This window comes from Tiliqua scincoides, chromosome 6 (assembly GCF_035046505.1).
Source record: "Tiliqua scincoides isolate rTilSci1 chromosome 6, rTilSci1.hap2, whole genome shotgun sequence".
NCBI lineage: Eukaryota > Metazoa > Chordata > Lepidosauria > Squamata > Scincidae > Tiliqua > Tiliqua scincoides.
Window position 1 is genome coordinate 24342998 of NC_089826.1, and position 259859 is coordinate 24602856.

The following is a 259859-nucleotide window of genomic DNA, read 5'->3' on the forward strand; positions in this document are numbered from 1 at the left end:
CGAGCCCGGGCTGGCGCGTGTCGCGGAGGGCGGCGCCAGGTGGCGCTGTGGGCGAGGGAGGCTCGGCGCGGGGCCTTCTGCAGGCGGCCTGCGCGGAGGGCCGTTGCGGCTGCCGGGCGCGTTCCCTCCCGAGCGGCCCGTCCCCAGCGTCGAGGAGCGTCGCGAGGACGCCGCCGCCATGTCGCTGCCCCCCGCCGCTCCCCGGCCCCCGCCGCCTCGCGCGGTCTCCTTCCCGGGCGGGCCTCCCGGCGTGAGCCCGATGGCCCCGGGCGGCTCGGCCGGCGCGCGGCTCTGCCAGAACGGTGAGGGGCGAGGCGCAGGGCGGGGCGTTTGTGAGGTGAGGGGCGGGCGGGGCCGGGCGGGGCGCCCCAGGGGCTCAGGCGGCTGCTCGGGCGCGGAGGGAGGGCGACCCCGTGGAGCTCGGCCAGTCTGGCGCTTCCACGGCGGCCGAGGGACGGTAAGGACGTGGGGAGCCCCTTCCTGTGCAGGTCTACTCAGAAGTAAGTTCCACTGTAGTCAGTGGGGCTTACTCCCAGGAAAGTGTGGCTAGGGTTGTAGCCGCAGAGCCCAACCCTGTGCAGGTCTACTCAGAAGTAAGTCCCACTGCAGTCAGTGGGGCTTACTTCCAGGAAATTGTGGCTAGGATTGTAGCCCCAGAGCCCAACCCTGTGCAGGTCTACTCAGAAGTAAGTTCCACTGTAGTCAGTGGGGCTTACTCCCAGGAAAGTGTGGCTAGGGTTGTAGCCTGAGCCCAACCCTGTGCAGGTCTACTCAGAAGTACGACCCATTATACTCAATAGGGCTTACTTCCAGGAAAGTGGATAGGATTGCAGCTTCCATCAGGCCAAAGGTCCATCTATCTCACAGCAACCCACCAGGTGCCTCAGGGAGCACACAAGACAAGAGACCTGCATCCTGGTGCACTCCTTTGCACATTAATATGTGTTGTGGGAGGAACTGGGATGCGACTTTGGATTATTACCACTTTTAGGAGGAGTCTGATCTTGTGCAGGCATTTAGGTGTGTGCATTTAGGCACGCATTTAGGTGCCCTGCTGGGCATCCTACCAAAAACCCTTTTCAGGCCATAGTTCTGCATCTGACAACAGCCAGCTTGAAACCAGTAAGCACAGGGCACACAAAAGACAAGAGCTCTTTGGGGGGGGGGGCTTGCTCTCCAGTGCCCCTAGTGAGAGGTTGATCACCTCAAAGTACAACTTGAGTATCCCTTATCCCAGTGGTTACCAATTTTTTTCTTCACTTACGTACCCCTTCGGAGTCCATTTCCATAAATTGTATCCCTCACATTCGCAAAATGTTTGTAATTAATACAGTAGTTGCTATTATCTCAATTGTATATGTTTTCAACTACTGATCCATATCTGATAGTATGTGAACTGTTGACCAGAAACTAGCAGTTGCTGGAGATTTTGCAGTCATCTAGCTGTCTTCCTTCATGCCTTGCCAGCCCTGCAAGGCATTGTAATACAGTCCGACCTTTTTTTTGCCATTATTGAACTCTTTTTCAAGTACCCCTAACAGGTTGGGAACCACTGCCTTATCCAGACTGCTTGGGATAGGAAGATGCCTGAATTTCAGATTTGTCTGGATTTTTGAGTAATTGCATAAATATAATGAAGAAAGCTTCCTCTTGGGTTTTTTTTTCTCATTGATTCCCATAAGTGTGTCTGCTGGCCTCTTTTGACAGTTTTCAACAATGTCTGTACAGGTACACACCCCAGAGCAGAGAATAGAATTTGCAGCCTGTACCTGCTCTGTATGTGAGAATGAGCACAAGACGTTCTAGTGCTCATGCTACAGAAAACAAGTCTTGGACAAAAATGCCTGGATTTTGGAATAATCCAGATTTTGGATGTCTAGATAAGGGGTAATCTACCTGTACCATTTAACTATCATAGCTAGTCAGTTTAGGAACAGCAATGGACCATGAATTCAGCTGATCCACTTCTAAAACCCTCTAAGCCAATTGCCACTGCATGTACTGTTGCAGCAAATTGTATTAATTATGCACTGTGTGGGGAAAAGCATATTCTTTTCTCTGTCCTTAATCCACTGTCAATTCATTTCACATGGTGACCCTAATCATGAATGAGGAGATTAATAGTTTTCTAGACTTACGTTGTGTGTGTGTGTGTTAGAAAACACATGGCCAAACTAACTGATCTGCCTATTGTGGGATTGGAGGCTAGTATGTATGGTATTGCTTTTTTTTAAATGTAAATAGAAGCTGCATAGAGCAGTGTTTCTCAGCCAGTGGTACTTGTACCACCAATGGTACTTGAGGTGGTACCCGCAGGACTCCTTGACCTGACAGCAAGACCAGCAGTGTAACACAACAAGCAGTAGTAGGAGGTTCAGCTTGTTGGGCAAAACTCCAGCTTTCATTTTTCACATGCTCAAAAACCCTCTTGTCCATCCTGATCCTCTTACCGGTGTTTTGCATTGCATCTGGCCTACTCATCCTGAAGTAACTGGCAATGACATCATCGCCAGTTACTTCTGGTGGTACTTCCAATAGGTGGACTGTGTGAAGTGGTACTGCGGGGCACAAATGTTGAGAGACACTGGGATAGAGCCCTGACCAGAGCAAGACCACAGCAGAGACAAAGGGTTAAAGCCTCAGCCATGTTGCCAGTTCAAAGCAGGACTTCATGCTCTGCTCTTGACATCTTAAAAAATGCACTCAAGCTCCATTCATGCAATAAACACATTGTCTAGTATGGCTCTAAAATGCTTTAGTCTTTCCTCATCCAGGAGATGGTGACTGCTTTGAATGCTTTAGTGGCCCTTTTCTGGACTTTTTGAGATCCTCAATATCCTTTTTAATTAGGCTGACTAGCGTTCCAAATGTGACTGCATTGTTGGTTTATATAAAAGCAAAAAGATACCTAGCTGTTCTGTTTTCACTTCCTTTCATGATAATCCATAGCATGGTATGTGGCTTTTTTGCAGCTTTCCTGGGTAGTCAGTGTAACTTCTGATCAATGTATATGTGGTTAGGAAGGTTTGTCCAAATGTGCACTGCATTACACTTACTTACATGGACTGTTTGCCATTTTGTTTCCACATTTTCAATTTGGAGGAATTGGTTCGGAGCTCTTCACTTTGCTTGAATTTCACTTGAAGGAAACTGTTTGGAGCTCTCAAACTTCTTGATCTCCAGAGCCCTTCACACTCTTAAAGGGAGTCTTGGAGATCTCACTGGTTCATGCGCAGTCTTGGGGAGCACCAGAGTGCTGACACAAGCATGGAACAGATGGCAGCCACTTATAATATGCTCATGGTAGTCCTGAAGGGGTCTCAAAGAGCCCCAGAACTGCTAGGAGCACAATTTGAGAAACACCGCTGTAGGATATCCAGTGCAGTTATATGCTGGGTTTCCTACCCTTCACTGTATAATAGGTCATATTTCTCAAGGTTTGTCCTCCACCATGCCACTTTACAGGGTCCACCTATTCAAAGTACCACCAGAAGTAACTGGTGATAATATCACCACTACATTTGTGAAGGCTTAGTCCACAGTAGCAAAATGGAGGCCTTGGACTGATTCAGCAGAGCTCCTATGCCACATACTCTACAGATAATCTGCCTTGCTGCTTCTTTTTTATGGAAAGCTGTAAATGTTTGAAACTAGGCAGTAATCTCATTTTTCATGTTAATCAACAAATTTCAACCCAAGAGAGCTCAACCAGGGCACTTGCATCAACATTAAGATATGAATGGTCACCTTAAAACCAGATATATATGGGTCCAGGCCATCCTTTGTATTATTTTGGCAGTGGGTTACCTTTTAAATATAAATACGTTTAGAGAGATTTTGAGATATTTGGTCAGTTGTTGAAAATGTGTAGGGAATTTACAAAGTTGCATAACATGCTGAAGAGATATTTATGGCAAAAATTCAAGTTAAGATAAATATGTTGGGTGCTTCTAAAAGTAAAATAAATGATTGTTCAAGTAAACAAGTTTATCTGAGCAGTTAATCCCCAAATTTGGTAGTGAAACAAATCTTCATGAACAGAAGGGATGTGTTTCATCTCTATATCTAAAATGAAAAAAAAATGAAGTATGTGGAAGAGGTTTCTGTAAGAGAGTTAGGACCCAATCCTATCCAACTTTCCAGCACCAGTGCAGCCGCAATGCAAAACCCAGGTAAAGGAACAAATGTTCCCATATCTTGACGAGGCCTCTGACTGCCTCGCCAACACAAGAAGCAGTACATACTTCATTGGCATAGCAGCACTGGCACTGGAAAATTGAATAGGATTGGGCCCTTAGGGAAAGTGCTCCCTTAGGGCCCAATCATATCCAGTTTATCAGGGCCAGTGCAGCTGTGCCAATGTGGCATGCACTGAATCCTGTGGTGGAAGGACAGTCCCGGAGGCATCCTCAAGACATGGGAATATTGTTCCCTTACCTTGGGGCTGCATTGCAGCTGCACCAGTGCTGGAAAGTTGGAGAGGATTGGGCCCTTAAGGCAGGGAAGAACACAAACTCTGAGGTTTCTTTGGACTCTTTAGTATTGTATTGCATTCCAAGAGTTTGTGATAGAATTTTGAAGATGCCAAAACTTTCCAGTCCTCATGTGCAAGTAGGTAATGGTAAAATTTCTCTTGTAATGTTCAATTTTGAACTGGTAGTGATTATGGATGTGATTGTCATTTGGTGGGCAGATTGTTCAGCACTTGATGTTAGCTTGATTGCCAGTTCCAGTTTGTCTGGAACCTTTGACATGTGGGTAGGAGCAGCTGTACCTTTGTGTATTCAGACTTTGAGAGCAATATTACATTTATAGAATTTATTTTCATGATTCTATGATATTCAGACTGAGAGCAACTCACTTTACTATTTTATTTACCCTATTTTCCCCCTAAAAATAGAAGGCGCACAAAACATTTGCAACATTGAGAATTACAGTATTAAAATAAAATGTCAAAAATATAAAAGATAAAACAGTAACACAGATGTTCAGCCTAAAAAGATTCCAACACTATAACCAAGCAGTAAAAGCAAGATAAAAAATAGTCTTCAGACCCTTGCTGAAATGCTGATAGCAAGGAGGCCAATCTTGGTTCAGAAGGGAAGGAATTCACTGTGCTTCACAGTGAAGTCCCTACCTTGTGTTGCACCAAAGACTTTCAGATAATGATTGTACCTACAGGAAGATCCAGATCTAAGGGGTAGGTTTTCTCATTGAGAGAATGTGGTCCTTCAGTTTTAAGCCATTTGGCCAACACCAGCACTTGCTTTGAACCCAGAAGCAGGGTTCTGACAGCAAGTGGAGATAGACTAGCAAAGCACCTGGCCCCAGTCAACAACACTCGCAGCCACATTCTGGGCCAGTTGTAGTTTTCAGTTGGTCTTCCAGGACCTCTCTCCAATAAAATGTGTTACAGTCATCCAGTCTTGATGTCACTAATGCACTGACCACTGCAGTCAGGTCTGACTGATTCAATTATGGTCACAGTTGGTGCACCAGTCTGTACTATGCAGAGGAGTGGCATTTAGCAGCATAAGAACAGTCCCACTGGATCAGGCCATAGGCCCATCTAGTCCAGCTTCCTGTATCTCACAGCGACCCACCAAATGCCCCAGGAAGCACACCAGATAACAAGAGACCTCATCCTGGTGCCCTCCCTTGCACCTGGCATTCTGACATAGCCCATTTCTAAAATCAGGAAGTTGTACATACACATCATGGCTTGTAACCTGTAATGGATTTTTCCTGCAGAAACTTGTCCAATCCCCTTTTAAAGGCATCCAGGCCAGACACCATCACCACATCCTGTGGCAGGGAGTTCCACAGACCAATCACATGCTAAGTAAGGAAATATTTTCTTTTGTTTGTTCTAACTCTCCCAACACTCAATTTTAGTGGATGTCCCCTGGTTCTGGTGTTATGTGAGAGTGTAAAGAGCATCTCTCTATCCACTCTGTCCATCCCCTGCATAATTTTGTATGTCTCAGTCATGTCCCCCCTCAGGCATCTCTTTTCTAGGCTGAAGAGGCCCAAATGCATCTTCAGGCTAGAGGGACTGCTGGTTCGAGACACCAGTGAACTGAATGCTGGGAGGAGGAGCAGAAAGAGGAATAAGACATGTCTGTTTACCCCTCTTTCTTTTGGACTAGCTTGTTTGACCTTACTGCAATACCTCTCACAACCCATCACTTGATGTGTAGTGGAGCCTCTCCACCTGTTTATACTCTTTCTTCTGCAGGAAACACATGCCCCCAACAAAATCCAAGACCATGTTCAGTTAAAGGTAGTCAACTGAAAAGAAGAGAATCTGGAGAACAAGAAAGACCGACAGCAAAATCTGCCAAGGATGCCAGGGCCAGAGAAGGGAAATGTAACTGCTGGCCTGTATCCATGTCTGCTTCTCACTTGGGCCTCTGTGTCATTGACCTTGCAAACAAATCCACCTGTCCTTGACACCTGCATTTTTACTGGGGATGAGCATTCTTAGGACTAATAGATGGAAGTGCTTGCCTTTGTGGCATCCTAAAGGGGGAAACTCCCTTTAGGAATCATCCCTGCTGGTGGTGACCCTACTGCCATAGCTTGGCCAAGGAAAGTACCACTGCCCCAGAAGTTGACTAGTCCCAGAAAACACTTAGTTGTCTCACCAGTCCACTGAGGTGCTACCACTTGTCTCTCTTTTTTCCCCCAGACTAGCAATGTCTGAGGAGCAAATGACACAAGCCTCTCCAGCTGGATGACTGCTACTGGTGGGGGGGGGGCACAGCCTGGCCCAGGTAAATGCCCTCCTCACCAAGGACATTGGCCAGTCCAAGGGATTACGCTTCCTCATCAATCTGCTGCAGATCTGCTGCCATTGCTCCCCACTTCCTTCACCTCCCCAATCCAGTAGTGTTGCGCAATTACTAGAACTTGGGGTTAGGATATCGGGAACCTAGTTCAAATACCTGCCCACCCTTGAAATTAACTGGTTGGCCTTAGGCCAATCACTATCTTTCAGGGGATGCATATGACTTAAAATTTTCTAATTATACTAAACCAAAATTATCTGCACCCTCTGCAGATAAACCATAATTTAATTTAACTTTGAATGGTCATTGTTACAGAAGAGTGAACATTTTCAGAGTTAGTTATTTTTTTGTCTTGTTTCCAGTAACTGATGTTCAGCAGCTAATGTATGTATGCTGTACATTGGAGGTGCCTCTTCTATAGCTGTTAGATTTGAATCTTGAAACCTTTGAATATTGGGTTTTACTGCCATTTTCTTCTAATCTTGTATGTCTTTTACTGTACTGTAGTGGTTTCATTAACTCAGCAACAGTGCAGTGCTCCCTGTTTTGCTGTGCTCTGGCACAGAAGATGTGTTTCCTCTTTGCCTTGATTTTGTGCCCTATCAAGTACTCCCTGAGGAAATTAATGAGTGGGGGTACTTTTTAAAGGACAAGGTGTCTATTTGGAAGCTTGTACTACCCCCCCCCCCAGTTTCTCTCAACTCTAGTTGCAACTACTGCAGATGAAGTACAAAATTCTATGCCAAAAAAACCCCTTGTCTCCATTACTACCAATTATGGGACAGTGCATTTAGACTTGCTCCTCCAGGTCTCTCTGTGGATCAGGATCTCTCCAAAAGCTACTACTGCAGTGATCCAGAAATGATCCTGCTGTTTCTTCACTCTTGCCAGAGTGCTGCCAAAGGTAATTACTTAGAACAATTGTGCCTAATAGGAACAGGAGCTAGCAGTGCACTTCTGGTCATGATTCAACATAGTGCGATTACCTTCAAAGCCTTAAATGGCTTTTGGCCCAGATACATGGTACATCATGCCATATGGATTTTAACCTTTATTAAGATCTGGGTGGGAGGAAGGCTTTTTCATGTGTCCTGCCCCCTTTTGACATTTGGTTGGCAGTGATATGCAAGAGGGCCTTGTTCTGCCAGATCCCAATCCACTGGGCCTCATGCCCACTTAAGGCTGATCAGTCCCCCTTGTGCAACTCACCAGTGCAGTAAGCAAAAGTCAGAGTCCAGTTCTAGTCCACAGGTGCCAAGTAAACCAGTCCAATCAATTGGAGTTGCCAAATCAGAGTCCAGAGCAATAAGCCAAGTTACAGTCCAAGGTCAGGTTCCAGGTAGGTCAGTCCAAGTCTAAAGCCAAAGTCCAGTCACAATCCACAGTCAAATTCAGTAAGCCAAGTCAGTCTCCTCTCCTACCTCCAACCTGCACTCCTTCAAAACCCACAAACCCTTTCTGCCTCAGGTGCTCCTTATATCCCTGAGGGCCCTATTACCTTCCAGTGGCTGCAGCTGTGCAGCACACTCTGCTGGATGCCCAGGCCTTACCCTTAAAGGGGCCACTGCTGACACCACATCTACCTCCTCGCCAGTTCTTCCAGATTCCAATACAGGCCTTCACAGCAATGGCCCCTACAGTTTATTATTATATTTTGGATATTTTTATCTTGCTTTTCTTAACCTTCATGGGTAACTGAAAGCAGCTTACAAAAAGGAAAAAAGGACAATGTACAGTATATAAAAACATATATTACATATAAGTTAAAAGCAACAATAAACTGCCCATATTTTTTGCTTATTAAGATGACAGCTTAAGGATAAAAACCGTGCTCATTAGGGGCCCAGTCCTATCCAATTTTCCATTGCTGGTACAGCCGTGTCAGTGGGGCATGTGCTGCATCCTGTCGTGGGAAGGCAGTCATGGAGGCCTCACAGCCCAATCCTATGCATGTCTACTCAGAAGTAAATCCTATTAGAATCAATGGGGCTTCCTCCCAGGAAAGTGTGGATAGGATTGGGCTGTCAGTAAAGTATGGGAACATTTGCTCCCTTAACTCGGGGCTGCATTGTGGCTGCACCGGTGCTGGAAAACTGGATAGGATTGGGCCCTTAGATGACAAAGCAAGGATAAAATCGTATAAAAGCAGGGTCAAACCAATGCCGGTCTTCTATTGTGCCTCTGTCTCCCTCCTTGCCAATGTTTCATCAAGGATTATTTGCTTACTTAAAGTATCCAGCCTTTCCCCTCCTTGTCAGGAGTTGCCCGAGGTACAGAATTTTTTCCTACATATTTGTAGAATACAAAAATTAAGGAGGGGAGGGGTTATGCCTCACTGGTTGCTTCTCTTCCTCCTCACAGGCTATTTAGTATTCTCATAGGGAAGGACGGGAAGGGCACAGTTCAGCTTCAGGTTGAAGATCCCTTCTCACAGGCGTTTTCTGACTTGCTCTAATCTGTTGCACCCTTTTTTGTTGCTTGTGGCCATGGGTTTGTTTTAATTGCTGCTGATGTATGTTTTTATTAGATTTGAGCCCTAAGGGAGATAGGCACAATAGAAATTTTTCTACTGTGGTAACACTAGCGTCGAGACCAGGAAAAGTTCCTAGCTCTGGTGCAACAAGATGAGTTGTCTTGTTCCAGTATTAGGACATTGATGATGCTATCTTCAATGTATTTGCTCAGAATTGTACTATGTACAATTGGATTTGATCCCTAGTACATTGAAGGACCCAGTGCTATTCAACTTTCTAGCACTGATGCAGCTGTGCCAATGTGGTGGTGGTGGGCAGTTTGTTCCTTTACCTTGGGGCTGCATTGGTGTTGGAAGGTTGGTTAGGATTAAGCTCTAGTGTAGAGGCTTTTCAGACTGTTCGTTTTAATAGTTATATATAGGGCAGTTATAAGATTTCTTCATCTGGATTTCTGCATCTTTCTCCATTCAATAGCTTGGAAGGAAAATGCTTTGGTCTCTCCAGAATTTGGAGGGGAGAGGGAACAAATGAACCCTGTCTGCATACTTCATTCAACTTCTATCTCCTATGTATAATGACAATAGATAAGCTTTAAGAAATCAGTGGCATTGTTACTAGAACTGATTTGGCCTAGCTGTTTATTTGGGGAGATTTGACTCAGAGATATATTTGGTTGTGTGTGTCAGCATGTCCATTCAAGCAGGCATCCTGTTTAGAGCAGTGTGGGGCAGGTAGGTTTCAGCCCTATATTGCTCTTTACAAAATATGAATTCTAGTGCACATCCAAAAGCTTCAGTGTGCACTCTGAGACTACTAGATTTAGGTCAGTGTCACTTTTGTTGCCCTCACTGCCGTTAACCACAAAACCACTGACTTTGTGATACTGTTATGTTCGTTAACAAGATCTGTGACTTGGTTCAGGTGGTGAAGGAAAAACTAGCAACTGTGTTTATACAGAATGACACCAAAGCAGCAGGAGATTGAGGAAACAGTGACTGTGAACAGCTGCAAAAGGCAATGAAAATAAGTGGAAGGTCATGGTTTGTTTTTCTCCCCAGAGTCCTTTTTATCTCCTTGAAAGTATACATCAGATATTCAGAAATATGATGTAGCTCTAATAATAATGTAAGACTGAAGTTCCAACTTTGTACAAAAGATTTTGGCCATCACAGACCATGTTCTTGTATGTTTGCTCTTTTAAAAACTTTTTGTGTTACAGTTTGGCTTCTCTGGTTTAAGTCTGTGCTAAGACCCTGTCCTTAAAGCTGCATGTCTAGTCCACATAAGGTGAAATCCTGCACACACTTACTGGGAGTCAGCCCCTATGGGCTTACTTTTGAGGAGGCCTGTATAGGAATGTGCTATTTCAGCAACTTTGAAGTTTGAGGTTTTGAATTTTTTCACTATGAATAAAGAGTAATTATTTTAAAGATAAAAATCAGCATTTCTGATACTGTTGCTTGTTTAGCTAAATAACTCAAACCTTGTATTAGTGATAAGATGTAAAGATATGATTGCATTGTACTGTTGCTTGTACAGTGCAATATTAAGTTATAGACTGGAGTTGTAAAAATGAAACTGCTGATACAAATGATGCACATGCATGCGTGGCAAAACCAAACCATCTGACATGAACCCAACAACTTAAAATTCGGCATACCATTGCAAATTTATCACACTGCACAGTGATTGCAAATCTATCACACTACACAGTACTCTGGCTTCCAGATATACCTGACATTTTACACCCAAAATAGTCATGTTGGATTGTACTATCTTTTTTTTCTGACAACAACTAAGGAAAGTCATTGCTGCCATTCCAAATCCTATCATTAAGTTATTTTGAAAAAGTTCCACACAAACATGTTATGTGCAAAGTTTAAATCTAAACTGCTCCCATGTCCCCTACCTAGAACTTGTATAACTTGTTGCAAAAGTGGGTTTTTGTTGTTGCAAAAGTGGGTTTTTGTTGTCTGCTGTCCATGCTAGCTCAGTGGTATTACTGAATACTTGGACATATTTCAGAAAAGCAATTGAATTGGTATGCCACAGGGTGAGAGAAAAAATATCTTAGGAAACTACTTTATTGTGTCATGAATAGGCAATAGATGCTTCATCAGCTGTATGACATTGGTTTTTTGGTCTTTCTTAAAGGAATAATAATTCATATTTGAGTACATTGATTTTTGTATTTGTTCATTTCAGGCCCATTGCAAAATCAGATGCAGTTCTCTTCTGGATATGGCAGTTATCCTCAAAACTATAATGCTCCCTTGGGACACTACTCACAAGTGCCCAACAAAGCCATCCCTTCACAGCTTGATAACCACTATGGTGTTGATTACTATTCTGCCCCTTACTCAGTACCAGCACAAAATGTTATCACTTCTTCTGTGGCTCCCATCGTGTCAAGCACTCAGGGATCAGAGGACTTGTACAACAGAGCGACTCGCACTGTGGAATCTTCTGGGCCTATCCAAGGAATGAGTTCTCCTGCATCCCAGTTGCATACCAGCATTTCACAGTCCTATTCCTCCTTTGGCAGCCCCTATAGTAATTCAGCCTTGCACTCTGCCAGCAATTCGGTTCCATCTCAGGGATTTGTTGCTCCTTCTGGTCACTATGCCATGCCTTCTGGCTCCGGTGTTGCTTATCCTAACATTTCATATCCTTCTATGTCCATTGGCAGTCCATATGGCCAAGTGCCTATTTCCCACAGCGTTCCAGCTCTTGAACATTTGAAAGAAGCTAATGTTTACCCAAGGCAAAATAAAACTACACCTGCAGTACAGCACAGAGTTCCCTTGGGATACAATTCTGCATCTTGGGCTACTCCCAAACACCCATTGACACAAGCGAATTGTAGTGGAAACTTTGCTGGATCCCTGCCTGATGCAAGCAACCCAATGAGTACAGGTATAGCACAAAGGGCCAGACTAGACTGAGGTGGTGTTCTTGGTTGGTTGTTCACATGTCTGCCCCATTCATATCTAAAATGGGATTTACTTTGTACAACAACAGTTGTGCCTGATTGAGGGAGGCTGAACCTACCCTGCAGTCCCTCTCTATGCTCAGTCACTTCCAGCACTTTTTCCTCAGCCTAACTTGCTTTCAGACAAGCAGTAACTTTTACATCTCTGAAAATGCGAATCTTTTTCCCTATTATGACAGGCTGAATGGCATCAAATGTGCTCATCCACTTGTTATAGGAGTGTGTTCTGGTGTGTAAAGTTTAGAAATGCTGCTTAGGACAGAATTGCTGCACAGCCAAGTATACAAGTGATTAGGACATCATCATATTTAATGGCCACTGTCACCTCCGTGAACCTCTCCTCCACTGCAGTGGGCTCCAATCTGCAGTTGGAGCCCACGTCTGGTTTCGAAAGTTCCGCACCCTGCAGCTCAAACCGCAAACCGAAAGTGGACTCCGACCGTAGTTTGGAGACCACTGCAGTGGAGGGGAGGCTCGTGGAGGGGGTGGCAAGCCTCCAGGACCCTCTAGGAGGCTGCACAATCCCCTCAGGTATGTGTAAATGCGCCTGGGTGCCTGTGGCACCACAGTTGCTGTGGCACCGTTAGGGCACCCATTCATGGGTCACTCTCTTTAAGGGGAAAGTGACCTTTTAAGGATCCAGTGGTGGGTGGCGACCCACCACTTTGAGAACCACGGGTATAAAGTTGTTGATTTTTGAAGTTCATCAGTGTTGTTGTCTTATCATTATGTGTATTTCCCACTTTGGGATTGTTGTTTCAGGGACACCACACCTTGTAAACCAAAATGTTCAGTCTTCAAAACCCACCCAAGCAACATCTTCAGCTGTGACTTCTTCCATAAGAACATCTGCTGTAGAAAAGACAGCAATGCCCATTGCTACTGCCTCTCTTACACAACCATCAGAGTCCTTGCCTCATGAAGGTATATCAAGTGGAAGCTGAGTAAAATGTTTCCTACACAGTTATATTTCACCTTGAAGTTCAAAGTTAATGATGCATAAAAAGTTCCTATTTCTAGTTCTCAAAAAATATCTGGCACTAGGAGAAGGACTAGTAGTCTGGTATCACAGCTGTTAATAGTTAGTAACATATTGCAGCCTGGAGTTGTCAGGCTGTGAAAAGCCAGTGCTTCTGAAAAATAGACTAAGGGCGCAATCCAAACTGTGCCCTATGCTGGCCCAAGTCCCTTGGGCTGGCCTGGGAGGGTCGCAAATGTGCTGTAAAGCACTTTTGCGCCTCCTCAGGAGGAAGCCAGGCCAGTGCTCTGAGAAGCACCGGCCTGTGGAGGCTGATAGAAGCCTCTGCGCCATCTTCCCCCTAGCTATGAAAGGTAGAATGTAAGGTAGGTGTGGGGGAGGAGGAAGAAGGGAGGCGTTCCTGGGCGGAGGGAGGGAGGGCGATGGACGGCCCCGGGGGCGGGTGGGTGGGGAGTGGGAGGCAGGGCTAGGATCCAGCAGTTATGCTAGATCCCAACCCCCATTCCCAGGGAGAATGGAGCAGTTTCAAGCCGCTCTGCTCTCCTTGGACTTACGCCACCTCAGGAGGTGGCGCAAATCCAAGGAGGCGCATAGGCACCAGCAGCCCTTACCCAGGGGTTGGAGGAAAAGTTTCCCCTTGCCTCTGGCTAAGCTGCTTCTGGCCACAATCCTGCACTGGTTACAGCGCAAGCCTCCTGGCTTGCCTGTTCCAGCGCAAGTTAGGATTGCGCCCTAAGCCGTTTGCAAGCTTCTTGGGTATTTCACAGTTAAGAAGCAGCCACACTGCAAGATCTCGCCATCTTAACTTTATATTTGGCTGACAAACATAAGGAAGAGTGATCTGTTGATACTGGAGATTTAATTTTGTGTGTGTGATATGTTTCCTATTTACCTGTCATACAGTATCACAATAATTTGTCCTAGAAGTTTCACAAGCATGAAAAATAGTTAGAACCTGAAAGGACTGTAACTTTTTCACACAGAGGCATTGGTAGAATGCACTGTTGGCAACCATCATGTCTTGGGTATTGAGCCTCATTAAATCCATTCTGTTCAGAATTCTGACTTATAGGGAAATTAGAATATTTCTGCCTGCGAAGTAGGTTGCAAAGTCTTTGCATATTTGTGATTATTTGACTTCTGGATGGAGTCAGCCCTACTTTTATAAGGCCATTCAACATGCAGAACTGCTTCACTGGGTGAGACGGAGACTGTGTAAAATGCTTTAACAACCAAGCACTAACTTGTGCCTTGTTTATGACAGGATTAAGATCTGAATATAAGATATCTGCGCTAACATTTGCCTGAATTATTTGGAGTATGCAGTGCAAGATAGAGGGCTGTTCTGAAAGTAAGTACCGCTTAGCTGTTAAAAAAGACTTAAGGAAAACAATTTAATACTGTCCAGAAGTTAAATACCATGGCCACACTACTTCTCTATGCAATCTCCATCTGAACTGAGCCAGTTGTCATGTTGTGGGACAAACTTCTTTATCCCCTCCACGAAGAACATTCTGCTAGGGAACATTCTGCTAGGGAGCTCAGTCAGCTTCTTCTGCCAGGGAGCTCAGCCAGGGAGCTGCATTTGATGCACTGATATACCTCTTGATATGGAAGCGAGCCTAAACATTCAAAAGATTGAGTTAATTTTCTTTTCCAAAATGGTTATGGCAAGGGGTCAATTAGATTCAAGGAACATCATATAGAGCAAGCTTTGAGGGTCATAGATGTAATATATGCGCAGCCAATATTTGATGACCATCAGCCAGGCCCTGGTTTCTAACAATGATTGGCCCGTTTCTAGACATAAGGCTGCATAAGCTACACAGTTTGGAAGACTCAAGATTTTTCACAGAAATTTACCTTGAACAGACTCCAGGGCTTTGTTTAACACCCTAATCCAAAGGGGAATTCCATAAATTTTATTCCATAAAGAATTCCATAAAGAATTCCATAAATTCCAAGAATTCCATAAATTCCAAGAATTCCATAAATTTTATTCCATAAATAATTCCATAAAGAAACTTGTCCCACAACATGACAATTGCCTCAGTTCAGATGGAGAATGCATGGAGAAGTAGTGTGGCCATGGTATTTAACTTCTGAGCAGTATTAAATTCTGTTCCTTAAATTTTGTGTGTTTTTTTTTAACAGTAAGTGGTACTTTCAAAATAGCCCTTGTATATTTTTAACCAATGTTGTTGCTTAATGTAAACCAAGACATTAGAAGAATCAGTTAGCATTCTCAGATTAATAAGTGATTATTAAGAAAACGTTTAAATTTTTAAAAAAAGAAAACTCTTTAGAATCAAATACGTTTACTTAAAATTCTTCTCCATTAGCCAGTGGTGTTATGAAATTGTTTTTTGAGGATATTAAGTTCATACTGATGTGCTGTTGTATAATAAGTTTACTTAAGTAGCAAGCATCCTTTAAAAACAAAAAACATTCCTTCACCTATGAAGTAGACTGGTGGAGGGACAGGCTTTGTTCATCTTGGATGACTTTCTTTAGATATAGGTGTGCTAGAAGAGGTCACACTGTCTATAGTGGCATAGGACTAGTAGTAGAAATAAGCATGCTATCAATGTTTCAATTATTTTATTAGAGGCCAACAGCCAGTGTTCTGGGTGGTAAATTCCCCCATCCCAGCCACCTAATCAGCCTGACTGCATGCAGATTTACATAGGTCGTGAGTTCAATGAGACTTAGACCCATATAACTGCATAGGTTTGCAGTCTTTGCTCTGCCTAACTACTGTGCCTTGTATACTGTACTGTGATTTTGCATGTGCACTTATGTAGAGACTAATACACCATAGAGTAAATATGTGCTTGAACATATATGTTCAGTTCTTGCTAAACGGTATATGAATGATAACAAAAACAATCCTGTGAATCCTAGAGAATGTTTGAAGACTTTATTTGAACATTTAACTGCCAAGTGTAAAATCATGGTCATGTGTATCTATTTAGCTGAAGACAGATTCAAAATTGTAATTGAAGTTTGAGTTTTTAATCATAACTTTCATGCCACAGTGTGTATTCTAAAACATGCATACTGCTTCGATAGATACTGTCTCCATTAGTGGAAAGCTCAAGTGTATGGAATCGCATTGCTGTGGTTGGAAAGCTATGTAGGGAGACTACCTTTAGATAGCTTATACAGAACAGCCCCATGTATTCTCCATTAGTGAATCATACTCAACTATAAATAAGTTTACATCACTGTTTGTATACAGTCATGCAGAGTAATTGGCATTATTTGGAAAGCAAAGAATTTATGTGGATTCATGTCTATTGGTAAAGTCATCGCTGCTTGTGTCAGACTGATATTTTAGTCTTAAAAATAGGTTCTAAACTTGCTTTTGAATAGCTATTTTTTGTTTTGTAATTTCTAGACTTTATTAGTCTTTATTAAAACAATATCTGGGTGATAAATTATGTGTGTGCTAATTACACTAACTGTGCAATCCTATGCGTGTATACTCTAAAGTAAGTCCCATTGTGTTCAGTGGGGTTTACTTGTAGGAAAGTATGTATAGGATTGCAGCCTAAATTTCTTTGTCCACTATTAACCAAACCATAGCAATAAATTATCTGCTAAACTTCTTTAAAAATAGTTTTTTACTAGAATTGATTAAATAATTCACTGATTTTTATGTTAAGATGCCTTTTCCAATGCTTGGTTTTGCTGTCACTTTTTAATGCTCTGATTTGTGCTTTCAATTTCTCACTTTTCCTGTCTGTCTGATTCTTATGTTTGTGCTTTCCACTTCACAGGCATGCAGTATGGTGGATATGTTAATAATCAAGCTAGCTCTCCAGCAACTCCCTCGTCATCAAGTTCAGATGATGAGGAAGAGGATGATGAGGATGAGGAAGCAGGTCTGCTTTAGCTTTGCACCACTATTTCTCACTTTTCATACCCAATTCTCTTGGCATTATTCTACTTCCTTTTGTTTACTGGAAGCTACAACTTTTTTTTAAAGGGCTCTGAAATACATATTCATTCTCATAATAGAAGCTTAATAATCTTTGCCTTCTTGGTTTTGAGGAGCAGCAGTCTCTCCCTGAAGAGTTTTCCATGATTCTTTTGTATCGTGGACTACAAAATGAGAAGGCTTTATCCTAAGGAATATATGAAAGCAAACTTCCCTACCCCCTTCTTGACCCAGGAGCCCACCATATCCAACAGAACATTACTCTGGAAGATCTGGGGACTCTCCAGAGTAGGATTCTGTGGCATGTAGAGCGCTCCATGTTATGGACTGATCAGTGATGTTCATTCCTTCCCCCACCCCCACACAACTGTAAGTTGTTTCTGCTCAGAGAAGAGAAAGTTAGAATTCTTGTCTTCAGTTAGAATGTCTAGGTAGGATGATAGGTATTAGATTCTGCAAAGTAATTCAAGGTGAACAAGCTCAGAGTGTAGAAGAGTAGTGGAGAGCTTCTCAACAAGAAATTGCTTTTCATTAAAATCAAAAGATTGGGCATGTATCTTATGTTGAGACCCATCTCACATGATCCAACAGCATGGTTTTTGGGTTGGAAATGTGTGAGAGAAAAAATCTCCAACCCACATACTCCTTTCATATGATTGGCTCCTGAGAAATCCTGGCTTAAGCCACAGCTCTTTGTGTCATCTAAATAGCAATTATGAAGCCAGGGTCATATCTTGGTTTGTTAGCCATGGTTAAATACAAGTTCCTGTGTTCAGATTATTTGCAGCACTGTGGTTTAACAAACCAGGATTCTGTCATCACAGCCTTGCATCCAAACGGAGGAAGAAGCGTGTGGGCTCAGTGCATGTTCTGCTTACGTTTCTAATGTTTCTTCGTTGGATCATGTGAGCTGGGCTGGAGCATTTAGAAAGTTGTGTTTAGAAAGCATTTAGAAAGTCTAAACATGCATTTAGAAAGTTATCATAACTTCCAGTAAATGTCACTGTTGCTCTTGCAGCACTTGTTATGCTACACAACTTCTTATCTTCCTTGGATTTCATTTTAAACATAAAAGTGTTGCAAACTACTTCAGCATTAAATAAGCTACAAAATTTTGGCATTTTTTTCAGTTATGAGAAGGTTATAGGTAGCTAATAGGCCAAATACATATCTTTTGATGTGAATAATTAAGCTTTTTCATCCTCTTGTGCAGACAAACATTTATATGTGAAACTGCGTGGTAATATGCTTGACTGTATGTTTCATGTGGCTTTTTTCTGTTGCAATTTGAATGCAATGGACAGATTTCAGTTAAATACCTTAGGTAAACCTTTAAATCAAATGTACTTTTGAGACGCTTAGCAACAAAAATTACAGTTAAGCTGCCTTAATTCATTATCTGACAGTGCAATCCTATCTTGCGCTGGAACAGGTATCCAGCACAAGATAGGGCCCCAAAGTGGCTCAGCTGGAGGCAAGAGGAAACTCTTCCCCTTACCCCCAGGTAAGTCACCACAGCCCCAGTGGGTCTCCTCAGACTTGTTTCACCTTTGGAGGTAACATAAGTCTGAGGAAAGTGAAGCAGCTTGGAAGCCGCTCTGCGCTGCTCGGGAACAGGGAATAGGATCTGGCATATCTGCTAGATCCCAGCCTTGCCTCCCACTCCTCACTTGCCTGCCTCTGGGAACCCCCTGCCCTGGAATTCCTCCCTCCCACCTCCTCCTGTCCATGCCAAGCCCTTGCATCGTCCGAGCTTGGCCGACGCAAGCGTCCCTGACCATGGATTCAGCCTTCATGGGCTAGCACATGTTCCTGTGCCGGCCCAGCTGACTCTTGAGGAGGTGCAAACATGCTTTATGGCACGTTTGCGACCCTCCTGGGCCAGTGCAAAGGGATTGCGCCAGCCCAAGGGCGAGTTAGGATTGCACCCTGAGTTGTAGTATATAGGCATTTTTAAAAATGAGAGATAGAAATGGCATGTTTACCAGTAATTTGAATAGTAATATTTCATCCTTTGCCACATTAATGGAATCCGGGATGTAGTGGTGTTAAGCAGCATAGGCATATGTATATCACAAGAATCCTGGTAGTGTATGGGAATGTTGCCAATTTGGCACATCTGACTGTGCCTTCAGGCCAGTGTTGGTAGTTTTAGAACTCTTAAGACACTGATGTGAAGCCTTTTCTTTTCCCCAATTGGCATTTTTCTTAAAGTAATGCACACAAACTTGGTCCATTCCAGTATAGTTGAAAGTTCTCCCCAGTGGCATCGCTAGGGGGTGTGTGCCGCACCGGGTGACGCACACGGGGGATGACGCGCACTGGGGTAACACGCTAAAATAGCGGTGGTTAGGAGTAACCCCATCATGTTATATACCGGTGGATGTGGAATTTCGAGCGGAATGCAGTGCAAAATACCAGAGTGAAATATCTCCTTTCTATCAAAAGTTATGGCTAAAAAACCAGAGAATAAAAAATGCATGGATCCCTATAGAAAGTGAGCCGTATCGTGCGTTTACTCGTGAGGAGGCAAACATGCCTTAGTCCTTCAGAAAGGGCAGGCCGAGAGGAATCCAACACCAGAATGGTCCTGATCCAATGAATGCAGCCCCCAAAAACACCTGAGAAGGAAGTCCCTCCCTCCAAGCAGATGAATGTATTGAGCCCTATGGAAAGCGAAACTAAGCCTCATGGTTGCGTTTACTCAAGAGTAAGCAAACATGCCTTGGCTGCTGTGGAAGATCAAGGTGAAGGAGAGTGCACGGCTACCAGAATGGTCCTGATCCTATGCACCTGGAGCTAAACAAGTGCTCCAGAAGGCAGCCTCCCCCTCCCCCCCACTAAAAAGGATCAAAACAGAGGCTTCAGCTGATAAGGTGAACCTTTTTGAAACTTGCAAAGCCAGGTGGATTCTGACAGTGATCTGGTTTAAACAGAAGTTCTTAAATTGAACTGGGCACTGGGTAGGGCTGAAAACCTTACTGGTTTTGGAGGGGGGGTGTTATTGCAGGCAGGCCACAGAGGAAATTCATTTGGTGGAACAGGGCTGGCTTCTGCTTATTTAATTATTTGTTTTACTCTATTTATTCTTATTTATTTTAATTTACCTGATGATGTCACTTCTACCATGACATCACTTCTGGTGGGTCCTGGACAGATTGTCTTTTTAAAAAGTTGGTCCCAGCGCTAAAAGTTTGAGAAATGTTGCAATAAGGTGTTAGTAAGTTGACACCCTGTGTGTGTGTGTGTGTGATACCACTAGTGACCAAAATCACAATTTGGAAGAATAATACCATCATGTTAAATATCAATCAATGCGCAATTTCATGCAGAATGTGTTCTATCTTTGTTCTATCAAAAGGTACAACCAAAAAAACCAGTGGGAGTGGGGCGATGGTACATCACCACGCCCACCACCCGGGGTTTTGCCCCACCCACTGCATGGGGGATGACGCGCTGGCATCCTGCAGCGGGTGACGCGAACCCTAGTGACGCCACTGGTTCTCCCTGTCATTGTATGTTCTCTGTTTTCTTGTTGATGTAAATGAAAATGGAGAAGATGCATTGACAGAGGGAAACTGTCTTTTTCCTATATATTGGAACAAAACCAAGTTTGTGTGCATTAATACAGGAGGCTGCAAGACACAAATGGTGGGATGTCATAATACAGAGCTATCACTATTGCACCATAATGTGACTACCTATTTTTTCCTAGATACACCAAAAACTTGTTTTAACTTGACAAATGGCGTCCAAAAAATTCAGTTCTGAATAATTCGAGTTCTTGTAAGGTGAATGATCTGCAAACCAAAGAAAGACCAGCAGTTAACTAGTGCAAACAGTGTTGTCTGCCATTCTGCTTACTGAAAACAAACCCTTAAGGGAGCCTGAGCTCTAAACAAGAAGCTGCTGTCTTATTTAGAGAGTGTGCATTTTCTGGATGTCAGAAATGTTCAGTGCAATTTGGACTTTATTAATTTTGAGCTACATGTGAGGAGCCCAGAACACAACCTTTTTACTGTATATCAACTGACCCTATGCTGAACTAAGAGATTATCAGCTTGTTGCGAGTTTCAATCAGCTTCTAAAAGCAGCAACAGAGACACAGTCAGGATTGCTAGGAAGTTGTTTTTCACTTGTGACAATCACATTTATCGTGTTGGTTAATTCCTCTGTCTTTTTTCTCAACCTATCCTGGAACCTTTGGAGAAATGCTGAGCACAAACTAAATGAATTAGAGGAATTGTGTCTACAGGCTTCCCTGGGCCTCACAATGCCTTAAAAGGCATAAAAAATCACTTCCGGTTTCCCAAGGGAAACAAGAAGTAGATTTTTTTTTTTTTTGCCTGTAAGGGCCATTCTGAAGTCTGCAGAGGCTGAGGGTGGATACGTGTGGCCTCTACAGGCTTCAGAAAGCCCTCCAGAGGCAACCAGAGCACAGTCCGACCAGTCCTCTTTGGAGGCTTTAAGGGATCAAAACAGTGGATTTCATTATCTGCAGTTTTTAGTATTCGAGAGGGTTCCGAGAATGGATCCCTAATGGATAGCGAGACCCCACTTGTATTTGATTTTCTCTAAACTGCTTTGTGAACTTTTTTGATGAAAAGTGTTATATAAATATTCTTAATAATAATAGAAACAGACGTCAAGGCTCACTTTTAAACACTAGAAATGTAGTGGTAAAAGCAAACTGACAAGTGACAGGTAATGTCTGTCTTTTTCAAGTTCCTTTTAGTTTTCAGCACAATTTGCTATGTTTCAACCATGCAGTAATCTGGGTGATCCCATAATACAAAGAAGGTTAGTCTCTCAAGTGAAACCAACTCATTTAAACTATAGTAATTGGTTACATTTCTGAATAAAATAAAGGAGTCGTACTTTTATGGCTGTACACTACCCTAAGCACCTTTGAGGAAGAGTGACATAACAGTGTGTTCATACTGACACCTGCAAGAATTGCTGTAAGGAGAAACCCTCAGTTCTTGGTTACAGTCTCTTCCACAGTTAACTCACACTTTGAAGGTCATGCTGTGAAACATTTCAGTTATTTTCCTTTGTGACCACCGGTATTCCCACTAAGGCGTCCACAGTGCTGTACAGATCGCTTCCCTTCTGTGCAGCACTTCCTTGGGGTTTCTGGACATTTGATGTCATTGCTGGGCTTCCAGGAATGCCAAGCTCTGAGCAGGATGAAGCTCAGCTTTAATGGAATTTGAGCACGCTCTCGTGGCTTAAAGGGAACAGTAAGCTCTGCCTTTTCACTCTGTTCTAAGCTCTGACAAGCTGAACCCTATTTACCTACCTGACAAGGAGCAATTTAAGCTACCTTCTCTAAAACTGGCCCTTCATACTTAAAAGGTCAAGAAATTCAGGAGGTACCATTTAGGACATTTCTATATAAATTTCAAATACGAACTTTCATAGAAATGCCTCGTACTACACTACTGCTTCCCATGTTTCCAAAGTGTTTCTGTCTGTGTCTTTTAAGATGTGGTAGTACTTCTTTTGGTGTGTTTGTTGTACCAGACTTACACTGCTATCGCTCTTATAGGCATCCCTGTTAATACAATGGGCACATGGTGTGAGTAGGGTCTATCTTAGAGGCAACTCAAAATGGCTGTAGCTGAAGCAGATGATTTTTTTTGAATTCAAGAGTTCAAGGAATGAAGTGGGAGCAAGAGAGTTTGTACCTAGAATTGAGCACTAGGAGTATTCCTTCTCTCTCCTGTGACTACACATGCGCAAATACTTTGGTCCAGTTTCTTACAGCACCAATGGACTTTAGGGGCCACTCTGCTTTTGTTCATGCTTTCCTCTGACTTAGAAGTGCTTGAATGGGAAATCATGAGATAGACCAAGTGGTTTGAAACTTTTGGTGTGGAAATCAACTAATGTCACTAACTGTCTCTTATGATATTTTTTATTAAATCAGGTTTTATCCTTGTTAACTTGCATGTAAGAAGCATTTTTAATAGACACTAAGTATCAGAATTGTCAGCTCTTATGTCTAAATGAAAAAACTAAAATCCTATCCTAGGCATATGAAGGTCTTGATTATTATTGTAACGTACCCAAGTGTACCCAATAATTTCTTACCAGGTATTGATACAACAGCATTTGAATATCAATTGGATGAATATATGGTGTGTGTTTTTATGTTTTTCTAGCTATTGATACTTCTTCCACATCTGGCAGTGCCTCACCTGTGATCAACAATTATGATACACTTGAAGGGGGTGGCTACCAAGGTGAATTATTCTTGTTCGGCTTCGATATTGTCGTTTATGTTTAATGATTTGACCTTCTTAAGGCTGAGGGCTGTATATGAAAAGTTTGTATGATTAAAGTGGCAATCCTATGTACACTTGCCTGGAAATAAGTCCCACAGTGTAATTCCCTTCCAAGTAAGCGTGCATAGGATTGCATTTTGCTTTATGCAGCGTACATGAGACTCTGATACAGTCAGAGATGTGATACATCTGTAGACTATTTGCTAAGAATTCAGAATAAAATAATGCATGCTCAATATTGTTCAGATTGCTGGATCAAACATGCCTTTCAAATAATTCACTAAATCAAACTACAAAGGAGTTGTCCAACAACAGAATCCTAAACATAATTATTGTACTCAAAGTATATTTGGCATTTGTCTATGTAACAAGGGTTGTTATTTCATACATTTTGGCTTCTGCTCAGCTTACTGATTTGTTTTGATTTTATACTATTAATGCTGTAAATGTATGCACAGTTAAATTTGACACAAATCCCACTACAGTCAATGGGGCCATAATCTCTTTAGCTGCACAGGTGAAATATATAAGAAATTATCCCAGGTATAATACCTTACTGTTTTCTTTGTTTAAAATTGTACTCCTGTTCTACTTTAAGGATAACAGGAAATCATTCTTTATGTAAAAATAATTTAAAATTGTTGTACTAGTTACGAACTAGAGATAATTAAGCCTATGGATGGGCTCTTATTTTAAAAAAAGGATTGTGTTAATATTTTATTTCTCTGCATGAAATACTGATGTTTAACAGTGGGTACAGTACAACTAGATATCTAACTGAAGTCTACTTTATCTGCTTTGTTAATGACAGATACACCATACTATCTTATATATTCAGCTACTTGCATTTTGGCGCTTACTTTTTGAAGAGCAAAATAGTGTTTTAAAAACAGAATATTTTTCTGTTTAGAGGCACGTTCTACAACGAGTAGTCCAGCTCCTGTTTCCTCAGTTCCCCAGATGTCTAAAACCTCTAAGCCTTTTGGCTATGGGTACCCTGCTCTCCAACCTGGCTACCAGAATGTAACACCACCTCTGCCGCCACCTGCCACACAGCCCAGCAATGCTGGATATAATTCTGGATTGTCTCAATATCCTCAGGTTAGAGACTAGAAAATATTTCTATAAAAGTTGTTTAGTCTCATGTAGCTTGCAATAAATTAAGTGAATGAGTAAGCATTACATAGCTTATTATGGATAAACTTGGGCTGGAATTGCAGGTGTTGTGAATTCGAGACAGATTAATTTTGTGTTGGTTCTTTTGCTTCAGTTAGCAGAATCTCAGCCTGGTTTGCAAGCCATCTCCAATCAGAACTTTAACAGTGGCATTTTGCATCACCTGTAATTTCTTTTTTTTTTAATTTTTGTTTTCCAACACACACACAAAACACACACAAAACACACACAAAAACACACCATTGGAGGGTGCAGGCAATCATATATCAGTATATCTAATCAATCAATACGTATCTCCTAATCTTGTTCCTCTTCTAGTTTAGCCCCTTAATGTAATTTGTCATATCATATCATATGTAATATATCATGTGTAAAATGCATTCATCTAAATGCCCTGTCTTATACATCTACAACTTCATTTTCAACCAAGCATAAAATGGTCTCCATTGCTCTATCTGTGTCAGTTTGCGCTGTTGATGCAAGATCTCTGTAAGTCTATCCATTTCCGCCACATTCATTATTTTCTCTATTAATTCATCTTTTGTTGGAATTTTAGTGTCCTTCCAGTATCTAGCATATAAAATCCTCGCAGCAGTTAATATCTAAATACACATAATAACTAAATACACATCATTTTCTTTATCTATAATATCTAAAGTAATATTAAGCAGAAATAACTCTGGTTTCAGCGGTATCATAAATCCAACAATCTCTTGTGTTAGATTCCTTACCATTTTCCAATATACTTGCATTTTTTTTACGTGTCCCCTGTATGATAAAATGTCCCTTCCTCACATTTACACTTCCAACAATTTTTTTATATATACTGGTTCATTTTTACCAGTTTTACTGGTGTCATGTATCATCTATAAAACATTTTATATACATTTTCTTTAAAATTTGTTGCTCTAGTAAATTTTACATTATATTTCCAAATCTGTTCCCATTGTTCTAATGTATTATTATTATTAATATTATTATTATTAACAGTATTTATATACCGCTTTTCAACTAAAAGTTCACAAAGCGGTTTACAGAGAAAAATCAAATAACTAAATGGCTCCCTGTCCCAAAAGGGCTCACAATCTAAAAAGAAGCAAAGGAATACCAGTAGACAGCCACTAGAACAGACAGTGCTGGGGGGAGGTGTGCCAGTTACTCTCCCCCTGCTAAAAAAAAAGGAGCACCCACTTGAAAAAGTGCCTCTTACCCAATTAGCAGGGGTAAATATTATGGCCTATATTTTGCGCCCATTTTATCATACATTCTTTTATTGTTTCTTCTTGCATCTCAAAATCCAATAGGAACATATACATTCTTTTAATATATTTTTCTTTTGTTTCTAAAAGTATGCTATCAAATGGCATCTGTTCTGAATAGAATCCTTCTTGTTTATCTTTCCCAAATTTTGAATCAAGTTGCAAGCGAGTCCACCAATCCATCTCCACACCCTTTGTTAACAGTTCTTCCTTTGTCTTTAATTTCCCATCTTTCTTCAATAAACTTTCATATCTAAGCATTTTTGTTGTCTCTAATAAATTCGACCGGGTACATGCTTGTAGTGGCGCCTTCCATCGGGGGATTTTGATATACATCTGTCTTTGTATTTTAGCCCAGATCCATAACAGAGATGTATATGGTTATTGAATCACTTATATTCATTTGCTTTTCCATACCAGACAAATGCATGCCATCCCCATTCAAGATCATGTCCTTCCAGTTTAAGCATTCTTTGATCTTCTAATATAATCCACCCTTTAATCCATAGTAGCGCCGTGGCCTTATAGTATAAAAACCAGTCAGGAAGCCCCATGCCTCCTCTTCATTTCACATCTTGCAAGGCCTTCATTTTAATTCTTGGTTTCTTTCCCTGCCAAATAAATTTTGAAATAATTTGATAAATATCTTTAAATATATCTTGCTTCAAAATTACAGGGATTGTTTGGAAAAGAAAGTTTATTTTAGGCAAAACATTCATTTTCACTGCAGCAACTCTTCCCATCAACGAAAGTTTGTAATTCTTTCCACATCACCTGTAATTTCTGAGCAGTCTTCAAAAGCAGGCCCATATTGCAATAATCCTAGCAAGGTGTAACATAGGCGTGCATGACCATGACCATGACCAAGTCCATTTTCTTCAGGAACTGGTGCAGCTAGTACACCAGCCTAAGCTTAACAAAAGTACTCCTGGCCACAGCACTGAACTGAGCACCTAGCAGCACATCCAGACTGCAAACCGGACCCTTCAGGTGGAGAGGAACTCCACCTAGGACTGGTTGATTATTACTGGAGCACTTTTGATTTTAAGATTAAGTTTTCACCTATTCATCCACATCCAGCCCATCCCTGATCTCAAACAGTTTTTCAGGACCTCTTGTGTCCCTGAACAAGATGGAAAAGAGGGAACAATGTGCCCTCAACATACTGATGACAGCTAACTCCAAATGTCTGCATGACTTCTCTTAGGTGTTTTGAGTATAACATCGGGAGTGAACCCCATAGGACACCATAAGTCAGAGGCCGTGGTGCTAAATTAGTGTCTCCTAACACAACCTTAGAAAGAACTGGAGCCAATGTTAAAAGATCCTCCTAGCCCTATCCCAGACAGACAGTTCAGAGAAATTGTATGGTCAAGGCAGGGCATGAAAAGCTGCTGAGAGGTCGAGCCGAACTGATAGGGACTACTGCCCCATCCAATTTATAGTGTAAATTCTCCATTGGGGTGACTGTGGTTGTTTTATCACATGACTTCGTGATGCAGTAGCACAAAGCGCTTTCATTGCGGAGACTAGTCACCCTGGTCTAACTAGAAAGGTAGGAGCACCTGTGTCTGAAGCATTATCAAAAGGTGTACAAATACATTCCACAGGTAGTCTAGGTAAGTGAATCTGGCAATTGATCTATTAAGAATCTTCACCATTATTCACTATGCCCCGGGCCAGATTTCTTGAGGGTACAAATGCTGAAGAAGGAAGCAAAAATGGCTTATGGAATCAGATGTGAAGAGTTGTTCTGTTAGAAGTGATTCTGTGAGATTTGGCCCATTTGAACCAAATACTGATGCGATTAGAGGAAATGCTTATGTTAAGTGTTCTGTTCCAGCAATATCCAACTATGAATCAACTATCAGCTAGCCTTGGAGGACTAGGTCTACAGCAAATGCAGCAACCAGAGAGCTTGAGACCAGTTAATCTTACTCAAGATAGAAATATTCTGCCTATTGCTCCAATTCCAGCTCCTGTGCCTAATTTGAACATGGACCTGAAGAAATTTAACTGCAGCCCAGAGTAAGTATACGGTCTCCAGTCTTAGGCATGCTTTATAGTCTTTTATGTCTATTGGTCATCTTGTGAGGAAGAGTCACTGACGAGTATCCTGGTTCTTTTAATAATCATTTCTCTAACCAATGAGGTACCATTTTTATATGTACCAAACTGAACCATATTGGTGCACCATCTGCAGATGATGCATTCGAATATTTGACTTAAAGAAAATTGAGGATATTGTTTCTTGGCTGTCTTGAATACTGAGGAGTGGTCTGAACATACTAGCCAAATCATAGCTTAGCCATTGGGGCTGAGCCTAGTGGTCACACAATCCCTCTTTCTTTGTGTGCACCAGCTTCCCTTCCAATGCTCTGGTTCAAGCAATCAGTAGTTTACCATTAAGGAACAATCTGCAAACTATGGTGTGCACTTGACCTCCACAAGATTGGAAATCCACTTCAAACCATGGTTTGATGCAAGCAAAAGTTTCTAGATTGCCCAGATCTGGAAGTAAAGGAGAAAATTAGAGCATGTGTGGAGAGAAGGCAGCACCCAAGCCTGAGAATGTGAAACCATAGTTTGGCTTAATTTACAAATTAATCCTGTGTTAATGTGGAAGTTGCCCATCTGGCGTTGCTTAATTTTCAGTTTTGTACACTGATTTCATATCATAATTGGGTCATAAAATACACATTTGTTACATATGTAAACTGAACTAATGATTCAGTTAATAATATGAATTGTACATATGATTCATGTAAGAAATCAAAGTATATTAGTGCAGAATTTGGGAACTGATGAAAACCACAAGAGCAAGAAGGAAAGGTAGAGGAGAAGGGGTGTTCCTTCTGGCCACTGGTCAGCTGAAGCACTCTGGAATATCACAGCTGAGCAATGGCCAAACATGTCCCTTGCCTCTCCTTCCTGCTCAAGAGGAGAAAAGCTTGTTTGTTTAGTCCAGCCTCTGTGGAGCAGGGTGCCTAGGCAATGTGGCAGCCAAACCATCTCCAGTTGTCTTTTCATACTTTGGAGACAGAATGGCAGTTGCCGGCAACTGTTGGGACAGCTCTGACCCACTTCTTCTGCTCCATGTTTGAGAGGAAGGCTAGGAGTTGCAGGCTCAAAATCATTCATTCATTCATTTAGCTAGCACTTTTCAACAAGAGTAGTTCACAAAGTGGTTTACATAGTAAATTAAATCAAAATCATGAAAGCCTACACAGGAATATGTCAAAGATTGAAAAGATGTTTGTTTGGAATACTTCTTGGCCAGGTTATTGCACTGCTTGCTTGCTGTTGAGGAACCATCAGTAGATGAGTTATTCAACAAATACTGAACATTGCTTTCGGTGTCTGACCACTTCCCCTCATGTAGAGGTTTGTGTGCTAGTTCTGGTTATTTGGATAACATGATGGCCCTTGAGCACTTGTTCTTGTTTGTAGAACAAATAATAGTTGGGATCATAATTTCTACATGAATGCTTATGATTTTTCTTCTATTTCAGCTCATTTCGATGCACTTTGACAAATATTCCACAGACTCAATCTTTGCTAAACAAAGCAAAGCTTCCTTTGGGATTGCTTCTGCATCCCTTCAGAGATCTAACGGTAAAATTACTTTTAATGCCCACATTTTAGTATAGACAAGTTGGAATAAATTTTTCAATGTTTGACTTGTTTTGAATATATAACATTATTTTATTAAAATGTAACTGTAGCTTCACTATCTGATTGTAAGCCTGTTTTGTCTCGAAGCAAAAACTCCAGAGCGAGATTTTATGCAAGTGGTAAGGATTTCATAATTCTGGTATTGTATTTAATGTCTGAACAATGAATAGAAGACTTGAATTTATTGTTGGCAGCTTAAAGTGTATTGGGGGTAGGAACATATTAAGAAATCTTTAAATGTTTTCCTTGACAATTAAATGATTTACTTTTCTTCCTTAGCAATTACCTGTAATAACATCAAACACCATTGTGAGGTGTAGATCATGCAGAACATATATCAACCCCTTCATTTCATTTATTGACCAAAGGAGATGGAAATGTAATCTGTGCTACAGAGTTAATGATGGTAAGTATTGCTAATACAAGCCACAATCCCAAGAGAAGTAAGGTTGAGCTTGAGAGCAGACTCCTGACATCCCCCCCTTGTGAAATAGTCTTCCGCCTACCTGTCAAGCAATTTCTAAAATACAAGGTATAGCAATTGCAATCCTGGCCCCTGTGCCATCCAGGACCTCAAAGTTCTGCCCCCCCCAATGTGGCCCAGAAGCTTAAAACGTCGCTTCTGGTTTTTGACGAAAACCGGAAGTGATTATTTTAGGCATTCTGAGGGCTGGAAAGGCTGTGCATGGCCTCTCCATCCCTAGTAGGCCTTCTGAGGCTCTCTGAGATCTTTTCACAGGGCGTCCCTTTTGTCCCTTTCACAGGTACGAAAACCATAAGTGAAGCTTTTAGGCCTTCCAGAGACTTCAGAAGGCCTTCTAAGGCCCTGTAAACAGGCCTGAAGGGGGGGAAAAACAGGTGGCAGGGAAGGGGGAGGATGTTGAGCCGCCCCCTGCTGGGTGACTGCCTGAAGCATTCCCTCCCCGAACCTCCTCTTAGGTATGGCAGTGAGGTGTAGGATTCCTGTAGCTCTGATTTGTGCTTTAGGAAAGTGTTAAGTGCACTTGTATTTGCTGCTGTTCTACCAGGTACAACACTTGAGCATTTGACAGTGAGTATCTTGTTTTTTTTTAATTTTTAATTACTAATTTTATTTAGTTCCTGAAGAATTTATGTATAACCCTCTGACACGATCCTATGGAGAGCCGCACAAACGTCCAGAAGTCCAAAATTCTACAGTGGAATTCATTGCTTCTTCAGATTACATGGTAAATGTACATCTTTAAAACATTTTGAAAAAAAATAGGTATTGGTGTAGCCTTGGGAATGCTTCTGATTTGGGCTTCAGAGAATCATAAGTTTACAGTTCACTTCCTATTGACTGTACGTCTGTGTCTTTCAACCCCTGATTTTTCCTAAAAGGGCCTGGCAGGAACATTTAAAAGCAAAAAGCTAATGTGAGTAAATTTAAGCAATAGAGAATTAAAAAGGGCTATGTCAGTAAAATTTCAAAAGCAATGAATTTTATTCCACAGCTTCGTCCTCCTCAGCCTGCTGTGTATTTGTTTGTGTTTGATGTGTCCCACAATGGAGTAGAAGCTGGATACTTATCAATTGTGTGTCAGGCTTTGCTGGAAAACTTAGACAAGTAAGAATCTTCTTGTTTTGTTTGTAGTCCAGATATAGTAGTTATTAAAATAATTATATGGTCTTTGTATCAGGTGCTTCATTTGCATGAGCATAGTACCTTTTGTACAGTATTCCTTCTGTTCCCCTATTGCCAGCTCCCCTTTAAAGTTTTAAAGAGTTACTCTTATATACTTGAGGCAAGAGGAAAGAGTAACAAACCCTAAGCAGCATGCAGCCTATATAACTCAGTCCTGTGGCTAGCTCAGAGCCAAACAATGGGCACGTTAACATCTCTTTTCCTTTCATCCATCATCATACCTGCTTTGAACTAGGCCTGTAATAGTGATCTGGACACCCTCAGCAGAAGGACCAGCTGAGCCAGAAGATGCAGAGCCACTGAATCCAGGCTGTGACACCAAGCTGGAGTCCAGCAGCCAAGGACCTCCTAAGCTGGAGGCCTCAAGACTAGATGCACTCAAGGCTGATTCTGCTGGGGAACCAGCATCTTTGCCTTCAAGGGCAGCAAAATCTCCTAAACTACTTTGCTGCCACAGGCAGCATGCTCTCAGCAAGAGGTGATAGAGTGTCAGACTTGAGGCCAGAGATTGACCTTTTTATTCCCCAACAAGTGGGCAGAGCTTGACATGGATAGTTGGGTCCAGGGAGCATGTAAGGGCTTGGTTACCACCAAACCCTTGTTGGAATAAGTTCTCCCTAGAACCTATCCAGGGTTCTGAAGATCATACTTGATCCTCCTCAACTCCTGCCATGTCTTGAAACCTTGGAATGGACCCATAGTTTAGGCACATAGGTACATTTTCTTCTTGTTCCCCACTACCTGCCCTATGTCTTGTGACCATCTCCTTAAGCTCAGTTTTGTGTGATGTGGGTACTACTCTACCTCACCTTACTGTATTAACAGATGGGAAGATAGGGAAGAAGAGCTGGAATCAGTGTATATTCAACCTTTGTAGATGGACCCTGGGTAAATACTGAACTCTATGGAGCAGTATGTATTGGAGGTGGATGCTTTGTCTTCTCACATTGTGAAGACTAGGTCATGTTAGAGAATTGGCATGTTAGAGACTTTGTGCTTAAAACTACGAAACACGATTGTTTTTGTGTTTAATCTTAAGGTTGCCTGGAGATTCAAGAACAAGAATAGGCTTCATAACATTTGATAGCACTGTTCAGTTCTACAATTTGCAGGAAGGATTATCACAACCTCAGATGCTAATTGTTTCAGAAATTGATGGTAAGGATTTTTTTTAAAGAGATAAATTTGATCTGTTTTTAAGGAAAAATGACCTTCTTTAATATTTAGCATAATACTTAGTGATAAACCATGATTTTTTTTTTTTTACTATCAGTAAACCTTGATCTGAATCTATGGGTTTGAAGTTGGTTTGCAAACCACAGTTGTCACTAACTACTTCTGTGTTGTGTCTGAATTTACAAACCATTGATAAACTACAGTTAATGCTCTTTCTCAAGAGGCTGCTGCACCATGGCAGTCAGAAAACTTATGTGAAACCAAGTCCTGAGCAGATGGGAAGCAAAAGCAGACAAGCAGCATCCTAGGTGTGCATGCTAAACCATTGTTTGGGTTCTTAATTATGGTTAGCACCATGGTTTCACATTATGTCTGAATACAGCCAACATCAAAAGTATAAAACTGCAGCTCTCAAATGTAACTATTAAATGCTTTAATCATACATTCAGCACAGAAGAAGAATATAATTATACTAAACTAATTATAATAATCTTTATATATTGTGGTCCTTTATATGTTGTGTGGTCATTGTGAGTTGTCTAGAATTCATGCCTGTAAAATAAAATGAGGATAGGATAGTCAGTGATCTGTCCAAAGTGCCATATGATGTTCTACTCAGGTGGCAGGCTTTCAGCATCTCATTCCTTCCCAGAGCAGCTCTTCAAACCCCCTTAAGAAGCTGCTCAGCCCTAATGCATCATGAAAGAGTGCCACTGACAGGCAAATGGACAAATCTCCATATGTGCACACTAGTGCTTTCTATTTGTTCACGGAGCTCTCTGGATCTTGGATGTTGGGTATTTTGAATGTGCATTTTGGAATGTACATTAATATGGTTAGTAATTCTTTACAAAAAATCTATTCTGTCTATAGATGTCTTTCTGCCTACACCTGACAGCTTGCTTGTTAATCTGCATGAAAGTAAGGAGGTAAGAGAAATCCAAATACAATGCCCAGTCAAAGAAATTCAGTATTAATATAAAAAGAATGTTTTGTTCCTGCTCTCTGCTTGATTAGATGAATTCATTTAGAAGAGAGGTGTGCATTTTAAGGCTTGTGGGCCACATTAGGTCTGTAACTTTTTCAATCCTGCTTCCAGTTTTGTAGGTATAGTGCCATTTAAGTTTTGCCTCCTATGGCACAGTGGAATAATTCAGAGAAACATAGGGAGACTGAACTGGCAAGTTTGTCTCTCCTTAGAGCTGTACTTGAGCTATGGACTGCTTGCATGAACAGAGCAAAAGCATAGTGTCCAACAGTTGAGGTATCCTCAAAGAGACCTCTGCAGTTGGGTCAGAATGACCTGGAAGTTATGAGGCTGCTGACATATGTGAAAAATGCACAGTTGCCATCCAGAGGAAATCATAGCTCCTGTTGTGGGGGTGGGGGAGGAACTGGCAGATAATGTGAATGAACCTACATGTCCATTATACAAGAGAGATTTGGGATAAAGTAAGTGTTCCTATGCTTTTCTTTCCCTTGAAAATCCTGTGAGGCATGGTGCATTATATACAGTAATTACGTGATTAGGTGGCCAAGTTTGTATTCAGCTGCTGCTTGTCTTTTGGCTGGTATCCTGACTAAGCTGTTCTGCAGAATGCTTCTTTTATTTGTGGAGGGTGCTCCCCCAATGGTGGAAATGCTAGTCTGGATGCTACCCTTTCTCTTTTACTTATACAAGTGTTATTGATGTGAGCATGTAAAGAGTAAGTTTAACAACTCAAATAATTCAGATGTCTACAGCTTGAAACTCTAAGTTTGAAACTTAGGTGAGATGTAGATAATCTGATTTTAGGAAAATTAGAGTGTACTCAAATGAATGCTCTGAACAGAATGGTATATGTTAGGATAGAATAGCAGCATAAATATATTTCAAAATTTTGGTGAGTATTTGAATTCATAGTTCTGATGAAAAAGTATGCGTGTGGCTGATCCGCTTTAGCAAGTTTTAGTTTTTACAGCCTGATTTACAAGTTGACTTATTTCTAGGTGTTTGACTTTTAAGACATCCAAGTGTTTTATATTATCACTCTTGCTAGAACGTTTTTTTCCTCATAACTTTTCATGTAACACCATTCTGTTTATTTTCTAGCTGATTAAAGACTTACTAAATGCACTACCAAATATGTTCACCAATACGAGAGAGACTCACAGTGCACTAGGCCCAGCCCTTCAAGCCGCCTTTAAATTGATGTCTCCAACAGGTGGGCGGATATCTGTGTTTCAAACACAGTTACCCTCCTTAGGTGCTGGGCACCTGCAGTCCAGAGAAGATCCCAATCAAAGATCAAGCACAAAGGTACTTTGGACTTCTTGGCAAGATTGGGTAAAGATTGGGTATTTGAGAATCTCTGAGTTGAATCTAAGTTGTCTTGTGCAAGTGGCAAAAGTCACTTTCACTCATATAAGGCACCTCCCCTCCTGATTTTTCATCAATTCCCCTCTCTCCCTGCTTCAGACTCCCATGCCTGATCCCTTGCCATTTCAGAGAGTCTTCAAAGGGAGGTTCAGGGGGCTGCAGTGGGAAACAGATCTCCTCGTGTGGTTCCATGAATCAAACCCTCTGTGGGCTGTGCCTAGTAAAAACTCAGAAGACAGGGAGGGTGGAGCTGAAGAAAGCAAAATTCAGTAATTCTTGTTGCATGCTGTGCTTTTCTACAACTAACAAGCAGTGAAATAAGCTGTGCAAAATAAGCAAATATATGCATGTTTATTTCCTTGTGTAATTTAAACCATTTGCAGAATTCAGGGTTTTTGTGTGTGGAATATATTTTCTCAGTACATCCCTTGTGTAGTTTTTCAGGACTGAATAATTTCTCAGGCAGTATTTGCATATTATTAATCCTCAAATAGTGTTGAGGATGACTTCAAGAGGTACGTGTACAGGAATAATCAATTGAAATAATTCATTTTTGCCCATCTTTACCGATGTTAATGAGTGATGGATAGGTGTTATATATCACCAGCCTGATTAAACATATAAAAACCAGAGATCTTGTTAATAAGTCTTGACTATTCAGTGTGTAGACATGTATGTCAATACAAAAAAAAAGAAATGGGAAAGATAACAAACCCATCTTGACAATTGTGGAGATGTTAAGATCATAAGTGTTCATCTCTTGCTAGCAGTTATGATCACTGTGGGTAGTAACAAATGTGGAGATAGGAAAGCGTATGAAATATGACCAAAATTGATATCAAGGGATATAGTGTTGGACAATGTTGAAACGGAATGCTAAAGTATTACAACTGCTTGTATGTAACAAGCTGTACATATTTAATAAGCAAAAAATTACTTTAGAAAAGTGTACTTTCTGTTCTTAAACTGTTTTATATTGTGGCCTTTTTCCATTGCCTTATTCTTTGCTTTGTAACTTGCTTATCCTAGGTTGTTCAGCATCTTGGTCCAGCAACAGATTTTTATAAAAAGTTAGCACTAGATTGTTCAGGACAACAGACAGCTGTGGATTTATTTCTTTTAAGTTCACAGTATTCTGATTTGGCTTCTCTTGGTAAGGAGTGTTAACTTGTTTCATATAACTATTTCATATTTTAACACATTCAGAGTGCTGTTCTAAGTTCTCGTTGGGCCAGCGCAAGTCCCTTATGCCAGCCCAGGAGAGTAGCAAACATGCCGTAAAGCATGTTTGTGACTCCATGTGAGTAAGCTGCGCCAGCGCATGGAGGTATGCCCACCCACAGAGGCCAAATCCAGCCTCCATGGTGTCAAAGAATGATAAGTCTGCGCTGGCCGAGCTCAGCTGGCGCAGAAGTCTGGGGGGTTGGAGGGCAGAGAAAAGGCGGGAGGGAGATGTTTCGGGGCAGGGGAGAGTGGGCAGCAGGCAGGCCCGGGGGTGGGTGGGGAGTGGGAGGCGGGGCCAGGACCCAGCAGTTATGCCAGATCCTAGCCCCCATTCCTGGGCAGTGTGGAGTGGCTCCTGGCTTCTCCGTTCTGCTTGGATCTGCATCACCTCGTTAGGTGACGCAAATCTGAGTAGACCCATTGGGACCACTGCAGCTCTCCCCAGGGTAAGGGGAAAAGTTTCCCCTTGCCCTCTGGTTGAGCCACAGTCGGCCCCAAATGTGTGCTGGATACTGTGCAGGCCCACTGGCCTGCCTGTTCCAGAGCAAGTTAGGATTGTGCTGTGAGAGACGTTACCCATTGTGTTAAATTGTCTGGGAAAGATTCAAAATCAAGCACGTTTTCCTTTTGTTTGTGGTGCACACTGTGTTTTATTGCTAGCTTTTCACACCAGATTTTGAATTGCTAAAAAGCAGGAGTGTGTTATATTGAAGTGGATAGGGAAAATGAAATATTGCACAACCAAGATATTAGTGATATTATTATTTTATAATTTTATAGGTACTTCATGTTAATGCACCAGTAGAAGAGGCAGGTGTTAACTATTTATTATTTATCTAATAAGTCTAGGAGACTTTGGATTCAAGCCTATCTAACTTTCCAGTGCTGATGCAACTTCAATGCTGCTCTGAGGTAAGGACCTTGAGGAAGTCTTCATGACTGCCCCTGCACCTTGGGATGCAGTTCATGCTCTATTGGTATGGCCGCATCAGCACTGGAAAGTTAGGTAGGATTGATCCATTTGTGTTGAAGGAAAAAATGCTTAAGTAAGATATCTGGAGATAGGCCCCTTAGGAATTACAGTGGGGGGAAAACTGTTTTACAGCTCAGATACAATCCTTTCATAATTTATATGCTTGTACCATAATCAGTAATCATTAATGCAATATCATGTTTTAAACTCAAATATCACTTAAATGCATTTGATAAAAAAAAACACTTTTATGTGGTCTGTTTTTTCCCCATATCAAATTGGTTAAGTGCTTTTTACAAGTGTAAAAGGAGTAAATTACCTTTTAGTTCTAAGACTATTTTATAATAGAATATTCTATAACATATCATCATCATAATTTGTGTTTTTGGGTTTTTAAAAGTAGAAATTGGATTGCTCCTATTCCTGAATGCATATTAACTGTCCCTTTTCCTCACATGAAGCTTGCATGTCAAAATATTCTGCTGGATGCATCTATTATTATCCATCTTTCCATCATACCCACAATCCTGTTCAAGCAGAAAAACTGCAAAAAGACCTGAAAAGATACCTTACACGAAAGATTGGATTTGAAGCAGTCATGAGAATAAGATGCACAAAAGGTATGGTATGAATTTTTTAGAAAAGAACTTCCTTATGACTAATGCATCAGATATTGGTGAAAATGGTAGAAAACTTTCTCTTCTAGAACATGTTTAGTGCCCTCTTCAGTTATTCTAACCTCACACAATACTGCATGTACTATTCAAAGGCTGACTAAAGAAATGTTCACTCATTTTTAGAAGAAAATTGTATGCCTTGAATAAGAAGTATTTTAAAAATGTTTTTATTTGGATTATAGAACTATTATAGCAACACTAAACAAAAGGGAAGTGCTAGTTGTACTTGAGAAAATTGTGTTCTTTCCCAGCCATAGAACAAGTATCCTGTATTCCTATCAATTAAAAAAAAATTAGAGGGAATTGATGATGATAATAATAATACAGGTATTTCTATACCGCCTTTCTTGGTCCTCAGATTTCTCCTCGGACTTTATTCAAGGCGGTTTACATAGGCAGGTAATTTAAATCCCCGTAGGGATTTTTACAATTCGAAAGGTTCTATCTTTCAAGAAACCACAACATTCAGATGTTTCCTTCTTGATCTGGTCGCACATTCTGGCCTCCATCCTCCCACGCTCAGAGCGGATGGAATAACTTGGCTCAGCTTTCAGCTGCTTCAAGGTCGCATGGTGCTGGTGGGCCTCGAACTGGCGACCTTTGGATGTTATCTTCAGGCAAATGGAGGCTCAACCCTCTAGACCAGACCTCCTGCACAAATGATTGTGATAAATATCTCAATTATATTCAATTTACTCATTAAGGGCGCAGTCCTGCTCTTCACTTGGGCTGGCACAAGTCCCTTAAAGCTGTAAAGCATGTTTGCACCTCCTCGGGAGTAAGCCGGCCTTCGGAGGCGGACAAAAGCCTCTGCCCCGGCTTCCTCAGCGAGCCTTCCGTCAGCGCAACTGGGCCGACATAAGACTCTGGGGTGGGCGGGGAGGAGGTGGGAGGGCAGGCGGTGGGTGACCCCGGGGTCAGGCAGGTGGGGAGTGGGAGGGAGGTCTGGAGTTCCCAGGGAGTTTGGAGCGGCTTCAAGCCGTTCCGCTCTCCTTGGACTTGTGCCACCTCAGGAGCTAGCACAGGTTCAAGGAGATCCATTGGCGCAAAGGTGCCTTACCCAGAGGTAAGGGGAAAAGTTTCCCCTTGCCTCTGACTGAGCCGCTTTGGGCCCCTGTCCTGCGCTGGATACAGCGCAAGCCTCTTAGCTTACCTGTTCCAGCGCAGGGTAGAATTGCGCCCTAAGACACATATCACTGTTGTCAGAATTTGAGACAATTTAATTGTTTAAGTAGTATGTTTCTCAGCTTTCATTGTCTGGAGTCAAGCCAGTACTTTATGAAGTCTTTCATTAGATGTTTTCTATAGTGCTATTCTTGCCTATAGCTAAACATCTGTGTTTCTGAGAACAACTTAAAATATCCTAGATATGTTTTGAGAAGTTACTGATCTGTGCTATTAGAATCCATTGTTTTAGCATTTGCCATTTTAACATAATAATAATAATAATAATAAAGTCCCGAGTCCTGAGGGGACTCAAGGCGGCTTACAAAACAAGTTTAAAACAGTTAAAAACATAATTTAAAAGCAGATAAAAACATATCATCACCTTTGTTTCTAGGTCTTTCTATTCACACCTTTCATGGCAACTTTTTTGTGCGATCTACTGATTTGCTGTCACTTGCCAATGTCAATCCTGATGCTGGATTTGCAGTGCAGATGTCTGTTGAAGAGAACCTGACAGACACATCTCTAGTTTGTTTTCAGACAGCACTTTTGTATACTTCCAGCAAAGGTAACTTCAGAGAAATGTAGTAATCTTTTGCAGATTGTCTTCTCAAAAGAATAAAAAAGAGGTGAAAATAGTTATTCTCTTGAAGAGGAAGGAGGGCTTTCTTTACTCAGTGGGTTGCCACTCCCACTCTGAGAGTGGCCACTCCGAGAGGAAAAGGAGGTCTCTTCCTCCTGTGGGAGGCAGCTCAGCTCAGTCCAGCTCTGCCTCTCTAAGATACAACTCTCTAAGATACAAGTTGTATACAAGATACTCTGTTTTTTTTCTGGTCTTAAATGTTGAACGATGTTAGGGGTGAATTAAATGGCAAATTCTCCTTCTTTCTCTCAAATAAATTTATGCATTATAAATTTATAATATAAATGTTATATATATATAATAATATAATATAAATGTTATAACATTTAGGATAAGAAACATGGTTCTGATTGTCATTGTACCGTTGTTTCTAATGCAGGTGAACGGAGAATTAGAGTTCATACCCTTTGTTTGCCAGTGGTCACTTCATTGTCTGATGTTTATGCTGGAGCAGATGTGCAAGCAGTTATATGCCTTTTAGCTAATATGGGTGAGTTAATGATGAATATTCAGGAATTTTATCTGTTCATAAAAAGGAACATTATAGTTTATATGCTCAGAACCTATTGTCAAGAAGATGTTTGTTACTTCAGATGGCAAGTTGGTAACATGTATATTAAAAACAAAGACACTTTCATAGTCATATTGCATTCTTACCTGAGATCCCAGAGGAATTAGTGTGGGAAAGTATTACAGATTATCATCCCTGTATATTGTACTCCACTGTGGGTAACAATCCTCAATGCAATTCCTTTTTTTATATTCAGTTGGAGTACAGGTCTAACCTTATAATACACAGATTTTTTTATTCATGGATTTGACTCAACACGAATGGCTGCTGCAAATGAGAAGGAATTTGCTGATCCCTGGAGAAGGGGAAAAATGCATCTCTTTAAAACAGTTTTTAAAACTGCTTTTCTTACTGTTGTAGAGAGGTATTGATGAAAGCAATTACAGGTATAACCTAATTATCCATGAATTTCTCACCTGTGGAAAATTCCTTGGATTTTTCTATCTCAAAGTAATGAGAAGGGCCCTTTAAATTAAAGGAAAACAGTCCTTTAGCAATAGCTTTGTTAATGTAAAGAGGGAAGCTAGCTGATAATCCATCAATCATTCTCTCTCCAGGCATTTAGAACCCTCCTTTCCCCTTCAGAACATGAAAGAAAGATAATCACTTTGCTCTGGGTGAAGGGAGGGGTCCCTGACTTGGGAATGGAGTGAAGCCTTTCTAAGAGACTGATGGGTTCTCTGCCAAATGACTGTTTTACATCACAAAGGTCAGCAAGGCTGTTTTTAAGACCAGCAAATGGGACTTTGTTTTTTAAATGGATTCGCTTTAATGAGATGTTTGCCATATCTCAGGAATAATGAGACTCCGTATCCTTTATTAGCACCAACATTTAGAAGAAAAATTGAAGGACCCTGCCTAAAAACTTTCAACCTGGTGTGGTAGTGACATTTCCAATCTTGGAAAGGCAGTGGCATTTAATAATCAAACTGGATCCTTGCAGAAAGTACATCTAATGATAGCAGAAGATACTAAATTGGTTTATTAATGAGAAAATATTTGTTTGTAAAGTATTCGCATAAACCTCCTTTTTATAAATGTTTGATAAATTATTAATCTGAGGATCTTTGAGTCACGAGTTATCTCTTCTAATTCACCCTTTTTTCCATTTAAGTTCATTATTCACACATTTATCAGAAACTATCCTGGTTCTCATGGAAATTCATATCAGTGTAGTTTTATGTAAATATCATTCCTCTTAATCCAGACAATGTTTGTTCAGATGTTTAATACCTTCAAGGCTATTTGGTGAAATTAAAACGTGCCAGCAAAATATTGCTGCACTGGTTTTGCTGCTTTATTGCTATTTTTTAATAGGCTCCCTTCCTAATAGTTTGTTACTACTTGACTTCCCACAGCTGTGGATAGATCGGTTTCCTCAAGTCTTTCAGATGCAAGAGATGCCTTGGTGAATGCAGTGGTAGATTCACTGTCTTCGTATATGTCAACTGCATCAACCCTCCAACAATCAGCTTTGATTGCTCCAAATTCCCTTAGGCTCTTTCCTTTGTATGTTTTGGCTCTCTTTAAACAGGTACTTTGTATGATGGATCATTCATATTAAATGTTTAGCAAAAGCAAAGTTTGTTTTTAGTGAGATAAAAAATTAGTTATATGGCAATGCATACTTTGAATACATTATCTTCTGCCTCTAATGTTCATTCTGTTTGTGAATTGTGTAGTGTTCTGTATACTAAAAATAATCTGTACATTGTTTAGAAGTAGCAACTTTGAAAAATGTAACACAGATTTTGGTTTTTAGTTCCTCATCAATGTTCAAACAAATGTATTTCTAAAATTGGGTAGTTATCGACAGTCTAATATTGTTTCATGAAAAAACTAAAAAAGCCATACGATGTTTTAAATTTGTTAAAAACAGGTAAAATCATTGTTTTAAAAGATTGTTCCTACTTTTGTTTTACTTTTGTTTAGTAAAAGAAAGTCATTGGGCTGGATACAACAAACTGTGCAACTAGTTTCATACATCTGTTGAGAGGGCTGGATTTCTCAAATCACAATCCCCATGCCTCAGGGAAATTTCTTTTTGGAAATGATTGAAGTTTCATAAGCCCTTTGTGATATGATGTTGGCTCCTGCCATTCAAAGGCAAAGAAGTCCTCAGTTGGCTGTATCCAAGACCTTGGGCTTATCTAAACTAGCTCTTTGGATCCCAGCCGCGTTCATTTAATATGTGTAATATTAGTTTTTCTTAAACCAATCATTTCTTAAACTTAAATAATTTTAATTTCTTAAAATTATTTCTTAAAATTTCTTATAGAAAGCATTTAGAACTGGTACAAGTACACGCTTGGATGATCGCGTATATGCCATGTGCCAAATAAAAAGCCAGCCTCTAGTTCACTTGATGAAGATGATATACCCCAACTTATACAGAATAGACAGGCTTACTGATGAGGTATAGTACATATTTTATATTGCAACTAATAAAATGTAGTGGTAGCTCTTGCTTTTGATACTTTGGCACCTCTGCTAACTGGGTGACGAAGCGCCTTCTAAAGTGGTGTGCTCTTTTATTTTGTGTGGGGAGAGCAACTGCCCCACCTCTGCCCCAGTGTGGCCTCTTTTCCAGAGGTTGTTGCTGGCAGTATGTCTGCATTTTTTTAGTCGGCGAGCTCTTTGGCAACAGGAAAACATTTATTTACTTATGTCAGCAGCTTTGTGAACAACTATTGGTTGAAAAGTTTATATAAGTATTCTTAATATTTGCTGTGAGTAAAGTGTAATGTGTTCCATTATCATTTTTAATTTCAAAAACTTTTGTGTTTTGCTTATTTTCTGCAATGTGTAATATTGGGTAGATACTAAGAATTAATCTTATACATTCTTCGGTATTATGACTGGCAAGAAACCCAGAAGTATTACCTTAGAATGTAAAATGAATAGTGGTATCATGATCCTGAAGCCATCTTATAGATTCTTCTAGCGTTAGTATTTTGTCCTGAATTGTGGCTAAAATTAATTTTGGGTCTTGTTGTACACTTGGATTGTTCTACAGTTGTACATTTGGTACCAATCAATGGTAAGGCCACACCTAGAGTATTGCGTCCAGTTCTGGTTGCCACTTCTCATAAAGGATATAATAGAAATGGAAAAAGTGAAGGAAAGAGCAACCAAAATTATTATTGGGCTGGGGCACCTCCCTTACGAGAAAAGGTTACAGCATCTGGGGCTCTTCAGTCTAAAAAAGACGTGCCTTAGGGGGCATGATTGTGATGTATGAGCTACTGTTATGATTAACAGCATCTGCTTGAAGGATAAAATCTTCACAAAGCTGTTTACAAAATCTAAATGGCCAGTTTACAGCCCAATCCTATCCACACTTTCCTGGGAGTAAGCCCCATTGACTCTAATGGGACTTGCTTCTGAGTAGGCATGCATAGGATTGGGCTGCCAGACTTTCAGATTATTTGGAGTGACTAGAGGCAAGATTGGGAGTGAGGGGGGCAGGGGGTGGGCCTGCTGAGTAAGATATCTTGAGAGATCTCTGCATCCCTCTACAAAATTATGCAGGGGGTAGATAGAGTGGATAAAGAGACACTCTTTTCCCTCTCACATAACACTAGAACCAGGGGACATCTACTAAAATTGAGTGTTGGGAGAGTTAGGACAGATAAAAGAAAAGATTTATTTACCCAGCGTGTAATTAGTCTGTGAAACTCCTTGCCACAGGAAGTAGTGATAGCATCTCACCTAGATGCCTTTAAGAGGGAATTGGACACATTTCTTGAGGAAAAGTCCATCACAGGTTACAAGTCATGATAGGTATGTGCAGGAAGTAGACTACCTCAGAATGCCAGATGCAGGAGAGGGCACCAGGACACAGGTTGTGTTTTACTGTCTTTTGTGCTCCCTGAAGCATTTGGTGGGCCACTGTGAGATACAGGAAGCTGGAGTTGATGGGCCCTTGGCCCATTCCAGCAGGGCTCCTGTTCTTATGGATCTGAGTTAAGTAGGCATGTTTGCTGCTCTGACATGTCATGCTCTGAAAAATCTGATTTGTTTTAACCTGATTTGTAAGCTCCATTTCCCTGTCTGGTGCGTTTTTTTTATTTAAACAGAGTTGCATAGGAGCTGGTACATGTGCTGAGCACCCCTAACTGCTGGATCGTTGGTAGTGCTACTGAACTGTACACAGGTGTAACTATGTCACTTTTTTGTTGTAGGGTGCAATACACGTCAGTGACAGAGTTGTACCTCAACCCCCACTTCAGCGATTGTCTGCAGAGAAGTTGACAAGAGAAGGAACTTTTCTTATGGACTGTGGCTCAGTAAGTGGGATTCATAGGACTGTTTGTTACCTACATGTAACGTTGGATTTTTTTAATTGCACCAAATGTATAATGTAAATGTTGAGATTTACAACATTTTAACATTTCAATATTTTAGATTTGTAAAATAGCCTACACAGGCCTACAAAATTGAGGGTCAGAAAAGTTTTTCCCAAACTTTGTGGTGGTTTGATATGAATTTGGAGTGCCGACTCCAAAAATGGCATCTGTTTTGCCCTATCACATCTAGTTTTGGAGATATAGTATAGCCTGATTCGTGAATGGTTCAAGCAGCTTCCTTATGAGGAAGCTATGGTGTAGGCTTCCTCATAAGGAAGCTGTTTGAACCATTCACGAATCAGGCTATACTATATCTCCAAAACTAGATGTGATAGGGCAAAACAGATGCCATTTTTGGAGTCGGCACCCCAAATATATCCAGAAATTGGTGTAACATTTAAGGAAGCAAAATGTGTGTTGGCCTGTGTAATCATATTGTCATTGCTACAGTGGTGGCAAAATTTATTTTCTAATGTAGAAATAAGTTTGATTGACCAATAAGAAACAATATAGTTAAGATGTTTTGACCACATCTTTGTTAAATGATTACCTTTTTGAATACCTTGAATGAATACCATTTTTTAAAGTATGCAATCCTGTGAAACTTCTCAGTGAATGCATATCTTAACTAGACTAACAGATTCTCCTGCAATTACTTTGATCCCAACGCTTCAGATTTTTTACCTTTGGATTGGAAGAAGTTGTGATAACTTCATAAAAGATGTCCTTGGATATCCGAACTATTCATCTATACCACAGACATTGGTAAGGATTTATTTTTTAATAATACATTTCATACTTTAAGAAATTTCTTACATTTTCTTACAATGATGAAATTGAGAATAACTCCATTTGAGACAGTTGGATCATGTATCACCTTGGTTGGGCACCATGACACTATAGACAATATAACTGGTGGTTCCTAGAAATTTTACAACTTTGCTACAATATTCTTATTTTGATGTTGGTACTTTCATTTATAAAAGGCTCTGGCTAACCCTTTGTACAATCTTGAAATAAGAAAATGCAAGAGCTGAAAAGTAACTAAAGGTGTTGCTGTTTGCTGCCTTACTTGTGAGCCTTTGGCAGTCATTTCCATTCTAAAACATGCCTGGAGTCAAAGGGCTAATACTTCCATAAATCCAATTGTATTCCTTATCATTCTAATATTAGAATATTATCTATTCTGATAAAAGTGTAAGAGATGTGACAGAGTGCCTTGATGAAAGTGTGCGGGCTGTATGCTGCCCATCTTTGTATTACCCTTCCATGTGCTTCCTCTGAGAAGACCAGCATTATGGAAATGTCATAATGACACAGGTCAGACCCCTGTTTATGTGCTTGGAGGCCTCTGTGCCTCTGTGCATACAAACAGATTGTGATGTATGAGCTACTGTTATGATTAACAGCATCTGCTTGAAGGATAAAATCTTCACAAAGCTGTTTACAAAATCTGAAACATTTAAAAAAAAAATGACCACAGAGTAACAAGATAACAACAGTAAACATATTATAAGTAGTTGGATAAAACAATATAGTTCTGCATAAAAACATCAATTAAAACCTGTGTTGAAATTCTCCCAAAATTGAATAAGTGAAAACTAGGCATAAAACTAATGTCTTCATGTCCCTTTTTTAAAAAGCAGCTCCCATGGGGGCCTGATCCATATCCTTGCAAAGTAAATACCATGAGCACAAAGCCACCAGTGAAAAGGCCCTGCATCTGGTAGCTGCCAAATAAACAAATATGATCTTCAGATCCTGAGTATACACAGTAGCACATTATGCTGTACCAAATAGTAAGGCAGCAACGGGATGACTTTCCCAGCTCCTAATATAGTATTTACTTTCACAATTTTTAGCCAGTTTACAGCCCAATCCTATCCACACTTTCCTGGGAGTAAGCCCCATTGACTCTAATGGGACTTGCTTCTGAGTAGACATGCATAGGATTGGGGTGCCAGACTTTCAGATTATTTGGAGTGACTAGAGACAAGATTGGGCCTGCTGAGTAAGATATCTTGAGAGGTCTCTGCATCCCTCTACTAGACCTGTTTTATATTTACTGGGCTGTGGCTTGGAGAAAGGAGACATGCCCAGGCTCCTGGGCTCCTTCTGGGGTGATCAGGATCTATTTGGGATTCTTTTCAGCTTGTAGAGCCTGAGGATGTGGACAGGATTCTCTGGAGTGTGAGACCTGCTGCTTGCCCGCTCGACCCGTGCCCAGCATGGTTAATTAGGGCTGCCCAGGAAGGGCTGGCCGAGTGGACGGGGAGGGTGGTGAACTCATCTCTGAGGGAGGGGGTGCTCCCGCCTGCCTTGAAGCAAGCGATGGTTCGCCCCCTCCTAAAGAAGCCCTCCCTGGATCCCACTAATTTAAATAACTTTCGGCCGGTCTCGAATATCCCATTCCTGGGCAAGGTGATTGAGCGGGTGGTGGCGTCCCAGCTTCAGAGGGTACTGGAGGAAACGGATTATCTGGACCCATTCCAATCTGGCTTCAGGCCGGGGTTTGGGACAGAGACTGCCTTGGTCGCCTTGGTAGATGACCTTCGCCAGGGGACAGACGGGGGAGTGCAACCCTGTTAGTCCTGCTGGACCTCTCGGCAGCTTTCGACACCATCGACCATGGTGTCCTTCTGGGCCGGCTGGCCGGGTTGGGGCTTGGAGGCACTGTTTTGAAGTGGTTCCGCTCCTTCCTGGCTGACAGATCCCAGAAGGTGGTGCTGGGGGATGCGTGTTCGGCACCCCAACCTCTTAGGTTCCATCTTATACCCCATGCTTTCTAACATCTACATGAAGCCGCTGGGAGAGGTCATACGGGGGTTTGGAGTGGGTTGCCATCAGTATGCTGATGACACCCAGCTTTATCTCTCCTTTCCCCCTGATTCTGAGGAGGCGGTTGGGTGCTGGATGTGGGCGAACAAGCTGAAATTAAATCCGGATAAGAACATAAGAACAGCCCCACTGGATCAGGCCATAGGCCCATCTAGTCCAGCTTCCTGTATCTCACAGCGGCCCACCAAATGCCCCAGGGAGCACACCAGATAACCTCATCCTGGTGCCCTCCCTTGCATCTGGCCTTCTGACATAGCCCATTTCTAAAATCAGGAGGTTGCGCATACACATCATGGCTTGTACCCCGTAATGGATTTTTCCTCCAGAAACTTGTCCAATCCCTTTTTAAAGGCGTCCAGGCCAGATGCCGTCAGCACATCCTGTGGCAAGGAGTTCCACAAACCAACCACACGCTGTGTAAAGAAATATTTTCTCTTGTCTGTTCTCCCAAAACTCAATTTTAGTGGATGCCCCCTGAGACAGAGGTGCTCTTGGTTCGGAAATCCACAGCTCGGGTGCTGGACTATCATCCTGCTCTGAATGGGGTTGCACTCCCTCTGAAGGAGCAGGTCCGCAGCTTGGGGGTTCTCCTGGATCCACAGCTGCTCCTGGAGTCCCAGGTGTCGGCGGTGGCCAGGGGAGCCTTTGCTCAGCTTCGGCTGATTTGCCAGCTGCAACCGTACCTGAGCTGCGCGGACCTGGCCACAGTAACCCATGCCCTAGTGACATCTACATTAGATTATTGCAATGCGCTCTACGTGGGGCTGCCTTTGAAGACAGTCCGGAAATTACAACTAGTACAGAACGCGGCTGCTCGTGTGGTTGCTGGGGCATGTTGGTTTGACTCTGTCGAGCCGTTGCTCCGGTGGCTACACTGGCTGCCGGTTCTGTTCTGGGCCCAATTCAAGGTGCTAGTTTTGACTTTTAAAGCCCTTTACGGCTCGGGTCCGGGGTATTTGTGGGACTACCTCCTTCCCTACAATCCTGCCCGTGCTCTTAGATCATCTGGGGGGCCCTTTTGACTGTGCCGCCACTAAGAGATGTGAGAGGGGCGGCGGCCAGGAAGAGGGCCTTCTCGGTGGTGGCCCCCGAACTGTGGAATACCCTCCCCTTAGAACTGAGAACTGCTCCCTCTTTGCTAACGTTTCAGCGTGGACTGAAGACCTTTTTATTTCAAAAAGCTTTTAATTGTTGACAGGCTGGCTGGCGTTCTTGCTTTTTATATGAAAATCCACAGGGTTTGTTTGTTTTTAGATTTTTTAATTATTGTAAATTGTTTTTAATGATTGTTTTTAATGTTGTATTTTTAAAGTGTGTGTAAGCCGCCTTGTGTGCCCGTTGGGCAAAAAGGCGGGGTATAAATTAATAAAATAATAATAATAATAATAATTTCAGTTCACCAGCTCCTCTTTCCTTTGCTGGTGTATGCCCAGTCTAGCAATGGACTTGGGCATCTTCCTACTTTGGTTTTCTGCTTTTTCCTATGTAACTTCCCCTGGGTGCAGGAGACTCTATTGTTCCTTCTTACTTTTCTGTTTTTGGAAGTTCTTTTTACCGGTTTTTGAAGCACATAATTTCTTATAAGATTGAACAGGGGACATTTTAACATTTTTTATTTTTCCCTATTTATAGTTCCATATTTTATAAATGTGAGGTATAAACAGTTCAGTTCTCCCCCTCCCACTTCTTTTATGTCTATTTCTGTGAATATTGATACTATAATTTATTTGAATTTCTGACTTTTTACATACTTTGCTGGTGTATGCTAATTTAATTTAGATCCCAATACTAGGCATGTCTACTCAGAAATAAATCCCATTATAGTCAATAGGGTTTACTCCCAGCTAAGTGTGGATAGGATTACAGCCTTAATCTCTTTATGTAATTCAAGATGATATTTGTCTATTCTTCTAGATACAGCTTCCAGAATTAGATACGCTTTCTTCAGAGCGAACCAGGTCCTTTATATCCTGGCTTAAGGACAGTAGACCTTTAAACCCAGCACTTCAAATAATAAAGTAAGTATCCATATATAATAAATATCTGTAGATTGATCCTTGGCTGACTTCAATAATATTTTATGCAAATCTATACAATAACTTTCTCTTAATAGGCATTTTATTTTATATTAAATTCTGTTTTGTTTTTTTAAAGATGCAATTATTTCTACTGGATTGTATTGATCCAAAAAGAAGGGTGCACTTAGATGCATGTACAGATCTCTAGCATTCATTTCATTGGACAGAGACATGGAAGCCACTAAGCAGTCAAAGCTCTATCTGCCCACTTAAACAATGCAGACAATGAAGCTGCAGGCAGTGCTGGTAAAATATAATTGGTAAAAAACCAGGGCACTGTTAATTGACTGCATCTTAGGGCTCATGTGAAGACCTGTGATATATGGAGATGGTAGTGAAGAAAGCTTTCTTCTCTACCACTATTGTGTCTGCTCAGTGCCATCCACAAAGCTATTTTGAATGGCGAGATTGTCTCCTTAAGTGGGCCTAAAGTACAACAGATAGCCCTTCACCAGTCCTCTCTAACCAATTTGCAAGACACTTTGCAGACATAATAATTCTGCATTCAGTACAATATGGACACAACTATTATGGCAGGACAAATAGAAGTGCCTGTTGATGCTTGTAGAGTTAGGTTGGATTACCTTCTTCTACGTATCCTTCCTCAATTAGGGCAAATCTGCAGTAGAGTCTTCTTGGTAGGTGATTCTTTGGAACTCTCTACCAGGGAGAACTGCCTTGCAACATCCCTTATACTCTTTTTGCCATATAATTACATTACTGTTTGAGAGATATTTACCTCCGTTTTCCTATTCTGCTGTCACAGAATTAGGAGTGTGTTGTTTTTTTTTTATTGGCTTGTACAGTGGTTTGTGAATTTTGAACAAAAATGATTTCATACACAGTTAGTAGTAAAGAATTTCTAGGACTTTCCTTGGATTTGATGGGTATGATGCCATGGTCAATTGTGTTTAAGACCTTACGTACCTAGTTAGGAACACTGAAAAAAGAGCTTCTAGCTGAAGCTGAAAAAACCTGCTCCCCACTGTATTTTGGACTAGCTTGGGTGGCTGATTTTGTTAGTAATTATTTAAACTTTCTAACAAAATGGGAACTTAGAGTGTTTTCTTTAGCTAGATTCAATGTTTTCCCCTCGAATAAGATGAAAGCTAGGTTCAGTGCTCAGCAATCTAAAATATGTAGCTATGGGTTCAGGCTCTTTTGAGACATTTCCTCATATTTTACTAAACTGTGATTGTTGTTCTGATTTACGGAGCCATTATTTATACTCTTTTCTTAAGTCATTTAATGGTTCTGAAACTGACACGGTTAGATAGTTATTAACTGGAAGGAATGAGATTTTATCAATCAATATGGCAAAGTACCTTTATTGTATTTACATAAGAATTGTTTCAAGAAGTTACGTCTGATTAATGTATGATGTGGATATTCCTTTGATTAACACTTTGGTTTTGTTGTTTATGCCAATAAAGGTATTTGAATTTGATAGTAAAGAACATGTGCTCCTGCTTGCCCTGAAGTGGTATTTTTCATGTTGTGTGGACATGGTTTAGGATTTAGCACTTACTCAGTGGGACTATGCTCCCAGTTCTAAGCATTTCCACAGTGGTTCAGTTGCTCTTGGAATTGTGCACTGAAGCAAGTAAACTCTATGTGAACACTCTAAAATCAAATACATGTTCTCTCTGTTTCAGAGATGAAAGTCCAGGAAAGGCAGAATTTTTTCAACATTTGGTCGAAGACAAGACAGAGGCAGCATTCTCTTACTATGAATTTTTGCTTCACATTCAACAACAAATTTGTAAGTAAAAGAGGAAGAAACAGAGAAATAATTCTGAACTTTTTATTAAACCTCAGCTGTGAAAGAAGTACACTGGAAGTAATAAAACCAACCACAATGTCTTCAGTGTCCAGGTCTGAGTTCTTCAGCATCCACATACAAAGCTTTTCCGCTGAAAGGACAAAATACACATTGCCAGATGCAGTTTTGCTTCAGTCCCCAAAATGATGGCTATGATGATGCAATGTAACAGTATGTTTTAAGTTGGTTTATATGCTTTTCCAGTAGTGCAACAATATGGTGCTTCTGTTTGTTTCAAGCTGGTGAACTTATGTAGCTGTGTGGAATAGTATTTCTTAATGAAATCAGATTTTTTTCCCCCCTCCAACATTTAGTATAACCTTTCCAGACTATCTTTGGCAGAGATGCCAAAATGCAGTGCTCCATGTTGTTTATATGAATTTATAAAAGAAATAATTCATATTTGAAGACTTTGCCATTTTCTCTGTGAAGACTATAGAATTTCAATACAATATACATGAATTGTAGAAATGTATAATGTACAAAGGTGTTACATTTGTAAAGAAAATGTAAAAATGTAAGTACGGAGTATGAATTGCTTGGTGTGCTGCGGTGTTGGTAATTCAAAGACAAATCACTTGATTAAAGAATAAAGTTGACAAATGCATATTAAAACAAATCTGAATCCACATGGTAAAATGCAACTTTGTAATTCATTTAATCAATACTTTTATGTGGATTTATTTATGATCAGCTAATTAAAAGTATTTTGCTTGATCATGTGTTTTAATATCTATGTGATTACGACATTTTAGACACTAATATTGGATTTGACTTGCTGTATTGAAAGAATGTTTACTGTATTGTATAGATCCCTGAAAAGGGGTGAGTGAGAATATTGTTGAATTAGGATTGGGATTTGTGTAAGGTTATAAATGATTTGAGACACTACCTGACAGTAGATAGTGCGACTTAACTCTGGTTTACTTTATGTACTCTGCAAAAATTGTGGTTCTGGTTTCCTCATTTTCTCTTGCTACCTTGATACATTAAAGAAAATTTTATATTTCACTAAAAGATGGGAGTTTCTTAAGCACACGATCCAAATACTTGTCTGCATTTATCTTATGTTTCTTTTGAACCCTAACCTTACGCAGACTTCGTTCTAACTGTGCAAGGTCTACACACAGTGGTGGATCATGCTAGCTTGCCTTAGATCCACATTTTTTAATAAGATCCTGCATGGATGTAGATCTATGAGCGTTGGGCCCAGTTGCATGTGGCTGGGCTGTTTTTAATGTAGTGATGTCAGGCAGATTTCTGACCTTTCACTACTATAGGCAGGACACCATTGGAGTCACATCTGCCTCAGGGTACTGTACCACCCTTTTGGTTTATTTAGTTTTGTGTTTCATATTTAGGATAATTGAACAAAATGCTTTTTTAAAGCAATTCATTCTTTTAAGATGACAAATGCTAATATACTCAAATGACTGTGTCTTCAGTGTACTTTCAGCTGTGCACAATGTGCTTATGCAACAGAAAGTTATGTTTTTGTTATTTTACCTTCATACCATTATCATATTGTGGCATACTTCTGAATATTGTTTCTTAATTTTACAAAGCATGCCAAAGGATTTCTCAGAGGAAAATCATCCACCTGTTCAATTTTAAATCTGTCTAAAAGTATAAGAATGTCTACTTTCTTCTGAACAAGAAATTGTCCTTTAACATGTTAACATTTCCCATGCTTCCAGTCATTTGGGGAGAATTATTTTAAGAACAAGCTGAAAATGTCTATGATATGAACTATAAATGTGTTCTTAACAAATGGTGATTTGGGGATAAAACACTTTTCTTGTGAGCTTAAGCGTTGAATATCCAAAAATATCCAAAGCCATGATGTATGGGAAATGATCTGTAAAACCATTACTTAAAGTTTTATTCTTCTATATTTTGCATATAAAAATTGTTATGAAAAAATTGAGAAGTATTTGCTTTGAGTAAGCAACTTATCTGTTACAGGTGGAAAATACCTTGTGCTTACTAAGCGCTTTCAACACTTACTTATAACCAAAAACATAGTTGTGGGAATTGGGTGAGTTCCAAACAGTGTTATCTGATGACATTAGGGAAGAAGAATGAAGCATTCAGTAGCTTATGTAATGGCAAACAAAGTAGCACCCTAATTGCACCATAATTTTATACATGTTCACTCAGACTTAAGTTCCACTGTTTTCACTGGGGCTTGCTCTCAGGTGTGGTAAACTGCAGCCTAAACCTTAGCTGATCTTCTACTTTTTTCTTGGTACCCCTTGTATGTTATAATCTTTTAGCTATTATCAGTAGTTCTGTTATGGCTTTTGTTGGGGTTACTAGTCAACATTAACTCTACCTGATTAATTTTCAATTAATACAAAACAGTGCAATTTCACATCATTGGCGTTTTCAGTGAACAAAGTGGCAAAAATGGCATGTGCCTCAAAACCATTTTTCCGGATCTGTAGATGACTGATAATCCTAATATTTAAGTGAAACAACCTCTAGCACAGGGGTGTCAAACATAAGGCCCGGGGGTCAGATGTGGCCCACAGAAGCTTTTTATATGGCCCTTAGGCTTTCAACTGCAGAGTAGTGCTGAAAGGGCAACCCACATGAAAATTGGGCTCTCCCATATTTTGAAATATGATCAAGTTTTGTATATTTTCTCTTTTGTTCCTAAGTAAGAAAAAAGTGCTTATTTTTGGTCATGACCTGTTTAATGACATCACTTCTTGCCTACTGACATTCTGGTCCTCAGCAGGCATCATGAATGCTATGTGGCCCTCTGTATGAAATGAGTTTGACACCCCTGCTTTAGTGAGTTGGTCAGATGAAAATACTGCTCTGTTTTGCATGTTAGTAGAGGAAAACTAGCAAGTAGCTACGTTGTTCTAGAATGTGGTAGATAACTCTACTGTCCCAGTTTTCATTTTGAAGTGTCATCTTTGTTAGATTTTTAAAAATTTGATTTCTAAATTTTCAGACTTGCTGAAACAGTTCAAAAGAGCAATAGTTTAACTTAATGTAGACAAGGTTAATATAATATTGTTCCTATAGCTCTAAATTACAGTTATGTTTAAGCCATCTGTGCCTGTGGGCGTACACACACAACATATAGGTGCTGCCAGTAGGAAGTGTGGGCAGATAAGCAGGTTAATTTATAGATGAGACCATTGTTCTAGATTTTTCTGACTCATTGGTAGAAGTGATAGCTGTTAACAAAACTTGTAGTAAGTATCTGTGCTGCCAATAATATGTTACTGATAGCTTTGCCATTTTCTTACAGTAAAACAGTAAAACCAGCAGTAAATCCAGAAGGTCCAAGGTCAACTCAGTGCCCATTACATCCTTAATACTTATTACCTCTTTCCAAAATGTCACATTGTTGCCTGCCCATCAAATATGAGATCCGCCCCCTCCTTTCTGCATCTCCCAACACAAGCCATAGCTTTTCTTACACTTTTAAAAAAAAGTTTACCACATAAACATCTTATAGTGAAACAGGGGAATCTTCATTAAAATAGTTAACTCATTACATGTGTATGAAATTTTACATGTTCATTTACTGAAATATTGGCTGCAAATGTGATTTTGTTCTTGTTTGCCAGCATCTATGGTTGCCATTGGCACTTGCTGCTGGGCAAGTGAAGCATTATGGGAACTGGGGCTCAACATCTGCCTCCTTCCTGAGACCCATCACATAGTACTGAGCTCTGACCTTTTCTTCTCCTCCTAATTTTTATTTTATGGTCATAACATTTTTGACTTCATTTGGCCTCTTCCAGTCTGCCAAGCCATTTTTCACCCTTCTTTGAGCCCTTTGAGGCCAGGTCTGCAAACATGTAGAAAAAAATACTGTAAGTGGCTTTGAGCCCATGGTTTAGAATGGAATAGAAATCAAAATAAGAAATAATGTTACATTGTGAGTCACTGTGGAGGCCCCTATAAATGCAGAAGGCTGGGATAAAAAATTCTTAAATCTATGGATTAAAATAGGATTTTTCAAACTCATTCAATATTGCTTGTTTATACAAGTTTGAATATATATATTTTAGTCAATTAAATTGGCCTAATTATAAATGCAAATCACTTAAGATGTGGCTAAAAAATATACAGTAAAACTGCTTTTGTTGTTTTCAGCCGCAAAAGGTGTTTGTGTTAGATATTAACCACTGTAAAGAAAGAGAAAAAGTTGATCCTCCTATGTTGCGTGGTGCTCTCTTGGAAGTTTTATGTCAATCTATCATGTACTGGGCTGTTTCTCAAACCTGTCACATCCTTGCTGCCCCTTAAGGAAAATAGCAGAGTAGATAGGAGATTTGAGCAACACGGCTGCAGCTGCATCACTTCCAGTATTAATTTGTGCTATCCAGTCATGTGACAGCACCTCTTTAGCTGCAAGCTGGACTCAGCATGCCCTGAGAAGGGAAATGACATGAAGCCGTATGGGAGCTATTAAATTTTAAAACCGCTGGTGAAGAAGGCCACACAATAATTCAACCATGCTTTTGTGTCTCCAGTATCCTCACAAGACTAGGAAAATGCATACAGATTGCACACTGTCCAGATGGACGTGTTTTTAACTTGTTTAAATTAAGCTAAGGAGAAAAACAGTTTGGGGTTGTTACTACTCATGCCAAGGACTGGGTGTGTAGTACACAGTGTTCTTCTGACTGCAGGAAATTTTAGGTGGGGAGGGCAGTGGGTGGGCAGGCTTCTTTTTTAAAAAAAAAAAGCTTGGAGAGTCTTCAATCCCTGATTAATCTGTGAGAATCAAATATTAGTCATAAGGCTTGCAGCATTCCATTCACTATTAGAAGTAGAACAAATTAAGTAAAATAAGCAAAACTGTTCAATCATAACAATATTTATCTTGTACCTGATACTGCTCATGTAATTCTCTTGTACTCCTTACAGCAAAATAAGCATTACCCCCATGCCTGAGATGCCAGGGGTGAGGCAAAGCTTTGCCCTGAGGCCATCTCTCATCATAGAGATGTGAATCTTTCCCTGAGATTTAAAGAAAGTACCTCTGCACCAGCTCTCAAGTATTTTTGCTTACATTGTGCATTTTATTGCAGAATTCTAATTTTTGCTGTGCAAAATGTTAGAATATGACCTTGTTTAGCATCATTGTTAATCCTAAATATTTTTAAAGTCCCTTGTACAAACATGAATTGGGTTTTTTAAAAAAATCTGAATTCTATAACATCAGTCTCTTGTAGGCAGTTGTATTCACAAAGGTCAATGATACTGTTTTTTCATACTTTTCTTCCTAACTGTGAAGCATACATTTTAAATGTGCAGTTGAGTGAGATTTTCTCACATTTGCTTCAGTTCCAACTGCTGAAAGAGACCATAGAGATTCACCAGGGATTACAAAAGGGATTACTACTTCCCTGGCATATGTTTATTCCTGGTTCTCTCTTGTTTTCTCTGTAACCACTAGGAGAAATAGCAGAAAATGTACAAAACCACTCACACTAGAGCATATGCCTGATTTCATCTGTGGATATACGTGTTAGGTTGAGAACCACTAATCAAAACAGAGGAATGGGAATCTAGCCAGTATAGACATGGTTTAGTGATGCGCAAACAAGCCATCTGCTTGCTTACTAATCAGTTCAAAGTTAAGCGCTTTTCCAGACACGGTTTCAAAGAAGCTCTTCTGTGGTCTTAGAGTTGTTGCACAGTTATTTATTTATACAGGTATTTATATACCACCTTTCTTTGGTCGTCAGATTTCTCCTCAGACTTTAATCCAAGGCAGGCTTGGATTACATAGGCAGGCTGTTCTAAACCCGTAGGGGTTTTTACAATTGAGTAGTTCTAGTCTTTCATAGAACTCCTCATTCCAGCTGGATTCCTTCCCGGTCTGGCCTCTCTCTGGCCCTTTGCCTCCCACGCTCCACTTGACGGCAACTCCTCTCTGCCACCGAGGGTCAGCTCATCAGTATATCAGCCTGTAGTCAGTTCTCAGGTACTTCCGGTTGTTTTGAGCTATAGTGTTGAGCATGTATGCAGTGACAGTGATGCACATATATGTTAGGTAGAAAGCTGGGTCTGCCCTGTTTCAAAGCAGGGTGCATACAAATTAGCAGACACAGCAGAGTCTTGAATTTGCTGTTGTATTTAGAGCACAGAGCCATACACAGAATAGTTAAAGCAGTCCAGGTCATTTCCTTGAACCAATTGTTTGCAACCAGCTCTGGCAAAGAGCTAAAAATATGCACCTTCTCATATTGCCCCTTGGGGAGTGTTGTTCTCTAAATAAGTCATGGTAGAGGGCTACTTGGCAAGTCAGTGTTTTTTCAAAACAGAGTGAAGGGTTTATTAGATCAGTGGTTCCCAAACTTTTTTGACTGTAGCTCACTTGACCTACTGGGCCATTGCACACAGCTCTTCATTACGGCTGCAATCCCATACATAGGGTGGTGGGCTTTTCATGAGGATTCTGTGGCTCCTCAGGGAGCCATGGCTCAGTTTGGGAAGCACCAGTTTAGATCTAGAAGGCGGACAGCAACCACATAAAAAGTCTGCCAGAGACAGAGGCAAGAAACTATTCCAAGAAAATGGGCTGCCACTATTGCTGTTCTCCCAGGCGTGTATGGAGTCCTGATGATACTGGAGCCCAGGACTTCCTGGTGTATTATTGCTTTTTCTCTTAGCCACTCCACCACACTGGATTTTGGGGTTCAGATACTGAAAGAGAAATCACAAGGCTCAGTATTTCAGCAAGTAAATGGTCAGATAATTCCTGCCAGGGATGCACAGCAGCTGCTCCTCTTTCCCATCCACCAGCTCTCCTTCTACAGTCACTTTTCCCCCTCAGGGCAAAAGACAGTGTGAGGCAGTGTAAAAGCTCAGAGACCTGAGAAATGTGCAATGTTGCTAACCTGGCAGTGAAGAGTGATCTCTGCTGCTTGCCCAGGGACAAATGTCAGTTGCCCCAATCAAGTGGCAATTCCTGGTGGGGGGGATGGGTGACATTGCTGGGATATTTTCTGGGGGGTTTGGGCCTTGATTTCCTGCTGCCTTGTAATGAGTTGGTATTGATTTGCTTTGTTATCTGCTCTGTTATTATATTGAATGTAAACTGCCTGGGATGGCCTTGAGGTGGAAATATTTTAACATAAATGGCTGGCTTGCTGCCTCCAGGAAGTGTAGCCAGGCAGCACCAAATGCCACTGTCACTTGTATCTCATGCAGACCAGGAGGGCTTGAGGGTTGGCTTTAGTAGGGGGGAATGGTATGAATGCAACATTGAACCCTCTCCCCAATTCCCTGGGGGTCTTGCCACGGCTATTCTTATATAGTCTGTAATGAGTCTATCCACCCTATGTAAAGGAACCTGGCTGGCACTAAAAGGCAGAGCTACTCATGCAGCTCTTTCTGCCCATCTTTTGTGAATGGAGCAGCCAAGAGATGTCTGAGGAACATGATGAAGCTTCTCCTCATCCGTTTGGTGCCCTGCTATCCTCGCTGGCCTGTAGCCAAGCCTAGGTGAAACACACTCCTTCCGGATGTGTGTTTTTAGGTCACACTGTCATATACACAGAATATACATACAGTCTAGCATTAGGCGCACAATTCAGCTTAAAAAGGCACCAGTAGGTGGACTACTGGTCCCCTTTGTTGGCTTTGTTGATTTGTCCCCTTTGTTGGCTTTTCCAGCACAGAGAGAGAGAGACGCCCAGGTTCAGGTCTGCTCCAGCTCCCTTGTTTTGGTGCGCGACCCAGCTAAAAACACCTGGTTTATGCTCCTGTTTTGCATTTTGGGGAGATGTTGGCAAAGCTCTAAATCTGATGATGTGTCAGCAATCTAACTGGGGGGGGAGAGACTTCGGATGTGTTCCACATATACAAGAATCAGAAATGTGTGTGTGAGAGAGAGTGCGCATCGATGGCGTTGCACATGGACGTCTGCCATGTGCAACGCTGTGAAAGAAGAACCCCGCTGTGAAAGAGGAACCCCGTTTTCAGACTGCAGTCCTATCCACTTTCCTGGGAGTAAGCCCCATTGACTATAAAGGAACTTGCTTCTGAGTAGCCAGGCATAAGATTGGGCTTTGAGGCCGCAATCCTCCCCACGCTTTCCTGGGAGTAAGCCCCACTGACTATAAAGGGACTTGCTTCTGAGTACGCATGCACAGGTTTGGGCTTTGAGGCTGCCACCCTGCCCACACGCTCCTGGGAGTAAGCCCCGCTGCCTCCAGTGGGACTTCCTTCTGAGCAGCCATGCACAGGCTGTGGCTGTCAGACTTTCTTCCGAGCAAGCGCTTTGCACAAGGCGGAGCCCGAAGAAGTTCTGAGCAGCTCGTCCTGCTCTGCTCTCCTTGCGTTTTCGTCGGCCAAACAAACGGGGGGGGGAGGCAGGCAGGCACGCCCTCCTTCCCCTTTAAACCCGCCTCTCCGGTCTCGGCAGGCAGGCCGCACCCGTCGCTGCCCGCCTCTCCCTCTGCCTGCCCGCGCGCCCTCGCTCTCGGGCTCCCGGCTCAGCATCCCCGCCGCACGCAGAGGATGCTGCTGCTCCGGGGCGGATGGCGGGCGCCCCCGGGGCTCCTCGCCCCCCTGGCAGGCGGGGGGAAGCGCAGAGGCGGCTGCCTTCTCCAGGGGGGCCGGCTGCGGGTGAGTGGCCGCTGGGGGCAAGGGCGGACTTGTGGCTGCCTCCGGGGCTGGGCTGGCGCTCCTCGCCCGGGGCTTCCGGGAGCGGTGGCTACAAAGTTGCGCTGAAGTCCGCCTCCTGAGCGTTGGAGGGTGCGGTGGCAGCAGTCGAGGAGGACGGAGGTGGGGAGGAGGAGCCGGAGCTGGAGCTCCAGGGTAGCTCCAGAGTCCTGAAGTTCTGGGTCCCCGCTCCGGATCGCTCTTGGAACCGGATCCACGTGCTTGCATCCGAAGGGGCTGTGCAGACCAGCTCTGCTTTCAACACACACACAGCCGCCTTGCGCATCTGCACAGACTTGTCGACTTAAAAGGCTTGGAGGCGCCTTACAGCACAAGCCTGTGCAAGTCTCCTTGTGTTCAGCGCAGCGGGCCTTACTCCCGGGAAAGCATGGGCAGGATAGTCGCCTTAGGGCCCAGTCCGATCCAGCTTTCCAGCGCCTGTGCAGCTGCAATGCAGCCCCCAGGCGAGGGAACAAACCTTCCCTGACCTTGTAGAGACCTCCATAACTACCTTCCCACCACAAGATGCAACGTACACCCCATATGCAGGACTACACCAGGGGCCTGGAAAGTTGGATAGGATTTGGCCCTGGACTGCTTAGAACAGAGCTACACTTGGGCACACTTCCTTGGAAGCAAGCCCCATTGACTAGAATGGGACTTGCAGTACTTCTGAGTAGACGTGCATAGGATTGAGCTCCCTGCTGTGACTGGAGTTCTGCACACTGGAACTACTGCTACCTTGGGGAGGGATCTTGTGCACCTTGGGCTGTAAAGGCTTGTGCAACAACTAAAGGACTATATGTCAGACTGCGTGGTTTTTCCTCACTACTCAGATTCACTAGTGACATCTGAAATCACTATGAGGCTGCACTCCTGTGCATGTGTAAATTGGGAGTAAGTCCTTGTTGAACTTGGAGAAAAGGAGGGAGCAGTCCTCCCTTTTTATCATTGACTTGAGCATCCAAATGTAAAATGTATTAAGGGGTAATCTATCAGCGGCAAGTGTAAGAGCTGCGCTGTAATCCCAGAAGATCCAGTGTTAATCAACAACAGAATGCTTCAGCGTTAAGAAGCCTGTGGAGATGCTCCCACAGGACAGAGCAATTAGTTTAGTTAGCTAGAGCAGCGATTTCCAACCGTTTTTCATCTCATGGAGAAGGCACTAAAATTGCCAAGGCACACCATCAGTTTTTGGCAATTGCCAAGGCACACAGCACTGCTGGCCAGGGGTTCACATCCCCCAATGGCCCTGCTAATATATGACATTCCTCCAAACTCCCACAGCACAATTTCAGGCCATTTGCGATGCACCAATGTGCCGTGGCACAGTAGTTGAAAATACCTGATCTACAGCAATGGTTGTTCACTTGTTCTTTTGATCTGTCCTTTCTGTACTTTTCACAGGACTGAGGAGCAGTTTCCTAGTGGTCTGTGCTTTTCAGGGAGGGAAAATTGGGAGGGGGGAACTGGAGAGAACTAGAAGGAACCACTGCCACAAGGAGTGCTGTAGTCCTTAGGGCACGCTCTTATTTTCTTGACACTGGTAGAATAATGAACATGCAAACCTAATGTTGGTAGTCTGAAAACTTGGCATTGCACCAACTTCTGTTGAGAGGAGTTTGCAGACCTTTGAGTTCTCAAACTCTACACATGCTCATCAACAGATGTTCAAGCACCATCCTCTTCACAGCTTGGTAAGTGTTCTTCTCTTGGTCCATGCCAAACCTTTGTACAGGAATGAAGTATTTTTTTCCCTTTGTGTGCCTCAAGGCATTCTGAAACAAAGGCATTTGGCAGCAGTTATTGCCTTGTTCTGAGAAAACAGCACTAGGTGAAAACTTTGTATTGCTTAAAAGGCAGTTTTTTTCCCCTCTTGAACAGGTTAGCATTTCAAATGAAGCATATAGTTCTTTAACTTGTCAGAACTACATCAGACAGAAACTCTGCCTTAGAAATTTAGAATTCAAACCTGTAATTCACAGCACCCTCTTCTATTCTTGGAGCCTTTACTTGAAAGGGTAATGCACCATCTATAGAAAAACATTGAAGTAACACTTGATTTAGCACAGCTGTATCTTTGCTTGGATCAGGTATGAAGAGGATATTGTAGAAAATCTGCATAGAAATGAAACTTGTAAATAACATTGTAAATCAACAGAGCTCAATAAATCTGTAGCTGTCAGCATCTGCTCCTAGCTGTTGCTAAAAGCTTTTCTTCATTTCCTTAACTCCTGGAATTTTTAAAACAGGTGTATTTGGGATGCTGCACTGTGTGGCTTCTGGAGAAATGAAGGGTGCATTGAGCTTTGTTAACAAACTGCCCAGCACTCTGGTCTGGTATTAACCATTATTATTCTTGTGTAATGTAAAGCTAATCAAGCTGACTTTGTCTCCACTTACCATATGCAAATAGATTGAATTACCATTTGGCTAATCAATTAATAATGATTGCTGTTCAGCCCATGTGGAACCTGGCAGCTTAAGCAGTGTGAAACTTAATTCATTTTATAAGCATGTGTTTAGCTGAACTTTCTTAAAGATCCTGGACAAGTACAGTACTGTATTACTATCTCCCAAATAGAGGCTTCTTGGGATGGCTTTCTATCTTCAGCTGACACTACTGCCATACAAAGCGTGTTAATTTAAAATTGTGTGTAGAGTTTCTTGGAGAAGATTACATGCTTTGGTTGCAACCACATGGTTAGCCATTTAGTTATTTGATTTTTCTCTGTAAACCGCTTTGTGAACTTTTAGTTGAAAAGCAGTATATAAATACTGTTAATAATAATAATAATAATAATAATAACACCGTCATCTCGAAAGACTATGGTATCGCACTCTGAATGGTGGTTCTGGAACAGCGTCTAGTGTGGCTGAAAAGGCCAATTCGGGAGTGACAATCCCTTCCACACTGGGAGCAAGTGCAGTCTGTCCCTGGTGTGTCTCCCTGGCTATGGGCCTTCCTTCTTTGCCTCAGACTGTTGGCCAAGTGTCTCTTCAAACTGGGAAAGGCCATGCTGCACATCCTGCCTCCAAGCGGGCCACTCAGAGGCCAGGGTTTCCCACCTGTTGAGGTCCACTCCTAAGGCCTTCAGATCCCTCTTGCAGATGTCCTTGTATCGCAGCTGTGGTCTACCTGTAGGGCACTTTCCTTGCAAGAGTTCTCCATAGAGGAGAACCTTTGCGATCCGGCCATCATCCATTCTCACAACATGACCGAGCCAACGCAGGCGTCTCTGTTTCAGCAGTGCATACATGCTAGGGATGTACCGGGTGCTAGGGATAACACCGTAATGGGCACTGAATATACACATTCTTATCTGTACAAGACATTGTATTTGTTTTGAATCTTGACTGAGATATCATATTGTAATTCAGATTCAAAAACACGAGCAAAATGTCATCAGTTAACTGCAATTTTTTTGTCATAGTGCTGAAAATATGCCTTGACTAGTTTTCCTTCCTAAAACAAACATTTTGCAAAATGCATTTTCAAACCTTTGACTTTTGCTAGGTTTACAGTGGTTAAATCTGTAATTGCTGAATTGCAAAGGGGGCTTTGGGAGGACAAGAACCTGTACTGGATTCTCTTTTTCCTTCCCCTGTCCTTTCATCTGAACTATATATAAATGGCCATACGTTTTATGATTGCATTTTAACTCTATGTGTAACAAATAACTTGAACATGGTGTGTTAAAACTTTTGTCCTACTTGGGGACCTTTGAGTCTGAGACTGCACAGATCTGGCTGATTAATAGCTAGTGCTCATGAAAAAGTTACCACATGAAGGTAACTTTGCTTTCTATTAGCAGATTATTTGTGCAACAAACTCTCCTTACACAAAGTGGGGATTTTCTTTTTGCCATTGCAAAGCAGATAATGTAGTTGAGTTCCTTTTAATATTTGGAAACCCTGGTTGAGTTAGAGAGAGAAGACAGTCACACACGCAGAGTACATATTATTGGATCTTGTGAAAAGGATACTCAAAAGCAAAAGAACTACCACAGGCTTAATATGACTTCATTTTTACATACAATATTTGCATAACAAAATGAAGATTATTATTAAAAGAAGCATATATTTACTAAGTTTCAATATCTAGCAGCATAGGAACTAGTAAACTATTGAAACCAATAAAAACTCTTCCCAAAACTATCTAAAACGTGAATAATTGCATCTTTGTTATATGGACCATTCTTCGTTTGTAAAGAACTCTTAATCTAAATTATATTTTTGCTTCATGAGTGGTTGCAGTGCTGGTAAAAAGGAGTTTCTTTTTTCCCCTTCTCTCAGGGCCACATCCTATCCAATTTTCCAGTGCCAGTGCTGCTGTGCCAGTGGGGCGTGTGCTGCATCCTGTGGCGGAGAGGCAATCACAGAGGCCTCCTCAAGTTAAGGGAACATTTGTTTCCTTACCTTGGGGCTGCATTGCTGCTACACAGGTGCTGGAAAGTTGGATGGGATTGGGCCCTCAGTCAAGTCGGTCCCTTCACTCAGCCAGCCCAAAATGGCTACCACTGCATCCAGCAGGGCTAAGGAGGCCACTGGAGGTCTCCTAGAGGGGACTTTCATCCCCTTCCCCCAAGGAAAGCCCCAGGCCCATAATGAGACTACCCGTGTCTGCCCCAGCTGTTTTGCCAGCGCAGATGAGAGAAGCCCTGTGTTGGGATTTGCAGCCTGATGTGAGGGATTGGATCAGGTGGAAGAGGTCTCGGTTGTACCTGCCTCCTTCACGGGCCAGCCCCTCACCTGTACCACCCTCCCATTGCCCCAAAATGCATCCCCTGTCCCCAAAAGTCAGGTGCTACTTATCGCTGGTGGCTCATCAGCTCAGCACCTTTCCGCTTGCAGTTCATCAGCTTGGCCTTGTCATGGCCCAGCGCCAGTGTTCCCTCCTCTCTAGGTGCCATAAACTTGCTTTGTGGTATGTTTGCAACACCGAGCAGCAGTGGTATGAGCATATGGCCTATGGAGCCCTTAGGATTGGGCTGTAAGTGTGTCATCTCATCTACCTTCCGTTTCAGGTTTTGCTTTGCAGTATGAGGGCATGATGCAGAACAAAAATTGCTCTAACTGTTGTAACCAACAGGCCTCAACTGTTGGTTCTTGATGTCCTCTCAGCTGGGAGGTACAGAACACAAATTAGAAAGTACAATTGAATATCAGCTGTGAGGTGAGATATTCAATGGGTATTAAATACAGAAAATGGGAGCTTTCCTTAAGCTACTTTGCTTTCTCTTTCTGAATCACAATAGATTCTGTCAAGGCTACATCCCCAGGACATCACAGGCCACTGTAGAAGAGAAATGAATCATTCCTGATCCTTTTACCTTAGAGCAGAATTTGCCAAATATATCACATACCTGAACAGTTGGCATCTTATGTCCTTTTGTCTCTATTTCCTCACTGATTTTGCCTGTTTGTTCAGCAATAAGTAGTCAGGACTCTGACGTAGTGGGGTCAGAAATTGCACCAGACTCTTCTGGGTTTTCTGGATTCCTTGTTGGTTTCTTGCCTAACTGCATTACAGAGCTTTAAGCTGTTGAACTGGCTCCAACTCTCTCCCCTACTTTACTAAATGGACAGTCTAATAAACTTTTGTCCATTTTTGTTCCTACATATAATCTGTAGCCATTTATTTTGCATTGTCCTGTGATTGTGCCACCTCCCTCTGCTTCCTTCCATGGTCTGAGTTCTTCTGCCTTCCTCTTGTGCATACTTGTTTACTTCAAATTCTCTCTGCTCTCTTTCCATTCCATGACTCTTTTCCTCTTTGGGCGTTCTACCCCCAAAGATGATGCACCACTAATCCTCTTCTATGCTGCTTTCACTTCCTTTGTTTCTCTCTCTTCTCCCCGCCTTTCCCTTTGCTATATTCTCTATCTTCCTGGCTCTGTCCCATAATTCTTTCTCTGTTATTTCTTGCTTTTTCCTCCTTTCACCCTCTCAGTCCTTCTCTCCTCCTTTTAATGGATCCCACCTTCCCTGTCTTGTTCTTCCCCTGAGATTGCTGTCAGCTGTGCTGCTGACAGTGTCTCAGGTTTCCTCATTGCTCAGCTATGATGTCATACAAAAAGTTTGTAAATGCTGTCTGAAAAATGGTTGTGTGAACTGGTCTTGTCTTGTTCATATCTTGGAACTCAAATTTAGTAAAAACATACAACCCAATAAATGTTGCATACTTGTGGGCTACACTATGCACTTGTCTCTTGTGGATATTCAGTTGCAGAGTCTGAAAAGATGCCAGTTAAATCTTCACCTCCCATTACAGAAAACTTGCCTGCTTCAGCATTTGCAACAAGGATCATTATCTCCTTTTTCCTGTGCCATTGTGACATAATGGAATCAAATGGAATACTGCCACTGTAATATTTTGTCTGGCAGGGGGAGAAGTGCTGCTACTTTGCAATTAAAAAATATGTGCTTTTAAATTAAGGTTTAATTTACAAAGTTAGCATTTGGAATGTCTCAACTCATATTGAAATTGGCTTTTTTGGAGCAACCATATACAAGTATTGTATAATCTTTGAGATCTGTAGCAATACTTTGAAATTCTTCTAATAGGTGCTCTAATAATGTTTGTAAATCCCTTTTTCACTACATCTTGTAACCTGCAAAGTGGTCCTTGGGTTAATATTTTTATGCAACATTGTAAACACAGCACACACACCAAATCAAAGAACAGTTTGGTAGTGATCTCCCACGTGCCAGTTACATATAATTAACGAGGTTTCAATAATGGGAAGGTCAAGACTTCAAAAGAAATTGGGGAAAACAAAATTGGACAGAAAAAGAGTTTCAGATCAAGCTCTCTGAAACAGTCTTGACTCATAATTCTACTTAATGTAAAAATACTCAAAAAATAAATCATTGGAAGGTGTTGAGACACACACACACACACACACACACAAGCCAAGAAGAATTCATTTCTCAGAACATTCGTCTTCTAGAAATCAATTTTGCATAGTCCTTTGCTATCAGAATCAAAACTGCAGCAGAGGCAAACTATTAAAGCTCCTCTTCTCCCTTGACACCATTTTGTGCCCCTCTTGCTATTTTATTAACTTTAGCCTCTACTGTGGCAAGATGCACACTTTAAGTGCTTGTCTAATTAGACCCTTACTCATCCTCATTCTAGAATAACCAGAGGACCTACAAACGAAGCTCTCCTTTTTGAAGTAAATCTCTTCTGCCATGATAACTAAATCCAATATTTCTTGTTATTCAAGGGAAGGGAATGAAGGTTAAGGCCTGAATATCAGCTGGTAGCCTGCCTATTGGAAGTTGCCAACCTTTGCAATCTATACACTTCTTCCCTAATCCAGGGAGAATTGGCTGTGGTGTTGCACTGCATACTTAGTGGGAACTTAAAGAATAAGGGGAGAAAGTTCAATACTGGTTGTCACTTCAGAGAGGCAATTTACAGTACTTAACTTGCCTGCCTGATAGCAGTGTGATTATTGCAAGTTCTGCTATTCTGCTGTCTGGTGGTGACCTCTCAACATCAGGTGGTTCTGAATCAGACAGATGATTTAGATGAGCTTCAGGCTTGGTTACTACTTTGGTCACCCTGGTGGGTTTCCTGTGCTAGCAGGAAGGTGGGGGAAGGAGTACAGCCCCATTGATGGTCACTGGGCTCCATTTTATCTACTCTGGGCTCCATATTATCCTCCATACTGTTCAATATTTACATGAGACCGCTGGGAGGGGTTATTGAGATTTTTGGGCTGCAGTGTCATCAATATGCAAATAATACCCACCTCTATTTCTGACTGGCATTTACTTTGGATAGCAAGATGATGACATTGCTGGAATAAACTTTTATCAGCTTCTGCTTGTTCACTAGCTCTTGTGAATGAGCTGTGGCCCTATCTGCAGTTATCCATGTGTTGTGTCCAGACTGGGCTACTGTAGTACTCTTTGTATGGGGCTGCCCTTGAAGATGGTACAGAATGCAGCAACCAGATTGCTGATGTCTGTGAGGCATCCAGAGCATTTCATGTTTGTCTTGTATCAACTGCACTGGCTGCCAGTTTGTTTCTGGGCCCAATACAAAGTGCTGGCTATTTTTGTTTCAAACCCTACACAGTCTTAGGCCAAACTGTTTGTACGTATGATCACTGTTGCCCATATGAGCCTATCCGGGCCCTTAGGATATCAAGAAGAAGTCCTGCTGTCTGACTTCCTATAGATGCAATTTTGGTTGGTGGTGACCAGACACATGGCCTTTTTCTATAATGTCAGCTGTGCCTCCTGGATGCTTTGTCCAAGGATGATCATTGGGCTGTATGCCTCAAGTGTTCCCTAAAGTCACACCTGTTTGGCTTTAGTCTGATGTTTTTATTGTGGGTGTGACTTTTTTTCTTTTGCAGATCAGGCTTTTAGCTGTTGTAATGGTTGTATACCACTGGCTTTGTCTGTTCTTGTGTGTTGACTTTTTTTATTAAGTTGTACTTCATTTTTGTTTTACACAATTAAAATCTGCAAATGGCATTCACAGTAAAAGTGATTTATAAATATATTGATTTGTGGTTGGCTTCACTTCTCCCTGTTGCAGGATAGTATGGTTATCTCAGAAAAGATAAAGACACATGTAAATTGCCTTTATACATGTAAATTGTCATCATTCTCATTAAAGAAAAGTTGGACAACAGGCTTTAAAAAAAAAAAAAAAAACCTCAGCACACAAACAGTTGTGCAAGCAGAAATGCATTAAATCCAACAAACAGGAATTGCTGATGCCTGCACCCAGGTAATGTCAATTACAGAGATAGTATTTCTGTATTGATTGGGCTGTGAGACTTGTTTTCTGGGCTTTTGTCCAAGTAGGCTTTTGCTGTTGCGCACATATATCTAAGGAAAGTCAGTTGCAACTGTGTAAGGGAGATGCACTTCTTCATTGATGAACATATATCATAAGCTTGCCACCTGATATTTTTATGGAGTAGTAAGTTATCTTTGAGAGGACAGCAAAGATTTTACTGTCCTCTGTAAAACTGTTTGTTTTACTTTGGGGCTGTTCTAGGTGTGGTTTTTTCTTTTAATGACTTTCTTTCTTTTTGGAGATTCTGTTTGATTGTAAAGATGGCTGAAGTGTTCAGCGCAGGGCCTAAGAAAGGGGGTAAAGGGGGTAATTTGTATCCGGGCCCAGGGTCAAAAGGGGGGCCCTGGAGCCAAAGGAGGGGGCCCAGAAATTTCCTAGAATCTTATGTTTTCCTATCTACTCCAACTTGTTGCCTGCACGGGATGCTGGGGATACTACCATGACTGGGAATGCTGGGGACACTACTGATACCACATGGGTTGGTCGACCTGGGCTCCAAAGAGTTTTCCAGCTGTCTCTACCTTTCCCCTACCCTGTTTAGCCCCAACCTGCCCCTATTCTGCCTACCTGTCTCCACCCTGCCCGGCACTGTTTCACCCCTCCCTCCTTGCAAAGGGACTCAAAAGAATCTTCTTACCCCTTGATAAAATTCCTCTCAGAGGTTCATCGTATAGAGGTTTTTCACTTCCAGAAAGATTAAAGCAGTGGGTTTTTTTTATCTTGTGTGTGTGTGGAAGGATTCATGGTCCCCTTTGAGAATTTGATAAAAGCTATGACCCCCTCCTTGGAAAAAATGCACATAAACATAAAACTGTTTTTGTGCCCAGTTTATGGACCCCCTCGTTAAGGACCCCTGCTTCCAAGGGGTAAAATTCCCCCTATCAAAAAATTCCAAACTGTCGAAACTGCAGGGTATAAAGAGGTAGTGTAATGACCACATTACTAATGAATGGCTTCAGTTATGGCAACAGCTTGCCACTATGGTGTATGTTTTCTCTACAACAGTGGTTCTCAAACATTCAGCATTGGGACACACTTTTCAGAATGAGAATCTGTCAGGAGCCACCGGAAGTGATGACATGACTGGAAGTGACATCCTCAAGCAGGGAAATTTTTAACAATCCTAGGCTGCAATCCTACACACACTTACCCAGGAGTGACTATCATTGTTAAAAGCATATACATAGTAGCTTGTTAAAAGTACAGATCTGTAACATTTCCCCAAATGTAGTCACATACCAGTCTAATGTATTAATAAAATACTGAATTGAATGGGGACCCACCTGAAATTGGCTTGTGACCCACCCGTTGGGTCCTGACCCACAGTTTGCGAAACACTGTTGAGCTCAAGTCTAATGGTACTTATCCCATTGGTAAAGGGTTGAATTTTCTGACTAGTTCAATCCCATAATTAGCCTACTCCTTTGAATGACTTGTACTATTGCCTCTCTTGTCCTTTATGGATTCACATAAAATTTCGAGTATATTTGTTGTTTGTTGTTGGTTTTTTCAGATTGGTCCCAGCTTTTTCTATATTGTACATTACCTGGGCATATCCCTTTGAAGGTTATATTGCTAACTCAGCAATTAAGTTTATTGGTTCGGGTTGTTTTCTTGGGAACAGAGCCTTGTCTTACGAAAGCACAGACAGTGCTCTGGATGCAGCATAACGAGGCTGCAGAGAGCTGGAGCAGATGAACTTGCTCATGTAAGTACATTCTTCTTGCCCTAGGCGAAAGCATTTTTAGAAGGCTAATTAGGGCTCTGAGATGGTCAAGAAAAACAGCCCCAGATGAATTTTTGTCAGAGGCATTTCCAGTTCTTTTGGCACTTGTCATATTAGTCTTGAAAGGAGAGCCTTTCTCTAGCCTTCACACCAACACAGAATAACTTCAAAGTGAACACTGTTTGTTCTAAAAGCAGATGATTGTTGTGTGTGAACTTTGCATATTGTGAAAGGGCAGTTTTGTTGGAAAGAGTTTCATAGGTGCTCCTCTTCATTATATGCTTAGTTTTGTGCACGTTAAATGAATTGCCTCAGATTTGAACCGACCTTGTTTCTGTATCAATCATATGTAATGTCTAAGCTGGGGTGTCAAACTCGTTTTATACTGTGGGTCGAATAGCATTCATTATGCCTACTGTGGGCTTGAAATTATATAATACAGCAGGAAATGATGTCATTAAGTAGGTCATGACCAGAAAAAAACACTTTTTCTCACGAACCCATGACAGAAAATACACAAATCTTGACAATCTTTTCAAGATATGGGAGAAACTAATTATCATGTGGGTTGCCCTTTCAGTGGTGACACCTCAGCATAGCTGAGCAGCTGAGAGTGGGTGATGGTGGTGCAAGGGCCAAATAAAGAGCTGGGAGGGGGTGCATCCGGCTTGCGGGCCTTATGTTTCACACTCCTGGTCTAACCAAACAGCTGTAGCAGAAAATTAGGCGCTCTGGGGCTTTAAGCATTTCCTTTTGTTTGGTTGGTTTTTTTGTTTAATATGGTTTGGGCCATGCAAGATGTGATGGGAGAACTGTGCCCTTTACTGTATATGCCATTCACATATAAAATGGGTGGTGGAGGAGTAGACTACATAGAAAGAAGAGCAAGGGGGGAGAGAGGGGAAGTATAACTTGCCCACTTTGTCTGCCTTATCTTCTTGGGCATTGTAGCTTGAAGCTGTTCTTCTTCAGCATGGATACTAGAAATGAGACAGGCAGGGAGAATATGGCTTAATGCAGCACAGGGAAAGGTTGGATTTTGCTTCAGTTTCCTGCACGTTCCTCTTTGTGTAAAGAGTACGCTTCCCCCATCACTGCCACCCTCATTTATATGTGGGCAGGGTTGGAATCCATAAAGTTAATGTAGCTGCCTTGTTGCGCATAATTTGGCCCTTAGGAAATAATCTGTATCAGGACTTGGAGCCTGGATGTGTCGCTGAAAGCATAGAACACTTTGTTCCAGTGTCCGCATCCTTACTGCCTTTAGGGCACAATTCAAGAAACAGGTTCAAACTTTTAGCTTGGGTCCAAAACACTGATGAACCTGTCTCATGCCAGCATGACCTTGAAAGTCTTAATGAGATCTTGCACATCCCCAAGTTAAAACATTGCATTCACATTGAGAGTTATTCTAGTTGGCTGGCACACAATACTGGGGTTTGTTTCCTTGGGTGATTCCTCAGAGCAAGTCATCATTTTTCAGAAGCTTTGGAAACACCTGTAAGTTGCGGAGCGAAGCTAATTTAAGAGGCACTGTGGCATTTGTGTGTTGCTATGCCATGTGCCAGGATCCACTTTTAAAAACTACACACTATCAGGACTCACCTAGGTTTACCAGACTTTTTAAAAAGGTCAACTAGTATTTATTTATTAAATAAATAAATAAATAAATAGTAATAACCAGAAAAAAAGATGCTCAGACTTTTATCTCTCTATATTTACATATGTTTGCAAACTGCAGGAGCTCAGCTCCTTGCAGGGAGGTTAACAGCTATCTTGCAAATTGCAGGAATGGAGTTCTTTGCATGGTAATTAGCAGCTATGGTATCTGATTTTTCAATAGCCTCAGGGACTGAGGCAATTAGTTTGATCTTTCCATCACCCTTTGGCAACCCACCAAAAATCAGGTTGTGACCCACCAGTGGGTCCTAACCACAGTTTGGGAATCACTGGATTATAGTGTTTCAGGGAGGGAAAGAATGAATGTGAGCTATATATTCAATTGAAAAGTACAGTGTTGCTGCTTTTCCTCTCAAACACTGACAATTGCTGGGGCATAGTGAATACCTTATGGGATTAAAACTTTACTGCTTCTTGTTTTCACATAAATTTTATTTGAGGAGCTTTATGGCCATGTTCTGCTTGAACTGCATTAGGATGGAGATCTCTGCCCCTTCTCCACCATGAGTGCTATGTGTGGAGAGGGAAAAGAAACTGACTTTTATGAACATTTTGAATGTTTACCTGAAATTTCTGTTCTTTGTGCTTTTTAAAATTTATTTTTGAACAAGTGCATTTTCTTTTTTGAAGGTTGCTTCAGTCTCTTTTGCCAAAATATTCCAGCCAGGTGCCTTTGTTTTTTCTTTTAGGTGTGATTTCTCTAATCAGTGCAGTTTTGGTGGCAGAAATAAACCTTTGCTATGCTTTCTTTTCATGCCATTTATGAGAAGCTTCCGGATTGTGCTCTGGGGTGGATATATAACTATGTCCCTGTATGCCTGACTTAAAATGTGCCCAGCAGCCTGACTTCAGAATACTGTATATCTTTGGCAGGAGGAGAAGAGTGGATCTCCAGGCTGCTTCTACAGCAGGAATGGTGAAATCATTAGCAGGAGTGCCTTTGATGCTTTTTTCAAAGCACTTGAGCCAAGAAGAAACATTGGGATTAGCAGGAGAAAAAATGAGAAATTTGCCTGAGGGCCTAAATTCATGTCTAGCTTATTTCTCCCAAGAGCTTCCTGAGAAGTTTATGTAACTCATGTGATACCAAGGCTTCACTCCTGTGTGAATAGATCTGGGAGTAAGCCCTACTTAACACAGTGGGACTATCATGCATGCTCCAGTATTCTAATATACAGTACTTTCTGTATGGGATATTTTAAAATTCCATTTGTCAGCATTTATAAGTTTGTGTTAAATGATTGCAAATTACTCCAAAAGTTGGGAAGAAATGTGCTAGAACTTTAACAGCCCAATGCTATGCTGCCCTGGCATTGCGTGGTACAGTGGGGCTGAAATGGCCATTGCTGTATCCCGAGCAGCCACTGGAGAACTCCTTGGAGTAAGGGAACATCAGTTCCCTTACCCCATATAGAACTCGGTAGGCCCTGGTGGGTCTCCTTGGATCTGCGCCAGCTCCTGAGGTGGTGCAGGACCGAAAAAACCCGTGTCAGGTTGCACGGCTTGGGAAGAGGTATAGGATTCAGCAGCAACTTTTGCCACTGTCCCACCCCCACCCTGGCCTGAACTGCTCTCAGGTCCACCTTCTGTCTACCCAGTTTTGCCCCCTCCCCACACTCCCCCTGTCCTAAAAAGCCTCCCCACCACCTGGTGGGTGGAATTCAGTGACCGGCATTCCTCATCTGCTTTGTCCTGGTGCAGAGGCCCAGCACCAATGCTGAGTGTCTCCTGCTGGCAGTAAAGTGCCTTATGGGAGCATAGGATTGGACCTTAAATGAAGTAAAGTACATCACATTTCAAAGTAGAAATAAGTGGCAGGAGAAGTAAATTCTTTAATAGAGAAATTAAAAGTTGGTTTTATAAGTGGCTGTGGGGTTTGTCATGACAAGCTCCTGCACCTCAACATTTACCACTGCATCATTGTTAGGTCAGATTTGCACTTAAAATGTGGCCACTGTTATAAAATGTGTTTATATCATTATTTGTACTAGTCTACAAAATGCTTGGAACTGGGACGGAAATACATGCAACAGTTTTACCTAGGATTGCTCCTTCTTTTTGCAGTGGTATTTTATGGGACGTGTAAGTAATGATTCAGAATAAGTACAGAGAGTATAACCCTGAACTTTGCCACACAGCATGTGAATGGCACATCTCAAGAGATTATAGGTGTAACAGTGTCCTTTGCCATGTGTGAAGAAGAACCTCAGGTTTCTCCCTCTTCTGCATTTGTTTACGTTCACCTTTACCCTTTTGAGAATTAAGGGATAATCTTCACGTTACACTGCTTGCATGCATATATCTACACCGGATGTCTTGTTTCCATCACCACTATATCGTTCCTGGACTCTTCTTTTTTCCTTGTCATTGAGGTACATCTATGCCATCCCTGCATGGTCTCAGACAGAGTTAGTGATAGTGTGGATATGGTCCACACTGAAGAAGTAGGAGGTATTTACTTGTGCTACAGATTATAGCACATGGAGACAATTCATTAGGTGAAAACATTTCCATGTTATCAATATGGCATTAGCATGTAGTCCAAGTGGGTTTGTAGGATGTTGCTGATATATATACCATGATGGTCCCCTCCCAGGTTATTATGGGAGACTTTGCAGGTAATAGTAGAAGTAGAATGTTTTAATCTTTTAAAGCTGCATAATACATCACTAAATAGAGCAGTAAATAATCATAAGAAGATTACCGATTTAACAGTTTGTCAGGCTGGAAAATGTAGGAGCGAACCTTGTATTTCTCAGCTATAGGGCTCTGAATTTTCCACAGAGCAGTAGCAATGAATTGCTCAGTCTGTTTGCTTCAGTTCCCCATCTTGTTTAGATAATTAAGTTTAAGTTGCCTGAATATCTGGGATCTTTAGCATCAGTTTAAAATTTTTCTTGTTTACTTTGATATGGTAAAGCCTTTCAAGGACTAGAAAAGAATATAAGTGGTTGCAGGAACATGTATATCTTTGGAGCCTATTGTTTTTAAGGGTTGGTTTTCATTACATATTGCTGTTAAATGTGGAGACCACAGCTAATCAACAGAGATGTGGGAAATGCAGCATTTTCACATCAAAATATAATGTTAGTAGGCGAGAGAGTGGTGTTATGAACTAATTGCAGACAAGTCTCATTTTACTGGTAGGAAGAACAACTATTTAGCAGAAGTACAGGTGATGAATTCTTCATATTTAGGCCCACTCTTATACTTATATTCAGCAGTTTACTGCAGGAATGTTAGAGCTATGTGGGTTGATAGCTGCCAAATTGAATTATTGTATTCCATATGCTCATTAATATTTTTCAATAAAATGAGCAAGCTACTTGAGTACCCTGGTGCTCAGTTTGAAATATAACTACTGTAATAATAAAGATTTATATTTTAAATGCCTTAAATTGGAGCAAAGACCACCATCACCCCAGAAATTTTTGGCGAGAAAAGCTAAACTGTTAGCTCAGCCTTATGCAAAATGAGGTGATTAAAAACATTATTTTGGAAATAACATTGCTAATCCTTAGGTTCTTTCTTGCATTTTAATTAACCTTCAGTAGCATGCTTAGAAGGGGTTTATTTCTTCCATGCATATAATATTTGTATATCAGCTGCGAGCCTTGTTCTTTCTTTTGAGCTCTTAATTCAAACATTTCAGTGTTGAATGAGCAACAGTGGTAGGCTAAGCTGAAAGTGGAACCATTTTTCCTTTTGATGAAGAGTGAATTTATACTAGCTCCTCCTCCATCTCCTACCAGCTGTTGAATGAAAGATGGTAATGTTTTGTGCCTCCTCATTTATAATCACAAATATATCTCTTCTTCCTCCAGGATAGTGTTCAGTGGCAGGAGATATGAAACACATGTTTCCTGCAGGTTAGCACAAACCATCAAGTCAGAAAAATTAAGGCAAATTCTTGCTTGGAAAAATAGTTTATAGAGAATCCTATGCTTTTCATAAATGCCTTTGCAAAATTTTCTTGGGAACGAGACAGATTTTGTCCTGTACAGCAGTCATATAAAGAGCTGTCATTTAGAAAAAGATTTCTTCCTTTCTGCAAAAGCAATGTAATTATGTTCCATCTTACACACTACAGTTAATGAGTGGTGACACGTGTGAAGAATGTAATAGCTGCAATTACAGTACTATGGACACAATTTCCAATGTCAAATTTGCATCTGTCTCGGCTGGCATTCTAACATTCTAATATACCCCAAATGTGCGGTGTTACAAATCGCTTTTTAAAGTTCAGGAATACAAGAAATGAGTCATGTCAAAATTTTTGGCAAATGGCAGTTAGCAAATTATGTTGCACAGTTTGACTGCATGATGCATAAAACTGTCTAATACAATGATTCTCACACATTTAGCACCAGGACCCACTTTTTAGAATGAGAATCTGTCAGGACCCACCGGAAGTTACATTCAAGCAGGAAATTTTTAACAATCCAAGGCTGCAATCCTACCCACACTGACCCAAGAGTAAGTCCCATTGACTATCATTGTTAAAGAATATACATAGTAGCTTGATCAAAAGTACAGGCCTGTAACATTTCCCCAAATGCAGTCACATACCATGGTAGCATCAAGTCTATTACATTAAAAATGAAATGTTGAAATGAATTGGAACCCACCTGAAATTGGCTTGTAACACACCTAGTGGGTCCCAACCCACAGTTTGAGAAACACTGGACAAACTGTCAGCTAAAATTTCAGATTCTGTTTGACATGCCTTAGGACTAGCATAAGAAAAAAACCTGCAAGCTTAAAGAGTGTTATGCAAACAGCTGTTTTTCCACCTTACTAATGTCCAGCGTTGTAAAAGAACTGTCTCCCTTCTGCGCCTTTTAGAGATGGGGCCATATTGATGAGATTTCAAACTGGAAAGAGAAAATTGAACTGTACATTTGGGGAAGGGAGTGAGTTACAGGTTAAAGTCACCAGGGATAAGGCATGTTTCTGAAGTATTCTGGAAATCTAGTTTTAAATATTTTTCCTCCCTTGCTCAACGCTAAAACAGGGCATTCTGAGAATGCTGCAATTCAATCTCTTCTAGCAGGTGACGTCGAGCATACAACCCTCTCAGTTGCACAGTCCTTCAATCTGAGTAACTTGAATTGAGCCAAGCTTTCTGTACCAAGCAACCACTGAGTAGATTATATCTTGGCAATGTCTGTAAAGTAACCGATTGTTGTCTATTTAAAAAATAATTCATTTGTGTATGTATAATGCAATGTATGTTTGTATATGTATGTATGTTGGAGGAAATTAAAAATAGTTTCCTCTTTGGGAGGAAGCAGAGTAGCTTAAGCAGCAGACCCCCCTTTGGGTATCACCCCAGGGAACCTCCCTCACCCGGCTGACTGCTAATCAATAAAAAAAAGACAAAGAGGCAATGGCTTGTTAAAGTTGCAAAAGAGAAGTTATTCACTTACAGTTCCATTGAGTGTATATTTACAGCATCTGATTAGGATCAGAGGTTCAGCTAACACTTAGAGATAGCAAGGTCCTAGAGCTGCCTTGCCCTGCATGCCTTGTGCTCAAGATGGCCTGGGCATCAGAGCCCTGGTGTGTGCATCTTAACAGGTGGTGGTCAGAGAACAAGAGGAAGTGCTCAGAGGAGAAGGGAAGGATAAAGGGTTAGGGCCACACCCCACAAGGATCACAGAGAGAACAGGTAGAAAGGTCAGAGTCACTGGGCCATAGCTTGACCCCTTCTGGACGGCATCCTGCCCCCTCTGGACAGCAGACAGAGTTGCACCAACTCCAATAATGTACACATAGGTGTGCACATATGCATATATTTGTGTACGGCTTAGGTTTCTATTCTGTGTATGGTTTCTGCAGTCTTCACCTATCAAATTTTTATGCCTAAGAAAGGTTTGTTGTTGTAAATATTTTTTCGAGAACTAAAGCTCTTGATAGACTTTTTTCTTTCTTGGTATTGTAACAGGACAGTTTAGAAAATTGCAGATATAGTGAAGACAACTTAGCTATCAAATAAGTGCTCTTCCATGTTGCAAAATATCAAGTTTGTCTAGAATAAAAGCTTCCATAAATGACATGAAAGATGCTGACAGCTTGGAAGGAAGGACTTCCTTTTTAGTAGTTTAGTTTGCACTGCCATTGTGTATAGCACTTGCACTCAGCTGTGAAATTTAATGGGTGTCCTTGATTCAGCTGCTTTTGCTTAGTGCTATTATGATAATAGGAGATAAGGGCAGGAGAATAATGTAATAATAAAATGTAATAGAAATTAATGTTACTAGTATTATTATAATTATTATTCTCACTCTGTAGATATGCAGTAATATCCCCACTTAAAGAAGGCAACTTAACAGTGTTTCATTAGAGTACCCTTCATTCTGGGTTGATAACTGTTTTAGCCAATGGGAGCAGTGCATTCCGGTTTGGGCAGAGCTAATTCTCTCCTGATTTCTCTAATGGAGTCTCCCTTTGATCTGTTTCACACAGCACTCAGCTTCCAAGGAATGGGTTCCTGGCACTGTCAGATGTATTTCTAAAAGAAGTTATTCTCATTTATGGGAGAACCTGCAACTGTCCCCAAATAGAGATACTGCTGCTAGAGATTAGTGTAGTCCAGGCTGTTTCGGTTTGTATCTAAGCATGAAGACATCTGGGCATAAACTGAGTGCACATTTCGGTACCCCTGCAGAGGTTTCTGGGATTCAGTCATGCAAATCTGTGAAAATTAGATTTGCATTCTACTTTCAGCATGGTGGATTGCCCTTGAATTGTTCTGTATTGTATAGCAGCTTAGACTATCACTGCACAAGATACAACCTTAAATGTGGCCCGCTTCGTTCCCCCAACGCTATGGCTGAGATCAATGCTTTGAAGAATCTTAATGTTTTGAAGGTTTTTAATAGCTTGAGCTCATTAGTCTAGCACAGGGATGTCCAAACGTTTTGGCAGGAGGGCCACATCATCTATCTGACACTTTGTGGGGAGGGGGAATTAATTTACATTTCAAATTTGAGTAAATTTGCATAATGAATATATTAGAGATGGAACTTCTATGAATGATTGAAGGTAATGCAATAACTCAAGGCCTATAAAAGGTCTTGCACAAAGCAAGGCCAGTCTTTCCTTTGCTGCTGCTACTGCATCACAGATGTGAAACAGCAAGCAGTGGAGGGAGCCCTCATACCACAGCTCACAGGATAGGTTGAACAGTTGGCTGTCACGCTGAGAGCAGTTGCATCAGGCCAGCACTGGCTCCAGCAAGTCTCCAGAGGGCCAGAGGCTCATTGGAGACTGGGGGCTCCCCGCAGGCCGGATTGTGAGTCCCTAAAGGCCGCAAGCGGTCTCCAGTCTGGGGTTTGGGCACCCCTGGTCTAGCAGATCTATCATCATATGGTTCATTTCATAGAAGAGTTCAGATTTTTCTGACCCATCTGCTTCCTCCTGCAGACTTTGAAGTTGAATCAAATTATAACCTGTGTAGCTTTTGTTCACTTACTTTGGTGATGTCACTGCCTGATCCCTTAACTACTGTACAGGGCTTATCTTGTTTGATCCATTTGTCTTGGTTTTTTCTACTCCGGGGACTCCGCCACAAATTATATGACCATATTTACTGCCACAGTAAAAATAAAGATGTCATATATGTCCATCTACTGTAATAGGAAAGGCACTTTTCAATTTTCTCTGAGCTCATAATAGAAACAAATTCCCATTTTTTGTTTCCCATGTGGCATTATGATGAAGGCCCCTAGTGTAATAAGGCAGAGGCAACACTTCACTTATTTTGAAGAACTTAATTCAGTTTCTTGTCATAAATATAATTGTAGCCTCAACCTTTCAGCTCATGTACGTACATTAGCAATATTTTCAAACATAAATGAATATGCAATTTGATACTAAGTTAATGGCTTATGAAATCAAAAGCTTTCAGGAGGCTTTGCTACACAGCAAATTTTTTAAAAAAAAAATTCAGTAACTAGTAATACCAGGGCAAAAATGTTCTCCTTTCAAGATTTTCTGCACAAACTTCATTGAAAAAGAATTATGCAAAAGAGCCTAGCCAGGAAACTTCTTTCCATTGTACCAGTACTTGTGTGGGGGATGACTCCTGAATGGTTTAAATTTACATCCTCCAAAGAGTAGCATTTTGTAGTTTAACCTACTTGGGATGTTTGTAAGAAGACAAACAAAGGGGAAATGACATGTCCATTGATTAGAAAGTTCCCTAACAGTACAATCCCATACATGCCTACTCTGAAGTAAGTTCCATTGTGTTCAATGGGGCTCACACCCAGGAAAATTGTGTTTAGGTTTGCAGCCTGACTGCCCAATCCTATCCACACTTTCCTGGGAGTAAGCCCCATTGACTCTAATGGGACTTACTTCTGAGTAGACATGCATAGGATTGGGCTGTCACTCAGCTGGAAATTAAGCCTGGACTTCTCACATCAAGTCTAGCACACTAGTTGCTGCCTGCAATGGCTACTATTGGACACCACCGTGTGGTGATTGTTAGCTCTGTGTAGGTTTTATGATCTGGAAGTGATGCAGGGAGGATGTGTTGATGGCTGCTGCCTGAAGTCAGCCTCATCAGCTATACAGACATTGATCAGCATGTACCAGGGCTATTCGGAAAGTAAACTCTGTTTGGTTTTTTAAAAAAAACAAGAATAAATAGGTCTCCACCTGAATTGAAGCAATTGTATCAAGAAAGTTGTTGCCAGGGAGCTCAGCAAGCTTGCTTTTGTCTAAACAAAACACATGATTCTTCTCCATGACAATACACATGCTCAGGCAGCAGCAATTTTCTTGAGGAGGGAGACTAAAGATTGTCCCAGGATACAACAGTAGCTTGTATTAGTATATATTACTAGTACTATATTAATATATACTACTACTACTATTTTTCTCCCCCAAATTTTTCAGAATTGTCTTTCCACAACCTACTTTCCAGGGCTGTTGTGGTGATTTCTTGAAATTATATTAGTGTTAACGTACTTTGTATGCTGTGCATAAAATGAAACCCAACTGCTATTCTTCTTTCTGTATGACTTGATTTCAGTTCCTGCAAGATAAGAACCATGCTGAGAATGGTTTTGGACCATTAAGGAGCCTTGCTGTGACCATCAATGTTGAGTCCTTGCATAATTTTGCACTCCATGTCGCTTCCTTGCAAAGGGGTTCTTAAGATCACTGTTATTGAGGTGGGAAAGTAGCTATGTGAATATAGTGATGGACTATAAGTGCAAAACACAGTGTTCAGGCACATTTGAAGGTTCTCCGTTTTGCATATGCATGCAAAATTTCAACTATACAGAGATATTACTAACATTTTAGCTACCATCTTGAAAATAAAGCTAAGTCACAGAATTGAAAACTTGAAGATCTTGCAGGTGGTGGGAAACAAACCTTCATTCCTGCCCACACCTTCATTCTAAGGAACAGGAAAAGTCAAGATAACAGTAGAGGTTGATCAGAGGTCGTTCTTGACAGAACTCAAGTAAGATGTCTGTTGCTGTTTAGACAGCTTGCTAATAGTTTTTCCCTGTTCAAAGGTCTGATTCTCTAAAGGGAAACGATGAGTGTGTGTGATCTGAAAAACAAGGACATTTCTTTGGATGCCTTGGGAAAGCTGTTGGTCTGAATAGTTTTATAATGGCTGTATGGATATGTATTTAAAAAAAAACCCAAATGCCATCTAGTACTAAAACAATGCCTTCTGTACGTAACTCGTATCTGTCCTTTTGCAGGATTATACAGAGATCTATATAACCTGAACTGTGATGTGTTATGGGGAAAGAGGCTGAAATAAACAAGGTGACAATGTTATTTGAGATACGTTAATAAAATTTTCTGATGATTCAGACATCCGAGATGAGCCAGAGGGAAAGTCAAATAGGTCCAGGGCTCACTAACTAGGTCCAAAGCAGGAGCAGACTTCAGTGGCCCTTTGGTTTCTACCACCCCAGAACACATCCATTGTTCACAGATTTATACATTCTTGGTGCAGGGGTTTGAAGAAATACTGTTTCACCAGGGAAAATTGGACATGATTTGGGGAGGGCAATTTCTCAGACTCTGCAACAGGAGATCACCACCTTTCCTTACTGGGTAAGGGCTGGACTCTCCCTGTGTGGACAAGAGTTTTCTCAGTCAAGCTGGATCCAAGTACAAACAAGAGCCATGTGATATGAAGGCTCCCCCCCCTTTCCTCTGGGACTTGTTTCCTTGGATGTGACCAGAAGTACATTTCCCTTGACTGTAGGACTTTCTAGGCTAGCCACATGCATGGCCTTTGGAGTTTGGGGTGAATTTCCCTATATGCATTTCCCTGCACTGTGCCTGTCCAGGAAGTTGCACACAACCATTCCCACACAGGTGCAGGTGTTTTGAAATGGACAATCATCACCTTTGAGACCAACCTCTGCCTTTGGAATAGTCAGATATTGTATTTTGAAACCAGGGCCCTTGCATAGCTGGCTTACTAAGATTAAACTGTGATGAACAGATGCTATTTCCACCCTAGAGTTGTCCCATCCTTGAATTCTGGACAGTGGCATCTTGCTTGGTGTTGGGGATGCGTCTCTGCTCAAGAGCGTCTCATTTGGCTGTTTCTGGAATGTTGATTTGGGTGCTCCAGCACATTGCACCAGAAGCAGCAAGGGACTAGTTTGTCAGTAGGACACAATAATGTTTGTGGAGAAGGAGCTGCTTGGTGGGGATGTTGAAGGTTCATTCCCCAGGGGGCTCATCCCACTTTGGTGGGGTCCTTACAGTGTTCATAGCTTGAAGCTACCATTTCTCCATGTTTGACTTTGCAGACTGAAAGTGATGTGATGTCTCATTTCCCTGTGCTAAGTGATGTTAAAAATTTTAGTTGTTGCAGCAGACGAAGTTTGTTGTTAGTGCCCTGAGATATTCCTTTAAAAATGTCCAGTCTGAGATTTTACTTTATACAAGCTTACAGTGCATGAAAAGCCAAGTCTGGCTTCTCTTTATTGGTATGTTTTAGGTGCCAGAAACAGATAGCAAATAAAACCTAGCGTAGGCTTTTTTGTCATTTGTTCACTCTCTCTTGCTTTAGTACTTGGATTGACCAACTATTGTGGAATGTAGCATAGTGGACAGTTTTTATGTAATGCATTGTTCTCTCTCACACACCATGGTAATATAGCTTCTGCATTATATAGTATTCCATATAATATAGCTTCTGAAAGGTGCAGGTGCTTACCATAATGGTGCTCTGTGTGTATTTACAACTGGTATTTAATGGTAAGATTTAGTTATTTAATGATCTATATCCTGTTTTGCCATATTCCTGTTCCAAGCTTTACCTAGAGAACTCATGCCCACTTCAAGCTAGTTAGTTCCCCTGACTCAAACCTGGCTTGTTTTAGCAAAACAACTATTGACCCTCAGCTCTAACAGGAAGGTGACCAGTAAGTAGTTTGCCTCTGCTACCCACAAACTCTCTCTCCCCCCCCCCCCCAGTTTCTGCTTTTATCCCTGAGGGCCTTGTTACCTCCAAGTGGCTGCAGCTGTGCAGCACATGCACTACAATCTAAGGCCCTGGTTTTAACTCCATTCTACCCAGATCTGTTAGAACAAGGGGCCACTGCTGATACCACATCCTATCTCCTCAAGGGATCTTGCACATTTCCATTACATATCCCACCTTTGCAGAGCTCAGAGTGATTAACAATTCATAAAATATCACAATCCTAACAAAGAATAAATACATAAGATCAACACTTAAAATCAAAATAAAGCCATTAACAATCAGTTCATCAATCTGAAAGCACTGAAGTGCCAGCCCGTTAATCCCTTGGCAGCAGATAAACAGTGATAAACTGCTAAAACAGCACCCCGAAAATGAAAGAGCAGGATTTCAGCAAAACAGTAGCATCAAAGCAAGCATAAAACCAAGAGTGACAGAAAATCATAAGTCACCTCCCAACACCCCATCCACCCTAAAAAAAGTTGTTTTTAACTTGATAACCAGTTATCAAGCTATCTCTGAATCACTTCAGAAAGCACGACGCTAGTAAAGTTACAAGGAATAACCGCTGGCTATGTTGTTCTCTAGCAAGTTATTACTTACTATGTAAATGTGTGTGTTTTAGCATTTGTCAGACTGAAAGCATGTGTTATGGTAGTTGATTCTGGTGAAACATTCAAAAAATCTGGATATTGCACTGAACACAGGACAAGCTACAATAAAAGTTGTTGGTGTTTGATGTAGGTTTATTGTTGATCAGTTTTTGTCGAACAGCTGTAATGCAGAACTTGAATGCTTAGAGTTTGGCTACTAGATTTGTTTCATAATCTAGCAAGTCATATAAACACAGTGAATTGGCTGCAAAGTACAACTAATGTATGGATTTGTTCTATACCTTTGTCTGCTGTGATGCCTTATGCTTCTGAAAAAGTCAATTGGGGAATCCTCCAGAACAGAGTGTACAGCTCAATCCTATGTAGGTCTACTCAGTAGAAAGTCACATTGTGTGCAATGTGTACTTCCAGCTGTTGTAGCCTCAAAGTAACGAAATGGGGGGGAATAGAGATAGTGGAAATGTGAGCTCCTTCTCTTTGCACAAGCTGAAGTGTAAACTGTTTGTGTAATAGTTTACACAAATGCTCCATTGGGTCCAAAAGGGGCTCCTTCTCTTTGCACAAGCTGAAGTGTAAACTATTTGTGTAATAGTTTACACAAATGCTCCATTGGGTCCGAAAGGGGCCACTTAGTGAACACACTGAACCTGATGACTCATCATGGGAATTGTATTGAAAGAACTGAATCAATTTTAAAGGGTTTCTGCTTTAAATAAGCTTGTCTCTGCTTCTATATGAAGCATTTCCATCATAACCTGGCCTGAGGACTGATTCAGATATCTCAGCAAAACAGGAAGTTGTGAAATATTTACTGGGTACCTACCCATAGTAATATATGAAGCAGCTACATTCTCTCTCTTTCATTACATCTACACAGTGGAAGAGCTTGTAGTGGGGAGCTGGGACCTGTAGGGACTCTGGGCTTCTGATGTGTGAAGCAGTTCAAAATTTTCTAGCAAAGAGTACAACTATGTTTTTCCCCCCACTCTCAAGGAGTGGTTAATGTTTGATAGTCTGCCTGTGCCTTCCTAAGAGACAAGGTGTTTCTTTATGAGTTTATTGCTATATATCCTGCTGTTGCTTTATGGCATTAATTACTTTGCCTTCAGCCTTGTTCATTTTTGTTGAATAATGTTTGGAGAGCTCTTCCTGATTGCTTGGAAATTGCCGTTGCCTTCCTGCCAAACTGGCAGAAATGGGTATTTAGCTGTTAATCAACTGTCAAAAGCTCTGGGGCTATAATTTTTGCAATGAAAGTATGCTGCATAGCATAAAATGTGATGATGGGCTGACTGTGCTGGTGAACTAATTTCTCCATGCTGTGAGAAGGAAAGATATTGGTGATCTTTCTAGTGGGAATCTTAAACTCTAATTACAGTGTAATTATCCAAGGTGGAACCTTTTTTTGCTTCCCTCTTTATAGCTGCATATCTTTATATATGCCCTTTAATCCTTTGGCAGGATTTTTTTTGTAAATCTGCACTTCAAAAATAATCCTTTCAAGGCACGTATTTTATGATTTTAGAATCGGGAGTAGTTATACTAGACTTTTTACATGTAAACTAAACTTGCCCCTCGCAAGTCGAGCTCCATGTTCCTTGACCATTGGGACTGCTTTCTCCATTCACAATGCTTCTGCAATTCACTAATATAAAAGTGACCCTCCAAGAAAGACAGTAGTCTATTTGGAGTGTTCCCTACTACTAATAGTACTACTACTACTAATTAGTACTACTACTAAGAGTTTCTAATAACTTTTTTGTTGTTGTATGCAAGAAAAGTTCTGTTAAATTGTTATGACTGGACTCAATTTGACCGGAATATTGGTGAAATATAGATATATTGTCCAAGTTCTTTACAGGTTCTGGTTAAGAAAACAAATGTGTTCATTTAGTGATACCATGAAAATATTGTGCCCCAAGGAAGAGAGGAGCCTTTTGTATTTTGAGAAGTTTATCTACCCTTTTGTTTCATGTTGTTTGTTGTAGTATTGGCTGTCTGTTTCCCTGTCTCTTGTGATAGGGTGAAGTTTTGCTAATCAGGGATCTCTCCTAGCATTTGGTGGCAGTTCCCAGTCACTGCAACGAACTAGGCAAGTTTCTTGAGTTTGACAGTGCGAATTCTTGTAAGAGCTTATGTATATATCACATCTTACTTCTCGAATACTGTACCTGATGTTGAGAGCGACTCCACAAGCTATACATATACTGTAGTAAGCACTGGTATAACTGGATGAATTGTGAAAGGAAGACGCCACTGGCAGTTATTGCCTCCCCGTGCCTGTCTAGTAGTAGTAGTAACTTTATTGTCATTGTGCTACAGCACAACAAAATTTATGCACCTTTGAGATACAAGCATAAATATATTCTACAATTCCAACAATCACACTCTACGCACTCACCCACACATTCTATACGACATGCATCATAATATAAAAACCGTATAACAGACCATAATGCCCAGGAGCATGGTAACTACTATATCGCCTTATTCAACATAATTATGACTGTGGGATAAAAACTGTTCAGGAATCGTGTGGTTCTGCTCTAATAGTTCTGTATTGTCTACCTGAAGGCAACAGTTCAAAGAACTTATGAGCCGGATGGAAGGGGTCTCTCAGAATACTATGTGACTTCTGCAGACAGCGAGATGTATAGATGTCCTCCAAAGCTGGTAGATGAAGTTTGATGATGTGCTGCGCGATTTTAATAATTTTCTGCAGAGCTTTTTTGTCCCCTGCAGAGCAATTTCAGTACCACACCAAGATATCATAGGTTAGAACACTCTCAATGGTGCAACGATAGTAAGACACAAGCAGCTGCTGTGACAAATTTAACCTCCCAAGCTTCCTCAGAAAATATAACCGCTTTTGTCTATTATGTCTTCTAAATAAGGATGTCAAATTCTGAATGGGAGTCACATTTATATCCTGAAGGTAAATAATAGAGTGAGTGCAAACATTGAAACAGTTGGAGACTTTTTCAGATAGTGTTTCATAAAAAATAGTGTGTGCAGATATCTAGAACAGGAACCCTGAATTTAATGGACTAATGAGAACAAGTGTTGTCTGAATGCATCAAAGTCTCTGTGCATTCTCAAAACTTACATGACAAGTTTTTAATAAAGCAGAAAGCATCTGTTGTTTCCAAAGCCTGTTCAACTGAGTACATTAAATCAAGGGTTCACGGTACATTTTGATACTTGATGTCAGTGGTTCCCAAACTTTTTTGACTGATGGCATCCTTGACTTACTGGGCCATTGGCCGCAACTCCCTATTAGGGTTACAATCCTATACATTTTATAGGGTGGTGGGTTTTTGCAAGGATTCTGTGACTCATATGGCCCACAGTTTGGGAACTGCTGCTTTATGTTGTAAGTGATCCATAGATTTTTTTTTTAAAGATAAAGCAGATCACAGTGAGATATTGTTTGTTTCTGTGCTTCTCCTGGGATGCTTTGTAGGCAACCTTCAGTCTCAAAAGACCATGGTATCACGCTCTGAATGGTGGTTCTGGAACAGCGTCTAGTGTGGCTGAAAAGGCCGATTCGGGAGTGACAATCCCTTCCACACTGGGAGCAAGTGCAGTCTGTCCCTGGTGTGTCTCCCTGGCTATGGGCCTTCCTTCTTTGCCTCTTTGCCTCAGACTGTTGGCCAAGTGTCTCTTCAAACTGGGAAAGGCCATGCTGCACAGCCTGCCTCCAAGCGGGCTGCTCAGAGGCCAGGGTTTCCCACCTGTTGAGGTCCACTCCTAAGGCCTTCAGATCCCTCTTGCAGATGTCCTTGTATCGCAGCTGTGGTCTACCTGTAGGGCACTTTCCCTGCACGAGTTCTCCATAGAGGAGATCCTTTGGGATCCGACCATCATCCATTCTCACGACATGACCAAGCCAACACAGGCGTCTCTGTTTCAGCAGTGCATACATGCTAGGGATTCCAGCACGTTCCAGGACTGTGTTGTTTGGAACTTTGTCCAGCCAGGTGATGCCGAGAATGCATCGGAGGCAGCGCATGTGGGAAGCGTTCAGTTTCCTCTCCTGTTGTGAGCGAAGAGTCCATGACTCGCTGCAGTACAGAAGTGTACTCAGGACGCAAGCTCTGTAGACCTGGATCTTGGTATGTTCCGTCAGCTTCTTGTTGGAGCAGACTCTCTTTGTGAATCTGGAAAACGTGGTAGCTGCTTTACCCATGCGTTTGTTTAGCTCGGTATCGAGAGAAAGAGTGTCAGAGATCGTTGAGCCAAGGTACACAAAGTCATGGACAACCTCCAGTTCATGCACAGAGATTGTAATGCAGGGAGGTGAGTCCACATCCTGAACCATGACCTGTGTTTTCTTCAGGCTGATCGTCAGTCCAAAATCTTGGCAGGCCTTGCTAAAATGATCCATGCTAAAACGATCCATTCTCCTGGGATGCCCTTATGTTAATCTGCGTATTGCAGCAATTTTTTTAGAGCTTCTTATGCACATGTGAGAAATGATGGCAGGAGCAAGAGAAGAGGAAAGTACTTAGTGGCAAGAAACATGTATTTCTGCAGTATGTTTAGAGCATCAAAATAACTTAAAACTGCAATCATGTTCACGCATACCAGGGAGCAAGCTCCACTCAGTACAGGGTGGCTTTCTTCTGAGCAAAATATGCATAAGTTTGTTCTGTGAACGTTTGTTATAAATACTCATCTGCATAAGTTTTATTAAATGCTGCATGTATCATGTAACCAAGCTGCAGTTAGTTCAAATGCACATATATCTTTCAGTGTATTTTTTTCCATTGTGTTTTGATGTTTCTCTGTTCTGTGGCTTTCCACATTCTTTTGCTATTACCTGTTTGACTAAAACAGTATGTGATATGCATGTTTAATAATTCGGTATGATCTCTTGCAAATTGAAATCCAGAGTGGGAAGATAGGGAAAAAATTGTGTGCTTTCACACACACTTTTTTCCCTTTTGAATTACTTATAAGATACAAAGCACTGTAATTAAAAGAGAATTGAGTTCTGAATCATGCTATTGTTCCAATTTTTCCTTTTAACTTGGAATTTTTTTATCATTGTTGATGCTGAACAACTATTCCTCTGTATCTGTAATTGTGTGCTTACCTTATTTCCAGCTAGACTGGTGTAAGAAAAAATAATGGAGTGGGGAAGAAGTAATCTTCAGAGACTTTCCCCACATTTGACCAATGCATGAGGGGCACATCGGAGTTGTGCACACAAACACTGGCTTTTTCCAGCCATATGCCCTGGGGTGCTTCATGTTCAGCATTTGTTGCATAGAGCAGTGATCTTCAACCTTTTTCATGCCATGACCACAATAGATAAATGAGACTGGGGACCCACTAGACCCTATCCACTAACTCCCTGCCCTGTTACACCCTCCCAGCATTGTTTACTGTAACCAAATATTCTTATTAGAGAATGCAGAAAAAGTTACCATGAAGCCTGCCCCTAGTGAAAGCTATTGTTAAGTGAAAACAGAATTGTTAAGAACCTGAGCAGGACTGGGACACAATCTCCTGGTACCTGAAAGGGTACACCAGATGCCTCCCCCTTTACTTGGTGGGGCTCTAATCCAGTGTTCTTCAATCTTTTTCATTCCTGTAAGTTGCCGCAACCCCATAACTGAGGCTTTGCACTCCATTGGGGTTCCAACCCCAAGGTTGAGGAACACTGGCATAGAGCAACCCTGAATATACAGAGAATTATTTTAAACTCTGGCTGGTGCAAGCAAATCCTAAATATGCAATTATGCAGTTCCTGGGGACAGGTATGTCTGAAGAGGACTAGAGAGAGGGAGTACCATCAGAGTTGCTGAGTATTAGACTGTGGTGGCCTAAATAGCCAATTAGCCATGTATCTATGTCTGACACTCTTTCATGGAGGAGTACAGCCACCTTAATTCTATTATTACAATCCTTGTGACCTACTTCTCTCTAATCATATGGTTGACGTTTAGTCAGCATTTGTATTGGAAGGCTTGCCAGCCAAATATAGACCTTGTAAGGCTTCAGTCCTTCTATACCAAATGCTCTATAGGATTAGTCATACCAAAGGCCAGTCACATACAGGGTGACCAGAGTGTCCCTATGCAGGCTTAAATTGCTTCAATCCCAAATCCACCCAAACTCATGCATAGGTACTTCGTAGTCACCCTGTAGTTTTTTGTAACTGAGATGTCTAGCAGTTATATCAAATTGGTTTAATGTATTTCTTCTCCGTTGGAGATGGAGATCTGTGTATGAAGTCATATTTGCACAGGAAGAAGAATCCCCATTTGTACATTCAGGTAATAGAACCAGGAAAATCTTTCAAAGGATTAGAAGTTAAAAGCTTAATAAATGGTGTCTCTATCCCAGCTCCTTCCTTGAGCCCTTTAAACTATTCTAAGTGCAGTAACAATCCCTTATGGGTAAATTATAAAATGATAACAGTGTTTTCATTTTCAGGCTCACTTTTAAATTTACTTGAAGCATTTAAGAAGATCTTATTTGTTTTGGCTTGGACGTGTATCAGTCGTTTGAACTCTTCCATTGGTTAGAATGGAAAAGTGCCTAGTTTTCACCTGACATTGCTCAAATTTGGTTACATATGCATGTTTTCTTCAGTCTTGTTGGACAGATAATGGCCCAGTTAACAAAACGGTTTCCAGTTGAAACCATTTTTTGCACAACCCACAGGTATACACATTTGGTCCCAGTTGCATATATGCTACATTGGGCAGAAATGGCTTAACATAAAGCATTGAGGTGGTGGGGAATGTTGCTGTATTGCAATGATTGCTGCAGTGACTTGTGATCTGTCAAAATGACAGTAAGAATTTTCAATAAGCAACAAAAAAACTGTTCTTTTTTGTTGTCAAAACAGACTTGTGGCACCTTAGAAGACTGACAGTGCAGTCCCATGTATGCTTACTCAGAAGTAAATTCTATTCTACTCAGTGTGGTTAACTTGTAGGAAGTATGTGTAGGACTGCTGCCTAATAGATTTATTGTGACATAAGCTTTTGTGGAGTTAGAGGCCACTTCTTCAGATGCAGAACGTGTATTCTCAGTTGATGGATTATGTAAGTACTGTGCACACGCACATAAGCAGTGGCTGTGGAATATAAGAAGTGTAACATCTCTGCCACATCTATGCAAAGCTAAAATGAGTATTAGCGCACAATGAGTATTCCCCACTGCAGTGTTTGGCAATAAATTAACCTTCTCAGTTTTGCTGAGCTAATTTCCCACAAGCATTGGGACCAAAAAAAAACACAAAAAAACCCTCTGAATCCCTGCTGAGTCCTTGGTACAGTTGAACTTGATGATAAATTCTAGCCAGCAGCCTCAAATAAGTTTTTCTGTTCTAGGTCTTTAGAGTATAGTAATCATACTGTCACTCCAAGCTATTCAGTATAATAATGCTTTAAAAAAAAAAAAAAAGAATGTTGTACCAAGTAGCTGCAAAAAGCTTTGCTCAAATCCAGACAGGCTCCTTTGTATCTAATTTTTCTTAGAGATTTGAATTTTTCTTAGAGATCTTAGAGATTGGACAGAAGTGGAAGATTATATTGATAGCTAGTGCACTCTTGAAACAAGACAAGGTTTTGGATTTATCTTGATGCTTGCTTTTCCTTTGAACATCTCTCTCTTTCTACTTATGCTTATATCTGATGATTTAATATACGTATAAGAGAAAGCAGAAGATAGGCAAATGAGCTTTCTAACCTGTATTGGCTTTTCATTTGTATTGGAAACCAGATTTAGTGGTGATGATATCCATGGTTAGATAGCTTAGTACCTTTTTCTTCTCCTGAAACTTGCTACTGAAAGGCATTCATTTTCTTCCAGTATCTGTAAAACTGTAGGAGTCAATGTGAATAGCATTTTTATGTGATAAGGTTGGTGAAGACTATAGAGAAAAATGAACATAAATTATCTTCATGCCTGGAAAGTGAGCTTTGTATTTTAGGAACTGATGGAATGTTACGTGCTCCAGATTTCTAGCATCTAGAATATAACGGTAGTTAACTAAGTAATTTATACTTTCCATTCTCTTTCTGCATCTGTCGAGGATCAGAAATAAAGTTCTAGTTTCTTATGGGCCAGGTGTTTAAGTGTAGGTTCAAAACTAGATAGTTATCTTAGCAGAGGAAGAGCTATGCCCAATGAGGAGTGACATTTTCTGTAACTCTGGAAAAATACGTGGCATAAACCTATGAAAGCTGGGCAGCCCAATCCAACCCCCCCCCTTGAGCCAGTGCGGGCCTCTCTGTGCTGGCTCTGAGTGTCACAAACATATGGTATGGCATGTTTGCGCTGACTTGAGAGCTGGCAGTGCCAGCTCAAAGATGTGCGCCAGCCAGCCAGCGCCAGATCCAGTCTCTGCACCAGCCAGCACAGGTAAGTGTGTGCTTGGCTGAATAGGGTTGGGAGGGTGGTGGGAGGGTGCTGTGAAGGTAGGGAGGGGACATTTCTGGGTGGGGGGGATTGGGCCTGGGAAGGGGTTGGGATTGGTGGCAGCTGTGCGTGCTGTATCCTAACCCCCTCCTGGCTGGCCTGGCATTATACCAGGCTTTTTGAATTTGTGCTAGCCAAATAGCTGGTGCAGATCCAAGTAGCCACAGGGCAGGCTGGGGCGTTACTCAGGGTAAGGGGAAGTATATCCCCTTACCCTTTGGTGACCTCCATCCTGCATCAACCATGCGGCCTAGCTGTTCTGGTACAGGTTAGATTTGTGCTGTAAGAAGTACAAACTGGGGCCTTGGAGGCATAGTGGAAATCTCTGTTTTTATGCTGCTATAGATAAAGTCTTCTGGAATTTTTAATTATAACTTGCATATCTTATTATACAATGTTTTTAAGGCTACTGAAGGTTATCCTATGGCAGTTTGCTTTATGAATCAGACCCAATCTGATTCATGGGATCATTTTGTAGTGATTCCTATATAAAGTATGACATCTAATGTGATTTGTCATCCTATGCCACAGCTGGTTGCAGTGCAGAAAGTTCCTGTGACTGTCATAAGCACTTCTGTGCAAATGCAAATAGTAAAGCATTTTCTAGTTGATACCCACTATTTATAGGATTTCTGGTTTGAAGAAAAACATAGGCCTGACATCTGTTGTAGCAAATGGATGCCATAGAAATAAGATAGGTGCATCTCCCTTTCCTAGAATGATTCATACACTCACCTGTACTGATGGAGGAGGTGGAATTGACCAATCAGCTCAATTTCACATTGCTACATTGATAGAGGGACTAGAAGGACACATAGGCTCCTTATTTGAAACACATTGGAAGTAGAATGTATTAGACTAGAGCAAGGGTATCCAAACTTTTTGGCAGGAGGGCCACATCATCAGTCTGACACTGTGTTGGGGACCAGGGAGAAAAAGAATTAATTTACATTTAAAATTTGAATAAATTCACATAAATGAATATATTAGAGATGGAACTTATATGAATGAATGAAGATCTCGAGATAGCTCAAGGCCTATAAAAGACTTTGTGCAAATCAAGGGCGAACTTTCCTTTGCTGCCACTCCTGCTTCATAGATGTGAAATAGAAAACAGGAGAAGGAGCACTCTGCCCACAGCTTTCGCAAGAGGTCTAAAAGTCAGCCCTTGTGTTGAGAGTAGTTGCGTCGGATCAGTGTGGGCTCCAGCAGGCCTCTGGAGGGCCAGAGGCTCAATGGAGACTGCGGGCTCCCAGCGGGCCAGATTGGGGGTCCCAGAGGGCTGCAAGTGGCCCCTAGGCTGGGGTTTGGGCACCCCTGGACTACAGTGTTAAATATAGTACCTCAATTGTTTCTGTTTTGTAGGTATATTGTTTACGTTTAGGTTATTGATTCATCAAATTAAAAGCATTGTTGAACATACTATTAGAAGCAGCAGAATTGACTTCATATGGACCATATAGTAAGTTCTTAACTGATTCAGACTATTCTGGCTGATAAAATGAATTGTTGAAGGGCCAAAAGCAAGACAGAACGGTTTGTCTCGGGCCTTGTTGGCAGCCTTGGATCAGGTAGTGCAGGAAGCGTGCGTGTGCTTGTTTGGCCGTCTCCACTAAAGTGCCACTCTACCTTGGGAAATCCTTTCTTGAAGTTACAAGTACTTCATCTGTACTCGTTAGAGCAGAATTGATTAGCAGACATGAAGTGGGAGAAACCAAAAACTAAGGTGGCTTAGAACAAATGTTTCCTAGTGATTTTGAAAACAGTTTCAATATAGTGCCCCCCATCAAAACCCCTAGTTTTAAAACAGTTTTTTTAAACAACCATAATAACATATGTGGACAGAAAATAGGATAAATGCATCCTGCTAAATCTAACTGAACTTATTCCTTATTGTCTCCAGGTTTTCTAGGCTGTGGGAAATGGAAAAAAGATCCAGTTCATTAAAGCAATATGGGGGCTGGGTAGTATCAGAGGCAGATTCCCTTTGTCATCAGTGAGAAGATGCTTTACAGAGTAATTGACAGATAAACCTGTCATGTTCTGCAATTGGGAGTGTAGACTTCAGTATCAACTCAAACTGCTTTTTGAGTTTTATAAGAAAATAAAATATAACGTAAGTATTCTGAAACACAATAGAGCCAGATACGTATTTTTAAAAAGGTTTAAGGGAAGCTGGTTGCCTGTGAGGGAGTATCTGGAAATGTAACTATTGGATTTCTTGAGCCCTGTAATTGATCTGCTTGCATATGACCATTAGGTAATAAAACTGTCTCAGCAATAGAGCTGTTTTGGGATTTGGTTTCAAATGTGTTTGTTCTTGGTGGCTTTATTAGACGGTACAGTGCATAGAGGGCTAGTATTCTAGAAGTTGAATGCAAAAGAGCAAAGGCTGTATCGAAAATGAAGGCATGGAGGATTGCACTGAAGTTTGTTTCATGAGTAAGAGTTCTTCTGGATTGAGACATTGGTCAGCATTGAACTGTTTGATTCATCCTGTAGCTTAATCCAAAATCTCTCATCAGAACAACAACAAACCATGAAGAAAGCAATGCTGCTTTGGTTGTGTCATTCCTCAGTTTCAGCTGGGTATTCCTTCATGAAAACCGACTTGGTATGCCAGTCTCCTTTCATAGGAGTCTCATTTCACTTAACATAAAATGACTTTTGAAATGCATTTTTAATCCACTGGTCATGGGAATTTTTTTTTTTTTGGGGGGGGGGGTTCTATCTCTTTAACTTTAAATTGGAAACAGCGTGGCAGTATAGTTACCTGTTGGAAATGGTCCTGAACTGTAAATCTACCAATCTTTTGAACATGCAGGATTTCATTCATTTGTATTCTTAATTTTTTAGCAATACCTTTCGGATGTATTTGTTTAGCGATGCATATTATCCTCTGCTTCTTTTATTGAGAACAGTGGGGCTTTCTTTCTAATTAATTTCCAACAAAACTGAAGGTAGTATTTACTCATTTGCCTGTAAGTGGTGCTTTGAGCATTTTAAGCAGAAACCCTTCAATTATGTAAGTGTCTTTTAATGTCCTTGATATACCCATTTGAGAAATTAAACTGCATCTTTTAAACATTTTGCTGACTTTTGAATTATTTAAAATTTAGAAGGACTTTCTTAATGCCAAACACCAACATTTGAGGTTCTGATCATGATTAGAATCAGTCCTTCTATGCTTAATTGGAGGCTAGTAAAGCAAAATGCAAATGTTTTATGAAATTGTGTGTACATTTGGTGCTCTTGCTGTACTATATCATAATTGTAGGCTGCCCTTGTGTGTTGATCCTGCTGTGGTTGGCTGTAGTGGCATCCAAAAAATCAGCTTATTGTCTGTTGGGTGGGAGGTGTTTCAGTTTAAAGGCTGACATGGGTACTCCCTTGCCTGAGGACTCATTTTTGGACTGCATATCATTTGATTTGTTTAAACAATAAAACAAAATTTTATCTGTAGAAGAATCCAAAAACAATTTAAGGGAAAGCACATGCCATGGTGATTTCCATTTCTGATCATAATAGTATTGGCAACCTTCAGTCTCGAAAGACTATGGTATCGCGCTCTGAAATCATAAACTGATTTCTTATTTGTTTTTAATGAATAAAAAGCGAGGAAAGATGATATAAACGGATTTCAGAACTTTATCAAACTTCCTTGTATGATCTTTTCATTCTTCTTGGAATCAGCAGTCAATGTACTTTTGTTATTTGAGACTGAAGGCAAACTCAGAAACAGGTTAAAAAACTGTCTAGTAACTGTTATTTATGTTCCCATCCTATCTCACTCCAAAGTGTTCAGGGCTAGAAACCATAAAATATTGAGAGAGGAAGTTAAAATAGTGAGCAATTCATAAATGACGCTTGAAGTGTTGCAGGATCTAAGAAGCAAGACTCGGTACTCAAGGGTGATCGTTTGCAAGCTTTTATTTCGTTGCCAGCAATGGGCATCTCATGGAACTAATGTCCAAAGCATTGAGAGCCAGTCTCAATGTTAACCGGACTCTTTATAACATTCTGGATTCTTTGTTTGAAGATTTGAACTTCCCATCGGCTGAAGTTTGACATCATAGATGGGGCTAACTCTTAATAGGCTGTAGATAGCCTTAGAGACACTTGATAGGTGAGCTTCAAGTTACAGGTTTCCAAATAAGGTAAAATTAAACAATTAAACATATTGAATTACAACCAGCGGGGGATGCTATAACATTATTTTATCCAGGACTGTCCCTCTTGGCAGAATGTCAAACCCATTTCTTGGCATACATTCCCTTCAGACTCTTAGAATGGCCTTGCTTGAGCTACCTATCTTATCTCTTCTACATTCCTTCTCCTGGTTTTAGTAAACACTGTGGAGCCCTGCAAACCTCTATGAAGCAAAGACCTTTAAACTTCCTTTAACAGTTTCACTAACATTCTGGCTTAATTCTATATGACTTTTGTGACCAGTTACTTTGAGTACATTGGTATTGAGGGATCTATAGTGGTGTATATCCTTGCTAAGAAGTGACCTCTTCCCTTTTATTGGCTGCCTAGCATCCTTTTGTCTATTTTAAGGCTTTTCTAAAATCAAGCAGTTAAAACTTACTTCTAATGACTACAGTGTTTCCATATATGTGTTTTCTCAGCACTGTGATATCTTGGCTAGACGTGTGCTTCTGCCAAGATGAAGTCTGTCTCTTCGTTGCCTCTTTTCTAAATTCCAAAGTGTATTAGCACAGCCTTTGAAGCCCCAAGGTTTCAGCTTCTGTGAAACTAGCAAAGCAGCTTCTAAATAATTCTTTCAAGCAGCTTTTCTGTGAGACTAACTATGATTCTTTTAGATGAAAACAGCTTTTAGCAGTGTGGCTTTTAAGCTTTTGCCCCAATGGAATATTACCCTGGTCATTCTGTCACCTTCTATCAGAAGGACTGTTTGAGGAGTATACTGCTGAAGTGATCATAGAATGCATAAAGTTGATATGGTATTTTAGAATGAGACAAGCCGAAAACCTCCAAGTGAGGAGACAAATGGTAAAAAAAAAAGCAAATCCTGTCACCAGTGTCAGTTGTTTATCCTTCACGAAGGGAGTTCACAAACTGAATATGTTCTGACAGGACTTCTGTATTCATCACCAAGTGGAAAATATTTGACTAATGATAGGTACATGACTTCTGGGGCCATTAAGCTTGTACTAAGAGATTTGCAGAAATGATTCCTGCTTCAATAATTCTGACTTGTTTAATGCTGTGCATCTTTGTTGTTTATAGAGATGTGAGGAATTGCAAAAATGATACTGTGCTGAAGCTGTCCAAAATCTGAAATGAAGTTTCACTTCTAAGGCTTGTGCCCACATCCTGTGTTGCCTCTGGGTAACTATATTAGAGGTAATTGCAGCCTGCCTTGAAGATATAGAAAGGATAACTGTCTTAAAATTGAACACATACGAGCATACTGTATAATAGCAAATAGGCAAGACCTTTGACCAGGCTTTGTATTGGAGTGCTAAATTTATAAATGTAATTCTTCCCCTAATTTTTTTACCCGTATAGCAATAAAAATTCAGCGTTGCTTATCTGGTTTTTTTTCTAGACTTGCTAGAGGGGCAAATTCTTCCTATTTGAAGAGTTTCTCAATTGCAACTACATCCTTCAAAAAAATAAAAAGTTTCATACCAATTGCACAAATACCTTGCTTAAACCAAGATCTCTTTTAAAAAGAGGGTAGGGGAGGCAGAGGCAATAAATCAGAAAGCTGCGACTTGGACCGTACTGGTCTCTGTGACCAAGATGAGTATATTAAATTGATAACTGAAAGAGGTTAGTACTCTAAGCTTGTGCTGTAAGACTTGTAGTAAATGAAATAAAACTGTACTCAAATTTGACAGCTAGATACATTATCTAGAACAGGGGTGTCCAAAGTTTTTGACAGGAGGGCCACATCGTCTCTCTGACACTGTTTCAGGGGCCAGGAAAAAAAAAATTAATTTACATTTAAAATTTGAATAAATTTACATAAGTTTACATAAATGAATATATTAAAGATGAACTTATATGAATGACTATGAATATGAACTTATATGAATTGCAATAGCTCAAGACCCATAAAAGGCCTTGCACAAAGCAAGGCTGGCCTTCCCTTTGCTGCTGCTACTGCATCACAGACATGAAACAGCAAGCAGTGGAGGAAGCCCTCATTCCACAGCTCATGCAAGAGGTCAAACAGTTGCTCTCATGCTGAGAGCAGTTGTGTCGGGCCAGTGTGGGCTCCAACAAATCTCCGGAGGGCCAGAGGCTCATTGGAGACTGGGGGCTCCCTGAGGGCCGCATTGAGAGGCCTCGAGGGCCACAAGTGGCCCCAGGGCCGGGGTTTGGGCACCCCTGATCTAGAACAACAAATAATTGGATATTGACCAAAAGCAGAAGTAATGGGCCCCTGTTGAAAGGAAGCATTCCATATGTGTGGGGAGTTCCAGGGGACTTAATTTGCTTGGTTTTGAAAAAAAATCCTCAGAGAGAGAATAATAGTTCATTCCTTTTACTCTGTTTGCCTTTCTTTGAAAAAAGCATTTTTGAAAATCAGGTGTTTAATTTCAGTTACATATTTTATAGATTACTTAGCAAGGAGCCCAGTCCAGTGCTGCCACAGTGCTGGTGCTGTGCCCTCTGGGTGTCTCAAACATGCCATAAAGCACTTTTGCACCACCCAGGGAGTAAGTGGCATCAGTGGGGAGGCCTGCGCCACCCGTTCATGCCACTGCTGGAGTTCCGGCCACCAGTGGTGCACAGATGAGCACCGAGTGGCAGGAGGGTGGCGGGGGGCATTTCTGTGCAGGGGAAGGGTGGAATGGGGCCTGATAGGCCTGGGAGGTGGTGGGGCTAACAGAGGCCACCTCTGCCAAATCCTATCCTCTGTCCTGGCCTTGGAAGACTGACATAGGGTTTCTTGAGTCTGCACCAGCTAAATAGCTGGCACAGCTCTGAGAAGTCCTATTAAAGCAGGCTGGGGCTTTACTACTTGGGATGCATGTCCCCTTACTTTGAGGAGACCTCCAGCCTGCTTGCATCCAGCATAGGCTACAACGGCCACCATTTGGCATCAGTGCTTCTGTGCAGGATAGGATTGGGCTCTAAAGTTACTACAACAATATCCAGTATTAATGCATAATGTCTTATTTCATAAGAACAGTATATGTAATTGTCTACCGTTGTTAGATGTGATCCCTTACCATGGGACTGCATTGTGGCTACACCAGAGCTGGAAAGTTGTATAGTATTGGTCTCTTTGCTCTCCTTTGTCTTCCTAAGCACCCTTAGCATGGTAGGATTCACACAGCCTCTTGCTGAGTTTCCCCATTTTTGTACCTGTGTAGTCCCACATTTGTGGTTGTATTTTCACCATAGATTTAAACTGGTTCAAAAAAGATGCTCTCTGCTTAGGGAACCATGGGAGCTTGTTCCATGGGGAAAGAAGAAGGCATAAAGAATTTGTCATCTTTGTACAACTACAACTCCTATTGGTGATATGCTCTTTGCTAAAATACCTTTCCGAGACTCCACTATACTGGGTAATTCCTGGCTGATTTCCCACCTTCGATTCCTGGGCTTGAGCTTGTGGTGGGAACCCAACTCCAGAGCCTCGTAGATGATGCTGATTTTCTAGACCATTTCCCATCTGGCTTTGAACCTGGTTTTGAATGAATGTACTCATACCTTGAGATTTGGGGGGCAGGGTCGACCTCTTGCATGCCCCTCAATTGTCTGATGTGAGGTTGGACGAGACGTACTGGATGTTCTTATTGGTAGCAGACACCCGTTGTGGAGCTTGCTATCTCAGGAGTTTCACAGTGCTGCCTCCCTTCTTTTCTTCTGACATTCTTTGAAGACTTGCTTGTTTTTTCAGGCTTTTTATGGATATATTTAGTTTTAGGGTTTATTTTCTTGGGCTGTTTTTCTTATGTATTATTTAATGACTATGTTGCAAGCCACCTTGAGTCTTGCACAAGTGAGGCAATGTATTAATTATGTACCACTAATGTTGACAGGTCTTGGAAGTGCAAACAGAGCAGGCCTTGGTGTGGAGCATTCCACAAATGCAGCAGGAGCAACAAAAACCCATGTTCATACGTATGCCCTCCCAAGACCTTTGCATCAGGCATGTGTCAGCAAGTAGATGCACCACCACCCTGCAAAATTTTTCCTCACCTCCCCAGAAAGCAGCAATAATGTGCCCAAAATTGACTTATTTTTTTTATATCTAAAACTTGTTTTAATTGTGCAGTTTTCCGTCTGTTTTCAATATGGGTCTTTTTCATCACTTGCTTGTCATAGCAAAGGTTGTCAGAGAAAGGATATCCTTTTTCTACCAAAGCTTGTAATAGCATGATGTAAATCTAGTAACCTTTCCTATCTAGGATAATAAGGTTTTGTAATATGTTCTCTTTGTATTCTGGAATTACTTTGCTACACAACAACGAAGATATGTCAGAACATCCAGTAAAACTTGCTTCATAAGCATATTTGGTTGTCTAGCATAAAAGGCAGCCTGTTTGAACACTTGCAGTCTGGCAAATGAAGCAGAATGCATTATGAAGCCTGCTGCTAATTAACCAATACTTGTCTCTGGCTATTTGCGTTCTTATGCCTGCTTTAAAGAATTTAGTGCAGACATTGAGAAACAAAAATAGAAGTGATGCCATGATCTATAATACTTTTAAAGAATATTTATATCAGTGTTGCCAGATTATCCATTTGCAATCCTTATTTGAATCAATCTACACATGATGTTCAGGTATGAGAACGTTTTTCCCAAGATAGCGGTGCACACATGTATGGCAGCAATGACCCTGGGTGTATTAACTGTCTATCACACTTAATGTAATTTATGGGAAAGGGGATAGGCTTTTTTCTTCTCTTGTGAAAACAAAACAGCCCTTTGGCAGCCTTCTCTTCACTCCCCCAATTGCACTGCCTGCAGGCTGCCTAGATAAACTCAGAAGGAAGACAGATGGAAGTCCTTTCTCCCATGTTCTGCTGCCAGTGAAGCTGGGGGAAAAGGAGATATAGGATTAGAGCTCTGGCCTCTGGTTCAGATTGCAAAAGCTGTAAAGCAGTTGGGGGGCATTCTCCTGCTTACATTCTCTTTTGAGACTTTCTAGCTATGCTAGGAGCTACACTGCTGCCCAAGTTAGGGCCCAACTGAGCATGAACTTAATGCTGAAGTGCTTGGTGTTTTGTTTTCTTAACTAAATAGCAACTGGATTGGGACTTGCGGATCAGAACTATGGCTTGGAGGAAATGAGGACTTTAACCATTTGCCCCCAGGAAGGTCTGGATTGGTCCTCACAAAGCCCCTGGTTGGGTAAAACAATAGTGCTGAAAGGCTTGAGTACCCATCCACATCCAGAGCAATATGCAGCCTTATAAAAGGACACTTGTACAGTTATGTATTATGGATAAAAACTGTGTCCAAGGGATCTGGCATAGTTTCAGTGCTGCTGCACATGAGAATATATGCTGCAACTGTTGCACCATGCTATGGCCATTTCATCTGAAGTCTCTTTTTTTCACTCTCGCACGTGAGTGAGCAAGCAAGTGCCTGGGCCAGGGCCAGTGTTTGAAATGCAGCAGCGTACTATGCTATGAGCGACAATTATAGTGGAAGAGTGGAAATGCAATCGTGTTGGTAAGAAGAAGAAACCACCCCTTTAAGGCTACACTAGTATCCAGTGCTGTTGAAGATATTGAGACTGCACAAATGTGAGATCAAAATCACACACATTTGATTTATTTGTTTTTCTCATTTTTATACCACCCATTTTCCAAGGTGGTGTACGTAGTTTGTTCTCTCCTTTTGTCCTCACAGCAACCCTGTGAGGTAGGTTAGGCTGAGAAATATTCAAGAAACCTTTATTGGCATAATTAAAATACATACAATGTAAGACAAATGTTAGATGACTGAGGGCCCAAACCTATTCAGTTTTCCAGTGCCAGTGCAGTCGTGCCAATGGTGTATGCACTGCATCCTGTGTTGGGGAGACAGCCACAGAGGTTTCCTCAAGGTATGGGAACATTTGTTTCCTTGGGGGCTGCATTGCAGCTGCACTGGTACTGGAAAGTTGGATAGGATCGGGCCCTAAGAGCCCACTCATGCTTGGCTAGCACCGGTGGAAAGCTGGTGCTCTGCTGCTTGGTGGTCGCCCAAACAGCGGGGCGGCAGAGAGGTAGATAGGGGTGTGGGGAGAGGGTGGGGAGGAGGCATGCTGGGTCAGAGAGCGGGGCAGGAGAAGGGCAGGACTGGTGGAGCTCACTTCCACTGGATCCTGAGCTTAGCGTTGGGCTGTGCAGCCCGACATGGAACTCTTTGATTCTGTGGCAGCTTTGATTCTGTGGAGCTGCCACAGAATCGAGTAACCCTATTGAAGGGCTACTTTCCTTACCTGCAGGGAGGGGATGAAAGTCCTCTTCCCCTGAGGAGCCAGTGGCAGCTGCCCAGTTATGCTTAGGATACCACTGCAGCCTCACACTCTGGGCAGCTCTGGATTGGATTGTGAGTCATCCAGATTGTCCCAGTCAGCACTGAACTAGACATCATCACATAATCTCAACAATTTGTGACCACCATAGAAGTACGTCTCTTAATAATCAAGTATGTATTTAGCCACCACCCCAATAGCTCCTCATCTACCCCCTAAGTACATAAAAGACTTTATTCTGGTCATTCCAGCCTGGGTAGGCAACCAAGATTGGGGATAAATATTCTGACTGTAGATCCTGGTATAACAGGCCACAGAATAATATATGATAGAGTGTTTCCATACTGTCTAGGCTACACAGACATACTCTGTCCGCAGCTGGGACGTCTCTGTATCTGTCAAACAGTTGCTCAGATGGAATGACATTACGTCTAACAAGAGTAAACGCCCTTTGCTCTTGAGGGCATTCCAAAAAATATAAATAACTAGTCCTTCTTCCAGGTGAGATTGGGAGATAGAAATATAATGGTGAACAAACCTTATGAGCATTGCCATGAAGGTCTTGTGCTCGGTGTCAAGGAGCCTTTGTTTCATGACTCTGTATGCTAAAGATAGCATACCTAGAAGGTCTGGGGAAAGTCCCATAGAATACATCTTCTTGCTAAGTTGGGCCAAACCTGGAAAAAGTGGGGAATCCAATAGAAAATCCCTAAGTAGGCTAGCCTGATCTGTCTGGTAATATACTTGGCTGAGAGATATGTTGAGTGGCCCACAGTCACACAGGAAGCTTCATGGCTGTGTGGGTATTTGAACCTGAATCTTTGAGGTCTAAGTCCAACTCCAGAACCATTACACTGAATTTTAATTGGGAATTGTCATTCCCTGAAACAGTTAATGAACATTACAACTGAATGTTCATTGTTGTTTTTTTTTTTGCCTTTTCCCACTTTTAAATGTCATCACACTCCTTTAGCTAATGAGGTGTAAGACACTTCATGACCTGTTACATTCAGGCATAGTACATTAACTTTGGACTGTCTCCTTAAATATAGCCCCAGCATCCAGATTCTTCCTTGTCTCAGTTCCCTTGATCTGTGCTTGCCAGCTGTGTTTGAGAGCCCTGCAAAGTAGCTGCACATAGCCTTGGAGTATCTTTGTTGATTTATCAAGGCTCAGCAAACATACCATCTACCTATTAAAGATTCTGGTCCATCCTGATCTGCCACTAGACCAAGATGCAATCACACAGGTTTCCTTCTAGGTTACCTTGCCACCATTTAATTCATTGTCCTGTAATCGCCAGGAAAAGGCTTGTCACCAGCACAGATGCACCTTTTGAAGACAACAGAGAAAATAAGTCACTGAGTGTTTTCTTAGCATCTGTGAAGCTGACAAAGCTTTCCTCTAACCTTTAGCAGAGGAAGGGAGACCGAGAAGAAATTCATCTTTGAGAAAATGACAAGGCCTTCTCACAGGGTTCTGCACAGGGAAGAAGAGATTAAAATGTGAAAAAAAAATTCCAAAAACGTGTATGGAGGTGTAGAAAAAATTGTGGATGAAGAACTAAAAATGTCCATCAGGTAGAATGCATCTGTTCGCAGGTCACATGCAAGTGGAACAAAGTTGCAATACAATACTAAATACATTCTTCCTTGGTTGTCAAGTGTTGTTTAAAACTGATGTACTTGCTTTAAAAATCTGAACTGCTATCTGTCACTTGTGCCTAGCTCAGAAGAGAGGTGCTCAAGTGCTTTAAGTGACACATGAAATCTCATTGTTTTGTGTAACCTGCTCTGTATTCACTGTAGTCTTAAGAGCATGACTGGTGGTGTTTGGGCCATCTGAAGTGGACAATTCCATGCTGGTCCACTATTAGTTTATTAGAATATTTAAACTTCTATGAAATTGTTGAGTTTGGTTTGATTCAGGAACTCCAGTTAAAAAATCATAAAGATGTGGGCTTTCTGTTTGAGGGGCTTTCACATTTATTTTCAAACTCTTGGAATTTGCTATTAGTTTATCCCTGTCCTATACGTAAATTTTCTGTGTAGCAATTCAATAATATGACCAATTTACAAATCATTTTGTTCATAGTAATTAATGTATTTAAATATAGCTTTGTTTTCACCCCACCTTTCCCCAGTAGATGCTCAAGGCAGCTAACAAAGTTTTATCTACTAAAGATTACTTAATGTTCTGTTTTAACACATAGCAAACCAGAACTTTCTCATTTTTCCAGCCTCATGGATAAAGTGGCTTAAGAGATTTTATATCATATTTACTGACGTAGGCAACAGGTAAATGTTAGTCATTCTGCTGTTAGCATCTTGGCAATCTAGAGTCTAAAATGAGGATCTTTAATAGATATCTGGTCTGCTATCCCATGCAGTTGGCTCTGGAGGAGGACACCTGGCAATAAGAGAGCCCTTACTCAAGTTTATTCTGCTGAAAAACTGACATCTAACCAGTCTTTCTTACAGGTGCTGCATCTAAGACACAGTGGAAACCTAAGACACTCCAGGAAAGCCCCTTTTAGCACACTAGTGCCAACTGATGGTGAGCTTTTTTGTCAGTTACTGTTTCATTTTGAGTGCATTTTTATAGTTCCTGGGTGCCTAAGCAAGAACACTTGTTTTTATTCTGAATAGTTAAATGCTGGTATGACAATGTCTAGCTCTCAAGTGCTTCTCACACTCTAAGCACTCCCCACTTTCCCTTATTCATGCAAGACTGCTGTGTTTTGTACTTTCAAAAGCATAAACATATCAGTTATCTGGAAGTTCCATATAAGCATGGAACACGGTGAATAAAATTATGCACTGTGTTGGAGTGCAGGCACCTGAAAAGGACGAGTTCAGCCTTGAGATCTGGTGAGAACTGCCAGACCTGTTAAATGGCTATTCTAAATCTTGGTTCTGTTTGGAGTCTTCTGCACTTCAGGAGCACAAAATTCAGCTCGAAATTTAGCAAGGAAGAAACCCAGCAACATCTCTTCCTTAGGGGTTGTGCTCTGTGTACTATGAAGAATACTCCTCAACCACCAGTTAGAGGAATCTTGTGCCATTTGCTGACTTTGAAGGCAGTCATTTATATGGGCTTTCAAAGTGAGCCCTGAGGGATGAGCGAAAAAATTTCCCAGTCGTATACCCCTTGCAGACATTTAGGAAGGTGTTTTAAGCCTCAATTTCACTAAGCTTTCCAAAGATGTATTTTAACTTACTTTTCAATCATCTATTCCAGGGGTGCCCAAACCCCGACCCGGGGGGCCACTTGCGGCCCTCAGGGGCTCCCAATCCGGCCCACGGGGAGCCCCCAGTCTCCAATGAGCCTCTGGCCCTCCAGAGACTTGCTGGAGCCCATGCTGGCCGACGCAACTGCTCTAAGTGTGAGGATGACTGTTCAACCTCTCACCTGAGCTGTGGGACGAGGGCTCCCTCGACTACTTGCTATTTCACTTCTGTGATGCAGCAGTGGTAGCAAACAAAAGGCCAGCCTTGCTTTGTGCAAGGCCTTTTATAGACCTCAAGCTACTGCAAGACCTTCATTCATTCATATAAGTTGCATCTCTAATATATTCATTTATGTAAATTTATTCAAATTTTAAACGTAATTTGATTCTTTTTTTCCCCGGCCTCCGACACAGTGTCAGAGAGATGATGTGGCCCTCCTGCCAAAATGTTTGGACACCCCTGATCTATTCAGTAATTCTCGAACTTTTAGCACCTGGATCTACTTTTTAGAATGACAATCTGATGAGATCCACCAGAAGTAATGTCATGGCGGGGAGTGACATCATCAAGCAGGAAAATTTTTAACAACCCCATACAACAAAATCAAATTTAAGTAAATTAAAAGTTAACAAAAAGTATAAGTTGAAAAATTTATTTAAAATAAAGAACCATCCTAACCCTCCCAAGCAGATGCTGATCTGTTAAAAAAAAAAATACCCCAAGCATCTCAAAGGTTGCAATTCTATCCACACTTACCCAAGAGTAAGCCCCATTGACTATCATTGTTAAAAGCATGTACGTGGTAGCCTGTACAAGTACAGATCTGTAGCATGTCCCCAACTGCAGTCAAGTACCATGGTAACATCAAGTCTAATACATTAAAATCAAAATACACATTGAAATGAATGGGGACCCACCTGAAATTAGCTAGCAATCTACCTAGTAGGTCCCAACCCATAGTTTGAGAAGCATTGATCTATGTAATTGTTCTGGTTAGATGTTTTAAATATGCCTTTTTTCTAGAAGTGACTATTAACTATAAGCATGGGCTGCCTGCAATAACCCTCACGTTACCATCAAGAAAGGAACGCTGCCAGTTTACCATCAAGCCAATGATGATGACTGTGGGAGATTTCCTGCAGGACATACAGAGAGAAGATAAAGCAATTGAAAAAGTAGAAGTCTTCACAGCAGGTACTAACACTGCAATTGCTCTTTAAAGTAAAACTGTTCAACTCTAGCTACTGACATGCATCCTCATCCTTCAGGAGATGTGACAAGCAGAATCTGAGGCTGACATTGGTGTGCATCTGCCAGAGCCTGTGCCCCCAGCATTGGGCCTGGTCATTGCCTGCCTCCTCTGAAGCAGAGCGTGAGAGTGGGTGGCAACTTTGAAGATGTGTGTGGACGGAGACAGGATGGGCACTCAGAGGAACGTTGCCCCCAAAACAAGAACTGTAGCGTTTTCGTTGTTACTTCAAATGTTTAGTTCTCAACAGGTAGAATTCTTAATTTTGATGCCAATAATGTTCTCTCTTTACTAAAGTTCTTAATTGTAGCATTCATTTGGATACACTTTTGAATCTTTTTCTGCCAAAGGGATTACTTGAGCAAAAGAAAAAGGAAAATTTGTATCTTTGGGAGATTTTTGGTAAAAATCTGTGGGTTCCCCAAAGGTTGTTGGAATTGCATGCTATATGTTCCTATACTGAAAGGAAGAAAAGAATATTAGAAATATTTAGATCTTCAACTTCTGGTGAAGTGATGAGCAGACTTTCAGTACAAATGTCACTTTGGTTCTGTACCTTTAAGAGGGGATGGCATGAAGTCTGGCTGACAGTTATTCACCTGATTCATTCCATGGAAGAATATCTCTTGCAGAAGACTGTGGTGGTCCAGAAAGGACTAGGGAACTTGGTGTATTTCTCCCCAACTGTCTTAATCCCTTTTGGGATGGCTTAACATTACAACTGGTGCAAAAGAGATTGCATTTTTATTTACAACCCATAAAAGTTAATAACACAAATAGACATCAAGCAGAATGTTTCACACATATAAATGTTTAATTTCTTTTTTTTCCATTTAAATGATACTGTGTCAGATTTTGTCCCTAGGAAAGTGGGTATGAAAAAATTCACTGTATGTGGTTTTCATCTCCAGTAATCAGAAACCCAGCATGAATCTAGATGACAGAATTCCAATCTGGATGTGCCAGAATGGGTTTGCCTGCAGCGCAGTTGGTTTGTGTGATAGATGCACCAGGAGACCAGCCAAGTTTCAAGCTAGCAGTCAAATGTTTTGTCAAAGCCTTCAGTGTGCTAAGGATAATATTGGTATACAGGGGTCCCCATATCTGCGGATCCCAATATCTGCATTTTCAGGTATCTATGAATCAGATTCACAGGGACCACTGTGCCCCCTTCGGAGGTGAGGGAAGCTGGACTCCCCTCACCTCTGGGAGGGTTTTCTGAGGCCCACAGAAGCTGTGTGTGCCCACAAGCAGGTGCTGTGGGCCTCAGAACAGCTGAAAAGGCAAAAAACAAATAACAAAAAAACCCCTGCAATTTCCAGGTTTTGATCGGCTACAGGGGGGCATCCCCTTATATTCTGCAGTTTCACTTAACTGTGGGGGTTCTGGAATGGAACCACCGCAGATGTGGGGGCACGCCTGTATTGGCATCGTGCCTTTGTCAGAGCTTCACAAAAGCAAAATATCCATTAAACATACCCTCCATTTTTATCATAATTGTTTGTTTTTTTGTAATGTATTGAATAAAGCAGACTTGAAAGCATGAGAGACTGTTTTTGTGTTTTTCATGCACTCAAACCCATTTTCGCAAGTGTATGCTTGAAACGGCTAATGGGTTTAACAGAACAGATATTTTCTCCTAGCTGTCAGTCTCATCTCCAGTGACTTTTTCCTTTTTTCCATCATGCTTCAATAAGTCTTTTGGAACAAGCCGATGTATATACAGTCCTCCACTTCCTGATTCTCACTATTGATTTCCTCTCCCTCAATTCTACTTGAGTTTTACCTGCCTAACACTGATCAACACTGTAATGAAAATTCCCTTTTGGTTATGTTTTGAGATTACAATTCTCTACCAATTAAAAAACAAAGGGTCACACCAAAGAATATTGAATAAAGAAACAAAAATGCCAGCCCCAGTTGTGTCCTTACAGCAAAGAGCAGCTGTTCTCCCACCCCTTCTACTTGCATGCATATACATTATCCTGGAAAAGTGCCTAGTGATGTACAGAGGTCCTTCAGCATCCATTGATTTGACCATGTACTGATGGTGGGAGACACTCTCTAGTGCTTCTGGAAGCCATTTCTGGCTTTTTTTGCCCCAGGTGCTGAAAAAAAGTGTTCAGTTGTAAAAACATTTTAAAAAGTTAAACAAACAAGCTCTTTACCTTAGCATCACAAACCATGCTGGCTGCAGGACAATCTGGCAACGAGTCAAAGAGATACCAAGAAACATGCATTTTTGCAACTTAAGTCCAAGCACCATCCCTTCTAATACTGTCATATTTTCTTCTGCAGATGGCAGTGCAATCTCAGCTTCAACACTGATGGAAATCTTGTTGATGAATGACTTTAAACTTGTAATCAATAGTGCTGAATACAGCATACATCCCCCGCTGAAAGGTACACAATTCCAGTGCTTTTGAGTTGTTGGGAGAGTTGTTTTTGAGTTGTTGGGAGAGTGATAACTTTTAAGCATTTGCTATCTGATAACATGGTCAGCCACTTTGGTATATTTTTCTATGATAAGCATAGTAATAAATATTAATTCTGGGCCACAGCCAAGATTTACTGTATCAGTTGAGCTTAGTAGTGACTCCAGTTTTGACTTTCAGACAAAATGAGGAGCGAGCATACTGCAGAAATGGATGACATCAAGTCCATGGTCCATAGGTTATTTACAGCCCTTCATTTGGAAGATTATCAGAAGAGGAGAGAGAGAGAATTAATCCAAAAACTGGAACTTCTGAAAGAGCAGCTGTTACCCCTAGAACAGGTTTGCAAAATGTTATTTCATTTTAGATTATCCCTTGTTGCTCTGATCTACAAGGACTTGAATATTAACTAGTCCTAGATCAGTAGCCCAGGATACTTGTCTAATAGTAGCTGTAAGATTAAAGGAGAATTACTTGGATTGCAGAGGAAGAGTGTACCTCAGACCCATCATAATGAGACTGCCTTCCTGAAAGCAATAGCTTTTGTGCTGTGGAACAGGCCAGCTGAATAAATCATTTGACGCTTCTTCTGTCTTCACCAAGGAAACTATTTGCAGGTGGCCAAATGAACTCAAATCCGTCTTTTGGAGAAGGCAGCTTTTTGAATACATTTGAGAGTATAATGAGGGAGAAGAGCATACTTGAACATTGTTCCCTTGTTCACTTTTCCTAGATGAAAGCTGGAATTGCCACAGAAGCTAATGTCAAGACTTCTCGTCTTTTGTGGATTGGCTTAGCCTTGTTGTCGACCCAAGGTGGAGCCCTGGCCTGGCTTACTTGGTGGGTCTATTCATGGGATATAATGGAGCCTGTCACTTATTTTATCACCTATGGAAGTGCCATGGCATTCTATGCTTACTTTTTGCTTACCAAACAGGTGAGTCCTATTATACGAACATATTTAAGGCAGTAATATACACTGAAAGGTGTAATTCTCATACAGCAATTCCTCACTTAAAGTTGTCAATAGGTTCTTAGAAGCTGCAACTTTAAGTAAAGTGAGTTGTAATGAAACCAATTTCACCACTGGCTATTTGATATACTTAAACAAGAGTTATGTTTCTACAAAAATATTTCTGGTTACAAAAACATCACCAAGTGTCTAAATAAAGACCCAAAACACTTCTTCTAATATTCAACATTGAAATAAATGTGAGCTTTCCGGGCCAGAGAAAACACACTCTGACATTGCTACGCAGTGACTTTGGCCAGGAATCAATTTTTTGTTCTCATCAACTTTATAACTTTGCAAACTGCCTTGAGTGCCCTTGACTGTAGTAGTTTATAGCCAGCTTTCTATTTTAAATAAATAATAAATATAACAAAATGACTTAAAACGCAACGACTTTAAATGAGGATTTGCAGTACTTGAAATCAAAACTGGAAGATATAGTTGTATAGCAATGAAACTATCATGCTAAAGATGTTTACGTGTTACCTTTACTTGGCAGAACGTGTATGACATTTCACTAATTTCTATACTGGCTCCATATGGTATTTATGTTCAAAACTTGGTTTTACCTGGGAAGCCGTCATTGCTTAATCCTAAATTCTTGAAAGTTCCTTTTCTGTGCATTACCATCTCTTTAATCATCAAAGTATGCCTCCCCAATGATGCAACTCGTGCATCATATCCAGAGAGTTGCTTTATTTTTCTATTAATAATGCACAGTTTATTAGATTTTGTCCTCTTAAAAATCTCTCCCTGATTCCTAGTTTGATTATGTCTATAATGAAATAAAATTAGTCATATGCAAGAGATGCCATGCAGTAACTTTCTGTCATCTTGGGAAAGTGGTCCTGTGAGACCTCCATGTGGTGAAAATACAAGTTAGCCCAATATGTAAGAGCATAAGAAAAGGCTTGTTGGATCAGGTCAGTGGCCCATCTGATTCTGGATGATGTTTCCCACAGTGGTCCACAAGCAGGAAAGAAAGGCAGACTTCCCCCCCCTCCCCCGTTGTTCCCTTGTGGCTGGTGTCGAGAGGCATAATGCCATTGAACTCAGAAGTACTGCATACTGCAGATTCGAGTCGTGTCGGAGTCATTGACACAGGTGACTTCAGTGTACATGTATGAGTTAATGAAAACATATGTTTTTGTGACTCGGACTTGAATCACCTGACTCGACAGGTGGAGTACAATATTGTAGTAAGTACACCTTGGGTCTGATTCACCAGGATTCTTAAGACACCAGATGTTCTTAAGACATCATTTCTAACATTTTGGTGGAACATGGTAAGATGAGAGTCATGATGATATTTCCACCTCAGAACTTTTATGAGAATAAACCTTTGATAGCTTCCAGAAGTGTTTTTGATCTGGTTTTGATGGATGAAGTTGGACTGGCATGATGTGGTTGTAGCTCTAGTTGGTACGTGTCATTTCATTGACAAGGTATAGTGTGTATTTATTTCACTTGCAGGGGAGGGGGGGAGAATGAAATATCTACAGAAAATGAAAAGTCTTTACAATTGTTCATCTTGTGGTTGAAGACTTCAGCATACAGCTTGAGTTTTCTTATTTGCGAGGGTTCCATTTCCAGAATTCATGTGGGTGACAAAAATCGCATTAAAGCAAATCCATTTAGAAAACAATGTCCCTTTGCTAAGTGATTTAAAAACAGCCTTGTTGACCTTTGTGATATAAGACAGAACCCACTAGGCAGACAATCCATCAATCAGTGTCTCTCCAGGCATTCAGAAAGGCTTCACTCTGACCCCTCCCTTCATCCACAGCATAGTGCTGGGAAAGAATGCAAAGTGTTTATCATTCTTTCATATTTTCGGGGGAAGGGAGGTGTCACTTGCCTTGGAGTGAAGCTGTTCTAAGTGCCTGGAAAATGACTGATGAACTGTCAACAGACTGCCCTCTCTCGCATTAGCAAGGCTATTGTTAAATGACTTTTTTCCTTTAATTGAAAGGGCCCTTCTCATCACGCTGAGATAAAAAAAAAATCTAGCCCCTTTCTCTGTTTTACAGGCTAGGGCCACCCTTAAACTTTTATCTTGGATTGTGGCAGGTTGGATTAAGAAGCTAAATGACTTGGATTTTATAACCTTTCTGAGGGCCTTAGATGTAATCCTGGTCCAGGAAACCTGGATGGTGGAGAGTGTCGCTCTGCAGGGTAAATCTCTCATTCTCTACCAGTGGTAAAATCTAACTCTGAGGGCCGTCCCTCTGTGGGGCTTGCAGTTCTGGTCTCACACTACCTACATTCATGTTACTAATGGTGGACAATCTTTGCAAAATCCAGGTCGTCAAAGTGGTATTACCTAAATTAGTAGTTATAATTGTAAACATGTATTTGCCAGTTATGCTAAGGCCCAAAGGGTTCAACAGTGGAGCTGTTTAGGCCAAACCTTGGAAGACCTGGAATGCAGATTTCCACGAGCGACCTTGATAATTTGTGGAGATATGAATGCGAGGGTAGGACAGGGGGCAGGGATTTTTTATAAAGCCTTAGACATTCCTTGAGGCTTCGCCCGCCCCCCCCGATATGTTCCTTTACAAGACATCCAAAAGATAAGTTGATTAACCCAGTAGGATTGTCTCTGGCTAAACTAAGTGTATCTAGAAATTTTATATGACTTAATGGTCTACATCAGGGGTGTCCAAACCTTTTGGCAGGAGAGCCACATCATCTCTCTAACACTGTCAGGAGCCGGGGGGGGGGAGTTAATTTCAAATTTGAATAAATTTACATAAATGAGTATATTAGAGATGGAACTTATATGAATGAATGAAGGTCTTCTAATAGCTCAAAGCCTATAAAAGGCCTTGTACAAAGCAAGGTCAGCCTTTCCTTTGCTGACACTGATGCATCACAGATGTGCAACAGCAAGCAGTGGAGGGAGCCCTCATCCAACAGCTCACACAAGAGGTTGAACAGCTGGCTGTCATGCTGAGAGCAGTTGCATCAGGCCAGCACTGGCTCCAGCAAGTCTCCAGAGGGCCAGAGCTCATTGGAGACTGGGGGCACCCAGTTGGCCGGATTGGGAGTCGGTAAGGTCTGCAAGTGGCCCCAGGGCCAGGGTTTGGGCACCCCGGTCTACATGACTTGGGTGATATTGGAGAGTTTGCATACATCTCTCCTTTGGGCTCTAGTGTAATAGATTACATGATGATGCCTCCCTCCATATTGCCGCATGTTACAGAATTTCAGGTGGGGGAACCCATGTTTAGTGACCACCTGCTACTGATATGCCACTTTGATTTCGAACCAAACCCTTTAAGCCAAAAACTGGTGGGATCTATGAGATGCACTTCAAAAATCCTTCCAAAAATGCAACTTAATCACTCAAGCAATTGTAAGCTTCAAGAGTTACTCACAAGGGAATTAGTGGGCAGAGTAGGATCTATTTTATCAGACTCAGTTAGGTTGAATTGTATGAGGGACTTGTTGAGGCTATAGTGTCTTCCCTGGGACAGGCACCAAAGCAGCATGAGCCAGGTCATTTTTCTCATCGTCAATTCCTGCTTGAGCAGGAAGAGTGTCTTGCTCTAAAGGCTAATTGTAGGAAGCTCTATAGCAGTGATGGCTAACCTTTTAGAGACCAAGTGCCCAAAATGCAACCCAAAACCCACCTATTTATCCCTCAAAATGGCCATGGTGCCAGAAGATTGGAGGATAGCAAATGTCACACCAATTTTTAAAAAGGGAAAGAGGGGGGACCCGGGAAACTATAGGCCGGTCAGCCTAACATCCATACCGGGTAAGATGGTGGAATGCCTCATCAAAGATAGGATCTCAAAACACATAGACGAACAGGCCTTGCTGAGGGAGAGTCAGCATGGCTTCTGTAAGGGTAAGTCTTGCCTCACGAACCTTTTAGAATTATTTGAAAAGGTCAACAGGCATGTGGATGCGGGAGAACCCGTGGACATTATATAGCTGGACTTTCAGAAGGCGTTTGACACGGTCCCTCACCAAAGGCTACTGAAAAAACTCCACAGTCAGGGAATTAGAGGACAAGTCCTCTCATGGATTGAGAACTGGTTGAAGACCAGGAAACAGAGAGGTGTCAATGGGCAATTTTCACAATGGAGAGAGGTGAAAAGCGGTGTGCCCCAAGGATCTGTCCTGGGACCGGTGCTTTTCAACCTCTTCATAAGCGACCTGGAGACAGGGTTGAGCAGTGAAGTGGCTAAGTTTGCAGATGACACCAAACGTTTCCGAGTGGTAAAGACCAGAAGTGATTGTGAGGAGCTCCAGAAGGATCTCTCCAGACTGGCAGAATGGGCAGCAAAATGGCAGATGCGCTTCAATGTCAGTAAGTGTAAAGTCATGCACATTGGGGCAAAAAATCAAAACTTTAGATATAGGCTGATGGGTTCTGAGCTGTCTGTGACAGATCAGGAGAGAGATCTTGGGGTGGTGGTGGACAGGTCGATGAAAGTGTCGACCCAATGTGGCAGTGAAGAAGGCCAATTCTATGCTTGGGATCATTAGGAAGGGTATTGAGAACAAAACGGCTAATATTATAATGCCGTTGTACAAATCTATGGTAAGGCCACACCTGGAGTATTGTGTCCAGTTCTGGTCGCCGCATCTCAAAAAAGACATAGTGGAAATGGAAAAGGTGCAAAAGAGAGCGACTAAGATGATTACGGGGCTGGGGCACCTTCCTTATGAGGAAAGGCTACGGGGTTTGGGCCTCTTCAGCCTAGAAAAGAGACGCCTGAGGGGGGACATGATTGAGACATACAAAATTATGCAGGGGATGGACAGAGTGGATAGGGAGATGCTCTTTACACTCTCACATAATACCAGAACCAGGGGACATCCACTAAAATTGAGTGTTGGGTGGGTTAGGATAGACAAAAGAAAATATTTCTTTACTCAGCGTGTGGTCGGTCTGTGGAACTCCTTGCCACAGGATGTGGTGCTGGCGTCTAGCCTAGACACCTTTAAAAGGGGATTGGACAAGTTTCTGGAGGAAAAATCCATTACGGGGTACAAGCCATGATGTGTATGCGCAACCTCCTGATTTTAGAAATGGGTTATGTCAGAATGCCAGATGCAAGGGAGGGCACCAGGCTGAGGTCTCTTGTTATCTGGTGTGCTCCCTGGGGCATTTGGTGGGCCGCTGTGAGATACAGGAAGCTGGACTAGATGGGCCTATGGCCTGATCCAGTGGGGCTGTTCTTATGTTCTTATGTTCTTATGACATGCACAGGAGCAGGCTCTAAGGCTGCAATCCCAGCCACTCTTTCCTAGGAGTAAGTCTCATTGACTCTAATGGGGCTTACGTCTGAGTAGACATGCATAGGAGTGGGCTCTCAGGCTCCAATCCCAGCCACGCTTTCCCCAATGACTTTAATGAGACTGACTCCTGAGTAGACATGCATAGAAGTGGGTTCTCAGGCTGCAATCCAAGCCGCACTTTCCTGGGAGCAAGCCCCAATGACTCTAATGGGACTTCCTTCTGAGTAGACATGCATGGGTTTGGGCTCTTAAACTACCAGCACCCCCCCCCCTTTGACTAGGGCTGCAATCCTACCCTCACTTTCCTGGGAGTAAGCCCCACTGACTACAGTGAACTTACTTCTGAGTAGATATGCAGTCCTACAGTAGGATTGGGGTCTGAGGCTGCAATCCCAGCCACACTTTCCTTGGAGCAAGCCCCAAGCAGCAGCAGCAGCTTTGCTGAGCCTGCCCGACACGCCTTACCCCAGACAGGGGAGGGAGGAAGCGCTCCCATTGGACTGCTGGGGGTGACTCCTCCCCGGGGGCCTGGCTCTTCCCCCTGCTGTCCATTCCTCCATCCCCCGTTGGCCTCGCCCCTCCCTGCTCCTGGCTGCTGGCGCCTTCCAGGGGTGTTGAGCAGAGTATTGCGCCTGGCAGCTGGGGCGATGGCTTCGAGTGCCTACCAACAACCTTCCGCATACCCTCCGTGGCATGCGTGCCATAGGTTAGCCATCACTGCTCTATAGGGCATCTGAGCAAGCAGTGATGCCAGCCCAGTACTTTACATTGAAGCAAACCTTAATCATAGCTATTAGAGATAAACAACGGGCATTTTTAAAAGGTCAGTGGAATTGCCTATCGCAGACCACTTGGTCAAATAATAGCAAACAATTTTGGAAGGTCGTGGTGGGTGTATCATGTAAGCACTTTCACTTGCCATTTTCTATGAGAATACTAGAGTACTCTCTTATTTGGATGGGCCCTCCCTTGACAATATATCCGAGTGGTCACTGCTTTCCATTGCTGAAATCATGGACCTTATCAGTCAACTAAAAGCACGTAAGGCGCCTGACCCTGATGTGCAACTCCCTGACCTGATTAAAGTACAGCTGGAATTGTGGGCCCCACTTCTTGCCCAGCTCTTAACTCTGGTAGATAAAACAGCCCAAATCCCTAAGGCTTGGTCTAAAGCCATTATAATACCAATTTACAAAAAGGGGGATACTAGAGGACCAGGAAGTTACAATCCCATTAGCTTGCTTTCAATTATCAGTAAGATATACGCGAAACATTTATTAACTAGATTACTGGATTGGATCGAGGTTGAATGATATCCTGGGCCCGGAACAGGCGGGATTCAGAAAGGACAAATCCATCTTTGATCACTGTATGGTCCTTTCTCATCTTATCAACAAACAGTCATCCCGGGCTAATGGTTATCTCTTTGTGGCCTTTTTGGACTCAAAGGGGTGCTTTTGACACTGTTGTTAGAGATATTCTGTGGCGTAAACTTTCCCATTTGGGAATGGATAGAAGACTCTTCATACTGATTAGGAAGTTATATTCAGATAATAGTTGCCAGATAAGAGTCTCCCTCAGAGGCAACCTTTCAGAGCCAATTCCTCTTAATAAAGGGGTGAAACAGGGTTGCATTCTGGCTCCAGCTTTGTTTAACTTATTTATAAACAACCTCAATAAACATCTTAAAGAGATCAATGCCCACAGCCCCAAAATAGGCTCCAGTCATATACCACTTCTCTTATATGCTATGATTTTACTGTCAACTTCAAGGGTAGGTCTGAGACATTTGAGAACTTGCTGTATTGACTATCTTAAGAAAAATGAGCCACACCTAAATTTTGACAAATCTAAGATAGTTGTATTTGGCAAATATCGGAAACTTCTCAATTGGTCTTTTGAAGGGAAGGTTACTGAACAGGTAAGAGTTCAAATATCTTGTCTGATCTTGGAAGCTAAGCAGGGTCAGGCGTGGTTAGTACTTGGATGGGAGACCGCCTCGGAATACTGGGTGCTGTAGGCTTATACCATAGTCTTTTGAGACTGAAGGTTGCCAACCATTTTATTTCCACCATAAGCATTCTTGGGCTACATGTCGCAAAATGGCAGTGAATTTAGCCAAGGTTACGACCCAAGCAATCATGCGCTTCCCTTTGACCAGGGGTAACTCCTACATCCCAGCTGCACTGCTGGCCTTTAATGCAAAAACTATCTCCCAGTTCTTACATGGAATTCCAGTTTGGTTATCGGGCCTTGATTGCACAATCAAGAGAGTGCAGGCGATATTTTTATGTAAGATCCTAGGGGTGCCACGCTGTGTAGCCTATGCAACTCTTTGTTTAGGAGCAGGACAGCACAGATTGGAAACCCTGGCATGGCTTAGGACTTATAGATATTGGCTTAGAGTGTATCACCAGTAAGATCAAGCTATGGGGTCTCTTACCTGATTCCCCACTTTTCCCAGGCTTCTCTATTGAGGAAGAAAATCTGCTCTGTGGGGCTCTCCTCAGACTTGTTAGGCAGGTTACCCCCCAGGGCAGGCCTATAGAGCCTTGAAACAAAGGCTCCTTGACATCAAGCAGCAGGACCTTTATAGCAGTGCCTTCAAAATCTGCTCTCCATTCCATCATCTTTCCATCTGCTTCTTTCTATAGGCCGGAAGGAGGCCTATGTATTTTGACTTCTTGGAATGCCCCCAAGAATGAAGGGCGTTTACCCTAGCGAGATGTAATGTCATTCCATCTGAGCAGCTATTTGGAAGATATAGAGGTATTCCAGCTGCAGATAGAGTTTGCCCATGCAGGCTGGGTTATATAGAAACACTCTCTCATATATTATTATATTGTCCAGTATATCAGGATCTTCGTATAAGTTACTTATCACCAATCTTGGCTGTTCTCTGGGGTTGAAATGACCAGAATAAAATTGTGTACATCCTTAGTGGGGTAAATGAAGAGCTTTCTTGTGTGGTTGCCAAATATATAAATATGATAATTAAGAGACGTATTTCTATGATGGTCACAAATGGTTGATACGTGGCAGCAAGGTCTGGTTGGTCATGGTTGGAGGTGAACTGTTTGATTCATGTATCCCTCCATCCAATCTTTTGTTTTATACTGCTTGGATTTTAAATATGCCAATAAAGATTTCTTGTATCTAAGAAAAAAAATCTGTGGATTTTATACCTGTATTTTCTTTTGTTATACCTGTATTTTCTTTTGATATCATTTTTTTTTTAATTTTTACACAGGATTATATTTACCCAGATGCTCGGGACAGGCAGTTCCTCCACTACTTTCACCAGAAATCCAAAAGCCGGAGATTCAATGCGGATCGGTATAACAAATTAAAAGAGGATGTTGCAGAGGTAATTGCATAAAACATTCACTCATTTTAAGTTATCTAGCAAGAGTTTGTGACTTCAAATATACTCGAGTTTCAAAACATTCTGTTTTCTTTTCTGTGCACAGTGTTTTGTCTTAGCGAAGTTGATGAGGGAGGGCTTTTGTTTTGTCTAAAAGAGCTTTCTTTGGGCTTTTTGAAATATTGGCAGCTCCTCAACGAGGAGAGAAGAAATAGTCTTGTGGCAGGAACAGGATACTGCTTTGGTTTTCAACCGCCATAGCAGCTATGATTAGCATTAAAGGAATAAGAAATGAAAAACCCTCCAGCTTCAAACAAATAATGGTTATTTGCCCTAGTGTCTGCAAAAGCAAATGGAATGCTTTTTACCTATTTCAGTAGGCTTTAAACAAAATGCTTAATATGCAATCTGCATGAGTTTGCCAGTTCAGATCTCACCAAACCTTCCACCCCCTCCTGAATTTACTTGACTCGCAGGCCCTTAAATGCTACCTCCCACGCTAGGGCTCTAACTCATAATGTACTCACTGCAACTCCCTCCTTAGTCCCCAAATTAGTAAGAATTCACTGTTTACCATTCACCAGGTGCAGGGGAGATGATAACCCTAGGAAAATACTGCCTGTGTTGTGCAGTCTTGATACTGCTGCTGTTGGCTGATGGCACCCAGTCTACCAGGCAGAGAATTGTGCCATCCTATATGATGCATTCACTTGCTATTTGACTCTAGGCTATTTGACTCCAATGGACTCTTAGAGTCAAATAGCAAGTGAATGCATCATTTAGGATGGCACAATTCTCTTCTGCCTGGTAGACTGGGTACCAGCAGCAGTATCAAGACTGCACAACACAGACAGCATTTTCCTAGGGTTATCATCCCCGTTGCACCTGGTGAATGGTTAATATAGTCAATATAACCGAACACATATATTCACCAACACTGGTAAATATAACTTAACATAACTGCAAAGTAAATGGCTCCCTCTGCTGTCTTTAGCACATCACATCCCAGACAGAGGATGCCTTAGGATATCTTTCTGTGCTCATCTTCCTTTTTGCTTCTTACCTCCTTCCCCTAAATGTAAAGGAACACATTGCAAATTTATTTATTTTCTGCATTTTTATCAATTGAACATATAGCCTAAAAACCCATAAAATATTAAAACAACTTAAAACAATTATAATGAAAACATAAGCTCAATAAAAATGAAAGGGCAGCAGCAAACACCTTATTTTAAAAAAGGGGGGAGGGCCAAAGCAAATGTCCTTATTAAAAAAATGCCAAGAAAACAAAAGACTTGTCTAAAAAGAAATGTCTTCAGACCCCTCCAGAAAATCTCTAAGGAGAGAGCAGTTTGTAAATTTGAGAGGGAAGGAGTTTAAAAGGGTTGGTGCCACTACTGAGAAGGCCCTGTTTCTGGCCACCACCCCTCCCACTTCTATAGGCAACAGTACCAGTAAGACTGCCTTCTCCAATAACACAGGCCAACACATATTTTGCTTCCTTAAATGTTACACCAATTCCTGGGTATATTTGGGGTATTTGTATTGGCAACCTTCAGTCTCGAAAGACTATGGTATCGCGCTCTGAAAGGTGGTTCTGGGGTGCTGATTTTAAAAATGGCATCCGTTTTGCCCTATTACATCTAGTTTTGGAGATAGCCTCAGTGAATGGTTCAAGCAGCTTCCTCATGAGGAAGCCTACACAATGCTCTGCTTTGTCCAGGGAGCTAAAGAGAGTGTTCAGAGAAGTCTAGTTCAGGTGTTATACTACCCAACGGTTTGATTTCGATCTCTGGTTTAAAGGATCGAAGGGAAGGAAGAGCAAGCAAATGTATTTGTATGGTGGTCAAGCTATATGAACCAGCAACTGGACCAGTGTGTTAGGTCCACTCAAGAGTGTCTCTTGAACAAAACTACTCAGTGAGCTTCATGGCCATGTGAATTTGAACGCAGATCTCTCAAGTCCAGTACTCTGTCTATAACTTTACATTGGTTTTCAAGAAAGATGGATCATGTACTAAAAGGATAATCTATTCCACTGTGAACCTGCTCAGGTTATCAGGAGAGGCCCTCTTGCATGTTCTACCCCATGTCCAGCATGGTTTGTAGGTGCATACAATCGGTACTTCCTCAAAGGCACCACCTATTCATTAGCGCTCTCTGCTTCAGGAGATTCACCTGTTTTCCCTCCCTAATGGTTTTTTTGTTGGCATATTAATATCTTCTTAACTTAGGACTAAAAGGATATGTTGCCTAGAGGTGAATCTGAATGCAGAGAGTGGGCCTGTTTCAGTATAATCCTTGAAGGACACTACAGTGAAGCAAAATACTTAAAGAATGTTTTAAAGTTTGCAAAATCTGATTTTTTTTGGAATTGCTTTGAATGCTTTTTGGAATTTTTTTTTGGAATTGCTTTGAATTTGAATTGCTCTGACGCTCCAAAAAGAGGATGAGATGAAAGATTGGGTGCTGTCCAAACATGACAATGCACAAGGCAAATGCAGGCTTGAGAACCTGACCCCGTTTGCTTCATCACATGTAATTCTGCCCTTAATGCCAGTAGATTACTGGGTTCTATATGCTTGGTATCAAAAAAGTGCTAAGCAAGCAAGACTGACATGAATATACTGCAGCAGACTGAGGTGAACATACAACTACAAGTTCACGTTTTGTTTTTCTCTCACTGGATAGGTGGAAGAATCCCTGAAACGGCTGAAGGATCCCTTACGATTGCGCCTTCCAATCCAAGAAATAAATGACAAACAATAGTTTTTTATATTCTTGAAATATAATAGCCTTGTTGAATTGCCTGAAAAGTTTAGTAACCGGTTATTTTGGACCAACGTAGTAGCTTTTTTTTTTTAAGGGGATAGGGGAACATCTGGTTAAAACTGTTTGATAACTGAGGTTTCTTCATATTTTACAAAGAAATTCTGCAAGACTCTCCCTGTATATAATTATATTTCATAACATGGTTCAAAATAAAAGAGGAACAAATAGCAGCGAACCTCAATTCTTTATGAAACAGGAAATGACAAATATGATTTTACAAAGATTATTTTTATTTTGGGTCAATCTATTTGAAAGTAACTTTGATCATAAGGGAGGTAGCACAATGCAGCTGATTTGATGGGACTGCTGCTCTAAAGCATTTATCACATTATGTAAAAGTACAAAATCTCAAATACAACTGTCACTTATTGCAATCTAGAAGAAAGTAAAAAATTGGTTTCAAAAAATTGGTTGAGTAACTCGATTACTCAAAATTAATGGTAAACCTTTTACAAAACCCCCTGAGATTATTTTAATGTTATAATCAAACAATTTCAAGTATAGTACACGGAAGTGTTTAAGCTTGAGATGCAAAATGTAGTCAATCTAAAACATTTTGAATTGGTATCTACATTTTGCTGATATGTTAATTTTTGAAATATAAGACATTCTTCAAGTTTTAAAACTTTTCAAACTTCATTCCTTTCATTGTAATTTTACCTACTAGATCAGACATAAAAATTCCCTTCTCAGTTTTCTAATTTAGAGGAAAAGAACTCCATTACAAATTGTGACAAACTTTTGGTCCAGCTGAAATAAACAGAAGCAACCTTGAGAGAGACATTAATACGGTCCGTCCTCTAAAAACTGGAATGGAATTGTTCCTGGTTGGCAACTTATTTAGATTTGGGGTGGAAATATAACTTTTTAGTCAACATTGATGCAAAACAAGGAATCTGTTTTTTTCCTATAGCGTTAATATCTTTACACACATCCACACGACGATGAGACACCTTCCTGTTAACCAGTGTCAGCAGTTCCGTGAACTCAAGGGAAGAACCATGCTTTTGTATCATTTCACATAAATCTTGAATGTACCAAGAGCCATACACAGTCTCACGATGAGAATAGTATCCTAATGAGAAAAAGAGAAGGAGAGAGTCTTAAGTGAAGAGTTGCTTCTAGAGATGAGCATCCAAAGTAAAGCTTCCATTCACAGAAGCATACCCCAAGAATGGAAGGAGTTTGCTGCACTTGCACCAAGTGCCCTTTGTGTTTGCAGGAATACTGTTTGCATGAGCAGAGCACTCCTTCCGTTGTCTTATATTCACAGTGTGGGCTTCCATTCAAGAAAGCATTACTCTGGAGGCTGCTTGAGATTTGACTTTAATCGCAATACTGAAAGTAGCTAATAGCTGTAGCTAAAAGTAAGTGGCTGAAAATAGGGAGATGCTGAAAATATATTGTTTTGGAAAAGTTTGTTTTTTTTAAAATTTTGATTTACCCACCCCGATCCCAAGGCACGATTAGCTACAGAGCACAGAATCTAATGCTGAACATTAGCTTGGTCACCTTCTTGTTGGATCAAAACAGAAGAACCTGCTAGCAGCTACAATGAGACAAATGTTCCTAGCAACTTTTAATCCAAAATAAGACTAGAGAAAATTCCCATGTTATATGTTTGAGTAAGAAGCATATATTTAACTACACATATGTTTATCAAAATGAGTTTTGTAGGCATCATGCTAGTGGAAAACACAAGTTTGTTAGCATGTGATGTGCCTATAAATCACATATATTCACTACTATGGTTTTAGGCAAACTTCACAATTTACATACTTTGTAAATTTGTACTAGATTTGTACTAGGTTTAGTGGCTTACTTCTGTGATGTCACTTTAAGCAAAATGATATAGAAATAAGATATTATTTCTGATCCAAAAATTGGGATGATAGAAGAATGGCTATCATGCTGATCGCAAAATGGATGTGGTATTTTTTAAATGAATTTCTTACACACAACAAGTGCCATAATAGCCTCTATCCTTCCTGCAGGCATAGGGCAGTCCAGTGTACCCATGAGCTTCCCCATCTGCCATGGCTTAAATAGTTTCCTAGAGGGAACAGCTTCTCACCCTGCCCTTTCCTATCTAAGAAACAGAAATATTGGGGCTTGGCCTGCGATTGTTTAAAAATGACAGCCAGGATCCATATCTAGTTGTATCAAATATGAGTTGCACAAATCAATACTACAAACGTCCAAAGATGCTAAATGTAAGGATACTATCTACTATTTGCAAATATGTCTGTAAGAGAGAGACGACTAGCTGACAGCAGTCAAAGACACTGGAAATATAAAGTTGCATTTTACCTTCTGCTACAGAGTAGCACATGAGGAAATCTGCACCAGCAGGTAATGTATGCACTGCAGCAGCATCCATTTCTGTTTCATTGATACCCGACTCTCCTGTTGCGTGATCTACTGCATCTCGAGCAAGGACTGGGTCGTCATGCTTATCTCCTCGGCATGCCTAGCATTAGAAAACAAGTCGTCAGAACTGGAACCTCACAGCTGAGCACCTTTCTACAGCAGCACCCTTCCTAGCAGACCTGGTAAAAGCTCTTCATGAATGAACATGCACTGAATCATTTCAGGGACAGCAATGCATAAAGGGACAGTCAATCCCTTTATGCATTGCTGAGACTTAGTGGGAAGCCTAAGCTTTGAAACACTGGAAAGAGCTTTTCTGTTTTGGAATTTTTTTAACAAGTCCTATTTTATGCCTCATGTCACTGAGATATCTGGATAATGCATAACACAGAGGTAAGATGGAAATGGCAGCTCTGCAAGCGAGAGGAAAGTCTAAGCTCTGTGTCCATATATTGGCAACTATGAAGCAAAATGCAGGCTACGCTCAGAACAGGAACTGCAAAAAGTAGCAACTTGTCCCTTGTCTATAATATTCTCAGGTGTGGGGGGTTGGGGGAAAGGGTTGGTGTCTTGGAGCTTTTTTATTGATATTTTTGGGTGCAAAAGTATTTTTTAAAGGAATTGGTTGGCATTTTCTGCAAAACTGACATTTTACTTTGCATCACACTGGGTGCAATCCTAACCCCTTATGCCAGTGCTTTCCAGCACTGACATAGTGGTGTCAATGGGACATGTGCTGCATCCTGCAATTGGGTGTCACTCATGGAGGCCTCCTCAAAGTAAGGGAAAGTTTGTTCCCTTACCTCAGAGCTGCATTACCCTTATGTCAGAGCTGGAAAGCACTGACATAAGCAGTTAGGATTGCGCCCACTGTCATTCAGGAATTCATGAACACCATCTTACCTGAAATATAAATATTTTGGGCTTCCCTATGAGACTTTGGCACTTGTCTCCTCTAAACCTGTTGGTCAACTCCTGAATCTTTATTTTGGCATCATAGGCATAAACATGATCATCTTCTCCATGGCTCAAGAAAATGCACATGAAGCAGTCTGCATCTTCATGCAGGTCCTCTGCAGACGCTGCAAGTTAATAGTGTTGCAATTAATTACATGAGCAAATTACTTTTAAATCAATTGTTGGTAAGTAATGATGATCAAACTCCCCTTGGCTGGATTTGGTGTTTGGCTTGGCAAACCAAATTATTTTTCTTCTCCAAAAAAGTTAGCAAAACTCAATTCCAAAATCTGGACAACAATAGCACTTCCAATGACATTATTAGAAGTGTGGTGTGAGTTCACATTATTAGGAGTGTGATGTGCTTCCCCCAGTTCTCTTCTCCTGAGCTGGGAAGATCTTGCTGGGTGCCTCGCAAGTCTCAGTTCCTCTTTTCCTAGTACTTCATGGCAGTAGCCCAGGAACAAAGAGCCTTTCAGATTTCATAGCATTTGAAACCCATTCTAAGGATTTGGCTGTCCCAGATTTTCCAGGGTACCTGTAACACTCACTGCTGTAGCAAGATACCAGGGAGGGAGGTGCTCCAGCTAAGATTATGGAATGAATGAGATGAATACTGGTTCATCAAGCTGGAACTGTAATTCTAAATAAATTTTACTCTAGGTAATCTTGTTTACAGGATCTCCGCTGAATTAGTCATGCAGGAAAAAATTTGACTCATTAAATATACAGATTGTTAAAGCAAACATAGACTTTTTGGTCATTGGTATGCTGCAAGAATCCAGCTTTCATCAGGAATTTAAGCAAGTGATTTTTCTTTCCAAGAAGTATTTTTATATTAAATGCTTTCTTGATTAAGTTTAAATTCATTCTCTCTAGCAAACTTGAAGCACTACTGAATTTACCTAAGCAATTATAACAGAATGCTCACTTACCATTATAAATTTTGTCGAACACTTCTGCTGCTTTGAGGTCATCAAAACACTTCACTTCAAATCCGAGCTCTGCTAAGCTATAAAACAAACGGTATTTCACTTTAGTATCCCATTCAGCTTCTTTTCCTATATGTGTTGCCCCTTCTAGTATCTCAAAAGTGCTTCCTTCTTAGTAAGAGGATCCAGACTCTTCTAGGCATAACATTTATGGTTCACGAATAAGAAATTTCTCATGACATGGGTATGTAAACGGCCATAAAAACACAAGTTTAAAAAAAAGTCTTGAAACAAACACTTTCCCAAGATGACTGTTTAAGCCTGCTTGGGGGTGGCTGAATAAATGTGTGGCCACAGTCCTTGCAATAAATGGAAGTGAATGGTAACTTTGCAGAGGATTATAGTAGGAATAAAGCACAATAGCCACTCATCTATAAGGTGATCTCACAGATAAGGCAAAGGGCAGGTTTTCAGCCAAAAATCAGGGAATGGTCCTTGGATAACTGGGGGGGGGGGGGGAAGTTGGGACTGGTGCTTGTGAGGAGGAGCTGCAGTTTGCCCTGGAGCCTGAATGAAATTGGGGGGGGGGGGGCCACGACTCTGAGCCATGCCACTATTTTTGAAGACATTAACAAGGTCCTTATGTAGTACTGTGTGACATCCCCCCCCAAAGCAACAGAACTGAACTTGCAGTTTTAAAAACCATCCAAAATAAAGGCAGCAATATAAGGCAACATAAACGGCTCACCACAACACCCTGCTTCAATTGCTGCCAGACAACTTTTTATACAATTCACTGTCCTTTTAAGAGGCACTCCTGGGTTTGGAGTTAAGGAGCAAACTAGAAGACTCTACGATGAAGCTCTGGCAAATGTTAACAAAGCTGCCTGTTGTAAGCTGCCTGCAATTACTCAAAATGTTCTTCAGATGCTTCATGGACCCTCCACAGGCACTTTGAAAGCTCCCCCAGCCTTCTCTTGGCTGCTGAGACAGGCCTGACCACTGAGTGACCCGCAGATAAGACAAGAGGTCAATCTATGCTTGATTTATTGGTAGAAATTTCTCACCTTATAGTCGAGAATCTATGCTATTTTTTAATAATGCAAATAGTAGATATTAAGAATGGTGATGTTGCTTCTTAACAAAAAGGTAACAAAGTGACTTACAGACATACTGACCTGTACAGTAGGAAATTTTAAAACTATTCCCAGTATTCCTTTGAAGTTTATCAACAAATCAAAAAAGTCTTTGAAATAAAAATCTTGTCTCCTATCATCAATCTTGTCAGGCAATATGCAGGCCATGGCAGACTGCTAGGTGTAGCATTCTGAAGTTTGTGTTCAGATCTTTTGGGATGTTGGTGAAGCCCAAGAAGCTTAACCAGAATCCCACATAAACTATACACATTTGAAAACATCACTTGGAATACTCTGCAGTATGCAGATTGGTTGTGAGAGGTGTTCCCTGAAGGTAGACAGCAGATGGACAGTAGTGGCTTCCGAAGTGGTTCACGTACATTAGCTTTCATAAAAGCTCTGTAATATAAATCAGTTATTTCCATCTGGAAGGTGGAGAATGAGAGATGATGACTTGTCTAAGACTGCAATCCTAAGCTCACTTTCCTGGGAGTAAGTCCCATTGAACACAGTAGGACTTACTGCTGAGTAGACCTGCTTAGGATTGTGCCCTAAGTTACAGAGTTCATGGCTGGCAGATCTGAACTGTCAACTTCACAGTTCACACTTCTAGCCATATACAACACTGGCTCTCATGGGGATAAAAGGTACGTGTAACTGTTTACATCACAATTTTTTAAAAACTAGCTTATGTCCTTCTTCTTGGTTTATAATGACATGGATTTGAATTGGGATTCACACACTTCCCATTTTAACAATACTAGGTAACAAAGATTTCAGCTTCTCACCAGCGTTTCAAGTTCTCTCTGTCAGCAAAGGTTCCACGTCTTTCTGGTAATCTTAAGTGCCAGAAAAAATGCTCATGATTGAAGATCAGAGCAAGTCCTCTCTTTGGGTGGCTCATGGTGTACTCTGCTGCTGGATCAAACACCTGGCTGTTTCTACAAGACAAAAAGTCAGTGAGTGCTGTGTTTTGCTCAGATATGCACACCCCTGCTGAATCTACTTGACCAAGTCAGGGGCTAGAATCCAAAGAGCTATACAATTAGTTTTGCATGCCCCAAGGGAGTTTGGCCTTGTTTTTCTCAATTAGCATGTGTTAATGCTATATGCCAAACTGCTTCTGAAATGGAATGGACTTTCAAAAACAGTTTGTGATACCACTACTAGTCAAAGAAGCCAAAAATTCCCCTTCATCCAGGATCTATCTGGGTCTGTATAAACTTTTTCAATCCTGGCCAACTTATTATTGGTGAAGAGGCTGACATGGAGGGCTAACTTCAGGAGCCTTGACCTGTACCTGAGAGCCAGCTCACATCCCAATCCTATCCACACTTTCCTGAGAGTACGCCCCATTGACTCTAATGGGACTTACTTCTGAGTAGACACTCACAGGATTGGGCTGCCAGGCTACAATCCTTTCCATACTCACTTGGAGTAAGTCCCATTTACTATAGTGGGACTTCTGAGTAGACCTGCATGAGATTGCAGTTACTCTGCACTATCTTTCAGCTGTTTATTTATAATGCTTTGGTACTATGTACTAAAACAGTGTTTTTCAAACTGGGTCAGGACCCACTGGTGAGTCGCAAGCTGATTTTTGCTGGGTTGCAAAACATTTTTGAAACAAAAACGGGCAGAGTCAACACTCAGTGAAGTAGCAGGGAACCTTGGAGGGCTGGGGGGGGGGAACTGCTAATAGATGTGTTTTTCAAGTGCCTCAACAATGAGGTACTCTTCATTGCCAAGAAGAAGGAACGAAGGCTGAGAGCTTGAACGGGGGAGTCTCTTGAAACAGCAATTTCAGATATTTCTTTCCCGTTTGCTGTGTGCTGAATCACATCATATCCCGGATGCCATCTTCGGAGATGATTCAGACAGCTGAGGACTCCCCCCCCATGGCCTAGATACAACAACATGACAGCGGAAAAAAGCTTTAAATTGTGAGTAACCAGCTCATTAAAAGGCTATAAAAAGAACTGCAATCAAGAGGTTGGAAGGACGGAAAGATAACTTTAAGATTATTTATGTTGGCTGGTAGCCACCCAGAGGGGAAATGAGCGAATCTGGATTTAAAGAAATGCTTGCTGGAGTATTTTTCTCTTTTTTGTAATAAGGGTGACTGCAAGAAAAGGAGAGAGATAAGAAAAGTTCACCCTGCTGAAATGGTATGCATGGAAAAGAAATAAATAACTAATCTTCAAAGGCTGAAATAACTTTGACTTTCGCTTTCCTAGCAAGAAGGCTCGATTCAGGCCTGGTCATTTAAAGGCATACTAACTTAATTTGACAGTGTTATTGACCTGGATTACTGATCCACCCCTTTTAGAAGAAGGGATGCAAGATAATAAGATTCGGATGACTCTTTAATTGTTTGACTGATTTGACATTGTTATTGACTGGAAGTGGAATATTGACTTACCCTTTTTGGATATAAAAATTGGAAATGAGTCCTACAAGAAGGTGAAACAAGATAATGAGAGTTGGTTGATTTTTTAAATTGTTGAACCATTTTATCTCTGTTATTTACAGTCAGAGATATTTTGGCTTGATTTGATATTGATAAGAATGGCATTCAAAAATTTAAAGGATGTTAGTAAAAGCCAGTCCTTATTAATGGATTTGTTGTGGGATTTCAGAAGTGAAGTGAAGCAACAGGTCAGAAAATTATCTGAACAAATGAAGCAAATAAACAGGTGCTTTTACTCACACTGGGCTGCAGGACATTGCAGGAGGTGCAGGGAGGTGCAGGAGGTGTAGGGAGCCCCTTGTAGTCCTCTGCAGGGCTCCCCAAGGTTTGGAACATTCAAAACAAGTGATCGCACAGCACCTTCTGGAAACCGGAAGTGCTTTGCGCTTGTTTTTTTAAATGTTCCAAGCCTTGGGGAGCCCTGCAGAGGACTACGAGGGGCTCCCTGCACCTCCTGCAATGTCCTGCAGCCCAGTGTGAGTAAAAGCACCCCCTTGCCCCCACTTAGCGAGGCGATCCTGGGGATCACATCCCTGCCCTCGCCCCTCCCCCACAAAAACATACTTAGGGAATAAATCTTCCTAAAAGTTGCTAAAAAGTTTGGGAAGCACTGTACTAAAAGAGTCTAACAGTGTAACATTGAAACATGCAAAAGAGTAAAAGAGAAATGCAGGTGCTTTTCTTCTAAGTTTGTTTTGCAACTGCTCCAATAATGTTCAATAAGCTTCTCAGAAAATCACTGCATCATAAAATGCCTGATTATATAAAAAGGGCATCTATTTGTCACAGTCCTTTCAGCTAAGGAGTCGACTCTCACATAATACCAGAACCAGGGGACATCCACTAAAATTGAGTGTTGGGCGGGTTAGGACAGGCAAAATATTTCTTTACTCAGCGCGTGGTCGGTCTGTGGAACTCCTTGCCACAGGATGTGGTGATGGCGTCTAGCCTAGACGCCTTTAAAAGGGGATTGGACAAGTTTCTGGAGGAAAATCCATTACGGGTTACAAGCCATGATGTGCATGTGCAACCTCCTGATTTTAGAAATGGGCTATGTCAGATGCAAGGGAGGGCACCAGGATGAAGTCTCTTGATATCTGGTGTGCTCCCTGGGGCATTTGGTGGGCCGCTGTGAGATACAGGAAGCTGGACTAGATGGGCCTATGGCCTGATCCAGTGGGGCTGTTCTTATGTTCTTATGACTCACTCTGGAAAGATATCTGCAAAAGAAAGTACTGATGAGTTACTGATGTGCTCATTATGATTAGTAGCCAAATGCTGGGTGTTTGTTTCTGTTGAGTTAACAGAATGGTTCATCTAGGTCTGGCTCCTCCTACCCTCCTGTGTTTTTGGCAGGACAAATAGTTTTTTATGCATTAAAAAAGACCATTTATTATTTAATATGTTCAAATGCATTATTGAGGGACAATTGTAATTCTGCAGTAAATTCAGTTACAAAAGTATCTGAAGTACCAGGCAGAATATTTGCAGCAGCACAGGCCCAATTCTGACTATTCTGAAAGTATTTATCTTTCTACTGTGAACACCTTAGAGCAGAGGCATGCTTCTTAAAGAAGCAACTAAAGACTCTGGGACACAATTGTTGCAGCAACAAACATTATCTGTAAGAATATGCCTTTGCCTCTTTCTCCATCCTGCTGTTAGCCACTCTTGCAGAGATTTTTACCTTTCATAAAGGGCATCTGTTTCTGTGAGGTTTTGCTGTCCATCTGTAATTTAAAAAAATTAAAATGAGTTTGGACTACCACAATTAGAGGTGCATTCATACATATTTCAACTATTCATTTTAAAAAGGATACATTCAAGACGGCCTCCCATCTAAGTCCACTGTTCACTTATCCCTTGTTGTATAAACAATTGCTTTATGAGATGTACCAATTTGCACCTTTCAATTCAATATACAAGCAAATGTTGAACTTATACAGGAAGCCCCTGTATTCGTGGTTTCAGTTATCCTTAGATCAGGTCTGCAGCCCCCCCCCCCCCTGCAAGGATCCCCCTCCTGAGCTGATGGGAGTTCTGCTCCCCTCACCTCTGGAGGGTCCGCTGAGCCCAGCAGATGCCGTGGGCGTCTGTTCACGGTTTCTGCCAGGCTCAGACTGAGCCCCAGAGCTAAAAACAATCACTTCAGGTTTCTCCATGAAACCAGAAGTGATGTTTTTAATGCCTTACATTACCTTTTTAATGCCTTACAATGCCTTAGAAGGCATTAAGAAACGTCACATCTGGTTTCACAGAGAAACTGGAGGTGACTTTTTTTTTTAGCTCTAGGGTTCAGTCTGAGTATGGCAGAGGCCCATGCTGGTCTCAGAGGACCTTCTGGAGGCGAGCAGAGCACAACTCCCATCAGCTCTGGAGGATGGGGGGAGGCATTCACTCAAATCCTTATTTTCACGTAACCATTGGGGTTCCAGAACCCCTGCGGATACGAGGACACACCTGTATGAGCTTTCTGCTTGCACTGCTGGGGGATGTATTTTTTAAAGCAGGCAAGATGGCAGTGCAATGCAAAACCATTCTCACTATTCAGTACAAGAGTTCCCCTTAGAAGCTGTTTTCAATGGAAGGCATTAGCTCACATAATGAGACAAAACTGCAACCCATTCCCTGACTCTTTGGGCTATAAAATATCCATTTCACAGATAAGCATCCACAGAACCTTAAAGTAATCATACTGCTCTCTGCACAGATCTGTGGTTCACAGATGCTGCAGAGGAATTAGGAAAGGTAAACAGAATTATTTTGATATTCCTCCTAAAGGCATGTGCAGAAAAATATTCAGAGCAGAAGTCACCCTTAAAATCTAATGTGGATCAGTCACTGCCTAGGGATAGCCAATCTGCCAGGCTTGATTCATATGGATTTTTGATCCTTGCCCAAGTATCCAACACACTTGGAGAGACCAGTTGCATAACCAGTTTGAGAACCACGGGTCTTATCAGTGATTTTTAACCGGTGTGCCGCAGCACATTGGCATGCCACAAAAAGTCCAGATGCAGCAGGGTAGTTTGGAACAGTGTTGAAAATCACCAAAAAACAATTCTGGGTTCTGTGTCACTGTTTCTAAGGCAACTGCGTGTAGTAACAAATTGTTCTGCTTCCTCCGCTCTGCTGGCGGAGGAAGAGGGACAGACAATTTGTTACTATAGGCAGTTGCCCTAGAAACAGAGACACAGAACCTGGAAGAATCTCCTGGTCACTGGCAGTGACAGAGGCAAAAAAACATGGAGGAGGCCATAGGAATCAGTGAACTGTGTGAAGAAAAACATTGAAAATTGCTGCTCTATTTAGATCACTGGTTCCCAACCCGTGGTCCGGGGACCACAGGTGATCTGCGAGGTCTCAGAAAAAAAAAATCACCTTCAATCACTTCCAGTGTCTTGCCAAGTAAGCATTCCCTTGTGGACCATCAGAGGGGGCACAGAACAGACAGCCCTCAGCCACTACTGAAGTGCCAGCTGCAGTTGTGGGCGGTCCATTCTCTGCCCTCTCTAGTGGTCAATGGGGGGAGTGCTCACTTGGGAGACTTCCCCACAAACCACAAGAGAGGGTGGAGATGGACCACTCACAGCCAACAACAAAAGCAGCAATCCACAAATTTTCTCTATAAATAATAAATTTCTAATAAATCTACTCTAATTACAGGCATGCCCCAGTATCAGCAGGGGTTCTGTTCTAGAACCCCCGGCCGTTAACTGAAACTGCAGATATGTAGGAACAGCCTCCCCCAAGCCCTCTGAACTCCTTGGAGGCTTTTCTGAGGCCCACAGAGGCCATATGAGTCTGTCCACAGATTCTGCAGGCTTCAGAATGGCCATTAAGGCCAAGGAAAATGACTTCCAGTTTCTTCAGGAAACAGAAGTGACTATTTTGTCCTTATAAGGCATTCTGAGGCCTAGGGAAGCCCTCTAGGGCAGTGGTGCTCAAACTGGTGGGTTGCAACCCACCAGTTCGTGTAATGCTTCCCCAGTCCCTTTAAGGGGGAGGCAGTGATGCAAACCCCAGGATCGGCAGGGCTGCAGCAGGCTGCAGGAGGTGCGGGGAGTCCTGCGCAGCCCTGCACATCAGGGCTGCACCCACTTTTGCACCCACTTTTAGCTAACATTCCAAGCCTCGGGGAGTAAAGCACCTCCTGCAAAATGGAAGTGCTTTGCGCCCACTTTTTGCAAACATTACAAGGGGGGCCCTCTGTATTGCTAATTTAATTGTATTTTTGTGTGCAGGGGAGTGGTTGCATGTGGTCCACAACGACATCTTAAACTGTTCAAACATAATTTGAAAAAGCCCTAAATGTTGCTTTTTTTTAATCTGAAGGTGATCTCTGTTAAGAGAAACTCACAGGACGTCTGAACACCTTTAACAGTAAATGTGACAGTAGAAACGTATCATACATGCTGCTAGGAATGGAGAAAGAGAAGAAAAAAATCCAGCTGTTTAGAGAAAAGGGGCATCTAAACCAGCACCCTGATTCTCACACTAGTCAGCTGCTGTCTGTAGGAAGCTTACCGCAGGGCATGCATATACAAGTTATTCCCGTTTCCTGCCATCCTGCACCAGATACTCAATGGCATACGCCTCTGAACTGTGAAGTTTTAGTAGGCTACCATGACCAATAGTTGATGATAAATCTGACCGCCATGAATGAGCCGCTCTCCTCTCAGTTCATCCTGTATTAGCTACTTGTATTAGCATTCTTCCAGCTGCATGTTCTTGCTTGTCACTTTATTATATCCACCATATTTATACCAACAGAACAGGCTGCCAGTGAGATATATTAACCTCCAGTTTTATTTTGGACAAAAGCCAGGTGCTTTACCTTTAGATTCTAAAGTCGGCTTGCTGTCTACATGAATTTGCCCTGCAATTAAAAAGCAATCAGGTTAGTGCATTGCTTGCAACCCACATTCCAGTTTAGTTGAGAAAAAGCGTTTGTTTAAGGCAGCTAAACAATCCACTCCCACTTTGAACAGCATTTGGTTCTAACTTTTAAACATTTTGCTTGGTCATTGCCCATTGAGGATTTTTTATATTGACTCTTCTTCCAAGTATCTTGGGGGCTCCCTAAGCTGTCCCTTTCTCAGGCATGATCTAGGCCCAGACCTTCATGGCTTCAGAGATGGAACTACCACAAGCATTTTCAAGCCATCTGACTTCCAATAAGTTCTAAAAATAGTGATGTGAAACTCCACACCCTTTCCCCCCCCCCCCACTTGTTGCACTCATTATTGTTAATTACAGTTTCCTTTGGTGGTTACCCCTTCTCGGAAACTGCTGCTCCATATGGCCAAGCCGTTCACTTTCTGGAACCCTCATCGTTCAGCCATATGTTCAAGTTCCGTCTGCAGTTACATGAAAAAAGCCCACACAAGAACTGCCCACAGAAACAAATGCTGTAACCCTTACCCTAAAATATTGAGAGCCCAATCCTGATGGGCTCAAGCTGGCCCACCATCGGTGCACACTGTCACAAACTAAGTAGGTGTAAGGCATGCCTGTGAGAGTCAGTGCCGGACAGTGCCAGTTGGAGGCTGGCCAGACACTGCCTAGCACTCCATGCGAGTGCCAGAATAGTACATTCAGGTGGGGAGGGAGGAGTTCCAGGGTGGGGGGAGGACATGGCAGGGGGTGGGAGGGGGCAGAGATGGTGGCAGGCCCTGATACCATATTCTGTCCCCCCCTCCTGGCCAGGGAGACCTGACACGGATCTCCTCAATCCTCCCAGATCTCGCTCAATAGTGGGCACAGATCTGAGGAGAGTCTTTGGGACTGCCTGGTCACTATATGGGGTAAAGGAGTGTAGGTTCCCTTACCCTGAGTGCTGCTTCCCAGCCCCACGGGATGCAGTGGTAGCCATTTTGGTGTCACTGCAGCCCTGAGTGCTGGGAAGCTCAGGATTGGCTGTGAATCCCCCCATCCTTGCCATAACCCTAACCCATGCGGACAATTCTTATGTGGGCTTTTTTCTGATTACTTCTTGGTTCTATGAAACCAAAATCCACCTACTACCTTTTTGTTTTTTCTTTATTAACCATGGAGTTCTTTGTCCCCTAACTACCATAACTCTTCCTATGTTAACCTTCAGGAAGCTTTCTAGCAGCCACTGCTCCCCTGCTCCCCAAACACAAACTTGCTTTATCCTGCCTGCTTGTGTTCAGGGAACTGTGTTTGCAACAGTTGTAAAAGTGTGTTACTTTCATTTTCTACCACAATTTTTAATGCGTAATTACACATGGACTTTGGACATTGCCCTTAAGGTTGTTCTTGGTTTCCCCTAATTTCCTTTTGTGGCCTGTTTTATGAAAGGAAAAGATTGGCAAACTTTTTTATCATCTTTGGTGTGATATTGGTTTCGTTGTAGGCTCTTCATAAAGACCTTTTGTGTCCTTGTCTTGTTCTTCTGTCTTTTTATACAACCAGGAAATGCCCTGAGGGCATTATCTTTAGGGTGATCTCTGCCTCCCTTATGTATGCTGAAGCAGATTATCCAAATGAACAAACCCTTAAATTGGACATGGCTGATGGGCTGGTAACACCATTCCTTTCTTCTCTATAAGGGAAGCTCTGTTTTTCCAGATTAGACTGAGGCCGTGCACCAAATTTAGGGGGTGCGTCCCTGAAAATCAGAACTTTCCCCCTCTGCTGGGGGTACCCTGTACCCATGACAGCAAGCCAGGCATGCAGAACTGTACTAGGGAAGCCTGTTTAGCCACCCTCTCCATCAGCTGTATGGACAAATGAGGAACAGCAAGCAGGCAGTGACTGTGGTCCTTGAATGAAGTTACTAGAAGTATAACCAAAGCACAAGCAACTCTGATACGTCGAACCTGAGTATGGCCTGCCGGCTACATGCTGTGGCAGGCACAGCTGAGTTGTGAGATTAAGGGTGCAATCCTAACCAACTTCCCAGCACTGGCATAGCTATGCAGGTGGGGCATGTGCTGCATCCTGCAGATGGGGAGCAGTCACGGAGGCGGTACGGCAATGTTCGTTCCCTTACCTTGAAGTTGTATTGGCCTTATGTCAGTGCTGGAAAGTTGGTTAGGATTTCGGCCCAACACAGATCCAAGTCTACCTGTGCACCTGGTTTCACTGTAGGCACTCCACAAAGGACTCTTTTGTTCTTGTGTCTTTTTATACAGCCAGGAAGTCCACCAGGCTTCAGCCCCCAAGGCGACACCTTGAGGCTGGTCTCTGCCTCCCTTATGTCTGCTGAAGCGGATGATCCCCTTGAAGACCCTGAAGCTAGATGGGCGGTTGCCCCTGCAGGCAGAGCCCCGCCCCGCCCCCCGGCCCCGCCCCTGCTCCCCCCCTCCAGCACAGCGACGAAGCCACGAAGAAGGGGCGGGCAGCAAGAACAAAAGGCTGGCTCTGCCCGACGGTCCCCAGGTGCAAGCAGAGCGGCGCACTCCGCCTGGGGGCAGCCGCGCCTTGGCAGGCACTCGCCTTGGGTGGCTTTGGATTCGGGCTGCAGTCCTCTCCACACTTTCCTGGGAGTAAGCCCCACTGGCTACAACGGGACTTCCTTCTGAGTAGGCACGCAGGCGCCCTCGATCAAGCTGCCCTCCCGCAGCTCAGTGCCCAAGGAGAGCGGCTCCCTCCATCTCCCGCCTGCTGCCTCCGGAGAGGGCGCTCTGCCCGTGCTCAGAGGAGCGCCGCTCTTTCTTGGCGTCCTGTGCATGTCTACTCAGAAGTAAATTCCATGGGGCTTCCTCCCAGGAAAGTGCGGCTAGGCTTGCAGCCTGCGCCCCGACACTCTCCCGAGGCGCGCCGCTCGCAGGCTCGCCCGGATCTGGGCGCACCAGGCGGAGAGTGGCGCCTCCTCCTGCGCTCGTCGCTACCCACCCGAGGCGGCCTTGGGGGTTTTCTGCCGCTTGTGGCTGGCCATGGCTGGGCTCCGGGCTCCGCGAGAAGAGTGTCCAGAGGCTACGGCTGCTCCTCCTGCGCGCAGAGCTTCCTGGAACGGTCGGGGACAGCTGCCTCCGCCTCCGCCAGGCTGGCACCTCCCTCCAGCAGGCAGGGCGTGCGGGCTCCTTGCCCTGCCCGGGCGTGCCTCCAGCGCACTCAGATGGGTCTCCAGCCTCCCCCTTCACCCCGATCGCAGCCTGGGAGCTGGCCCCCGCTGCAGCCCCGCGACCCTGCAGGCGAGACACCAGCAGTGCTGAGGAGGGCCGGGAGCGCTTCGGGGGGGGGGCAGGAGTGCTTCTTGCCCACCACTCCGAGAACGAGATCAGGCAGCGCAGGGCCTGCGCCTGGAGGGGGCTCTGCCACCACGGACCACCAGCAGGGACTGGGATCCTGCCTCTGAATAGGGGGGCTCTGCTTTCAGCCCTATCGCTTAATAGTACACATGATGGGCACAATGTGAAGAGCAGCCCTGCACAGTCTTGTATAGTGCAGGAGGGCTGGTGGCCCACATGGGCTGCAGAACATGTGGACTTCCAGTCCTCACAATGAGTGAGCCATTCAGAAATCCCTGCTGAGGTCGTTATGGGTGCACCGATCCCACAGGAGAATGACCATGCAGTCCATAGGAGGTATTGCTAAAATTCAGATTAAAATAAAATACAATTCTAATGTTCTAACTCAACAGGTTTCTCAAGTTATGTGGCACTTTGCACTACTTGAAAACACTTAAGACTTGGTCCTTCTCTTTACTTTCTTGCATACTGCTTGCTGCATCTGTGAGATTCTTGCTTCCCTTTCACATCACAACATTAAAAAAAACAACCCACCAAAGAAACCTATAGCCAGATATGGCAATCGGTGTAATAAGGCATGTAATTTTGTACCTGTAGGGCAGGGAGAGGTTACCTTCCCAGGAGAATCTAATCTGCCTATAATAACTATCCTTAGACAGTAAACAGTCAGGCATCCTGTAGCTTCATGACTGAGGTGCAATCTTAGACACACTTTCTTTCCAATGAACTCAATGGGACTGACTTCTGAGTAAACATACGTAGGATGGTGCTGTGGCTCTGAAAATTTCCTAAACAAAATAACTTTTTATTTATTTATATCCTGCCTTTCTCCCAGAAGGGACCCATGGCAGGTTTTAAAACAGCCTTTCTTGAATGCTGTCTATCCTGTTATACTCATATCCATTCATTGCAAGATGAGGCAATTGTGGTATTACATTTCACCAGTATGTGTGGGCCACCGTGTCATCTTACTTATGCCCAACTTAAAGCAGGGCAGACAAAAATACTCAGTCTTCCAGAAGCAGTCTTAATTTCCCTGCCTTGGTGTAGAGCTGTGGTTCCCAACCATTAGGGGCCCACGGACCACTGAGGCAAACACTGGAATTGTTGTGGACCACATGCAACCCCCTCCATCCCCACCACACAAAAAATACAATTCAATTTGGTAGCCCGTGGGGGAGCACTTGGCGAGACACTGGAAATAACACTGCGGAGGGTCCATTCTCCACCCTCTCTGGTAGTTCATGGGAAAGCATCTTGCTGGGTGAGCACTTCTCCACAGGCTACCAGAAAGGATGGAGAATGGACCCTCCCATGATGCTCGCACATCAGCAGGCACAGGAGAACACCTACAGCTGCAGCCTTCAGCTGCAGACACTTCAGTGGTCCATGGGGGAGTGCTCACTTGGCAAAACACTGGAAGTGATCAAAGGTGATCATCTTTTTTTCTTGAGACCTCATGGGCCACTTCTCAGGGTCTCTAGGACCATCTGTGGTCTCTGGACCACAGGTTGGGAACCCCTGGTGTAGAACAAGTGCGTGCTTGCATTTCTATCTATCTGAATGTGACACTGCTGCATGTAGAGAGAAAAGGACAAATATCTGTCTTAAAATAATGAAATTACTCAGGCATAACATTATTAACATTCAAGGGTGTGTACAGAGTCTTCCACTTGAAAGAATATCACCAGCTATTGAGGAAAGGGTGTAAATCTAATCTGTGACAAAATGCATGACAAAAGAAACACACTTGACTGGCTATCCACATATGAGTTTTCACATGGGCTGTTTTCAACATTAAATCATTGGGTTGGAAACATTATCCCTAAATTTTAAGAGTTTACATGTAATAATATAAATTATGACATTTAGAGGGATAGCCTAGTGCTTGTCGAAGTGAGGGTGATGAATTTCCACTTCGTATTGCTATATCTAATGCTTTCTATAGTGGTCGCTTCCATAGGCATAGTCAAAAATTTACATTGCACTTTTATTTGTAATGTCTTTGTTAACCACTCAGCCATGGTATCTGGTATTTGTGCTAAAAAAACAAAACTGCTTGGTCAAAGCTACCTGAATTCTGTGTTCATTTTTTTTCCTTTTGCATTACTTATTCTCCATCTGCTAATCAAAGGGACAAGAGACTATGTGGGATACTGAAGCCATGCCATGAAGATTATTGGTGCTCAAGGGCTCAGCCACCTCTCCCCCTGCAATCTAAGCCTTAGGTAAGCATAGGTGTTGGCATCCTTCAGTCTTGGAAGACTATATCACACTCTGAATGGTGGTTCTGGAACAGAGTGTCCTCTCCAGTGCGCGAAGCCTGGGTAAAGTAAATATGGAGGATAGACTGTTTTCCATGCAGCAAATCCTCCCTCTCCACATCGCTGAAATGGTCCAGTGGAAAGGCAGAAGCCAATACGGTTGGTTCCAGCGGCGTCACAGGAGTTGCCAGAACGTGACTGTGTTCAGCCATGAACTGCCTCAGGGACTCCGGCTCCGGATTTTGCCTCGAGGTTGTCTCCTGAAGCCTTTTCCATAACTGGATGTAGCCACAAGGCAGTGGAGGTTTGGGATCAGAGTTTTCCTTCTCTCAGATGAGCTGCCTTCCCAGGCTAAGGAGTCCCATCTACAAGTACAGCGGAACTGAGGGCCTATTCTTAACCCCCAGCCCCCAGGGGTAGGCATAGTCCTCAGACTTTCATGGTGCTCTCATCACCATATGAATCAACCTTTTACTGAATGTGGTCATTGGTCCTTTTAGCTGTGTATTGTCTTCACTGAGTAGAAGTAGCTCTCCAGGGTTTCTGATTGGGGGGGGGGGGGTTCCCAAGCCCTTGCTGGAAATGCCAGTAACTGAACCCAGGACTTGTTGCATGCAAAGTACAGGTCCAGCCTATTTATACATGGATTTTTTATACAGGGATTTGACTCAACACGAATGGCCCCCTGCAAATGAGAAAGAATGTGCTGATCTCTGGAAAAGGGGAAAAATACATCCTTTTAAAATCAGTTTTAAAAACTGAACAGTCCTTTAACAGCCTCCTTAATGGGGGGGGCAGCAGGCTAACAATCCATCAATCCTCCTCTCTCCTTCGGACCCCTCCCTTCCCCCAGCAGGTGAAAGAAATTTTGCATGTGATCATTTTGCATTGGTGAAGGGAGAGGCTGAGTGAAGTGCTGATGGATTGTCTTCTTAATGACTCTTATCTTAGAGTCAAAAGGTCAGCAAGGCTGTTTTTCAATCACTGGAGAAAAACAGATTGCATGATTTGAGCATTTTATACTAAAAGTGTTGTTCAGCAGCCTGAGCATTTTGGCTTTCATTTTAAAATGAAATCTTACGTAACGAATTAAGGAAACAAATTTTTACCCTTTAACTGCTTTGATAGTTGAAAAAAATTGATACTTTCTGAACTGTAAGAAAGACTATCAGCCACAATTTGAATGACATCCAAAACAAAATCTTACACCATACCTCTTGATTAACATTTGTGAAGATACATTGCAAACAGGTCTGAATTCTGCAACTGGCCAGTTGCCCCTCTCCCCTCAGCTCAGTAGTAATATACTGTAGTGATATGAACATTCCCATTCAAAGGTGTGCTGGGGTGTGTGGACATACACATACACAGCTATAAGAAAGCAGTACATTTGGGGTTGGATTTTGGAGCAGTCATTAGCATTCATGTTCAGGGTAACTTATCTAAATTAAAAGTCTTTCCTCTGACATTTTTTTCTGCAATACTTGTGGCCTAGTCCTATCCAACTTTTCAGAACTGATGCAGCTGCAATGCAGCTACAGGAGAATAAGTGTTCCCTGACCTTGAGGAAGCCTCAAGGTTACTGCCCCCCCCATACAGCACACACCCTGTTGGCATGGCTGCATCAGCACTGGAAAGTTGGATAAGATTGGGCTTTTGGAGGAAGTATCGTATTTGGTTTATACCTTGTGGATTGCACCTGCTGAACTTTGTACTTCCTGCAGGGTAGGGTAACACAAAACTCCTGGCTTTAAATCACATTGCTGCAAATTCTGGTGGCAGGTCAAAGAACTGCCCGTGTTTTCTGTTTGACTAACGCCTGACTTTTATCAGAGTTGTGTGTCTGAATGACTAGATTTTCTAGTTTTGTTGCTGTTTGATCGAGATGTTATTTCTCCAATGAACTTACCTTTTAAAAGATCTGCATTACCCATTTTCATAGAAATTTGCTTTTGGTAAAGGCCCACCTTTCCCTGCCCAGGAAAGCCAGAACATTTTCTATATTGTATTGACTACAATATCCAGGGTAGGCTTCTGCATAGCATTTGGGAATCACACAGCAGTAAAAGCTGTGTTACCATTAATTATTTATTTGTTTATTTATCTATACCCCGCCTTTCTCCCCGAAGGGCACCCAAGGCAGCTCACAATCAATAGATTAAAATACAATATAAAATACAGATAAAAGCATTATAAAACAATTAAAAACAAACAATATAAAATACACAGCAGTCAGCAATAAAATGCACAGTAAAATCATTGAATTAATAAAAGCATCCATTATAAGGTCTCAAAGGCTTTCCTAAATAAAAAAAGTCTTCAGGCCTCCTCGGAAAGTTAATAGTGAGGAGGCTATCCTCAATTCAAAGGGGACAGAGTTCCATATGTACTGTTAACATTTTAATTTCAGACAGATGTTATGGGAACTTTCCCTGAGGTTCCTTGATAGCTCTTCAGAGCTCTTCTTCTCTGAGAAGATGGCAAATATGTTTCCCTGAAAGACAGCTTGCTCACCACTATTGATCTTTTCTATGAATGATGGGAAGCCACAGGAATACGTAGTAGTGTGCCTGCACACTTGATGCACAGTTACATATGTATAAAATAGATGTAGAAAAGGTTTAGCAAAAACAGATAAATGGGTGTTTGCTGATCTTTAAAAGGGAAATACCAAAAGGGTCACTCCCAAATGTTGTCAGTTGGTCACATGAAATACATGAACGATTAAATATACTGGGGGATTTTTTTCCCTATGTACTCTTTCCTTCTTTCTTCGATTTCTAGATGCTTTTTAAAGGCAGGACAGTTGTATACCATGTTGGAACTGCATACTAAACATACAGTGAACTCTCAATTTAAGGGGTGTGTATGTGTGTGTGAGAGAGAAAGAATGCTAAAAGTTCATTAACCCATTTCTGCCCAGCCCACACATTTGATCCCTGTTGCACATATGCAACATTGGGCAAATGGATTTATGACGATGCAAAATCCCACAGGTGCAAAAAATAATTAGTTTTAAAGGAGAAGATAATTTCCAAAGTCTGTTAAAATTGGGGGTTCTCTGTAAATAATTCTTAATACTATCTAGTCTGTACAACCACCTGGGGTAAAAACTTCCTGGGAAGCTAGTGTTCCAACTGAAACAAATCATATCCTTAGCTGTACCCAGTAAAAGAAATTGAAAAGTATTTTTTTTTCTTTTAGTACATACCAGGACATCACCTCTCATGCCCATGTAATATGGGTACTGTTTAATGCTGAGACTGCAATACAGGAAGAAGAGAGGGCATGATGAATCAAGTAGATTTTACATGCCCAGTCAAGTATTTCACATGAACTTTCATTTGGTCATAATTGCCACAGAATCCACTATCAGATCTAGAACTTAAGATGCTTGGTTATTACCATGTGACACAATCCTTAGCAGTTTCTCCAGGAGCAATTACTTGCTCCTATTTTTAGTAAAGAGATCACTGAACAATTCCATCTTATTGAGAACCAGGCTTAAGCAGCTCCTATCCAGAACCTACAGTGGCAGGCTGGCCCCAACACCTGCCCCTACAAGTATGGCAGCAACCAGCACTTGCCTTCTGGTTTCCCTTCTGCCCAGCCTTGGTGAGGCACCTCAAGGGGAGGAAAAGACCACAGCATATTTGGAAATGGGCAAAAAGGTATCCTGGATAAAGACTTATGCAACATCCTGAATTCTTCCTTTTAACAGTATCAATTCTTAATTGATTTTTTATTTTATTGTCTTCTTTTTGTTTTTGTGAGCCATTTTGGGTGTTGTATTGCAGAAAGGTAAGATAGAGTGTTCTTAATCTTCAATGTCACCCAGTAAGTTTTTGCAAGAGAAAAATTACCTCTCTCACGCAGTTTTGCCTCTTTAATTCTTTTCCTAACTAATCTATTTTCACACTGTTTAATTTCAAAAAATTCCTTATATGTATGGCTTTTTTTCTCAGAATCATACCTTAGTCCCATATCTGATAGTCTTCTTATCATTCTTGAACTGACAGAAACACTAGTTGCATCCAGTTCACTTCTGATGACCTCAAATGAAATTCTTCCGTCCTTGAGACATAGCCTTTTGTTCTTTGGTCAATCAACAGATTTTGTGCACTTTTTTTCCCTTTTCCTGCTTTGGTTTCCAGTGACTTTGTTTCCTGATAACATAATCACAACTTTCGTACTCCAGCTGTCATCATTGTCCCACCTACTTGCCTTGGAATTTCAGTATAGGAAAGACCTGATTCTCGTAATGCAACCATCCTGTTTCTTTTTGTGGGTGTCCAATCAACTCTTTTCTTCAGTGCTATTGGGCTATCTACACTTTAAATTTCAAGGAATATTAAAAGTACGCTGTTGAAAGACTGTATTTTGGGGCAGAGGAATTGGGTTTGTTTTGCATTGTCCACTATGGTGTCGGTAGGAAACAGCATTGATATCGCACACCCAGGAAGGAAGAAAAGGATGAGAGAAACAGGGAGATATTCTAGGAAAGGAGTACTTTGTGTGGTGGAGCGGCAGTTGGGAAAAAGCAGTTAAAAGAGGCAGTTGGAATACTGGGAAAGAACAGTTTAAAAAGGGCAGCTGGAAAAGAATGTGGTGGAGAGAGACAGTGGCTCTGAAAAAAACTGCTGAGCAGATGGTTGGGAAGGGCTGAGGTACATGAGAAACATTCTTGAAGACCATCTGGAAAGTCTCACTGGGAAGCAAACCTCCTGTAGAAAATATCGTAATACTTACCTCACTATTCTAATGTTTACAGTAAAATTTTTAAGAAATTCTGCTGTGTTAATGTTTGATGGTGACCAAGCACTAACCTGACAAATTCAGTATTATAAATAGTGGCCATGCTAATGTTATCAAGCAACAAAAAGTGGGTTTCAGGATCCCTTTCGCATTTCCAATTGCACTTCACTTACACCAATAACTATCTTTCTTCTATAGAACTGACTTTCCCCAACTTGACACTTGATTGGTCCCCAACTTGACAGGTCCCCAGAACAAGCGCTGTGGTTGGTACTCACATTCTACTTCTTAACTGAATCAAACTTGTGTTTGCTTTTAGACTAAACTTTTTTGGTCCCGCAGATATTTGAATTCTGCTTTTGGTAATGAATTCAGCATTAAATTCTCTTTCAATTGGTATAAACATAACATTTCCTATAACCCTGCAAAGTTGGAAAACATGGAATTTTTAAAAAGTGTCCACAATTTTGGCCACCACTGTACTTCCATCCATAAAGACTGCAAAAGAAAATATACTGCAGACCACTTTTCAAGTTCATTCAACACCGTTTACTTTGTGGGTTCATATTCTTGAGGGAGAATCAAGCTTACCACTTTACATTCTTTTATTAATAACAGAACTTCTCCAGCAAAAAAAAGTTCTGTAAAATGTCAGTCCCTTCCCCAAATAAATGAAAACCTAGAAGCCCCAGCTTAAGTTTGCAGCATATCACAATGAAACATGGTTACTTAGATGCAAATCTCACTATGTTTAATGGGGCTTATTCCCAGGTAAGTGTGCAGCTTGAGTTCTATTAACATTAATGAACACATTAAGTGCAACTAACTGAAGTTTCATTACTTTCAACAAGATGTACTGTAGTTGTGACTAAGGCTCCAACCCTACACAATCACCTGGAAGTAAGTGCCACTGACTTAATTCAAAGTAGACAGACATAGGATTGCACTGTATTTTAGCTGGATTACTGGGGCCACTATTTCTGATGAAAGTTCCTTTTTTTTTAATGCTATGAAAAATGAAAGTGCATAACAGTTAAACATTTCTATTTCAAGGTCAAATGGAAAGTGCAGAGATAAAGTATTAAAATCAAACAAAAAATCATCCTTCCTCTGTTCTTAGTGTCCATACACCTAAGAAATATGAGTAATAATAAAAGTCTTCATAAAGTACTTTAAAAACTGAATAGCATAAACTAGATCATAGACAAATGTTTCACTTAATATAGACATTTCCCTTGTTTAGCCCCAAACGTCATAAGACAGAACATGTTTATATCTAAAACAGTTGAGTGAAATTACATTTGATTGGAAAAAATACATTAAAATATTATTGGAGAATTAAAAAAAAACAAAAAATACACAACTAGCAGCTCTGTTTTACTGCCTGGACAGACCGAACATGGCAAATTCTAGAATATAATCCACAGAAATTTACAAATTAAGTCTTAAAAAAGCATTTCAAAGTTTTGGTTTTAAATCTCACAGGCACTTACAGAATCTATTATATAAATAGGCACAAATTCCTTCAACTTTATTTGGGTAATTGCTAATCGGCAGTTGAATCAGTGTTAACATATCTTAGAAAAATGGGGGGAACAATGAAATTGAGAATCCCCACCTCCTGACTTGCCCTAATTTAGGTATACTATGCCCCTTTACAGTCTACTAAACACAGTATTAAAATGTAAGAGGCTGAGCATTCTTTTTACATACCTATGCTGCGATTATTAACAGCCGAAAGTACAAAGAAAATATATTAAAAGTAAAATTTCACTATAAGAATACAAGACTGCAAAGAGAATCCAAAACCTTTTGAGACATTTTTCTTCTCATCCAAAAAACAAGGCACTAAAGAGACGAAGGGTGCTGGAAAGACCAAAGTTTGACCTACTTTTCCTCCCATGCAACATTTGGGGGGGGGGATTTACCTCCATAAGATTTCTTAAAGCAGTTTAGTGAAGCATTCATCCATAATAACATTCCTACTCTGGTCAGTTGCCAAAATATCAGTGTCAGTCTAAAAGCTGCAGACATTCCTTAAAGATTAAGGATTAGGAAGAAGTGCTTCATAAAAATTAACCAGCAGTTCTTCTGCAGAAGATAGACCACTTTTGTGTTCCAGTGTATGTTTAGAACAGTTTTGTAACAACAAGAAAAGAGTTCTCATTACATACTTAATCTGAAGTCAGAAGCTTCTTTAAAGGTCTCTCTTGTCTTCGTACTGACACATGCATGCAGCTCTTTGACTATCAAGGTATGGCTTGCACCCCAAATGTATGACCGCATCAAACAATAGCTGAACTGTTGATTCACAAGCTACAAGGAGGAATAAAAACAAAACTATGATTCAGTTCAAAACTTAACTGGAAAATAAGGTATGAATGTCATTACAGAGAACAAAAATACTTGGATATCTCCCTTCATCCAAGATTATGTAGTTTACATGACACAAAGGCAGAAAAATTCAAGCTGTAATATTTATTAAATTAAAAAACAAATCCATACCTGCATTTGCTATTTCATCATCATAACCTTAAAGTAAACAAAAGTGCAACCATCTTGGGAACTGGGACTACTTATGAACAGCTAATAGTATGAACAGGTCATATGGTGTGTCTGAACTGTTCCGGCGATGGCTGCCAAATCTGGCGGCTCCATAGGCTCCTGAGACAACTGTGCATCAGTTACTACATGAATAAACTGCCTATGTCTGTGCTACTGCAATTCTGTGAGTTGGCAACCAACTCAGAACCAGCAGTAGGCCATCTGTTGCAGGTTGGTTATACTTTATACTGTGAAGATATACAACTAACCTGCGTGACAGCCATACACAACACTGATCAGATGGTATTTTTAACTCTGAACCAGTGCTATGCAGTAAAGGATATGTATGATCATGTCACATGCATGTCCTAGCTCCTTCCTTTGCTTTCATACAAATTTATTTAATCAAGAGAGGGGTAGTTAGCCCAAACTGAAAGCATGCATATCCTGCACCATGTTGGGCCAATTTGAGGTTAAAAATAATAGCTCATAGTGAGCTAGCCCATAGCAAAGTTATACAAAGGACAGTATAAAATTACTCCATGAGACAAAGCTTTCTATTTTGTTCAGACGGACCATGAGATTAGGTGGAAGAGACCTTATTGTATGCAGTATACTCATCAGCAAGCCATTCAAGACTTCACTGAGTCCAAGAGTACAAATATGCAGTACTTTCAAAGGTACTATGTATACATCCTGTAATACTTATATTATTGGCAACAGGAAAAAAAATCAAAAACGTACACATTTATTTGAAGGGCTTGGATTAATCTCTTCTGTCTGCTCAATAAATCTTTTCAGTTTCGTAGGTATTTTTATAAAGTATTGCCATCAGTTTTCAAAAGCAATGCAGTTTTAAGAGCATTTCCAAAGGAATCCTTCTTTCCCTTAAGGCAGGTGTCTCCAAACCGTGGCCCGGGGCCAGATGTGGCTCATGGCGAGCCTCTATCCAACCTGCGGCAAACATCTGGTCCCCTGCAAGCCTCTGGCTCATTTATCCAAATGTGACCGGAGCTGTGCTCCAGTTGAATCTGGAGGGTGATCTGAGGACAAGGGAGGTCAGGTGCCTCCCCTCAGAATGCCTTCTAAAGGCTAAAAGCATCACTTCCTGGTTTTCATGAATAACCCGTGAAGCTGTGTGAAGGCCTTAGGCTTTCTAATGTATTTATTTAAATTTTATTTATTTTTCTGGCGCTCTATACCATGCCAAATATTTGACGTGGCCTCTGGCTGAAAAATGGATCCTCAAGACCCCTGCCTTAAGGTACAACTGCCTCTCCCATTTCAATGGTTTAATAAAAATTGGTTTAAAATGAGATTTTACTATGGTCTGTGATCATTTAGAACTGAGTTTTCCTTAATAGCTGCTCACATATATGCCTCAAGCTTTGAATGCACAGAAAGATGGGAGAGAGAGCTAAGCTACACTGGTTTGAACCTTCTGGTTCAATTATCTATCCATGGATTTTCAATGTTTTTCTTCTCACAGCACATTGACCTCTATCGGTCCACTTCTTGCAATGTCACTTCTGGCTTCTAGGAGACTTTTCTAGGTTCTGAGGCTGTTTCTAGGGCAACTGTCTGTATTAACAAATTGTCCTTCTTCCAGCAGAGAAAGAGGTACAAACAATTCATTATTACAGACAGTTACCCGAGAAACAGAGTTGCAGAACCCAGAAGAATTTTTCAGCTATTTTTAACACTGTTCTTCAAGTTCCTGTGGCACACCTGAGAACCTTTTACAGTGCACCAGTATGCTGGGGCACAACTGTTGAAAATCGCTGGTCTAATGAAAACATAGTCCACATAAGGAACTCTTTCAATACCTTTCTTGGCTGTAGGAACTTACCTTGTACGTCCTCAGAGATTCCCAATGTCTTCTGTACATCTCTGCAGATCTTAGAAAGACAATATTGAAACTGCTCATCACAATCATTTTTTTTGCTGCCACAGGTATCATAACATCGGTCATGTTGATTGCAGCATTTTGTCATGGAGGGAATACCAATGTCAAACTGAGAAACAAAACAATTCAGGTTAGAATTGAATGGGAATACTTCCAAGTGAAGCTGTTATAAAAATCAATTGACTGCCAGCAGAAGGGAGAACAACTATTATTTTCTCCTGAAGGAAATTCAAATGAGAAAGGAATAGGCACTACAAATATAGCCTGGATACAAATTCCTTTCCAACCAGTACAGAAAACAAATTGTAGAATGGATCCGCATAAATTACTTTAACAACCATGGGGTTTACTCTAGTATTACACAGAACATTCTCTTCTGATTTTCTTATTAACTGAAACCGCGAATACAGGATCTGTGAATACGGCTGCCCCCCACCCTGTACAGTATAATTTGGCTTCCATTATTGTAGTTTACTTGCTTGAACCATCTAGGGTCCTTATGTTCAAATCAGGACGGTTCAAACCAGATGAATTTGCCATTTCAAGGTCCTTCAGGGAATTAATTCATTTTATATGGAAGCCAATGCACATGCAAATAAGTGTTTGCATAAGAAACAAGTTACCTGAACTCCAAAAAGAGGAGATCCGCATCCATTGGGCGGTGATGGTTTATAGCCATAGCGGGGAAGAGGCTTATATCCTGTAAAATATGAAGAGATTTGAATATTTAGAATTTCTCACACTTACATTTTGTGCCTTAAGGCTGCAAGTTCCATTGAGTTCAATATGACTTACTTCTGAGTAGACATGCTTAGGATCGTGCTGTATGACAGGAGAACCAAACAATATTAGCTAGAGTATATGCGTGTAGACTGGGTTATTTCTAATGACTTCAACAGAATAATTCAGTATAGTTATTACTATAAGTCCAACACCGACACATACAGAATACTGTATATGACTTTTTATGTGTTCAGGGTTAGAGAGGCAGCACCAGTCAGAGGCATACAATGGTTACAAGAAACATATTCGTGACCTTGCAAAGAGACAATGGCAAGGGAAGTAATAAATTAGTTAATGCAAGACTTCGATATCAGAACATGGGCAAAATGAAAACAGGATACAAGACACCAGTAAGAACGAAGCCAAGAAGACAGTTCGGTTTATCAATTAAGAACAAAGCATACACAGATAAGTTTTCCTGTCAACTCCCATCTTACATGTAGGCCCCTTTCTCAAAGCCTGACTTCAAAACACAGAAGCTTACTGAGGCTACCTCTCTCAGATGACAGTCACGGACAGGTCACAGCATATGTGCTAGGCTCATCTGAAAAGAATGGCTATTTAAGATACAAAGATGGCATTGAAGGTTAATAATTAAGGCACAAAAATCAGTACTCACCCACAACATCCAAGTATGAAAGATAACAAATTCACATAAATTCAGATTTCTGGGCAAAAAACATGCAGAATGCTTCAAAGGGAAGCTTTGGATATGACATCTTCATATTGGTTTAACAACCTTTCCTGTCCCCAGAGAACAATTTACATGTTGAGGTGGCAAGTAAAAATGGCCCCATTAGTTGTGTGTTCCCTAATATTACTTCTGCCTCTTAATTTTTATTGCTAATGATGATTTTGCAGCAGACTGTTTCAAATACGCTTTCTGAGGCCTGGAGATGTGGGATATAATTTATATTGTATAAATTATAAACAAACAAATCTTGGGAGCTGTGGTTTTGTGGAGGACTAGGGAACTTGTTTCTAGTAAGATCTTAAGTATTTGACTCCTTAAGATTTGGAATATTTTTAATGGTCCTGGTTGAAATGGTACCCAAGTCATTGTTTCTTTTAATCTGCATAACATGCCAAAGTCACAAGTGAACTAAAGGTCATTGGTACTGAAGTTATTTTTGAAACTGGTATAGTACAGTGATTATGAGCATGCACTACCAGCCAGGAAGTCTCTGGTTCAAATTTCAACTTGCTTGTGAGAACGATGACTAGTTTTGAAGCCCAATCCCATGCATATTGACTCAGAAATAAGTCCTACACAGTCCAATGAGAAAGTCTGCACAGAATTTCAGCTTCGGATAGGGTCCTTTCCTCTACTGCAGTGGTTCCCAACCTTTAGAAGCCTGCAGACTGAGGCAAAAAACTGGAATCATTGTGGACCACATGCAACTCCCCACCCGCAGCACATTAAAAATACAATTAAATTTGGTAGTCTATGAGGGAGCGCTCGGTGAGATATGATGCATTCTGGGACAATGCTAGGAGGAGTAAGGAATCTTTGCACGACCCAGAAGTGCATTTTCTGAGCTATTTTTAGCTTGGAAACTGTGCTGTTTGACTGTGTGGAAATAAGAAATGCAATTTTTGCACTTTTTTCCATTTTAAAGGCATTTAAATGGTTACCCCAGTATCCGTGAATTTTGGTATCCATGGGGGGTTCCGGAACCCCCCATGAATATTGAGATTGGAGTATAAGTTCCTTTGAGTTCAGTGGAGCTTACTCCAGCTAACCATGCATAAGATTGCAGCCTAAATTAATTTTACTAACAGCCCAATCCTAACTAAATCCCTGCATGGGGGAGTTTTGGCTGCTGGAGGTCTTCTTGGGGTAAGCCCCAGCAGTCACTATGGGTTAACTTGGATCTGTGTCAGCTTAGTTTCTGGCACAAGACTAAGGCCCAAATCCTAACCAACTTTCCAGCATTGGCATAGCTGTGCCAATGGGACATGTGCTGCATCCTGCAGTTGGGTGGCACTCATGGAGGCCTCCTCAAAGTAAGGGAATGTTTGTTCCCTTACCTCAGAGCTGCATTGATCTTATGTCGGTGCTAGAAAGTGGGTTAGGATTGCGCCCTGAGTTGACCCAAGAAGGCAGATCAGACCCAGGAAGGAGGTCAGGATTCAGCATGCACCACTGCCACCAAACTGCCCCCTCCCAGGCCTGATCTGCCCCTTCTGTCAAGCCCCTCCCCTGACCCTTTCCACCCCGTTCAGCCTTACCTATTCTGGCCATCCACCTGCACAATAAAGACCGCTATGTCCTCCCTGCCAGTGTGTGTCAGCAGAAGCTGCTTTCAGACCGCTATAAAGCAGGTTCTGCTGCTGCAACATGTGGTATGCTGGTGCCCAGACGGCATAGGATTGGGCCATAAGATATTTCAAATAATGTTGGAGATAATTTTTTTCACTACGTTATCCAAAAAGCATCTTCTCAAGCTTTGTGACCACAAAGGACCTTGAGTATGAGGAATCCCAATGAAATTCAAAGGATTAAATTAAATGTTAAGAACTGGGCTCCAACTTTTGACTCCTGATGGTTATCAAACCTTTGACTCCTGATGAAGGAAAAATGGATTACCTTTCACATTAATTTCCAAAGATTCTAATCCGCTTAAGAAAACCAGAAACCGCACGCACACACAGTCCATTAATGCCTTTCTGTAATAAGATCTCTGGCACTCTTTCAGGATGACATCTGATAAAATCACAAGTTTATGTACAAAGAGAACTTTGAGGTAATGATGAAATAGATCATGGTCCAAACAATAACTATACAGTTTAATTAGGCAATGAAGAGCCAAACCCAACATTATCAGCATTTTGCAAAGTCCTACTGTTATGTCCTAAATGAGTGCTTACAGATGCATTCTCAAGTATCTGAAGTTTTGAGGTCCAGCCATCATAAACATGACAACCATTATTTGGATCTAGAAAATAATTATGGCCATTTCCAATTACACACAATAAACACTTTTTGATTTGCATCAGTTTTGTCTACAAGAGAGCTCTTCAGGTAGCAGCAGTCATGGGGGAGGGGGTCCCTTATCGTTGTCCTGACTAGGTACAAATCAGACCCTGGATCAATTTAGCTTCAATAAGGTCACTGCATCTTCATGTGCACCTTCAGACCATGCCCTGATGTTTAGATCTGAAATATGTTTCAACAAAATACCTGTCTGAGAGCCCAAGCCAATGCATGTCTACTCAGAAGTAAGTCCCATCAGAGTCCATGGGGCTTAGTCCCAGGAAAGTGTGGGTAGGGGTGCAGCCTGACAGCCCAGTCCTATGCATGTCTACTCAGAAGCAAGTCCCATGAGAGTGAAAGGGGCTTACTCCCAGGAGAGTGCGGACAGGCTCGGGCTGTGAGGTTGCAGGCCTGCGCACACTTCCCTGGGAGTCCGGCCCCCCTCCCAGCTCACCGGGGCTTCCCCGAGCAGACGCGCGTGGCGCTGGGCCACCCAGAGGGCCTGCCGCGGAGGTTACCGTCGCTGCACTTGTACTGGCAGAGGCCGTCCTCGCCGCCCAGCAGGTCGAGGGCCGCGTTCAGGTAGGTGTCGATCTTGTGCACGCCGTTGCGGATGGTCTTCAGCGTCATCCTCCAGTCGGGCGTCTGCGGCTCCTGGCCGCGGCCAGGCTGCGGCAGCGTCCCCAGCAGGCTGCAAGCCGCCAGCAGCCAGCGGAGGGCCCGGCTCATCGTCAGCGCGGACGGAGACTGCGGCAGCCAGCGCGGGGCTCAGCTAGACCCGCTCCATGCCAGCAGCTGCCTCTCGCCTGGAGCGCGTGGCGGCGCGTCCGGGGGCTCCCACCGTCTCAGCCCAGGCGCCCGCCCCGTGCCCGACGTCAGGGCGCTGGGAAGGAGGGAGGCGCCGCGCCGCGCCTCGGGAGGATGGCTGGGAGTCAGCGGGCGGCGCCTGGCGCTCTCCGCCTTCAGGAAGCAGGCGCTTCCCTGGGCTCAGCCTGAGCACCCCCCGCCGGATGCAGCAGGGACCTGCGGTGCGAGCGTGGCAGGTGAGGCTGAACCACCCCGTCTAGTCCAGGGGAAAGCACTGCAGCCGCCCTGCCTGCTTACTCTGGAGGAGGCTCTCCTTACACCAGCTTTCTCAGGTGTAAGGAGAGCCTCCTCAGGTGTAAGCAGGCAGGGCAGCTCCATGGACTACAGTGGGGTAAGAACATAAGAGCAGCCCCACTGGATCTAGTCCAGCTTCCTGTATCTCACAGCAGCCCCACCAAATGCCCCAGGGATTGGTCCTGCCTCACCTGCCACACCCACACCGCTCATCCCTGGGATGCGGTGCATGCTCCATTGGCACAGCTGCACTGGCACTGGAAAACTGGATAGAATTGGGCCCTTAGTGGGTGTCAACAGCACGTCCTTGCTGGGTGGCACTCCCTTCCCCATTCTCACACTCCCACTGTGGGCCCAATGCCAGCCACTCAATCTCTGAGCAGAGAGCGAAAGAACTAGCAAGAGAGCAGAGGCTGGGGCTCCTTGAAAGCTGCCACCCCACTTTCTGTCAGGGTAAAAGGGCAAGAAGAAGCAGCAGCGCCAGGGAGAGCACTTCTGAGCATGGCACTGCCAAGAGGATGAGTGCTCTGGGCAGCACTGGATAGTTGCAGTGGAGAGGAGAGGTGGCAGGAGCTGCTGCCTGCACTCTCTCCCTTTGAACAGTGTGGCACAGGGTGGGGGAACTAGCTTAGTACTGGATCTGTGGTACTGTACTTGGGATAATACCCCCCCCCCAGCACACCCAGTCCAAGGTTAGTAGCCTGCCTTCCTTGCTAGGGAATGCTGTTGTGAAAATCTTGTTTCACCATTAACTTTGGGGATGTTGGGAGATAGAGAAGGCAGCAAGCTACTTAAGAACAACACAATGAATATATAGATTCAAACGTTTATTGAGGCAAATGAACATACACGTAGATATGGATAAGCAAGAAATTTGAAGAACTTTAGCACTCGAAAGGTAAGTTTTTAACCAAATCACAGAATAAACCAGGCATTTTCAACCACTGTGCCATGGCACACTGGTGTGCCATGGATAGTCTTGCACGTGTGCCACAGGAGTTTGAGGGAAGATCATTTGTTAGTAGGGCCACTGTGGGATGCAAGCCCCTGCTGTCAGGGTGGTGTGCCTTGTCATTTGTCAAAAAACTGATGGTGTGCCTTAACAATTTTAGTGCCTTGCCAGTGTGCCATGAGATGGAAAAGGTTGAAAATCACTGGAATAAACACTCTGGTCACTGAAATAAGCATCTTATACTTAAGCCAGCCATTTTCAACCTTTTTCATCTTATGGCACACTGGCAAGGTGCTAAAATGGTTGAGGCACACCATCGGTTTTTTGACAATTAAGGCACACTGTGCTGCTGCTGCTGGGGGGCTCACATCTCCCAATGGTCCTACTAACAAATGACCCTCCCCCAAACTCTCACGGCACACCTGTGGACCATTCGTGGCACACTGGTTGAAAATTGCTGACCTAAGCCCTCTGCAATGCCAAGTCAAGATGACTCAGCTTCAGTTGAAAGCTCTTCTACCTTCAGATGACTTCCCTCACTGTCAGCCTCTCTTCTTTGCTGTACTGCCTCAGCAGAGGGAGCAGGCCCCTTTTATAGAGGCTGAACCTCTGCACATGGCCCTCTAAAAGCTGAAAGTTCTGTCAGGTCCACTTTCTTGCTTTAACCCTTTCTGGGGTGTTTACCCCCTTTGTCATTTTCCTTATGAGAACATTCTGAGGTAAACCTTTATTCCTATACTTTTTTAAAATAAAACCTTTTCATGACAACTAGAGGTTCCAAGGTTTTAGTTAAGTCAAGGGACTAATTTTGGTGGGAAAACCTCTTACCACTTACCACTTGAGAAACATTTTCTCAACAATGCCATAGCCAAATGTGCAGTGAGCTAGCCACCACTGGCTTGGCACTCCCCTCCAGAGTACTGCCTGTGCTGCTATTGCTGGATCTCCTGCTTCCTGGCTTTTCATAAGGCAGGGGCCAGGGAGCAGAGAAAAGCAGGGACCTGGAGGATGCTCCAGCTCACCTATCGGTTCCTGCACCTGCCATTCTGTTCCCTAATTTCTGCCTTTTTAGTCCCTGAGGAGGAATGCTGACACCACCATCATGATGGAGAAGGGCAAGAAGAATAAACACGACGCCACTATTATTCCATCTAACCCAGTGTTTCTACTGGAACCATTTTTAATTGGATATACTGGAACCACCTGCATGTAAAGCACCTACTCTGCTGTTAAGCGGTGATAAAGTCCCTTGGGAAGTTTGTTTACCTGAGGCAGACAAAGAAGTTTCTTTTCCACTGCACACTGGGGAGTTAAGCATTTTTAGACACTGTTGATCATCTGGGAATTTGGAGTGGGATGTCACATGTCTCTTTTCACCCTGTCCCACCTCCACCTCACCCTTTGGCCAATGCAGCTGCCCCGATCCTGCAACATCTCCCAGCTGCCCACCAGCCAATTTCCCACCACATCCCTGCCACAGCACCTTCAGCACAGAGGCTGCACCCCCATGAAGTGATCCAGAGGATGGAGGTCCAGGGGCGACAAATGATGCAGTACCCAACGTATGTCAATAAGCAGCTGCAAGTGATTTCTGGGGGTGGGGGGAAGGAACCACCTGGACCCTGTTGCAGAAGTAACTAGATAGCTAGAAGTCTGCATTTGATCAGCAGTAGCTGAAATCTAACTACTCATTAGACTTCTATTACACCCTCCTTCTGAGAAGCTCAAGGTTGTTTTTATGGCTCTTCATTTTTCCTCCCCGCAATTCTGTTAGATGGTTTGGGCTGAGAACTGGTGACTTGCCCAAGATCACCCAGTGAGCTTTGTGAGGATTTGAACCTTGCGTCTTCAGGGCTATTTTCTGATACATCATGCTATGTTGGCTCTCTAGGGTCAGAAGACAAAATTCCCACAAGAGATTCAGGACAGATGAAAACTTCTTTCCACGGCACATAAATGATGGAATCCACTGCCACAAGATATGGTGATGGTTGTTAGCCTAGACGCCTTTAAAAGAAAATTAGACAAATTCCTAGAGGACAAGTTTATCAATAGCTACTAGTTGTCATGGCTACATGCTATCTGCAGAGTTGGAGTCAGCATGCCTCTGAAAGCAAGTTGCTGGGAAGCAACAGCAAGTAAGGGTTTCTGGGCTTCCTTGAGGCATCTGATTAGCTACTGTTGGAAACAGGATACTTAACAAGATGGACCTTTGGTCTGATCCAGCAGGGCTCTTCTTATTTTCAGAAGAAATTATCATGGGGTGGGTGGGTGGGGGGAGGATAATGGGAATTGTTTCTGTAACATGAGACTGAAGGGCATCTGGGCCTAAAAGCAGCAGAAGCATTCTGCTCCCTTAGTTGTGTTAATTTTGACAGAGGTGAACAACTTAAGCCAACAGAAACAGTGCCTGATAGAACCCTCCTTTCCATTATCAAACATAGCCTTGTTCAGCTTTGGTAGGTTGCTATTTGTTAAAATGCCAGCCCCTGCCCTGTTGAATGGCTGCATTATATTGGCTTAGTGCAGTTCCCTGGTTTTGAAAACTACACATTAAGATGGCCGTTGCTAATATTTTTCATCCATTGTAGGAACCAGTGCTAATAACATCTATCTTAATTAGGCCACATCTAGGAGAAGTTTAAAAACAAAACAAAGAAGCTACAGGTGTAACAGAAGTGATTACCATTTAGAAATGTGCTATTTTTAGATGCATAGGCATTTACAGGACAGTTCAGTTTTATGCATCTAATGATGCAGTTTTACTCTTTCTCTCCTTTACCAGCAAGCCTTTTTCTCCTAAACTCTGACCCATTCTCCTGTAATTCTGTGCATACACACCTGCTCAGGCACTGGTTGAGGCATAGCGAGCATCTGTACATGTAGCAGAGACTGTCTAAGGGTGGGCCAAGAGCAGCGAAGCCACACTTGCCTTTGTTCTCTATTGTGAAGTATCATGCTCAGGCAGAGTTCAGGGGAAAGGTTGACAGGCTACAATGACAGGGGTAATACAGAATGAAGGGTGCTATGCCATTAGGCTAAATCAGTAGGGCAAAAGCTTAATAGGGGAAAATGCTTAAAGTTTAAAAAGCCCTAAAAAAAACCACTCCATTGTCTCTTAAGGAAAAGGCCTGAAAATTGCAAGCTGACAGCTCTGCTAAGAATTGGCATAATGTCAAGGTTGCTCAAGGCATCTACCTTGATAAAATTCAGATCTTGAACATAGGGAGGATGGGATACAAGGAAACTCCCATCAACAGGCTCTCTGTTTGCAAAGCACACTAAAGACAGATAACAAGGAAAACAATGCCCATCTTAGAAAAACAGTTTGCAGTTTTAAAATCATTATTCTTTCAGGCTTTTAGAGCAAAGGGCAGTATTACATGCATACAAATACTAGGAGAGTTATTTCAGCAGGTATTTACACAAAATTTCATAGAAGTGCCAAAGAGATCATCATGTCTGCTTGCCTGTCAATTATTCTCCAATGCTTAGAATAATTTTTGTCTTTAAAGTGTAACCAACATGTATGGACATATAGTAGTTATCACAATAAGTTTTAATTGCTTGATTTCATTAAAAAGGGTTTAATAAATTATAGAAGCACATAGAATAGTGGAAGCCATTTCAAGAAAATCACAGTTTGGTTCTAACAGGCCTTTCCAGCTAAAAATCAAAACAAGACAAGATTGCTTAGCCCCGGTCTACCCAGAAGGCCCAGGTGGGAGCCCAGGTCTACCTGCCATCTGTTTTCTCTAAGGGTGATTGGATGCTATCCAGAAGCCCACAAGCAGGGCTTGAAGAGGACAGGCTGGCCTTTGATCCTAGCACCATGCTATGCTGCCTCTGAATATGGAGGCTCTAGTGTGGTAAGCACCACAAAGTCTAAAATAAGAATTGCCTTCCTGAATTGGGCCAAAAGATCAGTCTGATCCAGGATCCTGTTGACCAGATGCTTCCAAGAAGCCTACAAAAGCCCTCTGGCCAGGACAAGTACTTCTCTCCCCTCAAGGTTCTTTGACCATATAAGGCTAGCTCCTTATAAGGCATTATGATGCTAGACAATGGGGGTATTGTTGAACAATTCCACCACAGCAGACAAATAGGAGAGGCAGAGGAGATAACTCATCTCCAACTCAGCTTTCATTAGTGATAGGTGGAGAGATTCAGCTGTGCTTGAAATTTACTTCCAAACTTGTGTTATTGATCTTAAAGCTTAGGTTTAGGCTTTTATTTACTATAATTTATACCATTAATCCTAGGTTTAGGTTTTTAGTCTTTATACTATTAGTTTTTCCCTTGTTATTTGTACTCTTAGAATTATGCTACATTTAAGTCTTCTGATACATTGTGCAGGCAGAGCAGTTTATCAGGTACTGTAATATTCTTTGCTGGGAGGGTGGGCAAATTTATGTGTTCATGGAGACATGGTGTATTGTCTGTCGCTTGCAGGCTTTGTGCCATGAAGAAGAACTGCATGCAAAACGTGATGGGGATACTTCAGAGCCAAGTCCAGGGTCTGACTGTTGCCAGAGGAAGCCCAGGCTACAACTTACAAGAGCTGAAACCAAACAGTTGCTGCCATTCAGGGTTAAGAAGTCTCACAGCCACTGTGACCTCAGGCAATTCTAAGTGTGTGGGGGGCCCTCCCAGATGCCCTGACTTACTCTAGAGCAGGCACCTCATGCCCAGGGTGAGGAGGCTTCCCTGCCCTTGAAGGGGGCAAAGAAGGTTGACTCACCCCAACCAGCCAGAGGTGGCTGGTAGGGCAAACAAGGAACACTGCAGGAAACAAGCCAGGAACAGGAAAGGCCTTTTCTGCCCCACCTGGAGGAAGGGGAGGGGCCAAAAGGGGGCAGGCTTGCTCCATAAAACAGGGAGGCCAGGGATGAGAGGCAGTCAGTGTGAAGCAGGGAGCTGTGAGGTAAACAGCTCCTGTTCCTAGGCCAGGTTTGGTAGCTCTGCTAGGGAGGAGGATGACAAGGGTGCTGGAACCCCCTCCCCCTTCAGCCATTCTGAGGCCTCCCTGGGGGTGGAACAAGCCTCCTCCAGGGCAGGGACTCTACACCAAGGCAGTTCGTGCAGTGGCGAAGACCCAAGCTGCTTGCTTTGAGCAACAAGGACTCCAAAGCCAGGATATACCATGGGAGGGATGTAAACGAAAGACCAACCCAAAGCAAATAACCGAGAGTCAGCATCCTGATTTGGAAATAGCTCTCCTGGATCCTCCTCCAGGCCATTTGATCCAGCGCTGCTGTTCAGGACAAAGTCTCACAGTCACTGCTGTCCCAGGCAATTCTAAGTCAATTAATCCTGTAGTGGTGAAGACACAAGCCCCTTGCTTTAAGCAACAAGGACTCCAAAGCCAGGATATACCATGGGAGGGACATAAACAAAAGACTAGCCCACAGCAAATAACCCAAAGCCAGCATCCTGGTCTGGAAGTAGGTCTTCTGGATCCTTCTTCTCCAAGATATTTTATCCGCCGCACATGCCTAAAAAATGATTCTTACAATGGAGCTTACAGAAGCAGATGAAAGATAATCTTCAAATTCCTCCTCATTATTCTCTAGCTGCTCAATACAGACTGTCCCTTTATGATTTTTGTTCCAGTATGACTTAATTGTGTACAGTACAGTAAATAAAATGATTTTATCCTTTTCAGTGCTTTACCCTCCTCTAAAAAGATCATTGCATGTATTGTCTGAAAGGATTAACTGCTGCTCTTCCAAGCATGGCTCTGCCATCACTCCCTTCCTTGGTAGAAAGTTCTATTTTGTTTGAGGCCTGCATACCTTGAGAGCAGTGGTGGGATTCAAATAAATTAACAACAGGTTCTATATCCTAATGACCATTTTAAGTATACCGAAACAATTTTTGGAAGGGGGAGGCTGAGAAGGTCTATTAATTGACCTTAGAGAGGCTTTACATTTCTGACACTCCCACCACTACATGATGCTAAAGAGAAACAAGGACCACGTGGATGTGCCTGTAAGCGTGGTATTCTGAATTATATGCCATGGTACAATCTGGAACTAACCTATAACAATCAGTTTCAATTTGTACAGTTAACAAAAATACTGTCAGAATCCAGATAGGCAAGAATAAAACAGAAGTCAGATTAAATTCAAGTTATTCCCCTCCCCACTGCATTTCACATTTTTAACACTTAGTGCACAATCCTATGCCTGACTACTCAGAAGTAAAGTCTTGTTACAATCAATAGGGTTTATTCCCAGATGAGTGTGGATAGGATTGTAGCCTTAATTTATTTTGCGGAATGCCATGCATCATGCCTGAAATCAGCCTGACATCTTTATTAACATATTTTTTTACCAAAAAAACAAAAACCAGAAATTTTCAGAAAATTTGGATCTTCAGAGAGGGCCCACTTTCCCCCACACCCATTCCTAAGAACATAAGATGAGCCCCGCTGGATCAGGCCATAGGCCCATCTAGTCCAGCTTCCTGTTTCTCACAGTGGCCCACCAGATACCCCAGGGAGCACACAAGACCACAAGAGACCTGCATCCTGGTGCCCTCCCTTGTCAGCTGAGCATAGAAGCATAAGAAGAGTGCTGCTGGATCAGGCCAAAGGCCCATCTAGTCCAGCTCTATCTCAGGGTGGCCTTTCAGATGCCTCAGGGAGCACACAAGACCAGAAGAGACCTGCTTCCTGATGCCCTCCCTTGCATCTAGCCTTCCTTGCAGTTTAAAGGCATCTAGACCAGACACCATCACCACATCCTATGGCAAGGAGTTCCACAAACCAATTACACAAATGTATTTCCAACAGAACCAGGCATTTGCAATACAATACAAGCATCCTGGTTCGACTCCCTTGCACCTGGCCTTCTGAGGTAAGCTACTTCTAAAATCAGGACATGGCACATACATCATGGCTTGTAACCTGTGATGGACTTGTAGCCTGCTCAATTCCCTTTTTAAAGACATTCAGGCCAGACGCCATCACCATATCCTGTGGCAAGGAGTTCCACAGGCTAAGCACATGCTGGGTAAAGAAATATTTTCTTCTGTCTGTCCTAACTCTCCTGACACTCAATTTTGCTTGGACTCCTAAACCATGGTGGGCAAACTTTCAGCTTTAGGGATTCTGTAACATTTGCAAAGAAGAGGGAATTTCAGCAGAGGGAACTGACTATAATAGGACTTCCTCTGAGTAGACAGGCACAGGATTGGGCTCTGAGGCTGCCATCCTGCCCACACTTACCTGGGAGTAAGCCCCAGTGACCATAATGGGACTTCCTCTGAGTAGACAGGCACAGGATTGGGCTCTGAGGCTGCCATCCTGCCCACACTTACCTAGGAGTAAGCCCCATTGACCATAATGGGACTTCCTCTGAGTAGACAGGCACAGGATTGGGCTCTGAGGCTGCCATCCTGCCCACACTTACCTGGGAGTAACCTAAGCCCTGCTGACTGCATTGGGGCTTACTTCTGAGTAGACACGGCCAGCATTGGCCTCTGCACCTGCCCTTTCCCAAGGGGGCTGCTGCCGCCAGGCTGCTAGTTGTGGTTCTCCTCCAGCTTTGGAGGGAGAGTTGCTGGAGCCAGCCCCACCAAGGGTTGAGGTGGGGGGCGTCGAAGAGGGGCAGCCAAACACCCCCCCCCTTAGCAATGGCTAGAAGGCACTCCTTGGAGACCCACAAGAGGGAGGGAGGGAGGGAGGGAGGGAGGCCACTTGCCCCTGCCCCCCCTCTCCCCACGCCTCTAGCAACCGCCACCCCGTGCCCCCAGCCGACCCCTGCTCACCGCAAGGCCGCCCCCCTCCATCGGGACGCCCCACCGGCCCGCAGCCTCCGCGCTTCCTGGTTACCGAGGCGCATGCCGCGCTCAGCCTCCCAGGAGGAGGAGCGGCTGGAGGGAGGCGGCGCCTGCCTCGCTGACCCGGCCCCTGGCGGCCTGGAGGCGGTCTGCGGAGCCGGGAGGACGGATCCCTCCCCCAGGCCACTTCCCACAGCCCTCGCCCGGGCTCGCGGCTGGAAAGGCGCGTGGAGGGCTGTGTGGTCCTGGTGAGGGGCCGTCCTGCCCACACTTTCCTGGGAGTAAGCCCCATTGGCTAGAATGGGGCTTACTTCTGAGTAGGCAGGCACAGGGTGGGCTCTCAGTCTCTACGGTACAGAGTGAGCCCGTGCCTGCTTACTCGGGAGTAAGATGTCACCGATCTGCTCCTGACACCCAGCTCTATCTCTCCCTGCCATCTCATTCTAGGGAGGCTGTGGAAGTCCCAGAGCACTGCCTGGAGGCAGTTGGGGTCTGGATGAGGGCCAGCAGCTTGAGATTGAGTCCTGAAAAGACAGAGACCCTCCTCATCAGGAAATCCTTGTTGCAAGTATTGAGTCATCTGCCCACTCTGAATGGGGTCCCACTCCTCCTGCAGGGTTGGGTGTGCTTCTAGACTCACAGCTCTCTGGAGAACCAGGTGGCACCTGTGGCCAGGAGTGAGTATGCCCAGCTTCTGCTGCTGTACCAGTTGCGGCTGTACTTGAGTGGATTGGACCTGACCATGGTGGTCCATGCCTTAGTGACTTCAGTACTGGTTTTCGTGACATGCTGTACGTGGGCTGCTCTTGAAGACAGTTCGAAAGCTGTAAATAGTGCAGAGTAAGGTGGCCCAGGTGGTTACTGGAGCTAGGTGGTTTGAATCTGTTGAACAGCTGCTTCAACTACAGTACTGGTTGCCCATTCATTTCCGGGCCCAATTCAAGGTGCTGGCATTGACCTTTAAAGCCCTTCACAGTTTGGGTCCATGTTATCTGAGGGACTGCCTTCTTCCACACATTCCAGCTTGATCTCTTAGGTGATCTGAGGGGGCTCTCCTTCAAGGGCTGTCTTTATCCCAAGTTAGAGAGATGGTGGCATGGGGGTTACCCCAGCTAATTGGGTAAGAGGCAATTTTTCAAGTGGGTGCTCCTTTTTTTAGCAGGGGGAGAGTAACTGGCCCACCTCACCCCAGCACTGTCTGTTCTAGTGGCTGTCTGCTGGTATTCATTTGCATCTTTTTAGATTGTGAGCCCTTTTGGGACAGGGAGCCATTTAGTTATTTGATTTTTCTCTGTAAACCGCTTTGTGAACTTTGAGTTGAAAAGCGGTATATAAATACTGTTAATAATAACAATAACAACCTTCTATGTAGTGGTGCCACAACTGTGGAATTCCCTACCAGAGGAACTAAGAACTACCCCCTTCCTCATGGCTTTTCAGCAAGGGCTCAAAATGTTTCTGTTTCGTCTTGTGTGCATGGGATGTGTCGTCCGACTGCCCCCTGTTCCTCTGTATGCCCTTATTTTGTTTTTATTTATTGTGTTATTATTGTTTCCATTACAGTGTTTGTTTGTTAATTTGTTTTTGTTTAAAGCAATGATTTTCAACTTTTTTTTATCTCACAGCACACTGACAAAGTACTAAAATTGTCAAGGCACACCATCAGTTTTTTGACAATTGACAAGGCACACCACACTGTGGGGGGGGGGCTCACATCCTCCAATGGCCCTACTAATAAATGACACTCCCCCCAAACTCCTATGGCACACCTGCAGACCATTCACGGTACACCAGTGTGCCATGGCACAGTGGTTGAAAATGGCTGGTTTATAGTCTAAAATTGTAAGCTGCCTTGGGCATCTGCCCCTGCAGAGGAAAGACAGGGTGTAGATTGAATGAATGAGTGAAGTGGTTATTTGCTACTATTTTGTTGCATTGAATTTTGGATTGTTTTTGTTTTTTTTATTATCTTGTTTAAATTTATGCTGTAAATTGCCCTGAGGATGTTTCTGTGGAGCAGTCTTTTAGTAGCAAAAGTGGAATAATGTTGGCGTGGTTGGTAAGCGCTGCACAGCGACACAGAGAGAAGAAAACTCCTCTTGTAATAAAAATGACTTACTATGGCCAGGCTGCTTTCTGTTAAGACCAAATGATGTTCATAAGGGATAAAAATTGAGGCTGAGGCAAAAGATCAAGCAACTACTTTACTTTCAGTTCTCAAATACTTATTTGTGTAGTATCAGTAGGACCAGAGGTTCTAACAGTTTTGAACACATAATCTTGTTGGTTTATCTCTCTTGATTTGAGAGTACTAACTGCTGAATGAGCTCAACAAAGCACATCCATATCTCTGAAAATTCAGGTAAAGACAGTTAAACTGACACAAATGATTGGCAGGTTGTTAACTGCTAACTCATGGAACACTCCTGCCTATGGAATGTGGTGTTATTCTCTTCAGCTTCTGCAGCCAATGTTGCCCTTATTTCTAACCACAATAGCTGCTGTTGGACTTTCAAAAAGCTGTCCAAGCTTCTGTTAAAACCCATTTCTGCCCAACTCACAGGTGTACACATTTGATCCCTGTTGTGTATATGCAGCATTGGGCAGAAATGGCTTAACATGGCTTGCATAAATTATGTATTGTGTGAAAAGGTTTCTGTTTCTGACCTAAACCTACTGCCGCTCAATTTAATTCAGTTACAAAGATCTCTACTGGGATTTCTACAGGTGCACTAAATCATTACAAAATATAATTGCTCAGTTGATTTGATCTCTGCTGGTAAAGGCAGGAGAGAGTGCTAAATGCCACAATGTCCAGGCAAAGAAGATCTGCAGCAGGTATGGATTGGGTTACTCGGAATAAAGGAGTAAGGCACAAACCAGTATGCTGTGATATGCTACTAAAGGGCTTAACTGGATATAATTATCCATGAACCATCAGGTAATGCTTTCTTTGTTGCTCCTGCTTTCAAAATATAAGATATATAAATTTTGTGATTAATGGCCCAACACTAACTAAAACTGGGCCAGCCCAGAGGTTTTTTTTTTTTCACAGCGAAACAGTGTTCTGCTGTTTTAAAATAGCAAGCCGATGGCGCACACAGCCCCACCACTTCAAGGCGCTGCAGCCTCTCTGGTGGAGTCCACTGCCTTTAGGTTACTGCCTCTGTTGGGGCCAGTAAGCCAGTGGTAGAAGGTGGACCAAACAGGGCAAGAATGGGGCAGAGACTGGGGCAGGGAGGTGCGTAGATATCCTATCTCCTTTCCCAGCCTCAGTCCACCTTCCTGGGTCCACTTGGACTTGTGCCAGCAGAAGAGCTGGTGCAGGTCCAAATAGACCAAGTGAGGCAGTGAAGCTTTACCCCTGGACAAGGGAATAAATATTCCCTTACGTGAAGGAGACTTTCAGGACTGCCTCCCTGCAGAAATCGTGTAACCAGAGGTGTGGCTGCATTTGCGGTGGGGAGATTAACAGCCCAATCCTATGCATGTCTACTCAGAAGCAAGTCCATTAGAGTCATTGGAACTTGCTCCCAGGAAAGTGTGGATAGGATTGGGCTGTGAGTTATGATTGTAGTTCAAGGCCTCTTTTGTCACTGTGATGAAATAATTGTACAGCTGTATTTCATTGTGGAGGATTTTCTGTCCAAATTCTGGGGTGTTTCATGTTACAAGGGGGCAGCCAATCAGAGGGCTGGTGAGTGGTGCTAAAAAGAAGTTCACCAGGCCTGAGGAGACTCTCTCTTCTGTGCACTTCTGTTTCACAGAGGCAAGACAGGATCAGAGTGGACAGAGTGGGGATCAGAGTGGACAGCTGCTAGCGAGAGCCCCTAGGTACATAGAAACCAAGCCTGTTTACATTTTTAAATACCTGTTAACCCACTTGTTAATAAAACCTTTTTGCTTAAAACCTCTGCTGTGTTCTGGGATCAGTGGGTTTGTCAGCCTTCCCACTCTGCAAGTACTACTGTCAGAGTGAGAGCATTTTAACAACCCGAAATAGCATTTTTTGAGAGGTTTGCTCAGGGTTGCCTTCTGGGAACTAGATCTCTTGGGTTGATGGCAGTGGACTAGAAGCCCGATCCTATCCAACACGTGCTAGCATGTGCTGTTGCAAACATGCTGTAAGGCATGCCTGCGGCAGTCAGCACAGGCTCAGTACCAGAGCAGGCTCAGTGTGAGCCTGTGCTGGCTGCATGCAACCTGGTGCTCCGTGTGAGTAAAAAAACTAGTAAAAAAACTAGAAGATTTTTTTTTTAAAAATTTCCTGGGGAGAAATGTGGGAAATGAAGGACAGTATTCATTAAAGTTTATTAGGGATACTTCATTATGAGAAATAGATTGAGTTTTTGTAAATAAATAAACTAAAATATTATTACTTGTAAGTAAATAAATATCTTTCTAGATCTCCTTTTTTTTTAGTCTCGCAAACCTAGGTGAGTCCCAATAAGAGTGTCATTTTAAAAAGTGGGTCCCAATGATAAAAAATTTGGGAACCACTGATATATGACATGATAGTAGTATTCCTAAAAATCTTGATTTCAATTTTGGTCACTAGTGGTGGCCCCCCCCCAAGGGTGTCCCCTTACTAACACCTTTTTGGTTCCATGCTGTGTCTTAACAACATTCCATTGGCTCTTCAAACATTCCATTTGGTCCGTTTTTGAGTAAAGGAAATCTAATTTTTGTTACATAAGGCAGTTGTATTTTTGTTTTCTGGTTTTGGCCATAACTTTTGATAGAATGGAAACCTGTCACTCCGGTTTGTTTCATTGCATTCTGCTGTAAATTGCGCATCGAATGGTATTATGATGGTATTATTTGCAATTTTGGTCACTAGTGATGTCACCCCCCCCCGAGGGTGGCATCTGATGCATCCCACCCTCGCCAGCTATGCCACTGACCAAAACCATTATATCATTAAGGGATTAGGTTTGGGTTGCACTGATTTGTACCTACAAAGAGTCCCCTATTGTACCAACAGGTATTTTTAAGCCTCTGGGATCACATCTATTTATTTCTTTTATCATTTTTTATGTCTTTCCTCTCTGCCTAGCATACAGTGAGTTCTTGGTAAGATTTAAGTGTCATTGGAAACATTGCAAAACTGCCCACTTGGGGCTTATCTACTGTTTCTGTAAATAAACTATCTTTGGAAAAGGGCTTGTCTCTGTTGACCATTATTCTTTAAGAGTAGCTATGCGTCTCAGAGCGCAATCCTGTTGTTGCGCTGGGCCAGTCTGAGTCCCTTATGCCAGACTGGGAGTGTTACAAACGTGCAACAGAGAGGCCAGGAGTCCAGTGCAAGGAACAACTCCAGATCCAGGCTGGTGGTGGTGGAGGGTGGAACAAGTCTGGAAGGTGGGTGGGACCTGCCTGGGCAACCTAGGCTGTATCCTAACCTCCCTCCTGAACAGCCCAAGGTCATGTCACTTTCTCTCAGCCTCCCCTACCTCACAGATATGTTCTGAGGACAAAAGAAGAGGAACTATGTACACCACTCTGAGCTCCATGGAGGAAGGGCAGTATAAAAAAGTGAAAAATAAATATTAATGGATGGTATTAACGAGGAATGAAAGAATTCAATATTATGCTGTGTTTCTCACATGTTTAGGATGTTTTGCATGTTGTTTTAATTTCATAAGTATTCTTAATTTTTTTAATGAAGAAGTCCTTAGTATGCATCACTTTTATTTGTATGTACAGTCTGTGTAACAACAAGTAATCATTGTTCACATTAAGTCAACAGAAATTTTTAACTGTTTAAATGCAAATTTGACAAGTCATAACTGCTGATTTTCAAGCACTTTTAATTCCTATAGGGGTCAACAGGCTTAAGGCTGCAATTGTATGTGTAATTTACTTGAGAATAAGTCCTACTGAACTTACTTCTGAGTAAATGTTTATGACTGTGCTGAACATCTCTATTGCTGAAACCAATGAAAAAAGTCTTCACTTTTGCTCAGTTGTACCCTCATTCTTCTAAACAATATTTCAAATACTACACATTATATTGAGAAATCAGAGCTGTTCCAATATGTTGGGAAATCCAATCAAAATAATTGGCCACTTTTGTATAAACTCCAGGGTATCCTTTTTGACCACAGTTTTCACCCCAGCTCACAATACCCCAAACATACCCTACATTATGAGAGTCATAACAAACTAGGGGTCCTCCGGAGTCACCTTTACATGAATCTACCGAGCCATCAGAAGTACCTGGCAGGAGAAAAGCAAAGAAGAGATGCACTGTCTTTTCCTTGTAACAAACACTACATTTTTCTCCCTAAATTAACTGTGGGTGCTCTCTAGTTTCATTCCCAGTTATACTGGTATAACACTCCTAATACTGGATATTGTCAAGACAATCCAGAAAATGGGTTGTAGTGCAAAACCCCAAGTGTATGTGCAAATATCTTCTGCATGCAGACTATATTACTAAAAATAAAATAAAATAATGGTTTCCCAGATGTCGCCTCTGTCTAACACTGATGAATTTATTTTGCACAATTGTACAAACGGTTGTAGTTTTATTCATAAAATCTGTATATGCTAGGTCTAAAAAATGAAACATGTGAATTCAAAGAATTGCCCCCATGTCTTCTGGACTGCCACTGTCTATATTGTTCATTATTATTATTAACAGTATTTATATACCGCTTTTCAACTAAAAGTTCACAAAGCGGTTTACAGAGAAAAATCAAATAACAGCTCCCTGTCCCAAAAGGGCTCACAATCTAAAAAAAATGCAAAAAGAACACCAGCAGACAGCCACTAGAAAAGACACTGCTGGGGTGAGGTGGGCCAGTTACTCTCCCCTTGCTAAAAAGAGGAGCACCCACTTGAAAAAGTGCCTCTTACCCAATTAGCAGGGGTACATTTCTTAGGTTACAGTCCTAAGAACATGTTGGATGTTCTTCCAAGGAAGCATAGATAGAATTGTATGTTAGCTAAGCAATGGTTGAATCTCAGATTGAACTATTGTCCTGTCTTGTTATTTACTTTGCGACATTGAGACACCAGTATGTTTCTTTCCCAGCAGACTGAGAGATATTAATATGCTCATTTTGCCAAACTATTAATCATACTGAATTGTTTAATTGTTAACCTTTTTACCATCATAGGTGGCAGGAGCCACCATTTGGAATTTTTTGTTGTCTCTGGCACCAAAATGTGTTGGGTCATCTGTGCTTATGCTCATGTGTTTCTATCTGAGTCACTTAGTTCATACTCACCTGCACATTCCATTCCTTTAAAATAACGGTCCCTGTAGATGTCAGAGCAGTTTCCCATTATATAAACATAGCCCCATTTCAGGGTATATTCTCTTACCAAACCTAAAGAAAAAAATGAATGGCAAAATTGAAAGAAAACCAACAAAGTCAGTACAAAATACCCTTACAGTTGTGATACCTAGTATTTGATTTCAGACTTCCCATATGCCATGCTGTCTTCCCAATACATGGTTTGGCCAGAATTTCAGCCCAGTTCACCAGTGGCTGGGTTAATCCATCTTTTTTGCACTGTCTGATGAGGTTCTCTACCAAGTCAGGCCAGAATGAATGTGCATATAAAAAGGTAAAGTCACTAAATAATTTTGTGTACTTCTGTGTAATTTTGAAGTGCACATTGGCAAGTTCGCTACACAGCAGTTCATTCACAATGTCAAGACTTGTCACCGTGCTGTGGTAAGTTGTGAAATAAAGGGGTTACTATGGCACAGTCAACTTGGCCAGACTGGTTCACAATAGCTTGGTAGGTGCCTCCAAATCTGAATTGCTCATGCTGGTGGGGGCCCAAAGTTGAAGAGATCCCCAGATTCAGCTGCAATAAGGATCTGTGTGAAGTGGTAGGGAAAAGCAGGTACAGAAAGATGATGAGATGCAAAGGAAAGAAGCTCAACAAGCAGTAAGGCAGCAGCAGGCTTGAACTGGGTAATTGAGCAGCAAGATTCTGATACCTTAAGATTCTCAAACTCCCCAGGAGTTTAAGAACCAAGGTAAGTGTGTGTGGGAGAGGGGCTAAGGCAGCAATGCATCATTTTTGCAATAAATAGGCCCTTATTTCCTACATCATTAAAGGAGATAATTGCTTTATCTTCCTACTTACCTTCTTTCAATCCCCAGCCAGACACTTTGCACTGATGACCAGAACTGAACATATATTGTGACCAGGGGATACACACTGGCACAGACTTGTGTGGGTAACATGATGAATCCCTTCTGTCCTTAGGTATTAACTCCAGTAAAGCAATGTCATTTTCATATGTTTTCCCGTTATAGTGTTCATGTACAATTATTTTTTTCAGTTTATATACGTCCATTCCAGTAGTCATATTTATTGAATTTAGCATTCCGGTCCATACTTTATAATGATATATACGGCTTTGTCTGGGGGGAAAAAAATCATTTGTAAGGTAGAAGCAAAAATGTAAATCTTAACTTGTGATAACTTTCCAGCTAAATAATTATGACACAATCCTATGGTCTGGAACGCAGGTGGAGCGAGAGCTCTGCCAGCCCATGCTGTTGCAAGCATGCCATAAAGGAGTAAGAGCACAATCCTACATTGATGTTGGGCTAGTACATGTCCCTTGCTACGGCCTGGGAGTGCTGCAAACATGCTCTAAGGCATGTCTGCACCTCCTTGTGAGTTGATGGGGCCGGCGCAAGGATGTGCACTGGCCCATAGAGGCCAGATCCGGCCTCCGCTGCACTGGAACAAGGTAAGTTTGCACCGGCCTGGGGAGACTGGCCTGGGGTGTTGAGGAGGGTGGGGGGAGGATGGAATGGGGGTGTTTTGGTGACACCTGCTTACCCGTCTCAGACCCCCTTCCAAGAAAAGATAGCCAAACCTGTAGCAACCATCAATACAGTGTAACAGAGAAGGGAAGAAGGGACAGGGAAAGCATGAACTTAGGGGAAAGCTTAAAAATTAACTGCTCTGCTAAATTAACTGCTAAAATGTCAAGGTACTCCTATCAGTTGGCAATGTTTCTTGGCAAACTAACAAAGTGTCTAGCGAGCTAACCACAAGACACCTGCAAGAAATGAACTTTAGAAGATAGCACACATTTTAATTAGATAAGCAAGCATCCTTGAACAAGTCACAGTGAGACAAGGCTACTCCCCCTTTGAAAGTAAGGACGGGCGAGAAGATGAGACGGACGAAGTTGAAAAGTACCAGGGAAACTTCTGCTTTTGGAGACTCTTTGTTTGAATTGCAATGGAAATAGAAAAAGGCACATATAGACAAAGCTAGGACAAGATAGTCTTGCCCCAAATTGTAATTCGTATATGGGGACATAGTAGTCATTAGAAGTATTTCTTAAGGAACCAAAAGGTTGCTTGATTTTAGAAAAGACTTAATAAAAGACAGGAAACCTTAGTTTGGCAGAGAGGCCCCACAGGTGTTCAATTTTTGTGTTAACGAAGGGGAAAGGTATGCAGATAAGACAATGGTACCAGGCAAAGTACATTGTGCCATCTCCTTTAATGATGTTAGTAAGAAGACCTGTCAATGAATTTTAATTGGATTGGTGGATGGGAATAGGTGTCTCTAATGTTATCTATAGCCTATTGGGAGTTTGCCCCATCTATGATGTGAAATTTCAGCCAATGGGAAGTCTAGATTTTAGGACAAAGGACCAGGAATGTATAAAAGTGTCCCACTTTTATAGAAGAGTGCCTTCTGAATTTGAGCTGAGCCTCCCAGAGGCCACAGGCATAAACAGCCTTCATAGCCTTCCACCTTTCAGTGTCTTGCTTATTTGGTCTCAGCAGCACTGGACAGACCCACCCCTGTCTACCAACTGGCGCTGCCCTTCGGGGCAGGACATTGGGATGGGGAGAGGGCAGGTGAGAAAGGGTGACAGGTGGACTGGTGGGTGGACTGAGCCTGGGAGGGGGATGGGACTAGCTGCTGGCACTTAGGCAGCTCATTGTTACACTGGGGTGCTAGAATCTGCACCAGTGATTTAGCTCGTGCAGATCTGAGTAGCCCCATTGAGGTGACTGGGGCATTACTCCGGGTAAGGGGATAATTATCCCCTTATTCTGAGTTGCAGCAGCCAACTCCAACCCTGTGCTGGATACACAGCTGACACGCCTGTTCCATCCCAGGTTAGGATAGGGCTGTCCATCTCCAAAGGGATTTACTGTTGAGAAGACATGTATAGAATTGTGCTTAGTTCTCTGAGCTGGGTGGGGAAAAGGATTTCTAATAGACAATTGTGAGCACCTAAACATATTTCAGTTTCTGGGATTTTCAGACCACAGATCCACCAAGCTACTCATAGGTAGCCACAGTAAAATCAGCCTGATACCTGGAAGTTTCCTAAGCCATCGCTTACCGAACACAATGTGCAGCAGTCAGAACCCAGCAGCCTCCAATATAAGCACCACCACAGTTCACTTTGGCCAGCTCCTCTGTGATTGCCATTTGCCAAGGAAAGTCAAACTGCACAAAAATTTTAGAAAAATAGCATGAGTTCATATCTCTGTTCACGGATAGATGCTACACCCTTTATTGGTAAATCCTGCTATGAATATTATCTATCTTAACTAGAATTTTTTTTTCACCAATACTTGTGTGTGCCACACTTTCTGGGGGGAGTGAGAAATTTTAGGGGTAGAACTGCCTGAGTTTGGCTTCCTTTGGAGGAGCAGTCAATGAAAGGTTTATGGCAGCGGTTTGCAAACTTTTTGGCACCCGGACCCACATTTTAGAATAACAATTTGCCAAGATCCACCAGGAGTGAAGTCGTTAACCTGGAAGTGCTGTTATGGCTGGAAGTGACATCATCTACAAATGAAAATTTTTAATAACCCCATATAACAAACTCCCCTTACAAATTAAGTAAAAATTGTAAAATTTATTTAAAGTAAGAACCCTCCTAACTCTCCCAAGCAGTGGCTGATCTGTTTTTAAAAAAATTCTCCAACATCCCAAAGGCTGCAATTATCCACATTTACCCAGGAGTAAGCCCCATTGACTATCATCGTTAAAAGCATATACATAGTAGCCTGTTAAAAGTACCCACACACCTTCCATCACCCCCTTCCCCTTAGATGGAGGAGTGGGATGTCTCACTCATCATCAAACATCAGTAGCTTTTCCCACCCCAGATCTCTTTGCTCCAAGAACATTTCCAAACAACTAGCTCCAACTAGAGGAACTAGAGGAAATCTCCAACTAGAGGAAACCTCTACCAATCATTTTTTTAAAAAATAACATTCTTTGATCAAAACACAGACCCTGATCAGATATAGCTTTAAGGCAAGATCAGAGCATGATTTTTAAAGTAGATACTCATCAGATTATTTCTGGTGATGGAGTCTGGTTTGGGAAAATTGTATGAAAAATAGCCTAGAGTTGCACTCCTCTGTCCATTGATTTTGCCCTACAAATGCAGCTCACCCACACGTTAGTGTTATAAATGAAGATCTGGAAGCCTCATTTTTGCCTTTCATTGTATAGAACTGTCCTAAGGCTTATGTGTGCAAAAAATACCCTATAAGGATGAAAGATGGATAGCCATGCAAGACTATTTCCTTTCTAGCCTGAGAGTGGGTGGAACTCTGACTGGGTAATATGATACTTCACAGTGGAGTACTATGTTGTTGCATCCATTGTGAGAGCTCTTACATTACTACAAAATGTACTACTAAAACCAGTTCTGGTTCTCCAGTTTCCATTTATTAAAAAAACCAATAATTTCTTCAGATATATTTAACTTTACCTCCTTTGCTTCATTTCCGCCTAGGATTCGCTTCCGACGAGTAACTGTGTGGTTTGCAATGCCACACTGTAGCTTGGGAAACAGCGTCTTAATCTTTTTTCTTTCTTCGATATAAACAGATACACAGTGTCACATATAGAATGTGCTCGCTTTAAAAAAACATTGTTCTGTCGCTAGATTTCTATAACTCTTTGTTACTTCAACTTTAGTGAAGTACACAGCACTGGCCCATCCATGAAGACAACTGAGGGCCCAATCCTGTCCAAACATTCCTGGGAGCAAGCCCCATTGATTCTACTGGGATTATTTCTGAGTAGACATGCATAGAATTGGGCTCTAAGGCAGTTGCCTTAGGCACCAGATTGATGGAGGGTATCAACCTCTATCTGCCCACTAACCTCCATTACTTCTCCTCCTCCCCCCACACTTTGTATTGGAAAAGGAAAAGCAGGATGTAGTATCACCAGATGGATTGCTGGGTCATATGAACCATTAAAATTATTACCTAATTATGAGAGCTACGTGGCTTATAGTTTATTATGATTAAGGAAAAATCAGTGGCTTTAAAATGTGCATGCTGCGTGAGTGAGAATTGCTTATGTGTGTTTGCTTTCAAGATGTTGAAAGAAGGAGTGCTTGGGATGATCTGAAATAGCACCACCCAGATAGATTTCTTCGAAAGAGGAATATGCTTGATACAGTATAAAGGAGTAGCTGTACAAATAGATAGGTGGCATTGGGAATTCTTATGTGAGAAACTTGCCCATGTCTAGGCCCATACAGCAATGATGAAATTGGGTGTGGGTTAGCTTGTGAAAGGGTAGGCATAAAATTGGCAGCCCAATCCAAACTGGCACTTGAGCTGGCTCCCAAGTGTTGCAAACATGGCATGTTTGTGCTGATTTGGGAGTCGTTTGGGCTAGCACGGAGGTCTGCACTGGATCACCAGTACTGAATCCAGCCACTGCGCCAGCTGGAGGAGATAGGTTTGCATTGGGTGATGCAGGAGGTGGGAGAGTGTGATGGAAGGGTGTTCCAATTAGGGGGCATTTTTGAGTAGAGGAGGGTAGAACCGGGGAAGACTGGGCCCAGGAGAGGGTAGGATCAACAGTGACAATCGCAAGCCATATCCTAAGCCAGGGATGTCTCTCATACAGAGGGCCAAAGTGAAGCATTCTTGGTGCCTTCTGAGGGCCAGAAATGACATCATTAAGCAGTAAGTGACATTAAGGGCGTAATCCTATCCTGTGCTAGAACAGGCAAGCCAAGAGGCTTGAGCTATATCCAGTGCAGGATAGGGGCCAGAAAGCTCAGCCAGAGGCAAGGGAAAATTTTCCCCTTACCCCTGTGCAAGGTGCACTGGCCCCTATGGGTCTCCTCGCACTAGAGGTGGCGCAAGTTTAGGATTGCACCCTAAGAATACTATTGCCAAAAAGTATCAGTAAGTCACTATTTCTCAAAGTGATGTCAAAAAGAGCCAGATTCCTTCCAGTAGAGAAACTGAAAATGGCTACTGCTGCATCCTGTGCACCGAAGGCAGCTGTGGGCAGCACTTCGGGAGAAGGGAACTTTCGTCCCCTTTTCCCAGGTAAGGGAAGTAGTCCCACAGTGGGGCTACTCAGTTCACCACCAACCAAAAGGTAGGCAGTGTAAGAGCGTTCGTGTCAGGCGCTGAGCCCCACACGAATGCACAGGTTTATCCCGCCTCCTTCCCTCCCTGCTCCCTCCCCCCAGCACGCCTCCTGCCCACCCTCTCCTCGCCACCCACCTCCCCATCACACCTCTTCCCCACCCTCTCCCCACCTCCGAGTGGCGGAGGCTGGGTGCCCGCCCGGCACTATCCCAGTGCCAGCCAGCGCTGGGGCAGCACGGGTGCGGGCCCAGCGTTACACCTCGCAAATGTGTCTTATGGCACGTTTGCAACAGCGTGGACTGGCGGTAAGCAGGTGCGTCGAGCCCAGGATTGGGCTCTAAACCTTAGGCTGAAATCTTGTGGACACTTACTTGGAAGCAAGTCCCACTGAGTAGAATATACTTCTCAGTAGCTATGTACAGGACTGGGCAGTTTCATTTTTCTGAAAATATCCTAAACAAACAGTATCACTCTAATGTATTTATCCCATGATAAACATTTACCTTCATCCATGGACTCTTCATTTGCTTCTATTTCTTCTATAATAAAACAAGTAGTTATCTGTTTTTGTAACTGAAAATGCCAGTTCAGTTGGTTTCAAAACCATTAGTAAACACTGATATACATACTGATTCTACTGATTCTAGAGGTCTACTGATGCTGCTGTCCATTTTTAAAGTGGCAAGTGAACAACGCACCTTATCATCAGTGCCAGCTAGCAGTTGCCGACTCCAGTGGAGGCTGACTTTTCTTAAAACTTCTCAGGAACACTGAAAAGATTAACAGTGCAATCCTAACTCTTATTTGAGCTGGTGTGGCAGTCCTTGTGTCAACTCAGAGTGTTGCAAAAGTGCTGCAGGGCTCATTTGTGGCTACTCACAGTTGCGGAACTGCCCTTGCGGTGCCCTGGGGCAAAGGTCCGCAATGGCACCCCCTCCTGCACGAAGCCCCCCCCCCACTCACCTGGAACAAAATGGAGCCTTGTGCAACTCCAGGACTGACTGGAGAAGCCTCCTGAGGCTTCCCTATGGTCTTAAACCAGAAGCACAGTTTCCGACTTTGTTGGAAGGCTTCCCCCTAGAGGTGCGCAGGCTCTGTGCCCGGGGAATTTGCTCCATTCTACTTAATAATAGGTTCGCTACTGGCTACTCATGAGTCAGCTGGGATGACACAAAGGCCTGCACCAGCTCGGCAATGTCACATCCAGAATCTGCATCAGCTGGCACAGGTATGTTTCTGCCAGTGGCATGGTAGATGGGAAAGGGTGGTGGAAGGGTGGTTTGGAGGCATGGAGTGGGCATTTTGGGGTGGGTATGGCAGAATGGGGGTGGAATTGGGCTCTGGAGGAGATAGCAGCAGTGATGCACTCTGGGCTTCCAGAATTTGTGCAAGCTATATAGCTGGTGCTGATTCAAGAAGCTCCATGCGGTGGCTGGAGCTTTACTTGGGATAAGGGGAAATATACACCTTCTACATCCAAAATATATCCAATGCCCATCCAATATATTGGATGGGCTTTGGATGCAGTGCAGGCCATGCAATCTGACAGCACCAGCATGGTTTAGGATTGGGCTGTAAAAAGGTTCCAATCATAGTCATCCCTTCTGCCAGGAAAGGCAAGGTCAACAGATGCAAAAGGGACATAGACCAGGTCCAGTGCATTGTTCCTGGCCTAGTATTTTATTCTGCTGTGCCCAGGCCCAGGTACTATGGAGGAGGAACCATAAAAATGAACTGTCAATCCTATTGAAAACAGAACAAATAGAATGACAATAGCAAAATACAACTTTTTACCTCTTTCATCTCCCCTAGCGGTTTTATCACCTATTTAAAGAAAACAAAAGCACACATTTGTACAAGAATATATGTACAGTTTATGCACAAACTTGCTAATTCAAACATTGAGTGGCTTTATAGGTACTGTACTGTGTCATTTTCAGAGATGTTTTCCTAGCTGATACACTTTCTGAGAAGGTGAAACTGATGGAACAAATCTAAGAGGGGGAAAAAAAGAATTTGGCTGGAAGTGGTAACCACTAAATTGACCTATAAATAAAATACTGTCAATTTATTTGATATCATCTTGGAAGGAAGCTTAGTTTCTGTGTAGCTGCTGAAAAATTGGCTTGTAAAGTTGCTTTAGCCTCCATTACAAAAATGAAGGGTTTGGTTTTAAATATTAGTCAGAAGAATATAAGACACAATCCACCCAGGATTTAGCACCATTTAAATGAATGCTGTTAGTTTTCTTGAGCTGTTTTACCCACCCCCACAGTCCTGTGGAAGCAGCAGGTTAGACTTCTCCCCTCCCTTCCCCTCCAAGCAGTTGCAAACTTCATAAATGTGATAGGATTATGAACTGTAAATCAAATACACTATGTTGAATTACAGTAAGCACCCTGTCCTTAAGCTGCCATATGGAAATGGGGCCATGGGGTCCAGTTAGGTAAAGTGGTACACCGCTTATGTTTGGGTACTGTTTGGTCTTTGTTGTGGACAATGGACATTACTGGGTAACTGACTGAAGCCAGGTGAAGAAGACCTTCATTTCAAGGAGATATATATGGGTTGTTTACACATATACAATACTATGTACAGAATGCCTGTACCCAGGTGCAGGTGCCTGCCCAGGTGCATATATTCATGTGAATGAGTATTCCTGGGTTCATTTCACAAATTAACAATTCATGGACACTGCAGACAGTTTGTGACTGCACTGAACAGATCAGAACATATGAATAACTGTAGTCGGGAATAGATTTAAAAAGAGTGTAGCTGGGTACAGTTGATACCTACTTACTGATTGGTAGATATCCAGAACTAGGTAGTGTGAAAAGTCCCACTGAATTCTAGCTATCCAGATTTTTGAAGCTTGTCCAGATGCATTTACCAGGGTGTGGGGAGGGAGGGAAGGAATTACTGCCTGAATACACTCAAAGATAATTAAAACACCTACCTCTACATAACTGGTGACTTTCATCTTCTCCGGTTAGACAGTCTCTTTCATTGTTACAGAGGTATTTTCTTGGAATGCACACATCTGACTGACAGTGGTAGCTCCCTCTTCTGCATTCTGTTAGAAAGAAACTAGTCAAAGGTTCATCAGTGGCACAATTATAGAAGGCCTAAGAACATACCAGGTACAACATGCAGTCAGATTTACATATTAAAACATTATGGAATGTCAGTGATCATTTTTGTAGAGCGGGGTGCCCAAACCCCGGCCCTGGGGCCATTTGTGGCCCTTGAGGACTCCCAATCCGGCCCACAGGTAGCCCCCAGTCTTCATTGAGCCTCTGGCCTTCTGGAGACTTGCTGGAGCCTGTGCTGGCCCGATTCAACTGCTCTCAGTGTGAAGGCAACTGTTTGACCTCTCACATGAGCTGTGGGACGAGGGTTCCCTTCACTGCTTGCTGTTTCACGTCTGTGACGCTGCAGCAGCAGCGAAGGAAAGGCTAGTCTTGCTTTGTGTAAGGCCTGCTATAGGCCTTGAGCTATTGCAAGACCTTCATTCATTCTTATAAGTTCCATCTCTAATATATTCATTTATGTAAATATATGTAAATTTACTCCAATTTGAAATTTACTCCAATTTTTTTATTCCTGGTCCCGGACATAATGTCAGAGAAATGATGTGGCCCTCCTGCCTAAAAGCTTGGACACACCTGTTGTAGAGCAATGTAACCACTTCCCCTTAAGGTTCCACAGCATTAGCTATGGTCCAGCATTGTAGCTTGAGTCCACATACAAATTTTTTTTTTAAACAACTACTTTGAAAATGAGAGTTTCAATGTGTTACTCCTCATGGGCATTCAGCAACAGATGCCTACAGTTCATCATGCTAAAATCTACTTCTCTTTTGCAGCACTGCCAGTCATAAGAACATAAGAAGAACCCTGCTGGATAAGATCAAAGACCTGCCCAGTCCAGCATCCTTTTTTTCCACAGTAGCCTACTAGTTGCCCCTGGGAAGCCAACAGGAATTGCTGAAGACATACCTCCCCTCCCAGCATTGCCCCCCTGCAACAAATATCCAGAGGCACACTGCCTCTGAACCTGGAGATAGTGGATTGCCAGCATGAGTAATAAACAGCAATGGACTTGTCTTTTGTGAATTTCACTAATCTCCTTTTAAAACTATCTGGGCTAGTAGCCATCACCACATATTGTGGTTGTGACTTCCAGAGATTAGTTATGCACTGTGAGAAGATGTATTTCCTTGGGTCTGCCCTAAACCTCCCACAAGTAAGCTTCATTATATGATCACTGGTTCTAGTGCTGTGAGAGAGAGAGAGAGAGAGAGAGAGAGAGAGAGAGAGAGAAAAGCTATGTATAATTTTATATGCTTTAGGCCCAAATCCTAACCCACTTCCCAGCACTGGCATAGCTGTGCCAATGGGATGTGTGCTGCATCCTGCAGTTGGGGGGCACTCATGAAGGCCTCCACAAAGTAAGGGAATGTTTGTTCCCTTATCTTGGAGCTGCACTACCCATATGTAAGTGCTGGAAACTGGGTTAGGATTTCGCCCTTAATCATGTTCCCAAATATCCACCTCTTTTCTAAGCTAAAAAGCCCCAAATGTTGTAGTCTTTCACTATAAGGAAGCTGCTCCAGCCCTATGATCATTTTGATCGCCGTCTGGGTAGACCTTGTCTCCCACCTGAACTATGACATCAAATCTACCAGCTGGATAGACCTGGGCTCCCAGTCCAACCAAAGTCCAGGCAGGAGCCCAGGTCTACCCAGCTGGTTGACCTGGGCTCCAAAGTTGGTAGTGATCATAGCCCCTCCCAAACACAAACGCCCAGTGGGCATTCCCCTTCCCAATTTTGCTCCCAGGCACAGCAGGTGCCCTTTCCTGCTGCCAGAAAGTTTGGGGGGGGGTACGCACCCATGGCCCCCCACTTGGATCCGTCCCTGTTCAGGAGGGAGGCAGTTAGGGGGAGGAACAGGGCAGGGGGTGGGTGGAATAGGAAGGCAACAGGGGCAGGGAGGAGGGTGGATCGGGCCCAGAAAGGGGCAGGTTCGGTGGCAGATGATCCCACTGAATCCTAAATCCACCTTTACTGGTCAATACAGACTTGTGCTGGCTCATATCTGAGTTGACCCATGGCAGCAGCAGGGGCTTACCTTGGGGCAAGGGCACAAATGTTCCTTTCTCCCTAAGGAGGCTTCAGCATGCCAAATCCGCCCCCCCCCATGGGATACACCAGACACCATTTTAGTGCTGCTGCATCACTGCATGGAGAGTTACGTAGGATTGGCTTGAAAAGGTTTTAAAAGGAGGCTTTAAAAGGAGGCTTTAAAAGGAGGCTGGAAAGTATGTCTTTTTCTTCTGCTTGTGGACTTTCCCTGCAATGTAGTTAGCAAATAGCAAATCTCTCAAGTTAGAGGGATGGTGGCATGGGGGTGAGCTTTCTAGGTAGTGGCGCCACAATTATGGAACTCCCTACTGGGGGAATCAAGATCTACCCACTCCTTCATGGTGTTTTGGCAGGGGCTCAAAACCTTTTTGTTTCATTTGACATTTGGGTTGTCTGCCTCCTGTGCCTTTATAGCAGTTCCTTGAATGTTAATAGCTTTATTAACATTCTCCAAATTGGTTTGTTTGTTTTATAAATTGTATTTATTTATTTATTTATTTATTTATTTATTTTATTTTCTATAAATTGTGAGCCACCTTGGGCATCTGCTCTGGCAGAGGAAAGGCAGGATAAAAATCTTTTAAACAAATAAATAAAAAATAAATACGGCGCACAAGGGACAATTATTAATAGTATACCTTTACAACACAGTTCATCACTTGAATCTCCGCAGTCATTGATTCCATCACAAGTTTTATTCAATGGGATACACTTTCTATTGACACAGTGAAATTCTCCAGAGGAACATTCTGTCAAAAATGATAAGAAACAATTTTTATTTAAAGTTTGCTGCAGTATAACAAATGTGCAAATTAAGAGGATGACTTTATAGAATGAATGCACTATTGCAGGGGTGTCCAAAGTTTTTGGCAGGAGGGCCACATCAGCTCTCTGACACTGTGTCGGGGGCCAGGGAAAAAAGAATTAAATTACATTTAAAATTTGAATAAATTTACATAAGTTTACATAACTTATGAACATAACTAATGAATATATTAGACGAATATGAATATATGAATATATTCTATATATTAGAATATATATATAAGACAAACTTATATGAATGAATGAAAGTCCTGCAATAGCTCAAGGCCTATAAAAGGCCTTGCACAAAGCAAGGTTGGCCTTTCCTTTGCTTCCGCTACTGCATCACAGATGTGAAACAACAAGAAGTGAACGGAGCCTTCATCCCACAGCTCATGTGAGAGGTCAAACAGTTGCCTTCACACTGAGAGCAGTTGCGTCGGGCCAGTGCGGGCTCCAACAAATCTCTGGAGGGCCTGTTACGTGAAAATCCCCTTTTCCCTTCCAAGTTGTGTTTTTATATCTAGTTATGTACACTGCTCAAAACAATAAAGGGAACACTTAAACAACACAGTGTCACTCCAAGTCAATCACACTTCTGTGAAATCAAAATGTCCACCTAGGAAGCCACACCGATTGACAATCAAGTTCACATGCTGTTGCACAAATGGAGTAGACAACAGGTGGAAATCATAGGCAAGTAACAAGACACCCCCAATAAAGGAGTGGTTCTGCAGGTGGTGACCACAGACCATTTCGCAGTCCCTATGCTTTCTGGCTGATGTTTGGGTGACCTTTGAATGCTGGCGGTGCTGTCACTCTAGTGGCAGCATGAGGCGGAGTCTGCAACCCACACAAGTGGCTCAGGTAGTGCAGCTCATCCAGGATGGCACATCAATGCGAGCTGTGGCAAGAAGGTTTGCTGTGTCTGTCAGTGTAGTGTCCAGAGCATGGAGGCGCTACCAGGAGACAGGCCAGTACACCAGGAGACGTGGAGGAGGCCGTAGGAGGGCAACAACCCAGCATCAGGACCACTACCTCCGCCTTCGTGCCAGGAGGAACAGGAGGAGCACTGCCAGAGCCCTGCAAAATGACCTCCAGCAGGCCACAAATGTGCATATGTCTACTCAAACGGTCAGAAACAGACTCCATGAGGGTGGTATGAGGGCCCGACGTCCACAGGTGGGGGTTGTGCTGACAGCCCGACACCGTGCAGGACGTTTGGCATTTGCCAGAGAACACCAAGATTGGCAACCTCGCCACTGGCGCCCTGTGCTCTTCACAGATGAAAGCAGGTTCACACTGAGCACATGTGATAGACGTGACAGAGTCTGGAGACGGCAGGGAGAATGTTCTGCTGCCTGCAACATCCTCCAGCATGACCGGTTTGGCAGTGGGTCAGTAATGGTGTGGGGTGGCATTTCTTTGGGGGGGCCGCACAGCCCTCCATGTGCTCACCAGAGGTAGCCTGACTGCCATTAGGTACTGAGATGAGATCCTCAGACCCCTTGTGAGACCATATGCTGGCGCGGTTGGCCCTGGGTTCCACCTAATGCAGGACAATGCTAGACCTCATGTGGCTGGAGTGTGTCAGCAGTTCCTGCAAGATGAAGGCATTGATGCTATGGACTGGCCCGCCTGTTCCCCAGACCTGAATCCAATTGAGCACATCTGGGACATCATGTCTCGCTCCATCCACCAGAGCCACGTTGCACCACAGACTGTCCAGGAGTTGGCAGATGCTTTAGTCCAGGTCTGGGAGGCGATCCCTCAGGAGACTATCCGCCACCTCATCAGGAGCATGCCCAGGCATTGTAGGGAGGTCATACAGGCACGTGGAGGCCACACACACTACTAAGTCTCATTTTGACTTGCTTTATGGACATTACATCAAAGTTGGATCAGCCTGTAGTGTGTTTTTCCACTTCAATTTTGAGTATGTCACCAAACCCAGACCTCCATGGGTTGATAAATGTGATTTCCAGTGATGATTGTTGTGTGGTTTTGTTGTCAGCACATTCAACTATGTCAGGAACAAAGTATTTAATAGGCATATTTCGTTCATTCAGATCTCGGATGTGTTGTTTAAGTGTTCCCTTTATTGTTTTGAGCAGTGTATTTTGGACTAAAATGCAGGCCTAAAACTTCTCTTTCAGGCCACAAAAGGAGTCAAATCTTAAGCTCACTCATTTCTCATGTTGTTTGTCAGTCTGGAAGACTCATTTTCTCTAGAGACACTGGAAATGTCTTTATTGTTTAAGTCAATCACTGAATATGCAAACACCTTAAAGGAGGAGGACTTTGGCAGCAAAGTCTATCACCTATTGTTAATCTAAATCACAGCCATTAAGCCACCTCCAGACTCAAATCCAGTAGCAACAGGAAGTAAGCTACTCCCCCTCCCCCAGAGTCAGGCTTTGCTGATAGCTGAGTTCTGGACCCTTCCACCTTTTCTTTACATACTCCAAGTATACTGAGCATGTGCACAGCTCTGGGATACTTCCAGTCAGTTTAGGTCAACTTCCAGGTCAAAGACAACTCTTATAAGAGAGAACTCAGAGCACATGTCTCTCTCTCTGATTGCTCTCCTGCGGGAGTGGTCCTGCGGGACTCTTCCTCCAACTGCCCCCCCCACAGGTAAATATATCTTGCGTCTAAACTCCCTCCCTTCTTCCCTAGCTATTCCTCCCTTCTCCCCCATCTTTAGTCAGCAACTGGGTTTAGCAGATTAAGGAACCCCTAAATACTTCCCTACACCCTATCCATTTCTGATTCCTTTTCGGATGCACCCAAATACATAGCACATGCATCCACCACTAGCTAGGTACACTATACACAAGTACTAGAAATCTATACTTATCAATTATCCATGTGTATTATGTTTACCTTTGTGTGTTTTTGCAATAAAAATATAATCCTTTGATTGAAAGTTACCTTTATCCCAGTCTCCTCATTAAGCTAGGCAAGGGATCTCTTTGCTTAACGCTGTCTTGGTATCCAGCCTATGGTCCCAAAAGTTTCCAAAAGGCTAATATACTAATTCCCCTAAACAAAGCAGCCTTTTTGGTAACAGGCCAGAGGCTCATTGAAGACTGGGGGCTTCCTGAGGGCCGCATTGAGAGGCCTCAAGGGCTGCATGTGGCCCTAGGGCTGGGGTTTGGGCACCCCTGCACTATTGCAACAGTGGCTTGGGTCAAGAAAACACCTTATACACTCAGAAGGCGCCTCTGCCTACATAAGAGGTGGTACAACTTGCTACACTTTTCTGAGGGTTCCCAACCTTCAGGAGTGACATTTGAGGTGGTACAAGGAACTGCAGCAGGAAGGGGGAAGCAAGAAACCCACTGGACCCAAGCCAAGCCCCCTACTTTGTGCCTCTTAGGTGTTCTGCACAACTGTCTATCTCTGATGATCTGTCATCTGAGTATAAAGTTAGATGTACAGAGTTAGATGTACAGCAGAGGCATTACTGGGGTTTGCATCGATGATGGATTTCCTCCCGTGCCAGACAACATAGAAAAAATTACAATACTATAGGTACAGCCTAAATGCAGTGGCATCACTTGGGTTGGTGTAACTTTATTTATTTATTTATTTATTAACTTTGGGTGCAATCCTAACCCCTTATGTCAGTGCTTTCCAGCACTGGCATAGCAGTGCCAATGGGACAGGTGCTGCATCCTGCAGTTGGGTGTCACTCACAGAAGCCTCCTCAAAGTAAGGGAATGTTTGTTCCCTGACCTCAGAGCTACATTGCCCTTATGTCAGTGCTGGAAAGCACTGACATAAGGGGTTAGGATTGCACCCTTTATTTTTTTCAGCATGTAACAGTACAGGTCGTCCTGTAAATCAGTAACCAACCAAAAACCAGTGGTCAACTTGATGACACTCACACAACTGAATGAGAGTTCTAGTATTAGCATTGATACAGTACATGGAAATGAGACCTGACACTTTATTGGTTCCCTGCAGTGTCCAAATAACACCTCATTGGCTCTAGGAATAATCAGTCTCATTGGTCAGTTTTGAGTTAAAAAAATCTACTTTTTGTTACTTAAATTGTGTTTTCTTTTTCTGCCTAATTGGCCATAACTTTCGACAGAATACAATGCAGTTTGTTTCATTGCATTTTGCATTAAAGTATCCATAGAATGATATATAACAGGATGGTATTAATCATAAATGCCATGGGTTCTGCAATTTTGGTGTCACCACCCCTTGAGAGTGTCACCGGGTATGGTATACACCCCCGCACCCCCAGTGATGCCAGTGATGTACAATGACTAGCCATACACACCATTTTTCCACAGAACTTATTTTACCAACCTGTGTGTGCTCCTGTGTAGCACACCACTTTAGCAACCTTCTCCTCATCAGTCCTATTGGATCTCCTTAATGTACATTCAGCTAATGTAGTCTCTATTCCTCTGCAAGTTACTCTGAGGCATTCTGATGAGGCGTTATCTGGGTGATCAAGCTCTGGGTGATCAAGCTCAGCACGATCAGCACCTCTGAGAAATGCATGCAAAATCCCAGTCAAAACAGATTATCACTGCGCTGGAAACTGCATGTATTATTACTTACTATAGCTAAATTTAACTTCCACAGTGGACAGAGAAAAGTTGAAGTCTTTGTAACTACGAGTATACAATTTCCCTGCCCCCCCCGCATGAAAGTGCCACCACTGAGAATTCCATGATATGATTCCCCCTCCACTTCAGTCATTACTGCTTCAGTTTTTGACATAAACTTAGGAATCAATCTGCTATTGATTTTGATCCATGGAAGAGTTTCTGAACATGAAAAGTATAAATCTATTTGTTCTTCCGAATATTAAATCTGCTTCTTCTATTATTAATAGAGCACAGGCATACCTTGGAGGATGGGGGCAGATGCCTCAGGGTGCCATGCCTGCAGGGGCCGCGCCACCTTGTTTGCTCACCTGCCGTCCGTAACCTGTCCGGAGGCCTGCAGAGGGCTTTAAAGCTCACTTTCAGTTCTGGCCGAAAACTGTAAGTGACATTTAAGGCCTTCCGGAGGCTTCAGAAGGCCTTCTGAGGGCCGGATACAGCTGTGCGCAGCCTCATTCAGTCCTCAGAAGGGCCTTGATGGGGGGGGGTGGCATTTTGTGGTTCTGGCCCTAGATGGCGCAGGGGCCAGGATTGCCAGTGTTGTAGACAGCATAATCCAGGAGATAACAAAGCATATCATATATATCCTCAGATTCTCATGGGCATACCAATCCTTCTGTAATAACAACTTAACAAGGTATTAAAAGAAAGGTTGCTTAAGTGGTGCATTTAGTAGCTCACACTTATGTCCTACCTTCAAGACAGGAGACCAAACCACTTACTGAGACCAAAACACTTAGGTGTGCCAAATGCTGCCCATCTTTATCTAGTGCATTCTGGGGCAAGGCTGGGAGGAGCAAGGAACCTCCGCGCAACCTGGAAGCAGGTCTTTCAACTGTAAAAAAATCTCCTCAGTCTCGGAAACAGCATGGCTTTGCTGCCAAATGGTAGGAGTCTCACAGTCCAATCCTATCCACACTTTCCTGGGAGTAAACCCCATTGATTCTAATGGAACTTACTTCTGAGTAGACATGCAGAGGATCAGGCTGTTAATCTTTGCAACTTTTTCGGTTTTACAGTCATTCAAACAGTCATTTAAACTATTTGATTATTTGAGCCATTTAGTTATTTGATTTTCCTCTGTAAACCGCTTTGTGAACTTTTAGTTGAAAAGCGGTATATAAATACTGTTAATAATAATAATAATAATAATAATAATAATAATAATAATAATAATAATAATAATAATAATCTTGGACATAGATACCTGCGGATTCCAGTATCCGCAGTATGAGGTGTAACCCCACAAATATTGGGGTCTAACTTGTATGTCCAACTTTATTTGGTGCTGCTCCTAGCATCTTTATCCAAAGCTTTTACACTGCTGCTGTTATTTATTTTTTATTTACAGTATTTCTATCCCACCTTTCTCCCTGAATGGACCCAATGCAGCATACAACAATAATTAGAAATACAAAACCATAAAATCACAATCAAAACATGTTAAACAAATTTCTCACAAAAATAGGATCTTAAAAACAGCAATCAGATGTCCTTACAATAAAAAGAGACAGCAGCAATTTTTAGATGTTTTTATGTAATATTTTTTATCTGCTTATATGGTATTGGTGCTAGTTGGTTTTCACTCTCACCTGCATTTGTATTCAACATATTTCATTTTAATCTATTTTAGATCATGTATTATATTTTTGCAGCTTTAAGCCTTGGATAAAATAGGACAGAACTCTTCTAAATAAATAAATAAATAAATAAATAAATAAATAAAATAAAGAAGTCTTAGAAAATCCTGGATTTTTCTTTGCTAAGAAACAAAAACATCACATTTATCAATATAGGGGACTCACCACTCCACCCCAGAATCTTACTTTGGAAAACCAAGATGTCTGCAAGCCACATTTGCTTCATTCATACTCCATCCATGCCCACATATAAATGTCTTCTGCTCATGATTTAATGCGACTTGAACAAATCCCTTTGTGTCATAGTCTGGCTCCAAGAAAATTTCAAAATGTTCTAGAAAACAAAACAAAGTCTGCTAACGTTTACATTCAGTCATTTTATAAAAGACATATGCAAGATCAAAAGATAGGTTTTGTGAAAAATAGACCTAAAACATAAACATATTTTCATGGCAAAGAATCTTAAGGGAGTGCAGTGGGAAATAATTGCATAACAGCCAGAACATAAATACATAAATACAGGCAAATGAACATGTTTAAAGATATGAACATAAGAACATATGGGCAGCCCAATCTATGCAATTCCCCACATTGTGGCGATGCAGCAGTACCAGCGCAGCTTCTTCTGTATCCTATGGGAGGTGTTTTGGTATGTTGAGGCCTCTTCAGGGAAGGGAACATCCCTGCAGCTGCCATGGGTCAACTTGGACCTGCATCAGCCCTATAGCTGGTGCAAACCCATGTTGACCTGTGAAGCCAGATTGGGCCTGGAATGGGGGTTAGGATTCACTGAGTGTCACAACCCACACCCTTCCTGGGCCAGATCCGCCCACCCTACCCCATCCCCTCTACATTCTGCCCATGCCCACCCCTTTCCACTCCCTTCCCGGCTCCCACTTACCCTTGTGCAGCCTTACCTGTGGTGGCAGGGGTTCCCTGTCTTTATATGGATTCAGTCACTTATTGCTTACGGCAGCAGCCAAGCTGTGTCCATTGGCACTGTTGATTTTGCAACAGCCATAAAGGGATTTACACTGCTGGAACACTTAGGGCGCAATCCTAACCCCTTATGTCAGTGCTTTCCAGCGCTGTCTTAAGGGCAATGCAGCGCTGAGGTAAGGGAACAAACATTCCCTTACTTCAGGGCTTTTCAAACTGGGGCGTCGCAATGCCCCAGCCTGTGGGCCCTGGCCTCTGCCTCCTTAAGGGACGGGGGCAACCTGGAGGCAGGGAGGAGGCAGTGGCGTGATCCCCAGGATTATGCTGCTCAGGGGGCTGCAGGGGCTTGGGTGCACTTACCCAAGCCTCCTGCACCCTCCATGGGATGCGGGGAGACCACTGCAACCTTTGGCAGGGCTCCACTTCTGCTTTAGTGGAAGTGGGGTGCGATTGCTCCGCTTTTACTTTCACTGCTGCGGGGAGCCCTGCCAAAGGTCACACCGGGCTCCCTGCATCCCAGGGAGGCTGCAGGAGGCTTGGGTAAGTGCACCCAAGCCCCTGCAGCCCCCTGAGCGGTGCGATCCTGGGGATTACACCACAGACTTCCACCCGCCCCTGCTGCCTCCCCCCCGCAAGCACTTACAGTGGCTCAAACTCTCCTTGAGAGTTTGAAAACCACTGCCTTACTTTAAGGAGGCCTCCATGAGTGACACCCAACTGCAGGATGCAGCACCTGTCCCACTGGCACCGCTATGCCAGTGCTGGAAAGCACTGACATAAGGGGTTAGGATTGCACCCTAACAGCCCAATCCTATCCACACTTTCCTAGGAGTTAGCCCCATTGACTCTAGTGGGACTTACTTCTGAGTAGACATGCATAGGATTGGGCTCTTAGTCAAGCAATGTAAAGTTCCCTTAGGATTGGACTGCGAATTACATTATTCATTAGCAAGCAACTGGGTACAATTCTGCCTGCATACTTTTCCTTATTGGTCCACAGATTTAAGGGCTAAAGCTTTACTTTTCTTTTTTAAAGAAAGCTGAACATTGTGGGGAGAGGCCTTGAATATTAATTGGGCACCTGAGGGACTGCCTCCTACTATGTGGGTTTCCCAAACCTTGTACAGTATTCATCATTAGAAATCCTTCTCTGACTCTCCCTGATATATGGGGTAGGCAGGTGGTGACTGGTAATAGGGCCTTCTTGGTTGTGGCACCCTGTGTTTGTAATGCCCTCCCCAGAGAAACTTGCCTGACACCAACTTTCAAGGGTTGGCAATATTAGGTACTAGCCAAAGAACCACGTCCATTAGAGAGTTCATCAAGCTAGACCACCTGTGGAATTGCATTTGCCTATTATGGCCATATGCACATGAATAGTATTTCACTTGTAAAACATATAATTTTAACCCTAGTTTGTCTGATTCCCTTGTTAACTGGAAAAAAGGCACTTTTAAAGTTATGCTTCTCTAGTGGGGAAGAGCAACTATTCCTAATTACCCAACTTCTGTATACATTGTGAGTCCTTTGGGAACTATTTATTTGCATGGTTAAATAGATAAATAAGTAGTTCTCAAAGGGCTCCCTAAAAAGATACAGATAAAATTAAACTGTGTGAACTTTTTTATTGAAAAGGAGTATGTAAATCATCATCATCTCTAGTTGCTTTGCTGTCTGCAATGAGTGTTTGCATCGTCTACAGGGCTAACAGAACAACTGGTAGAGCCAGTTAATATAACTGACTCAAATTCCCACCCTTACAGTCTGGAGCTTTTAAAACTGGAAAAAAAAGAACATAAAATGCAAATACCTTGCGGATTACATTTCCCTCTGTTCAGAAAACTGCCCTGTCTGCGTTGGCATTCAAAGCTCTTTAGCTGACAGTAATTTCGGAAAGTCTTCCCATCAGTAGAACAAACGGAGGTACCATTCTTCGGGCATTGGTAGGGTAATTTGCAGAGGCAGGAACCATCGATGCACCTCTGCCATGGCTCGCAAAAAACTTTCTCACAAGAATTCTGAGTATAGCGGTTATTCACACATTCTTCTATCAAATATCTCCCCAGTTGAACTGGTGGCGTTTGTTGCATTGACTCTCTCCTGGCTGTTGATGGTTGATTCTGCAAGAAATGAAATTCTATTAGGTGACACAAAATAAATCAGATGATTAAAATAATAATAATAATAATAATCACTTCATCTCCATGATAAATTTTTAAAACTAAATAAAGCTCTTAAAATGATACAAATAAAATGTTTCACTATTTAAAATAAGAACCCTACCTTTTGTCCAAAAATAGAAAATGAAAGACATAAAATGAACACAAGAACTGATAGTAGTTTCATAATGAAGGCTATCTTTCTGTGAATTTAGAAGATCTTCTTTCCCTGGAATTTTCTCCAGCCTCAGACTTCTGTCTCTTGTTAATTTTTAACAACTAACAAATATTTAAATAGATGGTTTTTAAATAAGTGCAAAAAACCTGCATGTGGGCAGATGGTTTTGAACTTTTCTGGAGAATTCTGCGTCAAACCGATTTCACTTAAGATAAGAGAAATAAACAAAAGACTGGCAGATCCATGGAGGAATGAACTATTCTGTGCCCAACTCTCACACACCTATCTTGCCCTTAACACTTTCAGATCATTATGCAGATCTCTTTCTAACTTTCACAGAGCACAGTTGAAGATCTGTCGTGATTTGCATAATTAACAGACTAGAAGCTCAGATTTCAAGGTTGTGTTTGGTCAGTTGCTCAATTCCTTGGCAAATGGATAAAAAAACATTGTGTACTGAGCTCTGGGAGTGTCTGTTTCCAGTAACAGCAACAAAATATCAGGAAATCCAGCCCACCTAAAAAAAAAAAAATGATCAGGCTCTATACTCCTGTTCCAAAACAAAACCAAAATAAAATAAAATAAAAGGACAGGTGTGATAATTTCTTATGTCGTGATTTTTTCTTGAAACAAAGTGAAAAAGACCAGTAGAAAATATGCCCGTTATGCAGAAGGGTCATGCTGGGAACCTTGTGACAAAGCCATGCACTGTCCCTCATGGTTTCCCAAGATGATACACTGAATACTACCACTGCCTTCAGTACTGAGGGTTCAGGGATTTGCCTGGCCAGTTGAATTTTGTCATGGGACCTCAGGCAGTCCCTGATCTGGTCAACCTTGATGCCACCACTGCAGTGAGACTGGGTAGTACAGTACATGCTCTTCCCTACCTTTGATTGTCTTAATAGGGTGAAACGGGAAAGGAAGAAAGAATGCAAAAATGATCAGAAAGAGGTTGAGATTCCCTCATCACAAAAGCAAAAATTGTTTGGAGACACAGATATGGCATATCAGGAGCGGCTGAAATAGATCAATGGTGACTTGCGTACTGGCAACATTATGTAAATATAATTGGAAGGGGAGATAGGCCCAGGGGACAGGCCATAGCTCATTTGCAGACACTAAGATCTGCATGCATAAAATCCCAGGTTCAGTCGTGAGCATCTCTGGACAACAGGATCTCAGGTAACAGCAGCTGGGAAAGGACTCTGCAGGTGAGTTGCTGTCAGTCAAAGTAGGCAACATTAATCTAGATCAGTGATTTTTAATCTTTTCCATCTCAGGGCACACTGATAAGGTACAAAAATTGTCAAGGCACACCATCAGTTTTTTGACAATTGACAAGGCACACCATGCTGTTGGTGGGGGGCTCACTTCTCCCAATGGCCCCACTAATAAATGACCCTCCCTCAAACTCCCACAGTACACCTGCAGACCATTCACGGCACACCAGTGTGCCATGGCACAGTGGCTGAAAAACGGCTGATCTAGATTGATCTATGGACTAATTCAGTACTGTATAAGGTACCTTATACTGAAGGTGTAATACAGGGTGACCCAAAAAAAACAGAACCCATAAAAATTTTATTAAATCCTACAAAGGTCCAGTAAATTTCAAGAAACTTACTGGACTCAAACTTCAATCTGTGGGGAAGATTATTGTTCCAATATTTCATGCACAAAGTCGACTTGTATACCCTGAAAGAAAAAAGAAGAAAAATTAAAATTAACAGTTTTATTCAAAGATTTGTAGGTTCTGTTTTTTTTGGGTCACCCTGTACATTAACAGTAAAAGTAACTGGAACCTATATGCAGAGTTGAGTGGACACATACACACAATGAAATTCATTAGCTTAGACATGTCTAACTCATCATATGATATGTCTGTTACAGCACAATCCTCTGCATGTCTACTCAGAAGTAAGTTCCATTGTGCTCAGTAGGGTTTACTACCAAGGAAATGTGTATATGATTGCAATCTTACAGCCTAACTCTAGGCATATCTACTCAGAAGCAAGTTCCATTATAGTCAATGAAGTTTACTCCCAAGGAAGTGTGGATAGGCTTACAGTCTCAATGTTCCACTCAGGTTGTCTTACATTGTTACATATAAATGAAGACTACACCTGTTGTAAATGAAGACTGCACCTGTTGACAGACTTACATTCCATTCTAAATATAATTACCTGTAAACTCCATTTATATCAGTAGGATATCCATCTTGTTTAGGATCCATCTAAAAGAGCTTTCACTGAACTGCATACATATCACTCACAAGAGGGGAAACCTACGTTCTTTCGTTGTTTCCTAGTAGGGCCTCTGAGAGGAATTTTACCAGGGGGTATAAAGTTTCTTTTAGGTTCCTTTACAAAGAGGGAGGCTGAATCAGCAGGGGAGGGTGGTGACAAGTGAGCAGAGTGGGGGCACAGAGGGGCAAAACAGGATGGGGAGGAGGGTGGAGACAGCTGGAAATGTCTTTGGAGCCCAGGTCTACGCACCCACATGGCATCAGCAGCTAGATAAAGTAATATGGAAAACCAAACCCACTCCTAAGACTCTGTAAAAACTTTAAATCATACAGAAAATTAGCATCAACATATTTAGGCTCACACTAGAATGGTAAGTGTCCTGTGTGTACCAAAACGTCTACAACAGCTGTGTCCCTGAGCTCCTATACACTCCTTCACGGTTAGCAGATCCACAAGCCAAAGAGCTACTGTAGCAGTCCAGTTTCTTCCCAGATCTGACAGTGTGTTAAGGCATGTCATGTATGCATTCCTCAGCCCAGTGTATATGGCTTGCCAGTAGCTGCAGCTGCATGCTCGTGGTAGTGTCCCGAGCATCCTGTGTGTGCAACAAGTCTGAGTATAATGGAAAATGGAAGATCCCAGGAAATTTCTGGGCCCCCTCCTATGGCTTCTGAGCCCCCTTTTTGATCCTGGGCCTGGGTCCAAATTATCCCCTTTACCCCCCTCTCCTAGGCCCTGTTTCCTAGCATAATTAATCAACATAATTAGGATAATTAATGCAATCATTTTATAACATTTAGAATATTGATAACATTTAGAATAACTGTTGTAATAATTGCATTTTTTTTCTTCTGCAAATACTTGCACATAGATTTATTTTAACTAAGAGAGTATTCCAGTTCCTATTGACTTTGGACCCAATCCTATCCAATTTTCCAGTGTCTGTGCAGTGTCTGTGCAACCATGCCAATGATGCATGTGCTACATCGTTTGGTGGGGAGGCAGTCACAGAGGGCTCCTCAAGGTAAGGGAACATTTGTTCCCTTACCTTGGGGCTGCATTGTGGCTGCACTGGTGCTGGAAAGTTGGATAGGATTGGGCCCTTTGACTTTTATTCTTGGGAATGTGTAGGGCAGAAACAATACAGCATTCAACATTTTCAGTTCCATCCATCACTCACTAACTTAGTGAAGTCAAAATAAAAAGGAAAGAAACAGTGAATGTCAGGAAGACTAACACACTCTTTAGTTCCTTGTTTCACAATCATCAGTGATAAAAGAATTACTGAGAAATCAGCTGATGTGTTTTTTTAAAAGCCGGTTTTTCGTAATCACACAATGGCCACACAATGATGTGGGAATAAGCTGAGAATGTTATTTTACTTTAGCATTATATTTTTTAATAGGAGCAGGAGGTCTGGTCTAGAGGGTAGAGCCTCCGTTAGCCCGAAGATAACATCAGAAGGTCGCCAGTTCGAGGACACCGGCAGCTCCCTGCAGCTGAGAATGGCGAGAACTTGAAGCAGCTGACAAGCCCACCTGAGTGATTCCACCTGCTCTTGGTGTGAGCTCTTGGCTGCCCTCCATGTGAGAGATGGGGTTGCTTGTCAGCCTGCATGGGAGAACTGGAGGCCAGAAGTGAGACCAAACCAGGAAGATCCATTCTGAAATGTTGTTGGTTCTTGAAAGAGAGAACCTCTATGATTGTAAAAATCCCCTTGAGGGATTTAGAAACCCCTGCCTATGTAAACCACCTTGAATAAAGTCAGAGGAGTAATCCGATGACCAGAAAGGCGGTATATAAATACTGAGTTGTTATGATGATGATGATGATGTTGTAACCTTGGGGGCCTCTTGAGAGGTAGAAGGAAGATTTGAACTCAGGTCTTCATAGTTCAATACTATACCACACTAGGTATGCTCAGCACTTTCTCTTACCCCCCCCCCCCCCATTTTACTTAACATGAAGCCTAAAGAACTTTAGAGCTTTGTCACTACTTTGGACAGGTTTGGACAAAATCTTGTCTGACCAGCCCCCCCCCCCCCGCCCCCATGTGTTTAAAGATGTACATGCTCATGGTACACACTTGTCGTGGTTTCTCCCCTTGCTTCCTAGTTACTTTTGTTAATTGTGTGGGGGAATCAGTTCTTTTGAAGGTTTGCTTGAAGCAGTGCATGTAAGAGGGGTGCTTTGGACAAACTGCCCCCCCATGTGATTAGGGATATCTACCTGGAAGCAAGGGGGAGCCAGGATGGACATTTGCGATTAGCATGCACATCTTTAAAAGTGGGAGATGAGTTGGATGGAGATGAGTTGGGGTTGTGAGGATGTGTTGGATATCCCTAATCTGTCCTATGTGGTCTTTTAATTGGCCATAAAGAAGGCATTGCTCCATTGTGGATGGGATTTTTTTCCTAATGGACCAGCTACCTATAATTTTGGGTTACGTATACATAATGTGATATTGCAGGGGAGACGTATATTACATAAGAACATAAGAACAGCCCCACTGGATCAGGCCATAGGCCCATATAGTCCAGCTTCCTGCATCTCACAGCGGCCCACCAAATGCCCCAGGGAGCACACCAGATAACAAGAGGCCTCATCCTGGTGCCCTCCCTTGCATCTGGCATTCTGACATAACCCATTTCTAAAATCAGGAGGTTGCGCATACACATCATGGCTTGTACCCCGTAATGGATTTTTCCTCCAGAAACTTGTCCAATCCCCTTTTAAAGGCGTCTAGGCTAGACGCCAGCACCACATCCTGTGGCAAGGAGTTCCACAGACTGACAACACGCTGAGTAAAGAAATATTTTCTTTTGTCTGTCCTAACCCGCCCAACACTCAATTTTAGTGGATGTCCCCTGGTTCTGGTATTATGTGAGAGTGTAAAGAGCATCTTCCTATCCACTCTGTCCATCCCCTGCATAATTTTGTATGTCTCAATCATGTCCCCCCTCAGGCGTCTCTTTTCTAGGCTGAAGAGGCCCAAATGCCATAGCCTTTCCTCATAAGGAAGGTGCCCCAGCCCCGTAATCATCTTAGTCATTTCGTAATATGAAATACATATTGATGTATTTCAACAATAAAGCCTGAGATGGGCACAACTGAAATGGTATCAAGAAGTAAGCCAGCTTCTGAGTTCTTAAAGGTTTTACCAGGGGATTGCTGTTAGTTCTCGTCTATCAGCCTCAGCCCAATTGTGGAGATGTGGAGATGATGAAACAAGATGTGCATCATCTTGTAGATGTGGAGACAATGATGCAAAGATGGTTATTGGAACACAGACATGTGCACCCGTGTGCACACTCCCACCATCACCTGCTAAAGGGGATAACAGTGGACTACCTTGTAAGGTTATTGCAAACCATGTTCTCTCAGCCTCGAGCCCCCCCCCCCCAATATTGTATGGGATAACTCAGGACTTTCTATGCCCAATTCACAACACGCGCACGTGTCAAAACCTCTCCACATCTGCTGTACTAGGGGATAATAGGATGTTTCTCCTCTTGGCTAGCTTAAGATGTGTTAAGATGTGTGATGTAAATAAGTAAATAAAGGGCTGGTCCAAAACCTCCTAATGCCTGAAATGGCACACCAAATGCTAACCCCCTTTCCTGCTGACATATCCTCCTCTGCCTTTCTGACACTCAAGCCCATCGCTCCCCTCCTCTTTCGATTTGTCCCCCTCTTTCTTTTCCAGTCCAAGGAATGGGAGGAAGAGGAGGATGAGTGTAGGCCAGTGGGTGCATGGAAGTGGGCACCCACTGCCCAAGGCAATTGCTCAGTTGTCCTCTTGGATGGGCTGGCCCTCAAAAAAAAAAGTTATAATCTAAATCAGGGGTGCCCAAACCCCAGCCCTGGGGCCACATGCGGCCCTCAAGGCCTCTCAATATGGCCCTCAAGGAATCCCCAGTCTCCAATGAGCCTCTGGAGATTTGTTGGAGCCCACACTGGCCCGATGCAACTGCTCTCAGAGTGAGGGTGACTGTTTGACCTCTCGTGTAAGCTGTGGGATAAGAGCTTCCTCCACTGCTTGCTGTTTCACATCTGTGATGCAGTAGTGGCAGCAAAGGAAAGGCCAGCCTTGCTTTGTGCAAGGCATTTTATAAGCCTTGAGCTATTACAAGACCTTCATTCATTCATATAAGTTCATCTTTAATATATTCATTTATGTAAACTTATGTAAATTCATTCAAATTTTAAATGTAAATTAATTCTCCCCCCCCCCCCCGGCCCTCGACATTGTCAGAGAGATGATGTGGCCCTCCTGCCAAAAACTTTGGACACCCCTGATCTAAATTATTCTTTGCTTCTACTCTGTGTGTGTTTGTGTGTGTGAGTTGCACACTGCTGACAAATCACAGTTATGGTGCTGTGCCTGACTTTCTCCATTTTCTCCAGTGAGCAGACAAGAAATAAACCCAGGCAGAAACAATCTGGAGGTTCCATTTGAGAACAAGTAAATGGTCACTCTAGCACAGGGGCGTCAAATACAACACCCAGGGGCCAAATGAGACTGGCAAAAGCAATTTATCTGGGCCCCGTGATAATTGCTCTCTCTCATATCTTGAAAATATGAACAAGATTTGCACATTTTCTCTTTTGTCATTTTCAGCTAATGGCTTCTATATGTGAGAACAAAGTGCTTATTTCTGACCACCATCTGCTTAATGATGCCACTTCTTGCCCCCAGCAGGCACCATGAATGCTAACTTAGGCTCTCATAAAAAGAGCTCCGCTGGATCAGGCCACAAGCCCACGTAGTCGTTTCCTGCAGTGGCCCACCACATGCCTCAGGGAGCACACAAGACAACAAGAGACCTGCACCCTTGTGCCCTCCTTTGCACCTGGCGTTCTGAGGCAGCCTGCTTCTAAAACCAGGAGGTTGCACAGACCCATCACAGCCTGTGACCTGTGATGGACTTTTCCTCCGAACGTCTGTCCAATCCCTTTTAAAGGCATCTGGACCAGATGGCATAACTGCATCCTGCGGCAAGGAGTTCCACAGATTAATTAAATATTTTCTTTTGTCTGTTTGAACTCTCCCAACACCCCATGCCCCATGGCTCTAGTGTTGTGTGAGGGGGAAAAGAACGTCCCTCTATCATGTGGCAAGGAGTTCCACAGATCAATCACACACTGGATGAAGAAATACTTTTTTGTGTGTCTGACTCTGCCGACGCTCCGTCTTAGTGGCTGCTTCCTAGTTCTGGTGCTGTGTGAGGGGGAAGGAGCATCCCTACGCCCACTGTACCCATCACTGCATCCAGTGGCAAGGAGTTCCACAGACCAATGCCACGCTGGGCAAAGAAATACTTCCTTTTGTGCCCTGACTTTCCCCACACTCCATGACAGTGTGAGAGACTCTGGAGCTTCTCAGGCCCCTGAGCCGCGCTAGCGCGTGTGCTGGGCATGGCTCTACGTGGCTCCAGCCTTCCTCATAGACAAAAATCCATAGACTGAGAAGTGGCAGAGTCACACGGAGAGGCGAGGCGACGAGTGCACCGAGGCGTCTTTCCCTTCTCCCGGAGCGCTCCACGGGGAGCGGCGGGGAAGGTCTGTAGTCCCCCCTGAGGGCAGAGCGTAGCGCAGTGGCGAGAGCAGGACTGCTGCCCTTGCAGGAGGGGAGAAGAGCTCGCGCCGCAGAGCCGCCGAGACCCTGCGTGTGACTGTTCTGCGGGCGGCTCGTGCTGCCTCCTCACTGGGGGAAGGAGGGAAAACGGGCCGAGAGAACCCAGACGTCCCTCCGCGGGAGCGGGACTCTACCCTTTCCTAGATCTGTGGTCGCAACAGGCCGCCTCCCTTTACGGCGGGCCCTCTTCGGTTGGTCGCGCTTCCCCAGAGGCGGAGGCGCCGTTTGACGACGTCACCAGTAGCGGCCTGCGCGCGACGCCTGCGAAGGGGAGGAGGCCACGTGCAGAAGTTCGGACTGGAAGTGAGTGGGGGAGGTCGCGGGGGGCACTGCCTGGCGCCCTCCTCTCCCGGGGGGGGGAGGCCCTCAGCTGAAGGGCTCCTGTGGCTGAAAGGCTTCTTGTGCATATATGTACATGTATGTATATGTAATGTGTGTGTATATATTTATGTATACAAGTTTATATATATGTATATGTACACACACAGAGAGAGAGATACTTGTGTATAAAATGGATATGTGTGTGTGTATATGTATAATGTGTGTGTGTTTATATGTATATATACACTATATATGTGCACATGTGTTTAATTATATAGGTAAAGATGCTTTAAACAAATCCATTTTTTATGAATTCGTTCTGTCTATGTGTATGTGTATATATACATACACACACAAATATGTGTATATATAAAATGGATGTGTGTGTGTATATATATAATGTGTGTAATATGTATATATATATACACATTGGTGTGCCATGAATAGTCCACAGGTGTGCCATATATGCACACACGTGTTTATGTGTGTGTGGGGGTAAAGATGCTTTAAACAAATTCATTTTTTACGAATTTGTTATGTGTGTGTGTGTGTGTGTGTGTGTGTGTGTGTGGATTTGCCTAACCCAGTGATTTACAACTTTAGTCATTTTCAATCACTGAAATGAAATGAAATCATTTTCAATCAGATTTTCAATCACTGAAACCCAGTGATTTTCAACTTTAGCACGCTTACCAGATGCTAAAATTGCCAAGACCACCAGTTTTGGATCAATTGACAAGGCACACCACACTGTCAGTGCGGGGGATGGGACAGACAGACTCACACACCCCAATGGTCCTACGAATAAATGACCTCTCTCTAAACTCCCATGGCACACCTGTGGACTATTCATGGCACACCAATGTGCCATGGTGCACTGGTTGAAGATTGCTGGCCTAACCCCTTTAAAAGAGGGTTAGGTAAAGCCATGGGAAATAAGCTTATCAAGGTCTATTAGTTCAGAAGCAGAGTATCGCTGGATATTAGAACAGGGGGGATGGGGCTATTTCTAGCCTGATTTGGGTTTATAAGGTTTAAAAAAAATACACCACAGACTGAAAGGAGACTGAAAAGCAAATAATGATATGCTTAATGTTTAATTGCGGGGGAGGACACCAGGACGCAGGTTGTGTCATGTTATCTTGTGTGCTCCCTGAAGCATTTGGTGGGCTACTTTGAGATACAGGAAATTGGAATAGATAACCTTTGGCCTGAACTAGCAAGGCCCTTCTCATGTTCTTATGTAACTTTCTAAAAAGTTTGGGAACCACTGCTGCATTCAAATAAATTAGCCTCCAAAGCATGTTAAGCTTATTTGAAGGTTTTACTTATGGTAATTTTTGTGTAGAAAATAGTTGATACCCTGGAGACAAGGGGATGTAGCAAAAAAGTGACCATAACGTTAATTTTTTTTTGTTTTGTTTTAAAAATGAAAAAAGAGCAGCTTCAGTTAGAGGCGGTATCTGTTTAAAGAAATATTGGTTAATTCAGTTGTATGAGTTTGAACATTGATTAACATTGATTAATTTAATAGATAAGCATTGTATGAATTTTATTTTATCATTAAGAAAGGCATTGAGAATAATACAGCTAGTATTTTAATGCTGTTGTACAAATCGATGGTAAGGCCACACCTGCAGTATTGCGTCCAGTTCTGGTCGCCACATCTCAAAAAGGATATAGTGGAGATGGAAAAGATGCAAAAGAGAGCAACCAAAATGATTACTGGGCTGGGGCACCTTTCTTATGAGGAAAGGCTACAGTGTTTGGGCCTCTTCGGTCTAGAAAAGAGGTGCCTGAGGGGGGGGACATGATTAAGACATACAAAATCATGCAGGGGATGGACAGAGTGGATAGAGAGATGCTCTTTTCCCTCTCATAACACCAGAACCAGGGGACATCCACTAAAATTGAGTACTGGGAGAGTTAGGACAGACAAAAGAAAATATGTCTTTACTTAGCATGTAGATGGTCTGTGGAACTCCTTGCCACAGCATGTGGTGATGGCATCTGGCCTAGATGCCTTTAAAAGGGGATTGGACAAGTGTCTGGAGGATAAATTTATTACAGGTTACAAGCCATAATGGGTATGTGCAACCTCCTGATTTTAGAAATGGGCTATGTCAGAATGCCAGATGCAAGGGAGGGCAACAGGATGCAGGTCTCTTGTTGTCTTGTGTGCTCCCTGGGGCATTTGGTGGGCCACTGAGATGCAGGAAGCTGGACTAGATGGGCCTTTGACCTGATTCAGCAGGGCTCTTATATGTACTGTATAAATAAACCATTCTGATGGGGGAAAATGTTCTTCATTTTTAGATGATGCATCCAAATGTCACAGCCAGCGCTATCTTGGAAGAGGCATCTTGTGAATCTTGAGAGAAAAAAGATGCCTCATTTACTGTAGTGTCTGGCAGGTTACTCTTTCTGCTGGTCCGTGTGATTTTTGAATGCATTGCGTAGCATTAGGACTACAAAGGCCATATATTTTTTAAAATTCTTTCTCTATTAAGAGAGAGCATGTCATTTCGAGGACAACGTGGTGGCAATCGTGGCGGCAATCGTGGCAGCCGTGGAGGTGGCAGTTTCAACCGTGGCGGTGGCGGCGGCGGCTTCAATAGAGGTGGACGGGGTGGTGGCCGAGGTGGATTTGGCCGTGGAGGAGGTGGGCGAGGAGGCTTCAACCGAGGAGGATATGACCAAGGACCCCCAGAAAGTGTAGTCAGTAAGTTATATCTGTCCTTTGAAGAAATGATTTTTTAAAAAATGGTTACTGATGGAATCTCAACTTTAATATATTTATCTTCTTATTTGCAGTACTGGGAGAATTTATGCACCCTTGTGAAGATGACATTGTTTGTAAATGTGTAACTCAGGAAAACAAAGTGCCTTATTTCAATGCACCAGTTTATTTAGAAAATAAAGAGCAGATTGGGAAAGTGGATGAAATATTTGGACAACTCAGAGACTTTGTATCCTTGAATTGTGTGCATCTGTTCTTGTGTTGTGTTCTTGCGTTGATTCTCTCTGCTACATTTTGATAGCCAATACTTTATTTCTGTTTAAAAAATTTTAAAAAAATGAGGTAACTATATAACAGTACTTAGTTATGTCTCCAATATAAACTGAAAAAGATGATTCTTTGGAAGTTCTACCATTTGTTTTCTAAGATAGTGCTGGGAGTTGAGCATCAGATAAGAAGCTGCTTGTCTGTTAAGCAGAATTAGAAATGTATTTGATGTAATATTCCTTAGATAAGCTCACAGTATTTTTCTGTTAAACTATCAGAAAATATGAAAGCTTCTTCCTTCAAAAAACTACAAAAGGTGAGTTCTTGTTAATGCGCAGTGAATTTAACATTTACAGTGCTCTGTCCTTAAGTTGAGACATCCGGTTCCTGCCGGCCCAGCACTATTCTGCTTGCACAGAAGCGCCACCAAAGGACATGCACCTGTGTGAAAGCGCCAACGTGGCTGTCCGTAACTCAGGGACCCAGTATGATTCCAAAGTCTTTGCCTGTGGGCAAAAGTATAACTCTTGGGTATCATCTGGGCCAGAGCAATTATGGCATTGAAGGGTGCTTCCATAAGAATGTTCTTTTGTTCTTACTTTTTAGTCCTATTTATCACAATTAAATTATAAAATTAAGACTGTAAGATTTTCTCTGTCTTTGCTTTTTCTTAGAGTAGGTGGCAACTGTAGGAGGCCTTGATTGGATTCAGCTTTAGTCCTCCCCCCCTCCTTTCTTACTTGATAGTGGTAAAAAGTGATTGTGTCTTGTTATTCAGTCATTGAAGTTGCCTCCACTTAGGGCCCATTTTTTTCTCATGCAGTATTATTGCTCCCTTGCCCCTCATAACATCTCAGCTGTCTGTGTGGCCAACCAGTCTTGACCACACTGTCTGCTTCCTTTGTCCTCTCCATTCTATCCCCAAGAATCCCCAGATTTTCAGTGTTATTCAGGGATGCTCAACTGTTTTTCCCTATTGCCACAGCAAGGGGCCACTGTGTTCAAAGTTATTGAGCTACTTGGGTTGTCTCAAACAGCTTCTGTTGTTTGTTTTGCTGATGTCTTCACAGCTGTGCCTGCTTGAAAGGCCTGACCAAGCCAGTCTGTAAGTTGGATGTTCACAACTTGAACGTCTGTAAGTTGGGGACCTTCTATACACAGTTCCCCCCCCCCCAAGTAAGTTGGTGAATCCCTGTGATGGGGTGGAGAACAGTCAGCTTTTAAAGGCAAAGCAGGCAACTACCAAATCAGCCAAACAACAAATAAGATGTTAACACCAAGGCAGCAAAAGAATGCAGCAAAAGCAACATCAGTACAGCAAAAGAAACATCAATTAAGAGCTAGATGAAATAAAAACATTTTTACTTTCCTTTGAAATAGCAGCAGAGAGGGGGTGGTTCAATCTCAGTTGGGTTTGAATGCCATAGGTCCTGAGCCAACCAAAGTGACTCATGAGTAAGGGTACAATCCTGCACACCTCTAACCTGTGATTAAGCCTCATTAATTTCTTTTGGATTAACTTCTGAGTAAATGGTTCCATATTCCACTGCATGTCCCTTTGCAAGCAATGGGTCTTAACCCATTTCTGCCCAGCCCACTGGTATACACATTTGATCCCTGTAGCATATATGCAGTGTTGGGCAGAAATGGTTTAAGGGCGCAATCCTATCCTGCGCTGGAACAGGCAAACTAGGAGGCTTGTGCTGTATCCAGCACAGGATTGTGGCCAGAAGTGGCTTAGCCAGAGACAAGGGGAAACTTTTCCCCTTACCCCTGGGTAAGGGCTGCTGGTCCCTGTGGGTCTCCTCAGACTTGCGCCACTTCTGGAGGTGGAACAAGTCCGAAGAGAACGGAGCGGCTTGAAGCCGCTCTGTTCTCCCTGGGAATGGGGGTTGGGATCCGGCATAAGTGCCGGATCCCAGCCCCTTCTCCCTCTCCCTGCCCAGGAATGCCTCCATGCCCACCCTACCCCTGCCCAGGAAACCTCCCTCCCGCCTCCTCCCCACCTCTCCCATGCCTACCTTTTACTCTAGCGTCGGCCCAGCTGGGCTGACGCAAGACTCAGAGGGGAGCCGCCACGGATGCTGGATTCGGATGCATCTCCTTATGCCAACGTGGCTTCCTCGTAAGGAAGTGGAAATGTGCCTTATGGCACATTTGCGACCCTCCTGGGCTGCCGCAAGGGACTTGCGTCAGCCCAAGGCACAGTTAGGATTGCACCCTAAGTTAGGCATGATTAGCTTGTTCCATTTGTTTTATGAAAACTTAGTTGTGACTGACTTTAGTTGGAACAAGGCCAGAGTAAAATTTAGAAAAATAGTCTTGGTTATGAAATGCAACCTTTATTTGCAATTTAAATGGTCTGGTCTATACACAGTCAAATAGAAAGATTTGACAAATCTTTCTTTTGTAGTTTTATATTGATCCAATGAAACTGCTGCCATTGCAAAGGTTTTTACCAAGGCCTCCCGGTGAGAAAGGAGCGCCAAGAGGTGGTGGCAGAGGAGGGCGTGGAGGAAGAGGAGGCGGTAGAGGTGGAGGAGGTGGCAGAGGTAGGTAATATCTTCATTATAATGTGTCCAGATACATATGGTGGGATAACTAAGATTTTTATGGGAAGCTAGAAGAGATGTTTCTGAAAGCACCTGACAACTTTATACCTTTCCCTCCCAAATTTTATTAGTTCTTCCTATTTTTCTTAAATATTTGTGGACATAAAATCTAATTTGTTTATCTCCTTGTTATGCTGTTTTCCAGGTGGCTTCAGAGGTGGTAGAGGTGGTGGTGGTGGCGGCTTTAGAGGAGGACGAGGTGGAGGCGGTGGCCGAGGATTCAGGGGTAAGTGTACCCAAGCTGAAATGAAGTGCTGTAATCCACAGATTAAATGGCTTTGTTGGTTTGTTTGATTTTTATCTTTCTTTTCTCCCGAATGCACTCAGAGCAGCTCACAACATTATTAAAATGCAATTAAAATCAAACTATAAAATGCAAAATCAGTATTTAAAGTATAAATATTAAAAACACAAAACATTAAAAAATGCTAGTGGAAGACTGCACATAAAGTGTCATAGCTGATAACATAATAAAAGCACCATTAAAACCTATGGCACCAAGACTAAAATCGGAAGCCTTGCTGGAAAAGGAATGTTTTAGACCTTGCCAGAAGGTTTCTAAAGAAGGAGCTGGTCTTAAACTAAAGGGGAGGCAATTCCATAACCTAGGTGCCACTACCAAGAAGGCCCAGTGGCTTTGTACTACTGTTTCTGCTAAGCGATAATTTTCTTGTTTTTCTGTGGTAGAACAATTATTTTCATATTGTGTTTGAGAAAACTGCTCAATTCCTTAGAAACACAGTGGGGAGTTTCCTTGTTAGTGGGGAGATGAATAATGTAAGGTAGTCTTCCATAAAAGACAGCTTTTCCAGCAGAAGTTTCCTTGGACAGTGTGGCCTCAGGAGATTGTTGAATACCTCCTGTGGTGCAATCAATTCATGCAAAGCTGTGTGAGGTTCAAAGGTCTGTTATGGGTTGCCCTAGAATCCAGAATCCTCAAGGAGTCTCTGTGGAGATGACAATATGAAAATTGTTCGTTGTTGATGGTGGAAAATGTTAAAACTGTACTACGATGGAGTACTCAGGTCAATACTGCCATTGCTTTGTACGATATTTAAGTAACCAATCACAACAGTTATGTGACTGAAGGTACTGGTGCTTATTGTACAATGGATTATTATAAGAATGTATATATTTTCCCAACTTCAGATGTGAAATGATCTAATTGATACTTCTCTTTTGTATTAGGCAGAGGACGTTAAGTGGAGCTCTGGGAAACCCTGAGGTTTATGACTTAATCTGCAAGATGCAATGAGACCATTTCTCAAAAACTTGAATGGAATGTAACGGACTTTGAACATGTTGTCTACAGGACCAAAGTACTATCAAATCTGGTGGATTTCTACTAAAATGGGACAGTTTGTGAAGTACTACAGATATTTCTACAATTTTTGTCTTGAACTATACCTGGATCTTTGGCTGTGTTTCACAGACATTAAATGCAATGCTGTGTTTTAAAACTTAATGAGCTATTTTTAGTTCCTTCCTCATCCTGAAGTGGAAAACCAATAAACCCTGTAATAACTCTTTGAAAGACTGCAGGCTCAAAATGCCATGCACAGATCTTTAGTGCTTTATTAAAAAGATTTTTTTTTTTAATTTCCACCAGTCTTTAATTGTGCAGTGGATCTGTTGGAACCTGACTACAATTTCACATTTAATGTAAAAAATTTTTTAGAAAAAGACAGACAGAAATACAGAACAAAAGGATTCTAGGTAAAAAGATACAGCATTTCAAGCAGACAATAGTGATACTGGGTAGAACAGCAGTGTGCTTTTCCAAAATACTTGTTAAGTCTAGTGTGGTCTGAAGATTTCAGTAGAGCAATGATTTTCAAACTTCCCAAGTGTTTTACTCCCAGGGAAAGTCTTTGCGGGGGAGGGAGTGAGGGCAGCAACATGATCCCCAGGACCATGTGAATAATGGGGGTTGGAAGGGGGATGCTTTGACTTGTAGGTGGCTGCAGGACATTGCAGGAGGTGTGGGGAGCCCAGCTCCCCCATGATTAGAACACTGAAAAAGTGGCGCAAAACACTTCCTAGTTGCGAATGCATAGAAGAAGTTCTTTGCACCTGCTTTTTTCAACGTTCTAAGCATCAGGGAGCCCTGCAGAGGGCTGTATTGGGACACTCTGCACCTCCTGCGATATCCTCCAGCCACCTGTAAGTAAAAGCAACCTCCTTCCACCCCAGTTAGTGATGCGATTGCATCGCTTCCCTTGCCCCTCCTCCATCCCCTTAAAGGGACGGGGCACCCACCAGTTTGAGAACCACTGCAATAGAGTGTTTATAGCCTTCCAGACAAAAGACATTTGGGACTAACTTGCCAGAGATGGTCAAAATAAAATCATCTTTAGCCAAAGTAAAAACTTTAAATGGGGCAAAGGGTGATAATTTGATTTGAGCAGAAGTTCCTGGGCTGACAGGGTATTTCCTATTCAGAGTCTCTCCAGTGGTTGAAAGATGCTGTCAAGTTGGTCAAGTGTAGGTACAAAACACCAGCTATTGCGTTTATGGGACAATGCACTTAATTGTATCACAAGCAAAGAAATGCTTCCAGGGAATGAAAATTCCTTTCTCCTTGCTGAATTCCTTAGTCTTAGGCACTCCTGGCTTCCAGGCTTGACCTAGTAAAGCAGTCCTATGCTCAGGGACCAATTTATGCACACAAAAAGGGTGTCTGTGTTTACATTACTCTTTCAAGGAGTGGGCAAACCCTTCCAGGACAGACTGACACCTCATAATCTGGGTCAGTAGATTTTTTTTGCCTTAGTCTGTGTAGAATGGGGGCAATTATTTATCTTTAAATCTGAATTAACATAAATATTTACAGGATGTAGATTTCCTGTTGCATCCTGGAGGTGTCTTTAAAGCTTCCCCCTCCCCCCCCCAAAATCTGAAGCTCTTGTATACTAATTTCCAGAGTGTACAGAGATCTATATGTGTGTTATGCTGTGTCTTTGAGTGACACTAGTATAGAAGAGAATGGGGGTACTCCATGTGTACAGAAGTATAGCAAATTAACAAAAAACAAGAAAAGCTAGGATTTACACTGGCTAAGCTCTTGAATAACATAGAAAACATGGACTGAAGGAATTGAGCGACCTACTGACACCTCCCTCTCCCATAACTGTCGGTATCAGTGCAACAATATAGCATATATAGGGGCTATGTGATGTTTATCCCTCAAGGAATTTTGCAGTCACCACTGTGTGGTTGGCTGGGCTGAGTAATTATGTCCTGCTTGTGACTTTCCAATTAACTTCATACCTGATTAGAGATTTGAACTTGGGTTTTCTGCATCCAAATGGCATTCTAGCCATTGCACTCTTCTGGTTTGTAGATGGCCTGTGCTATGGTTAAGTTCACATGATCAAGCACCTTTTTTGAATGGCAATTTGAGACGGCCAAACCATTTCTCATGATTATAGCAGGTGGGAAGGGAAGGGAATGTCCATCTGCAGTCATAGAAATAGCTGTTGACCATATTAAGTTCTAGTCCTTTGTGCACTGAATTAGACTTAGCCCCATCTGATTTCATGGGATTTACTTTTGGAGTACCTAGGATTGGACTGGGTGCACTGACAGTTCTCTATATGCTTGATTATGCATAGAATATAAGAGGCTTGCATGCGTGAACTGGGTGCAAAGGCTAGTGAAGATAACGTGAGACTTTTTGAAATTTGATTTCTATCTGCTAATTTCAAGTGGTTATGGGAACTTATGGGTTATGCAAGATGTGAGAGCTCTCATGACTGTGCTATGGCAGTTTGACTTACACTGACCATGCAATTGTATCCATGGCTACTCATGAGACTTACATTCAGGTATGTACGCATAGGATTGCAACCTTAGGCACAGCTGCAGTGTATGTTTACTGTAAGTAAGAACTTGCCAGAGCTCATAAAGACTATTCAAATCAGATGTATTAAGGGTATTTCCAGTTGAGATTTCAACTCTGACTCTGCAAAATGTTTTTGAATATGGATAGCACTGAAAATGTGAAAGTTAGATTTTTTTTTTTTAGGGTTAAAGGGGGAAAACTTTTTTTTCTTGCTTGCTTATTGTGCAGCCTGTTTGAATTTTGAATCAAAACTAATCTCTTGCCAACTTTTTGTAACCTTAAAAAAAACGTATGTGCAAAAAGTGGGGACTACGTGACTGCTAATCTCTTTAGTAATAAGGCTATGAAGCATAAGCATGTTTTTGAAAATGCACCATCGCTCTGTGCTGTTCTTTGTTGAGCTTAACAAGCCTCTTCTTTTCATACACTGGGAATGTAACCCCTTTGCTCTTTAAATCCTGTTGGGAGCCTTTCAGCAGGGAAGTTCTATCCACTTTTACTGGGCAAGAATTTGCCTGAAAAGGCTTGCCTTGTGTTTTGAATGGCCTTTTTGCAGGATTGCTCCAGACGGTATTTCCCAATCTTGTTCTCCCCACAATGTTTTTAAATGATTTGGCTAACTCGTCGGAAAAGGAACATGGACATCCTTCAGCCTTTTCACAGACTGAGCACAACATAGTTGCTGCTTATTTGATAACAGCAGGTATGAACGTTTGATTAAATTTTATGAAACGAAAAGGTGTTTTAAGACTTCAGCTGAGGCATTCTGTGTGACAGAAGTACACAAGCAAAACTGGCTGGTCTCCAGCTTCAGTATATAGGTAAAATTTAGAATATCAAAAAGTTGAAATTGTAAAAGTATAACCTTGAACAATATTTTTTAGAGCAGTCAATTTGCCAACATATTTTTAAAAATGCAAATGTTGCCAAATATTCAAGATGATCTTATAGCAAATCTTTGCATGTTTACTCAGAAGTAAGTCCCACTGGGATCAGTGGGGTTTCATCTGGGTGAACATGCATAGGATTACGGCATTGGTAAAGGAATTTATTATTTAGACTTTTGGAAGCCCGTTATCCTTGATACAACACCCAGGGGAAAAAAATAAAGTGGAAGTTAGCAGCTCTAACCATGTATCACTCCTCTCTGTCAAGGGTGCTTGCTAATAGTAGACCACAACGAAAAGCCAAAGTGGGGGCTGTGGTACAAGTCAAGATCTAACGTCTGCCTTGTTCTAGTTCCGGAATCCTCAGCTTCAGCTGCAAGGAGCTCTTGGTTTGGTGTCCAAGAAACAGTTACTCAAGAGAGCATCAAATATGTGTTATTTAGAGTTAGCTATAGAAATAATCACTAGCACAAACTTCTCACTCACTGTGATTTTTGGAAAATCCTTAATTCAAACATCTGGCAAGCCTGCTAATACAGTACTGAGTACCTGCAACTGATGGGTGATAATGGAGCTTCAAGAGAAAATGCCAGCACTGTATATTGTTTTGTGTTTTCACTGGTGGGTGATTTAAAGACTGATCTACATAGAACATTTTGAAAATGGTCAGCTTTGCTCATTCAGCTGGATCAGTTCCAGATGAGTAATGGCCTGAGTCTAGAGCAGCCATAAGAGCAACTGTAGCATGAGATTTTAAACACAACAGAACTGGCTTCTGAAGCATTGCATTTGAGTAACCAATGTGGCATAATGCAATGTAGTATTGCACAGTATTATGGTCCCTATGAAGGGGCATTGGTTATTGAAAGATGAACTGCTTCACTCCAGACCACCTGCAGATTCCGAGCACTTTACAAAGTCTGCCTCACATAGGACACATTACAGCAAACCTGTCCTGAGGTTACTAGGGTGTATTGTGTGATGGGGCAAGGCACATAGACAATAATCTTGCTTGCCTGAGAAAATTTCACTTTCAAGGGTTAAAGAGAGGGTGAGAGAGCCATCCATTTTCAAACAGAAGCAAGGGCTTTTATAAAGTATGCAGCATAATAATAAGCTATTGTTTAATAAGATTAACATCAATACAGTGAAGCCAAGTTCCTATGCAATGTATTATTTATTGGATTTATTTAACCTAAAGTTATGTAGTTAAAGTATAAGGTCTTTAATGATAAGCTTAGCATATCAAAAAACCTTTGTAAATTGTATTAGACTTCAAACTAATCAGAGTTGAGATTTTTTAATGAAATTTATCTATATGCCAATATCAATGCTGGCCTTGTTTAGTTTTTTTCCTTTTCTGTCTCCTGATAGGAGTCATAAGTCTTCTCAGTAACCTAGTTGTATTAGGCATCTTTGTCAAATACAAGGAGCTTCGAACTGCAACCAATGCCATTATTATTAACCTGGCGTTTACTGACATTGGAGTGAGTGGAATTGGCTATCCCATGTCAGCGGCTTCAGATCTGCATGGAAGCTGGAAATTTGGCTACACAGGCTGCCAGGTACTGGGTTGTTGCAAGTGAAGGACTACAACACATTATACTTCTGCTTGAACCAGAATGTGCAGACGTTGATTGAATGAAACAAGTTGGTCTCTGCTAATAGTTTTCCAACAGTTGTTTGTGCTCTTTCCTGAGCATAAACATCAGCATTTGCATCCCACTACAGCAGTCCTGACTCAGAACCATGGCATATTTTATAGTGTTGGTGAAGCTGATACTGCACACATACAAACACCCCTACTTCCGCCCCCCTTATGCTACTATAATGTACTGCGCCATCGTGCATGTGAAGAGTTCGCTATCTTCCTTGGTGCCAGTACATGGGAAGGCCTTATGCCAGGTCCAGTGACCACCAGGAGGCTGACAATCATAAGATGGTTTTCAGTACTTCGGAAGTTGATGAGAAGTCCTAGGAACTCTTCATTCCCTGATCTTAAAGCCTTCCATTTGTCATCTGTCTTTTTGAGTCTCTACTCCAATCTGCAGTGGAATTTTATGTTCTCGTGCATCTTGATTTGCTGAATGATGAGATCCCATCTCAAAAATTTTTCAGAATAGACTCAGTGAGATTTAAGAACATAAGAAAAGCCCAGTGGGATCAGGCCCATCTTGTCCAGCCTCCTGTATCTCACTGTGGCCCACCAGATGCCTCAGGGAGTACACAAGACAACAGGAGACCTGCATCTTGGTGCCCTCCCTTTCATCTGGCATCTGGACCTTTCACTTTTGTTGATGTACAAAAGTTGGTGTAAACTGAAGGATACACGCATTGCATAATTCTTAATCCCCTGGCCCTGATCGTATTACATCGAGTCCCATGGACTCCATCTGAGCTTTGATGTTATCCGTGTTTGGGCTTCATCGTTAGATAATGATAAAATTCAATTTTATTTCATGGGGCCTGTTCCCCAAAATGCAAAGCTTTGTGTGAGCATAAAAACAATCTTCAGTATTTGGGATGTTCATTTGGCAAAACTAGCATTATCATCTGTTTCCATTAAAGAAAATTTCTTCTAATAAAAATAATTGTAAGTAAATTGAATTAAATGAGCTAAGATAGGGTTGGTGCATTCAGGAGCACACAGAAAATGTTGGAAGACAAACTACAAAGTCCTTCAGCAACTGGTTAATGCATGTATGAATAGTGGGCTTGTGTTGATATTTAGTATCATGAACTAATACAACCTGGGATTAATCCTGTTTTCTGCTTCTCTTCTGAAATCTAGCATTGACTACTGTAATTATAATGATCAATAACAAATGTGTTGGTGGTCTTGAATACATGAAAGTAGGACTGTGTGGGGTGTTTTCTGTGTATAGGTGTGCTGAATTCAATAGACTTAATATCTGTATGCCACACATTGACCCAAGCAAGTCTATGCCATCAGTTATTTGATTTTTCTCTGTAAACCACTTTGTGAACTTTTAGTTGAAAAGTGGTATATAAATACTGTTAATAATAATAATAATAATAATAATAATAATAATAATAATATGCCACAACTTTTGAGTACCTTCCCTTCTGTAGTAAAGAGCTGCCTGAACTCCAGGTGTGCAGGAAGCATGAGCTTTAAGTGTTACAGCTTCCAAAGTGGACTGTAGCTCAGAAAAGATTATGCTGAGGCTCTTTTATTCACCTTTAAGGTGCCACAAAATGCTCTTTGTTTTTGCTCCTGCAGGCTAAAGGTGAAATCAGACATGCACATAAGTGCGTACTATTGACCCTTTCATTATCTACTTCATAAGTAAGCAGAAGTGTGTGTGTGAGAGAGAGGGAAAGATGGCCCCAAACAGCAGACACTATTTAGAAGCCTGATCATGTGTTGCCCTATCTGCTTTTTATACAAGGGCTGTTCTGAAAGTAAGCACTGTTTGGCTGTTAAAAAAACAAGGAAAACAGCTTAATAATGGATCAATTTCAGAAGAGAAGAAAAGCTTCTATTGAAAGCCAGTAGTAGCTTTCTTCTCAATAAATAGCATGCAAAGGAGGATGGTTGGGCTGCAGAAAGTGAGGGAAGCCTTAATACTAAAACCTCTCTATCCCCTTTGCAACATCATGTTTCTTCCCTCTCCGCCCCCCACTGTTTGTTTACAAAATAAGTAATTAAAGGGTTAAAGGCATGTCTGATTTTACCCTCATCTGCCTATAATAAGTGCCTTTCAGGTTAATGAAGCTGAGCTCAACTTGCCACTAGGTGGCTGCCAAGGGCAGCACTCCAAGAGTAGCAAAGTGCAGAACAAACTTCTGCTGCAAGGGCTGCGTACCAGTTTCAGCTTTGAGAAATAGACGACCAGAGGCCCTGATGACTTAAAGAAGGCAGCCAAATAGCTAGATAGGAGGCCAGACTACCAGTATCGATGGGTGATATTGAGTGAGCAGCAAGCACCATCTATCCAAATATAGAGCTATAGGGATAGGTGAGCAGTATAGAGAGAAGGGGCTGGTGCAATGTACCAAGAGAGGGTGGGTTATGAGGGTTCTGGTAGGGAAGCCATCGGACTGCAAACCTCCAGGATTAGATGCAGGCAATATGTATTTTACTTAGCATGGCAGAAGTTTTTAGAAGTGCCATAAATACAGCAACTGTTACCCTGCACATGCCCGATCTCGTCTGATCTCGGAAGCTAAGCAGGGTCAGGCCTGGTTAGTACTTGGATGGGAGACCGCGTGGGAATACTGGGTGCTGTAGGCTTATACCATAGTCTTTCGAGACTGAAGGTTGCCAACCAACCAACCAATCGTGAATATGAATTAAATGGTACCTTGTCAGCTTTTTCCTTCATGAGAGCTCATAAACGCACCCAGTTGGCTTAGACATTTCTCCCTAGCGGTACATTGCACACATTTTTTAAAAATTTATTTCTATTTTTTAAGGTAATTCTACTTCACCTTTTTACAGGACATGCAATCAAAATGACTTTTACAATAAAGTAAAAATAGTTCAGTGAAATTGAAAGGTAACAAGAGAAAAATTAATAAAAGAAATTGAAATCCAGTTAAAGCAGGACAAAAACAAAAAAAACAGAAGTTTATTAAAAGCAATTGCCAAATGAGTCTTGAAAAGAGCAGGTGCATTCAAAAGCCAGTAATACTTGGTAGCAGGAAAGGGAAGCAGAAACAACAGAACATTGCAAGTATGATGACATCATCTTCTCTATTTTCAGATCTATGCTGCTTTAAATATCTTCTTTGGAATGGCTAGTATTGGTCTGCTTACTGTTGTAGCAATCGATCGTTACCTGACAATCTGCAAGCCACATATAGGTACTGTATTTAATATTTTTGCAAAATAATGTACAATACCTGTATAATATGTTTATAAAAATCCCGTATAGGTTTTGATCATTCTCATGGAAATCTATGGCCTAGTTTTCCTTTTCTCCCCAATTTTTACATGTAGAGTGTCATAGCATACATATACATTATGAATGCTTGTAGAGAATGGGAATTACCATGCAGGGCAAGGCCCTCGAATTATCTTCTAGCACTTTGCAAAGTATCAACAGCCATAGGTGTCCCAGTTCTGAGACATGGCTGTTATAGCAGCAATCAGTCTTCCCACGGCTCGTTGTGAGGTGGAATCAAGAAGACAGTGTGGGTATAAGCCGTGTGTGAGAGGAATGGGGACTGGTGGTGGGAGGGAACAGGGTGAGATTCAAATGTCAAGGAGCCAAATAGACTGAAATGGAACCATCATAAGTCCCAGGACTGTCTAGGAGCAGCTACTGGCTCTGTGGGCAAAGTTTCATTCAGCTGTGGACCTCCGCAGCCCTGTGCCAGGGGCAAAGCTCCGCGATGGCGCCCCCTGTGGGTTATCACTGCCCCCCTGGGCAGAAATCTGCCCCCCCCTACTCACCAGAGGCTCATGGAGCCTCACGCAACCTCCCCCCCTGCTGGGGAAACCTCTGTGAGGTTCCCCGGCGCTATCAACTGTGCTTCCAGTAAACTGGAAGCACAGTTTCCGCCCCTGTCAGGAGCCTCAGAGAGGCTTCCGCGGGGTCCCAGTGGCCAGTGCCTGGAGCATTTACCCCAGGCAGGTCTATGGTAGGCACACAACTGGTTTCATTTAATACAGATTGACCCTCGATATCCGTGGTGGATCTGTTCCTGGACCTCCCTACGGATACCAAAACCAGTGGACAATGGAATCAGCATGTGGGCCATCAAAAGACCTCTGGCTGCAAGCAGAAGGCACTTCCAGTCATGTCTGGGAGGTCAGGTGGGGTGCTCCAGCACAGGTCTGGTACACATGCTGAGTCAAATCCATGGTGCCGATCCTGCGAATCTGCATGAGAATGTCTAATATGCATGTTTTCAGCTTAGTGTAAGATCTAAGAAACCATGTTAGGATTTGTAACCTTTCTTTCTTTTATTTTTGGTCAAGTATTTGACTTTAGATTTAGCATTTTGCTTAAAAAAATTTCAAAGTGATCAGAATATAATCTGCTAATATTGTCTATTTGACAATAGGTAGAAGACTCACCACTCGCAACTATACGGTTCTGATCCTTGCTGCCTGGATTAATGCGGTCTTTTGGGCATCGATGCCTGTTGTGGGCTGGGCAAGTTATGGCCCAGATCCAACTGGAGCCACCTGTACTGTAAATTGGCGGGAGAATGACACGTATGTTTTGAGATGTACCTGTGTGGGTTCATAATTTTGAATAATATGTATGTCTGTGAAGCCTGCTATGAATGATGTATGTGTTCAATCAATCAATCAATCAATCAATCAATCAATCAATCAATCAATCAATCAATCAATCAATCAATCAATCAATCAATCAATCAATCAAACCTTTATTAGGCATAAAAATTAATACATAATATCTCTAAACAATCCAATATATAAATATATGTTAAAAAGCGAATAAAGATAAAGGTTAAAACACAACAATTTACTTGCGCGGTAACTCCAGGTTGCTTAGGACCAACAGATTAGCCCTCTTCAAGTTACTCAGGTGTAAAAATTTCGCAACTGGAAGGGTCACGAGTTTAGAATCTCCCGCCAACAAAAATTGTAGGCAGACATTCTCAGAAAGACCTTTTTTAGTTCTTAATAATGGGAGAAGGTACTGGTCTCTAGGCACTTGATTGCTAACACAGTGCAAAACAATGTGTAAAAGAGAATCTACCTCTCTAAGGCCACAGTTACAGACTCATTCTTCCTTCGGGGCATTTCTAAACCTGCCAAGTAGGTCTTTAGAAGGCAACACATTGCAGCAAACTAATATAAAAGCCCTCCTTGCAAAGGGGCACTCCAAGAAGGTCAGATACTTTGGTTGTTGACCAAATGTATTACTTAGGTGGAAATTCAGGGGCGAACATTTTTTTTTGTGCTGCACTCAAAATCTTTTGCCTTTCTATATCAGTTAATCTTGTTATCAGGAGCCTAATAGAAACCTCAGGTGTAGCAGCTCCTTGTAGATCTGCCTCGAGGCCCATTTGTCTGATTTTCTTATAGAAAAGAGTTAAGCAGGGAGATAACAGTGGGTCAGTCAGTATTCCTTTTAACAATGGGTTTTGATCAGCCCTGAAGCACACTTTGGACCAGTATTTTAAGAAACAGGACCATGCTAGAAACTCCAGCCTATATTGGCCTGTCTCCAGGCAGAGTGCCGCATAGGGCACGCAATGCGGAACACCTAAGATTTTGTATAGAAAATTTTGAATGGATCTTTTCAATCAAATCGTTTAATGCTGGCATCCATATAGGAATGCCATACAAAATTTGAGGTGTAACTTTAGCATTAAAAGCTTGGAGAGCAGCTGGAATAAATGAGTTACCCCAAGAAAAGAAAAAGCGGGTTATAGCCTGGACAACTAATTTGGATGAGTTAATTACTGTGAGGCGATGGGAAGACCAGGAGTGCCGGTAGTGGAACCGGAGACCAAGATACTGGAATTCCTTGACTTGTTGTATTGATTTACCACTAAAAAGCCAAGACTGCGGTTTCCAAGAGTGCCCAAACACCACAATCTTGGACTTATCATAGTTTAACTGCAGGCCGTTGTTGGTAAAATATTCTATACAGGCGTTAACCAGTCTCCGTAATCCTATTTTAGTGCGGGATATCAGGGCCATATCATCCGCGTACAAAAGTAAAGGAGTTTCCACTGAACCTAATTTGGGAGAATGCGTATTGAAGTTAGCTAAAAAGGGAGCCAAATTGTTGATAAAGAGATTGAACAAAGTGGGTGCAAGAAAGCACCCGTTTGACCCCTTGTTGATTGGAATTGGGGCCGAGAGGCCACCCCTTGGAGATAGTTTCGCTTGACAAGAAGTGTTTGAGTGAAGGGCATGAATTAATATTAATAGCCTTTTGTCCAGTCCCATCTTCCCAAGTTTATCCCAAAGTCTATCTCTATCTATGGAGTCAAAGGCCGACTTCAAATCTAAAAAGGCCACGTAAAGTCGGGATTTATTTTGAATCCTTTGTTTAGAGATTAGATGGGATAATACCACACACTGATCAATTGCGGACTTGTTTGGCCTAAAGCCCGCTTGCTCTGGGCCTATGATGTTATGATCAGAAATCCAGTCCGAGAGTTTCTTCAGTAGATGGGAGGCATACATTTTCCCTGCTAGATCTAAAAGGCTGATTGGTCTGTAACTGGGGGGATGATGTATGTGTTACGGGGAAGAAAGAGAGGGAAGGAAGGAGTGCAAGAGAGCATTTCTGTTTGTCTTCTACATGAATATGAGAGCTTGGTGCTCCTCCATGATGGTACCCACTGTTGCAGAGGCCCACTCATGCAGTTATTCTTCCTTGTGGAGGACAGGAGAAGAAATCACATGGAGCACCATCACACAGTACTCATTTCATACAATCTTTGAGGGCTGTGGGAAATTATAGGGTCTCCCATCCACTCCTCCTCTATTTCAAATACTGTGAAGAAAGTTGGGCCAGTATAGCACGAGTTGTAGATCTTTCCAAGGCCTGCTTTCTGTTGCAACTACCAGCCAGTCAGGTCTCTGCACATATTGGGATGTAGTTAGGAAATCCTAAATTGCTTTGATAGTAACTTGACAAATGATTGAGAGCAGAAAGCCAAGATGCAGATGTAGCATTGCTGGACAGTAATGTTGCATTATGGATGAACAGGTAGGAGGCAGATGCAGTAGCGTAGCTAGAAGGGGTACAAAGCACTAAGTTTTGCAGGTGCCTCACTGCGCTGTGCAAGTGATGCCTCCGCTTTGCTCTAGAATGGCTCCAAAGGGAAGGGGGAGGGCTGCTTGCAGGGCATGGTGAGGCACCTGCAAAACTTAGTACTTTGCACCCCTTCTCGCCTTGCTACTGGGTAGATGCTAACATATTTTAGAGATAAAATAACTCTCTTAAGTATTGACCAGGGAAAACTACATATTGTGCTCCTACAGGCAGTGGTGTGGGCCCTTCCAGGAGTCTAAGTTGGTCTCAAGTATTATGCTGTTATGAGGTTATCTTAATACTTGAGCTTTTGAACTTGATTCACAAGTTCAAAGTACTAGAAGAATATCTTTTTTAAATGTTTGGCAATAAACTTGAAAAATGAAAGCAGAATTGGTAGCATTTTCTAGCCTTCTCCTTTTTGCATTTTTCTCTTTTCAGATCCTTTGTTTCTTACACAATGTCTGTCATTGCAGTTAATTTTGTCATTCCCTTGTCGGTCATGTTTTACTGTTACTACAACGTTTCACGGACTATGAGGCAGTACACCAGAAGCAATTGCTTAGAAAGCATCAACATTGATTGGTCTGACCAAGTAGATGTAACGAAGGTACAGTAATTTTGACTGAATTCCTTTTACCTTTTCAGCAATGTTTCATGCAGAGGTTGCAAAGTTTTGAGGCGCAAGGCAGAGCAGCCAGGATGTGCTTGTGTGCATGGGGGGGGGGGGGGGGTTAAACAATAAAATTACAGGTCCAATCTTGTTATACACGGATTTTTTCCCACACGGATTTGACTCAACACAATTGGCCACTGCAAATGTGAAAAGGAATGTGCTGATCCCTGGAGAAGGGGAAAAATGCATCCCTTAAAAACCACAGTCAGTCCTTTAACAATAGCCTAGTTAGTCTCATTAGCCTTGTCAGCCTCGTTAGCCTCGTTAATGGGGGGGGCAGGCGGCTGACAATCTATCCATCATTCTTTCTCCAACTTCATTCCAAGGCAAAGCGACCCTTCCCGTCCCCCTGAGCACTTGAAAAAAAGATCACTTTGCTCTGGGTGAAGGGAAGCGTTGCTGGCTAGCCTGAAGAGAGACTGATTGATGGAAAGAGAGAGATTGATGGAATGCCTAATGACTCTGTCTTAACATCATAAAAGTCAGGGGGGCTATTCACCCCCTGAATCACCCCCGAAATCACAAAGGGACTTTGTTTTTTAAATTGATTTGCTTTAGTGCGATTTTTGCCATCTGTGTGAATCCTGGGAAGAGAACCCTCAAGAATAACAAGGCTCAACCTGTAGTTGTTGCAGTTACTAAATAAGGGGAAAAACAGGGATTTTCTGTAGATACCAGACTCTCCTCTCTACTTTGTATCTCTTCTACACTGTGAATCCCTGACTTTATAATACTTCCATCATTTGTCTATGATGTGGTTGATAAGACCTATAGACAGTGACTGAGCCGTTTACTTCTTTGTTTAGTACCCCTGTAGCCACACTGAACATGAGGTGTGAGAAAGCCAGTGTTCTTAATAAGAGACGGTTAAATAAGTAAACTAAACCAGGGGTGCCCAAACCCCGGCCCGGGGGCCACTTGCAGCCCTCTGGGCTTCTCAATGCGGCCCTCAGGGAGTCCCCAGTCTCCATTGAGCCCCTGGCCCTCTGGAGATTTGTTGAAGCCCGCACTGGCCCAACGCAACATCTCTCAGCATGCGGGTGACTGTTTGACCGCTCGTGTGAGCTGTGGGATGAGAGCTCCCTCCACTGCTTGCTGTTTCACATCTGTGATGCAGCAGCGGCAGCAAAGGAAAGGCCAGCCTTGCTTTGTGCAAGGCCTTTTATAGGCCTTGAGCTATTGCAAGACCTTCATTCATTCATATAAGTTCATCTTTAATATATTCATTTATGTAAACTTATGTAAATTTATTCAAATTTGAAATGTAAATTAATTCTTTTTTTTCCCTGGCCCCCAACACAATGTCAGATAGGTGATGTGGCCCTCCTGCCAAAAACTTTGGACACCCCTGAACTAAACTAATAAAAGAATCCTGGGATTGCTGATGACATTGAATTTCCCTCCACAAAGTTGTTAGATACAGTTGTTGGTGTTTGAATTTTATATATTTTGTCTCAGCAGACACTATAAACCCTGCTTCTCTTATGAGCACTGCCTAGAACTGAAGGAGCATTTAAATACATGCCAGAATATAATAATTCAGTGGTTCTTTAACTTTTTTGAGCCCATAGAGACTGCAGCCTGATTTGTAAATGCCATGGTGTGTGACTATAAGCATTGCTCCTCCCCTCACCAGTAGCAGTTTAACCCTTGATGCACATAACAGAGGCGACTAAATGTGCCTAACTAAATGTGCATAACTAAACTAACTAAATGTGCATAACTAAATGCACATAACGGAGGCGACTAAACAGCCACTGGGTAGATGAGACTCGTTAGCCTGGGAAGGCAGCTCATCTGACAGAAGGAAAACTCTGATCCCAAACCTCCATTGCCTCGTGGCTACATCCATTATGGAAAAGGCTTCAGGAGTCAACCTCGAGGCAAAATCTGGAGCCGCAGTCCCTGAGGCAGTTTATGGCTGAACACAGTCACGTTTTGGCAACTCCTGCAATGCCGCTGGAACCAACTGTATTGGCTTCTGCCTTTCCATTGGACCATTTCAGCGACGTGGAGAGGGGGGGATTTGCTGCATGGGAAACAGTCTATCCTCCATATCTACTTTACCCAGGCTTCGTGCACTGGAGAGGACACTCTGTTCCAGAACCACCATTCAGAGCACGATACCATAGCCTTCCGAGACTGAAGGATGCCAACATGGATGTACATAGCCTAATCTGCCCTGTCAGTTTCGCAAACTACCAAAAATGGGTCATGACCCACTGGTGGGTTCACAGTTTTGAGAATTGCTGTAATAATCTGAACACTCCCACTTACTTTAAGGATTCACTGGTTTCATGTTCAATATCTGTTTATATCCTGATCCTAAGAAGTTTTATGTGGAAGTAATTTTCACTGAAAGAAAGGGGTTTCCATCAAAAAGAGAACATAAGTTGAAGAAAGACATGAGAAGCTGTTCTAATATGTGTTAAAAACAGAACCAGCAATATTAAGTTATAACAAGTTCATTTTTTCTTCTTTTACAGATGTCTGTTGTCATGATTTTAATGTTTCTGTTGGCTTGGTCTCCATATTCTATTGTGTGTTTATGGTCATCCTTCGGGGACCCAAAGAAAATTTCCCCTGCAATGGCAATCATAGCACCCCTGTTTGCCAAGTCATCTACGTTTTATAATCCCTGTATCTATGTCATTGCAAACAAAAAGTAAGTGGTATCCCACACCTCCTCTCCAATTTTTGTGCTCAACTGATCTGTGGGGAGAGACTGGTTTGAATGTAATCCCAAAATATGCAATAGTCACATAAGCTATCTAGAGAGAGTAATTTAGAGTTAAAGCAGAATGCAAATAGCCAAACCAAATATATAATAAGATTGATGTTTTACATGCTTTTATAAAAGGTATTGTTGCCCTCTCTGAGAGATAATGTTGGCAGCCTGCTGTCCCAAGTGGCTTTTACTTCATGCCCCATCTCTGCTATCCCCAAGTTATCGCCACATCCTGTTTATGTCCTGTGCCTCTCTGTTTCTAGGCCAGCCTTCCTCACCCATTTGCCTGTATTGAGAACCCTGAAATATGCCTCCATGTACTCAAGGTAGCTTACAATAATATCGTAATTTTAAAGATACAGGCAGAGTCCTTAGTTTTCTAGCTGACAGTACAGACCTAATGGTTGTTCTTAGCCTTCGTTGAGTCAGCCGTGTGATGTAGCTGCAAAGAAGGCGAATGCAGTTTTAGGTGGCATTAGTAGAAACAGCTTCCAAGTGACAAGAAGTTCTGGGTGCCACCCTTTGAGAAGGATGCAGCCAAATTGGAACAGGTTCAGAGAAGGGCAATGAAGATGCTCCAGCTCTGGAAAATCAGTCATATGAGGAAAGGCTGAGGGAACTCCATATGTTTATCCTGGAGAAGAGAAAGCTGGGGCGGGAGGGGGGGAGGTGAGATTTCAGTTGGAGATTAGGACTGCCACATGGAAAAGGGCAAAGCTTTGTTCTCTGCTGTTCCATAGAGTGGAACTAGATCTAATGGGCTTAACCCATTTTTGCCCTGGCCCACAGGTTTGGTCCCTGTTGTGTATAAGCAAGGCCCACATTTGGTCCCTGTTGTGTATATGCAACGTTGGGCAGAAATGGCTTCAGCTGCAGGAGGGGAGATTTCAGTTGGAGATCAGGAAGAAATTCTTAACTGTAAGAACAGTTTGACAATGGACTGGATTATTCCCCTCCCCCCCTAAAAATGATGATTATTCCCTTGCTGTAGGTCTTCAAGCAGAGGTTTGACAGGCACATGGAGATACTTTAGAAAAGATTTAACTGCTTCAAGCAGGAGATTGGACTAGATGACCTTGAAGGCCCCTCCCAACTCAAGGACTCTATAATTCCCTTCTGGCGACTAGCAGTTAAAGAACCAGGCTGGTTTTGGCATTCATCCAGGGAGGCAGAGGGTGCAACTTTCTATTTCAAACAATGGAGTCCTGTGCCTGTGTATTCTGAAGTAAGTCCCACTGTTCCATGGGACTTACTCCCTTGTTGTTAAATTTTTTTAAATTCCTTACTCCCTTGAAGAATGCGTAACTTCAAAATTGAGCCCTGCTGGATCAGACCAAAGGGATCTCAAGTTCCCTTTCTGTTCTGTTTCCCATGGTGCCCAGATAGATGCCTCAAGAAGGACATGAAGTCAGGCTTCCACCCTTGCTACTGTTTCCCCAGCAACTGGTATTCAGAGTGATAGTACTTCTGAACATTGAGGTTCCATATCACAAATTGTCATGAATAATAGCCAATGAAAGACTTTGTCTCATCCCCTATTAAAGCCATCCAAGCTAGTGATCATTGAAGTAGCTGTTTCAAATGTAGAAATTGTAGGTTTCTTTTGGTCTTTTATCTTGTATCTTCTATACGAGTATAAATGAACTGCATGGAATCTCATGATAGACCAATTCTTTCTATGGAAGTGCACATAAGTTTATCATGGGAAATGGAATATTGCTGAGAGATAGCATTGGATGGTGCCTTGCACTTTAAAAATGAGTTTCGCTGGTGGAGACGGGGCCAACAGATGGGAATGTCCCTAGTCGCATCCTGTAGGCAGGTCAAAACTCAAAGGGTGGAGCTCCCTGTGCGCGGGGACCAGGACCCATATCGTTCCTGCCTCGCACCCAGGCTGGTCGCCCTTTGGAGCTCTCCTGCACAGCGTGCTTGTTCTTCCTTCTCCTGCACCTTCTCCCTCCCTCTCCTCCTTGGGCTTGTTGGCTGGGGCAGTGGGAGGCTTCTCCGGAGCAGGCAGGCATGCTCTACTCAGCAGCGCTTCCAGCCTGCCTCCGTGCCTTGCCGCTCCGAGGTTCCCCAAGCGCCGCAGCCCTGCGCCTGCCTCCGGAGACACAGCAGCAGCAGCCTTTTTGGTGCACCTGGTCCACGCCTCTCAGAGGTGGCGGCAGGGAGCGGGGGGGGGCGATCTCCTCCCCCTGCAGGTCTACCCAGCACTACTGCAGTGTGTGGGAGAGACCAGGCAGCCTTCTCATAACTGCCTTGGCTCCCAGGCTGCCCAGCACACGCCAGCTTCAAGTGCCTCCACGGAGGCATGGGCGCCATTTTGAACTGCCTGCTGCTGCCTGGTCCCGCGTTTCCCGCCTAAACTGTAAATTGCAAGGGGCTGGGAAGCCATTTTAGGGACCTTGTTTGTATCTTGGCTCTGGCTGGTAAAACTTTTGTGAGACCTGGTCTGGGTGAAATTTGAAGTATCCCCTTTTTGGGTCTTGGCTTAGGCTGGTAAATTGCAAGGGATGTTGGCCCTGCCCCCCAATAAATCCCCCCCCCCAAATTAAAATTAAAATTATTTTTGATTGCTAATTTTTTCCTGCTGAACTCATCATGTCTTTTGACGCAAGTTCTGAGTCCAGTCTGCCTGACCTGGGCACTTCACCTATACCCAGATTAGCCAAATTTCTGGCACCCACTCAGAGAACACCCAAGTCTTCTGCTGCCCCTTCCTCCATAGGGAGCGCAGACAGGGAACACATTATGCAGTGGCTAGAGGGACTTATAGATGCCAGGTTAGCTGCACACAGCTCTGCCGCTCAACCTTCACAGTCCTCCAATGAGAAGGGTAAGGGCCGATTCTGGTTCACAAAGCAGTCTGGTAGGTACCCCCTTTGTCGGGGGGCAAGCTATTTGGTCAGTCCCTTGAACCTGTTCTGGTGGCAAATAGGGACAAATGAAAGATTTTGCTTTCTGCACCCAAAAGTCAGGTAAAATTCAGACCCAACCTGACTTTTTGCTCCTTTCCTACCTCCGGCAAATCTAGAGAACAAGGCAGGTTCAAGCCTAGGTGGCACAAGAGCAGATTTCCCCAAAAACAGGGACAATTCCTCCCCTCTCAGGGGGCCAATTCACATCCCAGGTCCTCCAAGGACAAATCTGCATGACGCCAGATCTTCTTCCCCCTCAGTTCCAATCAGTGCCCAGCTTCTGCAATTCGCTCCCCTCTGGCATCAAATCACTTCGGATGCCTGGGTTCTGGAAACCATCTCCAGAGGTTACTCTCTAGAATTTCTCAGGAAACCTCAAGACAGGTTCTGGCAGGTCCCCCCTTCCAGGGTTCCTGCAAAGCTCTCTGCCATGCTAGAAGCCATCAACCACCTCTTCGCCATAGGGGTGGTAGAGGAGGTTCCTATATGAGAAAGAAACTTGGGGATCTATTCAGTCTTTTTCTTAGTGCCAAAATGAAATGGAGAGATGCAGAGGATCCTAGATCTGAAATGGCTGAATTTGTTTCTGGTCAAAAGAAAATTCAAGATGGAAACAGTCGAGATCATTTCCTCAGCCCTTCAGATGGGAGACTACCTTTCTTCCATCTACCTATCAGAGGCGTACCTCCATGTTCCCATCCTCAGGGAATACAGGAGATACCTGAGTTTCTCCTATGGTTCTTTTCACCTGCAGTACTGGGCTCTCCCTTTCGGGTTGGCCACCTCTCCCAGGGTGTTCACCAAAGTCCTAGTTACCCTGATAGCACACCTCAAGCTACAGGGTCTGCATCTTTTTGCTTACCTGGATGACATCCTGATCAAAGCATCATCCAGGGATTTAGCTCAGTCGCACACCATCCTTACAGTATGGTGCCTCAGGGTTTGTCATCAACGAATCCAAGAGCGTCCTGTCACCCTCACAAGTACTGGAACATCTGGGTGTACAGTTCGACACCCAGACTTTTCGAGCTTTTCTATCACAGGACAGACAACACAAGATCCTACAACTGCTACACAAGGTTATGAGGGACACGCACACCAAACCGCTGTCACTTGCCAGGCTTCAGGGGATACTGATCTCTTGCCTCCAACTGGGCACGTTTTCACACTCGGAAACTGCAGCAGTTTCTGTCCCCTTATGCAAAGCTAATAGAGAGACGGTCCCAGATCAGGCTCCAGGTCCCCTTGTCTCTGAAGAGGGACCTGCAGTGGTGGATGACCAACAACCGGTTAGCCCAAGGGTCAGTCTCCACATCCATCCCAAACTAGTTCTTGCCACAGATGCCAGTCTAGTAGGATGGGGGGCCCATCTGAATGGGAGACTGGTTTCAGGGGCGTTGGTCCTCTCAGGAAGCATCCCTCAGCATCAGCCTGCTGGAATTGAGAGCGATCCGGCTAGCTCTTGCCCATTTTGAGCCTCTTGTCCTTCAGGAACACGTTCTAGTCAGGACCGACAATGTGTCAGCCAAAGCCTACCTGAACCACCAAGGGGGGTCACGGTCAAGGCAACTTATGAGGGAGGCAAGGCTGATCCTTCAGTGGGCAGAAAGAAATCTTCTATCTCTAAGCGCCCAACACCTGGCGGGAAAATCAAATGTAGAAGCGAATTGGCTAAGCCGGAGAAGGCTTACGGCGGCAGAATGGGGTCTGTCTCCACAAGCCTTCTCGGAAATCATAGCCCACTTTGGCCTACCGGTCCTGGATCTGTTTGCCACAAGTGAAAACGCTCAACTGGAAAGATTCTTTTCCAGGATGGAGGATCCAAGGGCAGAGGCAATCGATGCACTGTCGACCCCTTGGCCCAAGGGTGTTCTTTACGCTTTCCCCCTGATTCCTCTTTTGGCACAGGTGCTCAGACTAATAAGACTATGCAAGGCGACAGTTGTCCTAGTCGCCCCAAACTGGCCAAGGCGACCCTGGTATCCAGACTTCTGCAATTGTCAGCTCTCCCCCCATGGAAAATTCCTCACCGGGCAGATCTTTTCTCCCAGGGCCCACTACGTCATCCACAGTCACACAGGTTCCATCTGACTGTGTGGAAGTTGAAAGGCTAGAGATTAAACGTCTAGGTTTCTCTAAGAGGGTCATCTCCACCATGTTATTCTCTAGACGGTCTTCCACAAGAAGGGTTTATAGAACCACGTGGAAGAAGTTTCGTTCCTGGCGCAGAGAAAAGGTTCTTGACCCCAGTTCCCTGTCAGTTTCTGTTATTCTTGACTTCCTACAGGACGGGTTGGAAAAGGGCCTCAAGACTTCCACCCTGCGGCGCCAGGTGGCAGCAATTCAGGGCACTCTGGGAGCCGGAGGTCATCTGTCTCTACTGATGCACCCCCATGTTAAGCATTTTTTAAAGGGGATGGCTCTTCTTAATCCTCCCCCCATTCACAGGGTTCCAACCTGGGACCTTTTCAAAGTTCTTACAGCCTTATCTAGTCCCCCCTTTGAGCCCCTGGCTACGATTCCTTTAAAAATGATCTTCATAAAGACTGCCTTCCTTGTGGCTATCACTTCTGCTCGTAGAGTCTCGGAACTGGGAGCCCTGTCTATTCATCCCAAGCTCTGCGTCTTTCATAAGGACAGTGTGGTTCTCATCTTTCTTGCCCAAAGTCAATTCAGTCTTCCACCGGCAACAAGAACTAGTCCTTCCGTCTTTTTGTCCGAATTCCAAAAATCCAAGAGAGAGGTCCTGGCACATGCTGGATGTCCATAGGGCTATCAGATTTTACACAGAGTGCACTAAATCTTTTAGAAAGACTAATGCTCCATTCATAGCCTACCAGGGTAGGACACTGGGGAGGAAAGTCTCTCCCGTGGCTCTGGCTAGGTGGTTGAGAACATGCATCTCTCTGGCCTATGAAGCCTTGGGACTCCAACTGCCTGAAGGAATCCTAGCACATTCGTTGAGGGGGGCAGCCACTTCAGCAGCCTTCGATGGCATCGCCTCCTTGTCTGAGATCTGTAGAGCAGCCACTTGGTCATCACCTCATGCCTTTCTCAAGCACTATAAAGTTTGCTCTCACGCCTCTGTGTATGCTGCCTTTGGACGTAAAGTCCCCCAAAAGGTGCTTAAGGTTTAAGGTGTTCTGTCTCTGATCCCGCCCAACTCAGGGATTACTGTTCAGGGAGATCCCATCTGTCAGGAATGCCCCTGTCTCCACCAGGGAAATCAGGAGTTTATGGCTTACCTTGGTAAATCCTGTTCCTGGTGGAGACGGGGCATTCCGCCCTCCCCTTTTCTATTCTTGTTGGACTTGGCACCTCTCTGGTCCAGTTTGAGGTTTGAACACACAACGAGGGGTCAGTCTTTGCTTGTTTAGGGGTCCACTGCACTCTCGTTTTCTACCCTGGGTGTCTCTTATCCGTTTTTATCTGAAGTTAACTTTTTACGCGTTATGAAGTTGTTTTTTTCTGAGGACTGTGGCTCGGCTATAAGTCTGGGTCCTGATCCCCATACACAGGGAGCTCCACCCTTTGAGTTTTGACCTGTCTACAGGATGCGATGAGGGACATTCCCATCTGTCAGGTATGCCTCCTTTCTCCACCAGGAACAGGACTTACCAAGGTCAGCCATAAACTCCTGATTTTGCAATGTCTAACCCCCCACCCCCCCAATACTTCTCTTGCAGGTTTCGAAGGGCTATCCTTGCAATGGTCCGGTGTCAAACACGGCAGGAGATAACAATCAACAATGCCTTGCCAATGAGTGTATCTCGAAGCACAATAGCATAAGGAGACTGGTGGAAAAATACTATGTATACTTCTTACAATAGTTTTTGCACTTGGATTCCCTGTTTCACAGAAAGCTGTGTATTGTCTTTGTTTCTCATCATGTTAATTGACTTTGGCTATGGGACCATCAGAGGTGTAGTCAGGGTGGGCAGAAGCAGAGGTCTGGGACTTTTTCTATACCAGGACTGGTGATGTTGTTAGCAGGGGCATCTGTGTTTTTTTTGCAACTTTTTTCAAAGATCCTTAGGTGAGAAGATGCTTCAGGCTCATCAGGAGGAAAAATGAAAATTTTTACTAGGAATTGTATTAATATCTAAACTGGGATTGGCAACCTGCAGCCACCTCGCCAAAGTTATCTGGCCCATGTAGAGCTCAGCTTTGCAGGCAAAGCCTCCAGCCCAGTTTGCCTGCACAGGATAGGGAATGGTGGGGCCATGTGCCTGGGTGGACAGACGGCGGTCCTGGGGGTGGGCGGGGGGAGTGGGAGGCAGGTCTTGGATCAGGCCGGATCCCATCCCTGTTCCCCGAGCAGCACAGAGTGGTTTCAAGCAGCTCTGCTCTCCTAGGACTTGCACCACCTTAGGAGGTGGTGCAAGTCTGAGGAGACCCATAGGGGCTGTCGTGGTTTACTCAAGGGTAAGGGGAAAAGTTTCCTCTTACCTCTGGCTGAGCCACTTTGGGCACCTATCCTGCGCTGGATCTAGTGCAAGCCTCCTGGCTTGCCTGTTCCAGCGCAAGATAGGATTGCGCTGCACATGAAATAAGTTTCAGAGTAAGAATAAGTAGCAAGAGATTAAAGTACTGTGACAAAGAAATTTAATATATTTTTTCTTTTTTTGTTGTGGGGTGTGTGCGTGCGCTTCTGCACTGCAAAATTTACCACTGCTCCATTGGAGGTCATAGAAACTGTGATGATACAAGCAACCTTTACCCTTGTAAGAAGAGGGTTTCTTGCTGGCCCAATGCTGGCCATTGGTGCCAGGCCATCAGCTGTGGCATTTCACTAGTAAAGGGACCTTGTGTCCACTTGTACTGGGAAAGTATAGTAGTTTATATAGGATGGTGCCATTAGTATCTATAGTAAAGCAAAACTGAGTATGAAAAATGTTTATCCTGTAATCTTTACAATAGTAAAGAATAAATGTTGTACCTGTCAGTGATGGAGTCCGAATCAAGGATAGGAGGAAAATAAAACAAGCCTGTAATGTTCATTGCTTTGTACAGTCAAGTCTTGTTCCTTAAAAACAACCAAATATCACCAGAAAAATAGTGGCATACAGTATACCATTTGCTTTCAGTTCTTATCGCCACTGAAAACAGTTCTCTGAAATAATGAAATGAGCTAATCTATGCTAAAAAGCAAATATGCGATTGTTTTTAAAGGAGAGGTAGGATAAACAATTGGATTTCAACCAATACGAAGCCACTTTTCAAGATTATTGTGCTTGGTTGATGAATGGTACCATCTGCTACTAATTATCAGTATATTTCATTAAGTGCTTATCAGTACTTTTCATGTCCTCTCAGCTGTATATTCATATAGCTAATTTTATTTTACCATTATGGAAAAAGCTGGATTTTTAAGCCTTACCTTTGCAACTAATACAAAAGCATTTCTAGATCCATGCTGTTAATCTTGAATGTGGCTGCTATTTAAGGTGCACTTTGCACTGTACAGTCAAAATGTTCAACAGGTTTTTCAAAGATAAAAAGTATTTTACTCGCATTGAAATTGCACACCACGCTTGCGATGTGCTTCTTACTTCATTATCTGAGTTGCTGTTAAATGAGTCCTACTTCAGAATGGATGTAATTTAAAGGTAATATATTCTGCATTTGACACAATAAAGAACAAGCTGCTTCAACTGATCCTTTGCAGAATACATTTGAAGGTTAAGTCACTGCAGATCTCTGCTAATCCAGGGTAATCTGCACTTAGTAAATGGATGTCTACATTCACAATTGTAGCACACAGTACGAGTGCCTAGGAATAAAAGATTTTGGATTTTGGATATATCATTTATCTTTGAAGGAAGTCATGTATCTGATTGCTGCCGTCTGCATTGTTATAAGCTTTTTGGAAGAAGTGAACAGTTTCTGTCCTTCTCAGTGTACGTGCATTTATCATGGCAGAAGTGATGGTACTGGAACAAGGTAAGTGGTTTTTCTTTCTTTCTGAGGAAATGCTAAACAGCACAGTTCCAGGAAAAAGACAGGATTCAGAAAAACAATTGCTCTAGAACTTGCAACAGGTGCAGATGGTGGCATTTCATTTTTTTAGCCAATTATCTCACCGTATTAATATATCAGAACTTGGTATTTTTGAGGCTTTCAGAGCCTCAGAGCTCACTTAACATACAAAAAAACTAAAGATAATTGACTTCCAGAAAAAGAGGGATGTACACACACCATTATACATAAATGGTGAGGAGGTGGAGAGGGTTGCTAGTTCCAAATTCCTAGGTATTTACATCACAGAGGACCTCTCATGGACTATTAACACCAGCATGTTGATAAAAAAGGCACAAAAGCGGTTATATTTTCTGAGGAAGCTTGGGAGGTTAAATTTGTCACAGCAGCTGCTTGTGTCTTACTACCATTGCACCATTGAGAGTGTCCTAACCTATGATATCTTGGTGTGGTACGGAAATTGCTCTGCAGGGGACAAAAAAGCTCTGCAGTGAATTATTAAGATCGCGCAGCACATCATCAACCTTCATCTACCAGCTTTGGAGGACATCTATACATCTCGCTGTCTGCAGAAGTCACACAGTATTCTGAGACACCCCTTCCATCTGGCTCCTAAGTTCTTTGAACTGTTGCCTTTGGGTAGACAATACAGAACTATTCGAGCAGCACCACACGATTCCTGAACAGTTTTTATCCCACAGCCGTAATTAACTTGAATAAGGCGATATAGTTGTTACCATGCTCCTGGGCATTATGGTCTGTTATACTGTTTTTATATTATGATGCATGTTGTATAGAATGTGTGGGTGAGTGCGTAGAGTGGGATTGTTGGAATTGTAGTATATATTTATGCTTGTATCTCAAAGGTGCATGAATTTCGTTGTGCTGTAGCACAATGACAATAAAGTTACTACTACTACTACTACTACAGAGTTATAGGATACAGCTATATGCATGGATGGCCATGAAATTTTGAACTGTATATGGATGGTATTTGTGGGGCTGAGGCTGCAAGAAAAATTCCTATAAATCCTGCAGAAATTACTAGGAGGGGGAAGATAGAAGGGCCTTGTCCTTTTGTAATCCCCCTCAGCTACTGTTTTTGGAAAGCTATGGGGGGGCAAGATTTTGCTAAAATTAGGGAAGGGACATTGGGGGTGGGGCTTTTGAATTTTAGTAAAGGGCCTTCACTTTCCCCCCATAATTAGAACACCATTTAGATACCTTACTTGCTTGACAGAAATGTCCCTGGAGTTTACATCTAATGACAATGCCAATGTTTTGAACATTGTTTGTGAACTACATAGTACATGTGTGGCTATGAATATATACACTGTATATTATAATGTGTAATTATATTATGTACACCCAAGGCAATGGCAATGGTGGACGAGTACCCAGAACTTGGTTCTTCTACCATTAGTTATCCATTTGGAAGTATCACACATGGAATCCCACAAGAGACTAGAATGGATGGGGAGATTTCTTGCCAGTATCAGGATCAGTGCCAGAACCCATCAGGGCAAGCCAGGCTTCTGGATTTACTGGATTTTGTGGTTCTTGGACAATCGGTTGCAACTGTGGTGGGGCAACCCAGTCATAAGTCAGTTTCTATATGTGGCCAAAGTTTGGAAGCTTTGAAGTTATTTAAGTTATTAAATTGATTGTACGTATATTCCTCCCATATAAAGTTTTGTACATAGAAGTTTCAGTTAGTTTTATTGTAGCACACTGTTTGGGGCAAAACTGAGAGTGAAGAGCAGAAAATCATCTTGGCATCAAACAGAAAAAATAAAGTGATTGAAACAACATCTAATGAATGAGACTAAGGTAAAAGCACAACCAAGATGAGACAATCCATCTAATAAAACTAGGCTTTTAAATCCATGGAAAATCATTGAAATGAAACTGACCTGATTTTTGGAACTCATGTCAGCTTCGTGGAACTATGAGAAGTTAGCTATTTTTATAGTCTGTGAAAATTGTCATTTAAGGGCTTTGGTTTTAAGAGAACTAAATATAACAAATAAAATCAATTATAGTAAAGTTTTGATTGTGTGACAGTGCAGTTTCTCATCCTTGCAGACCAAGGATCTGTGTCTCATGTTTCCAAATGTATGGGTTGGTGGGGGGGGGGGTGTGTGTGTGTGAACACGATCAAGCAGGGCATGGAAGGAACATGCCAGGTCAAGTATAGAGGTTTGGAACTCTTGTTCAGAAAGCAAAGTTACAAGTACTTCAAATGCTTTTGATTCTCTCTCATTTAAAAAATACTTACTTGCATTGCCCTCCTGTTTATAGTAACTCTGGTGTTTGCTTAGAACTACTGTTGAGATTTCATTTTTGCTATTTATTCTGGAATAATCCTATTGTGACCTCATTAGGGTTTCTCCAGAGTAAGTGGGTTGAGACTCAGTGAATTAAGTCTTTTGTCCTCACTGAGCCTGGCATACGTGCAGGCCCTTCTAGGGGCCTATTTGTGAGGTGGACAGTGTGCAGAGAGAGAAATTAAAATTGAATTAAGAAGTATTACTCACATACGTGCCTTATTTCGTTGTAATAATGTGGGTGTTTTTGTATTACAAGCTCAAAGAAGCATTTTGGAAGGAAACTGGATTAAATCTGAGATGATGTACAATGTAATTACAGTAGTATTGCATATGATAATGGCTCACTTAGAAAGTTTGGAATAATAAATGGAAAACAAAACAAAACCCAGAAATACTGAATGCATTATATGAATCACCTGAAGTTGTCTTGCTCCTTCCTGCCCTGTCAAAAGTAATGTCCAGCCTTTGCTTTTGGCGCTGGGAGGCCAAGTTCTCGCAAACAGCAGATGAGGTGGTAACCCTGTGTGTCTGGACTGTACTGCTTCAGATAGCAGGTGGGAGAATTGCATGACTACAAGCTGCTACATGGGAAAAAAAATCCTGCATATGGAAAGCTAGTATGTCACACAGAAGACTAAGGGCCCAATCCTATCCAACTTTCCAGTGCTGATGCAGTCATGCCAACAGGGCATGCACTGCATCCTTCAGTGGGGGCGACAGTCACAGAGGCCTCCTCAAGGTAAGGGAGCATTGTTCCCTTACCTCAGGGCTGCATTGCAGCTGCTCCACCACTGGAAAGTTGGATAGGATTGGGCTCTAAGGCTGCAACTTCCTATACATACTTTCCTGGGAGTAAGCCCCATAGAACATAATGGGACTTACTTACTTGTAGACATGCATAGGATTGTCCTGTAAGTTCTTTTCCCCTAATATCTAGTGAAGGACTTTTTCTTTTTGTATGAAGAAACCTTAAATGATGCAATTTCCCTTCTTGCTCACGTGCACTCAGGCTGCAGCCTGAAGTGCTACAGCCAAGCACATGTGATTGGTCTGAAAGTACTGTTATATTCCTTATAATGAGCTGAACCTTGGTTATACAAAAATACTGACCAGGCTTCCATCATGCATATGTTGGGGCACTTACTGGCACATGCTTCTCTTGCCTATGATGGTACTGGTGCAGTGAGAACTGGCTGGTGGATCATTGGACAATTGAAGGGGTTATGGTCCTTTCTAGGTCCCTGCTTCTATGACTGTGGACATTGATGCCATAAAATTCTATTCTAAAGCAGCCATCCATTCTTCCTGTATTTCACATTGTAAATGCAACTTAAGTTTTCTAATAACATGCTTATATGCCACTCTCAAAATATCAATATCTTCCTTTGGATGTAAAAGGGTAATTTTAGTGAGTCTTCATCTTTTAGATTCCAAAGAAAGAGCCATGTCTTCAGACTTGAAGTGATTATTAAAAGCACTGGGTGGCCATATTTGTTCCTTAGATAACCTGGTTATTTTCCAGGTTAACCAGGTTAGATAACCTGGTTATTAGTAACAATTTTTACACTATGTGAAAAACATGTTTACAGCTTTCTTTCTTTTATATTAGGTCTGTGCTTTGTAACGATCCTGATATGTTTGAGATCCCTGTAAATGTTCCTGTGGACACTGTAAAACTCCGGATCGAGAAGACGGTCATACGAAAGATCCCCACAGAAGCCTTTTACTACTTGGTGGACCTCAAATACTTGTGGCTCACCTACAACTCTTTGGCTACCATTGACACCAGCAGCTTTTATAATTTGAAGCAGCTGCATGAGTTGCGCCTTGATGGAAATTTACTTTCCAGTTTCCCTTGGGAATCTTTAGCTGAGATGCCCAGCTTACGAACCCTTGATTTACACAACAACAAACTGACCAGCATTCCAGCTGAGGCTGGCAGATATCTGAGAAACCTCACTTACCTGGATCTATCTAGCAATAAATTAACCTCCTTGCCATCAGACCTCATGGATATCTGGCTTTCTCTTTCTGAAGCTGCATCTCCATTCAAAAACACAGACCCAACACAGAGGGTCATATTAGGTAAGCTGGCAAATGCTCTGAATTTCTCACCTTGAACTGTGCCTCTTGGTGTGTATCTGATCCAGGTGAATCCCTGGACTAGTGTAGGGGATTATTGCCTACATCCTTTCTCCATTGAAATGAATTCTGTAGCTGGCTTTGCCGTATATTTGTTAGTGCTGTGCAGGGGAATTGGTATTTTAACACTAAAGAGGACATCTGAACTGCAGTTTCCATGACTCCCTGTGGAAGTTCCAAGTTTTGACTGTGTGACCTGGAGCCTTCAGGCTGTTCCTGACGTCTGTTGTGCAGATTAGTGGGGAGAAGCACAGTGACTGCTTCTTATGAACATTTGATGTGGTGAGCTGGTCATCCAAGCTCTAACCACAAACCTCTTGTCTATAACCTTGTTTCCCAACGTTTGTCCCCCACTGTACCACTTCACATGGTCCACCTATTCAAAGTACCATCTGAAGAAAGTGGTGATGACATCATTGCCAGTTACTTCTGGATTGGGAGGCCAGATGCATCATGACCAACATAAGAGGCTCAGGTGGATGGGAGGGCTTTTTTGAGTGTGGAAAAGCATGCTTGGAGCCTCCTACCACTACTTGTGTTGCATTCCTGGTCTCACTGCCTGGTCTCACTCATTATTCAGGGATCCTGTGAGTACCATGAGATGCCACCTCAAGTACCGCTGGTGGTACCCATACCACTTGTTCAGAAACACTGGTCTAGAATGCTTTGCAGTAGCATAATACTGTGGATCTTACTGGAAATGACCTGAAACGTAACCTTCAGTCATGACTGGCCCATCCATGAAGTGTACAAGGCAGCTTGTGCTGAGCAGTTGTGGGGAGCAGCAAGCAGACTCGAGGTGCCCTTCACTCTGTGTCTGCCACTGCGTCCTTCCAGCACATGGATGAAGATTTCTTGAACCAGTCCTGGCTGCTGGGGAAATGTAGTCGTATTTGTTTGTGCTTCGTAGCCAAGTTGCTTCTGCGCCTAGTAGATGCGTGTGGGCTCTTGAAGGGCAAAACATAACATTGTCCTGTTTTAACAGTAGTGTTGAAATGCAGGCAAGGCACTGGCTATGTTCTCTTTCTGTTTCAGGTTTGCAGGACAATCCATGGTACTGTGACTGTCGGATTTCCAAACTAATTGAGTTTTCCAAAATTGTAGACACCACAGTTGTGCTTCTGGACCCTCTTGTGGCTTGTAGTGGCCCCGAGAGCCTGGCTGGCATCTTATTTCAAAGGGCAGAGCTGGAACAATGTTTGAAACCTTCGGTAATGACGTCAGCCACCAAGATCACCTCCCCACTAGGGAGCAACGTCCTGCTACGCTGTGACGCAACCGGCTATCCCACTCCCCAACTTACTTGGGTTAGGTCAGACAATGTACCAGTGAATTACACAGGTATTTGTTCCTGAAGTGGTCTTTCAGAAACTATCTGACAAACATACATTATGGAAAACCTATAAAGTCAAATATTCTTCTTTTCTCCTAGTTTGATTCAAATGTTGTGAAAATGGATATGCATATACTGGACATGGATATTTTAACCTAATGCAGTGGTTCTCACACATTTAGCACCGGGACCCACTTTTTAGAATGAGAATCTGTCAGGACCCACCAGAAGTGATGTCATGACCGGAAGTGACATCATCAAGCAGAAAACTTAACAATCCTAGGCTGCAATCCTACCTGCACTTACCCAGGAATAAGTCCCATACTGTTAAAAGAATATGCATGGTAGCTTGTTAAAACTACAGGTCTGTAACATTTCCCCAAATGCAGTCACTTATCAGGGTAGCATCAAGTCTAATATATTAAAAATAAAATATTGAAATGAATGGGGACCCACCTGAAATTGGCTCGCGACCCACCTAGTGGGTCCCGACCCACAGTTTGAGAAACACTGACCTAATGATTATGCCCATGCTTTGGTCTCAGGTTCAAGATCTGTCTTCGAGGACAATATTTCATCACTGAGGAAGCTTCTGCAGAGAAAGCAGTGGACAGGGCTATACAGCATGTTGAGGAGGGATTCACTGTCACTCTCATAAGAACATAAGAACAGCCCCACTGGATCAGGCCATAGGCCCATCTAGTCCAGCTTCCTGTATCTCACAGCGGCCCACCAAATGCCCCAGGGAGCACACCAGATAACAAGAGACCTCATCCTGGTGCTCTCCCCTACATCTGGCATTCTGACTTAACCCATTCCTAAAATCAGGAGGTTGAGCATACACATCATGGCTTATACCCCATAATGGATTTTTCCTCCAGAAACTCGTCCAATCCCCTTTTAAAGGCATCTAGGCTAGACGCCAGCACCACATCCTGTGGCAAGGAGTTCCACAGACTGACCACGCGCTGAGTAAAGAAATATTTTCTTTTGTCTGTCCTAACCCGCCCAACACTCAATTTTAGTGGATGTCTCCTGGTTCTGGTATTATGTGAGAGTGTAAAGAGCATCTCCCTATCCACTCTGTCCATCCCCTGCATAATTTTGTATGTCTCAATCATGTCCCCCCTCAAGCGTCTCTTTTCTAGGCTGAAGAGGCCCAAACGCCGTAGCCTTTCCTCATAAGGAAGGTGCCCCAGCCCCGTAATCATCTTAGTCGCTCTCTTTTGCACCTTTTCCATTTCCACTATGTCTTTTTTGAGATGCGGCGACCAGAACTGGACACAATACTCCAGGTGTGGCCTTACCATCGATTTGTACAACGGCATTATAATACTAACCGTTTTGTTCTCAATACCCTTCCTAATGATCCCAAGCATAGAATTGGCCTTCTTCACTGCCACCGCACATTGGGTCGACACTTTCATCGACCTGTCCACCACCACCCCAAGATCTCTCTTCTGATCTGTCACAGACAGCTCAGAACCCATCAGCCTATATCTAAAGTTTTGATTTTTTGCCCCAATGTGCATGACTTTACACTTACTGACATTGAAGCGCATCTGCCATTTTGCTGCCCATTCTGCCAGTCTGGAGAGATCCTTCTGGAGCTCCTCACAATCACTTCTGGTCTTTACCACTCGGAAAAGTTTGGTGTCGTCTGCAAACTTAGCCACTTCACTGCTCAACCCTGTCTCCAGGTCATTTATGAAGAGGTTGAAAAGCACCGGTCCCAGGACAGATCCTTGGGGCACACCGCTTTTCACCTCTCTCCATTGTGAAAATTGCCCATTGACACCCACTCTCTGCTTCCTGGCCTCCAACCAGTTCTCAATGCACGAGAGGACCTGTCCTCTAATTCCCTGACTGTGGAGTTTTTTCAGTAGCCTTTGGTGAGGGACCGTGTCAAACGCCTTCTGAAAGTCCAGATATATAATGTCCACGGGTTCTCCCGCATCCACATGCCTGTTGACCTTTTCAAAGAATTCTATAAGGTTTGTGAGGCAAGACTTACCCTTACAGAAGCCATGCTGACTCTCCCTCAGCAAGGCCTGTTCGTCTATGTGTTTTGAGATCCTATCTTTGATGAGGCATTCCACCATCTTACCTGGTATGGATGTTAGGCTGACCGGCCTATAGTTTCCCGGGTCCCCCCTCTTTCCCTTTTTAAAAATAGGCGTGACATTTGCTATCCTCCAATCTTCTGGTACTGTGGCCGTTTTGAGGGACAAGTTGCATACCTTAGTCAAGAGATCTGCAACTTCATTCTTCAATTCCTTAATAACCCTTGGGTGTATGCCATCAGGGCCCGGTGACTTATTGATCTTTAATTTATCAATGAGGTCTGAAACATCTTCTCTTTTAACCTCTATCTGACTTAACTCCTCGGTTAGGAGGGGCTGTTCGGGCAGCGGTATCTGCCCGAGGTCTTCTGCCGTGAAGACAGATGCAAAGAACTCATTTAATTTCTCTGCCATCTCTAAGTCTCCTTTTATCTCCCCTTTCCCTCCCTCACCATCCAGAGGGCCAACTGCTTCTCTGGTGGGTTTCCTGCTTCTAACATATTTGAAGAAGCTTTTATTATTCCCCTTAATGTTGCTGGCCATGCGTTCCTCATAGTCTCTCTTGGCCTCCCCTATCACCTTCTTACATTTCTTTTGCCACAGTTTATGTTCCTTTTTATTCTCTTCATTAGGGCAAGACTTCCATTTACGGAAGGAAGCTTCCTTGCCCTTCACAGCCTCTCTAACTTGGCTGGTTAGCCATGCGGGCACTCTCCTGGATTTAGTGGAACCCTTCTTTCTTTGCGGTATACACCTCTGCTGGGCCTCTATTACTGTTGTTTTAAGCAGCCTCCATGCACTCTGGAGAGACTGGACTCTTTTTACCCTCCCTTTCAACCTCCTTCTAACCAGCCTCCTCATTTGAGGGAAGTCCGCCCGTCGGAAGTCAAGGGTTTTTGTTAGAGATTTGCCTGGTATTCTTCCCCCAACGTGCACGTCAAAACGGATCGCAGCATGATCACTGTTCCCCAATGGCTCAGTAACGTTTACATCTCTAACCAGGTCCTGCGTACCGCACAAAATTAAATCCAGAGTCACCTGTCCTCTGGTGGGCTCCGTGACTAGCTGATTTAAGCCACAGTCATTTAGCACGTCAAGAAATCCGGTTTCCTTATCGTGACCAGAACACAAATTGACCCAGTCAATATGAGGATAATTGAAGTCCCCCATGATTACAACCCTGTCCTTCCTTGTCACCTCCCTGATCTGTTTCCTCATTTCAAGGTCCCCATCAGATTTCTGGTCTGGAGGACGATAGCACGCCCCCAGTATTACATTGCTGCACAAGCCTGGTAATTTAACCCACAGAGATTCTACGGTGGAGTCGGACGCACCTTCAATCTCTACTTTGCTGGATTCTATCCCTTCCTTAACATAAAGGGCCACCCCACCTCCAACACGCCCCTGCCTGTCCCTCCTGTAGAGTTTATAGCCCGGGATTGCGATATCTCACTGATTCTCCGCATTCCACCAGGTTTCCGTTATGCCCACTATGTCAATATTTTCCCTTGTCACCAGACATTCCAGTTCTCCCACCTTTGCTCGTAGACTTCGGGCATTCGCATAAAAGCATTTATACACGAAATGCCCCAGGATGGGCTGCTTATTCGCTCCTTTGTCCCCGCATCCTCTCACTGTGCCAAACCGTCTATCACATCCCATAGGGATGAGGAGTCCCGAACCGGATGCCCCTCGGCTCCTGTCGGCCTTCCCCCAGGGATCAGTTTAAAAGCTGCTCTGCCACCTTTTTAATGTTATGCGCCAGCAGTCTGGTTCCATTCTGGTTCAAATGGAGCCCGTCCCTCTTGTACAGGCCCTGCTTGTCCCAAAACGTTCCCCAGTGCCTAACGAATCTAAACCCCTCCTCCCTACACCACCATCTCATCCACGCATTGAGACCCCTGATCTCCGCCTGCCTAGCTGGCCCTGCGCGTGGAACAGGTAGCACTTCAGAGAACGCTACCTTTGAGGTCCTGGCTTTCAGCTTTCTGCCTAAAAGCCTAAATTTGGCCTCCAGGACCTCCCAGCTACACTTGCCCACGTCGTTGGTGCCAACATGCACCACAGCCGCTACCTCTCCCCCAGCACTGTCTACTAGCCTGTCTAGACGAGAAGTGATGTCCGCAACCTTCGCACCAGGCAGGCAAGTCACCATGCGGTCCTCACATCCGTCGCAAACCCCCCTCTCTATGTTTCTAATAATCGAATCCCCCACTACAAGAAGCCCCCGACCTCCCTCCCGCCGAGGAGTATCCCGAGTGCGCTCGGATACGGCCCATCCCCTGGAGAAGGGATCCCCCCTAGGGGATTGTTTCCCTCTTCTCCAGGATGACGTCCTCCAGTCCCGAGACTTCCCACCCAGGCAGCCGAGGAGCTGCACGCCTGAGGTTGGGACGAAGCCTGATCGTCCCCAGAAGTCTCCCCACGGTCCTCCTCTGGCTGCCTGCGCTCCTCCAGGTCGGCCACCAAGGCTTCAAGGGAGCGGACGCGTTCCCTGAGAGCCTGGAGCTCCTTGCATCGAGGACACACCCATGACTTATGCCCCAGAGGCATATAATCATACATGTGGCACTCGATGCAGAACACTGGATAGCCCCCACCCTGCTGCTGGCTGTCTGACTGCATAGCTTTTTTGTTGTTGTTGTTGTTTTATTTAGGGGTCCTTTTAAAAACCATACACTGGATAGCAGCCCTCTTCTCAAGGGAAGAGGAAGGGCAGTGTCTGGGGCCCTGGCCTCCTCGCCCTGCTGCTGAACTCGCCCAGATGCTAAACTCTTGTGCCTTACCTGGCACTTAGTTCCCGAGGCACTGGGTTCCCAGAGGCCACACGCGTCTGCAGAGAACCTCACGCGATGGCCTGCCTAGCTTTATACTCCTGGCTGGCTCCTCCCCCCTCCTTCCTTCCTGATTGAAAGGGGGCTGGCCTTCCCAGGTGAGTTTACAAAAGCTCAGGAAGGCAAATGGCTGCTGATGGGCGTGACCTACTCTGCAGGCTCCTGAATGGACTGCTTGGATTAGCCTAATGGGGCTCTTAATGGGTTGGGAATTGGCCCTTCCTAGGTCCTTTCCCTCCTAGTTCTGTTCTCTTAGGCTGGACTGTTTTTGTAACCTCAAGCTAGTTTTTATTTGGGTTTGTTTAATTATTTATTGCTCTCTAGATCCTGTGTCCCAATTTACTGACCTGTTTAGGTTATGTTCTAACTTAGATTACTTAACCCAGGTTAAACCTATAGGTTTAATTTAAACAAGTAGAAAAACCTGCTTTCCACTTTATCCTCCTCCCTTCCTTTGATTAAGTGCTACCTTAGGTGCAGCTAACTTTCAACTTTGATTTAAATGCCTCATGGGTGATCAGGAAGTATGGAGTGTCTCCATGCTTGCAGACCTACTGCACAGGACTATATACAATTAATCCAGCCCGAACAGGACTATATACAGTTAATCCAGCCCAAAGTGTGCCTTTTTATTAATAGTATATGTCAAAGTTTAAAGAAGACAGAGTTGGTTATCAACAATTCTGGCTATATACTCTGAACAACTAGAGTGTTCCTTTGTTTGATCTGTTTATATTGAAGACAGTTGTGTACCGGGGAGGGGGGGGAATCCATGGGTGAAAGTTCTCCCAGGCGGCACAGTTTGGGGGGTGTCACTCCCCCAGCTGTACTGCGTGGTTCTGCATTGCTCCCCCCCCCACTCGTGGTGTCTGGAGATCTTCTGAGGGCCAGAGAGGGCATGCGCTGAGATTCAGAAAACCATTCAACTAGTTCAGCACTCCTAAAAGGGATTTGGGCTTGTATTTCTCAAACTACACTGCAGCTCCTCTGCCACGGCAAGCCACTTTTGAAGCAGTTTGATGTGACATGGGAGTCTGCTGTATGAAGCACACAAGTCAACATTTCCCCTTGCACACCACAAGCCCTAGGTTCTGCTTAAGGTAGCTCTTGGGGGTCTTGTTTGTTAATATCTCAACCTCCCATTGTGCATAAGTATTTCCTAAAGTATTTATTGCAAGGACAGTTTCATGATAATAAATTATGTTCTAGCTGTCTGCTATATGATAGGAGCACAGAAACGTGCTTCTTAAAGCACAATCTTATGCATGCCTACTCAGAAGCACTGCACATACTCGCTGATAGGTCGAAAAATTTATCCCTAAAAATAGAGCCTGAGATCTTGGGTCGACTTATACCCGGGTCAATGCAGTAAATGAAGCAGGGTCCTCTGAGAAGCTTATGGAAGCTCAGCAGCTGTCTGGTGAAGGGGGCGGTGGAAATGGGCTGAGAAGCAGGAAGCAGGTGGAGAAAAATTACGATATTCAGAGGCCGCCTGTTCTCCAGACAGGAAGAGAAGTGAAGGCGCTTCTGGGGATTGTCGTCTGTATGGGCTGCTGCTATGGAATGCAGCACATACTCCCACAAAGTCCCCCCTCAATTCCCTGAAGCCCCTTTGTCTCCCTTCCAGTTTGGAGAAGAGAAATGCCTCCTTTTCTTTTGCTGCTGCTCAGAACATTCCCGGCAAGTCATTTGCAAAGAATTTCACCCCCCAAGTTTAGGGGTTTGGTTTTTACAAACCCAGGATGGAATCCTCCTTTCCATCTGAAACAAGGTCCCAGGCTGCTGTGCACATTACTTAAGAGTAACACCCATGGAAATCAGGGGCTCTGCTTCTGAGTAAAGAGGGCTGCAACTGTGTGCAGCTCAGTCCTTGTTGCTCGTCTCCCTGCTGTGAACTGAATGCCACACTCCCAATTACATGTTTATGTTGCATGTTATATGTGGAGCCTCTGGCTTCACACACCAGGCACCTTCAAGAAGGATTTGACTGATTGTTTTACTGGTATGCTGTTTACAGGCAGTTACTCTGACAACATCTACAAAAAGTTGTGAAGTCCAGAATTTTAAAAGTTAATGAACAAAAATGCATCTTATGATCTTTTATTGTATTTTTAATAAATTAGAAACTGTACAGTGTTTAGGTAACAATTACTGGAAGGTTATTTTTCAGGATCTGGCTTCAGGTAAAATCAGACAAAACTATAGTTAGACCCCCCCCCCCAAAGTTTAACCCCTGACTTATCCGAGGGTCATAGAAAATTCCATGATTTGGGGCTCAAAACCTGCCCTCGACTTATCTGTGAGATCAATAATGATAATGATAATGATAATGATAATAATAATACAGGTATTTCTATACTGCCTTTCTTGGTCCTCAGATTTCTCCTTAGACTTTATTCAAGGCGGTTTACATAGGCAGGCTATTTAAATCCCAGTAGGGATTTTGACAATTTGAAAGAAGGTTTCTATCTTTCAAGAAACCACAACATTCAGGTGTTTCTTTCTTGATCTGGTCGCACATTCTGGCCTCCATCCTCCCACGCACAGAGCAGATGGAATAGCTCAGCTTGTCAGCTGCTTCAAGGTCGCACGGTGCTGGTGGCCTTGAACTGGCGACCTTCGGATGTTATCTTCAGGCAAATGGAGGCTCAAGCCTCTAGACCAGACCTCCTGCCCAGAGGTCTGCCCAGATCAACTTATGGGGGAGTGTCTGCGGTGAGTCCTATTGTGTTTGATGGAGCTTACTGTCAGGAAAGTGTGGATAGGATTGCAGCCTTGTTTCAAAAAGTGAGATTGATGCAGTATTAAAGAAATTTCACAGCCCAGACCTAATTAAAGTTTTTGGCTGTTGTTGCAAATGGCCATACAGCAGCACATGAGGTGTACCACCAGCAGCCATTCTGGAGCTGCCACAGTCTTGGTGGCTCACTGCCATAGGTGGCTACCCACAGAAGTGCAGGTAAGCCAGCATGGGGGCAGGTGGTGAGAATAGGGAGTCTCTGAGCAGGTAGGGACAGTGGGAGGCAGATCGGGGGAGGGATGGGGTGGATCCTGGTCCCAGTGACATGTGCCAGAATTCCATCCCTATCCCTTCTGCCTTTTCCTCTCTCTTACTCTCCTCAGACTTATGCCAGCAAAATAGCTGGAGTAGCTCCAAGAAAAATGCATTGGGGAAGCGGAGGATTTCCCCAAATTAAGGGAACAAAAATTCCTTTACCTTGAGGAGACCTCTCTGACTGCCCACCACCACCACCACAGCATGATGCAGGGTGCAACCAGTTAGCACAACTGCATTGGAGCCGAGGGAGTTAGTTAAGGCTGTGCTCTGAGTCAATTATCATATGAGTTACAGTCACATAACTGTGTTAAAAATAAGAAATATTGTTTTTATTCTATTAAGAAATACTTAATACATACTTGCTTTAGTTTTGCACGTGCATTTCAGCAGGTGCCATGTGAGAAGGGAGTTTCTCTCTTGTGTGAGAGACAATGAAGGATGCTTCATCTAAGGTCCTGCCTACCAATGATAGTTTTTGCAAATACTTGTATTAAAATAACATAATTATTCAAAAAGCTTTAAACCAATTTATTTAGCCAGTTAAGCATTGCAACTGTATTTTATTGTTGTTGGCAACCTTCAGTCTTGGAAGACTATGGTATCGCGCTCTGGATGGTGATTCTGGCACAGTGTCTAGTGTGGCTGAAAAGGCCGATTCGGGAGTGACAATCCCTTCCACACTGGGAGCAAGTGTAGTGTGTCCCTGGTCTGTCTCTCTGGCTATGGGCCTTCCTTCTTTGCCTCTTTGCCTCAGACTGTTACATAAGAACATAAGAACAGCCCCACTGGATCAGGCCATAGGCCCATCTAGTCCAGCTTCCTGTATCTCACAGCGGCCCACCAAATGCCCCAGGGAGCACACCAGATAACAAGAGACCTCATCCTGGTGCCCTCCCTTGCATCTGGCATTCTGACTTAACCCATTTCTAAAATCAGGAGGTTGCGCATACACATCATGGCTTGTACCCCATAATGGATTTTTCCTCCAGAAACTTGTCCAATGCAACTGTATAAATAGTTACTTTTTGCTCAAAATAGTGAAGTACCATGAAAAACATGATTAATGTAATATGCTTTGTGCTTCTTTATGTTCAGATTACCAGCCTTACATGCATTTTATTTTTTTGCAGTTATTCAAGAAAGTCCAGGAGAGGGTGTCAGAATGTCCATCATTAGCTTAACAGGAATTTCCTACAAGGATGCTGGTGATTACAGGTGTAAGGCCAAAAATTTGGCTGGAATGTCAGAAGCTGCTGTTACTGTCACCGTGGTTGGAGTTGTCACCACAACGCTTTCCCCACAAAAGTATGGGAAGAAGCCTGGAGGGGACCAGCAAAATGTTACCCAGGAACAGATCCAACAAGAACCCTTAAATGCAACAACCGCTTTCCCTACAACCACAATGCTGTCTGCCTCAACTCTGCCTGTGAGTACTACTGAAAGGTCTACAACAGAACAAACTACGGAAAAAGCACCATCCAAGCCCACAACTGATGTAAAAAAGAATTCCAAGGCTGTTCCCAAGGGGAGCAAGAAGCAGCCAGGTGACGCTGGTAAGAAGGATGATGGCGCACCACTCAGCGCAGCGACAGTAGGTGAGCTAACCATTGCCATAAAAAACTTAAGAGTAATTCCTGAAACCGACGAAAGAGTGACCCTTGCATGGAATACGGTCAATGCCGCCAGCAGTGCTGCTTTGACGGTGTTGTACTCAAAGTATGGGGAGAAAGACATGCTGCAGTTGAGCACAGATGCCACCAAAAACAAAATCACCATTGACGGTTTAGAGCCCGGTACACAGTATATGGCCTGCGTGTGTCCCAAAGGGGTTCCACCTACACAAGACCAATGCATTGTGTTCTCCACAGATGGAATGAATGTGGAAGAGGATTCTCAAATCTCCATTTTGCTGGTGGCTAGTGCCGTAGCCTGTGTAATTGTTTTACCCTTGATATTTTTCTTATTGTATAAAGTCTTGATGCTTCACAAGAAACCAAAGTCTGTAAGGGAAGCTGATCTTGCAAAAGAGACCTACGTCAAATTTGAAACTCTTTCCCTGAAACCTCGCTCCGTGGTGGCAGGTGGAGAACTCTGGGCTCGCAGGAACACGGATGAGTCCGAAAGGCAACTTCTTTGTTCGAGGTCAAGTATGGATTCTCAGGCCACCTTCAAGAGTGAAGGTTCAAGGTCTGAGTACTTCTGCTGACTTTGGCTATTCAACAGTCTCAAGATCCCTGGGGGGGGGGGGGGAGGAAATTAACTCTGTTCTTCAGTCTCACATCTGATCTTGGGCATCAGATCTTGTAATACATCAGCATCAAACTCAGCATTGGATAGAAGTCCAAGTAACTTGCAATGGAATGTGAGGAAGGGAAAAGATGCCTCTTTAAAAAAAAAATAAAAAAAAATAAAATGAAGGTTTTGTGACTTGTGGATTTTCAAAGCAACTTGCCTGATTTATATTCTCACTATATTTTTATGAATCTGGTACTGTATTTGGTTGTTTTTTTAAAAAAGGATTTTGTGTAAAACAAAATGTACTGCTTCCTTTTCTTTGTTTTTATATATTCTAAATTTAGGAGAATAGATATGAAGAATACGTGTTTTGCTTAATTAAAATGCTATACTGCTCTACTTGCATATTTGAAAACATGAGAGCAACAATCCAGCTCTAGAAGTGCTTAAGCCACTGAAATCAGTGCAGACTCATTCATTGACTTTGGTTTTGTTATATTCAGTTGCTTTTTGCCAATGGTCCATTTAGTTCTCTATTGACTGCTCTGCTTGGCAGTAGCTGTACAGGGTTAAGACAGGGATCTTTCTCAGCACTGTCTGGAGAAGCCATGGATTGAACTTGGAACCTCTGACTTGCAAAAAACATGTGCTCCACCACCGACCCTAAGGTTCTATCCCCATCTTGGTTGAGGCCGGCTTGATACAACTGTGGCTCAGATTGTGGCAGTTTGTCATGTGCAGTTAACCAGAACTGAAGTTAGTTACCCAGAATTAACCACTGTTTATTTTGCTTGTGAGAAACAGTACCAGAAGTATGTTGGATACATATGGAAGAAGCTTTATCTCATTATGCATTTAAGGTAAGGATTGATATGTGTAATGTTACAACAAACTGCTCGTTCCTTTCAAATCACGTTTACATAGTTAAGTTTGGTTTGTATTCTGCCTTCCTGCCCCAAAAGTGCATTCTCTGATGTACATCAAGAAATGGGGAGCATTTTGCCCCCCCGTGAAATATTTTCTGGAAGCTTTACCAGTACTTTTGAAATCCTTGTCATTTTTTCTGTTGAAATCAGTGGCTGGCATGGTCTCCAAATGACAGAAGCATTCAGAGACCCATAGCTTAGGTGTACTATAATAACATATTGTTAATAAAGCATACATTTTAATTACAACTTTATTTGAATTGCTTTTAATTAAGCTTAAGGTTGAGTTACTGAGTGAACTTATTTCAAACTTTTCATTGGAACTTCTTCCATAAGAGGTATTACTCACAATGAATAAGGACTAGGAAGATTCCTCCTCCAGTATATTACCGTAAATTATCAGACTATACAGGAATAAGGAAGACTTTGTCAACAAAATGTTATGACAACAATGGCTTTGCTGGTTTCATGAGCAGAAGCAGAACCTAGCTTCCTCCATACTCCCTCTCAATGCATATTATTTCTAATGTTTTCTATTCGGTGGTATATTCCTATATCCTGAACTCTAGATTTTGTGCCACTAGGTTTGGAGCCAAAATGGAACCTCCCACAGATAGTAGAGATGGTACCTGAATAGGGACACTTCTTAGAAGTACATAGAGTTTCAGAACAACTAAAACACAGTCACACAGCACTTGTAAGGGACTGTCCCCAGTCTAGCTTGTGCTAAACAGCTATGCACAGTAAGTTCCTGCCAAGAGTTGGGCAGGTTATGGCAGGAGAGAGATGTTCATTTTCATAGTGAGTAACATTTGTAGTCCAGGAAAGGGGAGTGAAGGGTGTGTGTGTGTGTGTGTGTGTGTGTGTGTGTGTGTGTGTGTGTGTGTGAGAGAGAGAGAGAGAGCACACAACAGAAACAAGAAATGAGTAATGCAGCCCTACAGTGTGAGTGAGGCATAATTACTATGAAGAAAGCCTTATAGAGTCCAGTGGAACTTACTCCCAGGCAGTGGTGTAGCTAATGTTCATGTAGCCCGGTGCCAAGCTCAAAATGTTGCCCCGGAAGTGATGTCACAGCCAGGCTTTTTAAAAAGTGAAAATTGGGAGGATCACACCTCCCCCCCTCCAGAAGCTTACCACCCACTTGCTCTGCTGCCTCCCCCCAGTCAGTGGCATAGTTATGGCATCTATCTGCTACCTGGGGTCAAAGAAGATTTTCTAGCTCCCCCCATGACAAAATCAAATTTAAGTAAATAAATAAAAAGTTATTGGTTTCATGCTGTATTATAACATCTCATTGGCACTCAGAACTATCAGTCTCATAGGTCAGTTTTGAGTTAAGCAAATCCACTTTTTGTTCCATAAAGGCAGTTGTGTTTTCATTTTCATGGTTAATTGGCCTTAACTTTTGATAGAATACAGCTATTCCCATGCAGTTTGTTTCATTGCATTCTGCATTAAATTACCTTTCCAATGATATATAACATGATGGTATTATTCATACATACCAAGATTTTCACAATTTTGGTCACTGGTGTCAAGCTCAGCTAGTTGCCCCCCTAAAGCTTGATGCCCAGTGCAACTGCTACCCCCTGCATCCCCTTAGCTACACCACTGCTCCCAGGAAGATATAGACAATAAGCTGGGAAGTGGGGGGGGGGAGGGGAGAAGAGAAAGACAAACATGGCTTAGATCAAGCCCCTACAGCCTAATAGCTTGATCTAGTGCATGTTTACAAAAAAGCACCATGGAAATCAGTGGGTTTATATGAATCTTAGAGCAACATAGGAAAAAATATGGACAAAGTAGGGGAGGAACTATGTATACCACCCTGAGCTCCTTGGAGGAAGGGTGGTATAAAATGCAATAAATAAATAACCAAGCTGGGGGAAATTGTGTGTGTAAAATGTTTGGAAAGGCAGAGAGAGTAAAAGATAGGGGGTGGAGATGAAACAGACAATAGGGAAAACATTGAAAACATACAAAAAGGAAAGAAAGGGGGGAAAGGGGAGAAAGGAGACAGAAAAAGCAAAGGACAGACTGATAAGAAATAAAATTGGTGCGCAAAATGAACAGAAAAACACATACACAAAGGCAGACCAGCTTTGTTCTCTATGTCCAAATAACACAAACAAACAAATTGCACAATTTAGGTGCTGGTTAAATGCTGCAACATTTTGCTGAGTGCTTCTTTCTATTTGTTCCTAATGCCTTCTAGTCTGGCTTATTGGGACACCTGGTTGTATTTATCTAATGTAACTATCCAAAGCCTGATTAAGCTCACCTTTATGAATAAAGAATTCATCATTTTGCATCATAAGGCTTCTACCTTTGGCAGAAAACAAGAATGAAGAATAAGGCATGAATTTGAATCAAGCTGGCTATGATGGTATCAAGAAGACTGCAGTTTTGTAAAAAGATGGTCCTTCCAAAAACCTCAGAACAGTTCATCAGATCATTATACTTAAACTGAGTAGGCCAGCTGTCAGTCTTTGACTGGGATCAAAAATGTTACGATGATGAGAGAAAATTCCAAAGCCTTTTCCTCTAGATGTAAAACAATATTGATCTAGAGACTCTCACTGATTACTAGGCAAGTGGCATGTGGTCGTGATCAAATCTTTTTTTTATAGCCAAGGTTATAAGAATAAATGTGTACTACTACTAATGGCTTTGGAAAAGCTCAACAGTATGAGGTGCTTCCTAAGAAGTGAAAGGACTGTTTGGACTAAATATCGGAAGCAGCATAAATGGAAGAACTAGGAACGGATGGAAGTAGGAATGAGTGCAAATGCTGGAAAACTGCACAGAGGTTCTGTGATGAAGGCTGCATTTATGATTCTGTCTTAGGCGGGCCCAGGTAATCACTACTTTCCATTCACCTGTTCTCATCTTTTAATCATGTAAATAAATGGGTTTTTATAAATTGCTTCAAGACTCTGGTTCTTTTTCCTAAGACAAACAGAAAAATAAAAGCCATTTGACAGTTCTTTTATGAACGATAGTCCTAAAACCTAATACTCCTAAACAAGCTTCACATGCCTGGTTTTCTGTTCATTTGCACAGAAAACCACGAGAGTGCTGCAAGTTGGCCTATTTCCCATCTTTTAGGATGTAGAATTTGCACACACACCAAAAAGTCATTTTTCTTTGTAGATGGTGGCAATTTTGGGCCTCGCTTGTGAATTAAAGTTTACCCTGACAGAGAAGTCTGTAGAGCTTCAGTCTTTCTAATATTTTTTTCAATGAGGATCAATGTGACCTTTCAACTGAAGACTTCCCCCCTTCCCCAACAAAAATAGTGCACAGTGACTGAGGGTTCATGATCAGTATTAAAGCATGGGCAAAGTACCCCAGCATACTATTTGTTCCTTCCCTATACAATACAGGGTGTTGTAATGCATTTTCACATAATGTCTAGCTTGGCCCTTAGAAGAGTGGGATACAATGGAGCGTCTTAAAATTGATTACCATAATATTGTTTTATTTATTGAAAATGTTTGCATCCCATTCTTTGGCTCATCAAGGCAGATTGCAAGATAAAATCCTTACACAATGCAACCCTTAATACAGTAAACCTCAAAATAGCATTCTAATTGCATCAAACAAACATAAAATTACAATGGCACAGAAGCAGCAAGAGAAGGCTATAGAGTGGTAGCCTGGACCACTAGATAGAGCAGGGGTGTCCAAACTTTTTGGCAGGAGGGCCACATCATCTCCCTGACACTGTGTGGGGGGCCAGGAAAAAAAGCATTAATTTACATTTCAAATTTGAATAAATTTACATAAATGAATAGATTGGAGATGGAACTTTTATGAATAAATAAAGGTCTTGCAATAACTCAAGGCCTATAAAAGGCCTTGCACAAAGCATGGTCAACCTTTCCTTTGCTGCTGCTGCTGCATTACAGATGTAAAACAGCAAGCAGTGGAGGTAGCCCTCTTCCCACAGCTCACGAAAGAGGTTGAACATTTGACTGTTACAGTGAGAGCAGTTGTGTCAGGCCAGCACAGGCTCCAGCAAGTCTCTGGAGGGCCAGAGTCTCATTGGAGACTGGGAGCTCCCTGTGGGAATCCTCAAGGGCTGCAAGCGGCCCCAGGGCCGGGATTTGGGCACCCCTGAGATAGACTGTTGAGAGTGAACCTAAGGCTATCACTCAGTTACAGATATCCTAGTATGTCCGTCAAATAAGTTTTGATGGCGTGATTAAATCTACATAAATTTGCATATGATTAAGACAATGGTTTTGACTAAAGGCATATTTTTTAAGATGGTGCATGTCCATGTGCAGCAAATGTAATTTCAGAAGATGCAGTGAGAGTGGAGAAGCTGCTTGCCTGTTGCAGCTTTTATAAAGATATATCAAAAATATTAGCATTTTGAAAATGTGTTGCCTAGCTAACGGAGATGTGCTTGTTCTGGTACTTTAAAAAGTCTTCTACGCCAGTGGTTCTCAAGCGTTTAGTGTCGGGACCCACTTTTTAGAATGAGAATTTGTCAGGACCCACTGGAAGTGATGTCATGACCAGAAGTGACATCATCAAGCAGGAAAATTTTAACAATCCTAGGTTGGAATCCTACCCACACTTACCCAGGAGTGACTATCATTGTTAAAAGTATATACACAGTAACCTGTTAGAAGTACAGATCTGTAACATTTCCCTAAATGCAGTCACGTAGCAGTCTAATATATTAAAAATAAAATATTGAAATGACTGGGGGCCCACCTGAAATGGGCTCGCGACCCACCTAGTGGGTCCCAACCCACAGTTTGAGAAACACTGTTCTACGCCATTAATATCACAAAGTAATTGATTAAAGGTTGCATCCCTAGTCCCAAAACCAACCACAGCTTCTCATTTGTGAAATCCTACAGTTACTTTCCTTGTTGTCCTGATAGTACCCATACTAAGTGGATTAAGTGAATAGAAGGTTGCTATGCATAGATGTGAACAGGCAGGAATCCATTTCATGCAATTGCTCAAGAGGGGAAGAGAGAGTGACGCAGTTTTTAATCAGTATGTCATGCTATTTGTTTTCCAAGACTGCAAGTCCACCAGTTCTTGTCAGTTTAGGCAAATAGAGTCAATATTCCCAGGGATGTCTTTGCATACAGCTGTGGTGTCTTGGGTGCTGCCAGGGTGACCAGCTGCTGTGCTGGACAATTCCAGTGTAATTCTCTTAAGGCTACTAGTCAACACCACATTGCATTAGAATGTGTGTGAAGGGTAAGAACTACAGGGCTATTCACTTGTTAAACTTTTTCTTGGGAGACTCATTGTTAGTCTGTGCATGAACCCAGTTATTCACACATTCCATTCAGTGAGGTGCAATCTGTGCACAGTGAACACAAACTGTTGATCTGTAAATGTTTATCTGTAACATAACAGGTGAAGTGCCCTTATGTAAGTCACTGACAGAACCATTTAAATATGAACAAATCAAGCCAGCAGGGAGTAGTGATATTTAGGGTTCATGCTTATTCAAATCTGCAACTGTCTATAACTGAAGGGCAGGAAGATAGCAAGAAGCAGACTCCATTTAGGAGCAATGTGGTTTTACCAGATTGATGTGCTCATATTAGTGGAGAGGCACTGACATTGTGGCTGCTTTACTGTCTGATCACACTAATAAAAGGGTTGGAAAGGCCAAAAAGCCCTTAGGAAACTTGGGGAAAGTGTTTTGGGGTAATTTGTAGCAACTAGATATTTGTTTTAATAGAAATTGTATTTGAAAATCTAGGTTACCAAATTTGATACCCTCTGGGTTGGATGCTATGACATGCACTGTTTGAGCATAAAGGCCAGAATCAGAAGCCAGATGTCAGATTATCATATTGGGTGGAGATGCGAAAGTGGCCATTTCCCAAGAGGGTGGCCAGACTGTGGAGTATATCAAATCTGGCAACTTAGATTTCCAAATTCAGCATACTTTTTATTTCAGAAAGACATGGCTGCCACTAATTCCCCCTTCCCTACCCAAAAACGCCCCACATTTACCAGAAATCTGACTGGTTTGTAACTGCTTGTTCTGATCTTTCCAAGGTGCTTTGTGAGTAGAGATGTGCTTTTTTAGTTTGTGTTTTTTTGTTTTTTTTTTGCAGATTTCATTTTTTGACAAAAATGAGAAGTGCAGAAAGTGGTGTTATGGTGTTTTTATTTCAAGAGCACATTTTTATAAATTACAAACTATAATCACTTTAAAAATGTACTAGGTAGACGATATAGGTGGTATAGTGTCAGCAGATGCATCCACATGCATGCAGAGGTGATCGAGATTATGTAAGGGTGTTCGAGAACTTTTTAAATATTTTGGACATTTTTTAAAAATAAAAATGAGAAGTTCAGAAAGCAGTGCTATGAGTTTTTATTTTGTTATCACTGAAAAACTTTAGTTTTAGTTACAAGTGTCATAATGCTGATGGGTTCTGAGCTGTCTGAGATGGGTCAGGATAGAGGCTTTGGGATGCAGGTGCTTAGCTCGATGTGTCAACCCAGTGCACAACAACTGTAAAGAAGGTCAATTCTATGTTTGAGACCATTTGAAAAAGGATTGAGAATAAAACAGCCAATATTATTATACTATTGTACAAATTAATTGTAAGGCCATACCTGGCATACTGTGTCCATGTTCTGATAGCCATATCTCAGAAAAGATCTAAGGAATGGGGAAAGGTGCAGAGGGGAGCAACTAAGGGCCCAATCCTATCCAACTTTCCACTGCTGATGCAGCTGTGCCAAGGGGATCTGTGGTAGGGAAGCAATCATGGAGACCTAGTCATGGTAAGAAGAGTACATTTGTTCCCTTACCTCAGGGCTGCATTGTGGCTCCACCAGTGCTGGAAAGTTAGATAGGATTTGGACCTAAAACAATTTGTAGGCTGGCACTTCCTTTACAAGGAAAGCCTGCAACATTTGGTCATCTTCAGTCTAGAAAGAAGGCACCTGAGCGGGGACATGATTGAGACCTATAAAATTAGGCATGGGGTGAAGAGTGAATAGAGTTCTTTTTCCTCTCACGCAACACCAGAACCAGCATACGTCCACTAAAACCGATTGGTGGGAGAGTTGGCAGAGATAAAAGGAAATATTGCTTTATTCAGTGCATAATTAATCTATGGAATTCCTTGCCCCAGGATGTGGTGATGACACCTGGCCTAGATGCCATTAAAAGGGGATTGGACAAATTTATGGAGGTAAATTTCATCACAGCAGACAAGACATGATGACTATATGCAACCTCTGGATTATAGTGGTAGATTATCTCTGAATGCCAAATGCAAGGGAGTGGCAAAAGGATACAGGTATCTTGTTGTCTTATGTGTTCCAAAAGGCATCTTGTCTGTCACTGTGATATATAGGTAGCAGGACTAGATGGGCCCTTGACCTGATCCAGTGCCTCTTCTTATGTACTTATGGTGGGACTATACTTCTGTGCTGACCAAGGTACATAAGGACTGTCTATTTGCATATGAGCCTAATAACTGAGATGCTGTCATCAGAGGTCCTTCTCTGAGTGCCTACACCTGTGGAGGTCAGGCAGGTGGTGACTGGAGAGAAGCCTTCTTTTGTGGTTTCACCCTATGAGAATGCATGCACCTTTACTGTTATCTGACACCTGAGGGCGCAATCAGTGGCGTCACTAGGATTCACGTCACCCGGTGTGGGACACCTGCGCGTCACCCCATGTAGTGGGCGGGGCAGCGCCCCAGGTGGTGGGCATGGTGATGTACCATCACCCCGCCCCCACTGTTTGTTTGGCTGTACCTTTTGTTAGAACAGATATTTCAATGTGGTTTGTTTCATTGCAATCTGCATGAAATTACGCATTGATTGATGTATAACATGTTGGGATTATTCCTCCAAACTCTGATTTTAGTGATTTTGAAAACTTGTAGAGTCTCTCACACACACACCTCGTGTCAACTTACTAACACCTTATTGCAGCAGTTCTCAAACTTTTAGCAGCGGGACCCACTTTTTAGAATGACAATCTGTCCAGGACCCATTGGAAGTGATGTCATGACCAGAAGTGACATCATCAAGCAAATTAAAATAAATAATTATAAATAATTAAATTGAAATAAAAGAAATAATTAAGTAAGGGGGAGCAGCCCTGTTCCACCAGTGAATTTTCTCTGTAGTCTGCCTGCAATAACGCCCCCCAAAAAGAATCAGTGAGATTTTCAGCCCTCCCCAGTGCCCAGGTTAAAGTTCTTCTACTTCAAGCATATCAGAATAAAAACCCACCTGGTTTTACAGTGCAAAATAGGAAACATTCCCCTTACCAGTTGAAGCCTCTTTTTGCATTGCATTCCGCTGGACATTTCTCATCCAACGCTGTATGGCATGACGGGGTAGCTCCTAAAGCTGCGATGTTAGTGTGTCATCCCCCCAGGGTGCGTCACCTCCCTGGCACATCACCTGGTGTGGCCTGCACCCCCTGCACCCCTCTAGCGATGCCACTGGGCACAATCCTATCCTGTGCTGGAACAGGCAAGCCAAGAGGTTTGCGCTGTATCCAGCGCAGGATAGGGGCCATAAGACATTTCCCCTAACCTCTGGGTAAGGGCCGCTGGCCCCTATGGGTCTCCTTGACCTTGCACCACCTCTTGAGGAGTTCGAGGAAAGTCTAGAAGCCGCTCCATTTTCCCCGGGAACAGGGGTTGGGATCTGGCATAACTGCCAGATCCCAGCCCAGCCTCTTGCTCCCCACCCGCCTGCCCGCCCCCTGGGCCGCCCATTGCCCGCTCTCCCCCAGCCCTGGAACACCTCCCTCCACCTACCTCAGAGCCTTGAGTCGGTGCAGCCATGCCGACGCAAGGTGGTTGGAAGAAGCTGGTGTGGAGGCTTCTGTCGGCCTTCGCAGGCCGATGCTTCTCTGAGTGCTGGCCCAGCTTCCTCCCAAGGAGGCACAAATGTGCCTTACGACATGTTTGCGACCTTCCTGGGCTGGCACAAGGGACTTGTGCCTGCCCAAGTTAAGGGCTGGATTGCACCCTGAGAAGCTCCTCAGGGTGGAGGAGGAAACATATATTTATATATGCTAAACATAGCATATTAAGAGGCAAACAGCAGCTTTGGGGGATTTTCAGTGAGAAACCAGGGATAGGGTTAACCTGCTTTACTCCAGGCTGTGGCCCTGATCAGAATCACTCTTCTGTACTTAAAGGAGCTTTAATGATGTGTTAAAAGTTGCATTTAGTTTAGTTTATCTGTCTGGCAAGTCAAGAATTTGGGGTTCAATTTTTTGTGACATGGCATATAGTTGTAGCAAATTTTTCCAGAGATGACCTGATATTTCATGAGGTAAATATTTTGAATAACTGTGTCCCTCATGTCCTGATGTCTGGTATGTACCATGTCAGAGCACAGTCCCGTTTCCAAGTTGTTTCTGTTACATGATGCATACCAAGTCTCATCTTGTCATAGTGCATTCAAATTGAATATTCACTACATGTCAAGAAATGAGAATATGACTTCAACCTAATACAGGTAGTTGGGTATTATTAGGTTTCTAGTGGTTGCTTGGCGAAGGTCTGAAGTAATTTGTGATTGGAGTAATCCCTTGGTCTGTTTTCATAAAAACTCAAGTTTTTAATATCCTTTGATATTGATATTGATGATCAAATTCTCCATTTACACAAGAGGGTCATAGAATCAGATAACACAGTCTTCATAGGTTCAAATCTCTGCTCAGTTCCATAGGTGGCTGTAGGTTGAATAATGGTTTCTCATCTTTGTCGTCCTCCCCGGGGTTTTGTGTGCCTAAACTACTGCTCTAAGCCTCTTGGAGGAAGGACAGGATGCAAATCAAATGGTACAAACTGCAAAAGAGGAAATTCTTGCAGATTGGAACCTGTGAAGACTGTGTTATCTGATTCCACGACCACCTTGTATGGATGGAGAATTTGATCATCAGAATTCAGCCTATTAAAAACTTGAGTTTTTATGAAAACAAACAAACCAAGGGCTTGCTCTAGCCACAAATTACCTCAGACCTTTTCTGTTTGGACATCAGGGAGAAATTCTTGACGGAAAGGATGGGTCAGCAGTGCAACAGATTGCTGAGGGAGGCTGTGGATTCTTTTTTGCTGGAAATCTTCAAGCAGAGACACCTTCAACAGGCAGTTGAGGGAACACTCTAGGGAAGTGTTTCTCAACCAGTGGAATGTACCACCAGTGGTACTTGAAGTGGTGTCAGGTGGTACTCGTGGGACCTCTGGACCCCTACCCCCCATCAGCGAAACCAGGAATGTGACACAACAAACAGTGGTAGGAGGCTCCCAACCATGTTTTTCCAAGCTCAAAAATATCCTCCCGTCTACCCTGAGCCTCTTATTGGTGTTTGTCGTGCGACATCTGGCCTCCCAACCCAGAAGTAACTGGCAGTGATGTCATCGCCATTTACTTCCAGTGATACTTCGAATAGGTGGACCATTTGAAGTGGTATGGCAGAGAACAAGCATTGAGAAACACTGTTCTAAGAGGATTTCCTGCTACAGACGGGGTGGAACTAGATGGCCTTGTAGGTCTCTTCCAATTCTATGATTCTAAGAAATGCAACACATAATAAATGATGATAATGCAAAAGACAAAGTTTAAATGTTGCTGCAGGTGCTAAAATGTTAATGCACTTGTGCAAACACCTCTGGATATTATAGTATCTATATATCTATATAGAAACCATGCTGTGAACTAGGGGTGATTGGATAGCTGCACACTGGCTAGCTTCCCGGGAGGATAGAGCAGAGCTGACTACATTTCTATTTGCAAACACAAGCTTCACTCAAGTGGCACTAAACAGGGAAGAAAGATGTGGGGTGAGGCTAGCTGTAGAGAATGGGAGTCATTCTAATGCCTGCATAAAGAGGAGTCGTATGTTTGAAGGACTGAAATATCTCTACCTATCTAAGCAGTATTGTCTTGAAAAGTTTCATAGAGGATTTGTTTTTCATTAGTGCTTGGTTT

The 259859-nt window shown here is 42.7% G+C and overlaps 8 protein-coding genes and 1 pseudogene across 12 annotated transcripts; 6 read left to right on the forward strand and 3 right to left on the reverse strand.

The window, feature by feature from the left end:
* The first annotated feature begins 213 nt into the window (after positions 1 to 213).
* On the forward strand, positions 214 to 52139 carry SEC24B (SEC24 homolog B, COPII coat complex component). 3 transcript variants are annotated; one of them, XM_066632398.1, is made up of 24 exons: positions 214 to 302; positions 11471 to 12181; positions 13020 to 13181; positions 17019 to 17123; positions 23347 to 23427; positions 24380 to 24570; positions 27748 to 27932; positions 29417 to 29519; positions 29859 to 29985; positions 30678 to 30787; positions 31055 to 31167; positions 32285 to 32403; positions 33295 to 33350; positions 34514 to 34720; positions 35810 to 35933; positions 37439 to 37597; positions 39216 to 39389; positions 39844 to 39954; positions 41394 to 41569; positions 42314 to 42451; positions 44220 to 44324; positions 45060 to 45149; positions 49137 to 49240; positions 50956 to 52139. In XM_066632398.1, exons 1-24 carry the CDS (start codon positions 260 to 262, stop codon positions 51068 to 51070), a joined length of 3609 nt encoding a protein of 1202 aa, XP_066488495.1. In that variant the 5' UTR covers positions 214 to 259; the 3' UTR covers positions 51071 to 52139. The 3 variants fall into 3 exon arrangements, with proteins under 3 accessions (XP_066488495.1, XP_066488496.1, XP_066488497.1); XM_066632399.1 differs by lacking the exon at positions 17019 to 17123; XM_066632400.1 differs by lacking the exons at positions 11471 to 12181; positions 13020 to 13181; positions 17019 to 17123.
* A 7405-nt stretch (positions 52140 to 59544) lies between these two features.
* Positions 59545 to 122538, forward strand: MCUB (mitochondrial calcium uniporter dominant negative subunit beta). 2 transcript variants are annotated; one of them, XM_066631989.1, is made up of 8 exons: positions 59545 to 59732; positions 105471 to 105546; positions 107244 to 107414; positions 109768 to 109872; positions 110085 to 110245; positions 110638 to 110841; positions 119423 to 119539; positions 122228 to 122538. In XM_066631989.1, exons 1-8 carry the CDS (start codon positions 59625 to 59627, stop codon positions 122303 to 122305), a joined length of 1020 nt encoding a protein of 339 aa, XP_066488086.1. In that variant the 5' UTR covers positions 59545 to 59624; the 3' UTR covers positions 122306 to 122538. The 2 variants fall into 2 exon arrangements, with proteins under 2 accessions (XP_066488086.1, XP_066488087.1); XM_066631990.1 differs by having other exon boundaries at positions 107247 to 107414.
* Positions 122539 to 122606: 68 nt separating this feature from the next.
* Positions 122607 to 138187, reverse strand: CASP6 (caspase 6). The gene is made up of 8 exons (XM_066631991.1): positions 138097 to 138187; positions 135071 to 135112; positions 131921 to 131963; positions 128552 to 128704; positions 126631 to 126707; positions 125642 to 125820; positions 124679 to 124838; positions 122607 to 123443 (listed from the first exon to the last, which is right to left on the reverse strand). The coding sequence occupies exons 1-8, from the start codon at positions 138137 to 138139 to the stop codon at positions 123205 to 123207; spliced, it is 936 nt and encodes a 311-aa protein (XP_066488088.1). The 5' UTR covers positions 138140 to 138187; the 3' UTR covers positions 122607 to 123204.
* Positions 138188 to 145997: 7810 nt separating this feature from the next.
* Positions 145998 to 154566, reverse strand: PLA2G12A (phospholipase A2 group XIIA). The gene is made up of 4 exons (XM_066632070.1): positions 154200 to 154566; positions 150545 to 150621; positions 149865 to 150030; positions 145998 to 147787 (listed from the first exon to the last, which is right to left on the reverse strand). The coding sequence occupies exons 1-4, from the start codon at positions 154408 to 154410 to the stop codon at positions 147669 to 147671; spliced, it is 573 nt and encodes a 190-aa protein (XP_066488167.1). The 5' UTR covers positions 154411 to 154566; the 3' UTR covers positions 145998 to 147668.
* Positions 154567 to 169225: 14659 nt separating this feature from the next.
* On the reverse strand, positions 169226 to 192397 carry CFI (complement factor I). The gene is made up of 13 exons (XM_066632406.1): positions 192330 to 192397; positions 191862 to 192109; positions 189299 to 189446; positions 187168 to 187352; positions 182676 to 182786; positions 179849 to 179965; positions 178687 to 178716; positions 177396 to 177431; positions 175260 to 175363; positions 173871 to 173977; positions 171629 to 171903; positions 170755 to 170856; positions 169226 to 169738 (listed from the first exon to the last, which is right to left on the reverse strand). Exons 1-13 carry the CDS (start codon positions 192395 to 192397, stop codon positions 169521 to 169523), a joined length of 1749 nt encoding a protein of 582 aa, XP_066488503.1. The 3' UTR covers positions 169226 to 169520.
* An 8122-nt stretch (positions 192398 to 200519) lies between these two features.
* GAR1 (GAR1 ribonucleoprotein) lies at positions 200520 to 207820 on the forward strand. Of its 2 annotated transcripts, none has more exons than XM_066632575.1 (7): positions 200520 to 200578; positions 203107 to 203318; positions 203411 to 203565; positions 203860 to 203919; positions 206017 to 206155; positions 206361 to 206441; positions 207404 to 207820. In XM_066632575.1, the coding sequence occupies exons 2-7, from the start codon at positions 203114 to 203116 to the stop codon at positions 207415 to 207417; spliced, it is 654 nt and encodes a 217-aa protein (XP_066488672.1). In that variant the 5' UTR covers positions 200520 to 200578; positions 203107 to 203113; the 3' UTR covers positions 207418 to 207820. The 2 variants fall into 2 exon arrangements, with proteins under 2 accessions (XP_066488672.1, XP_066488671.1); XM_066632574.1 differs by lacking the exon at positions 200520 to 200578 and adding an exon at positions 200594 to 200692.
* Positions 207821 to 210656: 2836 nt separating this feature from the next.
* RRH (retinal pigment epithelium-derived rhodopsin homolog) lies at positions 210657 to 229891 on the forward strand. Its single transcript, XM_066632817.1, has 7 exons — positions 210657 to 210762; positions 212321 to 212511; positions 215677 to 215776; positions 216983 to 217136; positions 220105 to 220273; positions 222826 to 223004; positions 229672 to 229891. The coding sequence occupies exons 1-7, from the start codon at positions 210657 to 210659 to the stop codon at positions 229772 to 229774; spliced, it is 1002 nt and encodes a 333-aa protein (XP_066488914.1). The 3' UTR covers positions 229775 to 229891.
* Positions 215085 to 215204, forward strand: LOC136656305 (5S ribosomal RNA; annotated as a pseudogene).
* A 1921-nt stretch (positions 229892 to 231812) lies between the features above and the next one.
* Positions 231813 to 247930, forward strand: LRIT3 (leucine rich repeat, Ig-like and transmembrane domains 3). Its single transcript, XM_066632834.1, has 4 exons — positions 231813 to 231928; positions 235904 to 236379; positions 237472 to 237777; positions 246855 to 247930. Exons 1-4 carry the CDS (start codon positions 231813 to 231815, stop codon positions 247928 to 247930), a joined length of 1974 nt encoding a protein of 657 aa, XP_066488931.1.
* Positions 247931 to 259859: the final 11929 nt, after the last annotated feature.

What these genes read in the sequence shown, in the direction of transcription:
- SEC24B (XM_066632398.1), top strand. Translation starts at nt 260, where the DNA reads ATGGCCCCGGGCGGCTCGGCCGGCGCGCGGCTCTGCCAGAACG. An exon ending in ATCTGCATGAAAGTAAGGAG is followed by an intron (nt 33,351 to 34,513) that starts GTAAGAGAAATC and finishes TTTATTTTCTAG; the next exon opens with CTGATTAAAGACTTACTAAA. An exon ending in TTTTGGCTCTCTTTAAACAG is followed by an intron (nt 41,570 to 42,313) that starts GTACTTTGTATG and finishes AATTTCTTATAG; the next exon opens with AAAGCATTTAGAACTGGTAC.
- PLA2G12A (XM_066632070.1), bottom strand. Translation starts at nt 154,410, where the DNA reads ATGAGCCGGGCCCTCCGCTGGCTGCTGGCGGCTTGCAGCCTGCTGGGG. An exon ending in CCAGTACAAGTGCAGCGACG is followed by an intron (nt 150,622 to 154,199) that starts GTAACCTCCGCG and finishes CATATTTTACAG; the next exon opens with GATATAAGCCTCTTCCCCGC. An exon ending in CTCCTCTTTTTGGAGTTCAG is followed by an intron (nt 150,031 to 150,544) that starts GTAACTTGTTTC and finishes TTTGTTTCTCAG; the next exon opens with TTTGACATTGGTATTCCCTC.
- RRH (XM_066632817.1), top strand. Translation starts at nt 210,657, where the DNA reads ATGTTTTTAAATGATTTGGCTAACTCGTCGGAAAAGGAACATGGACAT. An exon ending in AATTGGCGGGAGAATGACAC is followed by an intron (nt 217,137 to 220,104) that starts GTATGTTTTGAG and finishes TTCTCTTTTCAG; the next exon opens with ATCCTTTGTTTCTTACACAA. An exon ending in TATGTCATTGCAAACAAAAA is followed by an intron (nt 223,005 to 229,671) that starts GTAAGTGGTATC and finishes CTTCTCTTGCAG; the next exon opens with GTTTCGAAGGGCTATCCTTG.
- CFI (XM_066632406.1), bottom strand. Translation starts at nt 192,397, where the DNA reads ATGAAACTACTATCAGTTCTTGTGTTCATTTTATGTCTTTCATTTTCT. An exon ending in AGGGAAATGTAATCCGCAAG is followed by an intron (nt 189,447 to 191,861) that starts GTATTTGCATTT and finishes TTTGTTTTCTAG; the next exon opens with AACATTTTGAAATTTTCTTG. An exon ending in CTACACAGGAGCACACACAG is followed by an intron (nt 182,787 to 187,167) that starts GTTGGTAAAATA and finishes CATTTTTGACAG; the next exon opens with AATGTTCCTCTGGAGAATTT.
- LRIT3 (XM_066632834.1), top strand. Translation starts at nt 231,813, where the DNA reads ATGTATCTGATTGCTGCCGTCTGCATTGTTATAAGCTTTTTGGAAGAA. An exon ending in AGTGATGGTACTGGAACAAG is followed by an intron (nt 231,929 to 235,903) that starts GTAAGTGGTTTT and finishes CTTTTATATTAG; the next exon opens with GTCTGTGCTTTGTAACGATC. An exon ending in AACACAGAGGGTCATATTAG is followed by an intron (nt 236,380 to 237,471) that starts GTAAGCTGGCAA and finishes TTTCTGTTTCAG; the next exon opens with GTTTGCAGGACAATCCATGG.
- GAR1 (XM_066632574.1), top strand. An exon ending in ACCCCCAGAAAGTGTAGTCA is followed by an intron (nt 203,319 to 203,410) that starts GTAAGTTATATC and finishes TCTTATTTGCAG; the next exon opens with TACTGGGAGAATTTATGCAC. An exon ending in CCTTCAAAAAACTACAAAAG is followed by an intron (nt 203,920 to 206,016) that starts GTGAGTTCTTGT and finishes TTTCTTTTGTAG; the next exon opens with TTTTATATTGATCCAATGAA.
- CASP6 (XM_066631991.1), bottom strand. Translation starts at nt 138,139, where the DNA reads ATGGCCAGCCACAAGCGGCAGAAAACCCCCAAGGCCGCCTCGG. An exon ending in GCCGACTTTAGAATCTAAAG is followed by an intron (nt 131,964 to 135,070) that starts GTAAAGCACCTG and finishes TTTAAATTACAG; the next exon opens with ATGGACAGCAAAACCTCACA. An exon ending in ACAGATGCCCTTTATGAAAG is followed by an intron (nt 128,705 to 131,920) that starts GTAAAAATCTCT and finishes TTTGTCTTGTAG; the next exon opens with AAACAGCCAGGTGTTTGATC.
- MCUB (XM_066631989.1), top strand. Translation starts at nt 59,625, where the DNA reads ATGCTGCTGCTCCGGGGCGGATGGCGGGCGCCCCCGGGGCTCCTCGCC. An exon ending in TCCAGGGGGGCCGGCTGCGG is followed by an intron (nt 59,733 to 105,470) that starts GTGAGTGGCCGC and finishes TCTTTCTTACAG; the next exon opens with GTGCTGCATCTAAGACACAG. An exon ending in TAAAAGAGGATGTTGCAGAG is followed by an intron (nt 119,540 to 122,227) that starts GTAATTGCATAA and finishes CTCACTGGATAG; the next exon opens with GTGGAAGAATCCCTGAAACG.